The following is a 288,358-nucleotide window of genomic DNA, read 5'->3' on the forward strand; positions in this document are numbered from 1 at the left end:
TCCCCCTTTAGGCTGTATACCCCCACCTTCCACTTTTTCCTTCCCATGTGGGATAATCACCATGCCACATGGCAACCTCCTCCTCAATCCTCCCAAACCCCATGTGCCCACAAATTTTCAGATTTTCCCCAAAGAAAGAGGGCATCTCGGACAAACTTCTCCGAAGCATAACTTGCTGCTCCGGTCACCGAATGATGCACTGTAACACATGGCCCACCATCTTGGCTATCTCTAGAAATTTAACATTTCAGCATTTATAATCTTAGACCCTCAAGCTGGACCGATTTCTTTTGTCGCATGCACCTGCCATCACTTTCTAAGTTGAGATCGCCCACTTCGGGTGCTCATAACTCATGATTGACAAGTCCGATTCACGAGCTATAAAGCACAAATGAAATTATTTATTAAAAAACATGTTTTGGAGACTCAAAAACTCAAAACATTAGCATCCAAACCTAGAAAAATCACACCTTTGTACATGAATTTTTATTGGGTCACTTCCAAAACTTGTAGGGCTATGTACACAAATATACATGAGGCTATGTACACATATATACATGAGGCTAGTGGGCAAGCTTTTTGACATGACTTAGTGACTTTATACTCATCCAAAAAATGCACAACAACTTGTAGATACTTTCTCACCTCAAATTGAACATAGGTTTTAAAAAAATTGTTGTGTGTAGAGCCATCACACTGTGCTGTCATTGGAATTAGAATTTAGGAATATCATGTCCAAATACATTGATATTTAATTATCTTTATTTGGATTGCTTTGCTACGTCTATCGTACTATGTAATCATACCCGTGCAACAACTGGCGATAGATAAGCGCTCAAAGATCTATCGTGGAGTGTCAGATATTCATGTTCACACTTCAGATAGATAAGAAAATTGTCAAGGTCTACAATTTATTATCATGCTACAATTAGGAAATTTAGTTACAAGACTTGATATATATTATCGATCATAATGTGTAGCAGTTGTAAACTTATGCTTTAGATAAATTGATATAGTCCAATGTGAAATGATGTGATTTTATTTTATTTTTAATAAGTGATTAAGATTATTGATTATCGTAATGTGTGAAAGCCAAAAGCTTGCACTTTAGACAAATTGATGTGGTGCAATGTGAGCATTGTGATTGAAATCTTTTGTTTTAAGTGATGAAGTTATTTTGCATTTGAAGAGATAATTTGATTGACATGAGCTTATACAAGGAGAACGATAGACTATCATTGCCTATTGTTAATTGTAATGTAGCATGAATTTAATTGATAATGTGGATAGATTTATTGATAGAGCATTGCTTGTGTGTCTGAAGGGTTTTGAGAGGCCAAACCAAAACCCTTGCTCATTGTCGTTCTCAGCATCTGGGTGTCTCTAGCCGATGTTTGCTTCACACACACATACCCACATGCACACAAAGAAGCTTTTAGCTTTTTTTTTGGGCGGGGGGGGGGAGGGGGGGGGGGGGGGAGAGAGAGAGAGAGAGAGAGAGAGAGAGAGAGAGAGAGGGAGAGAGAGAGACATGGAAATTTTTGAGAATTGGGATCACATTGTCATATACCCTACTAATCACTCATGTAAATCTTCAATATTTTAATCATGATGAAAATTCCATCATTGCTTGTACATGCTTCTTTCTCAGTCATCATTACCTCATTGAACCAATGAGTTGAGTACTTCATTGAGTACTCAACTCATTCAAGCCTTTACAGAGCACGCTCCCACACGATCCCCTCTCTCCTCTCGATGTACCTACAAAGGTGGTTGGCGAGCTCTCTCTCTCTCTCTCTCTCTCTCTCTCTCTCTCTCTCTCTCTCTCTCTCTCTCTCTCTCTCTCTCTCTCTCTCTCAGAAGATGAAAGCAAGACGAAATAACACCCAGTGGGCCCGATCGAGCCCGCGTATATATAACTCTGCGAGCCCTCCGCGCTTTTCAGTATTCTCGACGGGCCCGCTGGGAAAATAATAAAGCCCGACGGGCCCGTCGGGGATACTGAAAAGCCCGGCGGGAATTTAGTGGGTTTGCAGGTCATTATTAACCGGGTTTTGTGTGATTATGTTAAGTGTAATCATGTAAATGTGTCAATAAGACCTTGTAATCACACAAAATTTAACGTAATTACGTAAATATTAAATCCCTGAATTTATCGCGCCTATTACCGTGTAATGTCATTTCAAACCAAAACAACATATAAAAGTGCTACAAATAAACATATGCTAATTATTTAAATACATGTTAGTACAAAATATTCAATACTATCAATTCAAAAAAAGAAAAGAATCATTAAAAAAAACAAAAGGCTTTGTATAAAATTATAATAATCTAAGGGTAGAAGGGGGTGGTTTGTAAACCCCTTGCTACCTCAAATACATTTTTTTCCCTTTTGTGTTATTTGCAATTAAAAATTAATCCATTTAGTATAAGTATTGATTGCACTTTATTTAAAAAAATTGTAGCACTGATTGCACTTTATTCTCGTTGTATTTTTAGTCATTTCTCTCTTTTTAGTGAAATATATAATTGACACTAATTTCTCTAATTAATTGTTTACTTTTTAGGACACATATAGCTAAATATAATTTTTTTGAATTATAATCTCTCTTTCACGCGTGTGCAAGATGATTGGGATGATCGTGGCCCTCCGAACGGTCGTGAACGTGATCGATGATCAAGGACAAACCCCTTGTCCTTGTGCCAAGTGCCAAAGGGCAATCCCTCACTTGAGGCACATTGCTTTGGAGCACGTGGAGAATGAAGGGCTTTGGCTTTGGAGATGAAAGTGACACTCACCCCTCGCTTGAGGAGGTGCGCCATTGGTCTCTGTTCGGTGATGGTGCGGCCGTGCACAACAAGGCCGAACGATAGAGAGAAGAGCTATTGGACAAATTAGGCATGGCGCATGGTGACCCTCCCACAGTAGTTGGTTATATGCCTATGGAGCTGATGTATGGTCAAAATCCAGTGATGCCAATTGAAGATATAATTCCCACATGGAATGTACTACCTTGGCAAGAGGGGCTTAGCAAGGAAGATCTCCTTGCATTGCACATAGGGCAATTAGAGAGAAGACCTAGAGACATTGAGGTTGCAAAAGAACAACTCAAAAATGCAAGCTTGAAAAACAAGGACTACTTTGATAAGAGACATCGGGTCAGGAGTAAAGCAATTGACAAAGGTGACTGAAGTTTAGTGTATGATAGTAGCCTTCATAGCCAGCACACAGTGATGCGTAAGTTCTCAAAAAGATGGTTTGGACCATATGTTGTAAAGAATGTGCATGAAAATGTTACTTACAGCTTGTCTGAACTAGATGGTACAGAAGTAAAGATTCCCAGTGCAAGAAAAAGAATCAAAGTGTTTAAGAGAAGAGGAGACAGTGATCAAGAAGATGTTGAGGAGGAGGAAGAGCAAAACACAGGCAAAGATCAAATTGAAGATGAAGTGTTGGAAGCTATCAATGAAGATCACATCATGGAAGATCTACAAGGAAATTTAAGCTGCAACAGATCAAATGTGGCACATACTAGAGGATGGGATGGATGTCGTGTTGTGACACATATATAGTGGGAATGAATGCTACAAGATCTATCTTGCAACTTTTTAGATACATAAGTATATTTTTCATAATGTACATATGTATATCTAAGAATAATAATCATCTTTCTATCTCATGCTAATATCCTTACTTTACCATTAGAAAGTACTCTGGGAAAAAAACGTCAATAGCTCCGTCTCTTTAACTTGGGGCAAAAAGCATTGGTTCTTTCTTTCTACTATCTCATTGTCATCTCACATCTTAGCTAGATCCTCTATCTAAGGTAACTTCCAATATATATATTCTATGTATTTTTCATATATTTCTTATATTTCTTTTTAATAGCTACTAGGAAGGAATCAAATCCTAGTGGGATACTTGCTTGCATGATTTTCAAAGATACACCTATTTTAATGCATTATGCAAGGATGCTTACAAAAAATTGTCAAGGAGTAATGTCATGCTTTTATATTGCATGAGGTATCCATTGGAATCAAATGAAAGTCTTGGCTAAGGGGACCACAATAAGACTTTTTCTGCCAAAAATATACCCTATCTTTATGCTTTTCTTGCACAAGGTTCCAATCCGAATTGAAAAATGTGTATTAAATGGGAGTCGTAGCTTATGAGCTGAATTTTTTTCCCCTATTTTTACTTTTTTATTTGCAGACACAGTTGAGAAGATATGATCAAAATGGTGGACCCCAGTCTGCCCACATCATGCACGGACAGCCCATTTCAAACTTTGTCAGTTCATGTTCTACCTGGCTCTTCTCTTTCTTGTGTAACCATTGGGGATTCCCTTCACCTATAAATGGGGACCTCTTCTTCCTTGAAAACCATTCATGAGCAAGTGAGAGTATTGATGTCTAATTGTACTTAGCCATAAACATAAGCCGAATCCTACACTTGCTCCTAGAGAAAGACTAGCCAATCTGTAAGCTATCCTTGGAAGATCAACTTTAATAAAAGAAGGTCTTGAACTTGGTGCATCAATTAAAGCTGAAGTCTTCCCTCTTCTTCTCTCTCCATCATGGCAGTGAATAGCTCCCAAAGAGTTTGTCAAGTAAGATGTGTTTTACTTTGATATTTTGTTGGTTTCTTGTTGTTTCCTTTTTCATCTCTAATCCAACATATATCTCTAATTTCATCTCCCTCCCTAAACAAATATATCTTTCTCACTCTCAGAAAGTCATTCTCCCTACAAATTCTAGGTTCTCCTTGCTATAGGTACATCTCTCCCCGCAGTATCCTTATCGCGTACGGGCACGAATAGGGCTTGGGAGTGAAAGTTCTCTTCTCTTCACTTCTCTCACATCTACATTTTTCAGATACTAGAGTTATCGTAGATGAATAATCCACATGATATGAACTTCTATCGCTTCCACTATGCGTGATCTATTATAATTAACGTATGGATTAGCCGTAAAATACACTTTCAACAACATATAGCGTTTCTCTTTGGCCCAGAAAGGCTCAATGAAATACTTCTTTCACTGGATTCCATCATATTATCCCTTATAGACTAAAGCTTTTCTTTTGACATAAGTGTGTAGTTATCTTGCTATGAACCAAGAGGATTTGTACACTCAATTAATCCCAATCACTAAACAAAACATATATATATGGTAAGCACAAAATTACAATTCCAAAGAAAAATCATAGCCTATTTGGTCGACAAAGTTGGAACGCCATTAACTCATTTATTAACTCTTTCATATTACCCATGATACGATACGACCATAGCCTTGATGTTTTCATCTTTGTGTTGTTTTCATCTGCTCTTTTGTTGTTGACCGCTGGGTCAACAACACAATATAACTCAAGGTTTCGTACCAAAGTCTTATCTTTTGCGAGTTATGAAATGCTGCGGATTATGGCTATAAACACCATTTGTAATGAGTAGTTATTCTAGTTTCAGAAGCCGGGGTGCAATGGCACTTCCAGATTGTAAATACAAAGCCATTTGACCCTTTCAACCCCATTTTTGGTTAAACCTAAGGTAGCCTTAGTATATAAGGTACCTAGGTCATTTTGTAAAGAAGACTTTTATCATAATCAAACTTTTAGCGCTGTCGTCTACTGTGTGTGAGAGAGAAAGAGAGTGAGCGTGAGCTTCATCCTCTCGCTACGCCCGGCTCGCTCAACGCATTGGAGATCCGACTGCACCATTGCTGTAGGCTCGAGGAGAGCTACGCGACAACGCCAAGCATTCCACGCGAGACGAAGCGCACACGCCGACGCGTCTACGAGCTATTTGTGGCCGTAAGTGTATCAAAGGATGTCTGTTTTCTGCGTGCTAGTAGTCTATAGAATCGTGGTGACATAAGCTACGCATAGGTACTCATAAATTTCAGTTTCGGGCACTTTTGAAATTCGGTTCTGTCATCCTGCGCGTTTTCTGCAGATGGGTTTAGAGTGAGGGTTTTGGCTGTAGAAGCTTAAGGACAGGTGTATCCTAGTGAGGGGATGGTGTTCCTTAAGTTTCGTATGAATCTGGCATGATTAGGTGAGTTACCTTACGCATGTGTGTATGTGGCTAGGTGGTGTAGTTGAGGGCAGTGAGGTTCTTGATTGTGGTTTAGTTGGCCTTCCAGAGTGTTGTATGTGTAGGATGGTCTCATCCTGACAAGCTTAAGAGATTTCCTCCGTGTGCCTATCGTGTCATCTGTGTCCTCGATTGACATTATGTTGATCTAGGTAGTGTTTGCATGCACTTCATGGGTGTGTGAGTAGCTTCCCATCCAACATTGGCGCCGCTACCAGGGACACAAGGACCTATGTAGGTTTCCTACTAACACTCGTGTGATGCTTGCTTGATTTAGTTTCGGCTAAAGAAAGCGTTTTTCTCAAGTGGATCCGGAAGAGGATATTTCGCGATCAAGTGGATAGCCAGGAAGCGTGTGTCTTGCCGAGGGTCTGCGACTAGATAGGTTTAGTTAGGATCTGAGGTTTAGAGTAGTTGTTGGTGGTCGAGTGATTTGTGAGGTGATAAAGGCGTTTACTAGTCCGTGTGTGGTAGTGAAGCGTTTTTCTACTCATAGATGCAAAACCCCATATGATTTGTAGGAGTAGCTTTAGGTAAGTGATCCGATTCTGATCTAGAGCTATTCAGCATTGAATTATTTGCTAACGTGCTTGATTGCATTTGAAATCACGAAAAAGTGTGCTTTTGAGGGTAAAAATGCGTTAAACAAGCTTTTGTGGACATTTTTGTATGACTGACTGATGCTGTGCATATAAAACAGCATTTGCAAGGGTTCTGTGAAGAAAACCTGCAATTCTGTAAACACAGACATCCTACGCGTAGGATGTCTCAAGCGGGTTCTGGAGACCAAATTTGAAAATTCTGACTGCACCAGTGGGTTCAGAGGGTAGGTTTTACCCTAGTAACATATTGACTTGGGTATTTTTCCCTAATTTTGTTGACCAAAAGCCAAAAGGCAGAGTCAGAAAACGTAAAATTTCAGAAAAGACTCAACTTGAGTGATTTTTGTATGTTTTTGCAATTGTGAAGCTTACTTGCACTTGCTGAGAGCATAAGGAAGCATCAGGGACACTTCAGTCTCAAAAAATCAACAGTAGACATCCTACGCGTAGGATGTCTACAGGGTGATCTGGTGGAAATTTTGAAAATATGAGGTTACCAGAGTGTTTAGAAGGTAGCTTTTACCCTATTTTCACCTGGAAAGTGGAAATTTGACCAAATTTTGACACATCAAAGCCAAAAGAACAGAATTGCTAGACATCCTACCCAAATAATGCCCAAGGCATAATTTTTGAGACCAAACCATAGGGTGACTTCAAAGGCATGTTCTAAATGTTGCATTGAGTGCATGTGATAAATTTCATCTCATTTGGGTCAGTGAAAGGGAAGATTGAGCAGACTTTAGCACTTTTGACCGAAAAAAGGCAAGAACAGCTAAAATTTGGGACTTTTGAAATCCAAACCAAAATCTGAGCATACCACTGGGTTGCTAACATCAAGGGGAAGCTTTGGGTCAAGTTTGGGGTCAAACAGGCCAAAAGGACATCCTACGCGTAGGATGTCATATGTGTGATTTTGCACTCTAAACTTAATTTTGAGCATACCAGAGTGATCAGCACCTTAAGGAGAGTCTGTGATTCAAATTTGGGTTCATTCTAAGCAAAAACACATCCTACGTGTAGTATGTCTAAGGCATGATTTAGAAGCCAAATTCAAAATGTGGACATAGCAGGGTGTTGTATAGCCTTAGGCAATCCTCCTAGTCAAATTTGGTCCAATTTGGAGTTGATTTGACTTAGGAATTCATCAGAACAAACATCAGGCTTTTGGAGCAGATTCTTAATCATTTGACCAACCTATAGGTGTCAGAATCAAAAAGTAAAAATAGCTGTGAGTTAAACACATCAAGGGGAAGCTACAGTGCAAGTTTGAGCTGAAACAGAGCAAAAAGACATCCTACGTGTAGGATGTCTCCAGCTTGATTTAGGACTCCAAACCAACCTATGAGCACACCACTGTGATCAGCACATCAAGGAGAAGCTGGGGTGAAAATTTCAAATCATTCTGAGCAAAAAGACATCCTACGCGTAGGATGTCTCAAGGCCATTTTTAAATCCAAATGAAAATCTGAGCATACCATTGTGTTGCTGGACTTAAGGGGAGTCTCCGGACCAAATTTTGTTAAATTTTGACCATATAGACATACTACGCGTAGGATGTCTCTAGGCCAGTTTTAGGGCCCAACTATAATTTTGACCATACAGGAGTGTTCACAGTGTCACAGAGATCCCAAATCTTTTTTCAAAATTGAATTTGGACTCATTTTGACCAGTCCAAACTGCATTTCACTGTTTTGGCCATAACTTTCACAAACGGTATCGGATCGGAAAAGTTTTTATGAGCGGCTTTACAGATTTTAAAGCAAAACTTGAACTTATTGAAAAATAAAAAAACTTTAAAGCCACCGAGTCTTGCGAGAAAAGAAGGGTGTAGAGGTTATGGGGGGGGGGGGGGGGGGGGGGGGGGGGGGGTTTATGAGTGGTAGAATCCAAAAAACACCAGTTTTACACCAAACGCGTTTCGCTTTGAATTAGCTCAAGGGAACCTCCTTTGCCACCCATGGGATTCTGGATTCGAAATGTCATCAAAAGAGCCTAAACTCCTACAATTATATCCCTTGGCAGTCTTGGCATCCAACACACCAAAAGATTTCTTTCATTCTCCAAGAAATCAAAAGGTACATCATTCGAGAGAGCTCCTTGGAGGGTTTTATCAACATCAGAAACCTCTTCTTTTCCAGGCTTAGGGCTAAAAGCTACCCTCCTTCTCTCTTGGAAGCTTGTTTTCGTTTCATTTCGTACCAATCCAGACCCTCCCTCCTACAAAAGATCCACATAACCAAACCTCCACCCACCATTGTAAAAATTCCTTTCTCACCCCTCACCCGCTCTCTTCAACCCTCCCTCTCCAATAACAAACCTCTCTCTAAACTTCTTAAAAATAATCCCGAGCTAGCACATCTCCCAAAACCAATCGTTTGTTGGCTCAATGCACCTAATCTAAGCTCTCTCCTCTCTGAAACACCCAGTCCTACATAATTTCCTTTACTTCCCCCCCCCCCCCCCCCCCCCCCCCCCAAGAGAAGGTCATCCTCCATAAAAACCTCACTTCTCCTTGTGTTTGTTCCACCTCGACCAAACTTTTCCTTGTGTTTTCTTGCCACCCCGATCAAACTTCTCCATAAAAACCTCACTTCTCCTTGTGTTTTTGCCACCTCGACGAAACTTCTCCATTTACACCCTCCAAACCCTCCATTAATCATTTTTTGTTCACCCTTTAAAAAATAGCCTTCTCTCTTGTTTTGTACCTCTCTTACATGTTCCCCCTCCTTCAACTACCCTCCCTAAACCTCCATTAGTCTTTTGGTACACCCTTTAATAGCCTCATTTTTGTACCTCCCTTACAAATTCCCCCTCTCTAATTGAGTACCTACTAATTGATTGGGGAGTAACTCTCGTTCAATTGGCACCATCCATTTTCTTGATTATTGAGCTCTGTACAGTTTTTTGAACCTTGCCCCACCTATTTATACCCCCCCATTCCACCTAAGTTTTGCACCACTGATGAGCTAATTCAAAGCGAAATGCGTTTGGTGTAAAATTGGTGTTTTTTGGATTCTACCACTCATAAACCCCCCCCCCCCAATAACCTCTAAACCCTTCTTTTCTCGCAAGACTCGCTCGCTTTAAAGTTTTTTCATTTTTCAATGAGCGGACTTTAGCACTTTTGACTGAAAAAAGGCAAGAACAGCTAAAATCTGGGACTTTTGAAATCCAAACCAACATCTGAGCATACCACTGGGTTGCTGACATCAAGGGGAAGCTTTGGGTCAAGCCTGGGGTCAAACAGGCCAAAAAGACATCCTACGCGTAGGATGTCATATGTGTGATTTTGCACTCTAAACTTAATTTTGAGCATACCACAGTGATCAGCACCTTAAGGAGAGTCTGTGATTCAAATTTGGGTTCATTCTGAGCAAAAACACATCCTACGCGTAGTATGTCTAAGGCATGATTTAGAGGCCAAATTCCAAATGTGGACATAGCAGGGTGTTGTATAGCCTTAGGCAAGCCTCCTAGTCAAATTTGGTACAATTTGGAGTTGATTTGACTTAGGAATTCATCAGAACAGACATCAGGCTTTTGGAGCAGATTCTTGATCATTTGACCAACCTATAGGTGTCAGAATCAAAAAGTAAAAATAGCTGTGAGTTAAACACATCAAGGGGAAGCTACAGTGCAAGTTTGAGCTGAAACAGAGCAAAAAGACGTCCTACGCGTAGGATGTCTCCAGCTTGATTTAGGACTCCAAACCAACCTATGAGCACACCACTGTGATCAACACATCAAGGAGAAGCTGGGGTGAAATTTTCAAGTCATTCTGAGCAAAAAGACATCCTACGCGTAGGATGTCTCAAGGCCATTTTTAAATCCAAATGAAAATCTGAGCATACCATTGTGTTGCTGGACTAAAGGGGAGTCTCCGGACCAAATTTTGTTAAATGCTGAGCATATAGACATACTACGCGTAGGATGTCTCTAGGCCAGTTTTAGGGCCCAACTGTAATTTTGACCATACAGGAGTGTTCACAGTGTCACAGAGATCCCAAATCTTTTTTCAAAATTGAATTTGGACTCATTTTGACCAGTCCAAACTGCATTTCACTGTTTTGGCCATAACTTTCACAAACGGTATCGGATCGGAAAAGTTTTTATATCAAAACGTAGCCTGAGAGCGGCTTTACAGATTTTAAAGCAAAACTTGAACTTATTGAAAAATGAAAAAACTTTAAAGCCAGCGAGTCTTGCGAGAAAAGAAGGGTGTAGAGGTTATGGGGGGGGGGGGGGGGGGGGGGGGGGGGGGGGGGGGGGGGGGTTTATGAGTGGTAGAATCCAAAAAACACCAGTTTTACACCAAACGCGTTGTGGGCGGGATGAAAACACACACAACGCCTCTATAACGACCCGACACACACTCTTGGGAAGATACACACACACACTATGGGGCACCACTCGGCTTACACAACACACCTGGCCGAGACAGGGAACACACCTATGGAGTGAGAGGAGAGACTATCCACTTGCCCACTCCACAGAGAGAGACACACACACACACACACACACCCAAAAAACTCAGCTCAAAAGAGGAGAACTTCTGATAATTAGATACAAATGAGCTTGGGCCAACACCAATGGGGCAAACAGCTCACACAATATGGGTAAAATATGCCAGATACAATCACAAAGTGGAGAAGAAGCTTCATTCATAGGAGAAACTTACACAGCCAAAATAGCAGAAAAAGAGGGAGGATATTGGCAAAATGGACAGCGCCATCGCGTCCGGAACGGCCCAAAACCCCACTCTACAATGTCAAAGTGCTCAAATCCGACCTCGGATGAGCAGTTTACGGCCAAAACAGGCTCCAAAAACCCCAAAAACACACCTGCGGCTGTTCCTGCTTTCTTCTCCACGTTTTTTCTGGTCTTCTCTCTGTTTCTTCAGTTCCCACACTTAGCTTTATTACTTGGGCACCCTTGGCCTTTTAGATGACCTCAAACGGACCCCGAACAGGCCAAAAACCGACCTCGCAGTGCATAGTTGTCACCTTTTTGCATCATCCGCACACCTGGCACTCATTTCTTTTCAATAATGCATCCCGCAACCACGTGAAGTGGCCCCAAAAAGTGGTCCTCATGATAACCTTTGTGCATAAGTATCACAAGAAAACACCCACGTCGTGTCCATACTTCTCCGCGTGCAAGTATTGACCCCATTCGCCCTCCTGACGCCACTAGATGCCATCTGACGCACCTGCTTACCTCATGTCATCGGCCCGCGGATAGCTTCCTTGAGAATTTTTACGTGCTACCAACTCGTCCTCATTGTAGAAAAAACACAGTGGTACTGGTAATAGTGAAAATCGATGCACTATGTACATGCTATCCTAGCTGTACACATGTGGGCCCCATGCAACCACCTGGCTCTGGAAAATGGGCAATCCTTTATTCGATGCACCATGCATGTGTATGTACATATGCGCAATCCCTTGCTCCAAAAAACTCCTGACATAATTTTCCGACCCCCTAGCCTGCTAGAGCATTCATGCTCAGCAGTAGCACTAGTAGATGCTCATTCCACCTGGATCAAAAGGCCAAAGGCATATCGCCTGATTCATAAGAAGCATCATAACACCACACCTACATTTGTCAACAATCAACCAAAATGCACCATATGCATATCCAACTAACACATCCGCCCTTTTTGGAGTTCCAAAAGCATAAATATTGCATGCCACATTCAACCCAACCGATAGAGACAACTCAAGTGACTCATCACCTGGCATCTTGGCTTCACTAGCCATATCAACAACATGCAAATCATGCACCCAAGTAGCTAAAAGCATTGTGTGAAGGTAAAGTTGTTGATATCCAAAGCACAAAAGTATCCCCGCAGCACACATATCCCTAGCATAGGCATCCACATAGCTGAGATTGGACTCATATATGCCAAACCCCTTCTCATCATCATAAGCATACTCATCATCACACGTAACTTTATCCACATCATAATCATGGCTAGCACCACTATCCATAGCTTCTAGCATGGGTTCATCAGTCTCCAAGAATACAGATCCCTGCTCTAAACCACAATCATGCTCACAAATCGGTTCAATCACTGCACATACATCAAAATATGGCTTCAAAACAGGCTCCACATCCAACAAATCCACAAAATGGCTCTCAACCTTGCCCTCTTCCCTAATTTCCAAGGAACTAGTATCCAAAGATACGTGCTCATCATCAATAACCTCGACCTCACACTCACACCCAGAATCACAAGGTACACAAGTAGCCATGCATCCTCTTCAAGACTTGTCAATCCTGTATCCAAAGCATTACTCACCTCTTTAGGCTCTTCCATAAACCTGTCAACCTGCAAGACCTCTTTATGCTTCACAATAGACCTTGGGAAGAAACGAGAAACATCATAGGATAGGCTACTTTTCACGTGCTTAGGCTTAAGTTCATCTTCCATGTCAAATCCATCTTGCACATGCATACTTGTACTAATACCATGTTCCTCAAGACGCTTAAACTTCCATTCCTTGTGCTTTGCAATGCATACCGCATCTTCAAAAGACTCGGGCGTCTTCAACTCAACCTCGAACCGCAACCAAGGTGACAAACCATCAACAAAAGAACTTTTCTTCAATGAACAAGGGGGGGTCTCATCCTTAAGAGCAACACACCAACGAGTCCATAAATCTGTAAAACCTTGTACATAGGCATCAACACCTTGACAAGAACCTTGCTTAAGAGCATTGAGCTCATTCCATACTGCATTTGCATCTTCAAAAACCTGGAAACGCTCTAAAAAAGCTTCTATAAACTTGTCAAGACTCAAACCATAAGAAGAAGCCACTGCTTCTTTCGCTTCCAAATCCATGAACCAAACACGGGCCTCATCTTTCAAAAGCAATCCAAATAGCCTCAAAATCTTCTCCTCATCACACATATTGTTGCTTATGCATGCCACCTCGACTTGCTCCAGAAAGTCTTCCGCATCTTCACCACTTCTTCCATGAAATTCCGGATAAGAGAAAGCCATGGCTACCCAAGTTACAATGCTTTGAGAAACCCTTCGAACACACGTGCAAGAATCCAAGACTTTTGACTACCCAATCCCCAGAAACTTCAATGGAGCTCAACTTTAGATAAGGACAAACACATGCACATCAAATGAGTTTTCATAGTTGATCATCGGAATTACAACAAGCAAAGGACATTCTAGGATCTCTCTTAATCTTCTTGGCCCGAACATAAAGACTATGCGCTGCTGGAAAAAAATCTTCCTGGACACATGAACATTAATCTGGATTCTTTGAGTTAAATGAAAAGGAGTGAACTGAGGTCCATTTTGATCATCCATTAAAGACAACCATGAAGCTCCCAAGAAATCACACCTGTCTTATCCTCTGATTTTGCCAAAATTTCAGCAACATGACAGCATAAATGGCTCAAAAGACCAAAAAACCAGCCATCATAACTTGGAAAAATTTTGACAGAGTTTCCCCAGAAGTAGAGCAGTAGGAACCCAAAATATAGACTGTATATGTATGCATAAACTACCAACAATAGAACCCGAGCATCAAATAAGAATCACTAATACATAGCCTATGGCGAGGTCACGAAAAGGGTGCTCCAGCTACCTGTATCACCAAAAGGATCTCTACATTTGAGAATCCCCCAGCTCAATAAAAACCTCATGCTATCGACCCTCACACGAAAGCTAATGCAAATCGCGTATAGTCAAGTCTCAGAAATGACTATCTTCCAGAACAAGTCTCATAAATGGCTGGGACTGCCAAATACAACGAAATATGGCTCCACAAATGCGTACAATGGCAGTTTCCACAAGTAACGTACAATCCAGCAGACAATGCGCTCAAACAGGCGCCAAGTGATGCATACCCACAACAACTGCAAGTGACAGCACTGCTAGTATATCACTGTACTCCAGCTACCTATACCTGTGTGAATCACCTGTACCTATACCTGTCCCTGTAACCTGTAACCTATAACCTGTAACCTGTAATCTGTAATCTGCAACCTGTAATCCCGAATCTCGAAGCTTGAAGCTCAAAGCAGAAGGTACTCGAAGAAGATCCTCCGTGGGGGCGCCAAAAGAATGTGGGCGGGATGAAAACACACACAGCGCCTCTATAACGACCCAACACACACTCTTGGGAAGATACACACACACACACTATGGGGCACCACTCGGCTTACACAACACACCTGGCCGAGACTGGGAACACACCTATGGAGTGAGAGGAGAGACTATCCACTTGCCCACTCCACACAGAGACACACACACACACACACACACCCAAAAAACTCAGCTCAAAAGAGGAGAACTTCTGATAATTAGATACAAATGAGCTTGGGCCAACACCAATGGGGCAAACAGCTCACACAATATGGGTAAAATATGCCAGATACAATCACAAAGTGGAGAAGAAGCTTCATTCATAGGAGAAACTTACACAGCCAAAACAGCAGAGAAAGAGGGAGGATTTTGGAAAAATGGACAGCCCCATCGCGTCCGGAACGGCCCAAAATCCCACTCTACAATGTCAAAGTGCTCAAATCCGACCTCGGATGAGCAGTTTACGGCCAAAACAGGCTCCAAAAACCCCAAAAACACACCTGCGGCTGTTCCTCCTCTCTTCTCCACGTTTTTGCTGGTCTTCTCTCTGTTTCTTCAGTTCCCACACTTAGTTTTATTACTTGGGCACCCTTGGCCTTTTAAATGACCTCAAACGGACCCCGAATAGGCCAAAAACCGACCTCGCAGTGCATAGTTGTCACCTTTTTGCATCATCCGCACACCTGGCACTCATTTCTTTTCAATAATGCATCCCGCAACCACGTGAAGTGGCCCCAAAAAAAGTGGTCCTCATGATAACCTTTCTGCATAAGTATCACAAGAAAACACCCACGTCGTGTCCATACTTCTCCGCGTGCAAGTATTGACCCCATTCGCCCTCCTGACGCCACTAGATGCCATCTGACGCACCTGCTTACCTCATGTCGTCGGCCCGCGGATAGCTTCCTTGAGAAGTTTTACGTGCTACCAACTCGTCCTCATTGTAGAAAAAACACAGTGGTACTGGTAATAGTGAAAATCGATGCACTATGTACATGCTATCCTAGCTGTACACATGTGGGCCCCATGCAACCACCTGGCTCTGGAAAATGGGCAATCCTTTATTCGATACACCATGCATGTGTATGTACATATGCGCAATCCCTTGCTCCAAAAAACTCCTGACAGCGTTTCGCTTTGAATTAGCTCAAGGGAACCTCCTTTGCCACCCATGGGATTCTGAATTCGAAATGTCATCAAAAGAGCCTAAACTCCTACAATTATATCCCTTGGCAGTCTTGGCATCCAACACACCAAAAGATTTCTTTCATTCTCCAAGAAATCAAAAGGTACATCATTCGAGAGAGCTCCTTGGAGGGTTTTATCAACATCGGAAACCTCTTCTTGTCCAGGCTTAGGGCTAAAGGGTACCCTCCTTCTCTCTTGGAAGCTTGTTTTCGTTTCATTTCGTACCAATCCAGACCCTCCTCCTACAAAAGAACCACATAACCAGACCTCCACCCACCATTGTAAAAATTCCTTTCTCACCCCTCACCCGCTCTCTTCAACCCTCCCTCTCCATTAACAAACCTCTTTCTAAACTTCTTAAAAATAATCCCGAGCTAGCACATCTCCCAAAACCAATCGTTTGTTGGCTCAATGCACCTAATCTAAGCTCTCTCCTCTCTGAAACACCCAGTCCTACATAATTTCCTTTACTTTCCTTTCCCCCCCCTCCAGAGAAGGTCATCCTCCATAAAAACCTCACTTCTCCTTGTGTTTGTTCCACCTTGACCAAACTTCTCCTTGTGTTTTCTTGCCACCCCGACCAAACTTCTCCATAAAAACCTCACTTCTCCTTGTGTTTTTGCCACCTCGACCAAACTTCTCCATTTACACCCTCCAAACCCTCCATTAATCATTTTTTGTTCACCCTTTAAAAAATAGCCTTCTCTCTTGTTTTGTACCTCTCTTACATGTTCCCCCTCCTTCAACTACCCTCCCTAAACCTCCATTAGTCTTTTGGTACACCCTTTAATAGCCTCCTTTTCGTACCTCCCTTACAAATTCCCCCCCTCTAATTGAGTACCTACTAATTGATTGGGGAGTAACTCTCCTTCAATTGGCACCATCCCTTTTCTTGATTACTGAGCTCTGTACAGTTTTTTGAACCTTGCCCTACCTATTTATACCCCCCCATTCCACCTAAGTTTTGCACTACTGATGAGCTAATTCAAAGCGAAACGCGTTTGGTGTAAAGCTGGTGTTTTTTGGATTCTACCACTCATAAACCCCCCCCCCCCCTCCCCCCCCCCCCCCAATAACCTCTAAACCCTTCTTTTCTCGCAAGACTCGCTCGCTTTAAAGTTTTTTCATTTTTCAATGAGCGGACTTTAGCACTTTTGACTGAAAAAAGGCAAGAAGAGCTAAAATCTGGGACTTTTGAAATCCAAACCAACATCTGAGCATACCACTGGGTTGCTGACATCAAGGGGGAGCTTTGGGTCAAGTCTGGGGTCAAACAGGCCAAAAAAACATCCTACGCGTAGGATGTCATATGTGTGATTTTGCACTCTAAACTTAATTTTGAGCATACCACAGTGATCAACACCTTAAGGAGAGTGTGTGATTCAAATTTGGGTTCATTCTGAGCAAAAACACATCCTACGTGTAGTATGTCTAAAGCATGATTTAGAGGCCAAATTCAAAATGTGGACATAGCAGGGTGTTGTATAGCCTTAGGCAAGCCTCCTAGTCAAATTTGGTCCAATTTGGAGTTGATTTGACTTAGGAATTCATCAGAACAGACATCAGGCTTTTGGAGCAGATTCTTGATCATTTGACCAACCTATAGGTGTCAGAATCAAAAAGTAAAAATAGCTATGAGTTAAACACATCAAGGGGAAGCTACAGTGCAAGTTTGAGCTGAAACAGAGCAAAAAGACATCCTACACGTAGGATGTCTCCAGCTTGATTTAGGACTCCAAACCAACCTATGAGCACACCACTGTGATCAGCACATCAAGGAGAAGCTGTGGTGAAAATTTCAAGTCATTCTGAGCAAAAAGACATCCTACGCGTAGGATGTCTCAAGGCCATTTTTAAATCCAAATGAAAATCTGAGCATACCATTGTGTTGCTGGACTTAAGGGGAGTCTCTGGACCAAATTTTGTTAAATTCTGAGCATATAGACATACTACGCGTAGGATGTCTCTAGGCCAGTTTTAGGGCCCAACTGTAATTTTGACCATACAGGAGTGTTCACAGTGTCACAGAGATCCCAAATCTTTTTTCAAAATTGAATTTGGACTCATTTTGACCAGTCCAAACTGCATTTTACTTTTTTGGCCATAACTTTCACAAACGGTATCAGATCGGAAGTTAGGGGTGTCTAAAAGTGACAATTTACGAGAATTGTGACGTAACGGTTGCGCTTTTGGACATAGTTTCGACTTTTCCCTTACCGAAGCACTTGAACACAGTGGACTAAGTCTACTTGAACCAAGCAAAAGCTCTTAATCCTAGAAATCATGTCTACCCTAGATTCAAACGCAGCTTACACAAGCTTGGAGAGCCCGACGATAGAGGAATATCCTCCCACAATGGATCTTCCAAACTTGCAATTGATAAAGACCCATCTTGTTGAGAGAGTTTGGATGATTGGTCATGAGAGTGAAGGACTATATAGATACATTGACGACAATGTGGTCAATCTTTATAGGTGCTCAGATCCATACCTAGAAGAGATAACGGATTACAAGCTCTTATATGTCTACACATACGGAGTCGACTGTCAATGGAGATCTATAGTTGTCGACAAGTATGGACGAGAATACAGAGTTGTAGAAAGCACAAATCCACAGACTGTACTAGAAAGAGGTGGATATTTGGTCAATGAAGGACCACAAATGCGTCCACCAAACACGAGAATTCCTATAGGAATTCCAAGAAGAGAGCCACCAGGATTCCCTTCAAGAGCGATAACGAGAGAAGGATTGGGAGAGTCTCTGGTTAGACTTGTAGACAATCGACGAGTTAGACCATCCCAAGTCAAGAAATGGGTAAACAGAAAATACTCCGGAAATGAAGATCCGAGAGATCACGTAGCGGCTTTTAGAAGAGTGATTAGAGTAGAGGAAGTTTCAGATTTTGCGACACAGTTTGCAGGATTTGGATTGACTCTAGAAGATGATGCAGCTACTTGGTTCGACTCGGTGGAAATATGGGATTTTGAGATCCTAGATGAGCTGTTTGAGGAGTTTATTGAAGAATTCTCGCCAAAAGGCATTGCTCACAACACGGTCTCGCAAATCCATAGATTCAAACAGAAAGAGGATGAATCAGTACGCAAAGCATCATTACGACTCAAGAGATATGTTAAGCTCTGTCCGAGGGCGGAATTACCTACGCAAGCACGACTGATGCTGATCTTTATCCAGGGAATGAGACATGCGGGCCTTCAGAAGAATCTGCATATGATAAGGAGGATGATGCTAAACGAGTTGATCAAAGAAGCTCTTTATCTAGTGGATAACTGTGAGGCATACAAAGAAAAGGACTTAAAGAGTCAAGGAGATGACACATCCTCTCAGCACAGTGTTTCACAGATAAGTGAGTCCATTGCCAAGCCAACGGCACCTATTGATCAAGAAAAGCTTATCGACGACTTGGTCAAGAGGTTGATTCCTCTTGTAAGGTCTGATTCGGGAGAGCTGAAGTGGTGTGAAATTGAGAGAAAATGGACGAACCATACGGGGGAAGAGTGCTATTATAGCATGGAAAATGCTAGGGAGAGGTATGTACAACCTGTTCCAGAAGCACCTACTCCACCTAGATACATTACGGGGAATGCGCCAGGACCAATAGGAGTTTTAAGGCCACAGCTTGTCTTAGGAAAACAACCTCCGCTGCCAGGTGCTAGAATGCAGGTAGACATGAGATACATGCCAATGATGAAAGCATCAAATAAACCAACGCCAGTACCAACTACAATGTGGTATAGCAACCAAAGTGGGTACTACCCTTCGGAGAAACAAAATGTGAAAGAAACACATGGAGTGGTGAGGCCGGTACAACCTCCACCTCCTGGGTTTCAGGCGAAAGAAAGAAGGTATGAAATGGACGAAAGGACATTGCGATTCATTGCAAATAGCGGCTTATCTAGGTCAAAGCTTGCTTATAGCCAAGAGGAAATGCTAAAAGAATCTCCTCAACCACATACAGATTGTCACAAAAGTCGTGACAACCACTTGGTCAAACAATGTCCTCATACGGAGATCACTGAAGTAAATGCCTATTGTCTTAAGTGTGGCATCACTCACTTGATCCCCGATTGCCCGAAAAAACCAAACCAAATCAGGAAAATCACGACGAATGTATCAGGGATTGTTCAGCTCCCTAGTAGCTCAGAAAATGAAAATGTTGTACCAGTTCAAGTGGTTACGAGAGCACAAGCCCAAAAGAAAGCTGATGAGAATCCAGAGACAAAGAACACGGAAGGTGACATGAGTCCAGAGACAGATGATGGACCAAAGATAGACGCACCTAGTCAGAAAACCAAGAGCAAACGAAATAGTTGGAAAGCTAGAAAGACTAGGATGAAAGCACGCAGGGAACGAGAGCAAAAATCCCTAGCTGAGAAGCTTACCGAAGCTGAGGAGAAGATAAAACAACACGAGGAAAAGGAGGCACCTTCTCTTACACAGATGGTTAAACCTCTAGAAGAACCATCCACGGATGAGAAACCGAGAAGTGCTAGTTCAGGAGGATCTGTGTTGGCAGAGAAGGTTAATGAGACATTAGATGCCCTCTTGAAAGCCTATGATGTGAGGCTCAAAAACAACCAAACCCAAGAACAAAGCTGGATGACATATCCCTATGTGGAACTAGAAAAGCAAAAATTTGAAATGTGCCATAATATGATTCAAACAGCCCAAGCTTTACTAGAACCACCAGTTGCAAAACTTGAGGATGTGATCCGTGTCATGCCTACACAAGTAATTCCACCAAACCAAGAACTAAAAGAGCCAAATTCTAGTCATGAGCACAGACCAAACCTCAAAGACCAGCATTAGAACCAAGGATAGTACTGAATACCACGGATAACTCTTCCGAGGGATTTCACCAAGCTATACCTGAGGATTGTAAAGAGATAGATGGTCTTGACGAATTGTGGAAACAAGTCAGAGAGGCCAATGAAGCCGATGACCTACGAAGACGAGTAGACAGGACTGGTGATGAACGAGGAGTGTTTCTACCACCAATAGAGGAATTTGAGACAGGATCTCAAATGAATCTAGACGTGCAATTGTGTTGGGGCGACAAAGGATCTGTACAATCTATGGATAGTCAACCCCATTCGCTAAGAACACTACCATCCTATATAGGAGAGTACGAGACCAAGTCAGATGTAGTTGCAGTCCCATCACAGAGATTGTCTCCCAACAAGGCCATCGATTCAAAGGGGCTAGTAGATATTCTATCTACCCCAATCACCTATACAATAATGTTAGCCGAGTTGCTCAGAATAAGACCAAACATGTGGGCTAATGTGGGTAAATGTCTAGAGAAATTTGGTGTAAAAACCCCAATGACTCAAATCGAGAAAGGCATCAAAGAGCTTGAAATGCCTCAACCAAATACTAGGCCAGTGCCATTAAACAAGGTAGGCGAGTATTACGAAGGAGAAGATGGAAACACCACCCTTCTTGTGGAATTCAATGGTGTACAAACCATGGCAATCCTTGACAGTGGAGCTGGTGTGGCCATTGCAACCAAAGAGGTTTGGAAAAAATGGGGAAAACCTGCCTTGAGATCCACACGAATGACCCTGCAGCTTGCAGACGGACACAAGGAAAATTCCCTAGGACTGCTAGAAAAAGTAATTGTTACTTCTTGTGGCATTGAATATGAACACACTTTTGCTGTTGTTGACTTTGGCAAGAAGAACAACTATGAAATCATTCTGGGAAGACCATTCATGCGACAATTGAAAATGGTCCAAGATTGGGGTTATGACCATATATACCTAAGACATACGGAAACCATAACAAAGATAAACTTGAGGGACCATAGCTACAGGGATATAACGAGAACACCGGTTGAGGAGTTTGATTCCGCCACAGTAGCAGGATCAGAACTTCCAGCTTGGTTGGGTAAGCCTAAAGAACTATGGATGTGTGGAGCTTCACAATGTGGTAGCTCGAAACGTGAGGAATGTATCCTAGAACGGGTTATAGAGGATATGGACTATATCCCAGAACCATTTCCTCAAGAAGAGTTAGAGCCTTTTGGATGGGAACACATCTTGGCTACTCTGGACGTGTGCGCCGTCGAGGATGCTCCCACAACAAAGTTTTGTGATGAAAATGGCTATGATGTCGTTCCTTATTTTGCAGTGAGTGTAATCCAGGAAAACGAAGAGAACCAGACATCAACAAGCTCTCGAAATCAGGAACAAACAAAGAAATGTGGAGAATCAAAAGATGAAGAAGACGACGAGTTCTATGACTCTGTAGAACACTTCGAGCTTCAAGAAGATCAACGACCCGGGAATCAATGTCATCGCTACACGAATAAAGTGCATCAAAAGTGGATTCCAAAGTCCTTCGTGAAGACACAGCCACCACAAGAATCCTCATACATGGCTCCTAATAAGGAGGCAAAGACTCATCTGGGAGGAAGACGACCAGAGCAATGAGCTAACAATGCTCTAATCAATGGGCTAGAAAAGCTCTCCAAGAAACTACCACCCACGAGCAAACTGACAGTAACTTTCCACTACCAGCCAAAAAATCAAGGGAAAGTACAAGAAGTCAACCTTGCTGAGGATTGTAGCGATAGTGATGAATCTTACGACATCCCCTATCATCAACTCAGACCATCGCTATCACCAACCCCTTCATCAACAACCATGATAGGTCAAAAGAACAGGACAACAAGTCAAAGCCAAAAAGCTCAACAAATCTGGATACCAAAAAGCCAGATCGGCCAAAAACAGATATGGATAAAAAAGACAAAGATATCTAATGAAAAATCACAAGATCCAACACCAAAACAAAAACAAGGAAAGCGTGCACGAACGGGTAAGAATATCACAAAGTCGCAAGCTTTCACAACTCAAGTTTGGGCTCCAAAGAAGTTGATTCAAGCACAAAAAAATCAGGAATTCATTTGGATTCCAAAACAACCACAGTATCAACTTTCAAAGCCTGAATCCTGTCACCAACCAAGCGTACAAGGGCTAAAGCAAAGACCACTGTTGACTCACACAACAAAAAGGTGGATCCCAAAGGAGTCTCTTCAAACACAAACGAAGCACGGGCAAGTATGGGTTCCCAAACGAGAGCCAGCAACAAAACAGCCAATAATCGCAAAGAAATGGGTCCCAAAGAAGAACAACAAAACTGCTGTCAGTGCATCGCCGCTTGAATTCTTACAATTCTTCCTACGATTACATTACAGTTAGAAGAGAGCAAGTCGCTTCAATCAAGCAACGATACAGGAGCTTCAAAGACCATTACATTGCTTAGAATAGGAAGCGTCGCCAACAAATGCCAATAAGCAAATTGCTTATACCCACATCTTGCACAACATAAATCTTTTCCATGCATTGACTGTGTATGCATAATAGGGATACATTACAAGGCCTGCATAGGCACAACTTTTACTTGCCCAAGCACAACACATACCCTTTGCGATACCCTGTCGTAAAGGATGACTCCAAATAGGAAGGGGGGAGGCATTCTGAATGCGGACCTAACATTATGACTATTAGAGGGCAATGTTTTGTGAGATGCATTGAATTTTTGCGTTTTATTGTGATAATCTTTTGACAAAATTTAGAGTATATGCCCTCATAGTAGTGTTACAGAGGAGTATGGGGACAAAATCCATATATGAGCCCCTAGGGACATGTGTATAGTGTACATGGCATTTAGATTTCTATTTGAATGATTTTTCTTTTGTTGAGTTGTTTTAGGATTTTCTTTGTTTATTATTAAGAAAAAAATTAAAAAATCCATAATCCACATGAAGAAAAGATTGACGAGAGGCATGAGCACTACAAAGAGAAGAAGGTACAGGGAAACGATGAAACTTCACGAAGTATGTCTTAGCATCCACTACAACAGCCGAAGAACTTGTCACAAGCAGTGTCAACATGCAACCGACAAGTCATACAAGTCAGAGTCGAGTAGCTACGCCACAAAATGAGTGAGGTGTTAGTCCCAAAGCTTCAAGTAATATTCTCTGTGGTCTAAGCGTCTTAGCTATTCTAAGTACTGCTCAAGCTGGAAGAGTTGAGCATATTTACGTTGTGTCGCTCATGCTGGTATAGGTGAGCAAAAGAGTCAAAGTCTACTATACTGAAGTCTGGTGAAGTGAAGGAGAAGGTCCAAAAGACACTCATGTACTGAGCACTGTGAGATACGAGTGGAGAAACTTCTACATCGAAAACCCTTCTTGGAAAGGTGGAAGCTATTGAGACATATTTTGATGTCACATGTGTTACATTTATTCCTCGAAACACCCATCATCTCCTTCTTTCACATTGCATGCTTTTGTTGACAAATTTCTCATATGCATATAGAGTGTCCCATAATTGGCACTTGCATCAGGCACTCTTTCCGTGTTTCACCCAAGCACTCACCTTTCATGAACATGTACTTCACGTTCAACTGCTCAATTCCAATAAGAGCGTATACCAAAGGCATTTTTTTCCCACTGTGTTTTTCCCTTTGGTCATCCAGGTTTTAGACCCTAATCTAAAGACACCTATCACCATCCTCTTGTACATATTCCTTCTACATCAACAATAAGGAAATGCTACTCAAATCAATTGACAAATGAATTAGAGCACCAATTTCAGACCATAGCATACTTCTCCTCAATGGCGAGTCGAAGAATGGCCTACAATGACAAAGTTGCAGACAACACTAACAACATGATTGCACAGGAACAAAGAAGTCCCCAATGAAGAAGAGCAGACATAAAAGTAATCAGAGGATCTCAAAAGCTTGTCCTTGATAATGCGCATCGAATGCTCGGCAGGGTTTTGAACCTCAAATTATAATAATTAAGTCTTGGATTCGGCCTGACAGACAGACTTTGCATTGGAGTGCAACTTGGCCTAAAGAAGTTATGGGTTTAGCCATACAATTTCTACAAAATCCTTACAAAGTTGTCATTGGCTCACAAGATCAGAAAGCCAATCACTTAATTCTACAGATTGTAGAAGTTGTTTCTGAGAATCACAAATACTCCGAATTCACAGATTTGCTGGAGCAAGTGATGGATGGAGCTTTCTCTATCCATGATGATAAGAGTCAAGTTAAATGACATTGGGTTCGTTTTGAATTTAGATATGGCAGTAGACCTATAATGACAGAAACAGATGTTGTAGCTCGGAGCGTGGATGTGAAAGACATAAAGTTCGTCATCAATTATGATTTTCCTGAATCATGTAAAGACTATGTACATTGGATTGGACGAACAAGACAAGCTACTACAAAGGCTATAGTCTATACTTTCTTTACAACAACAAAACGACAGCAAAGACCACATCGCCATCAACAATCAGGTAATGTCGGGGACGACATGAACGCGGAAGGGGGGAATGTTGACTGCTGGGTCAACAACACAACATAACTCAAGTTTCGTACCAAAGTCTTATCTTTTGCGAGTTATGAAATGCTGCGGATTATGGCTATAAACGTCATTTGTAATGAGTAGTTATTCTAGTTTCAGAAGCCGGGGTGCAATGGCACTTCCAGATTGTAAATACAAAGCCATTTGACCCTTTCAACCCCATTTTTGGTTAAACCTAAGGTAGCCTTAGTATATAAGGTACCTAGGTCATTTTGTAAAGAAGACTTTTATCATAATCAAACTTTTAGCGCTGCCGTCTACTGTGTGTGAGAGAGAAAGAGAGTGAGCATGAGCTTCATCCTCTCGCTACGCCCGGCTCGCTCAACGCATTGGAGATCCGACTGCACCATTGCTGTAGGCTCGAGGAGAGTTACGTGACAACGCCAAGCATTCCACGCGAGACGAAGCGCACACGCTGACGCATCTACGAGCTATTTGTGGCCGTAAGTGTATCAAACGATGTCTGTTTTCTGCGTGCTAGTAGTCTATAGAATCGTGGCGACATAAGCTACGCATAGGTACTCATAAATTTCAGTTTCGGGCACTTTAGAAATTCGGCTCTGTCATCCTATGCGTTTTCTGCAGATGGGTTTAGAGTGAGGGTTTTGAGTGTAGAAGCTTAGGGACAGGTGTATCCTAGTGAGGGGATGGTGTTCCTTAAGTTTCGTATGAATTTGGCATGATTAGGTGAGTTACCTTACGCATGTGTGTATGTGGCTAGGTGGTGTAGTTGAGGGTAGTGAGGTTCTTGATTGTGGTTTAGTTGGCCTTCCAGAGTGTTGTATGTGTAGGATGGTCTCAGCCTGACAAGCTTAAGAGATTTCCTCCGTGTGCCTATCGTGTCATCTGTGTCCTCGATTGACATTATGTTGATCTAGGTAGTGTTTGCATGCACTTCATGGGTGTGTGAGTAGCTTCCCGTCCAACATTTGTGTTCTTTCTTTGTGTGTGTGAGTGCAAGAGAGAAAGAGTGGGGCTTCTTTGATTGCACTTCCTTCCAAACCCTAGACTTAATGGCATCTAGGGTATGACTCCTTCATATAGTTTTTGGAGTTCTCTCGCAAACTCTCATAGCCAAAATCCTGTTGCTTTCCTGGCAAGACTGCAGACTGCAAACTTCTCGACAACACGTGTCCGCACACACACATACACACATAAATAATGACATTTTTAAACCAATTTCTAGGTGCACACACACATGTTAATTTTTTTTATATTTTCACATTAAGCACGCAAATGCCCAATTGGAAATATCCATACCAAAACTCATCAATCGCATTTTCCAAATCCCTAATTACACATTGATTATTAGGATACACACAAAGGCAAATTAGTGCACACCTCCACTATTTTATCATTTGTTTAGTCCCAACCTATAGCATTTGATACCTATCCATATTCATGTAGAGATCGTCATTGTGTAGAAAAGTTTGGATTTAGAGTGCTTTCTCTTGGCGCAAGCTCTTGCTCAAACACAAACACTTGTTGGAAAATTCAAAGCTTTTGTCAAAGTCTGGTTCTGTCAGCACCACTTTCCCTTTATCTTTGCTCATAAGCATCCTCTGCTACTGCTATTGGGTGTCCAACTGTTGCTCTAACAATACCTCACCTTGCACTTCTTTAGTCTAGTCTTTTAGTTTTTCATATGGATGATGGGATGGACCCTTAGAATCACCATGGTATGGACTAGGTTGAATGCCTCCGTGAGTAGATCCATGAGTCGAAGGGTGTCCTTCATCATCATTGTCATCCCTTTTATCTACTAGTCCCCCACCTGCATTGGTCTTTTCTGGTACGAGAAATTACCCCTTTAACTTGAAGTACATCTAATATTCCTATGAGCATCTCTACATCTCAAACATGGACATAGTAAATGGGTAGCCCATCAAAAAAGGTAAACAAGTGTTAGATGAGGTAGTCATCAACATTTGGTTTAAACCAATCTTTGTTGTTATCGTGTCTTTGTTTGAGAGATACCCCTCCCTACGAGTCTATGCACAATATATAAAATTTACACTTTTTATACAATTTTCAATATGCATCAGAGTTGAGGAAGCATTTGCATAGGGGAGGAGTTCTCAGCCCCCGACCAAGCATGGAGTTTAGGCCATGAGTCTTATTGCATCCAGAGGTACCTAGCGACTAGTGCTACCCCTGAATGGGTATTATGAATGAAAGCGTACACAAGAAAAATAGAACATTGTGGAGGGTGAATATATGTGTACACCGCGTTGCGGGAAGAGAGAGAGAGAGAGAGAGAGAGAGAGAGAGAGAGAGAGAGAGAGAGAGAATACAATGGAGGGTGAAATAGAGTGCACAGAGACATGAGAAGATGACAACAGAGAGTCTTTAAATGCCCATCTAAATGGAACATGCAACCATGTATTAATGCAATGACAAAATCTAGGTATACCATAACATCATAAATTATAACAAAAAAACTAGCAGAGCACCGGAGCTTGTGTAGGGATCAACCGGTCCACCCATCCACTTTCACTTTACTATGGACAGAGAGAATTTCACTTCGTTGGGAGCGAGCCAGAACACCTCCAATCTACCTGAACCAGACATAGACTGAGGCCGCTTCACCTTCCTCCATGAACCTGGGCTCTGAAAGGATCCCAAATACCAACAGGTGATAGGGTATCAACACCAACCATACCAGTTTAGGTGCCACGCCTCTTCGATGCCCAACACCGGGTGTTTAGGAAAAGCCAAGGTAAAATCTCCGACGTGTTAGCCTTGTAGGTCATTCAACCCCTGACGCACTAACCGTGTAGATGAGCCTAACAAAAAAGAAGAAGACCTAGGCAACACCCCGATCCAGCAAAGCCCTAGGTCAGCGACCATTTAGTCTAAATCTAAGCGATGTAGGTGATTCTAGTCTTGTAGCGACACTGCCATAAGAAACATAACACATGAGTCCAATCACAATAGCACTTCCCAGATGCACAAACAATCCTTTAACCAAACAGTTAGATTGTACAGGGTCTCTATCCTTACACATTTACCATAAATCATCTTGATCACTTCATGATTCAATCCAAAAAACCATAAACCATAATCCAATCACAGTACACCGGTGAGCACTCCACCCTACTTGGGTGAGGCACGACAAATCCTGCATAACCACTTTAGAACATAACATGGCATAAAAAATTTCAGCAGCATAACCAAATCCAAAAAAAAAGACCATAAGCCAAACCGGCTTCCACCATAAAATTTCAACCATAATCCATGAGGGAATCTCAGCCCTTAACCATAAATCATACTCACACTGAACCAGCTCCCACACTTGGAGTTTGATACATCTCCTGCAATCAATCGGAGTTACACACATGTGACCCTTAAGAAGTGATTCTTCCATGCATAAAAAGAGTCTGACCAGCAACTAACCATGATATGAAAATCCAATTTTGACAACATCCAACCATGAAAAGTTGATGCATCACATCTGCACTTCACCTCTCTAGCACATAGAGCTAGTTTTGACCTAGAAAGGTGCAAAGCAGTCATAACTATGCATATGAGGCATCCATATTAATCCATGAGTTCCCATACATCATATGATAACATTAAAACATCATAAACATAATGCAAAACAACTCCGACCTTTAGGTCAACCATAAACCATAACTTCACACATATGTAAAAAACAAATTTTTGTCATTTTTGGGAGCATGCAAAACATGCAAATGAAAGTAGTTGACCTCAAACCAATGCATCAAGTTCAGATCCATAATATATACTATCACTCCATCACATCACTTTGACTATATGATACTCACACAACAAACGATAACCTCAAAAGAAAGCCACTTTATTCATATCTGCCTATGCGGTTCGGGATGTTTAACCATATACTCCTACATACGTTTATGGCCATCTAATAATTGAAATCAACTCCCCAAAGCAAACCATAAAACATATCAAAATGGCTTGGTTAACTCACGACGTCATATGGTATCCCCCTTGATAGCACTCCTACGCGTGTAGGTAAAAACCGGTTATAGAGTGATTAATAACTTGCATTCCCGATGTGATAAAGGAGACCTAGATTCATTTATCATCAAGTTTTATCAAGATTTTCAATTGGTTAAGTGGGTTTGCCCATCCGGTAAATCTATATAGTGGTTCTCCAAGGAGCCTAGAGTAAAAAATATTTGGTTGTGTACTGGGCAGTAAACTATTTTTTGAGCATATCTCTTAACTCGTGCGTGTTTTTCACATGATACCTAAGAGAGAAAAAGTTCTAAATGATGTGTTTTATCTCTGGTATAAAGGGTTGGTTAAGATAATCTCAAGTTGCAGCATTAGGATCAACATTGTTTTCAGTGCAATGGTCTCTCTACCAACGCTTGGTTGTTTTCTATAGTTTGAACTAAGCGATGATAGCTTTGTTTACTGCTGCTGATGAATGATTCAAATCAAAGTAGTCATCCATACGCTTGATCCAATCTTTCCTACATCTTTGCCTTCCCCGCTAGAATTTCCGGGTTGAGACTTACGAAGCATAGCATTGATGTCTCTATCAATGATGGTATGTTGAGGAACAATAGATGCATTTGCGTTAGCAACATCCGTATTTCCTCTAGAAGGCATGATAACTTACTCCACCATATCAACCAAGGTCACACTTAGCAAAATATTCTATTCCGCTCGAAGTCCTTAAATCAAATAGAATAGACATTTAAAGATAAGATAAGAAGAAATAAGAGAAAGAATAATGCATAAATTAACCTAATTTCTATATATAAAAAATTTGGTTTTTCAAAGGTCCACAAGGTGTCTCGAAAGTTTCTAATAGATCCTAGTGGCTCTAACATAATGCACTCGGTAATATCCATTGTGACATCCTCCCACCAATGGAGCATAGTTATCCCATTCCTTCAGTATGTCTGATAGTTGACTCCAATAGTCCTTTATAATCTTTGGTTGGAACATCTCTTCTTTGGCGTGTGAGTCATACCATTCTTGAGTAAGAATTGAGCAGTGAATATTTTCACAATCTACGCGGCACTGAGGTCTGTTGTAGGCATTGTATAAAATTTTTACATTGCGAGGGTTATAGATTAGTGACTTCCCAAATAAGTCAAAGAATAACTCCCATGGTACTAGACTATAGGAATGTTAGACATTGTTCTCGCACTATCGTCCCCATACATTAAACATAACAATGTCAAAGCATCCCATAGCCATTACTAAAGGAAGTATGTTTCTGGCCATCCATGTTTCTTTTGTCGGTATTAGGTTAATTTCCTAAGCATTTATGTACAATATTTGATTAGTAACAACAATATCCGTTCCCAACTTAGATAATATCCACTCGATACTCCCAAGAGGCGAGGGTTTATGCTGAGGTGGTCTAAATTTGAGGTTCCATGTTGCATAATGATACCAAGCTCTGAAGGTATTTAATACAATGAAATCCGTAGACATCAATATTTTCTTCTCTCCCCTGTTATGCATGGTAGTGACAAGTCTTTGTACTTCCACTCCAGTTTGGAAATGCTCCTCCATCATAAGGTGAGAGAGTATATCCACCCATATCCCTCAAGGTAAGATGTCAATCATCTACACATACATCCCATCACTCATATTAGTTATAATGATGAAAACCAAGATTTAAACTCAAGTATTATATCCTCAAAACAATATGTGTTATATCAAAATCAAATTTTTATAACCACAGAAGATAAAAAAGATACATAGTGTTTCTAGGGAGATACATAAATACGAAAGGGTCCAATGAACCAATTCTTGGTTCCTACAACTAAGGTTCTACCCCTATATTTGTTCATATCTCGGGTGTCAAAGTTTAGCACTTCAACTTGTGTACTAAAAGTCACATCTTTCTTTTTGTACCATTCTTCCTCCCGAGTACTAGCAAAAGACTGGTATGAATCTGGTAAGGCATTAAGAACAGTCTGCACAAGGGAACTGTCTGAAATGACTTCACCTGCAGAAATAAGTTGATCATTGATATCCTTGACACCAGCAAGGAAAGTGTCCATATCATCTTCCTCATGCATAATCTTCGATTCCAGCTCTTTACGCAGCAAAGCAATTTTAGCCTCATTGCGGCTTGCATAAAGACCTGCTAGAAGATCCCAAGCTTGTTTTGCTGATTTTGTTGAACGAATGTGAGGAACAATGGTTGCGCTTCATAGACAACACAAACAATGCATGAGATTGTGCATCCTTTACATCCCAACGAGCTTGTTCTACCGTAGGCAAAACAACTCTAATAGTAGCAATCCTTGCAGCAAGACCTGCAACATCCTCAACATTGCCTACATCCTCAGAACCAGGACGTACATTCTAGACGCCCTTTGACACAAGAACATGTTGCATCATGTAAGTCCACATAGGGTAATTGTCCCCATCCAACCTGTCCTCAGCAGCAAACATCTTGAACACATATGTCTTGTTGTTAGCCATAGTAAATGTTGCACCTGATGTGAAAACTGCCCGAAATGAGGAGAAACTGAGTGAGACCAACACGTGCTATACAACACAACCCGTAGTAGACTGTATGGGACCTGTTATGCAGTATTTGGTACTGACAGAAATTTTGCACAAAATGACAAAATTGATGTGCAGACCTGGCTATAGTGGAAACGGAGGCCGAAATGAGCCTGAATTAGAAATCTGAGCAGACCTAGGTCTACGAGCTCCCCCAAAAATTTTGTCGACTTGCGAACGCTTGCCAAAGCTCACAAAAATCGGAGAAAGTGAGCAGGCGTGTGCTGGAGCTGCTGGCGACTAAGCCCGGGAGGACGCAACCTGCTCTGATACCAATTGTTGGAATTAGGTTGTAGAGAAACGCACACAGCTTGGAGAAGACGAAGGAAGTTCAAGGCACACAACTGAGAGTGTATTACTTAGTGTGCAATGGAAAGATAGATAGCCCTAGAATGAATGGGCGTATATACAATGCGCAGGGGAAAAAACCTCCTAAAGAGGGAAAAAATGCCCCGGTGGTCCTAGTGTGTTCACACACATCACTACCACATGTATATGGTAACAGAGTGCTCTCTCTCTCTCTCTCTCTCTCTCTCTCTCTCTCTCTCTCTCTCTCTCTCTCTCTCTCAGCTCCCACCTCCAAATGTAGCTCTGTAAATCCTCGCTTGGTTTTGCCCATGTAAATTTCCATAGCATCCATGGACATATAATTCTGACCATCGCAAAGTGTCCATTAATGAGCCGCGAAGATTCCCATTGGTAAGAGAGAGCGAGACCCACCATAGGAAAGTTGCACGAGCTCCTCTCAATGGTTTATGGCTGCAATTAAGTGCCAATTTCTCAGTAAGCAAATGAAGGGAGAGAGCCTACCTTTTGACACAAATCACAATAGTCTATTTCAAGCAGGTCTAGGTTTTCTTGAGTAGGGCTTCTTAGGGAAGGAGCAAAGCAGTTATGTAGGGCAAAGTGCATCTCACATTAGTGGTCTTGAGCACAAGTAGGAGGAAGTATCCATGTCCTCCAACAAGAATGGGAGGTAGAGAGCAAGCAAGAACATTGTGGTTGAGGACAATGGAGAGCCTTAGCCTTTGGAGTAGGTTTTGATTCTCAAAAGACCACTCATGGCCTTTTGGAAATTAGGGCACCTCTTAGTAGGTGAAATAGCTCACTCTCATCACCTAGGGTGGTAGCTCACCCTCACCACCTAGGTGAAAAGCAAGCCTACAACAAATGTCAAAACTAAAACAAAATGTAAAGAAAATCAATGTGGCTCTTTGATGAAGGACCCATTCACTAAATAAAGAAAGGCACACAAAAAAGATTGAATGCCTTTAAGCACTTTCACACGCTGCAGGTCACTAATGAAAGCAATCTTGGCTTATTTGCATGAAGACCCCTAGAAATAATCATTGTATGTTTTGCCACATATGAGAGAGAGAGAGAGAGAGAGAGAGAGAGCAACGTTTTACCAACTTTGCCAAAATCGATAGGGTTGAGGTGCAAAGGCAACGTCGACACTACACGACAGACCTATGCTCATGCATGGGAAACCCTGCCATGGCAAACATGCGAAAGATACCTTTACCTCTTCGAATCTAGCACATGTAGTGTTCGGGAAAAATGTGTCTCAGCTTAATATCGTGCTGTTTTTGGTTTCAAAAATGCCGGATGAGGGCAGGTGCAAGAGGAGAAATTCTACCCCAAAATAGAGAAAAATAGTGTAAAAATTTGAAAAAATAACCTTGATTTTAAAAATTTCCTCAAGAAAAGGAATTTTGTATGTTTTCAAATATGGTTTTTCTCGAACACTGAGCTGCACATGTTTTAACATGCCCAAAAGGGTTTGCCATCATTTACTTGCCATGTGGGCTAACAGACAAAAGGCTCAAGCTGTATCGGACATTCCACTTCTGTACTAGGGCATTTGGCAAAAAATGAAAGATGAAAGTACAGCATAAGGTTTTCTGAAAAAAAGGAGATTCTCTTTCAACGACTTTTGGGAATGTCCAAAGGCCTGGACAAGCGTTGGAGCTCTCGCTCAAAACAGAAGTGACCGTCACCGAAATACACAGCGCGCGCGCGCGCGCTCCCCCACCCCCCATGATGGCAGTCACAAGATAATTTGGTAGGTATAACATACCTGCTTTTCCTTTTCATTCTTGAGCTCACAAGGACGAACAGAGTCTATTCCTGCAAGAAGCTTGGAGCTCTAAGGGGGAGCTATTTCACTAGTATTTTCTATCATAATCTCCATCTTGTATGCGTGCGAGTGTGTTCCTCTCAGTTGAGCTTATGCGGTGTGAAGCTCAGGTCTTTAACCACCCAATGTAACCGCTGCTAAAAGTCTTTTGTTTTTGCATTGTTTAGCAGTCTTGAGTTGATGCGGAGTCAAGCTCAGGTCTTTAACCACCCAATGTAACCGGTGTTAAAAGTCTTTTGTTTTTGCATTGTTTAGCGCATTTCAGAACTTAGCCCCATCTCATGGCAGGCTTTGCACAAGGTGAAGGCTCATGTTGGCATTCTAAAACAATGTGGAATGCAACTCTTCAAGGAATTCACATGGGTCCCTTACATTAAATGAAGGGACCAACTTAGAAAGGCTCACAAAAACTTTGTACGCCTTCTCCCTTCTCCTCTAGAAATAAATACATCATCACTTTTCTCCTTCTTAAATTAAGAAGGCAATCAGAGCATGAGAAAAAGGCATATTTCCAAGTGCCAAGTGCACACTCATCCGGTGGTGAGTAGAGTGCCACTCGCCTTTGATTCTCTTCATTTTGAAGAATATTTCATGAAATTAGGATTGCTTGCTTCTCAAAAGTTTCATTGGAGACCTCACTCCATGAGTATGTGTGTGTGTGTGTGTGTGTTTGTGTGTGTGTGAGAGAGAGAGAGAGAGAGAGAGAGAGAGAGAGAGAGAGAGAGAGAGAGAGAGAGAGATCTCTTTATGCTTATTAGAGGTCAAAATCAAATGCACATGGATGTATGTCCATCTATGGGGAAAGACCAAAAGGTACAAAAAAATACGCAAAGTATATAAGATCACGAGCACATGGTTGTGTGTGCCACGTGGACATGCTTCATCGACTTGTCCGGACAAGTCCATTAGATTAGGTTTTCCTCTTGCATAAATGGTTTGTACAAACGTTTTGACAGGTGTTATTACACTTCGGTGGGCATTTGACATGACGAGCATGTGAGTCTAGATTTATGTGTTGGTCTAGTATGTTCGTCAAATGGGTCATAGAATAGTGATGTATCGTTTTAGAAACTCACATGTGCGCACATTTGCACATTTTCCCGACTCGCAGAATTTTCTCCACCTGGCACCTCGAATTCACTAAAGAAGCCCTTTGCCTAGCTTTTTCTATCAGATCAGTTAGCACCATCCAAGAGCCCAGGGTTTTGTAGAACAGCCCCATCGTTTTGGCATCAGCAAATCGGCCCACATTTACAATTTTTAGCCCTTCCTCTCGTTGGAAATGGCCCAGTTCTGCTAACACTAGCCCATCTACAGCCCCTTGGACAATTTGCAGCCATCGAGCCTCTCTCTTGGTCATTCCCTTACCGCATCGAGTGTACACATCGCTGCCCATCAACTGATCTATTATCAGCTGCGTTCTCAGATGGATCCAAAGGTGCATCAAATCAACACAGGAGGTGCTTCATCTTGTGTAGCAGGCTACAGTGTCACTGTTCATAGGACGGCAGTTAGTATAGTTGATCAGGAGTTCACACTGGACGGACTCTCGCTTGTGAGGTGGCAAGTGTTACAGATGGTGGTCCAATGGACACCGTGGCTAGATCACCACCACCTCACTTTGGAGATAGGCTTAGTTGGATTGGGATATCTGCCAGCCGTTGGTGGCCCTTTAGGAGATCCATATGTGTGCTTGGTTCTAGTCGGCGAAGACTCTATCATCACCTACTTTGTATGGTCATTCGTATGGAGTCTAGCATCTCGAGTTCATGCACAGCACGTCTGCACCATCCCTACACAGTTGAGTCTTGACACCCCCATTGTACTGGTGAGTTTTGGGCTGGAGTTGAGTGTGCTGCCATGCCAGAGTCTGTACTGGTTTCTCGATGTCCCATGCTGTTCAAGTTCCACTGCTGAGTCGTAGTGTTGTTTGCTCTGTTATTCATTGTCTTCTGTGTTTCATTTTGTTGGAGCGAGATCTCACACACATTGCACCTAGGAGCACCCATTGTAAAGAGCACGACACATTATCCCCACTACATGTGCTCTCATTTTTGGCACGCCCGGTGGGACCTCAACCGAAGTCTCACTCCATCGAAAGTAGAGTCGACGAGCTACCTGGTTTAAGTTCTCTGTATTAGTCGGTTGGTTTCGACTAGTCTGGGCGTGCTTTAGCTTGGTCTCGTCTAGTTTCCCCTCGACTTGCTTGTCTAGACCTGCTTGTCTAGTCTCTCGTCTTGGTCTAGTAGTCTCGGCCTGTTCTAGTCCTCTCTCGTCCAGGTCTAGCCAAGTGGTCTAGTCACTCGCCCTGGTCTAGTGGAGTCTGGACAAGTGTTCATTAAGTTAAAGGTCTTCGTGCCCAAAGCTTGGGTGGGCTTTCGGTTGCTGCATGACAAATATAAAGGCAATCAAAAGAGCGACAAAGCCCACTACTAAGTCTTCTGAAGTACTACAACAGAAAGCGTCAACCCTTCATGCCAAGTAGAAGTCCACCAGCCCCGTTACCCCTACCTTCCCTCGTGGCTACCTCCATTCCCTCAACCAGTTCTACACCTCCCCAGTCACCCCCTCAGTAAAGTTCACACCCTCTGTGTCACAACAAGCTCTTGAGCAGCAGGCTCCTGCACAGACAGCCATGGAGGAGCTCACGAGCGTTCTGGCTAAGGTGAATATCAAGTTTCCAACTTTCAAGGGTCTCTCCACAGAGGATACTGACGACCATGCCCGGAGGTTTGTTTCCCTCTACAGGGGTCGTGGCCTCAATCGAGAAGACGCCTACTTAGTACTCTTCCCATCCACCTTGAATGGCTTACCAGATAAATGGTATAGTTAGTTTGCAGAAAACCACTTGACGACTTGGGCCACATTAAGACAACAGTTTTGTGAAGCTTTCAGACAAGGGGACTTCCAAGAGAAGGTTCTGAATGAGTTGGCCAATGTGATGCTCCAGCCCAAAGAGACTATTGCAGAACTCATGACCAAAACAAAGTCTCTGGTTGCCAAGCTTCCTCAACAACCAGGTAAATTTATGGTCAAGAAGTGGGTAGAGAAGGCTCTTCCTAAGACTTCTCAGCAAAAACTCAGAGAGAGTCTTCGACCTGAAGCCACTCTGAAGGAGTTTGTTGCTGCTGCTACTAGGATAGAGGGGACAAGGAAGCTGTTTACAGACTCCTCAGGTAGAAACTGCCTCTGTACTCTTGGAAAGTCCGTTTGACCCCTTGACTTCTTTACGCAGGGAACTAGAAGCCCTAAAGTTACAACGAGCTCTTCAAGAGGAGAGGTCCTTTCCTCTTAGATAGGAGAAGCCTCCACATCACGAGGCTTTGGAACAGATCAAGCGTTAGCTAGAAGAGCTCAGGTCTCAGTAGGAGACTAAGGCTATGCTTTGGTGTAGCTCATGCTATTCGCCAGGGCACCCTCCACATGAATGCCCCCTTCGGGCTTATTGCCACTTCTGTGAAAAGTTTGGACATGAGGACAAGGATTGCTACTACCTCAAGGGATTGCGACAAATACAACAAAGTCTTGGTCCTAATTTTCAACAAGGCCAGCACCTGCATCCAACATGGTTTCCCCCTATGGCCATCCAAACCACATGCCACCTTTGCTAACAGCCCCTCCTATGCAAGGTATGCAGAGCACTTTTCCCTCTCAGAGCTTTTATCATGCCCATGCTCCCTCATCCCCTCAAAGCTTCTACGCCTCCACCTCCAACTCCATGCACCAAGAGCAAGGACCACCTCGCCCTTCGACTCGCCCATTGAAGTGGCCCATTTTACAGATGCGGGAATATGGCCATTATCAAAGCAAATGTCCCTTGCCAGAAGGGTCCCCTCCCTACCGTCATTGCCCTAAGCGAAGGATCACTACAATAAGGATTGTCCCAAACTTCGTGCATCCACGACTTCGAGCCCAAGTCGAAGCCAAAGTGAGTTTACCTTTCCCAAGATCAATCTGATAGCAGTTAGCACCATCCCGTAGCCGCCCCCTTCTACCCATGTGGTTACCCCTCGAGACAAGCTGCAGTTGGTAGAGGAGCCAGTGGGCGTCCTCACTTGGGCCCAGAGGGCCACTCTCGATCTTAGCATTCCAGCAAGTTCAACTCCCCCACACATTCACACCAGTGGATACCCCACTTTCAGCTGTTGACAAGCCATCCCCCAAGGATCCAAATCTTTGCTCTCTGATATTGATGAAGCTTTCTTGGAAGCAGTTGTCGATCTCAACAGATCAAGGTTCTAGAGAAACCACTGGCAGAAAAAAAAAAAGCTTACAGCAGAGACAATCTTGAAGAACGCTTTCCAACAAGTGTCGCTCTATGACATGCTGCGCCTAGGGACAAGTTTTCGAAGTGACACCCTTACATTTATTCAGTCACTTTACCCCAGAGCAGGTCCTAGTGGCGGGCACCTCCCAGTGCAACCATCCAAGTCCTATATGATATCCCATCCTGCCCCTCACGGATTATAGAAGTCCTCGTCTCACCGTGTCCGTCTTGGGGTGGCAATTCTCAGGAGTGATTGTGGATGGTGGATTTGGCATCAATCTGATGCTTGAGTTCACTATGTTGGCTTTAGGTCTGCAGCCTAGACGACCTGCTCCCTTCACAGGTACGTTGGCCGATCAGAGGATAGTCTACCCAGTGGGTATAGTAGAGAAGGTGCCTCTGCAGGTACAAGACTTCACCTTTAGCTTGGATTTTGTTGTGGTTCGTCTTCCCAGGTTGAGGGAGGATTTCCCTTGCTCATCTGTAGAGCATGGCTACGATGCACTAAAGCATTACCAAGTCTATGCCTTGTTATGGGGTCTTTATTCAATATTTGCCGGAGGATATACCCTCTTTCATAGTTTCTACAGTACCTAAGCCCATTGAGCCACCTGAGCCAGCAACAAGTGTTGAGGTCACAAAGGCCAATAACTATGTGCCCTTGGTGAGCATATGAAGAATCATAGAAGAAAAAAGAAATCTCCTCTACAGGAGTTTACCCACACTTCAACCTCAGCCCCATCTGTGTCTGCTTCTCTGACCAAGCCAAAAATCTCCTTTGAGTCTATGGAACTATCTTGTAAAACTTCTAGTCAGCCGAGCGATGGTACAACTCACAAATCACCGTGTCTCGCATTTGCATGGGAGGGTTATTCCAAGGGCCACGAAAGGCATGTTCTCACAAATCCTGGAACCAGAGGTATCTTCCCCACTTTCTTCCCTCAACCCTCACCCTACCCACCCCCTCACTCTCTCCTCATCCCTACCCACCCCCTCTTGCCCCTACCCTCCCCTCACTCGCCCCTACCCACCCACTCACTCTCTCCTCGCCCCTACCCACCCCCTCACTCGCCCCTACCCTCCCCCTCTGCCCCTACCCACGCCCTCACTCTTCCCTACCCACCCCCCTCTTCCCCTCGTCCCTACCCACCCCCTCTCGCCCCTACCCTCCCCTCACTCGCCCCTACCCAACCCCCTCTCTTCTCCTTGTCCCTACCTACTCCCTCTCGCCCCTGACCTCCCCCCCTCGCCCCTCACCACCCCATCCCCTCTCCCCTCGCCCTTACCCACCCCCTCCCCTCTTCCCTAGCCCTATTTACCCCCTAGTACCCTACCCACCCTCCCCTCCACCCTCCAGTGTTACAACCCTCCCCTCCACACTTTAGTGTTTCACCGCTTAGTTCCTAGCTTTTGAGCTTTCTTTGAAGAATCCGAAAATTTTCGCAAGTTTTAGTGTAATTACCTGCAAAAGCTTCAAATTTTGACCTAAACCTGGGAGCATTCAAGGCCATTCGTGGTAGCTAACGCTTCGTCTTTTGGCTGATTTACACTCGCATTGTGACTTTCAGGGCTTTTGTTCATGCTGGGGCATTCTTCAGTTTTTGCTTCTGGACCGATCTCTCGTGGCGAGGTGTCTCTACTTCTTCATCATCTCCTATAGTTGCCTACATCTCATGAGTTTACCTTTCCCCCAGAACTTAACTAACTTCTCTACACATAGCTTCTTCAGTCTGGTTGGTCTGAATTTTTCCTTCCTTCGAGTTTCTGTGTCCTCTCTAGTTTCAGTATTCTTTGCCTGTTTTTCAGTGCTCTCTCTCACAGGGATAGTGAGTGGTCTTGTGGCGGGCAATCTGTAGTAGGGCTACAGTGTCATTGGCATAGGACGGCAGCTAGTTACAGTTGATCAGGAGTTCACACTGGATGGACTCTCGCCTGGGCAGTGACACGTGGCAAGTGTTACGGATGGTGGTCCAGTGGACACCGTGGCCAGATCACCACCACCTCAGTTTGGAGATAGGCTTAGCTGGATTCGTATATCTGCTAGCCGTTGGTGGCCCTCTAGGAGATACATATGTGTGGTTGGCTCTAGTCGGCGAAGACTCTATCATCAGCTACTTGTATGGTCATTCGTATGGAGTCTAGCATATGGAGTTCATGCACAACACGTCTGCACCATCCTTGCACAGTTGAGCCTTGACACCCCCATTGTACCCGTGAGTTTTGGGCTGGAGCTGAGTGTGCTGCCATGCCAGAGTCTGTATTGGTTTCTTTGAGTTAGTCGATGCTCATGCTATTCAGGTTCCACTGCTCAGTCGTAGTGTTGTTTGCTCAGTTATTCATTGTCTTCTGTGTTTCATTCTGTTGGAGTAAGATCTCACACACATTGCACTAAGGAGCACCCACCGTAGAGAGCACGACACATTGACCCCGCTATATCTTGAAGAGTTATTGTATCAACATCCTCCCATTCGAGTCAGTAGAGTTGGTATTGAGGTATTGCATGTGTGATATCCCATTTATGCAATCAAAAGAAAATACCACATTGGTAACGGTGTGGGGCCCTTGAGAGGGTTGGTTGGGACCCCATTGGGTGTCATTCTCTCTCTCTCTCTCTCTCTCTCTCTCTCTCTCTACTTGAGATTCAGAGACATAGAGACGCTCTATTGAATGGGCAAAGACAAAGACAGTCCCAGAGACGCATCTCAGATTTCTTCAGTCTGAGTACCACAGAGTCAGAGGGGACACCACCACCAGAGAGCTCGGGTCCCACCTATACACACATCAGCGGTACTCTCATTGATCGAGCTACAGAGTTAGGGAGATCGAGACGACCGCGACTGAGGAGGGAGCCACGCAGCACCGGCGGAGATTGCGGCAGAGGATCCACAGGATTCTAGCACGACACCCAGAATGTCGATCGGGATAGGCTTCATGCTACTGCTATATTGTATCATGGTGACACTTATCCCCATTTTGTACCTTTATGGTGATACCAGTGCTCAGCCTACCAGCCACCCATAGGAGTTGGTAGCACTCCTATCAGTTCTTTGTTTGTAGTTTTCTTGTTTGTACCCTGTCTTGGTACTAGACTCATCATTGTAATCAGTTGGTCTCATAGGTCATTTTGGCCTCTTGTAGACGTTAATATATCATTTCATTTCATTTCTCTCTCTCTCTCTCTCTCTCTCTCTCTCTCTCTCTCTCGCTACATATCTGTACCTCTCTCATTCTCTCTCTACAAGGAAATAAAAGGAACCATCTCTCGTGCGAAGTAGCACACATTAATGCAAGGAAAGAAGTAAAGATTTGTGGAAGCGTAAAGTCTAGATCTTCACCATTTCAATTCTGTAGTACACATAAATCCTCGTAGAGAATCCGATAGAGACGAATCCCCTTCGATTGTTGGTCACCGGGGAGATGAAGAAAAGCTGAAACCCAGCATGGGAACAGAAGAAACCAACGGAGATGGGACGAGGGGCATATAGGATTAGAGATAAAAATCGTAACCCTTACCAACTTATGGAGCACCGGCCGAGGGTCTTAAAACCTAAATATCAAAAGCTTGACATTTGGGGCTGATTTTTGTAAATTGCGCTGACATGCTGACGTGGCAGGTTGTATGGATTTCTGTGTTTTGCGCTGGTTGTATTGGGCAGCTTTTGGGCTAGCTTTTGGGTGTAGATACTTTTGGATTCAAGTGCATTTAGAACTAAAGCTTCTGGGGTCCTTCTTTTGGGCATCCCTTGTACGTTTATAAGTGCCCAGAGGGCCACTCTTCCAGAGAGCATCTGAACGCAGAGTCTCGGAGAGAGTTTTGGCTGACATGCCGACGTGGCAGGCTGTATGGATTTCCATGTGTTGTGCTGGCTGTTTTGGGCAGCTTTTGGCGCTAGCTTTTGGGTGCAGGCAGATACTTTTGGATTCAAGTGCATTCAAAACGAAACCTTTTGAGGTCCTGCTTTTGGGCATCCCTTGTACGTTTATAAGTGCCCAGAGGACCACTCTTCCAAAGGGCATGTGGACCTAGAGTCTCAGAGAGAGTTGGACCCTCAGGATTGTATGTTTGCTAAGCTATAATAAAGAAATATCGAAAGGGGTGCAATCTTTGGGGCCAATGCGTCTTGGCTCGGAACTCCATAGTGCCTTGTTGACTCTCTCTCTCTCTCTCTCTCTCTCTCTCTCTCTCTCCAAGTTGAGTGATTTTGCTGTTTTTGTTCATGTGTTGTACTTGATTTCTCGCTTGGAGTATTCGAGCCTGTAACATCCTCAAACCATTCTTGCGGGCATTCTAGGCGCTTGAGTGGCTGGTGATAGGGTCGGAACTTGGGAGGAGAGAGTTTCATGGGAAAGGTGTGACAGGGGCTGGGATAGCACAGTGGTGAGGATGTCGAGGCTTGGGAGGCTAGTGAGAGTAGGGATGGAGAGCTTCTACTAGGTAAGAAGGGTTGTCGCTTCGTGTAATATTACTATAGTGGAGTCTTCGGGGGACTAACAAGGTCCTTAGATTGCCTTCTATGAGTTTTACATGGGCCTACTATGAACCAACTAGCATGGTAGGGGGTCCAAGGCTAGTGGACCTCTTGCCCCGTTAGGACTAGACCACTTCACCTCTTGACTTGCTTCTACTAGTTGGCCTTCTTGATCTGCTTGGACTAGACCTCTCGACTTGCTTGGACTAGTAGAACCTTCTTGACCTGCTTGGACTAGACCTCTTGACTTGCTTGGTCTAGTTGATGCTTGACTTGTTGACCCTTCTCAGATTGCTGGGACTAGACCCCTTGACCTGCTTGGACTAGTCGACCCTTCTTAGATTGGTCGACCTCTCGGCTACTAGTCGACCTCTTGGCCTAGTTCTACTTCTACTTGATTGGAAGACTAATCGACCAATTGACCACGCACGGGCTATCCTAGCTATGGCACCAGCTTGAGTGAACAAGTAAGTGAGACTTCAGTTGAGGTCCCACTGCACATGTAGCAGGAAAATCTTTCTGGTGCTTTGTGTGTTAAGTGGGTAGCCTCATAGCGGTATGTTCAAAGTCTCACTCAAGTGCAAACAGTGTGGTGTGCACTGTGATAACACGAAGGGGGCATTCCTGTGGAGGGTGCCCTGGAGGCGGCAAGAGCTACACCAGACCATAGCCTTAGTCTCCTGCTGAGACCTGAGCTCCTTTAGCTCGCGCTTGATCTGGTCCAAAGCCTCGTGATGTGGAGGTTTCTCCTCTCGAAGAGAGAAGAATCTTTCCTCTTGAAGAGCTCATTGTAACTTCAGGGCTTCAAGTTCCCTGCGTAAAGAAGTCAAAGGATCAGGAGGACTTTCCAAAAAGACTGAGGTGGTCTCTACCTGAGGGGAGTCGGTGAACAGCTTCCTAGCCCCTTCTATCGGAGTAGCAGCCGCGACAAACTCCTCCAGAGTGGTGTCGGTTCGGAGACTCTCTCGGAGTTTTTGCTGATAAGATCTGGGAAGAGCCTTCTCCACCCACTTCTTAACCATAAATTCACCTAGTTGCTGAGGAAGCTTTGTGACAAGAGACTTGGTTCTGGTGACGAGTTCTGCAAAAGTCTCAGGACGCTAGACTAAGATGCTCAACCACACAAAGTACATAATGATAATAGAGTCTCTGATGACTCGAACCAACCACACATGTATCTCCTAAAGAGCCATCAAATGCCAACAGATATCCCAATCCAGCTAAGCCTATCTCCAAACTGAGGTGGTGGTGCTCTGGCCACGGTGTCCACTAGACCACCATCCGTATCACTTGCTACATGTCACTGCTCAGGCGAGAGTCTGTTCAGTGTGAACTCCAGCCCAACTGCAACTAACTGCTTATCCTTGCCAGTGACACTGTAGCCCTGCTACATGCCTTCCCATCAATCATTGATGTCATTTAGGTCGGTTTGATGGACTTTTCATGTACCAAGAGGCTAGATGGATTTATGGTCCTTTGTTACGGGCTCCTTACTTCCTATGTTGCTGGAAACTGTCCCCAATTGGAATCCAATAGCCCTTGCAGTACTGGAAATTTAAGAATAGGCTGATCTTGGAACATGCATCCTCAAATGGGATATTTTATTCAATCAACAAAGATAGGGCATGGTTGGTGGAAAGGTGTTATTCTTTATGTGAGTTAGTGGACCTTTATACTGATGCTTTGAAGTGTATATGCATTTGGGCCGTCTAGTTCACAATTTTCAGACTCTCTAAAAGTTGAACGGTGTGTACTCGAACAATGTAGTTTCTCATATTTTTTTGAAATGATCTGATAATCGCTCGAACACAATTTGTCTTCGTATTGGAGATAAAAAAGATTTTGTATCTCTTGTAACAAGATAGTTGGATGATCATCTCAAGACAACAGAGGTTATGAAGCCTATGTCATTCATATGCAAGAGCTTGTTCTACTGAAATAAATTGAGATCAAATTTTTACATTCTTGTGTATTGCAGTTCAGGTGCAACTTATTGCTGGTCTTTGAAAATGGCAAAAAGAAGTTTTCATGGCTTTCTCCTATGGCGCCATACTTCACTTTTTTGCTCCTCTCCTCTACCAGTACCTCCTTTACTAAAAATTCTTTAAGCTTCTTCGCATACTTTAGTAATTTAATCATGTGCACATATACTTGTATATTGAGAAATATACACAGAGGCATAGGAATGTAATTAAATGCAATCTCTATATTTCTGTTGCTGGGTAATGAATGCATGGAAGAAACAAATATTATGGACGTACTTCTTCTTACTGAATGCATTTTACTTAGATTTTCTTTGCTGTATTTTCATTCTTATAATCTCATGCGAGACATTCATGTGACATTTGTTTATTTTGATTACTATGCAGGTATGGACAGGCCATGAATTCTCATCCTGCTTTCTAGATCTATATCCTTGTTTCTCAATAACAGAAGCTTCACAGCTCTCTCTCTAGTGTGTGCTTGATTTAGTTTAAACACTCTAGACCAAGTATTGTAAGTGCGTTTCGGCAAAAGGGCAGTCACTTTCTCTATCATTTGCTTCGCTCATATGGTTATAAATGCAAGTTCATATGCAGTGAGAGAAAACCTTTTTTGAAATGTGTGAGCTCTAGTTTGATACTTATATTCCTTGACGCGCTTCACATTCTTTGGCTGTGCAGCCAATTTACTAACGCTGGTCCTTATAGCAATTTACAATAAATGCCATTCTGTTATTCAAAAACAAGTGAGTATCAAGTGCTATATTTTATCTTTATGTTTGATATCTAAGCTCACAAGTTTACCAATTCAGCTGCTCATGAGGCATGAACATACATGGACTGAATATTCAGTTTTTCCAAGGAGAAGAAAAAAAATATAGTCCATGTATCACTACACAACAAACACTAATCTCTGTGTAGAGAAATTTCACAAAACCTACATTAACAGTCCTAAAGCTTTTACAAGTGAGAGGAATGTAGTCTAATTGGAAAAAGGGAAGTCATTGGCATAGGGAAATGGGTACTTTCAAAAGACTCTATGGCAATGAATGTAAAAGTACCAATGATTGAGAGAATGCAACTTGATTCGAGGTTATGGAGTGTCAACACCTTCTGATCTGTGATAACATGTGCATGTTACAACCCCTTTTTATCAGTTTTCTCTTTTGTAGTGTTAGTAGATCCACCTAAGTATGTGGGGACTACCTTGTATCTTATGCCTTGGGCTTGAGCACACGCACGCGCGCGCACGTACACATACATACGAACACAATTTTTTTTAATAATGTCAGATTGAAATACTAATGGAAAACCTCAAAACGAGGAAAACATTACATGTGGAAAATTAGAAATAGTCAAAGTAGAGCTCATAGTGAAGGGAAGAGAGCTCATGCAAGTCATGGGCAAATTTAAGGGATTGATGAAGAGAGGTTTTGAAGAGGAACACATAATCCACTTGTACCTGCTAAAACATAAGAAGAGTACGAGCTCTCCAAACTCTCTAGAGCACCCAAAAACGAACCCAAGCGAAAAAGGGGAAGGGTACAAAGCGAGCTTTTTGAGTGAGCTTTTTGTCCATCTTTTTATGGCTTCACACTTGGCTAGCATTTTGCTTGAGCTCTTGTCCACTAAGCAAGCTTTTTTCTATGTATTCTTCAAAAGAGCTTGCTCAGTACGATGAAACATGTAAGCATTACGCTGACACCACAGGGTCCAACAAGCCCAGTATTTGACCCACATAAAGAAGACCGCAAAACGCTGTAGTGTCGATGAGAAAATGCCAAATGCCCATAATTTTTTGTGAAAAAACAACCCTAGGAAAGTAGAGCCGCATACAGGCCGATACACGGTGAAGGAAGTCTCTAGTAATGCAGCAAGCCCACAACAAGTGGCTTCTGCAGTGGAGCAACGGAAGCAAGAGGAGTGGCGAATATGACGCGCCCTAAGAAAAGTGCCAACAGGAAGCACTCCAACCAAACAGCGCCAAAGAAACAGTTGCTCCTTCAAAGGCAAATGGCTTTTCCACAAGGCAGAGAGAAGCTTCCTCCACCGAGATCAGATTTGTGCACGTGCCAAAGAGCATTGCAATGATCAGCAAGCCATGATTGTGGTGGAAGAAGAGCATAAAATCGACCCGCAAAAATATCTCGAAAAGGCGTTTCCCAAAGATCCCAATCAGACATGCGATCACCATCAGGTAAAGGCGAAACTGGCAAAAAGTCAAGCAATATACTTTGAAGTTCTCTCCAAAACTGATGGTAATGCATGCCCAATCCAAAACGGCGAGCGGCAAAGGGAAACTCAAAAGTAAATCCAGCCTCATCGACTACATCCTCAACCACACGAATGCCACGGCCAGAGAGAGTAAGCTTGGAGAGGGGAGCGGTCGACCAAAGTAAGAGAAAATGCTCGGCTCCAATGGAGACTCTCCAAGCGAATCGAATACACACACACTTTTTTTTTTGTAAATCTATTTGATTAATTTACCAGTGGGAAACCTCCAAGCGAGGAAAACCCACCAAAAGGGTAATGTACAATGTGAAGAACACAGAACTACTTAGCTGTACAGAGTAGCTAGAAACAGTCATAGGAAAGCCGATGTATCTCTGCGGTGATATCACCAACTTCCAAAGCAAATCGTAACGATTGCCTAAGGGAGAGCTTGAAGAGTGGGAATCGTTTGCATGAGTATGATGAAACATGCAGGCATTACGCTGACTCCACAGGGTCTAATAAGCCCAGTATCCGACCCACATAAAGAAGAGCGCAAACCGCTGTAGTGTCGATAAGAAAATGCCAAATACCCAGAACCGTTTGTGAAAAACAACCCCAGGAAAGGAGAGCCGTATACAGGCCGATACACGGCGAAGGAAGTCTCTAGTATGGCAACAATCCCACAACAAGTGGCAAATATCTTCTTCTGCATTGGAGCAACGGATGCAAGAGGAAGGCAAATATGACGCGCCCGAAGAAAAGTGCCAACAGGAAGCACTCCAAGCAAACAGCACCAAAGAAATAGTCGCTCTTTCAACGGCAAATGGCTTTTCCACAAGGCAGAGAGAAGCTTCCTCCACCAGAGATCAGATTTGTGCATGTGCCAAAGAGCATTGCAAATGATCAGCAAGCCATGATTGTGGTAGAAGAAGAGCATAAATGCGACCTGCAGAAATATCTCGAAAAGGCGTTTCCCGAAGATCCCAATCAGACATGCGATCACCATCAGGTAATGGCGAAACTGGCAAAAAGTCAAGCAACATACATTGAAGTTCTCTCCAAAACTGACGATAATGCGTACCCAATCCAAAACGGCGAGCGGAAAAGGGAAACTCAAAAGTATATCCAGCCTCATCGACTACATCCTCAACCACACAAACACCACGGCCAGAGAGAAAGTAAGCCTGGCGAGGGGAGCGATCGACCAAAGTAAGAGAAAATGCTCGGATCCAATGGAGGCTCTCCAAACGAATTGAATCACCTTCTTGCCGAGGATTCCATGAAAGATGAATCGTAACCTCTTTCCGGGCAGACACTAAAGTGGAAGCAAGAGGACATCCAGGAATGTACCCTTCCATCTTGCCGAAAATCACCTCCTAGATAGATGGTTGCCAATGGCCAAAAGAGGAAGCAACAACATGCTGACCAAGGTGTGCAAACATAAGAGTCCAAGGCTGAATTTGTTGCGCAAGTGTCGACAACAACATCGCTTTCCAAGTAAGAACATGCCTGCGCAAATCCAAAATGTTAAGGCCACCCATGCGTTTAGGAGTGCAAAGCTTCTCCATAGACATCAAACGCAAGCCTTTCTTTTGAGCATGGGTCTGCCACAGATGGAACATGATGTCCGACATAAGAGAATCAAGACAACGACGAGGCCAAATGCATCAACGGCAAAAAGAACTGAACATAAGCCAACAAAATGCTCTGAACAATTCGCAGACGAACATGTAATGGCCACGTGGATAACTTCCAGTAGTACACCTTGACATTCAAACACTGGATAACCCAATATACTTTTGAGAATGGGTGACATTCCATCCAATTGGATAACCCAAGTGCCTAGTAATCATATTTGGAGACACAATCTCACTTGGCCACAACAGACTGTGCCAATCACAAGAACAAAGAGGTAGAAGCTTCGATTTACAAAAATTGACTTTAAGCCCAGCCGCAATGCCAAAAAGTTCCAAAGCTTCCATAATCACTTCGACATCAGCCTTCTGATTACGAGGCATAAACAACGAATCATCTGCGTATGCCTGGCCAACAAAGGTACGACCCGAAGGTAACCGCAAACCATGAAGACCCACAACACAAGTCAAGTAATCAAGATAAATCAACAACGGGTGAGTGGCTATAGCATACAACAGAGCACTAAGGGGGCAACCTGCCTGACCGAACAACCAAGAGGCCAGGATTCTGTCAATTTGCCTTCCAAGATCCCTGAAGACGTGCTACATACATACAAGAAATAAACCACATTTGCGAATTTAGGACCAAACCCTAGGCACCTCATCGTGGCAGCAATGAAATCCCATTGTACAGTGTCAAAAGGCCTTCTCAATGTCAACTTGCATAACCAGCACATCTTGATGAGTGTACTTAGCATACTCCATCCCAATCATAACATTAAGCCAAATTGTCTATAATTTGGCGACGTGGAATGAAACCAGATTGAGCCTGATAGTCCTGCAAAAAGATGTTCCTTAATGCGGTGCACCAGCATCTTAGCCAATATCTTGTAAATCACACACACACACACACACACACACACACACACCCCCCCCCCCCCCCCCCCCAAGGGAGGAGGCTACTAATCCAGATACGATGCTATTATTGTGTTTGAATTTTCAAAAAATGCCATTGTTGTCATGCTTTTTTTGGGGACACTGCTACACATGGTGCAAATGATTTGTTGTATAAATACTCATAAATTTCATTAATTGATCATCAAATGATACAGGCTGTCAAGCTCTTCAAGGAGTTACTGCATGAATGCTTTTGGTTTCTTGAATAGTCTTAACATTGTTTTTTTTAATGTCAATATATGCAGAAAATAAAGAAATCAGTTCAGTTGTTTGGTTTCGGCAGAGCTTTCTGGCTGGAGATTATACCAGTTGTGTGTATCTTAATGACAATCTGGCAGGGTCTCCAGTTGGTTTTCAGTGAGAATCATGAGACAATCGGGCATCATGGGCACACTTTTCTTTATCTCTGCCTTCAAGGCCTTGCCTGGGTGAGCACTTAAATCCTTTGGTTTATATATGACGGAGTATATTTGTTAGGTAGCATAGGAACTTGCTCTAAATCAGTGCATTTTTATGGATTTGCTGGTAGAGAGAATTTCAAGGTCTTTTCTTTTGTGTGTTTGAAATCCTCCACATATAGCATGGTGGAGAACACATAAGACCTACTTAGAACTTAGCACATTGATATGATAGAAATAAAGTTTGGATAGCTGGTAGATGAAATTGCCAAGGTCTTCTTTTTTGCGCCTCAAAGCTGCAGCGTATAGTATAATGGTTTGATGGATGAGAAGTAAAAAGAAGAGCCATTAGCCAGGTGGAATCTAGGAACTTAGTTTGTGCATACAAGAGCCATGCATTGGACTAAGTTAATTAAGTGCTTTTGTCATCTTGGACAGTTAGTCTGATTGTACTCCCTTTTTCAGTATACAAAGATTAGGGAGGAGTCTGATTTTATCGAGAAATGAGCACGGCCATACGAGGGCAATTTATTGGTTAGCAAAGTGCATATCAAAGCATGTTCTGTGGATTTTTGGGGTGTGATTTGTTAAGGAGCCCAATTGTAAGAATGGGAAAGAGATCTAGAGAAGAGCTAGAGTTGGATGAGTTAGAGCACGGGAACTTGTGCTAGTGGAGACATAAGGTTGGATGACTTAAGGGATGATGTTAGCGAATGCTTGAGTAAGCAATGATGTGGAAAACCATAATTGACGTATATATAAAGACCTATTTTCTCATAGAAGTTATGCATTGATTTTGAGTCTACATTTCCCCCCCCCCTCTTCCCTTCTCTCTCTCTCTCTCTCTCTCTCTCTCTCTCTCTCTCTCTCTCAGAGATAGATATGCCATATTGGCCCTTGAGTCCTCTAGATAGTTAGCTTTACAGAGGGACACATCATGCTGGTATGCACAAATGTCATCATGGTTCAAGATACATGACTTCAGCGTGGACAGCTTGCCTCCCTTCCAATACCCCCTTGATGCACCATTGGCATCTCTTACACGGGTGGAGATTACTAGACGCATTCGTCAGGACTGACCCAGTTGGACACCAAGAGGACATGGATAGAGTCAACACAAGAGTTGGGCACGGAGATTGCTTTCTATAGAGAGCGTCTTCTCCAACTCACAAGGGATGGGTTTGTACTTCGACCCAACTATATGGATACACATCTATCTCATGGGTTATGGTGTGCCATTGGTCAGATACGAACATCTTTACACTAGCTTGGGATTGAAACTGGTAGATTCAGAGGGATTCCAACAGCTAGCAAGATATGCCGCCTATGCCATGTAGAGCCAGAGACGGAGATGCATTATATATGTCAGTGCATAGTGTATTACGAGATACGGGGTCGCTTCCACTGTTTATTCAGAGAGGGATTCGGACCCTTCTCCAAAGTCATCAACTATGAGGCTTAGAGATGTCTTGGACTGTATCTACTTGAGTTACACATACATGGAGATAGTTTACTGAGGAGAACTTGAGAGAAACAATTCCAGAGACAGATTACAGATTTCTTCACACCAGACATTGGACAAATGAAGGAGCAGCCACCATTGCAAAGCTCAACTCATGCTCACACCCACAATACTCTCATTGACCGAGAATTGGAGTCAGAGAGATTGAGACGCCGTGATTGAGGAGGGAGCTTCACAACATTGACGGAGACTACAACAGAGGATTCTAGCCATACTATCTTGATAGATGAGGATGGATTTATCACCTATTAAATTACCCTCTTGTATTGGGCACCCATTGTATGAGTGGTCACACATACCCCTCACAGTTTCAGCTAGTAACACTTCTAGATTCATTTTAGGTATCTTTTTTGTTACCCAAACATGGTATCAAATTCAGAAGTTTGTAACAGATTGGTCTCATATGTCATCCCCCCCCCTCCCCCTCCCTTTCCTTCCCGCCTTTTGTGCCTATACACACCATGAATGCCACACTAAGCTACCCCCCATAGCTCCTTGTGGTATTAGAGCCTACTAATTAGCTTCTCTAGATTGCCTCCTAATTAGCTGTAATTATTTTCTGAGAGATTGATTAATCCTTGTCACTCTCTAATCTTGCATCTTTGAGCATTTTTGATCACCTTGGGGATTATTCAAGAAGCTTTGTGTTAGTTGCAACGGAAGTGTTTAAGGGTTTAGCTCGCATCTAGTACTCCACACGAACACAAGGGACACTTTACTTCACTTGAAAGAACTGAACTGAGCTGAATGAAAGAGAGAGATGACACTGAATGAAAGAGAGAGAAAAGAGAGACGACACGGGATGTCGGGTCCCAACCACCCTCAAGGGCCCCCTTGCTCTGCTGCCAGAATAAGTACTTGCTTTATTACTTGCACAAATGCTGATACAATGATGCTAAATGTTGAGATGCTGAGATGCTAATGGGTACTTGATGGTGATGCTTGATGCGCGAGACTAAGGACTCGGTATTGCGGTTACTTGGTGCTTGGTACTGTTAGTACTTTGGGTACTGAAGCTACTTGGGTGCTAAGGACACTGAGGTCCTGATGATCCCTATGTTGAGCTAGACAGGAGCCAAGCCAAAACGCAAGGGGTGCTAGATGCTGGGGTACTACGTCGAGGACGACGACGAGAGGTACTTGTTCTACGATGATGCTGAGGTACTAATGGGTACTGCTGGAGGTACTTGGTACTACAACGACGACGACGACGAAGACGATGATGGTGACGACAAGGCTGTGGGCTGATCTGCTATCACCGGGGATGACGATGGGCTGAAAATTGAAAATGCTGGTGGTAATGCGGCAAGGACTACAGCCACGACGAGGCTATGTTAAAAACGCTGAGGGTGAAATCTAATGGCGATCATAGGTGAGAAAGCGCTGATGGCTGCCGAGCTGCTGCTGATGAGTGTCTTGTTCCTTGAGATGATGGTGGGTATGAGAAGGGCTAGGAGATGAGGTTGAGGGCAAGTGGGAGAGATGGGAGGGCCAGGAGGAGGGGGTGGGGGCGGAGCAGAGGAGTTTGCAAGCCGCAGGCGGGGGGGGGGATGGGAAGGCTAGTGGCAGTGAGGCTTAGGTGGAAGGGGACTCCTCAAGAATATCCTGCTGTAAAGGGTCGAAACGGTTCTTGTAGGAACCCAACGCTGCAGGCCTGTCGTAGGTCGGCCACTAGGGGGTGGTATGGTGAGCCTATCCTTGACAACAACGGGCATGTACTTGCTACCAGCCATCATTTGATTGGCCACCCGTCTCTAAAGAAGTGCCAGCCCGTGCACCTTGGGTCTTTGTCTGCTGTGCCTGACCAGCCCTTAGAGGCTGAGCGTGTGATGCGGGTCGAAATCTCTTGCGAGAACAAACCTTTGTAAGATGGCCTAGCTGTCTGCATATGAAGCATTGGTTAGAGAGTTTTGAATACTCCACGCTTTGGCGGAGCGAGCAGCCACTTACCTAGGTAGAAGAACTACCTTCGGGAGAGTGTGGGTGTCTCGGATCAGAACGTATACTGTAGGTATGCTTGTGGCCTTGGCAAGGCTGAATCTGCTGTCGCAAAGTCTCCAAGATTGTCCCAATCTTGCAACCAATCCTGGATAGAAGTGGGAGGTACTCTTTCCTCAGGCTGAGGAAGCAATCTGAAATGGGCAAATCTGCTTCCCCAACAAGAACATCAGCAGTAGGGTCGAAACCATGGCACGATTGTAAAAAATGAGCCCTGATTTCTAGGATGGCCAATGGGCTCATCAAAAAGACCTTGGAAGCCATCTCAGGAGTCTCAAGCTTGATCTTGTAATAACCACGCTCGAGGAGCTGTATGCGATGATCTTTTCCACCTCTACAAGAAGGCGGGCGGGGAGGAGGTCGCCCACCTCGCCTTTGGTGGGGCGGCTACGGATAATCTTGCAGATGACATAGGTGGCCTGAAGGCGTTCCACCTTTGGTGCAAGGCGTGCTTGCTCCGTCGATGATAGAGCAAGTCGAATGGTGGACTCTGCATGGTCGGGCAAGTCGACGATAGAGCAAGTCCCTCTGGAGGGCAGAGCGGTAGGTGGATGGGTGGTAGCCATGTAGCCTAGGTAGGTAGTCACCTATCTAGACTATTCTTCATCCTAGTCCACTGAACTTATCCCTTCTTGTAGGTATTTGGTTCTTGAATAAATTATGGATGTTATCGGTCAGGATTGTTAATCTACCTAGGTCTAGGGTCTTGAGTCCGTCACATAGTCTCAGAGCACACTTCATGCATTGTTGAGCCTCTACCGCCCTATTGTAACCTGTTGGTCCTTGGCCTTGAGATGAGAGTGATTGCCACATAAGTGGTGATGTGGCATTCCATTGAAGGGGACCTATTTTTAAGCGCTCGCAAGTGATGTCATGGCACGTGGCTGCTGAAAGAGGAAGAGAAACAGAATGTGGCAGAGACGTCTTTGTGGGTGGATGTAATCACGAAGACACAGAAGAAGGCGGACGAGGCCGAGAAATGGATAGAAGTCGCTAAGAAAGGGAAAGGGAAAGAAACCACATCTATCCCCACTCCTACAATCATCGACATGACTTTAGAAGAAGAGCAACGAAGGAAGACTAGAGCTCTGCACACACGGACAACCGGTCTAAAAGACCAAGATAATGTGGAAGGGGAAGTCAAAGAACTTCTCCGCATGATGGGTAGTGAGGCTACTCATAAAAAGGCATGGAGGGTAGGGAACAAGACACAAGGAAATGGGGAGACTCCAAAGGAAAGAGCTCTAATCATGCGCTTCCCATCCATGGAGGCAAAGAAGGACTTCTTGAAGAAGCGTCCTACACTAAAGAAAACAGGCATATTCCTTGGAGATGACCTCACACTCTCACAACTTGCTCATATGAAAGAAGTTATGCCTGAGATAATGACAGCTCAAGAGAAGGGGAAAGTGGCCTTCTACAGGGATGGACGAGTGGTTATTCTGGAGAAGCGCCCCGCATGACGGCGTGAGACCTGTGGGACCACACTCAGAGTGGCTGCATGGAATTGTAATGGATCTTTACGCCTTGATGTAGGGGCCTTTGAGGATAGTTTCACAGGGAGAGACATCATTTTCTACTATGAGACGCATCAGGCCCGGGGGCAGTCCATGCCCCATGTAAGCGGATACAGATGGGAGACAGTTTGTAGACAAGAGACTCGATCAGAGTACAGAAGACGAGGTTTAGGAGGAGTGGCAGTCTTATTCTTATTCAGGGAGGAGCTACAGTCTCTAATACATATAGATCAGAGGGATGAGCATGCTAGGTACATGTGGGTGAGACTGAAGGCAGAGACAGGCAAATACCTCTACATTGCTATTTGCTATTTCCCTCCTAGTACGTCAGTATATGCATCACCTAGAGGACAATCCCCCTTCTCTATCTTGGATGATGATATATGGGAGTTTTCCGGAGATGGCGACATTATTATCTTGGGGTATTTCAATGCTAGGACTACCCATCACCAGACAATATTCTATGTTACCTCAGAGGAGTTGATGCGGGAGCTTGATATTACAAAAATGGGCCTGTCTAGATTATCACAGGATGAGGAGCACACTGAGTATAGCAGATACTTGATTGATATGGGGACTGCACATGGATTGGCCATTTTGAATGGCCTATAGATATTCCCTGCAGTAGATGGTTTTACATGCTTTCCACATCGGCATGGCGCTAGTACAATAGATTATGTTATGGCTCTGCCAGGACTCATTCCTTCCTTTCAGGATTTCATGGTGGGAACTAGGCCAGTTGGGGTAGCAGTCGATCATGCTATCTTGTCTTTCACTCTATCGTTCAAGTTCAACACAGCTCCATTGGGAGAGGCCTCCACACGTACTCGGTATACCTTCACGAGGGAGACGGATCCCGTGTACACTGATGAGATATACAGGTGTAGCGCGGATAATGTGTCGTGCTCTCTACAGTGGGTGGTCCTCAGTGCAATGTGCGTGATAATCTCACTCAAACAAACTGAACAGAAAGGAAACAATAGACATCAACAGAGCTCACAAAGACACAACAGCAAACCAGAACATATGACTCGACTATCTCAAAGACTGATACAGACTCTGGCGTGGCAGCACACTCAGCTCCAGCCCAGGACTCACAGGTACAATGGGGGTGTCGACGCTCAGATGTGCAGGGATGGTGAAGGTGTGCTCTGTGCATAGACTCACTCTAGACGACTACGTACAAGATAATGCAACTGGCCCAAAACGACTACTCATATGTACAACCATAAAGAGCCACCAACGGCTCATAAATGTCCAGTCAGCTAAGTCTATCTCCAAACTGAGTGGTGGTGGTGACTTGGCCACGATGTCCACTAGACCACCGTCGGTACCCTGCTACGTCACTCCCCAGCCCAAAGGGTCCGTCTAGTGTGAACCAGACCAACTGTAACTAATTGTCCAACTGTGTGTCTGTCCTGTGAAGTGACACTGTAGCCCTGCTATACAGGTTGCCCGCCACAAGACTGGTCACCGTCTCGGTGAACCAAACCCTGAAAAACTGCAAAAAGTAACCATATGTACAATGAAAGGAGTAGCAAGTAGTGCGGTCCTATCATCCAAGATAAAGTGTCGTCGCCACTGCCGCACCGGAAGTCTCGACGTTCGGGGGAGCCATCAAATCGTTCGTGTAACTCTACGGCTGCTGGACTATGTTCTGAACAAACTGGCTCCTTGTGGTTGGAGCAGCCACCTGCTCCACAGCAGATGGAAGCACCTGCCCTGAAGTGTACTCAGGACGCCTAGTGACACAACCATGGCGGTGTGCACCAGCAGCACCGTCACAGCAAGGAACGCTCTGTGGTATTTGACCTTGAGGCCCCGGTGAAGTATAGTATTGGACTGGGGGCTGCGTATACGATCCCAAGAATTGCTGAGAGGGACCTGCTGATGCTCCTGCATACCCTGCAGGTGTCTGGACTTGTGTCCCTGGCTGTGTGTACGGTCCCAAGAACTGTTGAGTGAGACCTGCTGCTCTTGCATACCCATACCATGTAGGAGTCTGTATCTGAGTCTGGACCTCTGTCCCTGGCCCAGTCCATCTGTATCCCATAGGAACCTGTGTGGACCTATTACCATACAAAAGCGTCTCTTGAAAGCCTGATAGCTGTGCTCTTAGATCGTCAATAATCTTTGACTTAATCTTCAATGCTTGTTGTAATGCGAAAATTGTAGCATCTCTATTTGCGATGGCACTCTCGGCAACTCTCAAAGATCCTTCCATAGCTGCATATGTGGCAGAGTGATGCTGGTGCGTGGCGGCTAGCTGCTCTGTACCTAGTTCTATGGTGGCAATAGCAGCCCGTGAGTCCTGAAGTAACTTCTCAGAAAGCTGAAACAGAGAAGTAGAGTCGAGCATCCCGAAGATCCCTCAGATGCATGGGATGCTGGAGGACGTGTAAGTGGCATAGCCGGTGAGCTAGGAGGTGGTATAACTGGTGTGGTAGGTACCTCTGAGATGGTTATTGTAGATGGAGAGTGAGATATGTTGACTGGAGTACGAGTGAAGATGGGAGAAGAAGGGAGAGGATCCTGTAAGGTCGTAGCGGCCACCTTGCTCTGAGGACGGGCGGAAGTAGAGACTGGTGTTGGTGCTGTAGACACTGGTGCTGCTGGCACAATAGAACTAGGGGTAGAAGTAGGTGGAGTGTGATTAGGATAACGCGTCACCCTAGTCTGCTGGCTCTCTGAAACTGGCAAGGAGAGTAAAGACTGCACTGTATCCTTCGCCACTTTTGCCTTTATCTTCTTTCTCTTGGTAACTGTAGGGTCAGCCTGAATGCTTACAGATTTTCTTTTCCCTTTCGAGGGTTCCTGTGGATCTTCAATATTTATGACCCATGCCAAAAGAGGTGCTGCAAAACATTTGAAGCTTAACTGCACAGATTGCACTTGGGCCCGAAATCTTTTAGCCCTAGACTGCAATGAAGTGAAGAGAATCTGGTGGAATCCACAGGGTATGGTGTGGATTAAACAATAGAGGCCGTCGCAGTGGGAGAAGATAGTGGGAAGATCACTTTTTTCTTTATCTTCTTTGGCTTCTCTAGCAAGAAAGTAATACCTGAAGATTGCCAGAATCTGTTTGTTCCTTTCATAGTTTGGGTGATCCGAATTGAGCAGTTCTTGACATGCTTGAATTGTGGCATCCTTGGACAGCTTAGAAAAAGTGTGTAGCCGGCTTCACAGATGGAAAGCTAGTCATTCCCATGGCATGGCCAAGCCTCTCAGTTGTCAACTTGTGGCCCCTTACTTTGGGAAATTCCTTTAACATTTGATGTAACATCTCCACAGGAACAGTGTTAGGTAGATTGGCATCAGCCAATGCTGTGAGACCTAGAGTGTGCAGCTGAGCATTGGAAAATACCTCGCTCAGAGATGGTCGAGGCTGTTGTAAATAAAAATCCAAAGAGAACGCGGTGCGATTTTTGGATGTTGCAGGCCTCTTGATTATATGACTCATGATTGGCTGTTTCCCTTTCTTTTGAGCTGTTCTTGTATGGTCCTTTTGATCATTGGAAGCATCTGACTCGGAGTGTGCTTCTGACTCAGAGGGCGAGTTTGCTTTGTAGCTTTCATCACTTGGATCGCTGGAAGTTATGTCATCCAAGCCGTGGCTACTGCTTGCGTACATCTCTTCACTCTCTGATTCCTCTGATTCCTCAGCTTTCTTCTTTCGCAACAATTCTTTTTTGTTGCTACCACCTTCAGTTGTCTGTTTCTTGCTATCTCCTGCCATAGTGAGTACAATTGAAAGAGTTTGTCAGGTACGAGATCCCCACATTAGAAAGAGGTTGATGTAGGGAGCAGTAGATTCTATAGACACGTTTTTGAGTATTCTGGTTTCTGGTACGTTTCTGAGATTTGTGGTACGTTTTTGAGCCAAAGGGAATAAGGTGAGGGGTGGGGTAGAAAGCTAAAGGGAATAAGGCGAGGGGTGGGTAGAAAGCCAACGGAAATAAGGGGGAGGGTGGATAGGTGCGAAGGAAGGGAGAGGGTCGATAGGTGCGAAGGGCAGAGAGGGTAGGGGCCAGGTACAGAAAGGTAGAGGCTAGGGGGTGGTTATGGGCGAGGGGTGGGTAGAGGGTAGGGGCGAGGGAGAGAGTATGAGCGAGGGTAGAGGGTAGGGGCGAGGGAGGGTAGGGGGTAGGGGCGAGGGGGTGGGTAGAGGGTAGGGGCGAGGGTGGGTAGGGTAGGGGCGAGGGAGAGGGTAGAGAGTATGGGCGAGGGGGTGGTTAGAGGGTAAGGGCGAGGGGTGTAGGGTAGGGGCGAGGGGTGGGTAGAGGGTAGGGGCGAGGGAGAGGGTATGGTGGAGGGGGTGTGTAGAGTGTAGGGGCGAGGAGGGTAGAGAGTATGGGCGAGGGTGGGTAGGGTAGGTGCGAGGAAGAGGGTAGGGGCGAGGGGGTGTTTAGGGTAGGGGCGAGTGGAGTAAGGGGAGGGTAGGGGCGAGAATAGGAGGGTAGGGGCGAGGGTAGTTCGAGAATAGGAGGGTATGGGCGAAGGAAGTAAGGCGAGGGGGTTAGAGTAGGGTAGGGTCGAGGGGGTGAGAGAGAGTAGGGCGCTGGGGTTGAGTAGATCGTAGGGGCGAGAGGTTGGGTAGAGGGATAGGGCCAGGGAGAGAGTAAGGGTGCAGATAACCGGGAAGAGAAGCACGTAGTGGGCAGATACAAAGAGAAGACAAGTTTAGGTTCGCAAGCAAGTTTTGGAGCACTAAAGTACAGAACTCTAATGGCCCCTTCTTGTAGCTAGAATACTAGCTGCACTGCTACTGGGACCAAAGGTTTTCTGCTGCTAATGGGACCAAAAGTTTTTTGACATAAACTCTGCCATATTCTTCACATAGACATTATTGCATTGTGAGCCTCATCAAGTCCTTGATTACATATTGTTCCCTGTCTCAATCGCCATCTAAGCAGATTCCACTTGTTCAAACTGAACAAAACGACGACTTTTGGAGACTCCCGAACTGGAAAGACCTTAGTACTTAACGGCAAATAACACTGAGGATAGAAACAATTAGAGGAGGAGTGATTGGACTGTAGAAGTTCACGACAATACCCAATTACCAAAACTTAGTGGAGAAAAGATATCTTAGAGGAAAGGCGGAAACTTACAGACATATCAGAAACTGAGACAGTAACAGAACACCCGTTCTGATGGAAAGATAGTGGGGAGGAGAGAGATGGGACATAGAACCTACAGATGGCGGAATAGTTGCAGACCCTTTACTCAGAGGAGTAATAGCACTTGATTCTGGAGCCATTTACCAGTGGCAAAGGAATGCCTTCCAAAGTGACTAACTGGACAGCCCCCTGTGGCAAAATCTCCTGTACTCTGAAGGGCCCTTGCCAGGCTGGGATCAACTTCTTAGCTTTCTTTAGATACTTAGCTTGATAGAGTAGCACCAGCGAGCCCTGCATTATTTCGGCCTTCGGAGATGGCGATCATGCCACGCTTTGCGACGAATCTGCTCGGCTTGGAGAGCATGTGAAGCTACTCTCCTGCTTTCTTCTAACATTGAGAGTCGCGAGAGGTTTGCTGAAGCACTCCCAGCTGTGACACGAACGCTTCCCACTCTTGTTGAACCTGAGTTGAACTCATATGGTGCAATTGCCTCTAAGCCAAAAGCTAGCTGGAATGGGGTGTAGTTAGTGGTTTCCTTGAAGGAGGTGTGATAAGCCCAAACTGTGCCGAGGATAGCCTGAGCCCAAGAGGTTGGATGCAGATGACAAGCTTTAAGAAGCGCGATTAGCACTTTGTTAGTGCTTTCAGCCTGCCCATTTGCTCTAGGATAGTAAGAGCAAGATTTGCGATGAAAAATCTTGTAATTCGTGAGGAGAGTGGAGATCAAGTCGTTGACAAAATGACTACCTCGATCACTGGTGACTTCCAGAGGACACCCAAACCTGCAAAAAATATTTTCATACAAAAATTTTGCGACAGTGGCGGCTATGCAGTCGATGGTAGCCACCACTTCGGCCCATTTCGTTGCATAATCTGTTGCTACCAAGAGATACTTACGATTGCCTGGTTGAGCAGACGGAGTAACTGGACCAACAAAGTCCAAACCCCATCTCTCAAAGGGAAACCACGCCATAGTTACCTGGAGAGGGCGATTTGATTGCTTGCTAGGCTTAGGTGCACATCGCTGGCAGACATCACAAATCTTGACATGAGCAATAGCATCTCAAAATATATAGGGCCACCACAAGCCCGTCTATAAGATTTTTTGTGCCGTGATGTGACCTGGATAGTGGCCACCTGTAGGACCATTGTGTGCATCCTTTAGAATGTGGTCTACCTCATGAGGGGAGACGCACCTTTGCAGCACACCATCTGGCCCTGATTTATAGAGCTGTCCACCAATCAAAGAGAACGGTCTAGATTTCAGCAAGAGTCTTCTTTTTTGCAAGGGAGAAGCATTCTCAGGATATAGGCCAGTAGAGAGCAGATGTAACACATCTCCATACCATTCTAGGGTTGTGTCCACCTTAAAAAGATGACTGTCAGGAAAATCATCATCAACCCCAGTATTGGGCTCACCTGTGTGTATGCGAGAGAGATGGTCGGCCATGACGTGCCGCTTGCCTGGACTAAGAACTACTTCGAAGTCGAACTCCTGGAATATGAGTAGCCATCTCCACACTCTTCTTGCAACTTGGGGTTTATTTAGAAGATAGGGTAGCGCATGATGATCCGTGATGATAGTGAAGTGAATCCCTAACAAGTAATGGCGAAACTTTTGTAAAGAATACACCATAGCCAAACCTTCCCTTTCTGTGGTGCTGTAGTTGTGCTCTGCTTTGGTGAGCAGGCGACTTGCATAGTGAACAGGGCGATCCCGGTTGTACTCTTTACTAGGCTGAGTCAGCACAGCCCCCACAGCCAGCTGACTGGCATCCGTATGCACATGAAAAGGAAGAGACCAATCTGGAGCCACTAAAATAGGTGCTTCAGTGAGGCGCTTTTTGAGGTATTCAAATGCTTCAGCCTCAGGTTTTGACCATTTAAAGGGTACTATAGCACTAGTCAGTCGGGTCATTGGTTGAGCCACCTGTGCATACATCCGTATGAACCTACGATGATATCCTGTGTGGCCTACAAAGCTCTGAACACCTTTCGGATTGATAGGAGGTGGTAACTTCAAGATTGCCACGATCTTCTCTGGGTCTGGTGCTGAACCTTTGGCAGACACCACATGGCCTAGAAGTGTGCCTTTAGTGACCAAAAAGTGACATTTGTTAGGATTGAGTTTTAGCCGTGCCTCTCTGCACCTGAGAAAGACAGCAGAGAGCTGAGCGAGGTGTTCCTCTAAATTTTCCACTAGGGTTGAACATTGAGCACCTGAGAAGGTCGAAAAATCGTCCATGAAGATGCGAAGATGATCCGTAAGCAAAGGACAAAAGATGAGATACACCGCTCGATTGAAAGAAGGTGGAGCATTTTTCAACCCAAAAGACATTCTAGTGTAGATAAAAATATCCCAGGGAGTCACAAGGGCCGTTTTCAGCTGATCACTTGGATGGATGCCCAACTGATTGTATCCACTAAACCCATCCATGAAACTATACAATACATGCCCTGGTACATCTTCAAGCACACGCTCAGTGAAAGTTGTTGGGAAACCATCTGGGATAGTTGCCTTATTCAGAGCACGGTAATCTACGCACACACGGATTTTGTTGGACTACTTCTTAGGTGCTATCACCATAGGTGATAACCACTCAGAGTGCTCCACAGGTACAATGATCCCTGTCTCTTGCATTTTTTCCAACTCTGACTTGACCGCCTCAACATACTTCGGGTTGAGCTTGTAAGCTCGGCCTCTTACAGGTTTAGCCCCTTCAACCAGAGGTATAGTGTGGACACCCAATTCTGGTGGGATCCCCTCCCAAATCCTTGTAGGACCAAGCAAAAACATCTTTAAAAGAGTGTATGAAAGAGACTACCTGATTGAGTAATGCGGGATGCTCCCATAACCAAGCTGCTAAGAGGACGTGCTTAGGGTTGTCAGGGTCGCCCAGGTTGATTTTTTTGACAGGGTCAGGAGGTGTAACTGTGGAGGGTACTTCAGAAGTTGAAACATGAGGTGCCTCTTGGAGCTTCGAGACATCATGTGCTGGCGTTTGATCGATTGGAAACTCCGCATACTCTTCTTGTAACCATCCAGGCGGAAGCTCATCGAAAGGTAAATCTTCAGACACAGACATAACCTGGTGCTTTAGAGTGGGCGGGGCATCCGACCTGGGAGATGTTAGAGGAAGGGGGGAATCATTGGCGAGTTCATGCAGAGGAGATTTTTTCCCCCTTCGGTGATGTGTGATAGGTTCCTCGAGGCCGAGGGCTTCCAGAGGAGAATCATCTGAATCTTGAGAATTTGGGGTTGACCCACTTACTGCTTGGACTGGTCCACTGTCTGCTGTAGGACTACTGTCTAGTGTAGGATTTGTGACATCTGTGTCCGCCTGAGGAGTTGGAAGAGAGAGTGTTACCGGCACATGTGAGTTTTGAATAGATACCATATAGCATGGCATCGAGGCGGTAGCTTCCAACCACTGCAGTAGGTCGTCGTCATACCCGTCCGGGGGGATGGGCTACTCAGGGTCGGGGTTGGACTGTACAGACAATGAGCTGTGATGAACCACTGGATCCATACCTCCTTCGAGCCGAATTGGTTGCATGGGGGAGCCAGGAGTATGTATCCACATGGCGTCGTTGCCCCAATCATGAAGTGCCTTAGTATGCCTCAACCATGGTCGACCAATCAGCAAAGGAAATCCTCCCTCCACTTGAGGAAGACTGACCACCACAAAATCCAAGTTAAATGTGAAGTCTTGTATCATCAAAGGCACCTTCTCTACTATGCCCACAGGGTAGACTGTCCTCTGGTCTGCCAATGTAACAGTGAATGGAGCAGGGTGGGTAGGCTGCAGGCCTAAGGCCAACATAGTAAATTCTGGCATCAGATTGATCCCAGATCCACCATCCACTATGACGCCTGAGAATTGATGCCCAAGAATAGACACAATGCGACGAGGACTTTTATTGTCGGTGAGGGGAGCAGCTGGATATGAAATCATGTAGGACTCCAAGGGCTGCACAGGTAGGTGCCCGCCACTAGGCCCTGCACCAGGGTACAGAGACTGGATGATGGAAAGGGTGTCACTTCTAAATTTTGCATCGAGTCGAAGCATGTCGTACAGTGACACTTGTTGAAAAGTGTTTTTCAAGATAGACTCTGCTGTGGGCTTGTTTCCTTTGATTAGAGCTTGCTCTGGTATGTTAAGCTTCTGCAAGTCCTCTACTGCTTCGATGAAAGCACCATCAATATTTGATAGAAGTGAGGTAGGCTGGCTCTTGACACTACCTGCTGGTTTGTCAGCTACTACTGGAGGTTGACTCATTTGTGTGATAGGAGATGGAAAGATTGGACCACCAGGGAGGCTGAGGCCAAGAGCAACTCTCTGTGCCTGTATGAAGCCTGCTCTTCCACTTGCTTCAACCCTTCTTGAGAGGCAACTACAAGAGTGGAAGGCGGTGCCTGTGGAATGGAGCTTATTGTGATGAGGTTAAGCTTTGGAAATGTAAACTCTTGTTGGCTCGTGCCTGCAGATGTGGACGCTCGTTGTTTTGGGCAATCCTTACTATAGTGATCCTTAGCTTCAGGGCAATGTCGGCAAGGAGGGGACCCTTCTAGTAAGGGACATTTGCTCTGATAGTGTCCATACTCCCCGCACCTGTAGCACAAAATTGGTCTATTTGAGGGACGAGGTGGTCTCTGCCCTTGCTGCATGGGACCGGAGGCTGATGTGTAGAAGATTTGGGGAACTGAAGGAGTAGTAGCATGATAAAAGTTGGTCAGCAGAGGTGGCAACGGGTTTTGATGGCCATAGGTTGAGTCCATGTTCGATGCAGGTGCTAGCCCTTGTTGGAGAGAAGGACCTAGACTTTGTTGTATTTGCCGCAACCCCTTGATATATTAGCTATCCTTGTCTTCGTGCCCAAATTTTTCGCAGAAGTGGCAATAAGCCCGAAGGGGACAATCCTGTGGAGGATGCCCTGGAGAGCGACACGAGCTGCACCATACCATAGCCTTAGTCTCTTGTTGAGACTGAAGCTCTTCTAGCTCTCTCTTGATTTGATCCAAAGCCTCAAGATGTGGGGGTTTCTCGTGGCGAAGAGAGATATTTTTCTCCTCTTGAAGAGCGCATTGTAGTTTTAGGGCTTCAAGTTCTCCACGTAAAGAAGTCAATGGATCAACAGGACTTTCCGGAAACACAGAGGAGGTCTCTATGTGAGAGGAGTTGTTGAACAGCTTCCTAGCCCCCTCTATCCTAGTAGTAGTTGCGATGAACTCCTCCAAAGTGGCGTCGGGCCGGAGACTCTCTTGGAGTTTTTGTTGAGAAGTTTTGGGAAGCGCCTTCTCCACCCACTTCTTCACCATGAATTCACCGGGTTGCTGAGGAAGCTTGGAAACCAGAGATTTGGTCTTAGTCATAGGCTCTGCAAAAGTCTCCTCTTGCTGGAGCACCATGTTGGCTAACTCATCCAACACCTTCTCCTGGTAGTCACCGGGCCTGAAAGCTGCACAGAACTGTTGCCTTAAGGCTGCCCAAGTTGCAAAATGGTTCTTTGCAAACTGGCTGTACCATTTGTCTACTAAGCCATCCAAGGTGGATGCAAAGAGTACCAAGTAAGCATCTTTCCTGTTAAGACCACGACCCCTACAGAGAGATACCAACCTCCTTGCATGGTCGTCAGCATCTTCTGAAGAGAGTTCTTTGAATGTAAGGAACTTGGTGTTTACCTTAGCCAAAACGCTAGCCAACGGATCCATGGCCCCTTGCTGAGCCTGTAGCTCAGTAGCCTGTAGCAGAATAGGAGAGAGCTTTACTGGAGAAGGAGATCTGGAAGATGTGGAAGCGGAAGAAGGAATGGTTGATGTATGTGGAGGGATAGGTGATGAGGTTGATGGACTTCTACTCGGTACCAAAGGTCGTCTTCTGTTATAGTACTTCAGAGGGCTCAGTAGTGCGCTTTGACGCTCGACTGACCGCCTTGTATGTGTCATGCAGTGACAACCAATCCAACCAACCTTCGGGCAAGAAAACCTTGAACTGGCTGAAGACTGGTCTAGACTCTACTAGACCAGTCAAGTGACTAGACCAAGCTGGACTAGGGACGAGGAGGACTAGACCAGGGTCGAGGAGGTCTAGACAGGGACGAGGACAGGTTGGACCAGGGTGAGAGAGGACTAGACCAGTTGGACCAGGCGAGAGGGGAACAGTTGGACCAGGCTATAGGAGAATAGTGCAAGGCAAGGGCGGCAAAGCTAGATAAAACTAATTAGCTTCAAGATTTGCACCTCGTAGAGTGAGATTTCTGTTGAGGTTCCACTGTGATCACCAAAATGAGAGCACCTGTAGCACGGATAATGTGTCGTGCTCTCTACAGTGGGTGGTCCTCAGTGCAATGTGCGTGACAATCTCACTCAAACAAACTGAACAGAAAGGAAACAATAGAATTCAACAGAGCTCACAAAGACACAACAGCAAACCAGAACATATGATTCGACTATCTCAAAGACTGATACAGACTTTGGCGTGGCAGCACACTCAGCTCCAGCCCAAGACTCACAGGTACAATGGGGGTGTCGAGGCTCAGATGTGCAGGGATGGTGAAGGTGTGCTCTGTGCATAGACTCACTCTAGACAACTACGTACAAGATAATGCAACTGGCCCAAAACGACTACTCATATGTACAACCATACAGAGCCACCAACGGCTCATAAATGTCCAGTCAGCTTAGTCTATCTCCAAACTGAGTGGTGGTGGTGACCTGGCCACGATGTCCACTAGACCATCGTCGGTACCTTGCCACATGTCACTCCCCAGCCCAAAGGGTCCGTCTAGTGTGAACCAGAACAACTGTAACTAACTGTCCAACTGTCTGTCTGTTCTGTGAAGTGACACTGTAGCCCTGCTACAACAGGCATCTATGCACTCAGGAGCCAAGACGACCACTAGATGAGCTCACCCAGATTCTGATAGAGACGCTCCATGATGTAGCATCAGAGTTATATCCCCACAGCCAGCCTACACGCAGACGATCTGGGAGCATGCCTCAGAACAGTTGGTATGATGAGGAGTGTAGAGAGATGAGAATCAGATTACAGAGAGAGGTGCTCATGGGTACTACTACACATAGACAGTCACGGATTATCTTTCACCGCCTAGTGTGACGAAAGAAGAGGGCTTACCTATCTCAATTAGGGCATGATCTGTATCGGCTGTTTATGAGTCAGGACTCTAGTGAGGCATGGAGGCTTTCAATGAGCACTCTCCACTGCCAGCCATCACTTCCACAGAGACATGGGGGAAATATGTTACATCTCTCTATACAACATCAGGGCAGCCACCTTTGCCTGACCTTCCAAAAGCATGCCCTGAAACATGTACTTTCTTTACTGCTGAAAGGGTAAGGAAAGCCATTGACAAGATGAAGACAGGAAGAGCACAGGATCATGATGGTCTGGTAGTAGAGCACTTTATCCATGCCAAAGATATGCTTGCAGAGCCTCTAGCTATGATGTTTAATAGAGCCATGTATGAGGGTTTTACCGAGACTTGGAGTATGTCCACGATTGTGACTACCTTCAAGTCGGGAGATCCTATGCTTCCCGAGAATTACCGCACCATCATGGTTGGTCACACTCTGGCTGGGCTATATGCATCAATTCTTGAGCATGAATTGAGTGGATGGGCAGAGAGAGAGGGCATACGGGGAGCAGGACAGGCAGGGTTTAGGAGAGGTTTCTCCACTCTTGACCAGATTTTGACACTCAGAGCCATTATTGAGGGTAGACACCATGGCAGGAGGATATATTGTAGCTATGTGGATTTCCGCAAAGCCTTTGATACAGTGCCACGAGCTAGACTCATACGTAGATTGCAAGACATGGGGGTGCCCACAGAGCTGATTTGGGGGATTTTAGCTTTATTCAAGACAGTGATAGGATAGGTACGCACTACTCAGGGCATGTCCGACATGGTTCACTCCACAATTGGGGTGAAGCAGGGTTGTCCCCTATCTCCGACTCTCTTTGGGATATATGTAGATGAGTTTTTAGATTATGTACAGACAGAGGGTGATAGTGTCACAAAGTGATGACGTGGCTACGGACAGCAGAAACCCTAATTTCTGCCAGAAACCCTAAAATTCTTGCAAACCCTAATTTTTGCCAAAAACCCTAATTTCCGGAAATCGCAGAGGCTTCTTTTTTTTTTTAAGAATTTGAAAATGATGAGCGACGCAAATTTTGCTTTTTCTCTACAATATGAGAAAGAGAGAGAGAATGCTTTTGCTTTCAAGTTTTTGACTCTCTGTGGGGGAGAGAGAGCAATTGCTTTTGATTTGAAGCTTTTGGGGCTCTGCTTTTGGGCATCCCTTGTAATCTTTAAATTAGTGGTGAGGGCCTCACTTCTCAGAGCATCTGGACGCAGAGTCTGAGAGTGAATCCCGACCCACTCTCTTGTACTTTGAATTGATTAATACAAAAAGAAATACCGAAAGGGGCGCCAGTCTTTGGGGCCAATATCTCTAGGCACGGAACTCCGCCGGGCCAGTGCAAATCTATTGTGATCTGTGAATTGTTTTGAAGTGGTTATTTGGTGCTGTTGCGGTTGATTCTTGACTTGGAGTGTCCAAGTCTGTGGTATCAGAGCACGGCCGATTTCTCTTCTACAGGAAATCCGATCCCCGAATTTTTTTTTCCGCGGCACCTATGGCTTCAGGCAATGATCAGTCGACTCTCTCTGCATCTGGAGATGCGGGCAGGGATCACAACGAAGATTCCGGCAGAGAGTATGGCCCGCCTTGGCCTACTTAGGCGGAGCGGCGAGAGATAGAGCGTCGCCAATTGATCGACGATGCAACAAAGATGATGCTCAATTTTGCCAAGGACCCGACGATGGCAAAATATATGAACCAGACCTCTTTGGAAGAGGGACAGATGGAGTGGCAGAGAACCACAACACCACTCCCGAAATCTGCTTTCAAGAAACCTTATGATCCCAAACAATATTTAGAGAAGGAACTAGAAGAGGTGGTTGATGCACGGATTGCTCAGCTTTTTGACGCATAGAAGAAAGCCAAAAGGCACGGCAAGAAGCAGAAGAAAAGCACTGCCTTCCCGGGATATTTGGGTCGTCGGTCGACATTTGACAAGGCAAAGAAATTGAAGAAGCGCGTCAAGTTTGAAGACCTACCCAGTTCTTCTTCTTCCTCTGACAGTTCTTCTAGCTCTTCAGACTCGAGCGAAGAAGACAGGAAAAGCAAAAAAGCGAAGCAAGAAACAAAGCTTCGGAAAGGGCAAGAAAAAGGCAAAGAGAAGGCTACATCTCGCCCAGAGACTGACAGTTCTACAGAGGACTCGTCTACAGACAGCTCAGATTCCGATGACGGAAAGTTTTATGCAAACAAGAAGAATTTTTACAAAGCTAACCAGTATGAATTTCTCGAAGATGAAAGCAAGAAAGTCCGAGAGTTTAAGGAAGGTGGCCACTCGATCAAGTTTGAGACTTTTTCAGGATACTCAGATGCTTCGAAGGCTTTGTCTTTTATACAGCAGTTTGACATTGCTTTCGCGGGAGGACGCTATTCAGAGCACTCCAAGATTCGGAGAGCTGCCTCTTACTTTAAGAGGAATGCTCGTACTTGGTGGTCCACGCTTCTTTTAAACAAGACTGCGCCAGTTAAATGGTTGAAATTTAAGAAGCTTTTTATTCCTTCTTGGTTGATGCAAGAATATGAACGAGATATACGAGCTGCTTGGAACCATCTTCAGATGACCAAGAAAGACACAATCAATGCTTATTGTGAAAGATTCTGGAGCTCTTTTCTACCCGCCTCTTCATTCAAGATCTCGTTCAGAGAACAGATTGAGCGGTTTACCTTGGGTCTACCTACAGAGATCCGAGATCACTGCTTGGAACAGAAGTCAGCTTCTATTCAGGAGTTGATGAGTCATGCGAAGCGGGGCTTTGCCATTCACTCTGGCAGTCTGACCTACCCCACAGATGAGGCCATGACACAACGAGCCGAACAGACTTCTGGGAATGAAAGTAGAAAGAAAAAGAGCAACCCAGAGAAAAAGGATGCACGACACAAGCTTACTCCTGAGGAGAGAGCTCGCTTCATCAGAGAGGGGAAGTGCTTTGGATACGGGGAACAGGGACAGGCACAGAAAGAACAAAATGATAAAGACGACGACAGGTCTGAGAGTTCGAGAGCAGCTGAGGAATGTGGTAGAAAAGGCAGATAGAAAAGCAGAACTGGTACCACATGGCGTGGAACCTGCACCGAATCTAATGAATGAAAGTACAAACTTTACCGCTTTTGGGGCAAAGTGAAGGATCAGGAAATTCTTTTGAAGGAGCCAAGGCCAACTTCTTTTCACTTGAATTGGCTGCTCGATTTGGAAGTACGCCCGACAGACTGACGCCACAGGCAGAGGTAGTTCGACTGGCACCCGGATGGGATGTTGCCATTACACCGAGCATTGGCAAAATTTTTTTGCAATGACAGGGGTGTACAGGGCATGCGAGTGACGTTCTACTCAGGATCCCTTGGTACCACAAGAACTACGCTGTGGTTGACTACCGGGCCGAGAAAGTGACTTTGATAAATGAAGGGCTTAGAGATTGTACTTGATGAACTTCAGTTTCTTACTCATTCTTTTGGGAGAGAACTGAACGCTGGATAAAGTTTGAATATGTTTTGACCTGATCAAAAGAACGCCAAGATTTTTCTCCACACTCATGCCGATTGCTTTTCAGAGGGCGTGAAAATCAAACCATTGATCTGATACCTGGAAGCACGCCACCGAATCGGCCACCTTACCGTGTGAGCCGAGTACAGAATGAAAAGATTATGAACCCAGTGAGAGACCTCTTGGAAAAGGGTCTTGTCCAGCCTAGTACTTCACCGAATTGTTCTCCAGTGTTGTTGGTTTTCAAGAAAGACGGATCTTGGAGAATGTGCATCGATTATAGTGCTCTCAACAAAATCACCATCAAGAACAGATTTCCGATTCCTAGGATCGATGATATACTTGACAGGTTACAGCGATCCTCGTGCTTTAGCAGGATTGACTTGAAGAGTGGATATCATCAGATCAGGATAGCGCCAGGAGATGTCTACAAGACTGCTTTTCGGACGACTTTTGGGTTATTTGAGTTTTTGGTGATGCCTTTTGGCTTAACCAATGCTCCTGCGACATTTAACCGGATGATGGACATGATTTTTCGAGAGTACAGGCTATTTGTTGACACTTTCTTTGACGACATCATTGTTTTCTCCAAGAATGAGGCAGAACACAGAGATCATCTGCTTCAAGTCTTTCAGGCATTACGAGATCACACGTTAGTGATTAATGCAAAGAAAAGTGAATTTTTCCTACTAGAGATACACTTTTTGGGACACATTGTGTCAGTAGCAGCAGGAGTGCAAATGGACCCGGCCAAGATAGAGACTATCCGTGATTGGCCCGATTTGAGGAATGACCATGAAGTTAGAAGCTTCTTGGGACTGTGTTCGTACTACAGGCGGTTCATACGAAAGTTTGCAGAGGTTGCTTCCTCTTTGCATACCTTGACACAGAAAGGAGTACCTTTCTCGTGGGGATCCACAGAGGTGACTGCCTTTCGGACATTGAAAGAGAAATTGACTACGGGACCTATTTTGACTTTGCCGGACTTGCAGAAGTCATTTGAAGTGTATTGTGATGCTTGTGGTCATAGTCTGGGTGCAGTCTTGATGCAAGAAGGCCATGTCATAGCCTACGAGAGCCGCTTGTTCTCTAGGCCGGAGATGACATCACAGATTTATGAGAAAGAGCTTTTGGTGGTTATCCATGCTCTTACTCAATGGCGGCATTACCTACTCGGAGCGGATTTTACTGTCTTTACAGACCATCAGAGTTTGTGCTACTTCTTGTCACAGAAGCAGCTTTCGGAAAAGCAGATGCGGTGGGCGAACATCTTGTCACAGTTCCACTTCCAGATTGTCCATGTGCAGGGACAGAAGAATGTGGTGGCAGATGCTTTGTCTCGGAAACCGTTGGTTCTATCTATTTCCGAGATACATCATAGGAGCTTCGAGGATATGGTCGATCAGTATGCCACAGATACATATTTTGCAGATATTTTCACACGGATACGGGATGGGGAGACAGTAGCTGGATACTCCCTTCGGGAAGGCTACTTGATGAAAAAGACTATGTTGTGCGTTACACAGCCGTTGAGGGATAAGGTTATGACTGAATGCCACTGTCCACCTTTTACGGGTCACCGCGGCATTGCTACCATCATGAAGGGGGTAGAGAGATACTTCTTTGGGCCGAGACTCAAAAAGGATGTGGAAGAGTTTGTGCGCAGTTGCTTGGTATGCCAGAAGGTCAAGTTTGACAGGCATAAGGCATAGGGATTGGTACAGCCTTTACCCATACCCACCCACCCCTGGGAAAGTATTGCAATGGATTTCTTTTTTGATCTCTCGAGAACACAGAAAGATCATGATGATTTTCCGATTACATGGCACGTCTGAGACGATTGTCTCCGACAGAGACCCTAGATTTATGAGTTTGTTTTGGAAGGCAATTTGGGAGAACATTGGCACGGGGTTGCAGTTCTCGTCATCGTTCCACTTGCAGACTGGTGGGCAATTTGAGATTGCCAATTCAGTGATTTTAGATTTATTGAAGTCTTGTATCTCGGATCAGAAGACTCAATGGAAAAAGAACTTACCTTTGGTGGAATTTGCCTACAATAACACGATACACTCTTCGACGGGGAAGACGCCATGTGAGATTGTTGAAAGTGCTGCGAAGGTTCCATCCTTCCTGAGCACGAAAGATTAGATATTTGAAGCGGATGAATATTCGCGAGATTTGGATACGGCTTTTGCCAAGGTTCGCGAGACTTTGCAGAGTCTCAAGAATGACAGAAAAAGGCAACGGATCACCATTGTCGCGACTTGAAATTGAAGGAGGATGATTGGGTGCTCTTACTTTTGAGAAGGCACGCCTACGAAAGAAAAAAGGAAAGGAGAGGCTTTTTCCAAAGCTTAGTATGCGATACTACGGACCTTTCCAGATCACTGACAAGATAAATGATGTCTCCTTCCGATTGAAACTGCCAGATACTTGGAGGATTCATAATGCATTGCATGTGAGTCTCTTGAACCTTGTTAAGGGTGATGTGCCTGATGATGGGGAGCCTGATGAGCAACCTGCAGTGGAAGAAAACGAGGAGACCCTTCTTCTTGAACAGATTTTGGCACATACGGATACGAAGAAAGGTAAAGTCCGAAGGCGGTTCTTGGTTAAGTTCAAGAACTTTCCTACATTTAATGCGAAGTGGATGGAGGAGGAGGACCTAGCAGATACTCCTCGGATTGTGAAACTTTACCTCGATGCTTTGGTTTAGCATAGTCTACTCCAAACGGAACCCAGAATTCAGCTTGACCGGAGATCTGGTGCAGTCGGATGCACAAGAGGGGAGTTACTCCACTCCTTTGTCAACAGATGCCTCAATTTTGATACTAAAGTCACTAATGTCTCTTTGAGCTTCAGGGATACTGAGAGCTGACAGTATTCTGCTGGATGACTTTATGAAATGGAATTCCTGATTATGATACTGATTTGTTCTTGACTTCTTGTGAGTGCAGGAACTGATAGACGAAATGACTGCAGCATTTTGGTCTGATTGATCTCGAATAGACATGGTTGCAATAGGGGCTAGTCAATCGGACATCGATGAGGTCCCGATTGGACCTAGATGTGATTGCTAGCTACATTGCCGATAAATCATGGTCTAAGATCCGAATGAATGTTGAATGTCATGTGATGTCCTGTGATGTCGTGTGATGTGACTGTCGATTTTGTACATGTGCTAGATGTGTGTTCCTAGTACGTAGGTACTAACAGTCAGTGTCTGCTAAGACGGTTTATGGCTTTTGTCGGTTTTGCAGGTGTAATCGCGGTCGATTACAATGCTTTCAAGAGGGGGGTATGTCACAAAGTGATGATGTGGCTACGGACAGCAAAAACCCTAATTTCTGCCAGAAACCCTAAAATTCCTGCAAACCCTAAATTTTTGCCAAAAACCCTAATTTCCGGAAATCACGGAGGCTATTAAAAAAAATAAAAAAAATAAAAAAATTTGAAAATGATGAGCGATGCAAATTTTGCTTTTTCTCTACTTATATGAGAAAGAGAGAGAGAACGCTTTTGCTTTCAAGTTTTTGACTCTCTGTAGGAGAGAGAGAGCAATTGCTTTTGATTTGAAGCTTTTGGGGCTTTGCTTTTGGGCATCCCTTGTAATCTTTAAATTAGTGGTGAGGGCCTCACTTCTCAGAGCATCTGGACGCAGAGTCTGAGAGTGAATCCCGACCCACTCTGTACTTTGAATTGATTAATACAAAAAGAAATACCGAAAGGGGCGCCAGTCTTTGGGGCCAATATCTCTAGGCACGGAACTCCGCTAGGCTAGTGCAAATCTATTGTGATCTGTGAATTGTTTTGAAGTGGTTATTTGGTGCTGTCGCGGTTGATTCTTGACTTGGAGTGTCCAAGTCTGTTACAGATAGAGGTGCTCAGCTTGCAGGGACATGGATTCCGTTGCTATTATATGCTGCTGATATTGTGCTGATCTCAGATTCTCCAGAGGGGACGCAACATCATTTGGATGCATTGCATGTATTTGCATGGGACAATGGAGTGTCTATGAACCTTGGTAAGACCAAGGTAATGGTGTTTAACACCACGGCGCAGTGGGTAAGGAGGGCCACCCCCACTTTTACATATGGTCGAGAGACTGTGGGAGTATGCAGATACACACTTATCTTGGGACGGTTTTCAGTGGTCCAGCATTTTCCCTGAGGCGTGCAGTAGATACGCGCTTGACTAGAGCCTATGTAGCATTGGGGAGACTTGAGAAGATATGTTCGCAGGATCAGTTCCAGGAACCTCGGACAAAGCTTTGGCTCTTTGACACTTTGGTCATTTTGGCCATGCTGTACAGAGTGGAGATATGGGGCCCCTCAGTTGATCATCATAGCCACTCGATCAATTTCATTTATGCATAGCACTTGGGCTCTCCCTAGAGACAGATATGCTCGATTTAGCACTAGAGTCTGGACAGTTGGCATTGCAGGGAGATAGATCATGTTGGTATGTAGAGATGGCATCTTGGTTTTAGTTACATGGCTTTAGTATGGATGGGCTACCCCCATTTGAGTACTCTCTGGATGCACCCTCCATCTCCCTCACTAGGGCAGACGTTACCAGGCTCATCAGACAGGATTCGATTCAGTTGGATACGAAGAGGACATGGATACAGCCTACACATGAGCTAGGTACGTAGATGACTTTCTATAGAGAGCATCTTCTCCAGCTCAGGGAGGATGGTTTTGTGATAAGACCAGGATACATGGATACCCATCTATCCCATGGGATACGATGTGCTATTGGTCAGATACGCAGATCCTCACATCAGCTAGAGATCGACACAGGCAGATTTAGAGGAGTAGCCGCTGAGTCCAGGATTTGTCAGGTGTGCCAAATAGAGCCCGAGACAGAGCTACATTACATATGTCACTGCCCAGTATATTATGAGATACGAGGCCGCTTTCACTGTCTATTCAGAGAGGGTTTTGGGCCACTTTCTAGAGTCATGAGATACCAGGATCAGAGATGCCTCGGATTACACTTACTAGAGATTCGCAAACACAGAGAGGACCTCTTGAAGAGGGGCACAATGAGAGAGATCGAGCGCAGCGGAAGATTACAATTTTCTTTCAGTCACAGATAGAGGAGTTCGAGCAACCCCCACAACATAACAACACCAGAGGCACCAGAGGCATATTGCTTGATCGGGTGATAGAGTTGGGGCGGTCCCGTCGCCCACGGATGAGGGGGCCCTCTCGACATCGATGCAGATTGCGAGGATCCATACCATACTGGCGCGACATAGGAGCCGTCCCGACAGAGTGCCTACCTTGGAGGACATTGAATCTCTATAGACTTTTGGATACTGATGTATATGTATATGATGCCTCGATTGTCAGAGAGCTCCATTGTATCAGCTCACCCTTTGTATTCCCTTTGTATCAGCTTTCACCCCACCCCCTACCCACTATTTTCTTTTCAGTTCTTTGTACTTTTTGTACCCAGACCTGGTATTAGATTCACTACATGTAACCTTTTGGTCTCATAGGTCATTTTGGTCTTTCGAAGACGTTAATATGACATTTCATTTCATTTCTCAGTTTCAGAATTAATGAATTCATGAAGTTTGCAGCTTTTTGGGGCTTGTTCCTACTACTGGCGGTTCGTTATATGTGGAGATTGCTTCTCATTGCATATCTTGACTCAGAAAGGGTTCCATTTTCTTGGAGACCTTCGGAAATTGCATCATTCAACACTCTCAAGGAAAAATTGACGACTTATCCTGTTTTGATTTTACAGGATTTGCAAAAATACTTTGAAGTTTATTGTGATGCTTGTGTAGTCTGGGAGCGGTCTTAATGCAAGAGGGCCATGCCATTGCCTATGAGAGACAAATGTTTTCCAGTCTAGTGAGAGTTGCACAGGTTTACGACAAGCAGCTGTTAGCAGTGATACATGGTCTGACTCAGTGAAGACACTTCTTGCTTGGAGTAGACTTTATAGTGTTTACAGATCATCAAAGTTTGAAATACTTCTTGTCCCAGAAGCAGCTTTTGGAACCAAGGTGTACCAAAGTAGCCGGTGGACCAAGTGCACCCAAGTAGGCATGGACAACGTGTAACCATGGTACGTAAAGGTTTGGTGGAACCCAATGTGTACGGATGACATCATGTTGGCCGGTGGGCCAAGATACCAAGCATGATATAGTGGACTAGTGGACCAGGTAGACCTGTGCACCAAGATTGCAAGGTGCGACTGTGTGGACCAGCCCTATCTTACCCTCAACCTCTGGTAGTGAATGCAGATGAAGCAAGCCACTCATTTTAGATATTGCCACAATATATTTTCAAGGTTTACAATCATGGGGAATCATCAGTCTTCTACAAGTCTTATCTGTACGTAGAGTCAGTTTATCACTGAGTCACTTGGGTGGGTAAGTCTCTGCCTAAGGGTAACACTCGCTTTTGGGTGCTACTCGTCCATGGTGAACACTCACCTTTGGTACTACTCATCTTAGTCTTTGCTGAGTCATTCGGGGAGTCGTAACTCATTGCACTTAGCCATTGCTCCTCAACCTTTTGCACCTCTATTGTATGTTTGTCTGAGTCGTGGTTTGGAGGGTCTTGGCCTTGTAGTCATCTTTTGGGCAATGCAAGTTCTCTAGTTCTCAATTTTCTTCTCTCAAGCTCTTTGTTTTCATCAGTTTTTGATGAGGCTATTTTGAGCTGTCTATTGTCGATTATGCTAGTCTGAGTGAGTGAGGCTTCAGCGGACTGCACAGAGGTGACCCTCACCACAGAGAGCGCAGTACTCAATTTTGTGTTACAGCAAGCATTATACATCATTGTGCTCCAATTGGAGAGCAAAACATTTGTTTTGTGATATTAAATAGGGCTTTACATTATTTATTCTTCTTACATAAAATCTACTCATAGCCATGGCTGTAGATTTTATAAATATATTGGGCAAGGTCACCTGTAATTTTTATTTGACAATGGTCTCACGCAGCAGGTTTTTTTCATCTCAGATAGGTGCTCGTGGAGTGGCATCAGGCTTCTCCACAATGCTCTATCTGCCATTCATTCTATATGCGACAGTAATGTATATACCCTCCTTCTTAGTGGCATTTTAGGGTTATCGTACGGACTCATAGTAGTGACTGGCTTCTTGGAGCCTCTCATGGGCTTACTCGGTGCTCAATAATACAGCCTTATTTTTTTGCGAAAGAGAACTGTAGCTTAGCTTTTCAAATATGCAGGTCTCGTCTTGCTGGGTCTTGCACTATGATTACGCTGTTGTCATGGCTGATTATTGGTACCTTCGACTGTGGTGGCTTTTGAGGCCAATCTGTTATGTTCCATACTTGCACAGTTTGAGCAGGAAATCCAAGGTAAATCTCAGTTAATCCTACAAGATATTTCTTATTATTCTTATTTGATTGTTAAGTTGTATATTCTTTGTCCTTAGTAAATCTAAAGTTCATCTTATCCCTGGAAACAATGTTATTTGTAGGCATTCAACAAACACATTAAGATAAATGAACAGTTTGAGAGGCTAATTTAGTCATCTGTCAGCCTTCTTGAGTCCTTGGTCTGAGCTGTGGTACATAAGTAGGGGCAGCTGCATGCTAAATTTTGGAACATATGCTACGTACCCACATTATGGAAGATTCAACTAGATAGGATTACTACAGCAAGGAAGATGGCTGCATTAAGCTTATGCTCAATTTTTATCAATTGTTTATATCTGCATACATGTATTGGCATGTGTGTGCTCAAGAACAAAGTGAATAGAGGTTAATGCAATTTACAGACATTCTGAAATTTCTTGCCCCTACAATTTCCTATTTATTGGTTGTTTGTATTTACACACACAAACAGGCATTGATTAGGTGCTCATAATCTTTGCTCCCAGTTTGTTCCGTGTTTTACTTCAAAGTTACATGGAAGAAGGCAGTTTTATAGAACATTGCTTTGAGATGGAGGAGAGACATATACAGCTCATGTTGAGTGGTTTTTACCTGTTTAACAAGGAAACACATGCAATTTAAATACCTCAAGAGCACTAACCTTAAGGTAGAATTCAAAGGTGAGAAGATTTACAAAGGAGTCTTGTAATCAATAAATAAACAGATAATAAGACAATCCTGGCCCAAAATCTCTTAAAGATCTTGGACCCCAGGGGACGGGGCTGACAAACAGAACCAATCGTAAGCTTTTTGGAAGTCAAAGAACAGTATCATCAGATCCTCATCGTGCATATGAGCCAAGGCTGTCGCCTCCGAAAAAGTGAAGATAATGTCAAGGATATGGGGCTTCTTGAGAAGATTTATGTATGAAAGTTGTTATTGCTCAGTGATGTAGTGCAGTATTCATCTGTGCAATGATGTCCTCAATCTAGGTTTTGACTGTCCATAAGAAAGGATATCTAGGCTTAAAGCATAAATATTAATAGCATACTATTTTTATATGAAGACTTGACATAATTCACGTAGAAATTTCAGTTGAATGTTACCTTCTTAGGTGGTCCCTGCCATTCACTTAAGAAACTGCAATTGTGTTCTGAGGTAATCTTTTGAAACCTTGTAAGTTGGTCTTTCAAAAACCAAGAGCAGGATGATATCAATGCATCTAATTGAAGTGTATTCCTGCGAAACATTGACTTTGATTTTTATGGTTTTGGTGATTTTCTAGGTACTATGGGCTCCCGAGGTGCTAGAGGAGCTTCTTTTATTACTAACTTCAAGTATTTTTGGGATGGCAACCTTTGTTATTGGCTTCAAAATTTCAGCTATGATTCATTCCAAAAACAGGTGATTATCTTTCTAGGCTAAAGCTGTTGAAGGAACATGTTATGAAGTTCAGATTTGTTGATGGCACATTCGGGTTGATATAAATTTGAGACAAGCTTAATTGTAAAGTTGAATTGAAGGCAGGTTAAATGTATTGCGTGACAACTCTAGAGAATAGAGAGAAAAACAGAGGGAAATAGATGGTTGTATTCAATCCATTTCATGCTTCAAAAAGTTAGAGCAATATTCATGGGTGTTTTGGATCGATCACAATTTTCTTCTGATTTTTTTTTGACAACTTATATTTTGACAACTTGAGTTAGTATGTAAATGATAAACCAAATAGGCTAGTCAATTTAGTTAGAGCAAGGTGGAGGTTGGGGTGGATGACAACATGCGGATGGGTGAGGAGGAGGAGCTGAAGGCCCTTTGTGCACTGAGTGCTTTTGCGAATGTTGTAGATAAGATGCCAGGTCGTGCTGAACCTCTGTCTAAGCAAGCCCTAACTAAAATGAGGGCTTCTAGTCGCAAGAAGCCCCCATCCAGCAGGGAGCTGCTGGCTCTGGCTGAAAGAAACTGTACTCATTTTGCATGGAAAGACAAGTACAGCTCGTGGTCAGTTACAGCCGGTGGTTGTGGGCTCACACTGGGTGGACTTGACTCATGGCAGGAGTGGTGGTCTAGTGACACCGTGGCCAGTTTGTAACAGGGTTACAGTGACGAGGGCTACAATATCACTGCCGTAGGACTGGCAATTAGCTACAGTTGGTCAAGAGTTCACACTGGACGGACTCTCGCTTGGGCAGAGACACATGGCAAGTGATACGGATGGTGGTCTATTGGACACTGTGGCCAGATCACCACTACTCAGTTTGGAGATATGCTTAGCTAGATTGGGATATCCGCTTGCCGTTGGTGGCTCTTTAGGGGATATACAAGTGTGGTTGGAGTCATGATCATCATCTACTTTGTATGGTCGAGCGTCTTGAGTCTGGTCTTGAGTTCATGCACAACACGACGTGCACCATCCCTGCACATTTGAGCCTCGACAACCCATTGTACCCGTGAGTTGTAAGCTTGGAGCTGAGTGTGCTACCATGCCAGAGTCAGTACTGGTTCATTTGAGTTAGTTGAGTCTCATGCTGTTCAGTTTCTATTGTTGAGTCGCTGTGTTTGCTTTGTTATTCATTGTCTACACTGTTTTCATGTTGTTGGAGTGAGATTTTGCGCACATTGCACTGAGGAGCACCCACTATAGAGAGCACAACACATTATCTCCGCTACAGGCGCTCTTATTTTTGGCACGCCCGGTGGGACCTCAACTGAAGTCTCACTCCGTCGAGAGTTTAGGGTAGGAGCTAACTGGTTTAAGCAGTCGCCTGTGCTAGTATGCTAGTTTCGACTCTTCTGGTCCGGCTTCAGCTTGGTCTCGTCTAGTTTCCCCTCGACCAGCTTGTCTAGTCTCTCGTCCTGGTCTAGTTGTCTCTCGTCCAGGTCTAGCCGTGGTCTAGTCACTCGCCCTGGTCTAGTGGAGTCTGGACTAGTTTGTGTAAGTTAAAGGTCTTCATGCCCAAAGGTTGGGTGGGCTTTTGATTACTGCATGACACATACAAGGCAATTAAAAGAGCGACAAAGTCCACTATTGAGTCCTCTAAAGTACTACCATCGGAAGCAGCAACCCTTCGTGCCTAGTAGAAGTCCACCAGCCCTGTTACCCCTACCTTCCTACGTGGCTACCTCCACTCTTTCAACCAGTCCTTCACCTCTCAGGTCACCTTTTCGAGTACAGCTAACCCACTGTGTTACACAACCTCTTGAGCAACAGGCTCCGGAGCAGATAGCTATGGAGGAGCTGACAAGCGTTCTGGCTAAGATGAACATCAAGTTCCCGACTTTCAAAGGTCTCTCCAAAGAGGATGCAGACAACCATGCTAGGAGATTTGTATCCCTCTGCAGGGATCGTGGCCTCAACAGAGAAGACGCCTACGTAGTACTCTTCCCATCAACCTTGGATGCCAGTAGATAAATGGTACAGTCAGTTCGCAGAGAACCACTTTACGACTTGGGCCACCTTACGAAAGCAGTTTTGTGAAGCTTTCAGACCAGGGGACTTCCAAGGGAAGGTTCTCGATGAGTTGGCCATCTTGGTCCTCCATCCAAATGAGACTTTTGCAGAACTCATGACCAGAACAAAGTCTTTCGTCGCTAAGCTTCCCCATCAACCAAGTGAATTTATGATCAAGAAGTGGGTAGAGAAGGCTTTTCCTAAGACTTCTCAACAAAAGCTCAGAGAGAGTCTCTGACCTGAAGCCATTGTGGAGGAGTTTGTCGCTGTTGCTACTAGGATAGAGGGGGCAAGGAAGCTGTTTAACGACTTTCCTCAGGTAGAGGCTGGCTCTATACTCTTGGAAAGTCCATCTGACCCCATGACTTCTCTACCCTGGGAACTTGAAGCATTGAAGTTACAGCGTGCTCTTCAAGAGGAGAGATCCTTCTCTCTTCGACAGGAGAAGCCTCCACATCAAGAGGCTTTGGACCAAATCAAGTGGGAGCTCGAAGAGCTCAGGGCTCAGCAGGAGCCTAAGGCTGTCCTCTAGTGTAGCTCATCTCGCTCTCTAGGGCACCCTCCACAGGAATTCCCCCTTCGGGCTTATTGCCCTTTTGAAGTCTAGACATGAGGACAAGGATGGCTACTACCTAAAAGGATTGCGTCAAATACAGCAAAGCCTTCCTCCGACTATTCAACAAGGGCGGGCCCCTGCATCTAACTTGGTTTCCCCTTATGGCCATCCAAACCACACGCCACCTTTGCTGAATACCCCTCCTACACAAGTTATGCCAAGCACTTTCTCATCTCAAAGTTTTTATCATGCCAATGCTCCCTCAGCCCCTCAAAGCTTCTACACTTCACCCTCCACCTCCATGCAATGGGAGCAGAGACCACCTCGTCCCCTGACTTGCCCGTCCAATCGGCCCATTTTATGCTACAGATGTGGGGAATATGGGCATTAACAAAGTATATTTCCTTTAGCCGAAGGGTGTCCTCCTTCCCGTGCCCTAAGGCTCAGGATCACTATACTAAGGATTGTCCAATACACTAGGCATCTCTGTCTTCGAGCTAACCTAAATTCACCTTCCCTAAGATCAATTTGATAGCAGTTAGCACCATCCCGCAACCGTCACCTTCTACTCATGTGGTGACCCCTAATCACAAGTCCACGCAAGTAGAGGAGCCCACTGGTGTCCTCACTTGGGCCCAGAGGGCATCCATGGGTCTCAGCCTTCCAACAAGTTCCACTCTGCCACCCACTATCTGTCACGAGGACGTGGCAACTGCTAACCTTAGTTGTTGGTTTCTTTCCAATGATTTTTGTTTTATTTTTGAGACCCTCTTTTTGAAGTTGCAAATGGTTGGACATTGTATGGCCAATGTGAACGGTATTTGCACCCGCAGACGGGAAGCTGGTCGGCACTGGAATTTGTATAGTAAGAGGACGTGTAGGCTCAGTCCAAGGTCATGTAGGTCCCCCCGTGGCACTTAGCAAGTTGGTGGATACTAGGAAGTGAACTCAATAAAGGCATAAAATGAAGGTGGAATCACCAACAGAAAGTATCCGACAGTTGGGCCACATTGCACTTTTGGATGCGGTTCGAATGAGGATAGATGGTCAGAAGACCAGTGGGAGCCCAACGGACGCATCTCCTAAAAATTAGGGAACTGCTATTTTGGGCAGTGAAATGTATTCGCGTCATTACCTTCGGAATGACAAGGGGAACATTTTAGAACTCTGCCGCGAAGTCAACTGGGCAACCAATCGGGAGATTTTTTAGGCGGCAACCCCGAAACGGGAAAATGCTTGTAAATGCGCCAAATGGCACATTTTTGTACAGTTTCCTCATGCATAAAGAAGTGGCACTGAATTTAGAGAGAAAAGGCTCATTTGCAAGTTTCCTGTCACAGGTCGAGAGCTATGGAGTGCTTCCTTTCCATTCTATGTACAGTGTGGTGCTAGGAGTGATGACGTGCACACTACACACTGCTCTCTCTCTCTCCCCTACGTGCAGTTATGTGATGCCCCACAAGAGGACTCTTCATTTCACTGATATACAGCTGTGTGGTTTCATGCTTTTGTGTTGAGGCAAGGGCCTCCTTGAGCAGGAATAGGGGCAGCTAATTGCTACTCCAAAGCACGCAACGGTGAGGGTCATAACCTCACCATACAGGTGCGTTTTTAACGCTGCGTATGTGCTGTAATTTGACTGTTTTTCAGCCATACGGACGCCAGAACCATTGGGAACAGTGCCCCATTGGCAGAAGACAGTTCGGAGACTGTTTAGGGCTGAAAACAGGGCAAAAACCAGTAAATACAGCGTGCTGAATTTACTGTTTTTGGGCAGGAATTAGAGGGTTTATGCCAGTGGAAGTGAGTTCCAGCAGGGGAATTGGTTTCATCCAAGTTTTGGGGTTGTTATGTTGCCACAATTTGGCCAAAACAGGTGGTATCTAGCGGGATACAAGTAAAGGATTCCGAGGACTCTAGTTTGTAATTTACCATCTCAAAGTATAAAGAAATACCGAAAGGAGCGCCAATTTTGGGGCCTGCAGGTTGTCGGCGTTTGCTTAGAGCATTCTAGCTTCCGAGCCGTGTGTGTACTTAAGTGTTAATTCCTGTCGTCGCAGGTTCCTCTTGCAAAGTACTCTGTGTGTGTGTGTGTGTGTGTGTGTGTGTGTGTGTGTGTGTGTAAAGTAAAGGAAAGAATTTCGGGTGAAAGCCAAAGCCTACCCCCCTACGGGCCGGTTTCAAGGTTCTGTTGTCGGGACATCAATCACTTTTTCCTCAATAAGTGAGCCTCGGTTGTTTTGGGTAAAGACACAGAGTACAGGAACACGGGATTACACTATGGCCGACAAAGGGAAGGGCATTATGGAAGAGGGTTCCTCTTTGAAGGAGACAGGAAACTCCTATGGTCTTCGAGATTGCCGAGACCTCACGGCCAACTCAAACTGTACGTCCTGTTGATGTGAATGTCCCTCTTGTAGTACAGGGCTTTATGACTGGGCAACTTGAGGATGATGCGTTTAGGACTCAGTTAGTTTCCGTGGTGAATGTTTTTTTGCAACTGGTGCAAAATCCAAGGTTTATGGAGTTCTTGTAAGTGCCGCCAGTGAAACAGCAAAATAGGCAACCTACACCGCGTACAGAGCTTGTTGAGGCTCAAGCCCAAGTACTTCATGCGACTCAGCAGGATAGGGAACACTCGCATGTTGCGGAGTCAGGAGCTCCAAAACAGGTTCCTCCCGTACTTAAATAGGTGGCAAGGACGCCTACTCCACAGGTTATGCCAGTTCAGCCCGCCACCTTTAAGAGCTGGCATGCTGTCTTGAATGGACAGGGAACTGGTTACCAGCAGGCAATGCACCTAGTTTTTCCACCACCCACGGTACATCCTGGGTATTTCGGGGGTGGATCTGTGTTCCAAAGTATGGCTGGATATGCGCCTGCAGGTCAGCGGTACATGCCAGGAACAGTGTTTGGGGGTATGCAAGGCATGATGCTAAACCCCATGTATGATAGCATCGGCATGCAGCAGGGTTTTCAGTGCAACCAGGGCCAGTTTGGGGTGCCACAGGGTCATTTTGGCATGGCTGATTTTTCTGGACAGCAGCCAGATATCGCACCTCTGAGGCAAAATGTTAATGGCAAAGATGTGCCGATGATGTCTACCATAGTGCCCATGTTGCAGACCATTCTTTATGACAACTTGGGGGCACTGGAAAAGCCGAAAGCTTATAAAGAAGGTGGTGCAATTGTAAAGTTCAGCAATTTCAGTAGCTTCAAGGATAAAGCAAAGGCTCTCACTTTCCTCCAGCAATTAGATACGGAGCTTCAAGGATAAAGCAAAGGCTCTCACTTTCCTCCAGCAGTTTGATACGGCTTATGCAGGAGGGAATTTTACAGAGGCCTCTAAGGTCAGGAAAGCTGCCACTTTCTTGAAGGACAATGCACTTACATGGCGGACGACATTGTTAATGCAAGGACAAGACCCGCCACATGGGTCTACTTCAAGAAAATGTTTGCATCTGCTTGGCTGTCAAATGAATTTGAAGCCGACGTCATGACAGATTGGCACCAACTTACTTCGGCTACATGCAAGAGCTTGCTGGAGTACAATCGGAGGTTTTGTAAAGTGTTACTCTCAGTGACCTCCTACAGATTTGTACCATTGATAGAGCAGATAGAGAAGTATTGTTGTGGGCTGCCTAAAGGGCTTCGGGACTACTGTACCAAGAACAGAGTGGCTACCCTCACTCAGCTTATGGAAGTTGCTAACACTGGTCTTGCCTTGTTGACTGGTCTTGCCTTGTTGAAAGGAGAGGACAATGGGTGTCCGAGCAACGAGAAAGGAGGGCAACAAAAGAAAAAGAAGCCCTTTGTGAAAACAGCTCCTGAAGCGTCACAGGGGCCACCAAAGACAAGGATTCAGCCGGGACTTCTGGAGCACAGGCAAAGAAACAGAAAAGGAAGCCTTTTGTGTGCAAATCGCTCGAGGAAAAGAAGGTCCTAATGGCTGAAAATAAATGCTTTATATGCGAGCAGCCTGGTCACTTTGCTACAAATTGCCCACAAAGGAAAAGACCAGCTGACTCAGATGATAAAGAAGACTAGAAAGGCAAGAAGCCTAAACCCACGACAAGTTTGGTGCCAGATATGGTGGGTGATAGGCCCAATACAGATGCCAGTGAGTTATGCAGGGCATGGGGTAAAGTTAGGGATCAGACGACACTCATCTTCTTTGATCAAGGTGCCAAAGCAAACTTTATCTCACCAGAGCTAGCTATGAAGCTAGGCATCAGAGCTCACGAAATGGGATACACAGGAGAGGCAGGGTTGGCATGTCCTGGCCACTTGGAGTGTGTTACTCCCATTATTGGAAAGCTGCGTCTGTATATTCTATCGTATGTGAACACAAAAGAGTTCTATATCATGCCATTGGAAGGGTGCGATGTGCTACTTGGAATCCCTGGATGTTCAGAGTACATGGCGTGCTGGATGCCTTCGGCAAGATGATCATCCTTTAGCATCGGAGCAAAACTCATGTTTTGGATGTGAAGCTCAAAGGGGAGTCTGTCCCTATTGTATCTGCTTCTGCTATCACTTCTGTAATAAAGAATCATCTTTTTGTGTACTTGATTTTTGCACGTGATGTCTCAGATAATTGTCAGTCAAATTTATGTGTGTTAGATAAAGAAAGGTCAGTATTCTTGCGAGAGTTTAGTGACTGTTTTTCTGATTCATTACCGTCGCAATTGCCGCCAGAGAGACCTGAGGACCATCGGATAGATTTGGTGCTAGGGTGTAGCCCACCAAATAGACCTCCCTACAGGGTTAGCGCGGCGCAGCAGAAAGAAATGGGCCAGGTTGAAGAGTTATTAGAGAAGGGGCTGATTCAGCCTAGTTCTTCACCCTTTTGCTCCCCACTGCTACTAGTGCAGAAGAAGGATGGCTCATGGCGCATGTGTATTGATTACCGTGCGTTGAACAAGAATACCATCAAGAATAGGTTTCCTATTCCTAGAATTGATGATATTCTCGATCATTTAGAGGATGCTGCAATTTTCAGCGGGATAGACCTTAAGAGTGGGTACCATCAGATTCATATAAGGATAGAGGATGGGCACAAGGCTGCGTTTAGAATGACATTTGGTCTTGATGAGTTTCTAGTGATGCCGTTTGGTCTAACAAAGGCTCCTGCCATGTTCAACAGAATGATGGACCGGATTTTCCGCTCGCATCAACAGTTTGTTGGGACGTTCTTCGATGACATGATAGTCTATTTGAAGAATGAAGAGGAGCATAGGCGTCACTTGACCATTGTGTTCGAAGAGCTGCGCAATGATAGGCTGCTTGTCAATCCTAAGAAAAATGAATTCTTCCTGGAAGAGATCCACTTTCTGGGCCACATAGTCTCAAAGGATGGTGTCAGAATGGATCCCGCAAAGGTCGAAGCTATCAAGACATGGCCAAACTTGAAGACTGTGCACGATGTCAGAAGCTTCTTGGGATTGTGTTCCTACTATAGAAGGGTTATCAGAAATTTTGCAGAGATAGCATCGCCTCTTCACGCTTTGCAAAAGAAAGAGGTCACTTTCAGATGGACCCAAAAAGAGATTTCAGCTTTTAGTCTCTTAAAGGAAAAGTTGGTTTCAGATTTAGTTATTGTTTTGCCAGATCTCAGGAAGTCATTTGTGGTCCAGTGTGATGTGTGTGGCAGTACCATCGGAGCAGTGCTAATGCAAGATGGACGGGTAGTAGCTTATGAAAGCCGAATTTTGCAAGGGCCAGTGAAGACTATGCAAGCCTATGAGAAAGAGCTCTTGGCCGTGATTCATGCGCTTTCTAGCTGGAAGCACTACCTCTTAGGTGCTGATTTTGTTGTCCAGACAGACCATCAGACCTTGCGATACTTCTTGACACGGTCATAGTTATCCGAAAAGCATATGCGATGGGCAAACATTGTTTCTATGTTCCACTTTCAAATTATGCATATGGAAGGCAAGAAGAATGTTGTGGCTGATGCGTTATCAAGGAAGCCACAAATTTCAGCTGTGTCAATTCCTTATCATCACGAGTTAGATGACATGAAGGAACAATATGCTACTGATGAGGATTTTACAAGGATCTTTGAACAGTTGCAAGAGGGGCAACCTCATGAGCACTACCTCCTTAGAGATGGTTTTATGATGATGCATGGCAGACTTTGTCTCACTAGGCCATTGCGACATAAGGTCATGGAAGAGAGTCATGTCCCACCGTATGCAGGGCATCGTGGTATTGATGCGACAGTTAAAGCAGTAGAGAAATTCTATTGGCCTACCTTGAGGAGAGATGTGGATGCCTTTATGCGAGCATGCGTGATTTGCCATAAGGTCAAGTTTGACAGGCAAAAGGCACCAGGGCTGTTACAAGGGCTGTTACAACCACTGCCGATTCCGGATAAGCCATGGGAAAGCATTGCTATGGACTTTATCTTTGATCTTCCAAGAACGCCAACAGGGAATGATGGTATATGGACCATTATCTGTAGGTTCAGCAAGCAGGCCCATTTTATCCCTGTTAGGAAGAAGATAAATTATCGTCAGATGGCACGCTTGTTTATGTAGAATGTGTTTAAGTATCATGGTATGCCACAATCGATTATCAGTGATCGTGATCCTTGCATGACCAGTTTGTTCTGGAGAGGATTGTTTGAGAACATGAGCACTACGCTCAAGTTCTTGTCTTCGTTTCATCTACAAACTGATGGACAGTCAGAAGCGGCTAATTCTACTGCCTTAGATTTGCTGAAATGCTATGTGTTAGATAATAAGGGCAAGTGGGAACAATATTTGCCTATGCGTGAATATGCGTACAATAATACGGTGCATTCATCGGCTTGCAAAGCACCTTTTGAGATTGTTGAAGGCGGCAAAAAAGTTCCTCCCATTTTGCATACAAAGGACAAGATCTTTGAGGCAGATTGATATATAGAGAACATGGATGAAATGTATAAGAAAATTAAAGTTGCCTTGGAGAAGACTCAAGCAAAGCAGAAAAAGGCTGCTGATCGTCACCGTCGTGAATTGCTGTTATCACCTGGTGATTGGGTTCTTTCAAGGTTCAAAAAGGCAAGGTTAAAGAAAATGAAGGGCAAGAAACGGCTGTTTCCTAAGCTCAGTATGGGTTACTATGGGCCTTTTCAAGTGCTTGAAAAGATCAACGATGTGGCTTACAGGTTGAAATTTCCTGATGCAGGGAAGATTCATAATGCGTTTGACGTGAGTCTTCTAAGACCCTTCGTGGGTGATGTGCCAGAAGATATGCCAGATGAGGATCAACCAGAAGTTGAGGAACTTGATGAGATCGTGGTAACTGAGCAAGTTTTGGTACATAAGGACAGAAAATTTAAAGGACAGGTTGCAAGACGCTATTTGGTGAAGTTCAAGAACTATCCTCCTATGGATGCAAAGTGGATGGAAGAGCATGAACAGTCAGAGTCACCAAATAAATGTATTGTAGCTTTATCTTGAAGCCTTTGGGTTACAACCTACTTATGGTCCAACCCAACGTGTGCAAAGGAGGGGCAATGATAGAGCTAGCACATCAAATGTACATATGAATTCAATGTAATAGATGGAAATGACAAAAGTATGAAGGTCTCATTAAGTCATTTGTATCTATGTGTTACGACCTTTCTTGCGGATACATGTGATGATAAAAGAGTGCTAACAACACAAGATCATCAGTGGCGTGCATTTATGGTATGCAATCGAGGACGTGCGATATCAAGAGGGGGGTATGTCACGAGGACGTGGCAACTGTTAACTATGTCATGAGGACGTGGCAGCTGCTAACCTTAGTTGTTGGTTTCTTTCCAATGATTTTTGTTTTATTTTTGAGACCCTCTTTTTGAAGTTGCAAATGGTCGGACATTGTATGGCCAATGTGAACGGTAGTTTCACCCGCAGACGGGAAGCTGGTCGGCACTGGAATTCGTATAGTAAGAGGATGTCTAGGCTCAGTCCAAGGTCATGTAGGTCCCCCCGTTGCACTTAGCAAGTTGGTGGATACTAGGAAGTGAACTCAATAAAGGCATAAAGTCAAGGTGGGATCACCAACAGAAAGTATCCGATAGTTTGGCCACATTGCACTTTTGGATGCGGTCCGAATGAGGATAGATGGTCAGAAGATCAGTGGGAGCCCAACAGAAGCATCTCCTAAAAATTAGGGAAGTGCTATTTTAGGCCGTGAAATGTGTTCGCGTCATTACCTTCAGAATGACAAGGGGAACATTTGACGACTCTGCCAAGAAGTCAACTGGGCAACCAGTCGGGAGATTTTTAGGCGACAACCCCGAAACGGGAAAATGCTTGTAAACGCGCCAAGTGGTACATTTCTGTGCAGTTTCCTCATGCATGAAGAAGTGGCGCTGAATTTAGAGAGAGAAGGCTGATTTACAAGTTTCCTGTCATAGGTTACGAGCTATGGAGTGCTTCCTTTCCACTCTATGTACAGTGTGGTGCTAGGAGTGATGACTTGCACACTACACACTGCGCTCTCTCCCCTACGTGCAGTTATGTGATGCCCCACAAGAGGGCTCTACATTTGACTGATGTACAACTATGTGGTTTCATGCTTTTGTGCTGAGGCAAGAGCCTCCTTGAGCAGGAACAGGGGTAGCTAATTGCTACTCCAAAGGAGGCACCGGTGAGGGCCATAACGTCACCGTACAGGTGCGTTTTCAGCGCTGCGTATGTGCTATAATTTGACTGTTTTTCAGCCATACAGACGCGAGAACCATTGGGAACAGTGCCCCACTGGGAAAGGACAGTTCGGGGACTGTTTAGGGCTGAAAACAGGGCAAAAACCAGTAAATACAGCGTGCTGAATATACTGTTTTTGGGCAGGAATTGAGGGTTTATGCCAGTGGAAGTGAGTTCCAGCAGAGGAATTGGTTTCGCACAAGTTTTGGGCTGTTATGTTGTCAAAATTTGGCCAAAACAGGTGGTATCTATCGGGATACAGGTAAAGGATTCCTAGGACTCTACTTTTAATTTACCATCTCAAAGTATAAAGAAATACCGAAAGGGGCGCCAATTTTGGGGCCTACAGGTTGTTGTCGTCTGCACAGAGCATTCTAGCTTTCGAGCCGTGTGTGTACTTAAGTGTTAATTCCCATCGCAGGTTCCTCTTGCAAAGTACTCTGTGTGTGTGTCTAAAGTAAAATAAAGAATTTCGGGTGAAAGCCAAAGCCTATTGCCCTACGGGCCGGTTTCACTATCCCACCAGTAGATACCCCACTTCTAGTTGTCGACAAGCCATCCTCTAGTGAGAAGTGAGGATCCTCATCTTTTCTCTCGGATATTAATGAAGGTTTCTTGTAATCAGTAGCCGACTTATAGCAGATCAAGGTACCAAAGAACCCACGGCTAGAAAAAGAAAAGCTTACAAGGGAAACAATCTTGAAGAACACCTTCTAGCAAGTGTCGCTCTATGACATGCTGCGGCTAGATGCAAGTTTTTGAAGTGACACCGTTGTAGTTATTCAATCGCTTTATCCCGGAGCAGGTCCTAGTGGCGGGCACCTCTCAGTGCAATCATTAGAGTCCTATATGGTATCCCATCCCGTTGCTCCCCTCACTGATTATAGAAGCCCGCGTCTCACCATGTCCATCTTGGGGCAGTAATTCTCACGAATGATAGTGGATGGTGGATCTTACATCAACCTGATGCTTGAGTTCACTATGTTGGCTTTAGGCGTGCAACCTACACGACCTGCTCCCTGCACAGTTACGTTGGTCGACCAGAGGACAGTCTACCCGTTGGGCATAGTGGACAAGGTGCCTCTGCAGGTACAAGACTTCACCTTTAGCTTGGATTTTGTTGTGGTTCTTCTTCCCCAGGTTGAGGAGGATTGCCTTTGCTCATCGGTAGACCATGGCTACGGCATACTAAAGCACTGCATGATTGGGGAAATGCCGCAATGTGGATACATAATCCTGGCTCCCCAATGCAACCCATTCGCCTTGAAGGAGGCATGGATCCAGTTGGCAGTAGTGCAGCATAGTTCTTTGTCAATGGAATTCAACCCTCAACTAGAACAGCCTACTCCACGTGATGAGTTAGAAGATCTGCTAGAGTGGTTGGAAGCTACCAAGTCTATGCCTTGTTATGGGCTTTCTATTCAATATTTGCCTGAGGACCCACCTTCAAAGTTTCTACAGTACCTGAGCCAGTAGCAAGTGTGGAGGTCACAGACGCTAATCAGAATGCACCTTTGATGGAAGCCTTTGGACTTGGTGAGCCTATAAAGCATCATAGAAGGGGAAAGAAATCTCCTCTACATGAGTTCACCCACACCTCCACCTCAGTCCCCTTTCTGTTTGCTTCTCCGACGAGGCCAAAGCTCTCCTCTGTGTCTAGCGAACTACCCTTCACCAAGCTTCCTCCAGGTGGGATACAACAAAACGATGCTGATTTCAAGATTGACGAGCCCCCAACCCATGATGGCTCTTTGCTCCTAGACGCGACAACCTCCTCACCTACAACAAATTCTTCAGCACTGCCATCTCCAAACCTAGTAAAGCGAGATACCTTCCGTCACTTTGATGCACACCCGGTTCTGCTAGATTGGATGCAAAGCAGAAAATCATTTTTGCTTTGATCTAAGTGACAAAAAGATAAGATTAGCCCTTTTTGAAGGTACAGAAGAGTCAAGCACTGATGATTTTGCAAAAGATTGGGTTGTTAAAAGTTTGGGAAGATCAATTAGTGTACGGATATTTGATCCTCCCGTCATGTTTATTTCAAACCTTGGAACAGGTCATTCCATGGCAAGTAACAAAAACTGAAACCGGCCTGCACTTTCAAGAAGGGCGGTAGACTTTAGACTTAAACCTTATTTGCTTTCACCCATTTAATTTGTCGCCCACTTTACCTGTACTCTCAAGACACAACAAAGGGGAGAGGGATACAGGCTGCTAGATTGCACCTGTATAAGTAGACCGACACCAGATTGGCCCCTAACTTAGGCGCCCCTTTCGGTATTTCTTTATTGTTCAAAAGAGGGAATAAACGCTGTGGTTTCCTACAAGCTGCCCCGCACAAACTCGGCTGAATTTCAACTGTTCCGGCCCGATTTCGGCAGCATAACTGTACAAGGACACTTCACAGTCAGTATTCCCACGCATTGACTGACTTTCCTGATGCATACGGGCACTTTGCAAAACCTGGCAAGAATCTGCAGCATGCTGAATTCTCTGTTTTCAGCCACGAAAATGCGCCAGATCACCTGTACAGCAGTCCCCTCGCGTCCCTGAATCTCCTTGGGGTATTAGGGACTCTTTAGGGCCAAAACCCTAAACCTGCAAAAATAGACAGCAGGCTGTAATTTACTGTTTCGGGCTCCGTTTCGCGTGCCGGTCGCATCTGTAGCAAGTCCTCGAGCTCCCGCACCTGTAGGGCTACTTGCCCTTTGAATCGGACGAGATTTCTGGCGTGAAACCTCTCCGAATTCACTTGTACCTGCGGGGGATTAGCCGCTAGCTAGTCCAGTACCTGTGCAAGAGGCTCTTGCCTCGGCAATCGCGCATGAACCCACACAACTGTACATTGGTCAATTGAAAAGCCCACTAGTGGGGCATAACATACTGCCATAGGGGAGAGAGAGGGCAGTGCGTAGCGTGCAGGGCATCACTCCTGGCACCGCACTGTACATAGGAGGGAAAGGAAGCACTCCATAGCTCTTAACCTGTGACAAAATCTGAAAATGAGTCTCTTTGCTCTTCAAATTCAGCGCCACCTTCTCTTGCATGAGGAAAGTGCACCAGAATGTGCCACTTGGCGCATTTACAAGCATTTTCCCGTTTCGGGGTTGCCGCCTAAAAATCTCCCAACCGGTTGTCCAATTGACTTCACGGTAGAGTAAGAAAATGTTCTCCTTGTCATTCCGGAGGTAATGACGCAAACACATTTTCAGGTCCCAAAATAGCAGTTCCCTAAATTTTAGGAGATGCTGCCATTGTATCTTTCTAGGGCATCTGACCCCCTGTGTACACTGCAGCCACACCCAAAACTGAAATGTAGCCTCTGTAGCAAAGGATTCCACTTTGGCTAGTCAATGACCCCACTTTGGCTAACCATAGTCTTTGTCCAACCTTAGTGCTCTCTCTCTTCCCCTCAGGCCTGGACTCCCTTTGGACAGTTCCACACTAGCTATGCAATGCAAGGCAGCTAGATTTCCCGAGGGGTGTTTCCAAAAAGTGAAAGTAAATAAATAATAAGAAAGAAATCAACAAAAAGGATAGATAGTAGTCACACGCTGGTGACATACCCCCCTCTTGAAATCTCAAACGTCCTCGTTTGCATCTATGTCGTACATGCTCATAGTCAAAACTGATGTATTCAACACCTGTCGACATATGTACGACACATACATGCTCATTGTCAACCCTGGTGTATTTAACACCTCGTCGACACATGTATTGCCTGCGTGTGAACCCTGTCCAAATGACATAGTGGTAGTTTCGCACTCTGCCATTGCTTTGAGTCACTAACTTTCCAATGACAAAATGGCAGCTACACATTTTGCCACTGTCTTATAGTACACGTTGGGCCCAGTAACACTTTCGAGCATACCCAAACCGACAGTTTAAGAATGCAGTTACACATGTACCCTTTAATAGAAGCAATTACTGTATCCTTGACAAATTGACAAGAAATACTCACTTCTATAGCACTTACCAAACTTTTGGACATTCCATAAGAGCAATTGCCAAACTGACAATCTGTACAGCTCTAACATTTATGTAACAGGTATTTCATTTGAGCTCACTTTCAATACCATGTACATCATTTGTTTCAGAAGCCATTGTCACTCTGACAATCCATGTAGCTTTGAAACTCAAGGGGTCCAGGTAGGTTGCAAATCGAAGGCTTCAAGGTAAAGTGATAACACAGTTGGTGACTCTGCAAGTTCACCTTCTTCCATCCACTTAACATCCATTGGTGGATAGTTTCTGAACTTTACCAAGTAACGCCTAGCAACCTTTCCTTTCACTTTCCTTTCTTTGTGTGCCAAAATCTGTTCCGGGACCAAGATCCGTCAAGTTCCTCGACTTCCAGCTGGCATATCTTCTGGCACATCACCCACATAGGGTCTGAGAAGACTCACATGAAACGCATTGTGAATCTTCCAACTGTCAGGCAATTTCAGCCTATATGCAACATCACTGATTATGTCGCACACTTGAAAAGGCCCATAGTAACGTATGCTGAGCTTTGGAAACAGTCTTTCCTTGCCCTTCATCTTCTTTAACCTTTCCTTTTCAAAGCGTAAAAGCACCCAATCACCAAGTGAATATACCACTTCACGACGGTGATGATCAGCTGCTTTCTTTTGCTTTGCCTGAGTCTTTTCTAAGGCCCCTTTGACCTTGTACATTTCATCCATGTCCTGAACTACTTATTTGCTTCAAATATCTTGTCTTTTGTATGCAGTATGGGAGGAACTTTCTTGCCACCTTCAACTATCTCAAAAGGTGCCTTGCCAGTTGATGAATGCAGTGTATTATTGTATGCATACTCCACCAATGGCAAATACTGCTCCCACTTTCCTTTATGCTTTGACACATAACACTTCAGCAGATCTAGGACAGTAGAATTTGCCTCTTCTGACCGCCCATCTGTTTGAGGATGGAATGACGAAGAGAATTTGAGCGTTGTGCCCATAGTCTCAAACAAGCCTCTCCAGAATAAACTTGTCATGCGTGGATCACGGTCGCTAACAATCGACTGTGGCATGCCATGATACTTGAAAATATTGCTCATAAACAAGAGTTCCATCTGATCTTGTTTTATCTTCTTCCTGACAGGAATAAAATGAGCCTGCTTGCTGAATCTGCAAATGATGGTCCAAATACGATCATTTCCTGTCTGCGTTCTCGGAAGATCAAAGATAAAATCCATAGCAATACTTTCCCATGGTTTATCTAGAATAGGTAGTGGTTGCAATAACCCTGGTGCCTTTTGCCTATCAAACTTGACCTTCTGGCAAATTAGGCATTCTCGCACAAAGGCATCCACATCTCTTCTCAATGTAGGCCAATAGAAGAATGTCTCAACCGCTTTAACTGTAGCATCGATACTACGATGCCCTGCATACGGTGGGACATGACTCTCTTCCATAACTTTGCGTCGCAATGGCTTTGTGACACACAATCTGCCATGCATCATCATGAACCCATCTTTGAGAAGATAGTGTTCATGACGTTGTCCATGCATTAGCTGCTCGAAGACCCTTGTAAAATCTTCATCATTTTCATACTGTTCCCTCATATCATCAAGTGCATGATGATAAGGAATCGACACAGCTGAAATTTGTGGCTTCCTTTACAAGGCATCAGCCACAACGTTCTTCTTGCCTTCCACATGCACAATCTGAAAATGGAACATGGACAAGATATTTGCCCATCACATATGCTTCTCAGATAACTTTGTCTGTGTCAAGAAGTATCGCAAGGTCTGATGGTCCGTTTGGACAACGAAATCTGCACCTAGCAGGTAGTGTTTCCAACTTAAGAGCGCATGAATCACAGCCAGTAACTCTTTCTCATAGACATGCATGGTCATCTTTGGCCCTTGCAAAATTCTGCTCTCATAGGCTACTACCCTGCCATCTTGCATTAGCACTGCACCAATGCTACTACCGCAGGCATCACACTGGACCACAAATGACTTCCTAAGATTTGGCAACACAATGACTGGATCTGAAGTCATCTTTTTCTTTAAGAGATTAAAAGTTGAAATCTCTTTTTGTGTCCATCTAAAGGTGACTGCCTTCTTTTGAAGAGCATGTAAAGGTGAAGCAATCTCAGCGAAATTTCGGATAAACCTTCTGTAATAGGAGCATAGTCTCAAGAAGCTTCGGACATCATGCACCGTCTTCAAATCTGGCCATGACTTGATCGCTTCAACTTTTACAGGATCCATTCTGACACCATCCTTTGAGACAATGTGACCGAGAAAATGAATCTCTTCCAGAAAAAATTCACTTTTCTTTGCATTGATGAGCAACCTATGACTGCGTAGCTCTTTGAACACAATGGCCAAGTGATGCCTATGCTCCTCTTCATTCTTTGAGTAGACTATCATGTCATCAAAGAATGTACCAACAAACTGCTGGTGTGGACGGAAAATTCTGTCCATCATCCTATTGAACGTAGCAGGAGCATTTGTAAGACCAAAGGGCATCACTAAAAATTCGTAAAGGCCAAACGTTGTTCTAAAAGCAGTCTTGTGCACATCCTCTGATCTAATGCGGATTTGATGGTACCCACTCTTTAAATCTATCCTGCTAAACATAGCTGCTCCTTCTAGTTTGTCCAGAATATCATCAATTCTAGGTATAGGGAACCTATTCTTGATGGTATTCTTGTTCAGTGCACGGTAGTCGATGCACATATGCCATGAGCCATCCTGTTTCTGCACCAACAACACTGGAGAACAGAATGGGGATGAATTGGGCTGAATCAGCCCCTTTTCTAACAGCTCCTGTACTTGGCCCATTATCTCTTTCTTCTGAGCCGCACTAACCCTGTATGGAGGCTTATTTGGTGGGCTACTGCCTGGCACCAAATCTATCGCATGATCCTCGGGTCTCTCTGGCGGTAATTGAGACGGTAATGAATCGAAAAAACAGTCACTATACTGTTGTAAAAACATTGACCTTTCTTTATCTAACACAGATAAATTTGATTCATCACAATCTGACACTTCACGTGCAAAAACCAAGTACGCAGAAAGATGCTTTTTCATTACAGAAGTAATAGCAGAAGTTGATACAGTGGGAATAGACTCCCCTTTAAGCTTTACATCCAGAATGTGAGTCTTTCCCCTGCGCTATACAGTGATCTTTTTGTTGTAGGCATCCATGATTAGGGCTGTACACGAAACAACCAAGGAATACCTAGCAACACATCACATCCGTCCAGTGGCATGATGTAAAATTCTTCAGCATCTACATAGGACTGGATGTGTAGATGCAACTTTCCGATGATGGGTGTCACAGCCTCTGTATGGCCAGGACATGCCAAACCTGCCTCTGTTGTATACCTCATCTCTTCAGGTCTGATTCCCAACTTTGAAGCCAATTCTGGGGAAATGAAGTTGGCTTTGACACCTGGATCAAAGAAGATAAGCACTGTTTGATCCCTGACCTTTCCCCATGCTCTGCAAAGCTCACTTGCATCTGAATTTTGCTTGTCACCTACCATATCTGGCACTAGACCAGCCATGGGCTTCTTTCCTTTCCTGTCCTCCTTGTCTTCAGAATCAGCTGGCCTTTTCTTTGTAGGACAATTGTAAGCAATGTGGCCAGGCTGTTCACAGATGAAGCATTTGTTCTCTGACGTCAGGACCTTCTTTTGCTCTTCCAACTTGCGAGGAAAACGTCTTTTCCATTTCTTCGCTGGTTCCTTTTCTGATTCAGTTGTAGCTTTGTCTTTCCCTGTGTTGGCTGGATCCTGAGTCACTTTCGGAGCCTCCTTGGGAACATACTTCTTCACTGAATTTTTCTTGGTTGATCCTTTCTTGACGCTAGTATTGAATTCACAATCTTCTTCCTTGAGCAAACCATTGCCAATGTTTTCTACCTCGATGAGCTGCGTCAAAGTAGTGACTTTGGTCTTCGTGCAGTACTTTCTCAATCCTTTGGGTAGGCCACAACAGTATTTTTCAATCTGTTCTGTCAAGTAGCAGCATTAAGCTGGTGCCATTCTGTCATGACATCTGCTTCAAAGTCATCAGATAACCATGCTGCTGCAAAAATCTGCTTGAAGTAAATCTATGTGGACGGAGATTGCCCTTGCAGCAATAAAGTTGTCCACCATTGTCCCGCATTCCCTGTCAAGAAAGTGGCTGCCTTGCGGACCTTTGAAGCCTCTGTAAAGTTTCCCCCTGCATAGGCCTTGTCAAACTGCTGGAGGAATGATAGAGCCTTCTTCCTTTCATCAAACCCTGTAAAGGTCGTGAATGTCACACCTTTGCCACCTTCTTTGTACGGAGTTGGCCTCTCCAGCGGCGTTAAATTGTCATATGGGAGTGACTGAAACATGGGAACACTGTTAGGGTTCATTTGTGTTGCCTGACCGCAATTAAGTTGACGTGGAAATGCCATATTTGGCTGTTGATTTGTAATTCCAGCCATACCAAAATTTGCCTGTGGCATCCCAAATTGGCCCTGAGTGCTTTGAAACCCTGGTAGCATGCCCGTGACACCATACATGGGGCTAGGCATCATCGTTTGAGCACCCCCAAACACTGTTCCAGGCGTATAAAACTGATTTCCAGGTGCATGACCAGCCATGCTCTGGAATACCGATCCACCTCCAAAATAGCCAGGATGTACTGAAGGTGGTGGGAAGACTTGTTGCATAGCGTGTAGGTTGCTTCCCTGCCCATTAGAACCAGCTATAGGCTGCTGAAAAGTGGCGGGCTAAACTGGTAAAGCTTGAAAGACTAGCATCTCAGCCACCTGTTCTTGCACCTTAGACACAAGTTGTGGAGACTGCATGTTCTCCGGCAAGTGTATAGGTGTTTCCATTGACTGTGCAGTATGAATCACGTGTGCTCGAGCCTTAAGAGGCTTTTGAATATGATCCAGTGACCCAACTTGCTGAGACGGAACAGGAGGTTGCAGAAAGGCTAAAAACCTCAGGTTCTGCATTACTTGTGTGAACATAGCCACAGCACTAGCCAACTGGGTCCTGAATATATCATCATCCATCTGTGGTGGTCTTGAAGACTCACCCACTTCATGTGTCTGTTTACCCTGTGAAGAGGAAACCTCTTCAGTCACATCATCTGGTCTGTCAACCATAATTGCAATTCCCTGTGTCTGGTCTATGATCCCCTGTGTCTTCAAGCCCAAACTGACCAAGGCTCACTTCTATGGGAAAAAGTGATTTAATCCCGGGGATGGAACCATGAAACCGGCCTGTACTTTCAAGAAGGGCGGTAGACTTTAGACTTAAACCTTATTTGCTTTCACCCAGTTAATTTGTCGCCCACTTTACTTGTACTTTCAAGACACAACAAAGGGGAGAGGGATACAGGCTGCTAGATTGCACCTGTATAAGTAGACCGACACCAGATTGGCCCCTAACTTAGGCGCCCCTTTTGGTATTTCTTTATTGTTCAAAAGAGGGAATAAACGCTGTGGTTCCGTACAAGCTGTCCGGCACAAACTCGGCTGAATTTCAACTGTTCCAGCCCGATTTCGGCAGCATAACTGTACTAGGATACATATTCGTATATACTAGGACACACTATACTTTCGGCAGCATATCCGTAGCAAGTCCTCGAGCTCCCGCACCTGTAGGGCTACTTGCCATTGAATCGGACAAGATTTCTGGCGTGAAACCTCTTCGAATTGACCTGTACCTGCGGGGGATTAGCCGCTAGCTAATCCTGTGCAAGAGGCTCTTGCCTCGGCAATCGTGCATGAACCCACACAACTGTACATTGGTCAATTGAAAAGCCCACTAGTGGGGCATAACATACTGCCATAGGGGAGAGAGAGGGCAGTGCGTAGCGTGCAGGGCATCACTCCTGGCACCGCACTGTACATAGGAGCGAAAGGAAGCACTCCATAGCTCTTAACCTGTGACAAAATCTGAAAATGAGCCTCTTTGCTCTTCAAATTCAGCGCCACCTTCTCTTGCATGAGGAAAGTGCACCAAAATGTGCCACTTGGCGCATTTACAAGCATTTTCCCGTTTCGGGGTTGTCGCCTAAAAATCTCCCAACCGGTTGCCCAGTTGACTTCACGGCAGAGTAAGAAAATGTTCTCCTTGTCATTCGGGAGGTAATGACGCAAACACATTTTCAGGTCCCAAAATAGCAGTTCCCTAAATTTGAGGAGATGTTGCCATTGTATCTTTCTAGGTCATTTGACCCCCTTTGTACACTGCAGCCACACCCAAAACTGAAATGTAGCCTCTGTAGCAAAGAATTCCACTTTGGCTAGTCAATGACCCCACTTTGGCTAACCATAGTCTTTGTCCAACCCTAGTGCTCTCTCTCTTGCCCTCAGGCTTGGACTCCCTCCGGACAGTTCCACACTAGCTATGCAATGCAGGGCAACTAGATTTCTCGAGGGGTGTTTCCAAAAAGTGAAAGTAAATAAATAATAAGAAAGAAATCAACAAAAAGGATAGATAGTAGTCACACGGTGGTGACAAAAACTACCTACCCACCCCCTATCCTCTACCCCTTGCTTCTACCCACCACTCTCACACACTCTCAACCTCGTCTCCCTCACCTCGCCCCTACCCATCCCCTCCCTCTCTCCTCGCCCCTCACCACCCTGTACCCTCGTCGCTACCGCCCCTTCCCTTCCCCTCTCACCCCTCACCACCCCCCTCGCCCCTCACCACCCTCCCTCCCCTCCTCGCCCCTACCTACCCCCTGACCCTCCTCGCCCCTATCCCCCCCCCCCACCTACCTACCCCCTAGCCTACCTCGCTCCTATCCACCCCCTCACCCCTAGCCCTTCCCCAGTTACCTTTCCCCTCACTCCTATACCCTGTGTGCTAGCCTCCCCCCATTTACTTTTCCCCGCTCACTCCTTTACCCTATTTGCCTTGTGTATGCTAAAGCCCCTTCGCCGTTTTGGCTGCATTTACACTATCTTTTGTGTCTTTCGGGGATTTTGTTGCAAACTAGGGCCTTCTTCAGTTGCTTTCTGTACCACCTACTCCATTGTGGTAGAGCTGCCTATACTAGATCATCTTTTGCAAATATCTACATTTCCTCATTGGTGCCTTCCTCCTAGGAACTCAATATCTTCTCCACACATCAACTTCTTCAGTCAGAGTGGGCTGTATTTTTCTTGCTTGTTTGCTTGTTTCACTGTTCTCTCTAGTTTCAGTGCTCTCTCTCAGCGGGACGGTGAGTGGTCTTGTGACGAGCAACTTGTAGCAGGGCTACACTGACAAGGGCTACATTATCACTGCCATAGGACTGGCACTTAGTTAAAGTTGGTCAAGAGTTCACATTGGACGGACTCTCGCTTGGGCAAAGACACATGGCAAGTGATACGGATGGTGGTCTAGTGGACACCATGGCTAGATCACCACCACCTCAGTTTGGAGATAGGCTTAGCTAGATTGGGATATCCGCTCGCCACTGGTGGCTTTCTAGGGGATATACAAGTGTGGTTGGAGTCATGATCATCATCATCTACTTTGTATGGTTGAGCGTTTCGAGTCTGCTCCTGAGTTCACGTACAGCTTGTTTGCACCACCCTACACATTTGAACCTCGACACCCCATTGTACTCGTGAGTTCTGGGCTTGGAGCTGAGTGTGCTGCCATGCCAAACTCTGTACTGGTTCATTTGAGTTAGTCGAGTCTCATGCTGTTAAGGTTTTACTGTTTAGTCGCTATGTTTGCTATGTTATTCATTGTCTACACTGTTTGCATGCTGTTGGAGTGAGACTTCACGCACATTGCATTGAGGAGCACACACTATAGAGAGCACGGCACGTTATCTCCGCTACAGAATTCTTCCCCGCCAGGATTTGGAGATAGGCACGGCTGGAGTGCTAGGGGTATTTGAGTTATCTTCTGGCTGCCTTTTTGTATATATGCTCATATTTGCTTAGTCTTGGTATGCTGTTAGGTGATTCTATGAGTCTTGAGTCTTGAGTCGAGCGTCGTATGCTCAGTCTAGCAACATACATCTTCACCCTCGCTGCACAATTGAGCCTTGACACCCCCATTGTACCCGTGAGTCCTGGGCTTGGAGCTGAGCGTGCTGCAAGCCAGAGTTTGTACTGGTTCACATGAGTTATTTGAGTCCCATGCTGTTTAGAGTCTACTGTCGAGTCATTTGAGTTTCCTCTGTTGTTCATTGTTTATGCTTATCATTATGTTGGAGTGAGGTTTTACGCACATTTAACTGAGGAGCACCGACGGTAGAGAGAACGATACATTATTCTTGCTATAGGTGCTCTCATTTTTGGCCCGTCTGGTGGGACCTCGACGAAAATCTCACTCCGGTACATTGTACTGGTCGAAGGCCTAACTGGGTTTGGTCTTTTGCCTTGGTCTTGGTCTAGTGAACCAGTCTAGCTGGTCTAACTTGTTCGGCTTGTCTACTTGGTTCACTCGCCATGGTCTAGTCAGTGAGTCTAGCTGGTCTAACTGGTTCGGCTGGTCTACCTGCTTCACCGGCCCTCGTCTAGTCAGCAAGTCTAACTGGTCTAGTTGGTCGAGTACAGTCGACCATCTCCCCTAGTCTCGCATGTCTAGTCCGTGTCAAGTTCACTGGTGAGGTCGAGTCTAGCCCAGTGGGTTTAGAGTTCATGGTTCTTCTTGCCTAAGAGATTGGGTGGGTTTGTTGCTCGTGCATGACACATACAAGTTAGTCTAAAGATCGACAAAGCCCACTTCGAGCCCTCTAAAGTACTACCATCAAAAGGGCCAGCCTTTTGTGCCAAGTAGAAGTCCACCAGCTATGCTACCCCTACCCCCCCAAGCATCTACCTCCGCTCCTTATGCACTTTCCCCAATTGTGTTACAGCAGGCTCTTGAGCAACAAGCTCTTGAGCAAACAGCCATGGAGGAGTTGACCAATGTTTTGGCTAAGGTGAACATCAAGTTTCCGACTTTCAAAGGACTCTCCACCGAGGATGCAGATGACCACGCTAGAAGGTTGGTATCCCTCTGTAGAGGACGGGGCCTAAATAGAGAAGATGCCTTTTTTGTGCCACTTGGCGCGATTACAAGCATTTTCCCGTTTCGGGGTTTCCGCCTAAAAATCTCCCGACTAGTTGCTCAGTTGACTTTGCGGCAGAGTTGTAAAATGTTCCCCTTGTCATAGCGAAGGTAATGACGCGAACAAATTTCATGGCCCATAATAGCAGTCTCGTAATTTTTAGGAGATGCTTCCGTTGGGCTCCTACTAGTCTTCTGACCATCTATCCCCATTGGGACCGCATCCAAAAATGCAATGTGGCCCAACTGTCGGTTACTTTTCTTTGGTGATCCCACCTTGGCTTTGTGCCTTTATTGAGTTCACTTCCTAGTATCCACCAACTTGCTAAGTGCGACGGGGGGACCTACATGCTCTTGAATTGAGCCTAGACACCCTCTTACTATACGAATTCCAGTGCCGACCCACTTCCCGTCTGCGGGTGAAACTACCGTTCACATTGGCCATACAATGTCCAACCATTTGCAACTTCAAAAAGAGGGTCTCAAAAAAGTTCACTTCCTAGTATCCACCAACTTGCTAAGTGCGACGGGGGGACCTACATGATCTTGAATTGAGCCTAGACACCCTCTTACTGTACGAATTCCAGTGCCGACCCACTTCCCGTCTGCGGGTGAAACTACCATTCACATTGGCCATACAATGTCCAACCATTTGCAACTTCAAAAAGAGGGTCTCAAAAATAAAACAAAAATCATTGGAAAGAAATTAACAACTAAGGTTAGCAGTTGCCACGTCCTCGTGACAGAAACGACGCCCAATGAGCTATAGGTCGATTATCTTTCTCACCTCCGCAAGAAGGTGGGCGTGGAGGAGGTTACACACCTCGCCTTTGCTGGAGTGGATGCTGATAATCTTGCAGATGACAAAGGTGGCTTGAAGGCGCTCCACCACTTCTGCAAGGCTCACTTGCTTTCTTGGCGATAGAGCAAGTCAGATGGTGGGCTCTGCATGGCCGGGCGGGGGGGGGTGAGGGCTAGGGGGTGGGGGAGAAGGAGGAGTGCGAGGGGGAAGGAAGGCGAGGGCGGACAGCAGCAGCGAGCTTGAACAGTTCAGAACTGATAATTTTTTGGTTTCTCTCAAGCTGTACACAAAATAAAAGCTCAGGAATTTCCTTGATTTAGTCTGTTTTCGTTGGACTCGCTATGATTTACTGAAATTGGTCCTCTGTCTGTTACAATGTTTCACAGTTCTAGCTAACTCATAAAAAAGGATTCTCTGTTTGCATTGTTTACATCATCTTGTATTTTATCTGAGGCTTTCTTTTCAAAAAAATTCATTTGTCATGATCCCAAGAACTTCAAGTCAAATTAACATTTTTGTCTAATTTCAGGGAGTTTCCTCTTCTACATGAGTCTCTTCTTGATACCAAGAATTCACAAAAAGATCATGGCTCATCCTTTATGGTATGTGCCTTTCACAGGCACCTAGATCCAACCGAACGTTCTTGTAGCATACATACAGTTGTAGTTAATAAGGTGGAACAGAGAATAGGTCAAATAAATTTACTTGAGGATGATGTTTAACAGCAATACAGCCATTGAGAGACAACCGGCTTTTGTTGTCTGTCTGACAAGCATGACATGGCATAGCTTGTTTTCCATGGTTTCGCCTGTGAATAGTGCATAAAAGTCTACTTCTTGAATGCCCTTCACTGAGCCAACATTATGTTGTTATTAAGAAGTGACAAGCGGTTTTGAACATTGGCAGGGAAAGTCACTTTGGGAAGTCCTACTTTTTACATGGGTTACACCTCTGATGGACCTTGGTACAACACGGCAGCTAGAATATGATGACTTATTTGCATTACCTGAGAATTTACATCCTCGGACTTGCTCAAAATATGTACTAACATCATGGGCGGAGGAACAAAGACTGAAAGGATACCAGAGCTCTTTATTTCATGCTATCTATCTAGTGTATCGTCAGCAATATTTGTATATTGGCATTGTTAAGGTATTACTCCTCTCATTATAGTTAAGTGTCCATATTATCATTTTGGAAAATTCGCACCCCGCTTGTAAGTGCTCTTTTCCTTAAGTATATTCTTTACTTATCCACCCTCTTCCACATTTTGTCATTCTATTTTTCATCTAAGAAGCTTGTTACTTTTTCTCCAGATCTTAAGAGCATACACATTGAAATTTGGAGTGAAGATTCAAGATTTGATTGACTACCGTCTCTTTGTAAAGCGAGATGATAATAATTGTATATTGTCTTGCCTGATTTTCAGGTGCTGAATGATGCCTCTGGCTTTGCTGGCCCACTACTGCTACATGCAATCGTTGGAAATATGGAAAAAGGTAAAATTTCTGCGCAAAATCTCCGGTTGTCTGGCCTTTCCTGGGTGTTAAAAAACAACAAATGCGTAGTTATATTTTGTTTCTGGATGTTAATACTAAACAGGGTCTATAGAGAATGCACAATTAGCCTACTGGTGTGCTATTGGCATCGGCATTATGTCTGCATTACGGTAACACAAATTTGAAGCTTCACATGGCTTGATTTACAATGAGTAATTGTGTGTTTGTTCTCTCATACATATTCAAGTGTCCACTGTCCTTCAGAGCATTCTTGGGAACACAATACACTTTCTTGGTCGCCAAACTTAAGTTACAACTGCGAGCAAGCATTATCATGCTTATTTACCACAGAGTACAAGAGCTTTTCATAATGCAATGAAGAGTAAGTTGGAAAATATGTTGCAACTGATTCTGTGCTCTTCATTAAATGTGATGAATCAGGCTTTACATGTGAGCTTATCAGATCGGAGCAGCTTCTCTAATGGCGAGATACAAACTTTAATGTCAGTGGATGCAGAACGCATTGTTAACTTATGTGGTAGCTTGCATGAGCTTTGGAGGTAAAAAGCATTTATTGTGAAGTCTTGTCAACTATTTTGTTTATATAGATAGGACTAAGGAGTGCAGATATAGTGACCATCATAGTTGTCAGCATGGACATATGGGTGGTGAGACATGGAGAGGCCACTTATCTTCATGATCTCGAGGATCATCAAGGCTAAGGCCTTGACTCCCCATGCAATCATCTGAGTAGAGCTGGCTGCCCCTCCTTTGGTGGTGGAGGCTCTAATGATATTAGTGGCATTCATACACAGCTAATAGAGAGCTCCCACAGATTGTTATGCTTGGCTGGATTTGTAGTCCTCATGGCACTTGACAACACAGAGAGATACATCATGTTGGTATGCATAGATGGCAGCTTGGTTTGAGCTACATGGTTTCTCTATGGACAGGCTCCCCCCCTTTCAGTAGACTATAGATGCACCTCTATTGTAGCTTTGTGGACTTCCGCAAAGCATTTGACATAGTACCCAGAGGTAGATTGATGCGCAGATTACAGGAGATGGGAGTACCCACAAAGCTCATTTGGAGGATCATGGCGTTGTATAGATCAGTGGTAGGGCATGTACGCACCTCAGAGGGTCTATCTACACCGGTTCACTCCACTATTGGAGTGAAGCAGGGCTGCCCGCTCTATTTGGTATGTATGTGGATGAGGTTTCTGACTACATTGAGAGAGATGGTGATAGAGGTGCACTGCTGTCAGGGACATGGATTTCGCTATTGTTATATGCTGATGATATTGTGTTGATCTCAGACTCTCCGGAGGGGATGCAACGTCACTTGGAAGCGTTGCATAGGTTTGCCCATGAAAGTGGCTTGTCTGTCAACCTTGGTAAAACCAAGGTCATGGTATTTAATACCACCCCACAGTGGATCAGGAGGTCAGCACCCGCATTCGCATATGGCCAGGAGACAGTGGAATATACAGATGCTTACACTTACCTTGGAGTGGTTTTTAGTGGACCAGCATTTTCTTTGAGGAGAGCAGCAGAGACTAGATTGACCAGAGCCCATTCGGCATTGGGGAGATTGGAGAGGATGTGTTCACATGTTCAGTTTCAGGAGCCTCGGATGAAGCTCTGGCTCTTTGACACTTTGGTGGCTTGTGTATTGCTCTATGGAGCTGAGATATGGGGGCCTTCATTGGATCATCACGGGAGAACAGGTCGCATTGATGGATGGGGGAACATGGAGAAGCCTCTGGTCTCTATGATCTCTCGACTCATTAGAGCCAAGGCTTCAGTACCACGTGCCATTATCCGAGCAGAGCTAGCTGCCCCCCCACTAGTAGTTGAGGCGCTCACCAAATCTGTTTCCTTCATACACCGCTTGTGGGAACTTCCCAGAGATAGATACGCCCACCTGGCACTTGAGTCCTCTCGACAGTTAGCCAGGCAGGGAGACACAACATGTTGGTATGGGGAGATGACGTCATGGTTCGAGGCACATGGGTTCAGTAGAGACAGATTGCCCCCCTTCCAGTATTCACTGGATGCACCCTCTCTGGATGCACCCTCTCTGACTCTTACACAGTCCAAGACCACCAGGCTCTTCCGCCAGGACCTGACTCAGCTAGACACCAGGAGGACATGGGTACAGCCAGCACAGGAGCTGAGCACGAAGATTGCTTTCTACAGTGAGCATCTTCTCCAGGTTACGGCGGACGGTTTTGTGACGAGGCCCAGATACATGGACACCCACTTGTCTCATGGGATACGGTGTGCCATTGGCCAGATATGCACATCCTCACACCAGCTTCGGATCGAGACTGGGAGATACAGCGGAGTGCCAGTAGAGGTTCAGGACATGCACCTTGTGTGACATGGAGCCTGAGACATGTGCCATTGCCCCATCTACTACGGGATACGAGGCCGCTTCCACTGCTTGTTCAGAGAGGGCTTTGGACCACTCTCCAGAGTCATGAGGTACGAGGATCAGAGATGCCTGGGTTTGTTCCAAGTCGAGCTGCGCAGACAGAGAGAGCCTGATGAGAGGAGAGGCTAGCGAGTCTCAGAGACACATCACACACTTCTTTAGATCAGACACTGGACACCCAGAGGAGCTACTACCACAACAGATCATGTCGCCTTACACCAAAGACACATTGATCGATCGAGTGACTGAGCTGGGGAGATCCAGATGCCCACGACAGCAGAGGACTACACAACATCGACGGAGGCTACATCAGAGGATTCGGATCACTTTGGCCAGAAATGCACGATGCCCGGTCAGACTACTGTCCATGGAGGAGATTGATGAGATCCGTTGGCGATCGATGCTGGATTTCTTGCGACTTGTGATTTAGCTATCCCAGCTAGCTGCTTAGCTCACACCTACCAGTTTAGGATCCCATAGTGCTTTTATTTTATCATTTTATCATTTCATTTTGTTACTTTGACTTTGTATCAGATTCACCACATTGTAACGCTTTGGTCTCATAGGTCATTTTGGCCTTTTAAAGACGTTAATATAACATTTCATTTCATTTCTCTTTCTCTCTCTCTCTCTCTCTCTCTCTCTCTCTCTCTCTCTCTCTCTCTCTCTGGCTCGCACTTGCTCTTTGATTGAGTTTAGTTCTTCTATTACTGAGGGTTGCAGTTCTCCCTCCTCAAGTGTGTTTCGTGATTGTGCCTCTGCGAGCGCCTTCTTGAGTGACGCAATCTCTTCGTCTTGGGCAAACACACGATCTTCGAGTATTTTTATTTTGCCTAGCAGGTTGCGGTTGATCTTGTTAATAGTTTCTGTCATTTCTTCTTTACATTTTTGCATCTTCTAAAGCATCTGGTTTATCATTCTGCTTCCTCATGATTGGTCGCCGCCAAAAACGAGGGGATTGCGACGGTAAAAAGGGGACCACACTATACGCACAAGCACTTCCGCACTATGCATACATGCTTACCCACATTAAGCATACATTCGCACTCTTTGCACTTTCAAATCGTCAATTTATGAATTTTCTGAGTTTTCTGCTGAACCTGCAATTTCTGAATTTCCTGCATTTCCTGCATGCTGAAAAATTCTGAAATCACACACCCCTACAGATACAATCTCCTATAATAGATGCAGTCGAATGCTCGTGTTTGCTCTATGCTGCCACTGTTTTGAAAGCTAACCATAGCAGGTGAGTGCTGATGAGATTGCTGAGGGGGGGGCCTGCGTGAGTCTGTAGACCTGCGCAAAGGGGGGTCAGGAGATCAGTGCCCGCATTACATACGGCCAGGAGATAGTGGAGTATACAGATGCTTACACTTACCTTGGAGTGGTTTTTAGTGGACCAGCATTTTGACTGAGGAGAGCAGCAAAGACTAGATTGGCCAGAGCCCATGCAGCATTGGGCAGATTGGAGAGGATATGCTCACAGGTTCAGTTTCAGGAGCCTCGGAGGAAGCTCTCGCTATTTGACACTTTAGTGGCGTCTGCATTGCTCTATGGAGCTGAGATATGGGGACCTTCATTGGATCATCACGGGAGGACAGGTCGCACTGATGGGTGGGGGGACGTGGAGAAACCTCTGGTCTCTATGATCTCGCGGCTCATTAGAGCCAAGGCTTCAGTACCACGTGCCATTATCCGAGCAGAGCTAGCTGCTCCCCCACTGTCGAGACGCTTACCAGATCTGTCTCCTTCATACACCGCATGTGGGAACTTCCGAGAGACAGATATGCCCGCCTTGCACTTGAGTCCTCTCGACAGTTAGCCATGCTGGGAGATACATCATGCTGGTATGGTGAAATGACATCATGGTTTCAGGCGCATGGGTTTAGCATAGACAGATTGCCTCCCTTCCAGTATTCATTAGAGGCACCCTCTCTGACTCTTACACAGTCCGAGATCACCAGGCTCATCCGACAGGACCTGGCTCAGCTAGACATTAGGAGGACATGGATACAGCCAGCACAGGAGCTGGGCACGAAGATGGCTTTCTACAGAGAGCATCTTCTCTAGCTTACAGAGGACGGTTTTGTGACTAGGCCCAGATACATGGACACTCACTTGTCTCATGGGATACGATGTGCTATTGGCCAGATACGCACATCTTCACACCAGCTGCGGACCGAGACTGGGAGATACAATGGAGTACCAACAGAGGCCAGGACATGCCCCGTGTGTGGCATAGAGCCAGAGACAGAGTTGCACTACACATGCCACTGCCCCATCTACTACGAGATACGAGGCCGCTTCCACTGCTTGTTTAGAGAGGGCTTTGGACCACTCTCCAGAGTCATGCAGTACGAGGATAAGAGATGCTTGGGTTTGTTTCTACTCGAGCTACGCCGACACAGAGAGAGCCTGATGAGAGGAGAGGCTAGCCAGTCTCAGAGACACATCACAGACTTCTTTAGAGTAGACACTGGACACCCGGAGGAGCTACTACCACAGCAGAGCTTGTCGCCTCACACCAGAGGTACACTGATCGACCGGGCAATCGAGCTGGGGAGATCGAGACGCCCACGATTGCGGAGGACTACACAGCACCTATGGAGGCTGCATCAAAGGATTCGGATCACTTTGGCCCGACATGCACGACGCCCGGTCAGACTTCTGACCATGGAGGAGATTGATGAGATCCGCTAGCGACCGATGCTGGATCTCTTGTGATTTAGCTACCCCAGCTAGCTGCTCTGCCCCGTTCACACCTAGCAGTCCAGGATTCCACACTATATTTGTTTTGTCATTTTGTTACTCTGACTTTGTATCTGATCCACCACATTGTAACTTTCTGGTCTCATAGGTCACTTTGGCCTTTTGAAGACGTTAATATAACATTTCATTTCTCTCTCCAGCAAAGGATCAGAGGCATTCTAGCACGACACCAAAGTGTCATTGAGGGCCTATTCTACATTTCACATTTCACATTTCACACTTCATTTTCATTTTCACATTTTACATTCAGTACTTTTTTGTACTTGTACTTCAGGCATTGCATTAGATTCACCACTTTGTATCTGATGGTCTCATAGGTCATTTTGGCCTTTTGAAGACGTTAATATACCATATCATATCATATCTCCCTCCCTCTCTCCCTCTCTTACACAGAGGGAGGTCACTAGACTTATACGACATGATATGTTTCAGTTGGATACCCGGAGGAGATATATACAGCCTATACAGGAGCTGGGCACGAAGACGACTACATACAAAGACATTTCTCTAGCTCATAGAGGATGGGCTCTTATCTAGGGCTACCTACATGAACACTCACCTGTACCACGGCTTACGATGTGCTATTGGACAAATTCAGACATCACCACAGTAATTGGACGTTGAGGCTAACTAATTTTGAGGTATCTCAGCTGAGGCCAAGTTGTGCAAGTTGTGTAAGAGAGAGCCACAGACAGAGCTCCACTACATATGCCATTGTACAACATATTATGAGATACGTGGCCACTTTCAGTGCCTCTATAGAGAGGGTTTTGGGCCTCTAGCAGATACCAGGATCAAAGACGTCTTGGACCTATCTACTAGAGATTCAGTGATATGAAGGAGGGTTATGCAAACTCTCACCATGGAGGACATCGACATGATCATGCAGCGACTGTAGCAGGCTACAGTGTCACTTTCACAGGACACACAGTTAGTATAGTTGGTCTGGTCTGCTTCACACTGGATGGAGGGCTGGGCAGCGACACGTGGTAGGGATACGACGGTGGTTCTAGTGGATATCGTGGCCAGGTCACCACCACCACTCAATTTGGAGATTGGCTTAGGTGGCTCACATTTATGAGCCATTGGTGGATTATCTTCTTCATATATGGTCCAACGTCGTCGTCTAAGAGTGAGTCCATACACAGCACGTCTTCACCATCCCTGCACATCTGAGCCTCGACATCCCATTGTACCTATGAGTCCGGGGCTAGAGCTGAGTGTGCTGCCACGCCAGAGTCTATCTCGGTTCTTTGAGATAGTCGAGTCATATGTTCTGGTCTGCTGTTGTGTCTCTGTAAGCTCAGTTGTTATCTATTGTCCCTTTGTTTTCAGTTTTTTTTGAGTGAGATTGTCACGCACATTGCATTGAGGAGCACCCATTGTAGAGAGCACGATACACTATCTGCACTACAGGTGCTCTCATTTGGCGATCACGGTGGGACCTCAACTAAAGTCTCTCTCTTTGTTGAGGTACAAATCGTGAAGCTAGTTGGTTTTTACCTAGCTTCGCCTACTTTGCCTGGCACTGTGTAGCGTGCTGGTCTGGTCCTCTCTCGCCCTGGTCCAACTAGCTCTTGCCCTGGTCCACAACCAACCCTCGTCCCTGGTGTAGTCCTTCCTGTCCTGGTCTAGTTCCTCCTCGTCGTGGTCCAGTCCTTCCCTGGTCCCTGATCTAGTCACTCGCCTGGTCTAGTAGAGTCTAGACCTGTGTTCAGCCAGTTAAGGGTCTTCTTGCCCAAAGTTTGGTTGGGTTGGTGGTCACTGCATGACACATACAAGGCGGTCATTTGAGCGTCAAAGCGCACTTTGAAGTCCTCTGAAGTACTACAACAGAAGGCGTCTACCCTTGGTACCTGGTAGAAGTCCACCAACCTCATCTCCCATACCTCCACATACAGCCTCATCCATTCCTCCATCAAGTTCAGCATCTTCCAGGTCACCTTCCCCAGTGAAGCTCTCCCCCATTTTGTTACAGCAAGCTATTGAGCAACAGATTCCTGAGCAAGAAGCCATGGAGCCGTTGACCAGTGTTTTGGCCAAGGTAAACATCAAGTTTCCTACCTTCAAGGGACTCTCCTCAGAAGATGCAGACGACCATGCAAGGAGGTTTGTATCTCTCTGTAGAGGTCGTGGTCTTAATAGAGAAGATGCTTATTTGGTACTCTTTCTCTCTACCTTGGATGGCTTAGCAGATAAATGGTACAGTCCGTTTGCAGAGAACCATTTTGCAACTTGGGCAACTTTACGACAACAATTCTGTGCAGCATTCAGGCCAGGTGACTACCAAAGTTTTGGATGAGTTGGCCAACATGGTGCTCGAGCCATAGGAGACTTTTGCAGAACTCATGACTAAAACCAAGTCTCTGGTTGCCAAGCCTTCTCAACCACCAGGTGAGTTCATGGTCAAGGAATCGGTAGAGAAGGCTCTTCCAAAGACTTCTCAGCAAAAACTAAGAGAGAATCTCCGACCTGATGCCACCTTGGAGGAGTTTGTTGCGGCTGCTACTAGGATAGAGGGGGCAAGGAAGCTGTTTACAAACTCTTCTCAGGTAGAAACTGCCTCTGTACTCTTGGAGAGTCCTGCTGACCCTTTGACTTCTTTACGGAGGGAACTTTAAGCCCTAAAACTACAACGCGCTCTTCAAGAGGAGAAATCAATCTCTCTTAAACAGGAGAAGCCCCCACATCACGAGGCTTTGGATCAAATCAAGAGAGAGATAGAAGAGCTTCGGTCTTAGCAGGAGACTAAAGCTATGGTATGGGTGCAGCTCGTGTCGCTCTCCAGGACATCCTCCAAAGGACTGTCCCCTTCGTGCTTATTGCCACTTCTGCGAAAAGTCTGGGCATGAGGACAAGGACTACTACTACCTCAAGGGATTGCGACAAATACAACAAAGTCTTGTTCCTACTCTTCAACAAGGGCCAGCACCTTCATCCAATATGGTTTCTCCCTATGGCCATCCACACCACATGCCACCTTTATTGTCAGCCCCTCCTATGCAAGGTATGCAGAGCACTTTTCCTCTCGGAGCTTTTATTACACCCATGCTCCCTCCCCACCTCACAGCTTCTATGCCTCCACCTCCAACTCCATGCACCAGAAGCAAGGACCACCTCCTCTTTCCACTCACCCATTGAATCGGCCCATTTTGTGCTACAGATGCGGGGAATATGGTCATTACCAAAGTAAATGCCCTCTGCCCGAAGGGTCCCCTCCCTGTTGTCATTGCCCTGAAATGAAGGATCACTACAGTAAGGATTGCCCTAAACTTCATGCATCCACGGCTTCGAACCTAAGTCAAAGCCAGAATGAGTTTACCTTTCCCAAGCTCAATCTGATAGCAGTTAGCACCGTTCCTCAGCCGCCCCCTACTACCCACGTGGTTACCCCTCAAAATAAGTTGCAATTGGTAGAGGAGCCATCGGGTGTTCTCACTCGGGCCCAGAGAGCTGCTCTCGGTCTTAGTATTTCAACACGTTCAACTCTCCCACACATTCTTCCAACAGTGGATACCCTGCCGTCAGCTGCTGACAAGTCATCACCCAGTGGCAAGCAAGAATCCAAATCTTTGCTCTCCAATCTTGATGAAGCTTTCTTGGAAGCAATTTCCGATCTACAGAAGATCAAGGTACCCGAGAACCACTGGTAGAACAAGAAAATCTTACAGCGGAGACAGTCTTGTAGAACACCTTCCAACAAGTGTCCCTCTATGACATGCTGCGACTAGATGCGAGTTTTAGAAGTGACACCCTTGCTGTTATTCAGTCACTTTACCCCAGAGCAAGTCCTAGTGGCGGGCACCTCCCAATGCGACCATCAAAGTCCTATATGATATCCAATCCAGCTGCTCCCCTCACTGATTATAGAAGCCCTCGCCTGACAGTGTCCGTCTTGGGGCAACAATTTACAGGATTAATTGTGGATCTGGCATCAATATGATGCCTGAGTTCATTATGATGGCTTTAGGCCTGCAGCCTACTCAACCTGCCCCTTTCACAGTAACATTGGCCGGGGACAGTATGCCCTGTGGGCATAGTGGAAGAGGTGCCTCTGCAGGTACAAGATTTCACTTTTAGTTTGGATTTTGTTGTGGTTGGTCTTCCAGAGGTAGAGGGTGGATTTCCCTTGCTCATCGGCAGACCATGGCTGCGACACACTAAAGCACTTCATGATTGGGGAAACGATGCCATGTGGATACATACTCCTGGCTCCCCGATGCAACCAATTCGCCTAGAAGGAGGCATGGATTCTGTCGTGCAACATAGTTCTTTGTCCCTAGCAACCAGCCTCGAATTGGAACAGCCTACTCCACCGGACGGTCAGATGAGGATCTGTTGGAGTGGTTGGATGCTACCAAATCTATGCCTTGTTATGGAGTCTCTATTCACTCTTGGCCTGAAGTTACACCCTCTTCCAATGTTCCACAGTAACTAAACCTAATGAGCCACCTGAGCCAGCTCAAAGGTTGCAGGTCATAGAGAATACTCTTGATGCGCCCTTGGTGGAAGCCTTTGAATTTGGTGATCCTATGAAGAATCATAGAAGCGGAAAGAAATCCTCTCTACAGGAGTTCACCCCCCTTCACCATCAGCCCGATCAGCCCCTGTGCCTGCTTCTCCGACCAGAACAAAGCTCTCCTCTGTGTCTAGCTTCCTCAAGACCGGATACAACCAAAAGGATGTTGCTTTCAAGTTTTATGAATTCCCTGCTCATGAGAGCTATTTTGCTCATGATACCTCCTCATGCTCTCCATCAACTGCTGCGCTCTGTAGCATCTCCTCTTTCAACTAGTGGACCACGGAATTCGTCTACAGTGGAACACGAGCTCTTCCGGATATACCTTGCATTGAAGATGAATGTTTGTTGTCTCCTATCCCCTCTCTTCCAGCTATACCTTGCATTGAAGATGAATGTTTGCTGTCTCCTATCCCCTCGACCCTACCCTTCCCCTCGCACTCACTCGCCCTCTGTCCACTCACGCTCACCCCCTATCTTGCCCTCGCCCCTCCCCCTTTACTGCTCTCGCCCCCCTACCCACCCCTCGCCCTTACCTACCTAGCCCTCGCCCCTACCCTTTTCCCCCTCGCCCCTACCCACCCCCTACCTACCTAGGCCTCGCCCCTACCCACCCCCACCTAGCCCTCGCCCCTACCCCCTACTCACCCCTCGCCCCTACCCACTTCCCCCTCGCCCCTACCCACCCCCTCCCACCCCTCGCCCCTATCTAGCTTCCCCTCGCCCCTACCCACCCAGTCTCTCCGTCGCCCCTACCCTTTCCCCCTCTCACCCCTATCTAGCCCTCCCCACCCCTCCCAGCCTCAGCCTGTGCTAGTTCTTTCCCCACCCCGCTGATCAGCCCCTTAGCAAGTTACCAATCCCCTCCTATTCCTCAATCGACTCCCCTGAAGTGTGCACTTCAGGAGCATTTTGGCTATTTCCTTGTGGCTTTCAAGCATTCACTTGGTTGCCATCCCGTTGTTGTAAGTGCTTTTCGTTCTGCCATCACGATGGAGCTTAACCTTAATTGTGATATTACTCGAGCTTCTGGTCATCCTCTTTTCGAGCAACTTCATCTGCAAGCGTGGACTAGGTCATTTTCCTCTCACTATGGTTATGGAGAATAAAGATGCGCTGGATGCAAACCGAGCATATCTCTTTGCTGTGGAGCCTTAGTCTGTTTTGCCAATTGGGATTCTTAGACTATGCAATCATACTGGGTTCCTGTCTATTCAAAGGCCTAAGGTGTTTGCAAGCAGTGCAGTGTTTTTAACTCCACTTTTGAGGCATGTAAGGTCATGGTTGGGCAGAGCACCTGCTTCAAGAAGGACGTGCAGATGCAAACCTAGTGGTTTTCTTTCAAGTTTTTTTAGTATTTCTTCTCACCGGGACGGTGAGCAGTCTTGTGGTGGGCAATCTGTAGTAGCAGGCTACAGTGTCACTTTCAAGGGACACACAGTTAGTACAGTTGTCTGGTCTGGTTCACACTGGACAGACTCTCTCGGCTGGCCAGCCACACGTGGCAGGGATACGACGGTGGTTCTAGTGGACATCGTGGCCAGCTCACCACCACCACTCAATATGGAGATTGGCTTAGGTGGCTGGCATTTATGAGCCGTTGGTGGATTATCTTCTTCATATATGGTCCAGCGTCGTCCTCTAAGAGGGAGTCCATACACACAGCACGTCTTCACCATCCCTGCACATCTGAGCCTCGACACCCCCATTGTACCTGTGAGTTCGGGGCTGGAGCTGAGTGTGCTGCCACGCCAGAGTCTGTATCGGTTCTTTGAGATAGTCGAGTCATATGTTCTAGTTTGGTGTTGTGTCTCTGTGAGCTCAGTCGTTATCTATTGTCCCTTTGTTTTCAGTTTGTTTTGAGTGAGATTGTCACGCACATTGCATTGAGGAGCACCCACTGTAGAGAGCATGACACACTATCCGCGCTACAGCGACCGATGCAAACCATCTCCGGATTAAGATGGTCAGGCATGCGAGCAATGGGACAAACAGGTTTTTGGCGGAGGTTTTCTACTCTTGATCACATTCTGATGCCTAGAGCTATTATTGAGGAGGGTAGATCACATGGGAGGAGGATTTCTTGTAGCTTTGTGGATTTTCGCAAAGCATTTGATACAGTGCCTAGAGACAGGTTGATGAGCACATTACAGGAGATGGGGGTACCCACGGAGTTGATCCGGGGGATTATGGCACTCTACAAATCAATTAGAGGTACCCAGAGGGGTTATTTGATGTAGTCCACTCCATTATTTGGGTGAAGCAAGGATACCACTATCTGCGACTCTGGTCTTTGGCATGTATGAGGATGAGGTTCTTGATTACATTGAGAGAGGAGGTGAAAGAGGAGCTCAATTGGCTGGAACATAGATTTAGTTGTTGTTATATGCTGATGATATTGTGCTGATTTCTCATTCCCAAGAGGGGTTGCAATATCATTTAGATGCTTTACATGTGGTTGCCCATGATAATAGGTTGTCTGTCAACCTTGGCAAAACCAAGGTTATGGTATTTAATACCACGACACAGTGGCTTAGGAGATCAACACCCAGATTTCCTTATGGCTAGGAGTCAATGGAGTATACAGATCTCAGAGGCAGAGCACAGTTTTCTTTAAACACCTATTGGGCAGACAGAGGGGCAAAGCACTCAGTAGAGACCAAATATCACCCACACTAGAGGTACATTGTTCGATCGGGCTGTTGAGCTAGGGAGATCCAGACGCCCACGACGAGGGGGGGGAGTACCTCACTGCATCGAGACGGAGACCACTATAGAGGATACAAATCACTTTTGCTAGACATGCGAGATGCCCAGTACGATTACTTACTATGGCGATATTAATGATATTCTACAGCGACCGATGTAGCACATGCTCAGGGAGCACCCAATGCTGGACTCCTTGGACATTGATGTTCATACACTCAGATTGTACTACCCATTGTTTCACTGTCACACATTTTATAGTGCTACACAACTCTGAGCTGCTTAGATTCATGACATTAGCCATTTAGTCTTTATTTTAACTCATTTCATTTTATTTTGTACCCTGACATTGTATCAGATTCATCAGGATTGTACGAGTTTGGTCTCATAGGTCATTTTGGCCTTTTGAAGACGTTCGATATAACATTTCATTTCATTCCCCCCCCCACCCCACCCCACCCTCTTCTTTTTCTTCTATTTGTCTTCCAGGAGATTTCTCTTTTCCACTATAGTGTCATCAGTCTTTGCATATGAACCTATCAATCACGAAAAGATTACAAATTTGACATACGTTCTTGTGTTTACGGAACTACGATTGAATAAACGTACTTCTATCCCTAAGTGGGGAAGTATGAACTGCCATTGACACTATTATGGAACAGATGGAATCTACGTTAGGCACACACAGAGTAAAACATTCATGATGACTTGCATTGAGTGCTATTTTGAAAAATGCTTGAGCATTAGGTATTTTACTCGAAAAGAGCTATCATTTGATTCCCATATTGACGTTTTTGTTATTTGTTTTCCACCGATTCTAGAATGTTCTAGAAGCGTCTAGTCAAGGGCTAGAAGAATCTAAAAGGAGTATTCCAAAAGAAAGACAAGTGTAAAGACACTTGTTACCTGTGTAAAGACACTTGTTAAAGACAAAAGACAACTCAACCTTTTTTCTTTTTACAAAAAGTAAAACACTTGTGCCAAGACACTTGAGACATGTAAGGACACTTGTCAAAGATAATTTATCTTTTTAGACAAGTGGCAAGACACTTGTGGTAATGCTACCACATGACCTCCTTATTCAAGTGCCAAGTTCATCTATAAAAACTGCCTCTTTTTCCCCCATTTTAGAGATCACTTCATTGCTGAAATCACTCTCAAAATCTCAGCCCAAGAAGCCTCTACTCTACCATCACCATTGCCCTCTACATGGTCCCTCTCTCTCTCTCTCTCTCTCTCTCTCTCTCTCTCTCTCTCTCTCTCTCTACATGCTACCTCTCTCTCCCATTCAAGCTTATGTGAGGAAGGAAGACATTGGAGGAGGTGCTGTGATGTGATCGCATGAGGAAGCCATTGCTGAATTTTTCTTTAGAAAATCACTCTCATGCATTCGTTTTGCGAGAGTAAACAACCAATTGCATGACTCATTGGTAGGCCTTTGGGGTGGCACATAGATAGGTGCGTTCTTACAACTCTTGTATGTACTTGTAAGGGCAACACATGCAAATGAGGGAAACCAACAAGATTGTTTTCTTACTTGTTTGATGGTGATTCCATGCTAAAGTTTCGGCCCACACACTTGTAATTATGGAGGAATGAACATATTCCTGTCAAGGGGCCGGGCCATTACGGGTCAACGGTGTGCCTCTCTCTCTCTCTCCGAAGATTGGTCTTTATTCTATGTGCAAAGTGTTAATTGGCAATAATAAGCGTGTGGTGTATCGAAGGAGAGTTTCATATAGCTAGGGTTTCAGTGAGGACTATGCTTTCGTTTTTTGTCATACTTTATGATGAGAGATATCATCATCAATTGTACCTTGTACTTGTCTCATGAGCCATTTTCACCTCAATTGATGTGAATATATCTTTCTTGGTTTCTTTCTTTCTTTCTATCTATGGCAGGGTATTCAAAGTGGATTGTAAACAACGGTGCATCTAATTTGTCCTAAAGCTAAATTTTGGCCTCCAAAGAAGGTTAATCTTTTTTTTCTTTCTTTCTTTCTCTTTCTTTCTTTCTCTTTGATCATAGTCTTTGATATGTTTTTCCAAATACCTATGACACCCCTCGAGTCCAGAGCCACATCTATATCACTTACATCACATCCTTTGATTGGCACATCATAAAAAAAGGACATCGTAGTTTGAGGTATAAAGTCACGTAGGACTTTCTTCATACATTCATCATATGTGCATCTGAATTAGTCGCTCCCTAAGGTAAGGTGCACATCCTTACCAAACCCAAAGGTGTCCTTTTGGTAGTCAAGCCCCTGCTTTCCATTGCTAGTTGGGACTGATCATACCCTGAGAATATATCATCCTTCCTGCAAATGCCTTTGCAAACTCAGCTACAATTGGCCTGGACCCACATATGTAATTATAACCTTGTTCACAGGTTGTATACTCTGATAAAGTCTGTCGCGAAGCTCGTCGAGAAGAAATTGCAGGTACATTGTTGAATCCATAAACATCACTATGCTCTGCCTGTTCTTTGGTAGGACCAGTATGCTTTCAGAAAAGCACAGGATTGGAGCTCTGATACCACTGTGACGGGAGGGCACTATGTGCCAACGGAAAAGAGGAGACGAGACAACTTTAAGCACTTCAAAACAGTTGAACTGTGAGAGAGAGAGAGAGAGAGAGAGAGAGAGAGAGAGAGAGAGAGAGAGAGAGAGAGAGAGAGAGAGAGAGAGAGAGAGAGAGACAGAAAGAAAGAAAGATTTTTAACGTCTATGTCAGGCCGAAATCGGCCTATGAGACAAATCAAATGTACATGGTGTGTATGTCATCCGTCTATCGGAAAGACAAATGAAACAAAACTGAACTGAACTGAATGTAGGTAGTGGGGTATCTGAGGAGGGATGTAGCTCTATCTCTAGGGGTATATGCATGTCTATATGCTCAAGGTAGTACAATCATGAGAATGCAGCAAGCTATCTAGCTCCATCCTGTACTAATGGGGGGATGTAAGATGTGGTACATGGGCGGGTCTGGTGCCAAGGCTACCCGGATGAAAGCTGTCGGGTCGGCCCTCATCTGGGCCACTCGCTCCTCAGTGGCATGGCGCTCCCGGGCTCGGATCTCCTCGATCTGTCGGTGGTGGGAGCTCGCGCCCCTGTAGCCTGTGACTCGTGGTCGTCGTCTAGCTCGGCTCACCTCCGCCTGTGGGAGTGTCACTCCCCTCTGAGTGTCTGGTGAGGGAGGGGCGGCAATCCTCTGAAAGAAGTCTGTGAGCTGCGACTGTCTCCCCTCTGTCTGTGTAGCTGTGTGTGGCTGTAGTAGTGTGTCCCGATGGCTCTGTATCTCTAGTAAGAACCGTCCGAGCTGTCTCTGATCTCGAGAGTCCATGATCTCTCGGAGAGTGGGCTGTCCTCTGAATAAGGCCTCATACTTGCCTCTGATCTCAGTGTATGCTCTGCATCTACATACAAAGTGCTCCTCACTCTCCACCTCCTCTGTGCAGGCTCTGTAGACTCGCTCCTCCCTGGGAACACCAGTATGTCTCCCGATCTCAATCTCTAACCTGTGTGAAGCCACTCTCAGCTGACCAATCGCCACCCGTGAGCTATGTGGCATATATGTGTCCATGTAGCGTGGTCTCTGTATGAACCCCCCAGACAATATGGTGAGAAACTGGTCTCTGTAATCTGACATCCTCGTCCCCAAGCCAGGTGACTCCCAGACTCTCCTAGTGTATAGCTGCCACAGATCCTGTCTCAATACCAAGTTCCTCTCACTGCGAGAGAGGTGAACATATGGTGAGTGGGGGTCGTACTGGAATGGTGGTAGGCTCTCCATGTCAAGACCGTGTCCCTCAAACCATGCTCTGACCTGTGAGTACCATGCTCTCTCATGCCCACTCTCTTATAGCTGTATAGCTGCCTCAAATGCTCTACGAGTAAGTCTGTCAGGAGGTAGCTCTCTCATCCTCTGGATGAAGCAGACTGTCTGGAATAGTGCCTCTACCACCATAGGTGGTGTGGCGAGCTCGGCTCTAATAATGTCATGTGGCACTGTCTTCTTGCTGTGGAGCAAGCGTGAGATCATACATACCTGTGGCCTCTCAAGCTGTGTCCATTGGTCAGCTGTCAATCCCGGTGCCCATACTGCCGCCGAGTACATCAAGGCCGGGGTGACTAAGGTGTCGAAAAGCCACCCCTTCGTGCGGGGTTCCTGAAAGTGTGCCTGGTGGCATCTCCGCTCTAGCATGGCCAGAGCTGCATATCCTCGGGTGAGCCTGTCAGCAGCAGCCTGCCTCATAGTGAAGGGTCCTGGTAGGCTGGTGAATGTGATGCCAAGGTAGACATAGGAGGTGACTACATCAACCTGTCCTCCTGCTGCTGTGAAGGTGGCAGCGCTCCTCACTGCACTGGATGTGTGAAAGATCATAACCTTGGTTTTGCCAAGGTTCACAGTCAACCCCCTGTGTGTGCTGAATTCGTCCAAGGCCTCAAGATGGCGTTGCAAGTCCTCGGGTGACTCTGAAATCAACACAATATCATCAGCATATAACATGCTGTGGACCGGAGTACCTGCCAAGTCGCTCCCCTCTCCTCTTGCTCGCAGTATGTAGTCGGAGATCTCGTCGATGTAGAGCCCAAAGAGTTCGTCTGAAACCTGCCTGGCTTGGAGCTCGTAAACCCTCGATCTCTGCGTAGCAGCTGAGCTGTGCCTCAAGTACTGCTCCATATAGCTTGGCCATCGTGTGGCCAATCATGATGGTCCTGTAGTTCCCTGGGTCCAGGGTGTCGCCAGATTTGTGGATAGGCACTATGGTGTGCTGTGTCCACTCCTCTGGGAAGCCCTCCCCTATAGCCCGGTTGAAGACATGTGCAATCAACGGGGCTATAGTGGAGGCCGCATAAATGATGTGCTCACTCTGTAATCCAGTATGGTCAGCTGATCGTCTGTGCTGCATGCGGCGTATGGTCCTCTCTACCATCTCTACTGTAAAGAAGGAGGAGCACGTGGGGCGTGGCTCGTGTGGCTGTGGGATAGGAGGCTGCCCTGGCACCTCGTAAAGTCGCTCTGCATAATCATGCCATATCTGTGGATCCTCAATAGCTGTAGTCGGACGTGGCTCGCGCAGGGTGCGCCATGCCGTCGCGCTATCCATGCTCATGAATAGGCGGTATAGCTCAAGCTCCTGTGCCTCTTTGAATGCTCGCCGCTTTTGGCGTGTCAGCGTCTTCATATGCCGTCTGGCCTCTCTCTCTGTGATCTCTCCTAAGGCTCGCCGTGCACGGAGGCGTCGGTATAGCTCTCTGCACTCATCATCATACCAACGGTTCTGAGGCATAGTCCCGGGGGGGGGAGTGCGTCCTGTGTGAGTGGTGTGTGGAAAAGAGCTAATAGCTGAAGTGTGGAGAACGGAAGAGATATGTGATGTGAGAACTGAGAGTGGTGTGGATGGGTGGAGGAGGCATAGGCCATGCTCGACCTCGGCCGAGTAAAGAGAGGCTGGTGGTGTGTGGAGTGTGTGTTGTGGAGCTGTGTGGGATGGTATCTCCGGTGATGGAGAAAGAGAGGTATGTGTGGTCGGCTCCAATGGGTATGAGTGGAATGGTGAAGGATGTGATAAGGTGTGTAGCCTCCCTGGGTCCCAGAATATAGTCGACTGTACTCCCCCCTCCCTCTGCAACTCCATGTGGCATACAAGTCAGGCCCCCTGAGGTGGGCCACTGGACCATCCCGCTATAAATAACGAGACGGTGCTGGGAGCCAAGTCGAAGTAGATGTCGTCCGTAGGCTGTGACTGGAGCTCTGTCTGCTGTATCTCTCATAGTAGCCTCCTCATCTAGAGTGTGTAGTGCCTCTGGGTCCTCGTGGTCATATGCCTCACACTGCTCACTGTGCGTACGAGCATTGAAGTCTCCCATAAGGAAGACTTCACCCAGTGTGGAGTACTCCATAATCTCCTCCGTGAGGCATGCGTACGGTGACTCCTGCTCAATAGGGGCGAATCTGGAGCCTGTGGGAGCAAAGTAGCAAAGGGCAATGTAGACGATCCTGTCTCGTGAGAGCTCGAGGCGAATCCACATGTAGCGGGCCTGTGGGTCCCGGGCCACAATCTGTAGTCTGCTGTGAAGCCCCTGTCTAAAGAGTATGGCCACTCCTCCTGAGCCGCGAGTGGTGTGCTGGCGCATACATCCTCGATGTAGAGACTCCCACTGGAATCCATGTATCCGTGGTAACCCTCTCTCTGGGCTCTCGTGTGTCTCTGTAAGTAGAATGATGTCTCGACCTCTCATCACCTCCTCAAGTCTCTCTGGGTGTGTCCATAGGTCTCCATTGCAATTCCAAACCGTGACATGAATCTCCTCGTGTGTCCCACAAGCCGCGAGTCCCTATGCGATGGTCTTGCCATCAATGATAACCCTACCATCTCTATATACTGCCTTCTTCCCTTCTTTGCGGGCTTGGTGGACTCTAGGCATGCACGCGCGACGGTGATCTTGTTGCATCTTTGTGAGGTCATCATCAAGATAAATCGGGGGGCCTTCTAGCCCTCTCAAGATGACCCTCTCTCGGAGGAAAGAAGTTCGAGACTCCTCGGAGGCGAATTGGAGGATGAGAGCTCTCTTCTTTGGATCTTTGCCGGCTCTCCAAACTTTGGAGAAAGGGATCTCTTCTTCCTTGTATCCCACTTTCTTGCATAAAGCTTTCCCATCGCTCTCGGGTGTAGACCCTTCTTCTTCTTTGATGCCGGTCACTCGCACATTGAGACGGAGAGAGAGAGAGAGAGAGAGAGAGAGAGAGAGAGAGAGAGAGAGAGAGAGAGAGAGAGAGAGAGAGAGAGAAATGAAATGAAATGTTATATTAACGTCTTCAAAAGGCCAAAATGACCTATGAGACCAATCAGTTACAAAATAGTGAATCTAATACCATGTCTGGGTACAAAAGAACTAGAAAAGAACGCATATACCTGATTTTTGCTCAATGATTTGTTAATCTGACACCGCATTGTAACTTCCGAGTCTCATAGGTCACTTTGGCCTTTTGAAGACGTTAATATAACATTTCATTTCATTTCATTTCTCTCTCTCTCTCTCTCTCTCTCTCTCTCTCTCTCTCTCTCTCTCTCTCTCTCTCTGATGTGAGGATGTGCGTATGTGGCCAATGGCACACCGCAAACCATGAGAAAGATGCGTGTCCATATAGCTAGGTCGAATCACAAACCCATCCCCCGTGAGGTGGAGAAGATGCTCACTATAGAAAGCCATCTTTGTGCCCAACTAGTGTATCGGCTCTATCCATGTCCTCCTCGTGTCCAGCTGGATCAGATCCAGACGAATAAGTCTATTAATCTCTACCCGCGTCAAAGACCTCAAGGGTGCCTGTAGAGAGTATCGAAAAGGAGGCAACCTGTCCATGGTGAAACCATGTGTCTGAAACCATGATCCCATCTGTGCATACTAGCATGATGTATCTCCATTAAGAGCTAATTGTCTGGAGGACTCTAGAGCCAGCCTGGCATATCTATCTCTGGTAGTATCCCACGGACTGTGTACAATGGCGACTGATCTAGTAAGCGCCTCAATCTCCATAGGGGGGGCAGCTAATTCTGCTCGAATGATATCATGTGGTACGGAAGCCTTGGCTCTAATCAACCGAGAGATCATAGATACCAGGGGCTTCTCCATACGCCTCCAACCATCCTGGCCTACAGAAGGTCCCCAAACCTGCACCCCATATAACATAGTAGAGGCAACCAAAGTATCAAAGAGCCATAACTTTGTCCTAGGTTCCTGGAACTGAACCTGCGAACACATCCTCTCCATTCCTCCCAGAGCCGCACCAGCTCTAGTTAGTCTAGTCTCTGCTGCTCTTCTCAAGGAAAATCTCAGCCCAGTAAAGACTACCCCCAGGTAAGTGTATGCATCTGTATGCTCCACAATCTCCTGACCATATTTGAAAGTAGGTACTGATCTCCTGACCCATTGCGGCGTGGTGTTAAACACCATAACCTTGGTTTTACCTAGGTTTACACACAATCCACTATCCTCTGCAAAACTGCGTAGTGCATCCAAATGTCGTTGCATACTTTCTTGTGAGTCAGATATCAACACAATATCATCAGCATATAGTAAAAATGGGATCCACGTCCCTGCCAACTGTGCACCTCTGTCACCCTCTGTGTCGATGTAATCAGACACCTCATCAACATACATACCAAATAGAGTAGGAGACAATGGGCAGCCCTGTTTCACTACAATAGTGGAGTGAACTAAATCAGATACCCCTTCCGGAGTGCGTACCTATCCCATCACTGATCTGTACAAAGCCATAATCCCCCAAATCACCTCTATGGGCACCCGCATCTCCTGTAGTCTGCGCATCAACCGAGCTCTTGGTACCATGTCAAATGCTTTGGAAAATCCACAAAGCTACAATAGATCCGTCTCCCATGTGCTCTGCCCTCCAATGATGGCCCTGAGTGTCAAATGCTTTGGAAAATCCACAAAGCTACAATAGATCCGTCTCCCATGTGCTCTGCCCTCCAATGATGGCCCTGAGTGTCAGAATATGATCAAGAGTGGAGAAACCCCTCCTGAAGCCGGCCTGACCCTTTGCCTGTACACCCTCGCTCTCTGCCCAATTACTCAAGTGTTGCTCCAGAATAGATGCATACAACCGTACCAATGTGTGTCCAACCATAATAGTGCGGTAGTTCCGAGGGTCTTTAGGGTCACCAGCCTTGAAGATGGGCACAATATTAGACAACGTCCAAGTCTCAGGTAATCCCTCACACATGGCACGATTGAACAACACTGCGAGAACCTCCATCAGCATATCCCTGGCCTGTATAAAGTGCTCCGCTACTAGACCTTCATGATTATATGCCTTCCCGGTCTTCATCCTGTCTCAGGTGTAAAGAAAGTGCTCGTAGCTGGGCAAGGCTTGGTAGGGTCTGGAAGGGGTTCCTGTCCAAGAACCGTATATAATGATGTCGCATATTGGCCCCACACATCAGGTGAAGTAATCACTGGGGGAGGGGAGTGCTCATGGAAGAGTCGCCATGCCTCTCTTGAGTCCCTACTCAAGAACATCTGATACAAGTCTCGCTCCATCTGAGCTAGGTCAGCTCGCTTCTTCCGTTGCACAAGGCGTCAGAAAGCAATTTGAGACTGTCTGTAGGCTGTAAGTGATGACTCCTAAAAGAAGATCCCTCTTTAGCTGGGCTCTCATCTCTGTGCACTCCTCATCATACCAACTATTTTGGGGCATGCTCCAAGAATGTAGTCTCTTGCCCGGCTGAGCGTGTGGGTATGCCACTGATGCAGCCCCATGCAGTGTCTCAGTCAGTAGAGTGGTGCACTCCTCCACTGAGAGGCCTGTACCATTTGTGCCAGCTGTGCCTACCAATAGAGGGTCCCAGATCTCCTCTGAATAAATGAAATTAGTCTCTGGTGTAAATGTATAGCGGGTGTGTCACCTGCCTCCTGATGTCTGGGTTGCACTATACTTAAATTTAACGGATAGTGTCAAGAGAGCATGATCTACTGCTATGCCCACTGGCATGGCTCCCACTGTGAAATCTTGAATGCACTGGACAAAGCTCGGTTGTGTCATAACATAATCCACTGTACTAGCCCCATGTCTATGTGGAAAGCATGTGAATCCGGCTGCTCCAGGAAATCGCTGTAAGCCATTAAGTATGGCTAATCCATGTGTAGTCGTCATTTCCATGAGGTATCTCCCATACTCCGTCTGCTCTCTGTCATCTGAACATCTGTCAAGTCCCAACTCACCCACATCGAGCTCTCTAAGCATCTCATCTGAAGTGTCGTAGAAGACTGTCACTGGGACGTGGCAATTGTTAACTATGTCACGAGGACGTGGCAACTGCGTACTTTAGTTTGTTGGTTTCTTTCCAATGGGTTTTGTTTTATTTTTGAGACCCTCTTCTTGAAGTAGCAAACGGTCGGACATTGTATGGCCAAAGTGAACGGTAGTTTCACCCGCAGATGGGTAGTGGTCGGCACTGGAATTCGTATGGTAAGAGTATATCTAGGCGCAGAGCAAGATCATATAGGTCCCCCCGTCGCAGTTAGCAAGTTGGTGGATACTAGGAAATGAACTCAATAAAGGCCTAAAGTCAAGGTGTGACTGCCAACAGAAAGTATCCGATAGTTGGGCCACATTGCACTTTTGGATGCGGTCCCAACGAGGATAGATGGTGAGATGACCACAGGGAGCCCAACGGAATCATCTCCTAAAATTTAGGGAACTGTTATTTTGGGCCACGAAATGTGTTCGCTTCATTACCTCCGGTATTACTAGGGGAACATTTTACAAATCGGCCGCGAAGTCAACTGGGCGACCAGTTGGGAGATTTTAAAGCAGCGAACCCGAAACGGGAAAATGCTTGTAAATGCGCGAAGTGGCACATTTCTGTGCACTTGCCTCACAAAGGAAAAGTTGGCGCTGAAATTTAAGCTGGGAGGAGGCTCTTTTTGCAAACTGTCACAGGTTAAGAGCTATGGAGTGCTTCCTTTCCCTCTTATGTACAGTGCGGCGCCAGGAGTGATGCCCCGCACGCTACGCACTGCTCTCTCTCTCCCCCCTATGAGCAGTATGTTATGCCCCACTAGTGGGCTTTTCATTTGACCAATGTACAATTATCTGGGTTCATGCACGATTGCCGAGGCAAGAGCCTCTTGCACAGGTACTGGAGTAGCTAGCGGCTAATCCCCCGTAAGTACAGGTGAATTCGAAGAGGTTTCACGTCAAAAATCTCGTCCGATTCAAAGGGCAAGTAGCCCTACAGATGCGAGAGCTCGAGGTCTTGCTACAGATGCGACCGGCACGCAAAACGGAGCCAAAAACAGGGAATTACAGCCTGCTGTGTTTTTTTGCAGGTTTAGGGTTTCAGCTCTAAACGGACCCTAATACCCCCAGGAGGTTCGAGGACGCGAGGGGACCGCTGTACAGGTGAACTGGCGCATTTTCGGGGCAGAGAACAGAGAATTCAGCGTGCTGCAGATTCTCGCCAGGTTTTGCAAAGTGTCCGTATGCGTCGGGAACGTCACCTATTGCGTGGGGATACTAACTGTGAAGCGTCCTAGTACAGTTATGTTGCCGAAATCGGGCCAGAACAGGTGTTTCTTAACCTAGATTGTGCGGGGCAGCATGTAGGAGATCACAGGTTTTATTCCCACTGTTAAAGAATAAAGAAATACCGAAAGGGGCGCCAATTTTGGGGCCTACAGGTTGTCGGCGTCTGCTCGGAGCATTCTAGCTCCCGAGCCGTGTGTGTACTTAGGTGTTAATCCCGGTTACAGGTCACCTTTGCAAAGTACTCTGTGTGTGTCTAAAGTGAAGAATTTCGGGTGAAAGCCAACGTCTATTGCCCCACGGGCCGGTTCCATGGTTCCGTTGACGGAACATCAATCAATTTTTCCTTAAAGAGTGAGCCTGGATTGTTTTGGGTAAAGACACAGAGTGCAGGAACGCGGGATTACATTATGGCCGACAAGGGGAAGGGCATTATGGAAGAGGGTTCCTCGTCAAAGGACAGGTAGGAGATCCCTATGGTTTTCGAGATTGGCGAGAGCTCACGGCCACGTCAGTCTGTACCTCTTGTCAACGTGAATGTCCCTCTAGTAGTACAGGGCTTTATGACTGGGCAACTTGAGGATGATGCGTTCAAGACTCAGTTAGTTGCCGCGGTGAATGTCTTTTCGTAGCTGGTGCAGAATCCAAGGTTTATGGAGTTCTTGCAAGCGCCACCAATGCAACAACAATAGGCAACCTATGCCGCGTACGGAGCTTGTTGATGCTCAAGCCCAGGTACTTCATGCGGCTCAGGAGGAAAGAGAACACTCGCATGTTGCGGAGTCAGGGGCTCCAAAATAGGTTCCTCCTGTGCTTGAATAGGTGGCTAGAACGCCTATTCCACAGGTTATGCCAGTTCAGCCCGCCACCTTTCAGAGCGAGCAAGCTGTCTTGAACGGACAGGGAACTAGATACCAGGCTATGCACTCAGTTTTTCCACCACCCACGGTACATCCTGGGTATTTCGGGGGTGGATCAGTGTTCCAAAGTATGGCTGGTTATGCGCCTGGAAGTCAGCCGTACATGCCAGGAACAGTGTTCGGGGGTATGCAAGGCATCATGCCAAACCCCATGTATGGTAGTATCGGCATGCAGCAAGGTTTCCACTGCAACCAGGGCCAGTTTGGGGTGCCACACGGTTATTTTGGCATGGCTGGTTTTTCTGGACAGCAATCAGTTATTGCACCTCTGACGCAAAATGTGAATGGCCAAGATGTGTCGATCATGCCTACTATAGTGCCCATGTTGCAGACCATCCCTTATGACAACTTGGGGGCACTAGAGAAGCCAAAGGCTTACAAAGAAGGTGGTGCAGGTGTAAAGTTCAGTACCTTCAGTAGTTGCGAGGATAAGACGAAGGCTCTTACCTTCCTCCAGCAGTTTGATACAGCATATGAAGGGGGGAATTTTACAGAGGCCTCGAAGGTCTGGAAAGCTGCCACTTTCTTAAAGGACAATGCGCTTACATGGTGGACGACATTGCTAATGCAAGGACAGGCACCTGCCACTTGGGTTTACTTCAAGCAAATGTTTGCATCTGGTTGGCTGTCAAATGAATTTGAAGCCAACGTCATGACAGATTGGCACCAGCTTACTTAAGCTTTGTGCAAGAGCTTGCTGGAGTACAATAGGAGGTTTTGTAAAGCGTCACTCTCAGTGATCTCCTACAGATTTGTGCCATTGACAGAGCAGATAGAGAAGTACTGTTGTGGGTTGCCTAAAGGGCTCCACGATTATTGTACAAAGATAAGAGTGGCTACCCTCACTCAGCTTATGGAAGTTGCGAACACTGGTCTTGCCTTGTTGAAAGGAGAGGACAGTGGATTTTCGAGCAGCGACAAAGGAGGCCAGCAAAAGAAAATTTCAGCGAAGAAGCCCTTTGTGAAAACGGCTCCTGATGCGTCACAGGGATCAGAAAACGCCACCAAAGAGAAGGATTCAGCCGGGACTTCTGGAACGTAGGCAAAGAAAGAGAAAAGGAAGCCTTTTGTGCGCAAGTCGCTCGAGTAAAAGAAGGTCCTAATGGCTGAGAACAAATGCTTTATATGCGAGCAGCCTGGTCACTTTTCTATCAATTGTCCACAGAGGAAAAGACCAGCTGACTCAGAGGATAAAGAAGACCAGAAAGGCAAGAAGCCTAAACCCACGACAGGTTTAGTGCCAGATATGGTGGGTGACAGGCCCAGCACAGATGCCCGTGAGTTATGCAGGGCATGAGGTAAAGTTAGGGATCAGACGGCACTCATCTTCTTTGATCCAGGTGCCAAAGCCAACTTTATCTCACCAGAGTTAGCTATGAAGCTGGGCATCAGAGCTGCAGAGATGGGGTACATAGCAGAGGCAGGGTTGGCATGTCCTGGCCACTCAGAGTGTGTTACTCCCATCATTGGAAAACCGCATCTGCATATTGAGTCGTATGTGGACACAGAAGAGTTCTACATCATGTCGTTGGAAGGTTGTGACGCCTTGTTGGGGATCCCGTGGATGTTCCGAGTGCTTGGAGTCTTGGATGTCTACAACAAAAGGATCACTGTACAGCATAGGGGCAAAACTCACATCTTGGATGTAAAGCTTAAAGGAGAGTCAGTCCCTATTGTATCTGCCTCTGCTATCGCTTCTGTAATAAAGAATCATCTTTCTGTGTACTTGATTTTTGCACGTGATGTCTCAGATAGTGATCAGTCAAATTTATCTGTGTTAGATAAAGAAAGGTCAGCATTTTTGCAAAAGTTTAGTGATTGTTTTCCTGATTCATTACCATCGCAATTGCCGCCAGAGAGACCTGAGGACCATCGGATAGATTTGGTGCCAAGGTGTAGCCCACCAAATAGACCTCCCTACAGGGTTAGCGCGGCGCAGCAGAAAGAGATCATGGGCCACGTTGAGGAGTTATTAGAGAAGGGGCTGATTCAGCCTAGTTCTTCACCCTTTTGCTCCCCACTGCTACTAGTGCAGAAGAAGGATGGCTCATGACGCATGTGTATTGATTACCGTGCGTTGAATAAGAATACCATCAAGAATAGGTTCCCTATTCCTAGAATTGATGATATTCTCGATCATTTAGAGGGTGCTGCAATTTTCAGCAGGATAGACCTTAAGAGTGGGTACCATCAGATTCGTATAAGGTCAGAGGATGTGCACAAGACTGCGTTTAGAACGACATTTGGTCTTTATGAGTTTCTAGTGATGCCGTTTCGGCTAACAAATGCTCCTGCCACGTTCAACAAAATGATGGACCGGATTTTCCGCTCGCATCAACAGTTTGTTGGAACGTTCTTCGATGACATGATAGTGTATTCGAAGAATGAAGAGGAGCATAGGCGTAACTTGACCATTGTGTTCGAAGAGCTGCGCAGTCACAGGTTACTTGTCAATCCTAAGAAAAGTGAATTCTTCCTGGAAGAGATCCACTTTCTGGGCCACATAGTCTCAAAGAATGGTGTTAGAAAGGATCCGGCAAAGGTCGAAGCTATCAAGACATGGCCAAACTTGAAGACTGTGCACGATGTCAGAAGCTTCTTGGGATTGTGTTCCTACTATAGAAGGGTTATCAGAAATTTTGCAGAGATAGCATCGCCTCTTCACGCTTTGCAAAAGAAAGAGGCCACTTTCAGATGGACCCAAAAAGAGATTTCAGCTTTTAGTCTCTTAAAGGAAAAGTTGACTTCAGATCCAGTTATTGTTTGCCAGATCTCAGGAAGTCATTTGTGGTCCAATGTGATGCATGTGGCAGCACCATCGGAGCAGTGCTAATGCAAGATGGACAGGTAGTAGCTTATGAAAGCCGAATTTTGCAAGGGCCAGAGAGGACTATGCAAGTCTATTAGAAAGAGCTCTTGGCCGTGATTCATGCGCTTTCTAGCTGGAAGCACTACCTCTTAGGTGCTGATTTTGTTGTCCAAACAGTTCATCAGACCTTGCGATACTTCTTGACACAGTCAAAGTTATCCGAAAAGCATATGCTATGGGCAAACATTCTTTCCATGTTCCACTTCCAGATTATGCATGTGGAAGGCAAGAAGAATGTTGTGGCTGATGCGTTATCAAGAAAGCCACAAATTTCAGCTGTGTCAATTCCTTATCATCATGAGTTAGATGACATGAAGGAATAGTATACTACTGATGAAGATTTTGCAAGGATCTTTGAACAGTTACAAGAGGGGCAACATCACGAGCACTACCTCCTCAGAGATGGTTTTATGATGATGCATGGCAGGCTTTGTGTCACTAGGCCACTGTGACATAAGGTCATGGAAGAGAGTCATGTCCCACCGTATGCAGGGCATCGCGGCATTGATGCAACAGTTAAAGGGGTAGAGACATTCTTCTATTGGCCTACCTTGAAGAGAGATGTGGATGCCTTTGTGCGAGCATGCATAGTTTGCCAAAAGGTCAAGTTTGACAGGCAAAATGCACCAGGGTTGTTACAACCACTGCCGATTCCGGATAAGCCATGGGAAAGCATTGCTATGGACTTTATCTTTGATCTTCCAAGAACGCCAATAGGGAATGATGGCATGTGGACCATTATCTGCAGTTTCAGCAAGCAGACCCATTTTATCCTTGTCAGGAAGAAGATAAAATCTGATCAGATGGCACGCTTGTTCATGTACAATGTGTTAAGTACCATGGTATGCGATGATCGATTCTCAGTGATCCTGATCCTCGCATGACCAGTTTGTTCTGGAGAGGATTGTTTGAGAACATGGGCACTACACTCAAGTTCTCGTCTTCGTTTCATCCACAAACTGATGGACAGTCAGAAGAGGCTAATTCTACTGTCTTAGATCTGCTGAAATGCTATGTGTTAGATAATAAGGGCAAGTGGGAACAGTATTTGCCTATGCTTGAGTATGCGTACAGTAATACGGTGCATTCGTCTACTGGCAAAGCACCTTTTGAGATTGTTGAAGGCGGCAAAAAAGTTCCTTCCATTCTGCATACAAAGGACAAGATCTTTGAGGTAGATCGATATGTTGAGAACATGGATGAGATGTATAAGAAGATTAAAGTTGCCTTGGAGAAGACTCACGCAAAGCAGAAAAAGGTTGCTGATCGTCACCGTCGTGAATTGCTGTTATCACCTGGTGATTGGGTTCTGTTAAGGTTTGAAAAGGCAAGGTTAAAGAAAATGAAGGGCAAGGAACGGTTGTTTCCTAAGCTCAGCATGCGTTACTATTCAATTGCTTGACAAGATCAGCGATGTGGCTTACAGGCTGAAATTGCGTGATGCGTGGAAGATTCATAATGCGTTTCACGTGAGTCTTCTAAGACCCTTCGTGGGTGATGTGCCAGAAGATATGCCAGATGAGGATCAACCAGAAGTTGAGGAACTTGATGAGATCGTGGTAACTGAGCAAGTTTTGGTACATAAGGACAGAAAATTTAAAGGACAGGTTGCAAGACGCTATTTGGTGAAGTTCAAGAACTATCCTCCTATGGATGCAAAGTGGATGGAAGAGCATGAACAGTCAGAGTCACCAAATAAATGTATTGTAGCTTTATCTTTAAGCCTTTGGGTTACAGCCTACTTATGCCCCAACCCAACGTGTGCAAAGGAGGGGTAATGATAGAGGTAGTACATCAAATGTACATATGAATTTAGTGTAATAGATGGAAATGACAAAAGTATGAAGGCCTCATTAAGTCATTTGTATCTATGTGTTATGACCTTTCTTGCAGATACATGCGATGATAAAGAGTGTTGATAGCACAAGATCATCAGTGGCGTGTATTTATGGTATGCAATCGAGGACGTTTGCGATTTCAAGAGGGGGGTATGTCACGGGGACACGGCAACTGTTAACTATGTCACGAGGACATGGCAACTGTTAACTTTAGTTGTTGGTTTCTTTCCAATGGGTTTTGTTTTATTTTTGAGACCCTCTTCTTGAAGTAGCAAACGGTTGGACATTGTATGGCCAAAGTGAACGGTAGTTTCACCCGCAGATGGGTAGTGGTCGACACTGGAATTCATATGGTAAGAGGATGTCTAGGCTCAGAGCAAGATCATATAGGTCCCCCCGTCGCACTTAGCAAGATGGTGGATACTAGGAAGTGAACTCAATAAAGGCCTAAAGTCAAGGAGTGACTGCCAACAGAAAGTATCCGACAGGTATCCGACAGGTGGGCCTCATTGCACTTTTGGATGCGGTCCCAATGAGGATAGGTGGTCAGATGACCACAGGGAGCCCAACGGAATCATCTCCTAAAATTTAGGGAACTGCTATTTTAGGCCACGAAATGTGTTCGCGTCATTACCTCCGGTATGACTAGGGGAACATTTTACAACTTTGCCGCGAAGTCAACTGGGAGACTAGTTGGGAGATTTTTAAGCAGCGAACCCGAAACGGGAAAATGCTTGTAAATGTGCCAAGTGGCACATTTCTGTGCACTTGCCTCACAAAGGAAAAGTTGGCGCTGAAATTTAACCTGGGAGGAGGGTCTTTTTGCAAACTGTCACAGGTTAAGAGCTATGGAGTGCTTCCTTTCCCTCTTATGTACAGTGCGGGGCCAGGAGTGATGCCTTGCACGCTAGGCACTGCTCTCTCTCTCCCCTACGAGCAGTATGTTATGTCCCACTAGTGGGCTTTTCATTTGACCAATGTACAGTTATGTGGGTTCATGTGTGATTGCCGAGTCAAGAGCCTCTTGCACAGGTACTGGATTAGCTAGCGGCTAATCCCCCGCAAGTACAGATGAATTCGGAGAGGTTTCACGTCAGAAATCTCGTCCGATTCAAACGGCAAGTAGCCCTACAGGTGCGGGAGCTCGAGGTCTTGCTACAGACGCGACCGGCACGCGAAATGGAGCCCAAAACAGGGAATTACAGCCTGCTGTGTTTTTTTGCAGGCTTAGGGTTTCAGCTCTAAACGGACCCTAATACCCCCAGGAGATTTGGGGACGCGAGGGGACCGCTGTACAGGTGAACTGGCGCATTTTCGGGGCAGAAAACAGAGAATTCAGCGTGCTGCAGATTCTCGCCAGGTTTTGCAAAGTGTCCGTATCCGTCGGGAAAGTCACCTATTGCGTGGGGATACTGACTGTGAAGCGTCCTAGTACAGTTACGCCGCCGAAATCGGGCCAGAACAGGTGTTTCTTAACCTAGATTGTGTGGGGCAGCTTGTAGGAGATCACAGGTTTTATTCCCTCTACTAAAGAATAAAGAAATACCGAAAGGGGCGCCAAGTTTGGGGCCTACAGGTTGTCGACGTCTGCTCGGATCATTCTAGCTCCCGAGCCGTGTGTGTACTTAGGTGTTAAACCCCATTACTGGTTACCTTTGCAAAGTACTCTGTGTGTGTCTAAAGTAAATAATTTCGGGTGAAAGCCAACGCCTACCGCCCCACGGGCCGGTTCCAAAGACTGTCTGCGAGTTGCCCGTTCGGGCATTGAAGTCCCCTAGGAGAATGATATCACCATCCCTAGAGAACTCCCAAATGTTATCATCTAGGATAGAGAAAGGTGATTGCCCTCTGGATGCGGCATACATTGATGTACTCGGAGGAAAGTGACATGGCAATATATAGGAATCAACTTGTGTCAGCTCTCAGTCTCACCCACATAAATCTAGCATGATCGTCTCTTCGCAGTAATGGTTGTAGTTCCTCTCTGAATAGCACTGCTACGCCTCCTGATCTTCTACTCCCATGCTCAGATCTCGCATTTGTCCTGTGACCTATTTCCCATCTGTATCCCACCACATGTGGCATTACCTGTCCAGGGGCCCGATGAGTCTGTGAGAAGAATACAATATCCTTGTCTTTGAAACTGTCCTCAAATGCACCCACGTCCAACCTCATAGACCCATTACAATTCCAAGTAGCCATCTTCAGTGTGGTCCCATAGGTCTCGCACTGTCATGCAGTACGCCGCTCTAAAATCACCACCCGTCCATCTCTGTAGAAGGCTATCTTTCGCTTCTCCCTTGCCGCTGTAATCTCTGGCATTACCTCTCTCATATGTGCGAGCTGTGAGAGAGTCAGGTCATCACCGAGAAAAATACCTGTCTTGTTGAGAGTTGGCCTCTTCCTCAAGAATTCCTTCTTCTCTTCTAACGAGGGGAAGTATAGTATGAGAGCTCTTCCCTTTGAAGACTCTCCCGTGCCATCACTTTTCTTACCTACCCTCCATGCCTTTGTGTGCAAAGGCTTCTCCATCCCCATCATGGATGTAAGGCTTGTGACCTCTTTCTCCACATTGTTTATGTCCTTGAGACCGGTCACTCTCACATGCTATGCTCGCATCCGCCTTCTTTGTTCCTCTTCGAGAGTCATGTTGATAAGCGTCGGTGTACAAGGAGTTTCTTGACCTTTCCCTTTCTTGGCGACCTCAATCCATTTTTCGGCCTTGTTCGCCTTTTTCTGTGTCCTTGTTATCATCTCCGCCCATGAAGATGTCTTTGCCACACTCAGTTTCTCTTCCTCTGTGATGATCCTTACCCGTTCCTTGATTTCCTTGATTTTCATCTATTACCGAGGGTTGAAATTCGTCCTTCTCTAGTCCATTGCTTACTCTATCAGCAAGCTCCTATTTAAGGGCTGAGACTTCTTTTTTGAGTGCCCGTATCTCGGCATTTGGATTCTCCTGTTTGAGGGCTGAGACTTCTTCTTTGAGTGTCTGTATTTCTGCGTTAAGGCTCTCTTTCTCCTTCTTCCACTGTGCACCTTCATTGAAGACCATCTGAAGGAGGTTGGCCTTCTCCTTCCACCATCCTTCCATCTCTGTTTTCCACTCCTTCATTTCCCTCTTCATCTACGCCATCCGCTTATTCGTGAGCATGAAGGTTGCCTTTTCTCGCGGCTTGCAAACAGGCGAGGCATTGACGGCTTCCGTGTCCTGTGCAGGGTCATCTTCAAGTGTGACAATTTGTGCAACACCCATCAAGCGTTCATGGCCTTGACGTTGATCCATTACTGTGTGGCCCAAAGAATCATTTTCCATTATAAAATTCAAGCTGTCTACTGAAGCAACACTTTCCACCATGGCTGCAAGATGTTCCCTGTCCTTGAGTTGTGGTGTCATATACCTTGTCAGTTCACCCTTAGTGATACCAAACTCTTTCAGGCGCCGAACCTCCTGCACTGCCACATTGACTTCTCCTCACCAATCCTTGGGCTCTGCAAAGATAGCTCAGGTGCTTACAGAACAGCCTTCCCTTCCCTAGTCACCGTGGTCAAGCTCGATTCCAATCAATGGCGGATCTGCTTTCTGGAAATCTGTGGTGGATTGAAGATCTCACGAGCTGTATAGAGATTGGGCAAAGCACTGATTGTCAAGGGAAGTCCTGAACACACAATTTGCGCAAAAAAAGAGGGGAGCCAAGGACGTTGAGGACAGTCCAGTGAAGGTGCAAAGTTGCACGCAGCCGGTGGCGCAGAGCAGAGGAGAGGCCACACGCAAAACAACATAGGCAGCACAGTGCTGCAGAGGATGTGCAGGGCTGCAGGGACCCTAGGAGGGAACGCGCACGGTTGCACAGAGAGAGAGAGAGAGAGAGAGAGAGAGAGAGAGAGAGAGAGAGAGAGAGAGAGAGAGAGAGAGAGAGAGAGAGAGAGAGAGAGAGAGAGAGAGAGAGAGAGAGAGAGAGAAATGAAATGAAATGATATATTAATGTCTACAAAAGGCCAAAATGACCTTTGACACCAACTGATTACAATGATGAGTCTAGTACCAAGTGTGGGTACAAACAAAGAACTGAAAGGAGTGCTACCGACTCCTATGGGTGGCTGGTAGGCTGAGCAATGGTATCATGCCATAAGGGTACAAAGTGGGGATAAGTGTCACCATGATACAATATAGCAGTAGCATGAAGCCTATCTTGATCGACACTCTGGGTGTCGTGCTAGAATCCTATGGATCCTCTGCCGCAATCTCCGCTGGTGCTGCGTGGCTCCCCTCCTCAGTCGCGGTCGTCTCGATCTCCCTAACTCTATAGCTCAATCAATGAGAGTACCGCTGGTGTGTATGGATGGGAACCGAGCTCTGTGGTGGTGGTGTCCCCTCTGCCTCTGTGGTACTCAGACTGAAGAAATCTGAGATGCGTCTCTGGGATTGTCTCTGTCTTTGCCCATTCAATAGAGCGTCTCTATGTCTCTGAATCTCAAGTAGGAATAATCCGAGACATCTTTGATCCTGATATCTCATGACTCTATCTAATGAGTCAAAACCATCTCTGAATAGACAATGAAAGCGTCCCCGTATCTCATAGTAGACTGTGCAGCGACATATGTAGTGAAACTCCGTCTCTGGCTTTGCATGGCATAACTGACATATCCTACTATCTGCTGGTATGCCTCTGAATCTAACTGTCTCAATCCCAAGCTGGTGTGAAGATGTGCGAATCTGGCCTATAGCACATCGTAACCCATGAGATAGATGTGTGTCCATGTAACTCGGCCGTGTGACAAATCCGTCTGTCTTGAGTTGAAGAAGATGCTCTCTATAGAAAACCCTCTTCGTACCCAACTCCCGTGATGGCTCTATCCATGTCCTCTTGCTATCAAGCTGGATAAGATCCTGCCGAATGAGTCTAGTAGTCTCCATCCGTGTAAGAGCCAAGGATGGTGCATCAAGAGAATACTGGAAAGGGGGCAGCCTGTCCATGTTGAAACCATGCCTCTGAAACCATGAGCTCATCTGTGCATACCAACATGATGTATCTCCCTGTAATGCCAGCTGTCTGGATGACTCAAGAGCAAGCCTGGCATACCTGTCCCTGGTGGTGTCTCATAAGCTGTGTACAAATGATACTGATCTGGTGAGTGCCTCAACGTCCATAGGTGGGGCAGCCAGCTCCGCTCGTATGATGTCATGTGGGACTGAGGCCTTTGCTCTAATCAGCCTAGAAATCATAGATATCAGGGGTCTCTCCATATTACTCCATCCAGCACTGTCAATAGACGGTCCCCAAACCTGAACCCCGTAGTGCATAACTGAAGCGACCAAAGTATCGAAAAGTGAGAGCTTTGTTCGAGGTTCCTGGAGCTGAACCTGCGAACAAATCCTCTCTAAACCACCTAGGGCTGCATAGGCACGAGTCAATCTAGTGTCTGCTGCCACTTTCAGTGTGAACCTCGGTCCACTAAAGACCACCCCAAGATATGTGTATGCATCAGTGTACTCCATACTGTCTTGGCCATATGTGAAAGTAGGTGCTGATATCCTAACCCACTGTGGCGTGGTATTAAATACCATGACCTTGGTTTTACCAAGGTTGACAGACAATCCACTATCCTCTGCAAAACTATGCAATGCGTCCAAATGTCTCTGCATACCCTCTGGCGAGTCTGATATCAACACGATATCGTCAGCATACAATAAAAGAGGGATCCATGTCCCAGCAAGCTGAGCACCTCTATCTCCTCCTCTGTCAATATAATCAGAGACCCCATCAACATACATACCAAATAAAGTAGAGGACAGTGGGCATCCCTGTTTCACTCCGATAGCAAAGTGAAACTATGTCAGATATCCCCTCTGATGTGCGTACATGACCCATCACTGAACTGTACAATGCCATAATCCCCCACATCAGCTCTGTGGGTACCCCCAATTCCATAAGTCGGTGCATCAATCTGGCCCTCGGTACTGTGTCAAAAGCTTTGCGGAAATCCACAAAGCTGCAGTATATCCGTCTACCATGTGCTCGACCCTCCTCAATGATAGCTCTGAGTGTAAAGGCATGATCTAGTGTGGAGAAACCCCTTCTGAAACCAGCCTGCCCAGGTGCCCGTATGCCCATAATCTCTGCCCAACTGCTCAGCCTATGCTCGAGGATGGATGCATATAACCGTGCTAATATGTGTCCTACCATGATAGTACGGTAATTCCCCGGCACTGTGGGGTCTCCTGTCTTGAAGATAGGTACAATAGTAGATAATCTTGAAGACTCAGGGAAGCCCTCACACATGACACGTTTGAATAGCCGTGCAAGCATCTCTGCCAACAAATCCCCAGCATGTATAATGTGCTCTGCTACCAAACCCTCATGATCCTGTGCCCGTCTGGTCTTCATCGTGTCAATGGCCTCCTTTACCATCTCAGTGGTAAAGAAGGTGCTCGTAGCCGGACATGGCTGTGGTGGGTCTGGTAGTGGTGGTTGTCTAGGTACAGTGTATAAAGATGCTGCATACTGCCCCCATATCTCTGTAGAAGTAACCACTGGTGGGGGAGACTTCTCATGGAATAGACGCCAAGCCTCTCCTGAATCTCTACTAAGGAAGAGCTGATATAAATCTTGCTCCATCTGGACCAAGAAAGCTCGCTTCTTCCGTCGCACTAGTCATCGTGTAGCAATGCGAGACTGTCTATAGGTGATCACTCCCAATGTAAGCTCCCGCTGTATCTGAGCTCTCCTCTGTCGACTCTCCTCATCATACCAGCTGTTCTGAGGCATGTGCTCAGAATGTCTCTGCCCAGGCTGAGTGTGTGGGTATGCCTCTGTCGCTGCCCCATGTAATGTCACTGTCAGCATAGATGTGATCTCCTCCACTGTGTATACTGGCTCTGATGTGCATAAAAGCCTATGTATCTCCTCTACATAGACTGAGTCAGTCTCTCGTGTAAAAGTATAGCGTGGATGTCTATCACCCCGTGAGGCCTGAGATGTATTGTACTCAAAGGAGACTGATAATGTTAAAAGTGCATGATCTACTGCTATCCCAACAGGCCTGGGCCCCACTGTGAAATCCTGAATGTGAGATAAAGCTCGGATGTGTCAGAACATAGTCTACAGTGCTGGACCCATGTCTGTGTGGAAAACAAGTAAAACGTGTAGACAATGGGAAAGTCGTTAAGCCATTCAGTATGGCTAAACTTTGAGTAGTCGTCATCTCTCTCAGGTATCTCCCATACTCTGTATGCTCTCTGTCGTGTGAGCATCTCTCAAGTCCCATCTCCTCTGGCTCTAGCTCTCTAAGCATCTCCTCTGATGTGTCATAGAAGACTGTCTGTGAGCTGCCTGTACGGGCATTGAAATCCCCTAGGAGTATGATATCTCCATCTCTGGAGAGCTCCCAGATATCATCATCAAGTACAGAGTAAGGAGACTGTCCTCTGGGTGAAGCATATACTGAAGTGCTGGGAGGAAAATAGCATATGGCGATGTACAAGAAACGTCCAGTCTCTGCCCTCAGCCTCACCCACAAGTATCTGGTCTGATCATCTCTCCGAACTATGTGCAGTAGTGGTTGGAGCTCCTCTCTGAAAAGAACTGCTACACCTCTTGATCCTCTAGTCCCATGCGCAGTTCTGATGCTTGTCCTGCAAGCTGTCTCCCATCTGTATCCTGATATATGCGGCATCAACTGTCCTGGAGCCTGATGAGTCTCTGAGTAGAAAACAATGTCTCTATCTTTGAAGCTGTCCTCAAAGACCCCCACATCAAGTCTATACGAACCATTACAGTTCCAAACCGCCATCCTGAGAGTGGTCCCAGAGGTCTCGCACCGTCGTGTAGAGCGGTGCTCTGTAATCACTACTCGTCCATTTCTGTAGAAAGCTAACTTTCCCTTCTCCCTTGCTGCTATAATCTCTGGCATGACCTCTCTCATATGTGCAAGCTGTGAGAGCGTAAGATCATCTCCTAAAAAGATACCTGTTTTCTTGAGGGTTGGCCTCTTCTTTAAAAAGTCTTTCTTTTCTTCCATGGAGGGAAAGCGCAAAATGAGAGCCCGTTCTTTTGAACTCTCCCCATTACCTTCACTCTTCTTGCCCACTCTCCAAGCTTGTGTGTGCGAGGGTTTCTCCACCCCCATCATGGACATGAGGCTCTTCACCTCTTGGTCCACCTTATCTGAATCTTTTAGGCCGGTCACTCTCACGTGTAGAGCGCGTACCCTTCTTCGTTGTTCCTCTTCTAGTGTTTTGTTGATGATGTCGGGTGTAGTCGGAATTTCCTTGCCCTTTCCCTTCTTGACAACTTCAATCCATTTTTCAGCCTCATCCATTTTCTTTTGCGTTTTGGAGAGAACCTCCACCCACGAGGTCTTCATTTCTCCTTCCTCCTTTATTTCTTTGACTTGTGCTCGTATACTATTCAGCTTGTCAATCATTGATGGCTGAATTGCTCCATCTTCAAGGCGTCTTCCCTCTTTGGTTTCGTCGAGTTCCTTTTGAAGGGCTGAGATGCTACTTTTTAAAGCTTGAATTTTTTTTTTCCCGAGAAAAAGATCCTTCTATTAGTTAATGAAAGCTGCCCATAGGGCTACATCCACCTCTGCAAGAGAGGGCTACAACAAACATGATGGGGAGACTCTCCCAATGAAAAAACAGCATATATACAATGGGGCTAAATCAAGAGATGGGAGGAGGGAAAAGCCACACAGGTGGACAATAGTGCCATCTGAGCACCCCCTGGACCATGGAGTAAAACGGCCCAGGGCGCCAGAGACGAAGGAAAGCCTCGCGGCGCTCCCGCATGTGGTCGGAGCTGCCCTGTAGTCCCTCAAGCTGTCCTCTGAGAGTGTGGATCAGCTCTAGCCAAAAGTCACGAACAGTCTCCGCTGGTGGTACAGGGCGAGCCTCAAAGATGCGGAAACAACGGGCCCGCCAGATGAACCAGAGAGCTAGGCTGCTGATGAGCTCCCAACACTCCGCTCTCTCACTGCTCCACTCCTGTGGAGTAAGGTCTGTAGCAGGCTGGAGTGTAGGTCGACCCCCCTGTATCACTATCATCCTGCTGGTGGAAGATAGCTCAAACTGAAGTGCCGGGCCCGTGAGGGTGGACCAAGCCGCCGCCCCCCAAGTGTACTGTCGAGCCGTGGAGAGGGCAGGCATCAGCCGAAGAACTCGTTAGCCACACCTGCTGGGCCGAGGGGCAGTCCCAAAGACAGTGTCGCTGACTCTCCACCAACTGGTCACAGGCTGTACATGCGGCCGAGAGACCACTATGTACAAGCCAGCTCCCTACTGCTGTGGCTCTGTGTGCAACCAACCACTGGAACAAGGTGACGCGCCTCGGCTGTCTGGAGTCCCACAGCCTCTGCCAAAAAGCTGCCAAGAACTCAACTGTGAGACCCTCCTCCTGCCAATGACGTGCTGCAGCGGGGCGGGCCTCTCTCTGTGCTGCAAGTATATGACGTCCAAGCCGAACAGTGTACTGACAGAAAGGGACTCCTGGGCGGTCTGCAGAAGAGAATGGGTCCCTCCATAGCCACTCTCCAGGATCCCACTGTACTCGTGCCAGTGAACAGCACTCCCAAGCCCATAGCCTCCAGTGTCCTGTCTCAAGAGCTGCTGGGTCAGGGTCTATGACGCAAGTCCTCCCACAGATGCCCACAACTCGGATCCTCTGGAAACAACACTCTGCTACCTGCGGGGCCTCTACTGCAACTCTCTGTAATCGTCCCCCACCTTGAAGCTCGAAGAACAGGGCTGGGACAGTCTCTGAGCAAGCCCTGACTGAAATGAGAACCTCCAGTCGTGTGAAGGCTCCCATCCACCGGGGTGCTACTGGCTCGAGAGGCGTGAGCCAATCAGCTGGAACTGACTCTGAGATGTCCTGACACATGCTCTGAACCCCTCTCATGCCCTGTAGCTGGACAACCTGCACCTCCTCTGACAAACCTGTGAACTCTAGCTAGTCACCTAGAGAGCGCGCTGGACCTGCTGCCATGGGACCCCAAGAAACATGAGGCCTACTCCCAACCAAGTGGCCTCTCTGAGTGCTAACCATGGGGTTCCAGACGAGGGGCTGCCGTAGGCGCTCCTCCGTGCACGTCGGCTGTCGCTGCTCTAGGCCACGCCGCAATAGCTCCCAAGAACGAAGCAAACTCACAGCGAATCGGTCCTCCAGTCTCCTGCTCAAACCAACTCGGCGCAACTCTGTAAAGATCCATCTGGTCGAAGGTTGCCAAGGGCCTCCTGACTGAGGCACCCTGGCACGAAGCCTCTGCAACAATAACTCCTTCCAGGGCTCCTCGCCTGGAAGAAGTCCTCTGACGACGAACTTCCCAAGAAGGGCTCTGCTCTGCTGTGCTGGATCAATGATCCCAAGCCCTCCCTGAGAACAAGGAAGTGTGATGACCGACCAAGCCACCTTGGCTCGGGCAATCTGAGTGTCGCGACCAGACCAAAGGAAGTTCCTGATCAACCTCTCTACCTGGCTGATGCAAGAACTCGAGAAGATCCAGCAAGAAGTGATGTACCACATAGTCGCCAACAACACCTGGTTGGCAACTACTACTCTACCAGCCAGCGAAAGTCGTGCTGAGCTCCAATGTAACAGCTTTCTCCTGATGGACAGGAGAAGAGGAGCAATCTGCTGCTCGAGGGACAAATCCAAACCAACCTGACAACCCAAGTACCGAACTGCAGTCCCTGGAGGAATCCACCTGAAACCCTCTCCTGGCATCCAATCTGGCACAGGAGCACTACCAACTGAGAAAGCCACTGTCTTTCTCCAGTTGATCAGTGCGCCCGATGCACAGCAGAAGGTCTCCAAGGCCTGCCCACATCTGTGTAAATTGGCCTCCTGGCCCTCTAAGTACAAGGCTGAGTCGTCAGCAAACTCAGCGTCCAGAAGCTCATCTCCCCGTATAGGGAGTGCTAAGCCCCTCAAACCAACCTGCTGTGACACCAAAAATCTGCTCATCGCCTCCGCATAGAACAGAAAGAGAAAGGGGGCAAGAGGACAACCCTGTCTGACCGATCGTGTGAGCATGAAGCGCTCACCTCTACCTCCTGCCAAAAGCACCTGACTGTGGGCCTGCCTGTACAAAGCTGACACCCCTCTGATCCAAGCCTCTGAGAAGCCCATCCTACGTAGCGTGCCCTCTAGAAAGTCCCAGTCAACTCTGTCGTATGGCTTCTCAAAATCGAGAAGAAGAATCACAAGGTCCTCCCCACGGAGCCGTGCAAGGGCAGAAGCCTCCCAAAAAGTGAAGATGTTGTCAAGGATACTGCGTTCCTTGACAAAACCTGTCTGAGTCCCATGTATAAGGCTCTCCAAAAGTGGCTGAATCCTCAAACTCAGAGCCTTGGCAAGAATTTTGTAGGCTGAGTTGAGAATGGTGATGGGACGCCACTGTCGAATCTCATCCAAGGAGCCACCCTCCTTTGGAATGAGGTAAATCAGGCCCTCACTCATGCTATCCGGCATCTCTTCTGTGTGTAAAATGTACTGAAAGGCACTACAAAGATCTGGGCCAAGCAGGTCCCAGTACTCCAAGAAGAAGGTGAAAGTGAGCCCATCCTCACCTGGACAGCTACCACGAGGGAGGGCCCTAAGAGCCGTGTGCAGCTCCTCAAGCTGAAGAGTTAACTCAAGCCTCTGCCGCATCTCCTCAGTCACAAGACAAGGCATCTGTGCCCAGACCTGCTCCTTGCATGCATCCTGTCTCTCTGACTCGGGCTCAGCCGACAGTAGCTCACGGTAAAAGTCAGTAGCAACTGCACGCATATCCTCTGGCTCACAGACAACTGACCCATCGGGTCTCCTCAACTGATTGACCTTGGCATGCGAGTGCCGAGGTCCCACTGTCTCAAAAAAAACACCTGTCACTCTGTCACCCACCTAAGTCCATTGAGATGCCTGTCGGTGGAAGGCAAACTCATGGCGCCTCTCCTCTGTGCAAGCAAGCTCCTGTCGAGCCTGCTGTAGCTGCTCCTCCAACCATGGACTGTGTGGATGCTGCTCCTGCATCCTCTGTAGTGAAGCAATGCCTCGTCTGAGACGCTGCTCCTCCTCTCTCGCTGCAGCCCGTCGAGCCAAAGACTCCTGGAGAAAGAAGTGGCTAAGCTGAGCTAGGCCTGAGGCCACTCTGTCTGCAGGTGGAGCGTGGCTGTCCATGCCCTCTGTCCATAGAGCCTCGACCCTCTCTCTGAGTGCTGAGTCCAACAAGACCCGCTCTGGGATGCGAAGCATCGTGCTCCCACACCTCTGCCTGTCTGCCACTGTGAGGATCACTGGTGCATGGTCCGAGAAGGATGTCCCTGCCAGGATGCCCACTGATCCGCCCAAGTCACTGAAGTGGTCACTAGTGTAGAAGCGATCTATGCGCGATAGATTCACTCCCACTCTGCGGTCCGATCTAGAGAAGGCAAGACTCTCTGGAGGCCTCACAAAGCCAGAATGCTGCCATGTATCCGAGACCCTCAACGTCATACAAAACCTCTCCCAAGCTGCTAACTCGACTCCATGCAAAGTAGCATGGCTGCCTCCGATCCTGTCAGAAGGGTCCTCCAACATGTTGAAGTCCCCTCCTACACACCATTGGTCAACCTGTGGCAAAGACTCAACAATCTGTGACCAAAACTCTGCACGAGCACTCGCCACATTGGGCGCATAGATGTTCAGGAAACCCACAAGGCTACCCTGAACCTGCATAGTAATCCACTGAGCCCTGCCTGGTACAATAATCCCTCTGCCCACAATGGCCTGCTGTAATGAGTCCACAATAGTCATACATACCCCACCCTGGATGCCTCCAGGTCCAAAAGCAGCTGACCAAAAGGTATCATAGCGTCCACACAAAATCTGACCACATCGCCGAATGCGGCTCTCAGACAAATGGTGCTGCTGAAGCATAAGGAGATCAATCTCTCCGCCCACAAGGCAACGCTGAAGCTCCTGACGCAATCGGCCCCGCTGTCGCTGAAACTGGGGCCCACCTAATCCTTGCACGTTCCACGAGACGATCCTCATGGGGAGCGAGAGAGAACAGATGCTGCCGCAGCAGCAAGACGAGCTATCTTCGAAGCAGGCTTGGATGGGGAGTAATCCGCATCCGAGCGTCCTCTAGATAGGCGAGACTGCAGTGAGTGCCTGGTCCAAGCCCAAGTAGAGCGAGCCGTGCGTAAAGCAACCTCCTCTGTCCAGGAGTCCTCATGAATGAATACATAGCAAGGCAAACACTGCGTATCAGCAAAAAAGTACACCACAATGTGTCTACATCCTGCAGAATCTGGGGGAGTCACCGCAAACTTGGCCAGTGGCCACAAAGTCTGCAGCAAATCTGTAACGCCAAGTTCTCCCATGTGGTGAGAGAACTCGAGAACCTGTGTATGCAACCATCCCACCACTGAGTCAAGGGACCACTCTGTCTCAGTCCTGCCACATAGGGGGAAGGAGAAACCAACTGCTGAGTCCAAGGCCTCTGTCCCCCTAGCGGCGAGGAACAAAGCGTGGACTCTGAAGCAGGCTGCCTCGTGGTCTGCTGCGGAATCGCCAAGAAAACGAGTAAACCCGTAATCGAAGAAATCCCAGCGGCGTCGGAGGTCAAAGCTCGTCAAACCACGAGGGATAGCTGCAAGAGGAGAAGTCTGAATCTGCAGTGGGGGCCGCATGAAGGGCTGACCCTCTCTTGCTAGGCGACTCGTGGCGAAGGCGCTGCCAAGAGATCTCCTGGCCGCCGGCAAGGGTCCAGTCTCTTGAGCCGACTGTGGTACTGAAGCAGGAGGAGGGGGAGAAGGGGCTGGGGGGGGCGGGGGAGAGGAGAAGCGGGGTGGGGCGGCAGAGACATGGGGGGGGGCGAGGTGGGGAGTGAGCGGTAGCAGAGGGCGGGGGAGGGCATGAGGAGGAGGAGGGGAGATCAGAAGGCGGAGCGGCTGGCGAGGGTGAAGCGGAGGTGGTGGCTGGCGTAGGGGGCTCCTCCTGCTCAAGAGGACCAAAGCGGTTCCCCGTGGGAATCCACTGCTGCTGAGTAGGCACCTGGGGGCCACTCTGAGTGCCAGGATGTCGCTGTGGCCCCTGGCGTCGACGGCCACGGGCCTACTGCCACCCCTCCTCCGCTGGAGCCCCAGGCTCGGAGGGTGGCGCTGAATCTGTGCTCTGTGTCGCTGGCTGTGGCTGCGGCCCAGCCTTGGCAGGCTGGGGCTGAGGCTGGGGTGCGGGTCGTGGTCTCCTCCGTGGACAGGCCTTCGCTAGGTGGCCCATCTGTCTGCAAATGAAGCACTGGTTCGGGAGACCCGAGTACTCCACACTCTGTCTAAACCAACCCCCACTCACCCGAGGCAGAAGGATGACCTTCGGGAGCGTGTGGGTATCTCTGACCAAAACTCGAACTGAAGGGATGCCAGCCGCCTTGGCAGCTACTGATGCTGCCGTACGAGGTGTCTCCAGGACAGTTCCGATGGCGGAGCCAATCCTGGAGAGAAGTGGAAGGTACTCCCTCCGTAAACCCGGAAAGCAGACTGAGATGGGGATGTCCGTCTCCTCTACTAGCACATCCGAAGACGGGTCAAAACCATGTCGCCACTGTCGAAAGTGGGCGCGTGATGCTCAGATGGCCAATGGACTCATAGCTATGACCTTGGAGGCCATCTCGGAAGTCTCGAACTCAATCTGGTAGTACCCCCGTCCGAGAATGTGGACATCCAAGATCTTGCCCACCTCTGCGAGGAGGCGGGCCTGGAGAAGGTCTCGCAGCTCTCCTCTGCTGGGACGAGTGCCGAGAACCTTGCAGATGACAGAAGTCGCCTGCAAGCGTTCTACCTCTGTGGCAAGGCTCGCTTGCTCTGCCGGCGTAAGAGCAAGTCGAATGGTGGGCTCAGTAGGGTCGGGCGAGGGGGCTTCAGGCGAGTCCCTCTGAGGTGAAGCTGGAGCCTCCATCTGTGTCTACTGTTGAGTCGAAGAAGCGGGCGGCGAAGAAGAAACCTGCAAACAAGTCAGCCAGGCACTTTTCCGAAGAGAAAGTGCTGCCGAGCCGGGTGCAGAGGGCCTTCGGGAGCGAAGAGGATGGGGGAGGGGGGGGGGGGGGGGTGATGAGGAGACAGCGAGGGCGAAGAGGGCAGCTGTGCAATGTGTGGGTGCACAAGCAGCAGCGAGCGGGGGGGATGGAGCAGGGAAGGCAGAGCGAGAGGAGGGCAGCGGGCTGCGGCAGCTAAGGGGCAGCGCGCAGACAGGGGGGGGCAGCGGGCTGCGGCAACAGTTGGGGCAGCGCGTGCAGATAGGGGGGGGCAGCGGGAGGGTTGAGAGGCAGTGCGCAGGGGCTGAAGGGGGTGGGGGGGCAGCGAAGGGGCAGCGGGGGGAGGGAGGGGGGGGGGGAGGAGAGCGATGGCGCAACAGCAAAAGGGGGGGGGGGGGGGGGCGAGCAGCAGTAGCGAGCAGCCGGGTACCTGAACTGAGAAGTATGTTTTTTCTTTAAAGCTTGAATTTCATCCCGGAACTCCTTGCGTTCCAGTTCCCTCGCCTGTTCCTCCCTCTTTTTCCATTCAAGAATTAAATTCTTCTCTTTCTTCCACTCATCCATGTGGGCTTTGCATTCTTTCAACTCCTTTTCAATGGCTGTCATCCTCTTGCTTGTGACCATGTAATGCGCCGCCATCTGTCTTGCCTTATTTGTTTCACTTTCTAAGAGAGAGGAGAGAGCAACCTATACGCACCGCATTATGCATACATGTGTTTCCACATTCAGCCTACATGGCATATATTTGCTTTCTGTACGTGTCAACTTGCAATATCTGTGAGTTCTGCAGTTTCCAAATTCCTTACAAATAAATCCCTGCAGGTCTGAAAATACAGGATTTTGAGAATGCGAAAATTCGGAAAATCCGGAAAAGCCGAGACTAAAAATTCCTGTGGGAATTCCTCCTGGATTTTGAAATTTTGCCGGGTGTATGTACCTGCGGGCTGAGGGGAAATGTATGTATCTGCGGGTGCGCTGTCACAGCAGCAGGCGGGCGGGGGGTGGGGGAATTTGTGCGCGCTGTCACAGCAGCATGTGGGCGGGGGGTGGGTGGGGGAAATTTTTGCGTGCTGTCACAACAGCAGGCGGAGGGGGAGGATGCGCAGCGTGAGGGGATTGTGTGCGTGAATGACAATAGCAGGCGGGGGGAGTGTATGTGCAGCGTGAGGGGGGCTGCAGGGTACGTGAGGGGGGGTGCTCTCAGGTAACGGATTCAAGCTGTGAGGGGGGGTGCAAATTCTGCTCTCAGGTGGGATTCCCCTAAATTTGCCAAATTCAATTTCCAACTGGTGTGAGGATGTACGAATCTGACCAATAGCACATCTCAAACCATGAGACAGGTGGGTATCCATGTAGCTCGGGCGAATCACAAAGCCATCTTCAGATAGCTGTAGGAAGTTTTCTTTGTAGTCGGCCATCCTCGTGCCCAATTCTTGTGTAGGGTCTACCCATGTCCTCTTAGTGTCCAACTGTATAAGATCCTGGCGGATGATTTTATTAATCTCCGTTCGTGTGATTGCCAGTGATGGAGCCTCAAGAGAGTATTGGAAGGGGGGTAATCTTTCCATACTGAACCCGTGTCTCTGAAACCACGAGGACAGTTGCGCATACCAGCATGATGTATCTGCTTTCATTGCTAACTGTCGAGAGGATTCGAGGGCCAATCTAGTATATCGGCAATTATTTGTATCCCATAAACCATGTATAAAGGACACTGATCTGGTAAGAGCTTCAATTTCTATTGGAGGGGCAGCTAGTTCCGCTCGGGTTATCGCGTTTGGTACGGAGGCCTTGGCTCTAATTATTCGGGAAATCATAGATACCAAAGGTCTCTCCATTGACTTCCAATTATCCTGATCCAGAGATGGTCCCCAAATCTGGACCCCATAAAGCATAGCCGAAGCCACCACAGTATCAAAGAGCCGAAGTTTTGTTTGTGGTTCCTGAAACTGCACTTGTGAACACGTCCTCTCCAACCCTCCCAAGGCCGCAGAGGCTCTGGACAATCTAGCATCCGCTGCTTTCTTAAGAGTAAACTTCGGTCATGTAAATACCACACCAAGGTATGTGTATGCATTTGTGTACTCTACTGTATCCTGGCCATATGCAAATGTAGGTGCCGATCTCCTAACCCACTGCGGTGTGGTGTTAAACACCATAACTTTGGTTTTACCCAAATTTACCGACAATCCGCTTTCCTCCGCGAATTTATGTAATGCATCTAACTGCCTCTGCATTCCATCTGGTGATTCTGCTATCAATACAATATCATCTGCATACAACAACAAAGGGATCCATGACCTTGCAAGTTGAGCACCTCTGTCACCCTCTCTATCAATGTAATCTGATACTTCATCTATATACATACCAAATAAAGTAGGGGACAGTGGGCATCCCTGCTTTACTCCAACGGTGGAATGAACAATGTCGGAATCCCCTTCTGGAGTACGTACATAACCAGTTACTGACCCGTATAAGGCCATGATCCCCCAGATAATCTCTTTGGGGACCCCTAACTCTTGCATTCTACGCAGCAATCTGGCCCCTGGTACTGTATCAAAAGCTTTCCGAAAATCCACAAAGCAACAATACATCCTTCTCCCGCTTGCTCTTCCTTCCTCAATAATGGCTCTGAGCGTAAGAATGTGATCTAAAGTGGAATAACCCCTCCTGAATCCAGCTTGTCCTGTTGCCCTTATGCCCTCATTCTCTGCCCATCTACTCAATTTTTGTTCCAGAATGGATGCGTACAGTCGGGTCAATGTGTGACCCACCGTAATGGTACGGTAGTTCCCGGGTATCATAGGATCCCTTGACTTAAAAATAGGTACGATAGTAGATAATTTCCAAGATTCAGGTAATCCTTCACACATGACCCGATTAAACAGACGAGCAAGGACTTCTGAAAGTAGATCCCTTGCATGGATCAGATGTTCTGCTACTAAACCCTCATGATCATATGCTCTTCTTGTCTTCATCTTATCAATGGCTTTTTCCACCATTTCCGCAGTAAAGAAAGTACTAGTAGCAGGGCATGGCTCTAGCGGATCTGGTAATGGAGGCTGTCCAGATACCGTATATAATGATGTTACATATTGACCCCAAATCTCAGGAGAAGTAATTGTCGAAGGTGATGAGTGCTCGTGAAATAAACGCCAGGCCTCATGTGAGTCCTGACTCAAGAAGAACTGATATAAATCCTTCTCCAGTTTGGCTAAAAATGCCCTTTTCTTGCGACGTACTATACGCCGAAGAGCAATCCGAGACTGCTTATATGTGATGATCCCAAGTGTAAGCTCTTTCTGGACCTGGGTTCTCGTCTCTCTGCATTCCTCGTCGTACCAACTGTTTTGAGGCATGTTCCCAGATCCTCTCTTCTGATCAGGCTGAGTATGTGGGTATGCCTCTTGTGCTGCTCCATGTAGTATCTCTGTTAGCTGAGAAGTAATCTCCTCTACAGTATATACTGGCTCGGCTGCCCACATCCTATTATAGATCTGTTCCACATAGACTGAATCAGTCTCTGGCGTGAGTATATCTTGTGTGTCTTCTTCCTTTGTACTTGAGAGGCATTGTATTGGAAGGAGATTGATAAGGTCAAGAGAGCATGATCCACTGCAATCCCAACCGGTCTAGGTCCCACCTTAAAGTCCTCGGTACTAGAAATAAAGCTTGGTGAAGTCATGACATAATCCACTGTACTGGCCCCATGCCTGTGCGAGAAGCATGTGAATCCCCGAGATAAAGGGAAATTCTCTAGACCATTAAGTATGGCCAAACCATGTGTAGTTGCCATCTCCATGAGATGTCTCCCATATTTAGTGTGTTCTTTATCCTGTGAATTTCTAGTAAGCCCCTCTTGTGATAAATCCACTTCTCTGAGCATTTCCTCATAAGTATCATAGAATACTGCTTGAGAGTTGGCCGTTCTGGCATTAAAGTCTCCTAAGAGAACGATGTTTCCATCTCTAGAGAACTCCCATATGTCATTATTCAATATGGAGAAAGGGGACTGTCCTTTAGGTGAGGAGTAGACTGATGTACTTGGAGGGAAGTAGCGTATAGCGATATATAGAAATCTACCTGTCTCGGCTCTCATTCTCACCCACATATACCTTGCTTGTTCATCTTTCCTGATAATCTGTAGTAGTGGTCTCAACTCCTCTTTAAATAAGACTGCTACTCCTCCTGAACCCCGGCTACCTCGTAGAGATCTCTTGTCTGGTTGACCAGTTGTTTCCCATAAATACCCCTTCACATGTGGCATAAGCTGTCCCGGTATCTGGTGTGTCTCTGAGTAGAAAACTATGTCTCTGTCCCTAAAGCTGTCTTCAAAGGCACCTACATCTAGCCTATATGATCCATTACAATTCCACGCCGCTGTCCGGAGCGTCGCCCCATAGGTCTCGCACCGTCATGATGAGCGCTTTTCCAGAACCACTACTTTCCCTCCTCTATAAAAGGCGATTTTCCCCTTTTCTCTTGCTGCCCTGATCTCTGGCATCAACTCTTGCATGTGTGCCACTTGTGCCAATGTAAGGTCATCTCCCGGGAAAATACCGGTTTTCTTAAGAGTTGGCCTCTTCTTTAGAAATTCTTTCCTTATTTCTATATTCGGGAAGCGGAGAATAAGTGCCCTATCCTTTACGTTTCCCTTCTCGTCGATTCCTTTCTTGCCCACTCTCCATGCACTTGTGTGAGTAGGCTCTGTGATTCCCATGCGTTGTAGCAATTCCCTCACTTCTTCATCTACATTCTCTTTGTCTTTGACTCCTGTGACCAAAGTTATATTAAATGAAATGCGCACGGTTGCTGTGAGAGAGAGAGAGAGAGAGAAATGAAATGTTATATTAACGTCTTCAAAAGGCCAAAGTGACCTATGAGACCAGGAAGTTACAATGCGGTGTATCTAATACAAAGTCAGAGTAACAAAATAAATTAAACTAGGATAACAAGATATAAATACTGCGGAATCCTAAACTAAGCTGATAGGTGTGAAAGGCAAAAGGGGTGAATGTGTGAACTGAACTGAGCTATACAATGTGTAGACAATATGGAAGGGAAGTAGAGATCTATCTTCATAGAGATCCATCTTCCTCTGCACTCTGGACGACGAAAAAGTATGTCTCGAATCCTTTGCTGTATCCTCCTTTGAAACTGTGTAGCTCCTCTTCTCCATCGGGGTCGTCTAGATCTCCATAGCTCCAATGCTTGGTCTATGAGAATGCCAGTAGTGCGGGTAGACCTCTCCACTGTTGGCTGCTCCTCTGTCTGTTCTTCTGGGTGTACAATATCTAGTGTAAAGAAATCTGTGATCTTTCTCTAGGGTTGTCTCTCTTCAGCTCTCCTCAGTAAAGTTTCTCTATGCCTGTGTAGCTCAAGTAGATATAGCCCAAGACATCTCTGATCCTCATAACTCATGACCCTAGATAGAGGCCCAAAACCTTCTCTGAATAGACAATGAAAACGGCCTCGTATCTCATAGTACACTGTGCAATGACATATGTAATGTACCTCTGTCTCTGGCTCTAGATGGCATAATCGGCATATCCTGCTAATTGCTGGTGTCCCTCTGAATCTGCCAGTCTCAATCTCGAGCTGATGTGAGGACGTGCGTATCTGGCCAATGGCACATCGCACACCATGAGAAAGATGCGTGTCCATATAGCTAGGTCGAATCACAAACCCATCCCCCGCGAGGTGGAGAAAATGCTCTCTATAGAAAGCCTTCTTTGTGCCCAACTCCTGTATCGGCTCTATCCATGTCCTCCTCATGTCAGCTGGATCAGATCTTGACGAATGAGTCTATTAATCTCTACCCCCGTCAAAGACCTCAGGGGTGCCTGTAGAGAGTATTGAAAAGGAGGCAACCTGTCCATGGTGAAACCATGTGTCTGAAACCATGATGCCATGTGTGCATACCAGCATGATGTATCCCCATTAAGAGCTAATTGTCTGGAGGACTCTAGAGCCACCCTAACATATCTGTCTCTGGTAGTATCCCACGGATTGTGTACAATGGAGACTGATCTAGTAAGCGCCTCAATCTCCATAGGGGGGGGCAGCTAATTCCGCTCGAATGATATCATGTGGTACGGAAGCCTTGGCTCTAATCAACCGAGAGATCATAGATACCAGGGGCTTCTCCATACGCCTCCAACCATCCTGGCCTACAGAAGGTCCCCAAACCTGCACCCCATATAACATAGTAGAGGCAACCAAAGTATCAAAGAGCCATAACTTTGTCCTAGGTTCCTGAAAGTGAACCTGCGAACACATCCTCTCCATTCCTCCCAGAGCCGCACCAGCTCTAGTTAGTCTAGTCTCTGCTGCTCTTCTCAAGGAAAATCTCGGCCCAGTAAAGACTACCCCCAGGTAAGTGTATGCATCTGCATACTCCACAATCTCCTGACCATATTTGAAAGTAGGTACGGATCTCCTGACCCATTGCGGTGTGGTGTTAAACACCATAACCTTGGTTTTACCTAGGTTTACACACAATCCACTATCCTCTGCAAAACTGCGTAGTGCATCCAACTATCGTTGTAGAACTTCTGGTGAGTCAGATATCAGCACAATTTCATCAGCATATAGCAACAATGGGATCCACGTCCCTGCCAGCTGTGCACCTCTGTCACCCTCTCTGTCGATGTAATCGACACCTCATCAACATACATACCAAATAGAGTAGGAGACAATGGGCAGCCTTGTTTCACTCCGATAGTAGAGTGAACTAAATCAGATACCCCTTCCGGAGTGCGTACATGTCCCATCACTGATCTGTACAAAGCCATAATCCCCCAAATCACCTCTATGGGCACCCCCATCTCCTGTAGTCTGCGCATCAGTCGAGCTCTTGGTACCATGTCAAATGCTTTGCGAAAATCCACAAAGCTACAATAGATCCGTCTCCCATGTGCTCTGCCCTCCTCAATGATGGCCCTGAGTGTGAGAATATGATCAAGAGTGGAGAAACCCCTCTTGAAGCCGGCTTGACCCTTTGCTCGTACACCCTCGCCCTCTGCCCAATTACTCAAGTGTTGCTCCAGGATAGATGCATACAACCGTGCCAATGTGTGTCCAACCATAATAGTGCGGTAGTTCCCAAGCCCTGTAGGGTCACCAGCCTTGAAGATGGGCACAATATTAGACAACCTCCAAGTCTCAGGTAATCCCTCACACATGGCAGGATTGAACAACACTGTGAGAACCTCCATCAGCATATCCCTGGCACGTATAAAGTGCTCCGCTACTAGACCGTCATGATCATATGCCTGCCCGGTCTTCATCCTGCCGATGGCCCTTTGTACCATCTCAGGTGTAAAGAAAGTGCTCGTAGCTAGGCAAGGCTTGGTAGGGTCTGGAAGGGGTTCCTGTCCAGGAACCGTATATAATGATGTCGCATATTGGCCCCAGACATCAGGTGAAGTAATCACTGGGGGAGGGGAGTGCTCATGGAAGAGTCGCCATGCCTCTCTTGAGTCCCTACTCAAGAACATCTGATACAAGTCTCGTTCCATCTGAGCTAGGTAAGCTCGCTTCTTCCGTCGCACAAGGCGTCGGAAAGCAATCCGAGACTGTCTGTAAGTGATGACTCCTAAAAGAAGATTCCTCTGAAGCTGGGCTCTCATCTCTCTGCACTCCTCATCATACCAACTATTTTGGGGCATGCTCCCAGAATGCAGTCTCTTGCCCGGCTGAGCGTGTGGGTATGCCACTGATGCAGCCCCATGCAGTGTCTCAGTCAGTAAAGTGGTGCACTCCTCCACTGAGAGGCCTGTACCATTTGTGCTAGCTGTGCCTTCCAATAGACGGTCCCAGATCTCCTCTGAATAAACGAAATCAGTCTCAGGTGTAAATGTATAGCGGATGTGTGACCTGCCTCCTGATGTCTGGGTTGTACTATACTGAAATTTAACGGATAGTGTCAAGAGAGCATGATCTATTGCTATGCCCACTGGTCGGGCTCCCACTGTGAAATCCTGAATGCAAGGGACAAAGCTCGGTTGTGTCATAACATAATCCACTGTACTAGCCCCATGTCTATGTGGAAAGCATGTGAAACTAGCTGCTCTAGGAAATCGTTGTAAGCCATTAAGTATGGCTAATCCATGTGTAGTCGTCATTTCCATGAGGTATCTCCCATACTCCGTCTGCTCTCAGTCATCTGAGCATCTGCCAAGTCCCAACTCACCCACATCCAGCTCTCTAAGCATCTCATCTGAAGTGTTGTAGAAGACTGTCTGCAAGTTGCCCGTTGGGCATTGAAGTCCCCTAGGAGAATGATATCACCATCCCTAGAAAACTCCAAAATGTCATCATCTAGGATAGAGAAAGGCGACTGCCCTCTGGATGCGGCATACATTGATGTACTGGGAGGAAAGTTACATTTGGCAATATATAGGAATCGACTTGTGTCAGCTCTAAGTCTCACCCACATATATCTAGCATGACCATCTCTTCGTACAATATGCACAAAGAGAAAATGAAATGAAATGAAATGTTATATTAACGTCTTCAAAAGGCCACAGTGACCTATGAGACCAAACTGATACAAAAGTGGTGAATCTGTTACAATGTCTGAAAAGTGTGAAAGTGTGAAAATAAATGCAAAAAACTAAATACAAAGTATTAGATAAACTTCTTAGGAGCATTCTGGGTGTCTGGCTAGAATACTTCTAATCCTTTGTTGTAGTCTCCTCCGATGAAGTGTGCTTCTGCATCTCGGTCGTGGTCGTCTCGATTTCCTAAGCTCAATCGCCCTGTCAATGAGGGTGCCTTTGGTATGAATGTGGGTACTCCTTTGTGCTTGCTGCTGGCCTCTTGCTTCTCCTTCCATTCCTGCTTCTCTCGATTCGAAGAAATCTATGATCTACCTCTGAGGCTGTTGTGCTCTTTGTCTTCTCATTAGATTATCCCTGTGCCGATGTAGTTCTAGTAGGTATAGGCCTAAGCACCTTTGATCTTGGTATTGCATGACCCTATCTAGAGGTCCAAAGCCTTCTTTAAATAGGCAATGGAAACGCCCACGTATCTCATAGTATACAGTGCAATGGCATATGTAGTGTAATTCTGTCTCCGGCTCCATTCCGCATAACTTGCAAATTCTGCTCTCACGTGGGATTTCCCTAAATCTGCCAAATTTCCAACTGGTCTGAGGATGTATGAATCTGACCAATAGCACATCTCAAACCATGAGACAGGTGGGTATTCATGTAGCTCGGGCGAATCACAAAACCATCTTCAGATAGCCGTAGGAAGTTTTCTTTGTAGTCGGCCATCTTCGTGCCCAGTTGTTGTGTAGGTCTACCCATGTCCTCTTAGTGTCCAACTGTATAAGATCCTGGCGGATGATTTTATTAATCTCCGTTCGTGTGATTGCCAATGATGGAGCCTCAAGAGAATATTGGAAGGGGGGTAATCTTTCCATACTGAACACGTGTCTCTGAAACCACGAGGATAGTTGCGCATACCAGCAGAGAGAGAGAGAGAGAGAGAGAGAGAGAGAGAGAGAGAGAGAGAGAGAGAGAGAGAGAGAGATTGAATTATCGTCCATGGAGGTCAGATATGACCTATGGGACCGAAAAACAGCGCATACAAAGATTCCTTCTAAATGAAGGGCAGATACATATCAGTTAAGGACTGAGGGTCCAGTGATGGGTGAACAAAAGAGAAAATGGGATGGGATGAACAAAACTTAAAATCTAAGGGGGGATAGGTGAGAGGGGAGCCATTTTAGGAGTTCGAAACTCCTGAATAATGGCTTTGCCTCCTCGATAGACTGCCCATTTCCCTGTCGTACGCGCTGCTCGCACCTTTTGTAGTTCTGTCTTCTTCTGCTTGAGTTGGCCGGGGGTAAGATCTTCTGCGAACCAGATTTTAGTGCCCTTGAGAAGCCTTGATTGTTCAAGGAGTTTAATTCGGTCCTCTTTGGTCTTGAAAGTGAGGATCGCATGATTGGTGCGATGCTCGTGTGTGATGGAGTCGATTGTTGGTGTATTCCACTCTATCATGTGGGTTGTCGTCTGGATGCGGGCAATCGCTTCATGGAACTTGAGCTCTCTCTCCCCTTTCCAGTCACTTGGCAGCCCACCAATGCGAACATTGAGGGCGATCTCCTCTTGCCGTTGTCGCTCGCGTAGCGTGGACGCCACACGGTCGTCCACCTTATGAATGATGGCTTCTTGCACTTGATTTTTGACTGCTTGTGTAAGGGTAGTCTCCACTTCTTCTTTTGTTTTGGTGAACTTGGTTTGCATCTGTTCCGATTCCTCTATCTGGTGGTTCTCCACTGCAGTTAGCTGGGTCTCGATGGCGATGAGCTTTTGTTTCAGCTCGTCGTTCTCCTTGCGGAGTCTTTCAACTTCGCTTTGAAGATGACTGACGTTGTCCGTTTTGGGGGGTGTCGCCACAACCCCAGCAAAGGTGAGTTTGTTTCGGGTTGAGGCGCGAGTGGCCATGGTTTTGCTCGAGGGGTAAAAAACTTGAGTTTACTGTGATTTTAATCGGTAGAGCTTAGAGTGGGCTCGAGGTTACTGTGATTAAGTAGGCAGCTTCGGCTTGAGGTTACTATGAAACAGAGCGAGTTGGCTTGATGTCAGAGCTTGAGGTCGACAGCAGAATCGGCTTGAGGTCGATAGGCCGAAACAGAGTCGGCTTGAGGTCGCAGTAGGCTGACACAGCTTGAGGCCGAAACAGAGATCGGCTTGAGCTCGAAATGGATGTCGACTTGAGGTCGGCTTTGTACAGAGTCGGCTTTGAGGTCGGCTGGTACAGAGTCGTGGGCTTTGAGGTCGGTTGGTGCAAAGTCGTCAGAGCTGAGTTGACAGAGAGCTTCGAGCGGTGCTGGTTGAAAAGGGGAGGGGCGGGGCTATGGCTAACGCCCCCCCAAGGGCAGTCCCTCGCCCACGGGGGAGCTTGGGGGGCTAGGGAGGGCAACGGCTTCGAAGAGATGCTAGGGTTTGACACACAGAGAGAGAGAGAGAGAGAGAGAGAGAGAGAGAGAGAGAGAGAGAGAGAGAGAGAGAGAGAGAGAGAGAACCCTACCTGACCTGTTGAGGCTACGCGCTCTGTACGTCCTCAGTCATTGCTTTCCACCATGTGTCCAGAGAGGGACGCGCTGCTGCAGGAGAAATGAAATGTTATATTAACGTCTTCAAAAGGCCATAGTGACCTATGAGACCCGAAAGTTACAAAGTGGTGGATCTGATACAAAGTCAGAGTAACAAAATAACCTAACAATAGTACAAAACAAAGATATATACTATGGGGTCCTAAGTTGGTCGATGTGAGCCAAGCAAAAAACTAAGCCAAAAAAGGGCGGCTTGTTGGGATAGCTGAATTGCAAGAGATCTAGCATCGGTCATTGGCGAATCTCATCAATTTCCTCCATGGTTAGTAGTCTGACCGGGCGTCGTGCATGCCTGGCCAGCGTGCTCCAAATTTTCTGTTGTAGCCTCCGTCGATGGTGTGTAGTTCTTCGCAGTCGCGGGCGCCTGGATTTCCCTAGTTCAATCGCTCAGTCAATTAGTGTGCCTCTGGTGTGAGACGAGGGGGAGCTCTGCTGTGGGAGTGGCTCTTGTAGCTGTCCCGTGTCTGCTCTGAAGAAGTCTGTGATCCGTCTTTGAGACTGGCTAGCCTCGCATTCATCACGCTATCTCTGTGTCTTCGTAGCTCGAGCAAGAACAAACCCAGAAGTCTCTGATCTTCGTATCCCATGACTCTTGAGAGTGGTCCAAAACCCTCTCTGAACAAGAAATGGGAGCGGCCTCGTATCTCATAGTAGACAGGGCAGCGGCATGTATAGTGTAGCTCTGTCTCAGATTCCATGTTACACAAGGGGCATGTCCTATCCTCTGCTGGTACTCCGTTGTATCTCCCAGTTTCAATCCGCAACTGGTGAGAAGATGTGCGTAACTGGCCAATAGCACATCGTATCCCATGAGACAAGTGGGTATCCGTGTATCTGGGTCTCATCACAAAACCATCTTCCGTAAGCTGGAGAAGGTGGTCTCTGTAGAAAGCCATCTTCGTGCCCAATTCCTGTGCTCGTTGTATCCATGTCCTCCTGGTGTCTAGCTGGGTCAGGTCTTGGCGGATGAGCTTGGTGATCTCTGACTGTGTAAGAGTGAGAGATGGTGCATCCAATGAGTAATGGAATGGTGGCAGCCTGTCTATGCTGAACCCATGTGCCTGAAACCATGATGTCATCTCCCCATACCAGCATGTTGTATCTCCTTGTATGGCTAACTGTCGAGAGGATTCAAGTGCTATGCGAGCATATCTGTTTCTAGGAAGTTCCCATGTGCGGTTTATGAAGGAGACTGATCTGGTGAGCGCCTCCACCACTAGTGGGGGGGCCGCTAGCTCTGCTAGGATAATGGCTCGTGGTACTGATGCCTTGGCTCTAATGAGCCGCGAGATCATAGAGACGAGAGGTTTCTCCATGTTCCCCCATCCGTCTGTGTGACCCGGCCTCCCGTGGTGATCCAGTGAAGGTCCTTATATCTCGGTTCCATAGAGCAATGCTGAAGCCACCAAGGTGTCAAAGAGCCTGCGAACACATCCTCTCCAATCTACCCAATGCTGCGTGGGCTCTAGTAAGTCTGGTGTCAGCTGCTCTTTTGAATGAGAATGTAGGTCCGCTAAAAAGCACTCCAAGGTAAGTGTAAGCGTCTGTGTACTCCATAGTCTCGTGACTGTATGTGAATGTAGGTGTTGACCTCCTGATCCACTATGGGGTGGTATTAAACACCATAACCTTGGTTTTACCGAGGTTGACAGACAAACTACTTTCGTGGGCAAACATATGCAAAGCATCCAATTGACGTTGCATTCCCTCTGGGGATTCGGAGATCAACACTATGTCATCAGCATATAACAAAAGTGGAATCCATGTCCCTGCCAACTGAGCACCTTTATCCCCATCACTGTCAATGTAGTCAGAAATCTCATCCACATACATACCGAAAAGAGTAGGAGAGAGCGGGCAGCCCTGCTTCACCCCAATAGTGGAGTGAACCGGTGTAGAAAGTCCCTCCGGGGTGCGTACATGCCCTACTACTGATCTGTACAATGCCATGGTCCCCCAAATGAGTTCTGTGGGTACTCCCATTTCCTGTAATCTGCGCATCAGTCTAGCTCTGGGTACTGTGTCGAAAGCTTTGCGGAAGTCCACAAAGCTACAATAGATCCGTCTCCCATGAGATCTGCCTTCCTCGATGATGGCCCTGAGTGTCAGGATATGGTCAAGAGTAGAGAAGCCTCTCCTGAATCCTGCCTGCCCAGTTGCACGTATTCCCTCCCTCTCTGCCCATCTACTCAGTTGTTGCTCAAGAATGGATGCATACAACCGTGCCAGTGTGTGCCCAATCATAATAGTGCGATAATTCCTAGGCTCCATGGGGTCTCCTAATTTGAAGATAGGTACGATCGTAGATAGGCTCCAAGTGTCCGGTAGGCCCTCACACATGGCACGGTTAAACATAACTGCTAGAAGCTCTGCTAGTAGGTCTTTGGCATGCATGAAATGCTCAGCGACTAGGCCGTCATGATCATATGCTCTCCCAGTCTTCATCCTGTCAATAGCTTTCTTCACCATCTCAGCGGTGAAAAAGACACATGCGTGTGGGCATGGATCGGGGGGGTTGGGGAGGGGCGGCTGTCCAGGTACTGTGTACAAAGATGATGCGTACTGACCCTAGGTCTCTGCGGAGGAAATAGCGGGGGGGGGGGGACTGCTCAGGAAAGAGCCGCCACGCCTTACCCGAGTCCTGACTCAAGAATAGCTAATATAGATCCTGCTCGAGCCGAGCCAAAAAAGCCCTCTTCTTCCGCCGCACCAGGCGTCGGAAGTCAATCTGTGATTGTCTGTGAGTGACGTCCCCCAACAGCACCTCCCTCTGAAGTCTGGCTCTAGTCTGGCGGCACTCCTCATCGTACCAGCTGATCTGAGGCATGCTCCCTGGTCGGCGGCTCTGCTCAGGCTTGGTGTGTCGGTATGCTTCTGCTGCTGCCTCATGTAATGTCTGTGTCAGTATAGTAGTTAGCTCCTCCAGAGGTCGCCCCGGGTCCTCAATGCATAGGCGTCTGTAGATTCCGTCCATGTATACAGAATCCGTCTCCCGTGTGAATGTGTAGCGAGTGGGGGCTGCTACTCGTGGCCTATGTGCTACATTGAATACTAGAGATGAGATTCGGCTGTGCCATGACATAGTCCACAGTGCTGGCTCCATGTCTGTGTGGGAAGCATGTAAAACCTCCTGCAGCAGGAAATCTCTAGGCCGTTCAAGATGGCCAATCCATGTGCAGTGCCCATGTCTATCAGGTGTCGCCCATACTCAGTATATTCCACATCGTGTGATAGTTTGGAAAGGCCCGTCTCTGCAACATCTAGCTCTCTTAGCATCTCCTCTGGAGAGAGAGAGAGAGAGACCCCTTCACCCTCTCACTCAGCAGCCCGTCCGAGAGAGACCTCGCGCTGCAACAACAATGAGGCTGATTGAGCTGCATCTGGTGGCGTAGCTCGGGTAGCTCAGCAGCGTGTCAGAGAGGAGCGTGCTGCTGCAGAGAGAGAGAGCCCGCCAGTCCTGCTCACCCTCGCGCTCAGCACACACACACACACAGAGAGAGAGAGAGAGAGAGAGAGAGAGAGAGAGAGAGAGAGAATGAAATGAAATGAAATGCTATATTAATGTCTTCAAAAGGCCAAAGTGACCTATGAGACCAGAAAGTGACAATGTGGTGGATCTGATACAAAGTCAGAGTCAGAGTAACAAGATGACAACAATGACAAAAATGAAATGACAAATGTCACAATAAAATACTATGGAATCCTAAACTACTAGGTGTGAACATCAGCTAGCTGGGATAGCTAGATCACAAGAGATCCAGCATCGGTCTCGCTGGCGGATCTCATCAATCTCCTCCATGGTCAGTAGTCTGACCGGGCGTCGTGTATGTCAAGCCAAAGTGATCCAAATCCTGTGATGTAGCCTCCGTTGATGCTGTGTAGTCCTCCGCAGTCGTGGGCGTCTGGATCTTCCAAGCTCAGTCGCTCGGTCGATCAGTGTGCCTCTGATGTGAGACGACGAGCTCTGCTGTGGTAGTAACTCCTCCGGGTGTCCAGTGGCAGCTCTAAAGAAATCTGTGATCTGTCTCTGGGACTGGCTAGCCTCTCCTCTCATCAGGCTCTCTCTGTGTCTGCGTAGCTCGAGCAAAAACAAACCCAAGCATCTCTGATCCTCGTATTGCATGACTCTAGAGAATGGTCCAAAGCCCTCTCTGAACAAGCAATGGAAGCGGCCTCGTATCTCGTAGTAGACGGGGCAGTGGCATGTGTAGTGCAACTCTGTCTCAGGCTCGATGTCACACAGGGGGCATGTCCTGGCTTCTTCTGGTACTCCGCTGTATCTCCCAGTCTCGATCCGCAGCTGGTGTGAAGATGTACGTATCTGGCCGATAGCACATCGTATCCCATGAGACAAGTGGGTGTCCATGTATCTCGGCCTCGTCACAAAGCCATCAACCATAAGCTAGAGGAGATGCTCTCTGTAGAAAGCCATCTTCGTGCCCAGCTCCTGTGCTGCCTGTATCCATGTCCTCCTGGTGTCTAGCTGAGTCAAGTCCTTGCGGATGAGCCTGGTGATCTCGGACTGTGTAAGAGTCACAGAGGGTGCATCCAGTGAGTACTGGAAGGGAGGCAATCTGTCTATGCTGAACCCATGCGGTTGAAACCATGATGTCATCTCCCCATACCAGCATGCTGTATCTCCCTGCATGGCTAACTGTCGAGAGGACTCAAGTGCAAGGAGGGCATATCTGTCTCTGGGAAGTTCCCACATGCGGTGTATGAAGGAGACCAATCTGGTGAGTGCCTCAACCACTAGTGGGGGGGCAGCTAGCTCTGCTGGAACAATAGCACGTGGTATTGAGGCCTTGGCTCTAATGAGCCACGAGATCATAGAGACCAGAGGCTTCTCCATGTCTCCCCATCCATCACTGCGTCCTGTCCTCCCGTGATGATCTAATGAAGGTCCCCAGATCTCAGCTCCATAAAGTAATGCAGAAGCCACCAGAGTGTCAAAGAGCCAGAGCTTCGTCCTAGGCTCCTGAAACTGAACCTGTGAACACATCCTTTCCAATCTACCCAATGCTGCATGGGCTCTGGTCAGTCTAGTCTCTGCTGCCCTCCTCAATGAAAATGCTGGCCCACTAAAAACCACTCCGAGGTAAGTGTACGCATCTGTATACTCCACGGTCGCCTGGCCGTATGTGAATGCCGGTGCTGACCTCCTGATCCACTGTGGGGTGGTATTAAATACCATGACCTTGGTTTTACCAAGGTTGACGGACAAACCACTTTCCTGAGCAAACCTATTCAAAGCATCCAAGTGACATTGCATCCCCTCCGGAGAGCCGGAGTTTTACCAAGGTTGACGGACAAACCACTTTCTTGAGCAAACCTATTCAAAGCATCCAAGTGACGTTGCATCCCCTCCGGAGAGTCCGGAGAGAGAGAGAGAGAGAGAGAGAGAGAGAGAGAGAGAGAGCATGATATACGAGATACGGAGTGGCGGAATTCCACCTTGAGAGAGCACTGGCCCCAAACCTTGGCACCTCTTTTGGTATTTCTTTATATTGCTTCATCAAAGTACAACTTCCACTGTATCTCCCACGGGTAGACTGCAATTGTGAGAGCCTATAGGTCTTATTTAAAGGCCCTTGGCGATGAAAAGTAATTCGCATCCAAAAGCATCTGGTCTCCAAAAACAAGCTAGTACAAAAGCTGAAATTACAAACAATTCTGCGACGTCAGCAAACTGTCAGCGCAAATTGGGCAGTCTGTGCAATGCCACATCAGCATGTCAGCGCAAATTGCGGAACCTGCCGTACAAGCGTGCCACGTCATCAATTGGCTGTGCAATGTTTTCTGAAGGTGTGTAGGTTCTGATTTAATCTCTAGGGAAAACTTTAATAAGTTTGTCCCTTTTGACGAGGAACCCAAAATTGGTAGGAACTCCTTATTCTATTGCTTCTAGGGTTTAGTCCCCTTGAGATCTGTAGGCTGGATCAAGTCTTTAGTGGCTTGACACGTCAGTAGTTTGTGACATATATTTTATTTTCGTATTATGCACCTGCCACTGCACGACAATGGAGATCTTGGATTCATGCCATAAAGAAGAGTACGTCCTAGACATAGGTATACTCGAGAGCAACCGGTATGGGTGTCCTTTTTGTGGATTTAAGGGAGGACCTTGTGATCATTGAGGTAAAGCGAAAACAAGGAAATATTGTAAATTTCAATATGATAGAGAAGATAGTTGTCATGTGACAAGTCGATGAAATCCTGGAAGGGACATCAGTGTGGATATCAAATAATCTTACTTCTACACTACTCAAAATTATATTTGGAAGACCTTGTGAAAGTCAAGTGAGAAAAAATGGAAAGTGTGTGTTCTACAGAGGAAGCAAAGCCAGGATTAGGGATTCATTAAGACAACTCTCAAGAAATTAAAAAATATTACTTTTTCATAATATCACAATATCTGGCTTTTATTATTATAAGGATGGTTTTACCAAGAAAACGGTGTTGTGCTTCTCAGTGTAGTACGCAAGAAACCTCACTCCATGGCACAAACTAGACAACTGACAGGATACATAGAATAGAAATGTACTCAAAATAGCAAGACAGGCTAGTATCCAAGCCCAATGTAAGCCTGACTACTCTCAACGTATTAGCTACAGACTCTGGCTGATAGCACACACAGCTAAGGCCAAGTGTATGTTACAATTGGAGTGTCGAGGCTCAGAGTGTTCAGGGAGAGTCCTGTGTGCAAAGACTAGACTCTAGACCAAAGACTCGTACGAGACTCATACCCTAGTGACGATATATACAAGGGTTATTCATTATCCAGTGAACCTCTCAGTAAAAAATAGTACTGCATGAGGAACGTAAAAATCTCTTGATGGCGATGAAAAGAGGCACAGGAGGGCTTCAAAAGCTTCTGTCCAGCATTGACTGTAACATTCGGCGACAAATTGGGAAAAAAAATTGTGTCTGCTAGAGGTGTGGGGAAACTCTGCATTCTCATTGCCTTTCCCAAATCATCCACAGTGAGGTTCTCGGCATTTAACCTCGGGAATGTGAGCATTATGGCATACAAATATACAATAGCATGTACATCTCTGGACTCTTTCTTACCAGTAAGAAACACTTTTAAAGGAGAAGGTTAGATCACATACCCTTCTTCTTCCTTGTCATCATCTAAGAGCTCAAAAGTCTCGTAAAATGATCCTTAATTGAGCTGTCTCTGTAGCTTGTTCATGTGTTTGGTGGCTTTCTCTCCTCCACCTGCTGGCTCTAGGGTGTTTATTGATATTCCTAGGAGATTGGGGTCCTTGCCCTTTGATTTGGGTGTCTTTTTCAGTCACTTGAGCACTGGTTTTCTTCCACCTTAGAGTCCTCAAGCTATATACAGGCTGAAGGGGTAAGTAGTCTCAGTCTGCGAAAGCATAGTAGTAGCAGAACTTGCAAGAAGAGAGAGAGAGAGAGAGAGTGAGTAGTAGCACAATAGGGGAATGGAGGTGCTGCATAGGAGGAATACCTCACACAGGTGCTTCAAAACCCACCCACCACAGGCGTTGCAGCACGTATGCCGCTTGACTGTACTAGAGAGTCAAACTTAAGCTTGTGCCCGTTCCTTTCCATAATGATCCCTCCACTCACATTCCCTCCAAAAATGTAGAATGAAAATTGGTCCTTTTTTTGTACCACCGAATGAAAATTGGTCTTATCTCTGACCTTGTACTTTTGTACCGCTCTTTTTGTTTAATATTTTCTGTTCAGTTTTGTTCACAAAGAAAAACCTTCTAAGTTCAATCTCAAGAAGTTTCTCTAGGTATACCACATTATACAGAGTTAAAGCTAAAGAAGTTTCTGTAGGTATACCACATTATACAGAATTAAAGCTAAAGAAGTTTATCGGAAACTTTAGTTTTCTATTTCTATGCTTTGCCAGCATGGGCAAGATCATCGGTTAATGTCCCAATGATCAAGATTATTGTGCTAACTGGTTTTTCTGTTTTCTTGCTACAATATTTCAGCTTACCTTTGCAGATGATTGCTGCACTAAGTTTCTTATACCTGCAAGTAAAGTTTTCATTTGTTGCTGGTCTGCTTGTCATAGTCCTATTGATACCAGGTATTTTTGAACTTGTCTAAGCTTCTACCATCTTATTTCTTATCAGTCTATTCTCTCTAAAAGTGTTTTTCCTTATATTATTTTTCAGTAAATAAGGTGATCGCAACAAGAATTGGTCTTGCAAGCCAGCTGATGATGAAAGCTAAAGATGAAAGGTTGGGGATTTTATCTTGGTCCAAAGGGAGCACATGAACTAGAGATTTATCCAATTATATGTGTTGCAGGGTTCGAAGAATAGGGGAGTTCCTAACATACATCCGGACAATTAAAATGTATGCATGGGAGGACATGCTGTCTAATAGAGTAATGGAGAGTAGAAAAGAGGAAGTGAAATACCTTGCGGTGAGAAATCGTGCAAAATTTCACATGTGCAAATAGGGCAAGCATGCATATGATGCTTTTGTATCAGTTTAACGATGTAAAAATTCATGCATAAATTTGAATCAAATCTACGCAATCCATGATTTTCATCATATTGTGCATTAGTGTATAATCATTGCATAATTGTTATCAGTTCTACCACTTTAGTGAATCCACTCTCTATTCATTCATGGCATGAAATTTGCAGGTTCGAAAATATCTGGATGCTTGGTGTGTCTACTTCTGGGCCACGACACCAATTCTGTTCTCATTTCTCACCTTTGGGCTGTATTCTTTGCTTGGCTACAAACTTGATGCCGCCATAGTAAGAACCAGTACTCGATACTTTTCTTTTGCAAAGGATATTTTTAAATTTTGTTCTAGTTGTATTCTGAATGGATTAGCTATACGTACTACTTGAGGTGGTTTTATTAGCACATCATTTTTCTTTTCGACAAGAAGAGATTTACCAACTCGCATAAATGTGCTGAAGTGCAGAAATTAAAGCAGAAGTGAGAGATTAGGGAGAATGAATGAGGAAATAATGGATTATGGAAGCATGAATGAAGGTGGGAAAGTGCAGAAATCGAAGCAGAAATGATAGATTAGGAAGCATAAATGAAGGTGGGAGATACCTAGAGCCACTGAGATCTGCATATAGCCATCTTGGATTCCTATTTCTTATCCCCTTCAAAGATCTGGTGTCACAATGAAGCGCTTATATCTGCTCTCATGCTTTTGTTTGAGAGTGACTGTAATAGTCCTCTTTATCTCCCTAAAAAGACAAGTCTAGTATTTTTGTCTTTTCTGAAACGTCCTCTATGGACGTGTGTAGGGTGTGGATCTCTCATGTACTCCAATCCATACTATGCTTCATGCTGATGACATTATTTTGGTCGTTGAGTCGCACGAGAGCCTAAAAATTACACTGTACGGCTTTGGATTAGTTTTGCATGCAGAGAAACCTCACTGTGAACCTTGGACAACCAAGGTTATGATTTTCCACACCTCTAGATAGGTCAAGAGCAAAGTTGTCTTCATGTATGATTTGGCCATGTTAAGGTAGTTTGTTCTTTAGTCTACCTGGGATTCAGTTTCACGGGCACCACAACAGTATGCAGCACAGACGATGCAAAAGTGCTGGTTCCACCATGCACATGTTTATGAGCCTGTAGCTGTGCTACAATGTCACATGCATTAGACAGGCAATTACAGTTAGTCTTGTATTTATACTTGGGCGGACACTTGACTGATGGACGAGGGTCATTGATGGTCTAATTGACCATATGCGCTGGGCGGGACACAAAGGAGTGGTAGCCGAGTGGACACCGTGGCCAGTCTACCACTTCCAACTATAGTCGGATATATGTAGCTATCTCAGAGATGTTTGTTAGTAATATATAATTGTTGTATATATGTCAGCCTACCACTTCCCACTATAGTCCGATATATGTAGCTGTCTCTCAGAGATATTTGTTAGTAATATATAGTAGTTGTATATATGTCAGCCTTGCACGAGCCTGGGATATGAGCCTTTGGTGTAGAGTCTAGCCATATGCACAACGCTCTCCTTGCACTCTCTTTGAGCCTCAACGCCCCCCTTTGTACCTTATAAGCACTTAGTTTGGAGCTCTGTGTGCTGCCAGCCAGTCTGTAGCTGATAAAGTGCAATCAGTTGGGCTCATTCTGAGTTTGGAATATATATTGCCGTCTAGTACATTTTTTAGTTTTATGTCATTTCAGTTATGCCAATATGTCTTCTAGCTGTATTGCTTATGCCATGGAGTGAGATTTCTGTGTATACTGCACTTAGGAGCACCCACATTAGAGAGCACAATATGTGCTCTCATTTTTGGCACGCCTAGTGGAACCTAAAATGAAGTCTCACTCGAGATTTCTCATTGTAGCAAGAAATCTATGTCATGCTCTCTACTGTGGGTGCTCCTCAATGAAATATGCAAGAAATCTCACTCCAAACATAGAACAAACACTGTAGAGCAATAAGAAACGAAGTAAAACTATACTCAGAATGAGACAATAGCAGACCCCGAACCCAATGGAAGCTCAACTATACTGATAGAACTAATACAGACTCTTGCTGGCAGCATACTTAGCTCCAAGCCCAAGACTCACTTTTTTGTAAATCTGCTTTGATTAATTTACAAGTGAGAAACCTCAAAGTGAGGAAAACCCATGAAAAGAAAGGGATACAAAACACGGATCACTATGAGGCTCTGAAGGCTAGAAACAGTCAAAGTAAATCCTGTAGGTATCAAGAGTGATGTCTCCAGCGTCATAGGCAAAATACAGCGCTTGACCAAGTGATAATTTGAAATAGGGAAAGGGGTCAACAAAAGTGCCCTGCAACATTAAGGAGTTCCTATGGTGCCAGATGGCCCACATAGTCCAAAATCTGACCCAGGTGAAGAACATCGCAAACTGAGATTGCGGTGACCGAAGCACCCAAAAAAGCCAAAATCGTCTGTAAAAAGAGCCGGAAGGAAAACGCAGCCGAAGAGCAGTCGACACTTGCCGAACGAAGGCTTTGGAGTGACGACAACACCACAGTAAGTGTGGCACGGTCTCCTCAGCTTCAAGGCATCTAGGGCAGCAGGAAGGCGCAATATGCCGAGCATGCAACGCACTGCCAACAGGTAGAGCTCCCACCAAGCACCGCCACAAGAAAACGTGTTCCTTCAGAGGCAGATGACTCTGCCAAATGCGAGACAATGTGTGTTGCCACCACAAGGATGACTCGGAAAGCGACCACAACTGATTACCCTGATGCACAATCCATACATCAAACTGAAGGATGGCATAGACATTGGCAGCTGAGATGCAGTCCAATCTTGCAGTAGCCAGATTCCAATCAGAGAAGGGAGAGTCCACATCCAGAGGAGGAATGGGTGAATGAGCAGCAAGCATCCTTTGAATCTCCCGCCAGAGAGGACAATAGTGAAGGCCCAACCGAAAGCGGGAGACGGCATCAGCGAAAGAAAGAACATAACCCAAGTCATCAACCACCTAATGCACCTGACAGAATCCTTTTTGGGAAAGAAAATACGCTTGGCGAGGAGACCGTTGAACCAAAGTCGAAGCAAAAACCTTGCTCCAATGCAGACTCTCCAAGCGAAGAGAGTTACCCCCAAAGGATTGTCGACCATCCCAAGCCAAATGCGAAGTGACAACCTTCCAGTCAACAATTAGAGAAGAAGTAAAGGGACATCCAGGAACGTGTCCTTCAAGCTTCCCAAAAACAACATCCCAATAAATCGGTTTCCCATGACCAAAAGAAGGGGTGACAATGTACGTACACAAATGTGTGACCATGAGAGCCCGGGGTTGCTGCTGCTCCACCAAAACTTGGAACAACATAGCTTTCCGAGCCAGAAGATGACGTTTCAAGTCCAAAATATTCAACCCTCCAAGCCGCTTGGGAGAACACAGCTTGTCCATAGATAGAAACCAAAGGCCCCTCTTGCTAGACGAGGTCTGCCAAAAATGCTCTAAAATATTGGACATGAGGGACTGCAAGCGCAACCGAGGCCAGTATAACAAAGGCAAGCAAAACTGCACATAAGCCACTAGGATGCATTGGACAATCCTGAGACGCACATGAAGTGGCCACATGGACAATTTCCAATAATTCAACTTGGAATGCAGACGTTGGAGCACCCAATCCAGTTTCTGCATAGCCGATACATTCCAACCCAACGGATAACCGCGAACCAAAACATGTGGAGGAACAATCTCCCCAAGCCACAATATCTTATGCCAGTCACACTCTTTCAGAGGCAATAGCTTGGATTTGCAAAAGTTAACTTTGAGACCTGCTGCCAATCCAAAAAAGTGAAGAGTATGCATAATCTGCTGTACATCATCATAGTTATTACGAGGCATGAACAAAGAGTCATCCGCATAAGCCTGACCAGCAAACTGCGGACTAGAAGGTAAAGTCAGGCCATGTAGCCTACCAGTGGAGGTCAAGGAATCCAAATACATAAACAAGAGATGAGTAGCGATCGCATAAAGCAAAGCACTCAGAGGGCAGCCCTGCCTTACCCATCGTCCCAAAGGCCAAGATTTTGTGAGAGAACCATCCAACAAGCCTGCAAAAGTACTGTGTGCATACAAGAAAAGCACGACACAGGATAGCCTAGGCCCAAAGCCCAAATGTCGCATGGTATCCGCAATGTAAGACATCTTGTCGAGTATATTTTGCATATTCCATACCAATGATGACATTCGCGAGGTTATCAATAATTTGACGTCGCGGAATGAAGCCGTATTAAGATTGATGCAAGACTTCATGCAAAAAGCACTTGAGTCGGTTAGCAAGCATTTTTGCCATTAATTTATATACCACAATTATGAGTGTAATAGGCCGCCAATGTGAGAATTCTTCACACAATGCATGCTTAGTAATCAGCTTGAGCAAACCTTCTTTCCAAGAGGAGGCAATTCCTGTTGTTCCCAAGCTGTATTCATCATGAACAATAGAGGCAACTTCAAATAATCCCAGAAAGACAAGAAAAATTCCACAGAGAGACCATCCCAACCAGGAGCTCTCCATCGACCCAAATCAAGCAAGCTGGCATACAATTCTGACTCAGTGAAAACAGCTTCCAAGTCTTGAGCCTATTGTATCGAAAGAATGGCAGTAACATGCGATAGAAACATGTGACGCACTTGGCGAGCTTCTCTCGTGGGAGAAGAAGGGGCCTCAAACTTGTAGGGCCAAGGGGCCAATCTGCACAGGTGTGAGCAGGCTCTCAAGTTCTTCTGTTGCGCACTAATCAACTGGAGGAAGACAGTTGCTTTCTGGGTTGGCAGTGCTCCTACACTTGATTGGTCGCCAAGCGAGGGTTTCAAGTGGACGCCCCCAAGGAATGCAGTTCGCTACTTGGATTGTCAGGTTGGCTTGGACTTGTCCCCTGAGCAGCAGACTGCTCCCCTCCTCTTGTCCATCAAGGGGAAGTTGCTACATTGGAGTTCGGCACAACTCTCTTTGGTAGGAAGAGTTGTAGTGGCCAACCAAGTACTCTTGGCTACTATATGGTACATCACATCTTGTTGGATCTTCTTGAGCTCCTATATCAACCAGTTAAGAGAGGCTAAATAGGAAATTTCTTTGGTTAGGGCGTGACACTCAGTTAGTCTGGCAGGTCATCACTCTACCATGTTCTCAGTGGGGGACTGGGAATCATAGAATCAAGCACTAACTATCCTTCAAACGAGGGAGGTTGCTTGTGACTGGCTGATCTTCACCACAAGGCTCTTCCAGTGGAAGAGAAAAATGAATGGAAGACTCAGGGGAGCCGGCAAGGGCGCTTCTAGAGAGTTCGTCTTTGGCGGCAAAGCTGAATCCTCTATTTGTGTGCGTGATTGCTTTGTAAGAGAAGAGGGTGTGGGTGCAAGAGACAAAATCTATGGGAGTGATTGTGTGGGATTACACGAGTGAGTAGATGAGAACGTGTGTACAATTTTAAGAGGGAAAGCAGCAGGCAATTTAAGGCGAGGAGTTTAGGTGGCAGAGGCAGCAAAGCGGCGGCAGGCAGGGGGCTGTTTGCAACAGAATTCACTGGTGGCTGCACTATTGTAAGGGCTAGTGCAGCACAACGTGCCCAATGTAGAGATAGTGTTTTACTCAGTAAAGGTTTTTAAAAACTGTGCGCTTTGGTAAATTTTTAGGAAATTACTATTTGTCAGTTAGCCCAGTCCTCTATACTTCTTTTCTTCATGCATTCGGTAATAATGCAGTAGGCTTTCTATAATGTTACAGGTGTTTACGAGTCTCTCTCTTTTCAATATGCTCATCTCCCCACTCAATTCTTTCCCATGGGTTATCAATGGCCTGATAGAGGTAAGCTGTATGTGGAGTAGCAATGAATTTATCTGCCTGTTTCATTGTGATTTACAACGATTTGGTTACATGCTCTATAACAGGCAATTGTTTCGCTCAGAAGATTGTCAACATTTCTATTAGCTTCTGCAACAACATTTGAATCGATAGAGAAATTAAGTCTGAAGGTCGAGTTGAGGACCACACATATACTAAAGGAGCAAGAAAGTTTAGAAGATAGTGCTATCAGCATACAAAACGCAAGCTTTTCCTGGGCCCATTCTGCACAACAATGTCAAATTGAGCATCTGAAATCCATCAATCTTACGGTTCCGAAGGGCAATAAAGTGCTGGTTCTTGGAGAGGTGAATACTGCTCTTGTTTTCTGTGTTGTTCCTCTTACTATTGCTGTTTATTAAACTGCTACAACTATATTTACTGTTTTGACTGTTAAATAGAACTATTATTACATGAACCTTGAGGTCCAAGGATATTGAGTTTTCAATAGAAGGTCATATTCAGCACATTTCCAATCCTTCTTGAAGGCAGCCTAAGGCACCAACCTTTGGTATGGGGCTATTAAAGCAGTGCATAACCATTTTTTACCAACTCATGGCATTTACGGGTCCCACTACTACCATACATGCATTATTGTCTATAAAGCATAAAGAATTTCTCTCTTTTGGGAAAAATGGTGGGTCATTAAGCTCATTGGCCTAGCTATGTGTTGACCTAATCTTCTTGTTTAAGATAGTTGAGGAGAATGCAATTTTTTGTGGTTCCTATCAAAATATGAGCTTGATACATTAGAAACTTAAGATTTCTCACTTGTTGCTGTAGTGTAGTAGTGATGTTGGCTTTTGCCCATATTTGTCACTTAGCGTAGGTCAACTTCCTGCAGAGGTTGGTGAAGCACAATCACAATGATTTTGAAGCCTTGTAAAACTTGGAAGGAAATGTATGATCAGGAACTGGGTACAATAAGCTATGAGAAACTCATTGGCTTTTATAGAAAAGATGAATCATTTCCATCAGAGTTTTTCTTGGATAGAAGGGCTTGGGAAAGGATGGTTTGTCAAGTGTACTTATTTTCTATCCTGTCAAGGGCCAGCCTCATCAGTCCTAGCCTCAGCAATCGAAGGGACCACCCTTGGTCTTTTTGAGCTCCATTAGTAGCATGTCAAGAGCTCTCCATCGGATCCCTCCGCCTTCATGATTCATGGAAGTCTGTAGGCAGAATATTGTTGGCCGCAGTACCCATGATGACGCTAAAACCAGAAGGCTTTCCTTTCCAATCTGGTTGACCTGTTATGGCGAGTAGTGTTTCCCCTTGTGCAACAGGCACAGCACGTCACAGAAATGTATGAATACCTGATAAGCTCTACACAGAGAATCTGCCTACATTTGTATATTCCAGGACAATATCTATTCCCACTGAGGACTAACTGCCAAGTCGCCTCTGTAATCGAAACTTCCAAGAACTCCACAAATTCCTTTAATAGAAGTCTTCATGATCCCTCTTTGAACTTGAGTCTGTATCCAATCCTGATCCCTCTTTGAACTCGAATCTGTATCCAGTTCTGATGTGTAGCTTTTCGAAAAGTTCTTGCCAACTTTTCTCCTTGCACTAACCAAGAAGTTTTGATCTTTTCTAGAATTGAGACTCCTACAACCATATCTTCCAAGACATCGAGTCTGCTCGTGACTCGGTTCTTTGTTTGTTTTTGGCTTTGTCTTCCCCCTTTGTTCAGACAATATGTAGAAATAAAAAATCATATCCGGACTACTTTTCTGACTTTGGACATAGACCTTGTGGAGTCTGGAGCTGCTTTCCCCCAATGTTTCCCTTTCACTTCTTCAACTCTTGCAAGATGCTCCCATAGTCGATTGCATATATTCTTGACCAGGTTATTTTGAGACGAACAATTGCCTGAGCTATGATACCACTGTAACCGGCAAGTCACCTGTCAAGGCAATAAAAATACTCCAACAAAATGGAACTGAACCAAAACAGCAAACTTCAACTTGAAAGAGGACGTAATAGACGAGAGACACAGAGCGGCGGAGTTTTACTCCTAGAAGCATTGGCCCCTCAACTAGGTGCCCCTTGTGTTATTTCTTTATTTATTGACCAAAGTCAAAGTTACAATGGTTAGAGAGCCCACATTCTCCTTCTGAGCCATTCTTACAATCGCAGTTTCCTCCAATAGCACTCCCCTCCTCTCTTTTATAGGCACGGGTCCAAAAAGAAACTTCAAAATCACACTTGCTTTTACAAGTGCGAAAAGACACCAAAATCACTCTCCATTGAATCCCTCCACCTTTGCTCTTGCAAGCACGCCTTGCCACCTCTATCATCGTAGATGCATGGAGGGCGCGGACAATAGATATATGAACATGGATGAGATCCTACTCAACGCCACAAGGGGAACAAAGACATCGGGACCCACGGATATGTTTGTTGAGGTGTATCATTAGCGATGGCAACAATGGGCTCCCATAGAGGTACCAACGAGAATCCCCAAGAAAGAGAAAGATGAGCATGTGTCTACTCGACAACAGTGTAGTGCTATTACCTAGAGATTTTTCAGCATGTTTTCTTGAAGGTATTCCGGATATACAGACCGAAGGCTAGAATTGCAAAGTCAATCCCTTCTCTAATAGACTTGGACACCCGAGTGAGAAATCAATAGCAACACACAAACAAAAACTGCAACAAACTAAACTGAATAGAATGAAATGTTATATTCAACGTCTTCAAAAGGCCAAACTGATACAGTCCTTGTGGATCTAATCCATTGTCTGGGTACAAAAATAAAATGAAGTAGAGTGAAAGACTAAACCAAAAGATTAAAATCGTTAGATTGAAATCATCATCATCATCATCAATGCCCGAGGATGGCCGGCATCAGGCGTTGTCCGAGAAAGTATTGCATCGGTCGCTAAAATGCTTCGTCAATGTCCGCCGTTGTAAATAGTCGTACTCGGCGTCTCCCAAAATTGTGCTAGAATAGTCTTGGTCCTTTGATGGAGCCTCCATCGATGTCGTGGTCGCTCTCGTAGACATGGGCATCTAGCTCTCCCAAGCTCAATGGCTCTGTCCACTAATATACCTCTGGTATAAGTGGGCTTTGAAGTCTACTGTGAAGCATGCTTATCTGGCTGCTGAGTCCCTGCTCTAAAGAAATCAGTGATCTCCCTGTGTGAATGTCTCCCACTCCCTGGTCTCCTCCAGAGACTCTCACTGTGTCTACGCAGCCCCAGCAAAAACAACTCGAGGCATCTCTGATTCTGATATCTCATGACTCTACCCAATTGACACTAAGTTCTTCTGTCCTTGAACATGGACTATCTAGCAGTGGAATTGTGACAAGACGTTAGCCCACTCATCTGCTTTTCCGAAAGCTGCTTCTGCGACACGAAATAGTGTAAACGCTCATGATTTATGAAGGTAGTAAAATCGGTTCCAAGTAGATAGTGTCGCCATTGCGTAAGAGCATGGATAACTGCCAACACCTCTCTCTCGTAAATCTGTGCAACCAATTTAGGACGTAAAGACATCCTGCTCTCGTACGCAATGGCATGGCCTTCTTGCATCAAAACTGCTCCAGACTGTGACCACAAGCATTAGAGTTTTTCGAATGGCTTTTGCAAGTCTGGCAAGACCAACATTGGTCCTGTAGTCTACTTTTCTTTGAGAGTTTGTAAGGCGGTAATCTTTGTTGGCCCCCAAGTGAAAGGAACCCCTTTTTGAGTGAGTGTATGCAAAGGAGAAGCTATCTCTGCAAATTTTCGAATGAATTGGTGATAATATGAACACAAGCCCAGAAAGCTTCGAACTTCATGAACATAGTTTAAATTGAGCCAATCACGAATAGTCTCAATTTTAGCCAGGTCCATCTTTACTCCTTCTATTGAGACGATGTGTCCCAAAAAGTGTATCTCAGGCAAGAAAAATTCGCTCTTTTTCGCATTCTGGAAGACTTGCAACAGGTGGTGTTGTTTCCTTCTTGGAGAAGACGATGATGTCGTCATGAAAGTGCCCACAAACGATCGATACTCTGTGAAAATCCTATCCATCATTCGGTTGAATGTCACTGGAGCATTCGTAAGGCCAAATGGCATAACCAAATATTCGTACAAACAAAAAGATGTCTTGAAAGCTGTCTTGTAGACGTCTCGACGAGCAATTTGGATCCGATTATATCCACTCTTCAAGATCAATTTTACTGAAACAAGAGGACCCCTGAAGTCTGTCAAGATTATCATCGATCCTTGGGTTAGGAAATCTGTTCTTGATAGTGATTTTATTGAGAGCTCTATAGTCAATGTACATTCTCCAAGATCCATCTTTCTTTAATACTACCAATACCAGTGAAGTGAAAGGTGAAGTGCTAGGTTGAATGAGACCCTTTTCAAGAAGTATTCTTCATTTTGGGCTCGCCCGGTTTGAAGGTGTACTACCGGTAATCAAATCAATCGTGTGATCCTCAGGACGAGAAGGAGGTAACTTGCCTAGTCGGCCTTCAAGGAAACAGTCAGCCTATGCGTGTAGAAATTCTTGTCGTTCCTTTTCTAAATTAGACATATTTGACTTTTGTTCATCATTCAGTTGCTTCAAGAAGATCGAGTAAAAAAAGAGATCGGATATCATTAATTTGGAAATGGCCGAAGCTGAGACAAGTGCGACGGACTCGCCCTTCAGCTTTACATCAAGTACAATCTTTTTGCCCTTCCCATTCTTCAAAGTAGCATTCCTAGTTCTATAATCGACCACGGCATTATTCTTGTGGAACCAAGGGATTCCTAGGAGGATGTCACACCCCTCCAAAGGCATAATGTAAAAGTCCCTGTGCCCTAAATACCCTTGACAATGCAAACGAAGTTTGCCAATGACAGGTGTAATGGCAACATCCCGTTCGGGTGCCGCTAGAACAGCCTCCGCTTGTGGCCCCATTTGCTCGGGCATAATTCCAAGTTGAGCCGCCAATTCGGGTGAAATAAAGTTGGCCTTGGCTCCTCCGTCAAAGAAGATGAGGGATTCTTGATCTCGTACTTTGCCCCATGCGCAACAAAGTTCAGTGGTGGGCCAGTCCCCACCAAATCTGGTACCAGCCCTGCTTTCGCCTTTCGTTTTCTTCCGCGTTCTTCGGCTACACTGGAACTCTCTGGTGTAACTTTTGATTGTCCACTAGGTGCCTTTTTGGGGCATCGTGCAGAAATATGTTCTTGTTTCCCACAGTCAAAGCACTTCCCTAGTTTGAGGTACTCGGATTTTTGTTACTCTGTCAGTCGGGGAGGTGTATCTTTCTTTTTTTGGAACTTCCCTTTTCTTCTATTATCATTTGTCGAATTTTGTCCGGTCCTCGGTGTCAAAATTTGATCAATTGGATAAGTCAGATTACCCGAATGCATAACAAACCCTTTCTTAGCATGTCCCATCAGTTGTTGTATGGACTCGGAGTCCTGTAGTAAGCAGTAATCTCGTGTCTCTTTGGGAAGTCCACAGCAAAATCGCTCGATTTGCTTCTTAAGAGTGATCTTTTTAAAAGAAGAGACAGGTAGAAAAGCATCCCGAAATCTCTTGCAATAAATATCCAAAGTATCTCCCTTGGTCATCTGAAAATGATTCCAAGTGGTAATCACATTACGTTTGTACTCTTAGGTGAGCCAAGAGGAAATAAAAAATCGCTTGAACTTTAGCCACTTTATCGGTGCTTCTTTTCGTAACAGAAGAGTGGACCACCATGTCTGTGCATCTCCTTTCAAATAGGATGCTGCCCTCCTGATCTTGGAATGCTATGAATAGCGCCCTCCAGAAAAAGCTATGTGAAATTGCTGAATAAGCGAGGGCCTTGTGAGAATCTCGAAACCTGAAAAGGTATCAAATTTGAGTGCTTGTTCACCCTCCTTTAATTCTTTGGTCTTCTTGCTCTTATTAGCTGGGGGGAAGGTATGGATAATGGGGCTGGTGGACTTCTGCCTGGCACAAAGGGTTCACGCTTCCTGTGGTAGTACTACAAAGGACTTAGTAGTGGGCTTTGTCGCTCTTTTGATTTCCTTGTATGTGTCATGCCGTAACCAGAAGCCCACCCAAGCTTTGGACACGAAGACCTGTAACTTACTGAACACTGGTCCAAACACCACTAGACCAAGGCGAGTGGTTGGTCATGCTGTAACCAGAAGCCCACCCAAGCTTTGGACACGAAGACCTGTAACTTATTGAACACTGGTCCAAACACCACTAGACCAAGGCGAGTGGTTGGACCACTTGGCTAGACCTGGACGAGAGAGGACTAGACCAAGCCGAGAGACTAATAGACCAGGATGAGAGACTAGACAAGTAGGTCTAGAACTAAGCAGGTTAAGGTGAAACTAGAGTGGACCAAGTTGAAGCAACCCAACCCAGTCGAAACCAACAGACCAATACAGAGAGTTTTAACCCAATAGCTCCTCGACTTGACCTTCCACGGAGTGAGACTTCAGTTGAGGTCCCACCGGACGTGCCAAAAATGAGAGCACCTGTAGCGGAGATAATGTGTCGTGCTCTCTATAGTGGGTGCTCCTCATTGCAATGTGGGTGAGATGTCACTCCATAGAATGAAAACACAAAAGGCAGTGAATAACAGAGCAACAACAACAATACTCAGTAGTAAAACCTGAACAGCATGAACATTAACTAACTCAAAGAAGCCAATACAAACTCTGGCATGGCAGCACACTCAGATCCAACCCAAAACTCACGGGTACAATGGGGTGTCGAGGCTCAACTGTGCAGGGATGGTGCAGATGTGTTGTGTATGGACTCAAGATGCTAGACTCTAGACCAATGACCACACAAAGTAGATGATGATATGATGATCGAAACCAACTACGGATATATACAATCATGAAGAGCCACCAACAACTGCAAAATATTCACTCGAGCTAAGTCTATCTCTGAACTGTGGTGGTGATGCGCTGGCCACGGTGTCAACTGGACCACCACCCGTATCCCTGCCACGTGTCATCGACCAGGCAAGAGTCCGTTCAGTGCGGAAACCATCCCAATTGTAACTAACTGCCTGTTCCGTGCGAGTGACACCGTAGTCCTGCTACACCGTATGGAATAGCCTGCAATTGTCTCTCCCAACAAAAGATATCTACAATATCAGGATCTGTGGCGTATTGATCTACCATATCCTCGAAGCTTCGATGATGTATGGCGGAAATAGCCTAAACCAAGGGGATAGTGTCGCCACTGCATAAGAGTATGGATAAGTGCCAAAAGCTCTTTCTTATAAATTTGGGCAACCCGTTCAGGACGTGAAAACATGTTGCTCTCGTAAGGTATGACATAGCCTTCTTGCATCAAGACTGCTCCCAAAGTGCGACCACAAGCATCACATTAAACTTCGAATGGCCTTTGCAAGTCTGGCAAGGGCAGCACTGGTCCCGTAGTCAACTTTTCCTTGAGAGTCGGAAAGGCTGCAATCTCTATCGGTCCCTAAGTAAAAGGAACCTCTTTCTGAGTTAGCATATGCAAAGGAGAAGCTATCTCTGCAAATTTCCAAGGAACCGCCGATAATATGAGCACAAGTCTAGAAAGCTTCGAACCTCATGAACATTCTTCAAATCAGGCCACTCACGAATAGTCTCAATTTTGGTCGGGTCCATCTTTACCCCTTCTACTGAGGCGATGTGTCCCAAGAAATATATCTCAAGCAAGAAAAATTCGCTCTTTTTTGCATTCATAACCAATTTATGCTTTCGCACTGCCTGGAAGACCTGCACAGGTAGTGTCTGTGTTCTGCTTTATTCTTGGAGAAGGCGATGGTGTCGTCAAAGAAATTGCCCACAAACGGTCGATACTCTCTAAAAATCCTATCCATCATAGAGTTGAATGTAGCCGGAGCATTGATATGGCCACATGGCATTCATACAAACTCAAAAGTCGTCCTGAAAGCTGTCTTGTAGATGTCCTTAGGAGCCATTCGGATTTGATGATAACCACTACCACTCTTCGGGTCAATTTGGTTAAAGCAAGTAGAACCGTGAAGTCTGTCGAGTTTATCATTGATCCTCGGAATGGGGAATCTGTTCTAGTTTATTATTTCTTTATTTTGGGCTTGTCTAACTTGGTAAGGTGGCCGGTTAGGTGGTGTTCTATAGGGAATCAAGTCACTTGTTATGATCTTTCCGACGTGCTGAAGGTAACCCTCCTGGTAAGTCTTCAAAGAAACAGTCAACTTGCGTATGTAGAAACTCTTCTCATTCCTTTTCCAGATCCTTTGTTCATCATTCAGGTCTTTCAAGAAAAATCAAGTAAACAAAAAGACTAGGTTTCATTAATTTTGAAACGGTTGAAGCTGATACTAGTGGGACAGACTCGCCCTTCAATACAATCTCTTAGCCCTTCTCATTCTTCAAGATGGCTTTTCTTGCCCTATAATCGACCACGCCATTGTTCTTGGGAAACCAAGGGATTCCTCGCAGGACGTCATACCCTTCCAAAGGCATGATATAAAAGTTCTTGTGCCCTAAATACCCTTGACAATGCAAACGTAGTTTTCCATTGACAGGTCAATGGCAACATCCCATCCGGGTGCCACTAGAACAACCTCGGTCTATGGCCCCATTTCCTTGGGCGTAATTCCAAGTCGAGCTGCCAATTCGGTTGAAGTTGGCCTTTGGCTCCTCCATCAAAGAAGATAAGGGCTTCCTAGTCTTGTACTTTGCCCCATGCTTTGCAAAGTTCGGTACTTTCGTTCATGTGCCACTACTGTCGCCACCACCTCCCCCACCACCACCGCCACCTCGGTACAATGTAACGGGACGACACCACAGACGATACAAACTTTTAAGTTTTAGCACTTCAAAGTAACTGAACTGAAAGGGATGCACGACATACGAGACGCGAGGTGGCGGAGTTGCACCCCAAGAAAGCACTAGCCCCAAACCCTGGCGCTCCTCTGTATTTCTTTATATTGCTTCAACTCGGTACAGTCGGTGGTGTCACATCTTTGCACCTTCACGCGGAAGTCTACTAGAGAGTGAGGCCTTGCCACATATTTATAGGTCGTTGAAAAGCAATTTATATGAAAAGCTGGAAGTTTAAAAGCAATTGGCCTCCTAAAAGCTAGCAGAAACCTGTTGTCCGTATAATCTGCCACGTCAGCTGTTGTCAAGGCGATTCACAGAAATCCATAAAGTGCCATGTGGCAGTCAGCGCAAAACACGGGGCGAACCACCCAATCCTCTTTTGTGGGTCTTGCTTTATTTTGAATGTTTAAGGTCACTAGGGCCCCATCGGACGCGGGTCCCATAAGTTGGCAAAAACTTCTCTAATAATTTTCTCCACTCGGCTAAGATCTGTAAGTTGGTAAACACATTGTCTTCTTCTATTTCTTCTATTCCGAGAAGAAGAGAATCACTACGTTAAGGGCATATTGAGCAACGGGATCCATAAGCTCTTGTACAGGAATGCATACTTCCGTGAGGAGCAGGATCTTCCCAGGCTCAATGTGCATCTTCAACATCCTCATGCAAACATTCTTTAATAAGGGTCAAGGCATCCATAGCGGAGCTTTCCATGGATTTCCGGTGCTTGTATATACACTATTCAGCCGAATCCATGCGAAACTATCATTGCGCTTACCACACTACTGTACAAATTGGCACTTCAAGGTTTGACATAACCACCATGCGTACTTCTGGCACACCACACACCTTTACAAATTTGTTTTGATTAATTCACCTGGAAGGCCACACACACACCTAATCTAAACGCAAGCTGTACAGAAGCCTGAAATTGGATTGCACAAAGGCAGGCTGTTGCTCTGATGACCCACTTTCACAAAACAGCGAGCAGCACACACACACGCATACGCAAACACAAGCAGGCTGTACAGGAACCCCACGGCCTAAAAACCCTGACCTGTTGCTGTCCAACTACGAACCCCTAGCGTGCAGGTGGCGAAACAATGCATGCAGAGCAAGCGCAGCGAGAACGCGGATGACGGGGCTGCAACAGAGAGGGCTCGCAGGGGATCTTTACACTCGTAGCACCACCGTCCACGTGCACACACACACACACACACACACACACCCACACACAACAAAAACACACACAATACTACTCGCGTAGACAACTATTGACGTGGCAAGCTGTACAGACGATCGGAAAATGCGCTAACATGCTGACGTGGTAGACTGTACGGACACCCACGTTTTATGTTGTTGACGTGGCAGTTGTACGGATTTCCTTATTTTGCGATGGCAGCTTTTTAGCGATAGTTTTTGAACCAGCAAACTACTTTTAGTAGGCCAAGGGCCTTTAAATATGAACTGTGGGCTCTCTCTGTGGCATCTACCGCGTGCAGATGCAGATGAGAGCCACAGGAGTTGTACTGAGTTGAAGCAATATAAAGAAATACGAGAAGGGGCACCGGGGTTTAGGACGAGTGCTCTCTTGGGGTGGAACTCCGCCACTCCGTGTCTCGTGTGCATTGTCTCTCTTTCTGTTCATTTGTGTTGAAGCATCTTAAGTTTGTTCACTCTATTCTTTTCCGTTGGCACGTAGTGCCCTCTCGTTACAGAAGATCAACATGAAACTCTCTTGTACTCAAGCCAGAAACAAGAAGCTGGTGCTTCTCTAACTGGCTGTGCAACCTCTTCAAGCACCTTCTGAATTTCCATCTCTATAGTTTGTTCAGTCTGTTCTTTTCCATTGGCACGTTGTCCCCTCCTGTTACAGAAGATCAGCATGAAACTCTCTTGTACTCAAGCAAGAAACAAGAAGCTTGGGCTTCTCTAACTGGCTCCTCAACCTCTTCAAGCACCTTTTAAATTTCCATTTTCTATAAATTTGTTTGCCCCTCTTGAAATGCCTGACTGACAGATATTGCAGGAACATTATTGTGGTGTTTTTAAATCCTAAAAACTCTTAAAATTGCTTGTAGGTTGGATCTGGCAAGTCCTCACTGCTTCAAGCCATCCTTGGGGAGATGAGGCAACTAATTGGAGAGCATCTTTGGCAAGGGAATTTTGCATATGTTCCTCAGGTGTGTCAGTTTTGGCTAATGTATCTTTTGTAAAGCAGTCCCAAGCTTTTGTTCATGTCATGTTGATACCTTAGTTAAACTCTTTCAAGTTTACTGTCTCTGTTTTTGTCTAGACCCCTTGGATTATATCTGGAACAGTTCGAGACAATATCTTGTTTGGGAAACCATTTCTGAAAGATCGGTTGGTATTATTAAACCATCAGCTTAGCTATTGCAGTAACCCTTCAACCGTTAAAGCTAAATTCTCTTGTTTTTGTTTGTTTGTTGTGGGGGTTTTGGGGGGTATGTGGTGGTATTGGTGTATGTATGTGTGCTTCGGGGAGAGGGGACTGGATGCAGCTATGAGAGTGTTCTCTCAGCTTGTGCGCTTGATGTTGACGTGAAAAGGATGTCTGGCAAAGATCTGTGCATCATCGGAGAACAGGGATTCAATCTATCGGGTGGTCAGAGAAGCCGTTTAGCTCTTGCTAGGTAAGCTGTTACCAACTTAACCCACAACCATACACAACACCTTGCATCAGTAACTGGGCTTAACTATGAAGGTAATCAGGTTTGCTCATCATAAACTGTTAAACCTGTGAGCAGCCTCTCTCTGCTTTATATTTACAAGGAAGCTAGCATATTGTCAGTTTTCTTGTTCACCACAAGGTGTAAGGTTCTCAATCTTCATTTTGGAATTCTTGCAGAGCTGTCTATCAGGATTGTGACATACTACTGTTTGATGATCCTCTGAGTTCAGTTGATGCACATGTGGCTGCTTGGCTTCTTGATCATGTATTTGCAGGTCCTTTGCTAGCCGAGAAAACCGTGATTCTGACAACACACAATGTCCAGGTTCTTATTCATAATTTCTTTTCTTGTTATAAACCAACATAATATTCTAATGGTCGGCCAAAATCACTGTGAATGGGGGCCTATTAGGCCGGAGACCCAGTGCCAGCATAGCGAACTCAGGCATGAGGTTGATGCCAGATCCACCATGCACGATTACACCTGAGAATTGGTGCCCTAGAATAGACACTGTGAGACTAGGACTCCTGTAATGAGTGAGAGGAATAGTGGGATAGGAGATCATGTAGGGCACTGGGAGATGCTTGCCACTAGACCTTGCACCGGTGTATAGAGATTGAATGATTGTAAGCGTGTCACTTCGAAGATTTGCATCTAATTGGATCATGTCATAGAAAGGTATTCTTCAAGATAGTCTCTGTTGTAGGCTTATCCCTTTTGATTAGGGCCTTCTCTCGTACCTTGATCTGCTCCATGTCGGCCACTGCTTCCAAGAAGGCCCCATCAATATGAGGTAGCATGGTTGGACCTTCTGGAAGACTGAGACCAAGGGCTGCCCTTTGTGCCCAAATGAGGACACCAGCGGGCTCGTCTAACTGCTGCAGCTTGTCCTGAGGGATAACCACATGAGTAGCAGGCGACGGCTGAGGGATGGTGCTCACCACTATCATGTTGATCTTTGGAAACTCGAACTTTGGTTGTTTTTGCGCGGGCTCTAAGACATGGATGCCCGTTGTTTGGGACAATCCTTACTTTAGTGATCCTTAGCCTTAGGGCAATGACAGCAAGGGGGAGACCTTTCGGGCAGGGGAAATTTGCTTTGGTAATGCCCATATTCCCCGCATATGTAGCACAACATGGGCCAATTGGATGGGCGAGTCAGGGGACGAGGTGGTCTCTGCTCCTATTGCATAAAGGTGGAGGCTGAGGTGTAAAAGCTCTGAGGGGCTGACGGAGCATTAGCATGATAAAAGCCCTAAGATGGAAAATTGCTTTGCATACCTTGCATAGGGGGTGTGTTCAGCAAGGGTGGCATGTAGTTTGGATGGCCATATGGAGAAACCATGTTAGATGCAAGGGCTAACCCTCGTGCAAGAGTAGAAGCAAGGCTCTGCTATAGTTTTCGCAATCCCTTTAGGTAGTAGCAATCCTTGTCTTCCTGTCCAAACGTTTCCCAGAGATGGCAATAAGCCCGAAGGGGGAATTTGTGTGGAGGATGCCCTGAAGAGCGACATGAGCTACAGCCTACACCAGACCACAACCTTAGACTCAACCTTAGACTCTTACTCAGCCTTGAATTCTTCTGGCTCCCGCTTGATCTCGTTAGAAGCCTCTTGATGTGGAGGCTTCTCTAGTTGAAAAGAGAAGGATCTCTCCTCCTGAAGAGCTCATTGTAACTTGAATGCTTCTAGTTCCTTGCGTAAAGAAGTCAAGGGATCAGATGGACTTTCCAAGAGTACTGAGGTAGTCTCTACCTAAGGAGGGTCATTGAATAGCTTCCTTGCCCAATCTATACTAGTAGCAACAACGACAAACTCCTCCAGAGTGTTTTCAGGTCGGAGACTCTCTCGGATTTTTTGTTCTTGACCATGAATTCTCTTGGTTGCTGGGGAAGCTTGGCAACCAAAGACTATGTTCTTGTCATGAGTTCTGCAAAAGTCTCATTTGGCTGGAGCACTAGGTTTGCCAACTCATCCAGAACCTTCTCTTTGAAGTCACCTGGTCTGAAAGATCCACAAAAGTGTTGCCTTAGTGTTGCCCAAGTAGTAAAGTGGTTCTCAACAAATTGACTGTACCATTTATCTGCTAAGCCATCCAAGGTGGACGTGAAGAGCAGGAGGTAGGCGTCTTCTTTGTTGAGGCCACGACCCCTACAGAGGGAGAAATCTCCTAGCATGGTCGTTTGCATCCTCTGTCGAGAGTCCTTTGAAAGTCGGAAGCTTTATGTTCACCTTAGCTAGAACGCTTGTCGGCGCCTCCATGGCTGCCTGCTCAAGAGCTTGTTGTAACACAGTTAGTGAGAAGTGTACTGGGGAAGGTGATCTTGGAGGTGAAGGACTGGTTGAGGGAGTGGCGGTAGATGCATAGGAGGGTAGGGGTAGCAGGGCTAGTGGGCTTCTACTTGGCATGAAAGGTTGGCTCTTTCTATGGTAGTACTTCAAAGGACTCAGTAGTGGGCTTTGTCGATCTTTAGACTGCCTTGTATGTGTCATGCAGTAGCAACAAACCCACCTAGGGTCTGGGCGCGAAGACCCTTGAACTTGCTGGATACTCTAGACCCACTCGACCAGGCTAGACTCGGCTAGATAGGGACAAGAGAGACTAGACCAAGCTAGACTAGGCGAAGATGGACTAGCCCAAGCTGGACGAGGGCGAAGTTGTTCTAGACCAAGCTGGACCACACAAGTAGAGTAGACCACAAACGACACAACAGTAGACTCCAAACACAATAAAACTCATTCTAACTCATGAACCAATACAGACTCTGGCTGGCAGCACACTTAGCTCCAAGGCTAGGACTCATGGGTGCAATGGGGGTGTCGAGGCTCTGGTTGTGCTGGGAGAGTGCAGATGTGCAAGTGCTAGACTGAACACAAGACAAGACTCAACACCCTAGACTCATAGAATGTCTATGATGTATACCATGACTAAAACCAACTGAGCATATATACAACCATAAAGAGCGGCCAACAGCTAACACAAATATGTATGACAATCCAGCTACATCTATCTGTGAACTATGGTGGTGGTGACCTAGCCACGGTGTCCACTAGACCACCACTCCTTGTGTCTGCCACGTGTCCATAACTAGGCGAGAGTCCAACCAATGTGAACCCAAGACCAAGTGTAACTGTGTGTCCAGTGCAAGTGACATTGTACCCCTGCTACAAGTTGGCCACCACAAAACCACTCACCGTCTCAGTGAGAGAAAACAGTATGAAAAGATGCCAATATGTGTAATCCATAACCAAAACGAAACTAGTATGTATACCAGGATAATTGAAAGGAGCTACATATCTACAATATAATGCGGGCAGCGGAGCCAAACTCTCTAGATCATGTAAACCAAGATGCATCCATAAGATCAATCTCACTCAACATCATGCAGAGTGTCCATAGGGCAGGGGCAAGAGTGGTGGGTAGGGGGGAGTAGGGTGGGTAGGTGGTGAGTAGAGGGTGGGTAGGGGCGAGCAAGTCTGGGTTCGGAGGTGAGTAGAGGGTGGGTAGTGGCAAGTAGGGGGTGAGTAGAGGGAGGGTAGGGGCGAGTAGAGGGTGGGGATGGGGTGGGTAGGGGGCGAGTAGAGGGTGGGAAGGGGGCCGGTAGTGGGAGGGTAGGGTCCCCCCCCTGCAAGCCTAGCCATGCCTCTTCTAGCCCCTACCCACCCTCTATTGGCCCCCACCCTCCCTCTTCTCACCGGGGGGCGGGGGAGACTTTACAAGAATCTCATTTGCCAAAATGTTTGGGAACACATGCCGATATCCATCATGTGACACAATGAAGCAACCCGATTGTTGGTATGCCTAGATGGACCCATGTCTGTCATTACATGTTTTCAGTATCGATGCACTCCCACCTTTTCCAGATCTTAAATGGGTTATTTTGATGGCTATTGTGAAACAAGACATAGAGCGGTCAGGCCTTTGCAGCAACACCAGGCTTGAAAATGGCACACTATCAGAGACATTTTTTACACCTTATTCTCCACCCTACATATAGGGGCACACGCCTTTCACATGGTATTAGGAGTGCTATTGGACAAATGCATACCCCCTCACAAATTTAAGATTGGAGAGGATGATGAGATTATATCATAGGCAGATCTCCTATGTTAGGTGTGTCATTAGGAAGTGGAATATGAGGAGCATTATATATCTAGCTGTACTGTCATTCTGAGATTGAGGGAGATTTTAATTTTTTTTCCGTGTAGGCTTTTGACCATTGCATCAGATCATGTGCTTTGAAGATCATAGGCTCCTTGGGCTCTTTTTCTTGGAGCTTAATCATCACATACAGGGTCTCTTGAGGGACAAAAGAGTGGCAAGCCCCACCATGCCCACATACAGAGCCACATAGATTTTTTTCAGTGCCAGGGCTGCAACTCCAGCAGCCTCTACTTCCTGATCCACTGTCCTACCCTCTAATGGGCGCATCTCTAGAGGAGAAACATGGACAGGGTGGCTGCCATCTGTAGAGCACGATGACCTTTCTTGCAGCTTCCTCACCATCAGCAGACTCGAGCCATCATTGCCGCCATCCAGGGAGTAATGCATGACGATCAATGTACCTTTATGGTGATACCATTGCTCAGCCTACCAGCCACCCATAGGAGTCGGTAGCACTCCTATCAGTTCTTTGTTTGTAGTTTTCTTGTTTGTACCCAGACTTGGTACTAGACTCATCATTGTAATCAGTTGGTCTCATAGGTCATTTTGGCCTCTTGTAGACGTTAATATATCATTTCATTTCTCCCTCTTGATACAGTCCGGATGGGGATAATATTCTGAGAAGAGACTTCACCCATGTCTATGGGGCTCCTGAGCCATTTAAGAGTTGTTTCTTTTTCCTCTATTTAGGGATATGGTTAGGATTATGCTTCATTCTGGTTCCTTGTTTTGGTCTCATAGGCCCATTTGGCCTTCAAGAGATCCCTTTCTCAATTTCTTCATGAAGTACCTTTGCACACTCTTTTAATAAAAGAGCAATGACTCCTTTTCAGGGAAGAAAACCAACCAGTTTTTGGAAAACTTCTTGTGTATGCAGGCCCTTTCGGTGGCAAACATGGTGATCTTGATGAAGGAGGGACAAGTGACTTGGTGTGGAGAAGTAAAGACATTTAAAATGGAATTTCAGACAGGCAGTAACGGCAACATTGGAAAGAGACTTACTGACTATTACGTCAACCAAAAGGTGGAAGGAGCTTTGGCCGATATGACATCCAAGCATAAGAGAGAAGACACTCAGCCTACCTCCACCAAGGAAGAAATACTGTCCTGTGGTCATGAGAGTCCGGTGGCCTTTGTTGAAGAGGAAGGGAGAGTTCAGGGTGCTGTTTGTGCAATGATATACTGGTAATGATCATCCATGGAAATTCGAAAACAAAAAATCAGACTTGTTGAACTTGGTCCTGATGTTACGGCAGGATTTATGCGACCTTTGTTGGAAAACGATGGATTATGGTTATCTTAGTCAGTACCACGCTTATGCAACTATCAAGAAATGGTAGTGACTTCTGGCTGTCAGTATGGGTGGACCGAAGTTCAGCAACAACAGCAGAGACTGATAGTCATTTCTATCTGGTAGCAGCCTTGAAAGATTTTCCATACAGCAGTCTGCCTGATTGAAAGTTGTGTGTTTACTCGTATGTTTCTCTGCAGCTATAATGTTAAAAGGAAGTTTTAGTAGCATGTCTAGTTCATGCACATAAACCAAATTTCAAGGGTCCACACGGTTGTTTTACAAGCACTTGTGTGGAAAAAAATTCGTTATTTTGGGTCCCGTCAATGTTGTCCATTGTAGTTTTCTCATTTTCTGCATACCGTGCATTGCCCTTTATCTGAGTGACGTAGTACGTTTTGCTGAAAGCATTTCCTTGAACATACTGGGACAAAATCTGTTTTTCCTGGCATTTCATATGTTCAGTCTCTAAGTAGTAAGCATGCATCACACATCGCTTTAGGAGGTTTTTAAACTGAAGAACATGCAGAGAAAATGATCAGTGCACTTTGTACTGCAGAAAATGTTTCTTTGCTTAGCAGTGGCAAACACTCTCTTTACAGCTGCTCGGGCCTTTTCATTTGCATATGGAGGTCTTTCTGCAGCTTTCAAGGTGCACGAATTTCTCCTCAAACGCATTCTGGCAGCACCTATTACCTTTTTCAATTGTAATCCAAAAGGTCGCATTTTGAATAGGTGCTCTATCACTTCCCTCTTAATTTTGGAGTTGTATTATTTTCCTTTTTGTTCAAACATTCAAGAATCGATGTTTGTCATGTGATTAATGAAAATTAGATTAAAGATAGTTCTAGAATATTTACTGCTTTTTTTGTGAAGGAACATGTCTCGCTGCTATGTTACTTCATTTCCCAAAGCGTTTTTTGTGGTCCTCTTGGCCTAGTTGGGATTAATTCACTTTTTAAGAGCCATACCTTATCGTGGAATTTGGTCAATTCAGCATATGCGTTTCAGTGAGTGTTTGTCGGATCCACTAGAGGTTGAGACAATGCGTGGACCTCTTTGGCATGGACGAGGATCTAGCAATCACAGTATGATTGCTTGGTTTTCTCCCCCCAGATGAACCAAAGTGTCAGGCCACTGATGAGCTCCCAACACTCCTCTTTCTCACTGCACCACTCCTGTGGAGTAAGCTCTGTGTGGCAGGCTGGAGTGTAGGTCGCCCCTCCTGCATCACTATCATCCTGCTGGTGGAAGATAGCTCAAACTGAAGTGCCGGGCCCGTGAGGGTGGACCAAGCCGCTGCTCCCCTAGTGTACTGTCGAGCCGTGGAAAGAGCAGGCATCAGCCGAAGAACTCTAAGCCACACCTGTTGTGCGAGAGGACAGTCCCAAAGACAGTGACACTGACTCTCCACAAGAGGGTCACAAGCTGCACATGCGACCGAGAGACCACTATGCACTAGCCAGCTCCCAACTGCTGTAGCTCTGTGTGCGACCAGCCACTGAAACAAGGTGACTCGCCTCGGCTGTCTGGAGTCCCACAACCTCTCCCAAAAGGCTGCCAAGAACTCAGCTGTGAGAACCTCCTCCTGCCAATGAGGTGCTGCAGCAGGGCGGGCCTCTCTTTGTGCTGCTAGTATGTGATGTCCCAGTCGAACAGTGTACTGAAAGAACGGGACACGTGGGTGGTCTACAGAAGAGAAAGGGTCCCTCCTAAGCCACTGTCCAGGATCCCACTGTACTCGTGCCAGTGGACAGCACTCCCAAGCCCACAATGTCCAGTCTCAAGAGTTGCTGGGTCAGGATCGATGACACAAGTCCTCCCACAGATGCCCACCACTCGGATCCTCTGAAAACAACACTCTGCCACCTGCGGGGCCTCTACTGCAACTCGCTGTAAACATCCCTCACCCTGTAGGTCGAAGAAAAGGGATGGAACAGTCTCTGAGCAGGCCCGGACTGAGATGAGAACCTCCAGTCGTGTGAAGGCTCCCCCATCCACCTGGGTGCTACTGGCTCGAGTGGTGTGAGCCACTCAGCTAGAACTACCTCTGAAATGTCCTGGCACATGCTCTGCACCCCTCTCATGCCCTGTAGCTGGAAACCCTGCACCTCCTCTGACAAGTCTGAAAACTCTAACCAGTCACCTAAAGAGCGCGCTGGACCCGCTACCATGGGACCCCAGGAAACATGAGGCCGACTACCAACCAAGTGGCCTCTCTAAGTGCTAACCATGGGGTTCCAAACAAGGGGCTGTCGTAGGCGCTCTTCCGTGCAAGTAGGCTGTCACTGCTCCAAGCCTCGCCGCAAGTGCTCCCAAGATAGAAGCAAACTCACAGCGAAGCAGTCCTACAGTCTCCTGCTCAAACCAACTCTCCGCATCTCTATGAAGATCCATCTGGTCGAAGGTCGCCAGGGGCCTCCAGCCTGAGGCACCCTAGCACGAAGCCGCTGTAGCAAGAACTTCCTCTAGGGCTCCTTACCTGGAAGAAGTCCTCTGACTATGAACTTCCCAAGAAGGGCTCTGCTTTGCTGTGCAAGGTCAATGATCCCAAGTCCTCCCTGTGAACAAGGAAGAGTGATGACCTGCCAAGCCAGTTTGGCTCGGGCTATCTGAGTGTCACTTCCTGACCAGAGGAAGTTTCCGATCAACCTCTCTACTTGGCTGATACAAGAACTCGAGAAGATCCAGCAAGAAGTGATGTACCACATAGTCGCCACCAACACCTGGTTGGCCACTACTACTCTGCCAGCCAAAGAAAGTCGTGATGAGCTCCAGTGTAACAACTTCCTCTTGATAGACAGGAGGAGGGGAGCAATCTGCTGCTCGGGAGACAAGTCCAAACCAACCTGACAGCCCAAGTACCGAACTGCAGTCCCTGGGGGAATCCACCTGAAACCCTCTCCTGGCATCCAATCAGGCACAGGAGCATTACCAACCAAGAAAGCCGCTGTCTTTCTCCAGTTGATCAGTGCGCCAGATGCACAACAGAAGGTCTCCAGAGCCTGCTCACACCTGTGAAGGTTGGCCTCCTGGCCATCTAAGTACAAGGCTGAGTCGTCGGCAAACTCAGCGTCGAGTAGCTCATCTCCCCGAATAGGGAGTGCTAAGCCCCGTAGACCAACGTGCTGCGACACCAAAAACCTGCTCATCGCCTCCGCATAGAACAGAAAGAGGAAAGGGGCAAGAGGACAGCCCTGTCTGACCGAACGTGTGAGCATGAAGTGATCACCTCTACCTCTTGCCAAAAGTACCTGACTGTGAGCCCGTCTGTACAAAGCTGACACCCCTCTCATCCAAGCATTTGAGAAGCCCATCCTGCGTAGAGTGCCCTCTAGAAAGTCCCATTCAACTCTGTGGTATGCCTTCTCAAAATCGAGAAGAAGAATCACCAGGTCCTCACCACGGAGCCGTGCTAGGGTAGAAGCCTCCCAAAAAGTAAAGATATTGTCAAGGATACTGCATTCCTTGACAAAACCTGTCTGAGTCCCATGTGTAAGGCTCTCTAGAAGTGGCTGGATCCTCAAATTCAGAGCCTTGGTAAGAATTTTGTAGGCTGAGTTGAGGATGGTGATGGGGCGCCACTGCATTCAAGGAGCCACCCTCCTTGGGAATGAGGTAGATCAAGCCCTCACTCATGCTGTCACGCATCACTCCTATGTGCAAGATGTACTGAAAAGCACTACAGAGATCTAGGCCTCACCTAGACAGCTACCACGGGGGAGGGCACTAAGAGCTGTGTGCAGCTCCTCAAGCTGAAGTGGCAGCTCAAGCCTCTGACGCATCTCCTCAGTCACAAGGCAAGGCATCTGTTCCCACACTTGCTCCCTGCATGCATCCTGACACTCTGATTGAGGCTCTGCAGACAGTAACTCACGGTAAAAGTCAGTAGCAACTGCACGCATATCCTCGGGCTCAGAAGCAACTAACCCTTCGGGCCTCCTCAACTGACTAACCTTGGCATGCGAATGCCGAGGTCCCATTGCCTCGAAGAAAGCACCAGTCACTATGTCGCCCACTTGTGTCCACTGAGATGCCTGTCGATGGAAAGCAAACTTATGTCGCCGCTCCTCTGTGCTAACAAGCTCCTGGCAAGCGTACTGTAGCTACTCCTCCAACCAAGGACTGTCTGGATGCTGCTCCTGCATCCTCTACAATGAAGCAATGTCCCGTCTGAGACACTGCTCCTCCTCTCTTGCTGCTGCCCGACGAGCCAAAGACTCCTGGAGAAAGAAACAACTAATCTGAGCTAGGCTTGAGGCCACTCTGTCAGCAGGAGCATCCTGCCTGTCCATGCTCTCTGTCCATAGAGGCTCTACTCGCTCTCTGAGTGCAGAGTCCAGCAAGACCCTCTCTGGGATGCGAAGCATCGTGCTCCCACTCCTCTGCCTGTCTGCCACTGTGAGGATCAGTGGTGCAAGGTCCGAGAAGGATGTCCCTGCCAGAATGCCAACTGTCCCTCCCAAGTCACTGAAGTGGTCACTAGTGTAGAAGCGATCTATCCGCGATAGATTCACTCCTCCCACTCTGCAGTTCGAACGAGAGAAGGAAAGGCTGTCTCGGGGGCCTCACAAAACTAGAGTGGTGCCATACATCCGAGACCCTGAGAGTCATACAAAACCTCTCCCAAGCTGCCAGCTCAACTCCATGCATAGTAGCATGGCTACCACCAATCCTGTGAGAAGGGTCCTCCAACATGTTGAAGTCCCCCCTATGCACCAGTGTTCTGCCTGTGGGACAGAGAGTCAACTATCTATGACCAAAACTCTGCTCGAGCACTCGCCACATTGGGCGCATAGATGTTCAGGAAGCCCACAAGGCAACCCTGAACCTGCATAGTAATCCACTGAGCCCTACCTGGCACAATAATCCCTCTGCCCACAATGGCCTGCTCTGCAGAGAATCCGCAATAGTCATACATATCCCACCCTGGATGCCTCCAGGTCCAAAATCAGCTGACCAAAAAGTATCATATCGTCCACGCAAGAGCTGACCACAACATCTAATGCGGCTCTCACATAGATGGTGCTCCTGAAGCATAAAGAGATCAATCTCTCCTCCCACAAGGCAGCGTTGAAACTCTTGATGCAGTCGGCCCCGCTGACGCTGAAATTGGGACCCACCAAGTCCTTTCACATTCCATGAGACAATCCTCATGGGGAACGAGAGAGAACAGATGCTTCCGCAGCAGCTAAACGTGCTATCTTCGAGGCAGGCTTGGATGGGGAGTAATCCGCATCCGAGTGTCCTCTAGATAGGCGTGACTGCAACGAGTGCCTGGCCCAAGCCCAAGTAGAGCGAGCCGTTCGTAAAGCAACCTCCTCTGTCCAGGAGTCCTCATGAATGTGTACATAGCATGGCAAGCACTACGTATCGGCAAAGAAGTAGACCGAGGGACACCACAAACTTGGCCAGTGGCCACAAAGTCTGCAGCATGTTTGTAACTCTTAGTTCTCCCATGTGGTGAGAGAACTCTAGGACCTGTGTGTAACCACCCCAACACTGAGTCGAGAGTCCACTCAGTCTGGTCCCTGCCGCAGAGGGGAAACGAGAAGCCAACTGTTGAGTCCAAGGCCTCTATCCCCCTAGCTGCAAGGAATAGAACATGGACCCTGAAGCAGGCTGCCTCATGGTCTGCTGATGGGTCGCCGAGAAAACGAGTGAAGCTGTAGTCGAAGAAGTCCATCAATGCCGCAAGTCACTGCTCGTCAAACCACGAGGGATAGCTGCAAAAGGAGACGTCTGTACCTATAGAGGGGGTCGCAAGAAAGGCTGTCCCTCTCTCGCCAAGGGACTTGTGGCAAAGGCCCTGCCAAGAGATCTCCTAGCAGTCGGAGATGGCCATGTCCCCTGGGTCGACTGAGGAACTGGAGCGGGAGGGGGGGGAGTAGGAGCAGGGGGAAGAGGTGGAGAAGAAGGGCGGGGGGGAGCAGCAGGGGTAGGGGGGCGGGGAGAAGAGGCGGCGGGAGAAGGAGGCGGGGGGGAGGATGATGAGGAGGGGCGGAACTCTGGGGGGGGGGGGGGGATGGGGCTATCGAGGGTGAGGCTGAGGTGGGGGCTAGAGCAGGGACCTCATCCTGCTCCAGAGGACCGAAACGGTTCCCTGTGGGAACCCATTGCTGCTGTGTAGGCGCCTGAGGATTACTCTAAATGCCAGGCTGTCGCTGTGGCCCCTGCCGTCGTCGACCACAGACCTGCTGCCATCCCTCCTCCGCTGGAGCCCCAAGCTCAGAGGGTGGCTCTGCATGTGTGCGCTGTGTCTCTTTCTGGGGCTGCTGGCCAGCCCTTACAGGCTGGGGCTGAGTCTGTGGTGCAGGTCGAGGCCTCCTCCGTGGACAAGCCTTCGCAAGATGGCCCATCTGTCGACAAATGAAGCACTGGTTCGGGAGGCCCGAATACTCCACGCTCTGTCTAAACCAACCTCCACTCACCCGAGGCAGAAGAATGACCTTCGGGAGCGTGTGAGTGTCCCTAACCAGAACGCAAACTAAGGGAATGCCAGCCGCCTTGGCAGCTACTGAGGCTGCCGTGCGAGGTGTCTCCAGGACAGTCCCAATCACTGAGCCTATCGTGGAAAACTGGTAGGTACTCCCTCCGCAAACCAGGAAAGCAGACGGAGATGGGGATGTCTGCCTCCTCTACCAGAACCATCCGAAGCAGGGTCAAAACCATGCCTCCACTGTCGAAAGTGGGCTCGAGCTGCTCGGATGGTCAACGGACTCATGGCGATGACCTTGGATGCCATCTCAAATGTCTCAAACTCGATCTGATGGTAGCCTCATCCGAGTATCTGTACGTCCAAGATCTTGTCCACCTCTGCGAGAAGGCGGCCTGGAGAAGGTCACGCAGCTCTCCTCTTGGGTCGGGTGCCGAGAATCTTGCAGATGACAGAAGTCGCCTGCTAGCGCCCTCTGCGGCTAGGCTCGCTTGCTCTGTCGGTGAAAGAGCAAGTCGAATGGTGGGCTTAGCAAGGTTTGGCGAGGGGGCTTTGGATGAGTCCCTCTGTGGCGGAGCTGGACCCTCCATCTGTGTCTGCTGCTGTGGCGGAGAAGAAACGGCAAAGAGTTGGAAATAGAAGATCCTCTGCAAACAGACCTTGACGAGCATTGCCTAGAAATCTAGCGTTGTCCGAGCCCGTCGAAAGAACACCTTCGGGGAGAGAAAGGCTGCAATCGAAATGAGCGGCCGGGGGGGGGAGGAGCTGGAAAATAAGCGGCGGGAGAAGGCAGCGGGCGGGGGAAATGGCGGGGGCAGTGGCGGGCGCAAGCTGGCTGAAACGCGCAGCAGGGGAGGGGGCGCGAGGGCAGCAGCGAAGGGGGGGGGGGGGCGTAGGCAGCAGCGAGCGCCTGCTTTTTTATCGAGTGGCCTCCTCTCTCAGTAGAGTTACTCACACATAATGAATTATATGAGATGTTCTTGAGTAGGGACTTAGGAGAGGCATGGAGACTCTTTCATGAGCACTCTTCTCCCCCAGTGATTACTTCACCTGATGTGGGGCCAATATGCGACATCGTTATATACGGTTCCTGGACAGGAACCCCTTCCAGACCCTATAGAGCCATGCCTATCTACGAGCACCTTCTTTACCTCTGGGATGGTATAGAGGGCCATTGACAGGATGAGGGACCGGGAGGGCATATGATCATGGCGGTCTAGTAGCGGAGCACTTTATACATGCTAGGGATATGTTGATGGAGGTTCTTGCAGTGTTGTTCAATCGTGCCATGTGTGAGGGGTTACCTGAGACTTGGAGGTTGTCTACTATTGTGCCTATCTTCAAGGCATGTGATCCTACAGAGCCGGGGAACTACCGCACTATTGTGGTTGGACACACATGGGCATGGTTGTATGCATCCATTCTTTAGCAGGAATTGAGTAATTGGGTAGACGGTGAGGGTGTACGAGCAAATAGTCAAGCCCGTTTTAGGAGGGGTTTCTCCACTCTTTATCATATTCTGACACTCAGAGCCATCATTGAGGAGGGCAGGTCACATGGGAGACGGATTTATTGTAGCTTTGTGGATTTCCGCAAAGCATTTGACATGGTACCGAGAGCTCGATTGATGCGCAGACTACAGGAGATGGGGGTGCCCATAGAGTTGATCTGGGGGATTATGGCTTTGTATAGATCAGTGATGGGGCATGTATGCACTCCGGAAGGGGTATCTGATTTAGTTCACTCTACTATTGGGGTGAAACAGGGCTGCGCATTGTCTCCTAATCTATTTGGTATGTATGTTGATGAGGTGTCTGATTACATTGACAGAGGGGTGACAGAGGTGCCGAGCTGGCAGGGACGTGGATCCCCTTGTTGTTATATGCTGATGATATTGTGTTGAAATCTGACTTACCAGAGGGTATACAGCGACATTTAGATGCACTACACAGTTTTGCAGAGGATAGTGAATTGTGTGTAAACCTTGGTAAAACCAAGGTTATGGTGTTTAACACCGCACTACAGTGGATCAAGAGATTAGCACCTACTTTCACATATGGTCAGGAGATTGTAGAGTATATAGATGCATACACTTACCTGGGGTAGTCTTTACTAGGCTGAGATTTTCTTTGAGAAGAGCAGCTGAGACAAGACTGACTAGAGCTTATGCGGCTTTGGGAGGATTGGAGAGGATGTGTTCGCAGGTTCAATTCCAGGAACCTAGGACAGTTATGGCTCTTTGATACTTTGGTTGCCTCTACTATGCTATATGGGGTGCAGGTTTGGGGACCTTTTGTAGGCCAGGATGGCTGGAGAGTATGGAGAGGCCCTTGGTATCTATGATCTCTCGGCTGATTAGGGCCAAGGCCTCCGTACCGCATGATATCATTCGAGCGGAGTTAACTGCCCTCCCCCCCCCTATGGAGATTAAGGCGCTTACCAAATGAGTCTCCTTTGTACATAGCCTATGGGATACTACCAGAGATAGATATGCCAGGTTGGCCCTAGAGTCCTCCAGACAGTTAGCTCTACAGGGGGATACATCATGATGGTATGCACAAATGATCATGGTTTCAGACACATGGCTTCACCATGGACAGGCTTCCTCCTTTTCAGGACTCTCTACAGGCACCCTTGATGTCTATGACATGGGTGGATCTAATCCAGCTGGACATGAGGAGGACATGGATAGAGTCGGTACAAGAGTTGGGCACGAAGATGGATTTCTATAGAGAGCATGCACATCTTTCTCATGGTTTGTGTTGTGTAAGTGGCCATATACGCACATCCTCACAACATCTCGAGATTGAGACTGGCAGATTCAGAGGGATACGAGCAGATATAGCAGGATATGCCGATCATGTCATCTAGAGCCACAGACAGAGTTACATTACATATGCCATTGCATGGGGCACTTCTTGAGGTAGAGCTTAGCACTTATGCATAGGCATTAGGACTACGCACACCAGAACACGCAGGCTTTCGACGCACTTTCTCGACTATCAACCACATTTTTGTGCTTCGCTGCCTGATCGACGGAGCAAAAGCACGGAAGAGGAGACTCTACTGCTGCTTCGTGGATTTCCACAAAGCCTTTGACACCATCCCTAGATAGAGACTCTTTCAGTGCCTCCAGGAGCTACAGATACCATCTGAGATGATATGGGCCATCCATTCTTTGTATGCACAGGTCATAGGTAGAGTGTGATGTCCAGGTGGACTATCAGATCCCATTGCTAGCACCATTGGTATGAAGCAAGGATGCCCCCTTTCCTCGATTCTATTTGGTCTCTACATCGACGAGATCTCAGATTACATCCTACGAGCAGGCGGAGAGGGATCAAACTTATCAGGTATACCAGTCCATATTATGCTCTATGCTAATGACATCATTCTAGTTTCTAAGACACAGGAGGGACTACAAAACCACCTACGAGCCTTGGATGCTTTTTGCACACATCGAGGGCTCACAGTGAACTGAGGCAAGACCAAGATCATGATCTTCCACACCTCCAGGACAGTTCGGAGCAGAGCAGTACTTACAACAGCAGGCGGGCAGGTCGAGGTGGTTGATTCATATGTCTACTTGGGGGTGACTTTAACTGGCACCACTGGCAGATTTTCTATGGCCCAGGCAGCTCGAGACACGAGGATATGCAGCACTGGCCACCTTAGAGCGCAAATTTAGACCCACTTCTAGGAGCCCCGTTCCAAGGGGTGTCTTTTTGACACTCTAGTCACACCTTCCATGATGTATGCCACTGCAGTATGGGCACCAGGGCTATCACCATCTCTCTGGGCACAGATACAAGATAGAGCGCCCACAGATCATCATGATCTCTCGTTTGCTCCACAGCAAACCCTCAGTACCACATGACATCATCCAAGCAGAGTTAGTTGCACCACCAATGCTAGTAGAAGCCCTCTTTCAGACAGTTTGCTTCATCCAGCACATGCGAGAGCTCCCACTAGACAGACTCACCCGTCGAGCTTTTGAGGCATCGATGCAGCTGCATCAGGAGGGGGACACAAGGGCATGGTACTCACAGGTCATAGAGTGGTTTACATCCCATGGCTTGGACATCATAGATCTACCTCCTTTTCAGTATGATCCTGACTCCCCTCATATACGCCTCTCACACAATGAGAGGAATGGAGTTCTCAAATAGGATCTCTAGCGGCTATACTTCAAGGAGACATGGATGACACTCAGAGAGGAGGCAATACTACAGAGACCACTTCCCGACCATAGCAGATGGGTTCATCCAGAGACCGAGATACATGGATATCTACATGCCACATAGAGCACGGGTGGCCATCGGACAGCTCAGAGTATCATTACACCAGCTAGAGATTCAGGACTGCACACGTCCCCAGAGCAGAGAGGATATGCAGACTTTGCACAGTAGAGATTGAGAGCGAGGAGCATTATGTATGCAGATGTAGAGCATATGAGGAGATCAGAGGCATTTGTAACTACAAACTAGCTATCCAGTGCATGTGACATTGTAGCCCAGCTATACAAGGAGGGTTTCTCGCTCTAGCGTTTTCTTCTCTCTCTAGCATTTTTATTCCAAATCACCCTCTTTCCCCTATGCCTTTTCTTTTTGCATGTGATCTCCTTGGCTTCTCTTCCCTAGGCAATTCTCCACATGCAACGTATTTGTAAATCTAGGAGATCACCATGACAGGGTTGCTCTCAGAGGTCTCATGTTCGGAGGTTGCTACTGTCCACCATGGGGTATGAGAGGTTGTGCACTAGCTGCAGCTACTTCAATCATATAAGTCCATCTTCTGCTGCCACTTCCGACAGTAACTTATCTCCCAAAGCCTCATCCTTTGAGCAGACTGCCACTATAACTACCATCGCATAGACCCTTTCCTGGGTCATTGCATCATAAAATCAATCTCCTCCTGTGTGAGGAACCTCGTAAGAGCAGCTCTATGCCTCTCAATAATGGCCCGGATGCGGCGATCTCTCTTCCCCACCATGAAGGGGAGAAAGGCTTGTTGACTTCCCTTTGCTTTGAGAGTGAGAAAGGTGGGATGTTATCATATGCTCTGCAAGAGGGACAAGGACACGAAGATCATCTGCTTTATCCACCTCTATCCAAGAGAGCCTCATGTATGGAAAAGTGACGTCTTGTAGTCTTGCGGAGGGGTGCTTCTCTGGAAGAAATCTGGCACCCTTCCTCTAAATGGGTCCTCTACTAGAGCATGTTGAACTCCATAATAAAGCAACTCTGTCTCTACGTAATTCCAGCAAGAAAAGCTGAAGGTATCTTTGATGAGTTAATCCACCACCTTAGACGAAGCCCAAACCCCTCTCTGGAGAGAGAATGATATTGTCCCTTTTTCTCATAAGACAGTAGGCACCAAACATATGTAATGCTCCATTGTCTCTTACTCTTAAGTTGCATAGCTGGCATATGCACCGCTTTAAAGGTACTATAGTGTATCTACCTATCTCTATATGTAGCTGATTGGAGAAGGTGGAGAGTTGTGCTATGACATGTCGAAGCCAGTGCCGGGGGTCTCAATCAATGTATCTCAGCCTTAAAATAAACCCATCCCAAGTATGTGATCAGAACTCTCCTCCTAAATTCCAGTGCCTTAGGTCTTGTCTGATGATGGTGTTGATCATTGAATGTGTGAATGCAAGTGTTGGCACGTCCAAGGAGTACTAAGAGGGTGACAGTCTGTCCATAGTAGGCCATGCAACCAAACCAGCTGATATTTTCACATACCAACTCCATTGAGAACTTTGAGACGAAAAATTTGAAAGTTTTCATGGATATCTTGGTCCGCACCATTGAGCTTTGCACTTACCTCTGCATGCAATAGTTGCTTGTCACTGGTACTTGGTGACGAGTTCTCTTCAAGTCATCTGAGCTTCTCTTGGTCGAGTTCTCTAGATTCTCAAACCATTCTTGAGGTTTACCCTTGAATGAAAGAGGAAGCAATTGCAATGTTTGTCTCCTTTGCAGTGGTACACATGGCAAAGGTGTGCCACTAAATACCCATCAACCAGTCTAGACAAATTCGTTTCCAGGTAATATAGATTGGTTGGATGATGCTATTAGCTCATAGTCTAATGAGTTGGATGCACCAAAGGATGTTAAAGGCATATGAAGCGTTGTCGCACAGTTCACTTGCATTGATCAGTAGTCTTGCCACTTGTAGCAGGTTCTATGCTGCCACCTTTTGCATTGTTTTGTTAGCTTCAGCCCTCCCCAAAGGAACGCATGGTGGGGTAGGAGCCTCCCACTAGGCTGAAATGACAGTAGCCTTAGCAATCAGGTCTCCCCAGACACTCGCTTGTAAAGGAGACGGGGCACACAATTTGAAAGGGATAAGCACAGAAGCGTGCTTCCCTGGGGCCCTCTCTCCCCAGCGGAATGACGTTTTCCATACTGCAAGCATATTTGCATTCTGTTGAATCTCATTTCAGCCAGCCATTTCTTTTCAAACAGTTTTCTCCACACAGAAATTCAGACCCCAGTGAACATGCCTCTGTCATAGCCTAATGCTTGAATCAGGGTTGTCTTTCTATGTAGAAGCTATCATCAGCACAAAAAAAATTTCTCCGCCAGGGTCAACTTAATAGGTGATCTTTAATCTTTCATATCGAGCCTCAGGCGGAAGTTTCTAGCTCCTTTCTAGGATGAGGCTATAAAAAGGTTGGCAGTATGCTAGTCATTGGCATCTTTTCTTTCGTAAATGATATCTTGAGTGAAAAAAAGAATATGTTTTTGCGTCAGTACATAAACAAAGGCATGAAGTTTTTTCATCCAAACGAAATATAGTGCTTACATAATCTCCAATGTCATTTTCTAAATGTTCATGTTTCTATTTGCAGATTTTCATCAGATCAATATGCAGTTGATGATTCTCTTCCATTTATCTCCAATATACTTATGGCCAATTTCTTTAGTCTTCTAGGAATCATTATCATCCTTTGCATAGTGCAGGTGCTTAAATATGTGTTTCTAATATGACGTATTTTGACAGTCTCTAATGTATGTATGTCTTGGTTTACAGTGGACATTTCTGGTGATTCTTATTCCACTGGGCTACATCTACATAGGTTTGCAGGTTTCTATTTCAAAATAATCATCCTCCTCTTCACCCTCTGTAAACGCGTCTTATCATTAACGAAGGTGTAATAGATAAAATGATCTCATGAGATTAGGTTTCAAACTTGCTTATTTGCATTTCACATTTACTGCCTACTTTTACTTTCTATATGTGATGCTCCTATTTAGAATTCAACTAATCGACAAGAACAATTACATTCCATATACAGAATTTTGAATAATTGTCCCGTTGGTCAGTGTTGTTCTTATCTTTAATTAGTATAGAAACTCTCTGATTGCCAGATACATTTTAGCATTGGATTTTCTTTCCAAATAGACGGCATGATTTCGTTAACAGAAAGCCCAGACTTTATTTATCAATTTCCACACATGTAAAAGTCAGTTAGGGACACATCATGCATCGTTAATTGAGCAGTTAAGTCTCTTGTGCACCACAGAGAAACATTAGGGTTAGGGCTGTAATTCAACAAAGTTATCAAAGTGGCTAACTTCCTGTTTCTCATCATGTTTAGTAAATGGCGATAGAATTTAGAATCAATAAAGTGTATTAATCCTCATGGTTTGTTTGGCTAAACAACTAGGCATGATAACATCATTATATGCTTGAAAAAGTTCTAATGAGTTTGGTTGTTTCTTTGCAGAAATATTATAGGTGCACGTCTCGTGAACTGAGAAGGCTCGATAGCACTTCGCGTTCTCCAATCTACAGCTCTTTTAATGAAGCCTTAGATGGTTCAGTGACCATCCGGGCGTTTAAAGCTCAGGCATGGAAAACAAAGTCTTTTATAATTGTGGCTCTTTTTGGTTTGCCTAGATGTGCCTCCCCGCAGACATACCTAGGAAATCTGGCATGGATTGATAACTCCATGTCTTTATTTCCTTCGTTTTCTTCTCATTTCTGCATGTGTGCGCGTGCATGTGTGCATGTACTTGTGAGTGTGCATATGCCATGCATGTGTGGTGTGCCAGCATATGTGCACGGGCTGGTTCTCATGCGCACAAAAAACTGCTGTTTATTTGCAGGATATGTTTTGTTCTAAGAATGAGGGCTTTGTGGCCATGAATCAACGCACATCCTTTTCAGAAATAGCTGCTAGCCTTTGGCTCTCAATACGCCTTCAGGTTTGTTCACATTCAAGTCAAGTTCTCTTGTCAAGTTAGAATTCTGGACTTATTTGAGGCTTGCTTGAAAACTTTATGACAGCTGCTAGCAGCTTTTATCATTTCCTTCATTAGTATTATGTCTTTTTGGGGACGTCAAGTGAGATCTCCAATGAACCCAGCTACAGCTGGTTTGGTACGTCTCTCTCTCTCTCTCTCTCTCTCTCTCTCTCTCTCTCTCTCTCTCTCTCTATCAGCCATAGATAACCCTTTTATCAAGCATGGGGGCTACTTAAACACAGAGGTTGTCTACTATTGTGCATATCTTCAAGGCATGTGATCCTACAGAGCCTGGGAACTACCGCACTATTATGGTTGGACACACATTGGCACGGTTGTATGCATCCATTCTTGAGCAGCACTTGAGTAATTGGGCAGAGGGTGAGGGTGTACGGGCAAAGGGTCAGACCGGTTTCAGGAGGGGTTTCTCCACTCTTGATCATAGTCTGACACTCAGAGCCATCATTGAGGAGGGCAGGTCACATGGGAGACAGATTTATTGTAGCTTTGTGGATTTCCGCAAAGCATTTGACATGGTACCGAGAGCTCGATTGATGCGTAGACTACAAGAGATGGGGGTGCCCATAGAGTTGATCTGGCGGATTATGGCTTTATACAGATCAGTGATGGGACATGTACGCACTCCGGAAGGGGTATCTGATTTAGTTCACTCTACTATTGGGGTGAAAGAGGGCTGCCCATTGTCTCCTACTCTATTTGGTATGTATGTTGATGAGGTGTCTGATTACTTTGACAGAGAGGGTGACAGAGGTGCCCAGCTGGCTGGGATGTGGATCCCATTGTTGTTATATGCTGATGATATTGTGTTGATACCTGACTCAGCAGAGGGTTTGCAGAGACATATGGATGCACTACACAGTTTTGCATAGGTTAGTGGATTGTGTGTAAACCTTGGTGAAACCAAGGTTGTGGTGTTTAACACCACACCACAGTCGATCAGGAAATCAGCACCTACTTTCACATATGGTCAGGAGATTGTGGAGTTTACAGATGCATACACTTACTTGGGGGTATCTTTGAGAAGAGCAGCAGAGACTAGACTGACTAGAGCTTATGCGGCTTTGGGAGGATTGGAGAGGATGTGTTCGCAAGTTCAGTTCCAAGAACCTAGGACAAAGCTATGGCTCTTTGATACTTTGGTTGCATCTACTATGCTATATGGGGTGCAGGTCTGGGGATCTTCTATAGGTCAGGATGGTTGGAAACGTATGGAGAGGCCATTGGTATCTATGATCTCGCTGGAGCCTCCATCTGTGTCTACTGCTATGGCGAAGAAACGGGCGATGGAGAGATTCTGCAACCGAACGCGCCGAGCACTGCCCAAAGAGACAGTGCTGCAAGAGCCAATTGTAGGAGGCTTCAGGGGAAAAAAAGGCGCGGAGGGGGGGGGGGGGGGGGGGGAGGATCAAGCGGGCAATGTGCGGGTTCTCAAGAGGCAAGGGGGAGGGGGGGAATGGCGGCGCGAAAGGGAGGCAACGGGCGGGCTGGGGGCAGCGCGAAAAGGGGGCAGCAGGCGGATACGTATAGCGGGGGGGGAGGGACGGGCGGGATGGGCTGCCGCACGTAGGGGCTGGCGGGGGCGGGGGGCGGGGCTAGGCCGGGGGGGGGGCGAACAGCAGTATCGAGCGCATAATCGAGTGATAGATGTTACCGGTTATGTTTAACACTAGGATCTTTTAGAGACTCTTTGACAAAAATCATGTACGACGCAGAAACTGAGCTCTTCATTGACTTATCAAAAGCATGAGGATTTACAAGTGGAATAGTACGACCACGCTCACTAGCATCTATATACATGTTTTTTCCCTTGTAGGTGAAATAGATTCTCCTTTCAGGGAACTTCATATTGGCAGCCATGCGATCAAACCATGGCGCCCCTAGGATAGCATCCTCAGGTTGAAGAGGAGAGATGAAAAAGTCTTCTTTGTCGACATAGCTTTGGACATGAAGCCTCAACTTCCTAATCAAGGGACTAACGGAGGCTTGCTTTCCCTTGAAAGCTGTGTCAGCCATTACCATATCTCCCATCTCGAAAGCTTGAATGCCCAACTTGGTGGCCAACTCCGTTGATACGAAGTTGTGAGTAGAGCTAGGGTCAAACAAGATGAAGGCATCATGCTCTCTTACCTTTCCCCAAGCATAGGAAAGTGATGATCCTTTGCAATGAGCATCCTCTTTTGGAGCTTCGATGGTGGAAGCCCTAGGAGTCTCATTGCAAGCATTCTTTTTGGGGCAAGAACGATAGCCATGTCCTTGCTCCCCACACTTGAAACACTTATGGTCCTTGCGAAAAGCTTCAAGCTTTTCAAGAGAGAGTTTGTTTTTGCCTTTGTAAACTGTTGGCAGTGCCTTGGGAAGAATTTTGAGCATTGGTTTTTTCCTTTGGCTCATTTTTGTCTTTGTTTTCCATGGGCTTGACATTCCGTCTAGCCCCTTGATGGAAATTGATGCGTGAAGCAACCATGGTGTGATGGATTACTTCGCTAATAGTACCAGGCCGTTGAGAGTTGATATATTTGGCCATCTCTTCAAGTAATCCCGCACAAAATTGCTGTCTTTGCTCGGAAAAGTCTATCTTTTGAAAGACAATAGCCTTGAGATGTAAATCCCAAAACTTGTCTACATACTTGTGGATAGACTCATGAAAGAGAAGCTTCAAGCTGCGCCATTCGGTAAGCACTTTGTCCTTGCATCGCTTGCAAGGAATTGCTTCATGATGGAAACTCGTAGAGTTTTCCATGTCTTTGGGGCTTCGCCGTTGCCACGAAGACTATCCCACCATTGACGAGCTGATTTTTGAAAGTGCATAGCTACATGGCGTAGCTTGGAGGACTCCGTGAAGCCCTCGTCTCCAAAGGCCGCATCAAATTGTTGGATGAAGGCCAACACTTTGTCGGTAGCACCAAAGGTGCCATCATAGGTGAGAAAAGAGATACTCTTTCCTCCCTCCTTGAACTTCTTTAGCTTTTGTGACCTTCGCCATGCAAGGTATGATTTGCAATGTCCTCCCCTCCTGTATTCTCTAGGAGAATAGCCATAGCTTTCATCGGAAGAGGAGGAAGGTGAAGAAGAAGGAGAAGAGGGTGACCTCTTCCTAGCCCTTTTCTTCCTTTGTTTCTTCTCTTCTCTTTCGGAATGACGAGGAGAGGGACTGTGTGTTGATCTTTTCCTCTTGGGAAGAGTGGGCGATCGTCTAAATCATCGTCTTCGTGGAACCACATCTTCAGAGGAACTTAATGTTTCATTGCTTTCTTGCTCTTTGGATTCCTCCTCTCGAATGGGAGAGAGTCTTCTTCTGGGGGTCTCTTCAAGAGGCCTCCTAAGCTCTCTCTCCTCTTGGAGAGGAAGGAAAATTCCATAAGCACGAAGTTATTGAATAACTTCGGCTTGCAAAGCAAGGTTGCCCATTGTAGCAGGCTACAGTGTCACTTTCACAGGACAATAGTAGAGTTGGTCTTGGGTCTGGCCGGTTCACACTGGACGGCCACGCTGGGCAGTGACACGTGGCAGGGATACGGTGGTCTAGTGGACATCGTGGCCAGGTCATCACCACCACTCAGTGGAGTTAGACTTAGATGTTGTCATTTATGAGCCGTTGGTGGCTCTTTATGGTTGTATATATGAGGAGTAGCGGTTTGGTCATGGTATCTTCACGTAGTCGTCTTGATTGAGTCTATACACAGAGCACGTCTTCACCATAATGGCACATCTGAGCCTCGACACCCCCATTGTACCTGTGAGTCTTGGGCTGGAGCTGAGTGTGCTGCCACGCCAGAGTCTGTATCAATTCTTTGAGATAGTCGAGTCATATGTTCTGGTCTGTTGTTGTGTCTCTGTGAGCTTAGTTGTTGTCTATTTGTTCCTTTGTTTCCAGTCTGTTTGAGTGAGATTGTCACGCACATTGCACTGAGGAGCACCCACTGTAGAGAGCACGACCCATTGTACCTCTCTCGCCCTCGCCCAAAAAATTACCTTCTCAGCTAATCGACATCGTCCACCACCTATCTTCTCCCTCCACCTATTCAAGCAACAGAGCTCTGCACCCATCTGTCAAAGGCGTATGATCAGTTGTTTTCACCTACCAGTTTCTCTGAAGCACAGATAGTAAACGGAAGTTTGCAGAGTTGCAATTGTATTCGGGATTGAGTTGCAATTAAGTGAAAGACACAATGATGTATGTGTTGAGAAACGTATGCGCTGGGTATATTGTCTATGTATGATCTTGGGGACTTTACAAATCTACAGAGTTTGCTATAAGCTGCTGGGTTTTATAAAGGACACTACTACAGTGCTACAGTCAGCAACCAGTAGCTATGGCAGGAGGTAAAAAATTATTGCCAAAGAAAAAGGCTCAACCACACAGGGAGGAAATTTATGAAACGGAAGAAGAATCAGAACATAGTAGCCATGGGGTCACGGACATGACATCTAGTGCTCCATCCGACGAAAGTTACAGGGCGTCAGAAGCAGAGTCCAGCTCAGACGTGGACAGTGATAGCGCCTCCGACATGGGCAGCTCAAGTGATCAAGAGAAAGATCCAAAAGGAAAACGAAAAAGCACGAGTCTTATGATCAGTCACAAGGTTGCTAGGCCTGAAAAAACAAAACACAAAACAAAGTTTTCACTAAATTTTCACATGCAGCAGCCCAAACCATCTCTGATATATATTCTCTCACAGGACCAATTGGATAACTTGGGTATCAAATCTTTAGCTGAAGCTATCCTTCCTGATGACATACCTGTGGGCATGGTTCATCAGATGTTGAAAAATTTTCCAAAAGTTAGAGGTCACACTTTGATAGCTGCACGTCTAGGACATGCAATGGGGATGACCAACTTTCCCTCACTGCAGCCTAGTACCAGGTCTTACTCAAAGCTCTCCAAAGCTGATACCATAAAGGCATTTAAGGCATTATTCAAACCCGATCACCCTGAACTGCAGCATCACAAAGCTCTCTTAGCAACTTTCAGATATTTCTTTTTGGTGAGAGATGCGCAAGGACCAAAGGGGAAAGTAGAAGTACCTACCACGTTCGCACTATGTGATGTTCTTTATTGCTTAATCGAGAACATTCCTTGTGGATTTCATCAGATCCTTTTTACATCATTGCAGACAAGGGCGAAAAGGTTTAGAGCACAAGTACAGTCAGCTCAATCCAGCTTCCAATGTTTTGCCGCCACTGTTGGCATGGGTAATCAACATCCGTATCAACCCTTTGGAAGTGGATGAGGATACAACAGTGCCACTGCCAGTAAAAAGGAAGTCTCTCGGCACAGATGATCAGAAGAAGAAGCAGAAGAAAAGAGTCAAAGTGGTCAAAGATACGGCAGAGACACTACGACCTCTGCCATTTTCAGAGAGTCAGACTAGGGTGACAGTTCCTCCAAGACGTTCTTCTTCTAACCCCGTTCCCATCTCTACAGTGCCGGAGGCCGTTGTGAGCTCCGATGTTCTTAGTACGCCACTCCTGCTACTGAGGCGGTCTCTATTCCAGAGGTATCTCGTCCCACTGCTACCATCTACACTCCTGTCCCCACTGTTACCACACCATTCTCGGCAGCACATGTGGTACCCTCGTCATTCTCTCCCATCTCTAGCTCACCCACTGAACCTGCTACCATTGTCACTCTGATCACACCTATCACCCCGACCACTGCAGTGCCTCCGGGTAACCCTGCTACTACTACACCTCCAGGTGCTACTACTGCTTCCTCTAGTGGAGGCGACTCTTCTTCGTTGTTCAAAATATCTGAAGAAAACCTACAGGAGTCAAGAAATGCCATAGCAATGATTGAACTTGGTGCAGAGAAATTAGCAGCCACCCACCAAAAGCACTCGGCCACATATGCGGCCATGGAAGGCTGCTTGCGAGTTGCAGAGAGTGCCATAGCGGATAGAGATGCTACAATTTTTGCCTTACGTCAGGCTCTGTACGTAAAGTCACAGATTATTGATGACCTCAGAGCTCAAATGCAAGGATTTCGGGACATGCTAGTCCAAGGGGACATGCAGTTTCAGCAGCAGCCTCACTCTACCATGGGGTATGGGTGGGTTCGTCCAGCTAGATCAGTACAGCCGTCTATGGGATATGATGAGTACAGTCATCGACAGTTTGGGGGAGGCGCAGCTTCACAACAGTAGTTTGACTACTACCCTCAGGGATTTCAGCAGCCTGGCACCTTTGGCTCCTTACCGCACATGTCATCCTCCCAGACGGTTCCCTGTGATGGCTACGCAGGCGCACATCGACATGGGTGTGCGAGCCAGAGGCCTCAGTACACTTCAGGCCAGGTACTCCCATCCGCCGAGCAGCAGGTGGCGGCTCCTTAGTCAGTTTGTGGATAGCCCTCATAGAGTACAGGGTTTTCCTATCGATCTGATGGCTCCACCTCCAGAGGCTGATACTTCGGGTGCAGCAGTGGCCACCACTCTATCTCTTGGATGACAGATTCAGGAGCTCACCATTGTAAATATGTAGTAGCTAGTGGTTTTCTTTCAGAGATTTTCAGTCTTCCTCTCACCGAGACGGTGAGCGATCTTGTGGCAGGCAACCTGTATAGCAGGCTACAGTGTCACTTTCACAGGACAGTAGTAGAGTTGGTCTTGGGTCTGGCCGGTTCACACTGGACGGCCACGCTGGGCAGTGACACGTGGCAGGGATACTGTGGTCTAGTGGACATCGTGGCCAGGTCATCACCACCACTCAATGGAGATAGACTTAGATGTTGTCATTTATGAGCCGTTGGTGGCTCTTTATGGTTGTATATATGAGGAGTAGCGGTTTGGTCATGGTATCTTCACGTAGTCGTCTTGATTGAGTCTATACACAGAGCACGTCTTCACCATCCCGGCACATCTGAGCCTCGACACCCCCATTGTACCTGTGAGTCCTGGGCTGGAGCTGAGTGTGCTGCAACGCCAGAGTCTGTATCAGTTCTTTGAGATAGTCGAGTCATATGTTCTTGTTTGTTGTTGTGTCTCTGTGAGCTTAGTTGTTGTCTATTTGTTCCTTTGTTTCCAGTCTGTTTGAGTGAGATTGTCACGCACATTGCACTGAGGAGCACCCATTGTAGAGAGCACGACACATTATCCGCGCTACACCCATAGCTTGCTGCAACTTAGTAACGAGATAATTGACAAACATGGGAGCATCATCATTAGCCTCTTCATGTGCAAAATCAAAGCTATCAGTGTTCATTCTACTCTCTTGATTATTGTTAGCCATGTTAACAAAATTTATGTATGTATTTAGTATATGCTTTGGCAATTCAAAACCTTAGTTGCCACTTCTCTTAGCCTTTGAAAATCGGCTCTTAAGTATCTACACCCACGGCTCGAAGTGGTTAATTATAGAGAGTAGTGGAGTAGGTCTAACATAGCAGAGTTGACGAGGGCTAGCTCCTTTCGGACTTCTTATGGCTCAATAATGGTAAAGCCGTAGGCAAGTCTAAAAAGACTCCATTATTAAGTCCAAAGCTCCCGAGGTGTGCACCATATCCCACATAGTGGGCTCAACAAAACCAATAATAGATCCCAGTTCCACTTACCCTAATATAATTAGCAAAATCAACCATTTATTGGCTACGTAAGGACCTCTCTTCTTAAGCAAGAAAAGAGAAACCAAATGCTCTGATACCAATGTAATGGAATTGGCCTATTTAACTTGAGAGTAGCGGAAATTAATGAGAATACTTTTGAGAGATTACTTTGTGAGCATAGCGGGTGAACATAATTGAAGATAACAATATAGACATGGCAATTAGTTAACTTGGCATGAATAATACTTTTGCAAGAGAGAATTTAGAGAACATGACAACATTTGAGGACCGGATTTAGGTGGAGCCGGTCCCCCCTCCAATAGGCATTTGCATTATGATTTCTCCCATTAAGAGAGACTTGTTACAATACGATCTTTGTGTTCCTTGTGACCTAGGTGTGCAATGAAGATGGAAAGCTTCATGCATCACAAGCATAACATAAACTTTGAAGAAAGCTTTAACTATCCCAAGCCTCAGTCCCAAGACCTCAAACACCTTCAAAGGTGGAGAGAGCTAGCAGGGAATGAGGGTAGGGAAGAGGAAGAAGAAACATTTCATAAAAGAAAGAATTAACTCCTCACTTATCATAACTCTTCTTGCTAGCATACATAATAGCATAGTAATGAAGAAGGAGAAGATGGCAAGCTTAAGCATTGAAGCATGGCTCTTGGTTGAATTTGCACTCCATAGCCAAGAGTGTTGGTGTAGGCTCTCAATCTCTACTTGCTTGGAGAAGGAGAGGGAGCTCTTGCACTTTGCATACACAATGAGAGTGTGTGTGAGTGTGTGGGAGAGTATACCCCCTAAGGAACCCCCTAGCTTGCTTTGGTCGACCCCCCCTTGTAGCTCATGCTTGAAGCTCATTGGACCCCTCCAGGCCTAGCCAATCATAAGTAGAAGTCATACCAAGCAACAAGGGTAGCCTTGGGACAAGTGTCCCCCTTTCCCCTTTGAGAGAGAGATCTTGATAAATGCAAAGATAATTAATTAATTTTCCCAAAATATCATTAGACCCCTTGGGTGGCTAACCAATAGGCTTCAGGTACACCATGAGGGCAACATGAGGAGGAACTTGACAAGTGTCCCCTTTGCTTTCTTTGTACCAAGCATGACGTGTGTGTGTGTGTGTGGATATTCTCTCTCTTCCCCCCTCCCTCTTGTAGGGCTCGCCCCCTCCTTGTAGGGATTGGATTTGACCTTTTGACACCTCAAGCCCCTCATGCATAGGTTCAGTTCCCACTACAAGCTTGGCCCTTAAGCACTTCAAGCTTGGGTTGGGTTCTCACCTCAAGTACAGCCCTAGCATCTCAAGCATGTCAAGCACCTCAAACATCTCAATCATCAAGCACCTCAAGCATCTCAAGCACTTCAAGCACCTTAAGCTTGGGCCGGGTTCCCACCTCAAGCTCAGTCCTAGCTTACCTAAGGTCAAAGGACTTTTACACTAACTATTGGAGGTCTTCAATGAAGCTAACCCTAAGGTCTTATGCTCCATTGGTTAGCCTTGCTCTTTGATAGACCATCTCTCATTTGGGCCCCTTTACCATTGGCCCCGTGTTGAGATAGATCTATAAGCACATGACTATATCTTAACCCTTGTTCCCGTTTATTCTCCCACATTAAGTGATCAGTTTAATATGAGAAAATCATTTGGGTTGGTTAGATATTAGATTTTATGATATAAGACAACATAATGATACTCAAAACTTAAGAGAACCCATCAACTCACAGTGTATTATATCCAAGAACTGGTTGGCAGCACTCTCCAAGTCCAGACCAAGGACCGATGAGATACGAAGGGTGTGTAGAGGCTCAACAGTGCATGGATTGTGTTGTGAGACTGTGTGACCGATTAAGACTCTAAAGCAAGATAGATTGATATATATCTCGATTGATAACATCCATGGTACATACAAGAACAAAGTGTCTACTGGAAGGGATAAGCTGGGTGGGAGGATAGGCCAAGTAGGTGACGGTCTGGCTACCAACCATCCATCTCCTGCCAAACTGCTTGCCCGCTCATAGTAGTCGGGTCCTCTAGACCACTAGCCTAGACTCGGACTAGTCCAAGACCAGGCCTAGCCCCACTGTCCGGTCCACCATCCATATGAAATTGGAGCACATTAATTAGGCTACACTTTTGTCTTACTAAATATGGCTATACAGTGTCTTTCACAGAAACTCCATCTTGACTCATCAAGATCCTTTTAATGTGCAGATATAGGCTATTCTTTAGCAACAAAAGTATACTTAACATCGTCGGTCGTTCCTTTTTACTGGAGGAAAATGTGCATGAACCAAGACTGTACTTTACAGTTTTCATCCGGCTTTCTATGTTACTATTTAGGTAGAAGAGCATGAGCTAAAGAACCTAACAAACATATGTGAGCACTAGAGGGCTTCCTTCCGTGCTGAAAATTATAAGGCATAATAGTCTGCAGTTCCTCGTTGGGACACCTGATAACCATGACACCAAAAGGGAACTAGCACATCATGGTATGATAATGATGTAACTGACAAAGGAAGAAATGTGCACTGATTGTAAGTACTTATAACAGTGAATTGCTTGTATTTTTGTGGTTGCAGGTCGGACTTGCGCTTTCTTATGCGACCCCAATAATTTCTCTATTAAGTGATTTACTATCTACATTTACAGAGACAGAGAAGGAGATGGTGTCTGTCGAAAGGATCAATGAGGTTTATGGGAAGATAACCAACTTTTTGAATTCAATGTTATGGAAAGATGCATAATTGAAATACTAACACTTTTTCCATTTTTTTCTTCATAATCAATGTTGTGCAGTATATGGAGGTTGAAGTTGAGCAAAAAGATGTGGTCAACCCACAAGCAGAAGCTAATTGGCCTTCAGAAGGGCTAATAGAATTTTGTGATATATCATTGTTCTATGGACCATCACTGCCACCAGCTTTGAAGAACCTTTCTTTTATAATTCCAGGGGGATTGCAGGTAAAACTTGACTGCTGGGCACTACAATTATTATAAAAAAACATGTATACCATACTAAAATAACCTTTATTGTCAGCACATCAAACTTTCTTGCTTGTATGTATCGGTTTCATGTCAACACTTTCTCAATTCACAACTTGAAACCTTATTTTCAAACCCTGTACACACCAGCTTGTTTTTTTAAGGTCATGAGGCGAAGAATAATCCTGCAGTAATCCATGATCACAAGCAAAGGAATACCCTTTGCATTGCCTTATCCCATTCCTCCCAACCTTCTGTCTAGCTGGTTTTCAAGAAGAAGGTTTTCATAAAGACTGTCTCAAATTGAGTGCAATCCACTGAAACACCTTTGGATTCCTTCATGCTCTTCCCAAAAATTGGCATCTTCATAACTCTAGTGTTTACGTAACCCTTGTATAAATCCTCTTGTTTTTGAAGTTCATGAACCCCTTGCAATCAAACAATACTATTACAGAAACCTGTGGTGTAGCCAAGCAAAGGACTACCCTTTTGCATCCTCTATCTCTATCCTCTCAATTTCTGTACAGGTTGTTTTCAAGAAGAAGTCTCAGAGATATTGTCTGAAATCGAGCACAATCCGCCAGAATACCGGCATATTCTTTCATGCTCATTCATGTGAGGCATGCAATGATCTTCAAACAGGAGACTTTGTACATAGCTGTATACCTATGTGGGCAGAGATATGAAAGAGCACTATTGTACAGAGGGTGGAGAGGATTTGATCACTATTTTCAAGGGTAGGGGGGATCGCTTTGTTGTTACTTGGTTCAAATATCTGGATTTTGGGAAGATGAAAGTAGGGTATCCTACATGGGAAATTGTACTACCTTAGTGGCTCCAACCTGCCTCTCATTTCCACCATGCATTGCGGATAGTCCCCCTCTTTGAGTGTTCTATATATTTGCATGTGGGGAACACGAAAGGAAATGCGACGACTAGAGTGCTGAAGGTTGGATACTAAGCATGCAAATGATGACTTTCTTCGAAATTCATGAACCTTTGCTAACTGCCATAATCTCAAAATAACAAAAAACAACTCTATATAAGCTCGAATTACATGTGAACCTTAGATTAGAGAATAAGTAAAAAGTGTCCTGTTTGTAGAAATTCACACGTCTGCTTTGTCTGCAAACTACAGCCCAGATTATGTTAAATTTGGCATGATGTAATGAAAATTATAGTATATTTTCAAGGTCTAATCAAAATTTTGCAAAAATCCTCGTGGAATGTGCTTCTTGCATTTCTAGATTGAGCATTTTCCTTCCTGTCAACTGTAATTTTATAAGAATGAGAGCAGGTGGGAATTGCAGGAAGGACTGGAGCTGGGAAGTCCAGCATTTTGAATGTTCTGTTCCGTCTTAGCCAACCCACAACAGGATTTATTACTATCGATGGCATAGATACGTCCAAAGTTTCTTTACACCAGCTTCGCTCAAAACTGGCTGTTGTTCCTCAAAGTCCTTTTTTATTCGAAGGAACCATAAGGTGAAAATTCCAAAACAGGCACACATTAGGCTATGACATTTTATCATTCATTCGTTATTGAACTCTCGAGCTTTTCACTTGCAGAGATAACGTGGACCCCCATGGAAATGCTACTGATCATAGGATTTGGGAGATTCTTGACAAGTGCCATCTAAGACAGACTATCTTGTCCCTTGGGGGGCTAGATATGAATGTTAAGGAGGGTGGAGAGATCCTCTCTCTTGGACAACGCCAGCTGCTTTGCCTTTCTCGAGTTTTCCTCCAAGCAACTAAGGTAAGTTCGTTTCTCGCTTTGATATTTGGACATTTCTCCATGCCCTCTTGCCACAACAATCTCCCAATGAAATTTAGGTATAGAGATTGTGCTTGAGATGCCTGTATCTTACTCCGTCTATAATGATAAGAGGCTTCATTGATTTATGTTGGAAAACCAATTCTTTTAGGTGCTTTGTCTGGATGAATGCACGGCAAATGTGGACCCGCAAACATCATGCATATTGCAGAGGGCTATCGCATCTGAATGCAAGGGCAAAACAGTGATTACCATCGCTCATCGAGTGCAATCTATTCTAAATCTTGATCGTGTGCTTATTTTGGAGAATGGAATGCTTGTGAGTTTCTTTTCGACTTTTCAGATAGAAAATCTCTTTGTTTCTTTTGTTTTATAGTTAATTTTTGGGAAAATTACCAAAATACCCCTGAAATATCTGGAAATTTGCAAAATGTCCCTCAAATTTAAAAAAATTCCCACTATACCATCGTATCATTTTGGTATGGATTTTGCCCCAATATTTTAGTAGTCTAATGTTTATGACAACCGAGATCAATGTTCAAGTGTCTTAGACAAAAATATTCACTGATGAGCTCACAAATAGAGGCACCTATGTCTAAGAGTGATGAAGGATTTCATCTTAAGAGCCCACAATAGCATCTAAAATCGTAGGCCTATCGTCTTCTTTCGAGGGAGAACCAATCTTCCTATGAGAAATCGCAAAAAAAATTGTCTTCAGAGATAATTGCCAGGTTATAAGGGTATTTTGGAGAAATTGAAGGGCATTTTGGGAATTTTTGGTCAAGTATGAGAGGTATAGTTTGAGGGGTATTTTGAGAATTTCCACAAATTAAAGGGGTATTCTGGTAAATTTTCCTTAGGTTTTAAACCGTGTTGTCATGCCACTAACCTCAACCCAATTTATTGAATTTGAGTGTTTTTTTCCCAACAACCTGGCTTTCGATATTCAAGAGATGATAGATGTGTTGCCGTTGTCGTATATTAGGCATTTGGATCACATTACAATGATGTAATTTTCAAGTCTCATAGGTCTTGTAGGCCTTTTTGCAGACATAAATAAACATTTTGTTTCATTTTCATTTTCTCTCTCTTTAAGGAGGTCTTTAAGAGAGAGATCTTAATTGTTTAGTTTCATTTTCTCTCTCCCTTGAAGGTCCTTAAGAGAGAGATCTTGGAAGTCTCTTCCTCCTGTACATTTTTATTGCACTATACTTTGGAAGCTAGGCTGTATTTGAACATTCAGAATTTGTGTGTTCCTGCAGGCTGAAGAAGGGAATCCGCGAGCTTTGCTTAGCGATCGAAGTTCTAAATTCTCAAGCTTCGTTCAAGCAAGTGGAGGATAGATAAAAGCTTCCTTCGTATGGTTTCTCAGAGAAAGCAAAAATGTGCAAAGAAAAGTTGGTCAAAACATTCTGATGGTCTTCTGCCTCTACAACAGTGTGTGGTTGCATCCTGTAAATGCGCGTTCTTATTGGCACTGCCAAATGTGGCATACAATTGTGGCCCCAAATCTCTTTCTGGAATATTTGCCAGTTGCTATTCTGAACATTTCAGCTCATGCTAATAATTTTTGCTCTCTTTCTAGATCTCTGGCAGTGCCATGGGGGGAGGAATATTTGGCAATTGCTATTCTGGACATTTCACCTTGTGCTAATAATTTGTGCTCTCTTTCTAGATTTCTGGCAGTGCCATGGTCAATTAGTCAATTAGTCCTTAGAATAGCCCCCTGGACACTTTGTTAATATTGTTAAGAAGAGCCCATTGCAAATATTTTGTATGGAATGAAGATAGCAGTGTCGTAATAAACCAAGGACTTTGATGAAATCTGAATTCACCCATCATTTTTCGACTTGCATGTCGTGTTCTTTCATGGTAAATGTCTCATTTCAAAAAGTATGTTGGCACTCTTCGCCTCTAAGAGCTGATAAATTTCACATCTTTCAAACAAAAACTCCCAGTGGATAATGGGAGCATGCTAACAGCTATCACTTAATCTTGCCCTTTTTTTCAATGCAAAGAATGTGCTGGCACTCTTGAGCCTACTCTTAACTAGAGAGAGAGAGAGAGAGAGAGAGAGAGAGAGAGAGAGAGAGAGCATGGTCTATAGTCTCTTGTGGGTTTTTAGGAGCATGAAAGAGTCAATGGCCATCTCTTACAATTGAAAAGCATGACAAACTATGAAGAAAACCTTAACTCACAAGTTATGGCATTCAAATCGATTCTTAGATACCTCCTTCACCAAGGCCAACGTGTATATGGGCATGTACAATGACCAACATCTAAATCCAACTATATCATAGCAACCATATAGTTAGAGTTGAATCGCACCCCGGAGAGTGGGGGAGTAGGGGGGAGGAGCAAGGGAGGTGGCACCTTGTATGTGTTTTTAATGAAAAGGTGGTACACGCAGAAATTTGTGTCAAATGTGCCTATCTTTGTTTGGAGGAGATCCTTCTACAAATTAGGAGAGAACTTCACTACCAAAAATATAGCTTAATACCTCCTTTTCTCATGGTGTTAATGGAGGACTAGCATGGCTTCTACATTCGTGGAGAGCTTTGAGGACTTTCAACAATTAGCTTTCTTCTTTCCCCCACTCCCCTCACATGGAAAAACTAAGGAGTGAGAAATCTTATGTAGCCATTACTTAGAGAGCCAATGGGACACTGTGCTTTGGTATAAGAAAAGTCTTTAGGCTTACTTTCACTTTTCATCACAACATGGGGTGTAAGGATAGTTTTCCGGTTTACTTTTACTAACTCTTCACAACCCTAATTTAAAGATGGAGTACATTACTCGATATCACAGTAATCAAAAACTCAAAAGGTCTATTTGATAGAACAAGAGAGAATTGTCTTTTCTAAATTTTTAATGATCATGGTTTAAGACGAAGTACACACAGAAGATACATTTGGCTATAATATGATGCCTTACAAAACCCAAGATACATTCGAGAATGAAAAAAGACTAAATGGACCAGCCCAAATCTTATGATCCCATCAAAACAAAGTAACATGACAAAAGCTCGTGTACTGCAATGTCATAACATCCTACAAAAGACTATCCAAATAATTGTCAATCTTCAACAACTCATATTAATGGGTTTTTCAAGGCTATCCATGGGCAAAGAGCTCTTGGCTAGATATTGAACCATTGGTGTGGGTTGAGATTGATATTATGGCTCCATGTTGGTTAATGGTACCCCCTCCAAATGTAATCTCTAGCTCTTCTTATTTGTCATGTCCTTCACATTTCTTGTGTAACCTATTCTATAATACCTATTTTCTAGCCAATTAAATTGTGTGTTTTCACAAGTTTTTTCTAGCATTTGTTGCTCAATATGTCAAATCCACTTTCTATTTTCCAACTGATTAGTTTGTGTGTTTCTGCTAGTTTCTTTTTTCTCACATTCTAGATTGGCATTCTCCTATTCTAGCTCTTTGACTATCTTCACCAAATCCTCTTTTGCGTGAGACATAGCCATCGATGCTAGGGTCTCAAAAAGCTTATTGAGTCATTCCTTGACTTCCTAAGCCATTGTGAATGTTCCCCTCATCTCTTGGATGAGTGCAATTCCCCATTGGAGACTACAAATGCCTTGAACAACCATGTCTTCATGCGAGAAGAATTGGACCAATTTGATGATTCAATCACTCTTTGCGATAAGAGTTGCAACATGTTGTGCCAAGACATCGTGAGAGAGTGTGTGTGTGTGTGTGTGTGTGTGTGTGTGTGTGTGTGTGTGTGTGTGTGTGTGTGTGTGTGTGAGAGAGAGAGAGAGAGAGGGAAACCCCTTTGTCCGTTCTATACAATTTTTAAGGCCTTTTTATTTATTCTCTAGTTCATCAATCTTATCTACCAACATGGAAAGGATAATTGTGATATCCTTTGGTAGTCTCTAAACCACCATCTTATTCTCGTAACATGAAGCTTTGAGCTCTTCTAAAGCAAGGACCTACATTGAATTCATGGTTTTAGCCTTGGTAAGGAAAATTTGTATAAAGGCTAAATTGTTGGGTGATTTGAGAGGTGGATTCAAGTGGTTTACTTTTCTTAGGTTTTTACCTATCAGATACCTTGGGAGGGGACGCCTTCACAGATTCAATGCAAACACGTTAGCTTATTCTAACAATTTGAGCTCTTTAATGGATTGCTTGGAAATCATGTATGAACCCTTTCTTCTGTCGGTTGACTACCTTCTTCTTGCAAAATTCCTTCAAATTAACACAGTCTACACTCACAATACCTAGAGTGGGATTTAGAAACAAAGCACACGCCCTTGGATTAATGAGCCTAACTGAGCTCTTAAGGCGGGATTTGAGATCTTGAGAATCTTTTGTGACTTACGCCTTGAGGAACTCCAAAATGTGATTGGAATCAACTTGAGTCTATGCTCTTCAAACCATATTGAGCTTGGGCATTGAAGGTGAATTTCTTTCTAAAATAATAGCTTCCACTACTCAACCCCTCTTCTTCTTTGACAAGGTTTTGTTGAGACTCTTCCTCTTGAATGAACAATGATGTCTCATCTAGATCATGGCTTACTTGCATACACTTGTGGGTTGGGGGAATCTTGTAAAACTAGCTGATGTAAAGCATCATATTTCAAAAAAAAAAAAGATAATAAGTTCAACGAGTATTCTCATTAGTGCATAGTGGAACTTAGGTTTGAAGTAAACTTTGATCTTTTGTGAAAAATTCTTCCTAAGAGCATAAGGTTTCGTAAGTAAATACCCCTCTTGACCTTGACAACACTCAAATGGAAGTTATTTTTCCTTGTGATATGTTATAGAAATCTTTGGGAAGCTCACTTCATTAGAAACTTAAATGTTTGTGTCATCAACATACCCTAAGGGAGTGGCTCTTATGTATATGTCAATCTCTCCAAGGTGCTGAAAATTCTGAGCATGCATATCCTTGAATCCAACAATACCATCATAGGCACTTGAAGCTAGTTTACAATGAAAACTTGGCCATGTGATGTTGGAAGAAGAGCCTATAGCATACCTCAAAAACACCGGTAGAGAAAATAAAATTGTAAGGAAAAACTACATACTCATGAGTAGTGCTCATCTAAGCATGTCCTAAACCTTGTATGTGTCAAATTGTCTATTAGATATGACATAACACCATTCTATTGAGTAACCATTTACAGACAATTGTATCTTTACAATAGGCTCCCTTATATCATCTAATTGTATGCGTTGTTGCCCATGCATCATAGTAAAAACTAAGCAGTCAAAGACATGTAAGTGAGCGATACATGGCTTCTAGCCATAGTGAGACTAATGTGGAGTGATAAAATTTAATGCTTAGTGGGAAAAACTTTTAGTACATACATATTACACATGACATCTTCAAGTAAAATCCCATGTGGCAAAGCTTAGATATTCATCATACTGTTGGAATTAGGGTTGCAGAGAAACACACACAGCTTGGAGAAGACGAAGGAAGCTCAAGGCACACAATAGAGAGTGTGTTACTTAGTGTGCAATGGAAAGATTGATAGCCCTAGAGTGATGGGCGTATATACAATGCACGGGGGAAAAAACCTCCTAAAGAGGGAAAAAATGCCCCGGTGGTCCTAGTGTGTTCACACACATCACTACCACATGTATATGGTAACAAATCCCCCCTGGAGTGATGCGGTGAACGAGAGCTGGCACATGAGTAAAGGGAAGTGTCATGCCCTGAGGACAGGATCAGTCCACAAAAGGGAGTAAGCCCAAAGCTTTGCGGAAAGCTTCAAGCTTCTCACGAGACAATGCCTTTGTGAAAAGATCTGCAAGGTTTTCCTGTGTTGGCACATAAGCCAAGCTGATCTCTCCTGCTGAGAGCCTCTCCCTGACATAGTGGTAATGCACCTCAATGTGCTTTGTGCGAGCATGAAAAACTGGGTTCCTCGCAACTGCCAATGCGCTCTGACTGTCAGTGTAGATAGTGTTGGCAGTGTCCTGTCCAACACCTAAATCAGCCATAAGGTGTCTGAGCCATACACACTCAACCGTAGCTGTGAAGACTGCCCTGTACTCAGCCTCACAACTCGAAGTGGCCACAGTAGGTTGCTTCTTGCTCAACCATGCTATACATGAACTGCCAAGCATGAAACAAAAACCACTTGTGGACACTCTCGTGTCAAAACAACCAGCCCAATCTGAGTCCGAAAAAGCATGTAAGTCTGGCGGCAATGATCCCCCCTTGGGATAAAACAAGCCAAGATGTAAAGTGCCACTAAGGTAGCGGAAAATCCTCTTGATAGCCTGCCAATGCTTAGACCCTGGGCTATGCATAAATCTGCTGACCTGTGAGACTGCAAACTGAATATCCGGCCTCGTGTTGCATACATAAATGAGGCAGCCAACAGCAGTTTGGTAAAGAGTGACATCAGCAGGATCACCAACATCATGTAGATTCAACTTCAAACCTGTTTCCATGGGAGTGGCAATAGGTTTGCAATCCTCAAGTCCAAACTTACATAGCAATGTCTCTATGTAACTTTTCTGACATAAGGCAATACCACCATCACACTGCTTAAACTGTATACCCAAGTAATGATGCAACAGCCCCAAATCTTTCATCTTGAAAGTAGCATTCAAATCAGTCTTAAATTCAGCAATATGTCTCTCATTTGGTCCAGTGATCAGTAAATCATCGACATAAAGAACCACAATGAGAAGTACATCACCCTCACGCTTTACATACAATGTGCTTTCTGTTGGACTATTACGAAAGCCTTGTTTGACCAAATGAGTGTCAGCTTTCTCATACCAAGCACGAGGAGATTGCTTCAACCCATACAAAGCCTTGTTACATTTGCACACTTTGTCCTCTTGTCCTTCTATGACAAAACCGCGAGGCTGCGTTACATAAACTTCCTCAAATATGTCACCATTCAAGAAAGCAGTAACAATGTCTGATTGATGTACATCCCAACCAAAATGAGCTGCCAATGCACATAGAAAACGCACAGTAGTCATACGACAAGTGGGAGCAAACGTCTCTTCATAATCTATGCCTTTTTACTGTGCATAACCCTTGCAACAAGTCGAGCCTTATGGCGATCGATCTCACCATCCGGCTTGCGTTTCAACTTGTAAACCCACTTTGTACCAATGGCCTTTTTGCCAGGAGGCAAATCACATAAAGTCCATGTGTCATTTTCTATAAGTGCATTATATTCTGATTGCATGGCAGCCATCCAATTTTCTGAATTTTGTGCTTCATCAAAAGTCAGAGGCTCCTCAACATCATGTAAGCTAGACACAGCGAAAGCATAACAATCTGATGCATAAGATGCATGGCGAGAGCCTGAACGAGTACGACTAGACAAAGGTGCATGCAATTTACTGTCACGCAAAGTGTACACCAGCCATTTTGGCATACCTCTAGCCTGTTCATTTTCAGCCCTTTCCTCATCAAGTACGTCATGTACATCTGCATCAGTAATAGGTTGTTCTAAAACATTTTTAGAAACCCCCATAGGCTGTACATTTGCCTCATTGGAACTTACATTCGTATTTCCACCATTGAAAAGAGGCAACAAAGTGTCATAAATGTCCTGTGAGCTTACATTACTGTCTCTAGTACATGACAGCAAGGGCTGAACAGAATCTTCCACAAACACTACATCCCGAGAAACCAGAATACGTTTTGTTTGCGGATGATACAACCTGTAACCTTTGATTTCAGCACTATAACCAACAAAAATACATTTGATAGCCCCAATTTTCTACGCTGCACTTGTGGCACCAAAGCATATGCCAAACAACCAAAAACACGCATGTGCTCAATAGAAGGTTTTCTATCATGCCATGCTTCATATGGAGTAATAGACTGCAAAGCTTTCATAGGAAACCTGTTAAGTACATAAGTGGCACACATAATGGCCTCAAGCCAAAAAGAATGCGGCAAAGCTTGACTTTTGAACATACATCGTGCCATTTCCGTCAGTGACCTGTTTTTCCTCTCAGCAACACCATTTTGTTGAGGTGTATAAGGCACTGTATATTGGTGTTTTATCCCATGACTAGCCAGAAATGCATTAAATTCATGAGACATATACTCCCCCCCTCGATCGGAACGGAGGGTGCCCATAATACATTTCGAGACATTTTCAGCCATAGCCAGAAATTGTTTGAAGCACATAAAAACTTCGGACTTCGCTTTAAGCGGAAATACCCATGCATGCCTGGAGTAATCATCAATGAAAGTCACGAAGTACAGGTAATTGCCCAAGGACGGAGTTTGCATGGGCCCACAAACATCACTATGCACAAGCTGCAACCTGCATGTGGCCCGAACTGAACCATCCTTTGGAAATTTAGAACACTGCATCTTACCCAAAATACAGCCTTCACAAACATGTTTGACAGGTGCTTCAAGAGGTGGCAAAGAAGCAACCATATCAGATTTCTGCAAACGTAGCAAACTGGCAAAATTCAGATGACCAAAACGTGCATGCCAAAGTTTTGCATCTGAAATAGCCCTTGAATCTGCAACAGCATTTGCAAAATTTTGTCCACATTTGTCATACAAAGTGAGCTTATACAGCACACGGCACAAAAGGCCAAATGCAACAATTTCATCACCAAAACTGAGATCATGAACTGTACATCTGTCATCCACAAATTTGACTACAAGTCCAAGTCTAGCAAGTGCGGATACAGACAAGAGATTCTTCTTGATCCCAGGTACATAAAGTGCATCAACAAGTGTGAAGGAACTGCCATTAGCAGCAGTGAGCACAATCTTTCCAACTCCCTGAACTGGATAAGAGGCATTGTTGGCACAAGTGATTGAATTCCCATGAGGGACAGACTCGAGAAAGGTAAACAATTCACGATGTGAGGTAATGTGCTTTGTAGCACCACTGTCGAAATACCACACATGTGAATCTGCAGCAATTGACAAGCATGCGTCATGGACAGCAGGATTGTAAGTGCACTCTGCGCTAAAAGCCCATTCTGCATCAACATCAGCAACACAGTCTCCTTTCACAGAAGACTCAACAATGGCTGCATTTGTAGTGGAACCAGCATTTGCAGTGGAACCACCCTCTTTCTTCTTAGCCTCTTTGACCTTCAACTTAGGACACGACTTGATCAAGTGATCATTGGCTTTACAATAATGGCAACGCATCTTCTTTTTGCCCTTATCACCAGAATTTCCAGACGAAGTGCTGCCAGCAGAAGCATTAGGAGCATAAGTTTTGCTACTCGCAGCAGAACCATAAGAAGTGGCTGCATTACTGTTACCACCCTTTCTTTGAGAAGCAATAAAAGCCTGTTCAACTGCACGCTGCCTAGTCCTGTTTTTTCTGGAAAGTGACTCTTGCAACAACAATGTGCATAATGCATCAAACTTGACAACTTCAGGATTTCCTTGGGTCATCAGTCTCCAAGTACTAGCAAAAGTCTGGTAGGAATCTGGTAAGGCATCAAGAACAGTCTGCACAAGGGAACTGTCTGAAATGACTTCACCTGCAGAAATAAGCTGCTCATTGATATCCTTGACACTAGCAAGGAAAGTGTCCATATCATCTTCCTCATGCATAATCTTCGACTCCAGCTCTTTACGCAGCAAAGAAATTTTAGCCTCATTGTGGCTTGCATAAAGACCTGCTAAAATATCCCAAGCTTGTTTTGCAGATTTTGCTGAACGGATGTGAGGAACAATGGTGCGCTTCACAGACAACGCAATCAATGCATGAGCCTACGCATCCTTAACATCCCAACGAGCTTGTTCTATCGTAGGCAAAACAACTCTAACAGCTGCAATCCTTGCAGCAAGACCTGCAACATCCTCAACATCGCCTACATCCTCAGAACCAGGGCGTACATCAATGCCCTGCACAATGTTCCAAACACCTTTTGACACAAGAACATGTTGCATCATATAAGCCCACATAGGGTAGTTGTCCCCATCTAACCTGTCCTCAGCAGCAAACATCTTGAACACATCTGTGTTGTTGTTGTCAGCCATGGTAAATGCTGCACCTGATGTGAAAACTACCCGAAAATAGGAAAAATGGAGCCAGAACAACCTGTGCTATATAGCACAAACCGTAGAAGACTATAAGGCACCTGTTATGCAAAAAACGACACTGACAAAAATTCTGCACAAAATGACGAAATAGCCAAGGCAGTACTGCCTATAGTGGAAACGGAGGCCGAAATGAGCCCAAATCAAACTTCTGAGCAGACCGAGCTCTCGGAGCCTTCCCAAAATATTTGTCGACCTGCGAACGCTCGCCAAAGCTCACTGAAATCGGAGAAAGTGAACAGGCGTGTGCTGGAGCAGCTAGCAACTAAGCCCGGGAGGACGTAACCTGCTCTAATACCAATTGTTGGAATTAGGGTTGTAGAGAAACACACACATCTTGGAGAAGACGAAGGAAGCTCAAGGCACACAATAGAGAGTGTGTTACTTAGTGTGCAATGGAAAGATTGATAGCCCTAGAGTGATGGGCGTATATACAATGTACGGGGGAAAAAACCTCCTAAAGAGGGAAAAAATGCCCGGGCGGTCCTAGTGTGTTCACACACATCACTACCACATGTATATGGTAACACATACATTGTGTCGTCTCCATGATTGACCTGTTTTTACTCTCATAAACACCATTTTGTTGAGGGATACATGGCACTATACATTGGTGTTTTATCCTACTTGCCAAAAATGGATCAAACTTTTTAGACATGTACCTCCCCCCCCCCCCCCCCTTTAAAGTACAACCATAAGTAGAATTTCTTCAAGCACATAAACACTTCAAAATTTGCCTTAAGCAGATATACCCATGCATTCTTGGAGTAATAATCAATAAAAACCATGAAGCATAAATTTGCCTCAAAAGATGGAGTATGCATCGCATCATAAACATCATCATGGATAGGCTACAATTTTCAAGTGTCTTACATAGAACCGTCCTTAGATAACTTAGAATGTTCCATATATTTTGAAATAAAATATTCCCATACATGCTTAAATGGTGCCCCAAGAAGGGGCAACGAGGTAACCATATAAAATTTCAACAAACAACGAACTAGTAAAATGCAAATTTGGAACTACCTTTGAATATAAAACTACACATGTTGAATCTTCCATACATTCATTGTAAGCACTGAGCTTATAGAACCCATGCAAAAAAGTTCAAGATGCCACAAAATATCACTAGAATGGAGATCGTGCACAATATTTCAGTTATCCCTCGAAGACTACAAGACTAAGTTTTGCAATTGCAAACACAAGCAAAAGTTCTTCTTGATTATAGGTACATACAAAGCATTAGAAAGTGTAAAAGAATTGCCACTAGCAACTCCTTCAACTAAATAAGTGGCATTGTTGGCACATTTTAATAATATTTGTATTAAGGAAATTCTCAAAACAAATGAACACTCATCATGAGGAGATGTAATGTGCTTTGTTGCATCACTACAAAAGTAATACAGAGGATCCACATATGGATCATATCAACACTATGCACAAGGCATATTTTCTATCCTACACAACATTTTAAAAATGTTTTTTGAAGAATCATATGTAATGGCTGCATTTATCTCGTTTTTGTGAGTCTCTTTAGTCCTTAAGCTTAGGACATTGCATAATGAGATGAACATTTTCCTTACATAATGGAATGTCATCTTCTTCTTGCCGGAATGGCCAAAATTCTCAAAACATATTGTTGTTCATAGAAGTAGCAACAACAGCTTTTGAGGTAGGCAGAAGCATTGAAAAAGGCAACACTGGTATTCCTTGTTTGTTGTGCAACCACAAATGCATGTTCAACAACATGTTGCTTAGCCTTGTTTTTTGTAGACTAGGTCTCTTGTGGGAATACAAAGACGAGATCATCAAACTTAAAACCATCAGGCTTATTTTCTATCCTCTCTAGGCTGAGCAAAAGTATAAGAATCTAGGAAAGCATTAAGGACTGTCGGTATAAGAGAACTATTGGGAGGCCTCACCAATGGCCTTTAATTGCTCATTGAGATCTTTAATCTCTACAAGAGATACACCAATATAAGCCACCTTGTGCATCAACTTTGATTCTAACTCCTTTTTCAAGGAAGATTTTTTTGTCAAATTAGGGCTTGCATACAAATAAGCTAGTCTATCCCATGCCTGTTTTGTTGTTTCTGCTAAGCAAATGTGTGGAGTAATGGATCACTTAATACAATCAATACATGATCTTGTGCATCTTTAGCATCCTGAAGACAACTCTAGCAATGGAACTACTAAAAGCTACACCATTGTCCATAGAGCTTGGTCTTCCACCTTGACTATGCATGTCATTCCAAAAGTGTGTTCCTCCTAGCAAGGGAAAACAATGTATGGGGATGGTCCTTAGTGTGTTCACACACATCACTCCCGTAATATGCTAACAAATGCATTACAAAAACATGGGGTAAAAATTCATTACAAAAAAATTACACATGTTTACAACTTCTTGATGGAAACAAACAAAATCCTTTAGCGATGCTAGAACACATTGCGATAACAACATGTGGCATCAAGTTCTCACATGATTTTTTTCCGAATCTAAACTATGAATTTATATAAAGGCATCCACTCATGCATCAACTACTAGCTTTGCAAGATTGGGGGCATCGTTGCCTCTATCTGTAGCATGAAAATGCCACCACTCAAGCCAACCTTACCGCCCACCATGACCAAGATGTAGTGAGCCTGCCAATTGTTGATTTTAGCACATAGATACTTTAACAGGAAAGAAGCCATTTGGCTACTACCAAAAGCAATCAATCAAGCTTCAACAATGAGCTCACCAAAAGCCAACAGAACCAACGAACAAACAAGAAGAATCCAAAGGAAGAGACAAAACCCAAGATGTTGTGATAAAGAAGTGGTAGGCAAGATGCCAAACTATAAAGCTACAAATATGCATAGCACTCCAATGAATAGAAAGGTACAACCCTCGAGATTTACCTCATAGCTCAACATAAGGCTCATAAAATATGGATTCCCACACAAGTGCTTCAAGTTCAAGGATACTACCAAGGGAATTGGCTGATTCAACTACCAATAAGCCCCATGCCAAATCCCTCACTTTTGATCATACAAGGAGATCTCCAAGCCAAATAACCTATGAGGACAAGGATAGTATGGAGAGCAAGTTTTTCTTTCCAAAAGAGCAAAACAAGTCACTTGTGTGAGAGTTAGCCCAACCAACAATGGATATGGTACCTAAGGGGAAATTCCAAACCAATAGAAGGGTTGAAGTAGTCTCCAATTCCAATGAGATAGAAAACAAAGCCGACGATGTCAACATAGAGTGTGGTGCTAGCCAAAACTTCTACCACAAAAACAATCAAGCAAAGAGTTCACGCCATTCAAGCTTTACTCCATGGTAAGAGATCTCTTCACTAAGGTCACATTGCTAAGGTGTAAACGAGAACCCTTTGGCATAGTTATACTCGAGCATACTAGGGCCAAAACCCTAGGGTTCTACCTTTCAAAAATAATTGCATGTGTTCAAGATATATTTTTAAAATCCCTCTACACACACAATTCACCATGAATTAAATGACCTCTTTTCTTTGATAAGCTTGTAACTTTTTTATCAAATTTTCTTTTTTTTTAATCACTCTTGTATTTGTAGTTCTATAACAAAACCCCTCTTGATGAACTCATGTGCTATACTTACACATCTAGAGGTGGACCCCCTAGGATTAAAAGAGGGTTGGATATTAGACCCAACACTCCATGAATCAGTCACGCACGCGCACCATGAGAAAAGAGTGGAGAAACCTTTATAGAAAAAGCCCTCTAGCGACTTGTGTCATCTCTTATGATGCTTAAGTGTGTCAAGATTGCTACATAAGGTTCATAGGGTATCCTTTACAAGTCTTTATTGCACAAAATAACTGTTTTATTGCATATATTTTGAGTATGGATAATATAATTAATGAGAGGGGGATACTAAGGGCTTTTAAAAAAAAAAAGCACTACTTTACATTTACATAATGCAACCAAACTAAACACTAAAGGAAAGGTAACAAAGAAGAAATGGATATTAGACCACTTCCTTATATGGATTATATAGGGAGATGAAAAGTCTTTAGAATTTCCATTTTCATGGAGCTTTTCATTTTTATTTTTTTCACAAAACTCACACTAGCAATGAGTGCATATATGGAATAGATCAAAAAAATTACAAGGTAAGCCCTACTCACAAGCCGAGCCACATTGTATCCTTTATGGTCCTGGCCTATGGAGCTTTTCATTTCTTAAACTCACCCTTCACTTATGAATTTGAGATGTTTTGTAAGGATTTATTTTTTCTCGTGAGATTGGGGGTCCCTACTAGGGTGTTTCATCACTAGATGCAAGCATTAGGCACGCTTTATTTGTTTAACCCATGCACATGCACTTACTAACCTCAATAATCTGAGAGCTTTGGCCTTAGTAAAGAACATAACTTTGGGAGGAATTGTTGATTGTATGTATATGTAGAGCCTAGGCCACAATGAGAGAGAGGGATGCATTAACTAATTATCATTGTATGTATATGTAGAGCCTAGGCCACAATGAGAGATAGTTGACATTTGCTTTCCCCCCTCTCTCTCTCTCTCTCTCTCTCTCTCTTAGAAGGGGGTTATACACTTCCTTGTATTCTTGTGTAGGCTATTGTGATTTTTCACCTTGTTTTGGTTTTTGCATTGAGAGGCAGTGTGGGAGTACACTCAACCTCTCGGCCAAAACTCCTAAACAATGGTCTATTTGTGAATCTAACCATATACAGTAGAATTTAAACATTGTAGTTCTCTTCAAAACAAGGCGTTTGGAGACAGACGTTAGCACTACTTTTCACTCCGATTGGGGGAGAGAGAGAGAGAGACACGAAACAAAAAAAGAACGACTATAGATTAAAGAGGGAAAAAAAAACATACCTTTCAAAAATTGAAAGCGTTGTACACGGACTGAAATTTCCTCCTGTTGTGCCCAAAGGCAGAGCCAATGAAAAGGGCAAAAAATGCTTATTTATGGATTTAATTAAGCCTTCGAGCATCTTCAGCCGGCGAGAGAGAGAGAGAGAGAGAGGAGAGAGAGACAATTCTAACATAGATTACGAAGTTAACACACAAACCCAAGCCCCAACTGCTATCAACTCCTCTCTCTCTCTCTCTCTCTCTCACACACACACACACACAGCGCATTTGATGCGGCAGTGGGAATAAGTCCTGCACCAGCGCATATTCCAAGCAGAATTATGAGCTTAGCGGGAGTGTTCACGTAAGCAAATCCTGTGCTCTTCTTTTGCTAAATGTGTTTGAGTGTGTGTGTGTGAGAGAGAGAGAGAGAGAGAGAGAGAGAGAGAGAGCGCAATTTGGAGTCATTGCCTGCAAAAGGCATTGTTTCTATACACTTTGAATGATGATATGTGCCCATCAGAGTGCCTTCACGAAGGCGAAGACAGGAACTTATGTCAGGAAACACTGACTTCTTATGCTTGGTTGGGTATACATTTCAGGAATGTAGAGAACTTGAGGTGAATGTTAGCATGTCATCTGCACATTTGCTCAAGAAAAAGAGCAGTCCTTGAGTCTAGTTGTACGTTGACATGTGTATGTAATATGTTTTTGGCCAAGAATTGCTTCACACAGGTTGATTATAAGTGTGCTTCTCCCTTACATTAGCATGGCGGTATCAAAGTTATAATTGCACTAACGTGGCCAAAGGCAGGGACATTGGAATGGTGAAGGGGGAGGTGATGTGGTGGGTGGGGTAAGATGGAATGCTCAATGGGGGAAAGGAGGCCAAAGGATGTGGTCACTCTGTCCCTGGCACTTGCTCCCATCTTGCTTTCTTTTTCATTATGGTTGTGGTTTCCAAATGGTGACAACTTGTGGCCTTCAAATGGTTTGTTGTTATGTTTCCCCGAGCCCTCTAGCAAGTGGTATTAGAGCTTGAAGGGGTTATTTTCCTCTATCCAATTACGCTACTTAACCACTCTTTCTCTCACTAATTGCCCTCTCTGTAGGCCACTTTAGGGGCTCCCACTCGGTAATTTTTCCATTCCATTATGTATGAATGCTGTTAATAATGGCCGGTTGAATGAGGCATTCCTCTCGGGGATCCATTAGCCCATGGGTGTCTCTGTCATCATGGTTAAAGCTGATTCTAATCTAAAGACCTTGTTTTAAGGTTTTGTAAAACTGCCACAGCTTTATATGTGGTCGTCCTTGTTAGCATAGGTCTTCCTAAAACCACTTCCATGGTTCTACCAGATAAGATAGATCTAAACCTATCAGTTGGAGCTCTATCAATGGAACATATCTAGATAGGTGGCCTATCATTGGAGGCTCTCTATCTCTACTCTTGTATATATAGAACCTAGCTCTACATAGCTCGTCTCACACCTGATACCCGGACAATCAGTCAGAGCTAGCTTCGCCTCATCATCATTTGTATTAGTTTCATTTGTTCTCCTGTGTCGACTCTTGTCTACCTATTTTCCTCATTCCTACTCATTCAAGCATATTTTCTGTCTCTGGTTAAATAATTGGCCCCTTATGATTGTGTTGTGGCAATGACAATGGTACAGGAGTAAATAAACAACATACATCTGCAAAATGGCTGAGCCTCAAAGCCCTAATCCAGAAAGAGCAGAAGTAGAAACAGCCCTCCCATTTGAGTCGGTTAGGGCAGCCGTAAGCCTGTTTGGAGGCCAAATTAATCCGAAAAGGTCGACATTTTTGGAGGTAACAAATTGGGAAGTTTTGATTTTCTTTCTCAATCCCTTGTAATAATTGATTGCATTTATTTTTCTCTATTATGATCAGAAACGGGCAGCACAGGATGCAGAGCTACTTCGTGTGCAAGAAGAGCTGCTTAAAAAGAAGGAGCTATTGGAGGTTAAAGAAAAAGAAATGGACAAGGCCTTACAAGAGCTTGCACAAGCTAAAGAGGCCCTAGACCATGCACATGCATATGAGAGTTCTGTAAGTTCGGCCGCACATACAAAATCCACCACAAAAGAGGGCCTTGGTGCAGATCCACTGAGTGCAAGAGCTTGCGGACAATGGCTTTACGACGACTCCGACAACAAGTACTCCCTCTGGCAGCTCAAGTTGAAATACGCAAACGAGAAACATTCCGCCGCTCTTTCGGAGATTGAGAGTGCAAAACAGCAGTTAACAGATTTGAAGCAGGAGCTGCTCATGGCTTCTTCTAGTGAAAATGATGCCATGTTGAAGGAAACTGAAGAGGAATTGATGGCTATCGAGGGAAGTGTGAAGGGGGCGGAGACTCTCAACACAGAGCTTGCAGGGGTCAATAACTGGTTATCTCTATTAAAGCATGCTTGCTTTGATGTGGGTATCAAGGTGAAGACTGGTGCTGCAAAGAGCGCTGCCCTGAAAGGTGAAGTATATAATGGAAGCCAAAGCTTTGAGCTTGGAAATGAGCTTGAGCTGAAGCTTCTCTCAATGATGAATGGGTCTATAAGAGTAAGGGAAGAATTGAAATGTGCAAAAGATGATGAATGTAGAGCAGTTGTGATTACCCTCGAAGTTCTGTCCATTGTAGACGCAATGAGGATGGAACCCAAGAGAGAGAGAAGCATTAACAAGGCTTTTTCCCTCTTGGCTATATTGGAGGCATTGAAAACGCAAGCGGAGAATTTGCAGAAGGATATTGTGGACTTGAAAGAGAGGGAAGAAAAATCAGAAGCCGAGTTGGGCACTCTCCGCTCGGAGCTTGAAAATGTGAAGGCGGAACTGGAAGTCTCAAGGTCTGAAGCTAAGGAACTCTCTTTGGCTTTGACACAAGTTGAAGCAGAAGTTGCTAGAGGGAACACCCTAATTGGTTCTTTGCGGGAAGAGGTCTCGATGACGCGTAGCCGCACTGCTACAGTAGAGGCCAAATCGATTGTTTCAGTTTCTCAATTATCCCAGGCTTTGAAGCAGAGTGAAGCAGACCTTACCGAAGCCAGGACTGAAATAGCAACCTTATTGGAGGACGCTGCCCAAATTGCTGCTTCAAGGGAGTCCTTAACACAAATCTCCCAGTCTCTGAAGCAAGCTGAAGCACAGATGGAGACGATGAAGGTTGAGAAACAAGCTTTACAAGAGGAACTATCTCGGGTGCACATACTGAATGCTGCTGAAGATGCGAAGGCCAGAGAGTGCATTGAACAGCTCTCTCTTGCTTTGAAGCAAGTTGAAGCGGAACTAGAAGTCGCAAATGCAGAGAAGAGGGCATCACCAAGGGGACTTGGTTTGTGTCAAGAGAGTATTGAAGAAGCCATCACAACGGATGTGCAGGGCGATTTTGGCTTTTCTTCACAAGCATTCCAAGGCCAAAGGGGGGGGGAGCCTGCTTTTGAGGAGGAAATGAGGAAACCAGAAGACATCTTCCATGAACTCGATGAGGTGGAGAGCATGAAAACAACGCTGAAGCAAGCTTTGCATCGTGCAGAGATGGCGGAGGCTCGCAAGTCATCTGTGGAGGTTGAGCTGAGGAAGTTGAGAGAGCGGGAGCATCGGCGAAAAGAGAGAGCTTTGGCATACATGACTCAGCAGAACCTAGCTGCTAAGAATCCCTTCATGGACATCGAACCACCGCCATTATCAATGCCTCCAAAGCCACATTGTGAGCCTTTAGGGAATGTGCTTAATATCAACATCTCTGCAGCAAGGACGAAAACTTTGGTTCGTATTGGGTCTCGTAGGTTGAAGAAAACCAACACTACAAATTTCTCTGGCATTTTCTCATCATCATCATCATCGAAAAAGAAGTGAATTTGCACACTGAGGTATTGCCCACCCATATACTCATGGGAAGCATCAGCCTCCCTTCATCTCATTTCCTGCATAATGAAGAGAGGGTACACCCTTAAGCTTTCAGAAGATATAGTTTTAGATTGAAAAATGGACTTAGAAAAGAGACTAAAAAGTATACCTTTGCAAGGGGATCTAGTGATGATGCTCAAGAACAATCCACTCTATTTGTGTGGAGAGCTACATGCATCTCTAATATTTATCTTCGCTTGCAATTTGTGTAAATTACATATGCAGTCTCTGTGATGGTCAATTTGAGAGAGTGCATGTAGCCTAATTGCCACTAGGAGTTGAGCCTCGATATAAGAGCCATGTGCCCTTATAAGTGTACCACATGTGCACAGGGTAGAGGAGCTAGTTATGAGCCAAATTGGGAAAATTCAAATCTTCCAGATTCGGTCACAAAAATGATGATGTGGTGTGCCCAACTGAAAACAAATGGCCAAGAGGACAAGAGAAATTGAACCCGAAGAAAGCTGAAAGAATGAGGGATTTAGTCCCACCCAACTTATGGAGCACCGACAGAGGGGCCTAAAACTCTAAAAGTAAAAAGCTTGATCTCTGAGAGAGATTTCCATAAAACTCGTTGATGATTGTTGGCGTAGCAAATTGTACAAAAATTTCGCGTTTTGTGCTAACAGTGCCATGTGGCAGGCTATAACATCTATGAGCCAACCAAATAATAGAGGTGGCGTTCTACGATTAAAACAAGCGGTAAGTAAAACACATAATAAAAATACACATGTCAAGAAACAGAAAAGGAGTTTTTGACCCTTTGTAGTAGTGTGATAGTCTTGTATGGACCATGATGCATCACAATGATGTGTTTGAAGGTGTGTAGCTCTGACGATCGACAATAGCAAACCCACAATCTCAAGACAACCACAAAGCTTAAATAATGATTTAAAGCTATTATATTAATCTCTTTTAGAAAATATTACTCATGTAAATCCCATGATCAATATCCACCCAAAATCAAAGAGCGTAGTAGTAACCAAGGATATCCCATATCGTACATGATTGTCGGTGAGTTCATCCCATATAGGATAGTGGGTAGTCCATGACCGAAAGGTAAATCAAGGAATCCCACTTCAGTTCTTTACATTTCTTTGATCCAAATACATTTACTTGTACATGTGATTGATGGAGTTGCTATAGGTGGATGTTCTTCTTGAAGAGATTTATGAAGACTTTAAAAGGGCTCGTTCGTCAAAGGGCTTGCCTTATAGGTAGCATAGTCAAGGGATGGTTTTTGTAGGAGTCTCTTTTTTTATCAATGAGTTCTTGGGTTCAATTGACCCAGGGATGCCCCGATTGTGGACGTCTAAAACAAACACCAAGGTAGCTGGTAAGGAGCCACAGGGATAGGGCATCATGAGGAAGATGGATGTCAAAATGCATGACAAGATTATGAGATTCTGTCTTCTCAACTCAAAAGTCATGCAAAAGTGGATTGAGAACTATGAAGTGGAAAAGCAACAACATTTGGCTGATCGGATGCGATTCAAGCACAATTGTGCCTCTAGAAATCTTCCCTTTTCAGATCATCTTCAAAAACTTCCGGACTTTCCTATTAGTTGCTGGCTAGATGCAACAAAATTTTAGAGGCAAAGCGAAATGGACTATTGATCACTGAAAGAAGAGGACATGTTGAGGGGATGCGATTGGCATGTATATATTAGACTTACTTTTTTATTTTTAACCACATGAAAGTATGTCTATAGTGAAACTGACATTGTTTTATGTGCCATTAGTATCACAAATACGGAGCTCTGTGGTCACATGGACGACACTTTAGAGTGCAACGGATAGACGAACGAAGGGACACCTTCGATAGTGGTGTCAGGGCAAGATCTATTCAAGAAAGTCGGAGTAGTGCTAGGGATGACAATACGCAGACTATCAACTTAAATAGTTTGGCTACATCCAAGACATCTTGAAAATTAGCTTTAGTTTTTATTTTTTATGTGAAGTGGTTCAAGATTATTACTAGTGGTCCCAATGCAATTGTGCACAAAAATAGGAGTGGATTGATTCAAGTGAACTCTAGGCGGGTTTAGACAGATGATCGAGATATATTGTGAATAGGTTGTGTTTATTATAGATGCATTATGGAAAAAAGAAGAAGATTTGACTAGACCGCACTGGCTCTTTGTCATCCAAGTTTCTCCACAGAGTAAACAAGTCTGCGAAGGATTGGAGGTTGAGAACAAAGAGATACATGAGCAGCGTACACAGATTGCGGATGATGCGGATGAGGATATCGAGCTTGACGTCGATGCTCTTGGTAAGCAAATGACTGAAGCTGAAGATGAGCGATCAAATACAGAAATAGATACAAAGATGGATAGAGCCGTGGAGTTTGATGACGAAGATGTAGAAGTTCAGATAGAGATAGATTTCTTTAGTGCATCAACACTCATAGAAGATGAGAGACTGACTAGTGATTTTGGTTTAGGAACTCTCTTATAATGTCTACTTTTGATAAATGGATTTTAATTACTAGTTAACAATGAATAAATAGTAATTTGTGTTGCTTAAGCTAGTTATTTATGATTAAGTGAAATAATGTATTGTATATATTTTTTCAAATAAGTTTTTGCATGTACGGTGTAGTTTGGGAACTATGTGATGGATGGAGCATTGGAATGCTCAGGATCGAGAGAGAGAATTACATCATCGATGCCATTCATAGAGAGTACATGCCTGCAAATGGATATTATCCAATCTCCAGTGAGTGGATCTTGGACGTGGCTATTGCGATGATGTCACATCCTCGATTAGAGACACAAGACAGATACAAAAATAATGAGCCAAAGCCAGCATGGTTGGACGCAAAGGAGTGGGCAAGGATTACGTGAGAGTCACATGAGCATCCAGACAGGTTTCAACAGTAGTGAGATACAGCCAGAGCACGCATGAAGTCTGCAGGATCTTCTCATCTTGGGAGTGGAGGCTACGAAACTCTTTGACATGAGTTTGTATGTGTCATACACTATTTAAATAGCATATGTATATATGTTTTTTTAATATTAATCTTATGGTTAAGTGTTTATAATATAGGAGCTTGCCATGAAGTCTCCTCTGACACGTAGAGAAGAAAAATATGGATTCAAGCATGGATTATCATCTCTTCTCTGTCAGCTTCAGGATGAGGGAGAGGAGGTCCACTGGGAGGAATTACCTTGACAAGTATGGTTTATGTATTTGTTTTCATCAAGTATAGTTGATGTATAGCTAGTTATGTTTATGCTTTTGGTTCATGTATAATAAGACGTCAGCTATGGTTCTGGATATATATTCGTGTATGCACAATTTTGTTTTTGTTTATGATTATGAACATTGTTATGATTATGGTTATGGTTTTAATCGTGTTATAGTTTTGATTAAGGTTTTGAATTTGGTTATGGTTATGGTTTAAAAATCATGTTATGGTTATAGTTTGAGAATTTGGTTATGGTTATGGTTTTGGAATCCGCTTAAGGTTATGATTATGGTTTTGAAATCCGCTTAAGGTTATGGTTATGCTTTGGAATCTGCTTAAGGTTATGGTTATGGTTATGGAATCATGTTATGGTCTTAGTTATGAAATTTCTCTTTGGTTGTGGTTTTGAAATTGTGTTATGGTTATGGCTTTTGAATCATGTTGTGGTTATGGTTTTGGGATCCGTTTAAGATTATGGTTATGATCTTGGAGTCATATTATGGCCATGGTTATAGGATTGCTCTTAGGTTATGATTTTGAATCATGTTATGGTTATGGTCATAGTTTTGGAATCATGTTATGGTCAATGTTATGGTTTTGGAATCATGTTATGGTTAGAGAATTTGGTTATGATTTTGAAATCTTGATATGCTTATGGTTTGCCAATTTTATGATGGTTATGATTTGTGAGTTTTGGTATGGTTATGGTTGTGAATCTCGACATGGTTCTAGTTCTAAAATCTTGGTAATGGTTACATTGTTAATATGTACTCATACGTCTGTCCAATTTTTAAGAAAAATGAAGGTGGAGTGCGATTTCCTTTGCACTCTTTCCTTTGAGCAGAAAGGGTTGGTTTTGGGTGTTGCAGTACATGCAGCACCAGCTGCCAATCCTCTTTACTCAAATTTTTTTTCAAGTTTTTGTATCGGTATACGTGGCCATATAGTTGTCGATATGCACATTTGCACAATTTCGGTATACACGTCGATAAATTCAAATGCATATATCGATGCTTTGTAAACTGACATGTATACAGATGGTACGATACCAACACCTATAGTGATGCTTTGGAATCTTTTAAGCCGTTTATTCTCGACAGTATAGTCGTCGGTATCCGCGCGGAGTGTTGTAGTGTTGGAACTCAAATCACTCTTTTTCCAATGACTTTTTTCATAGTAAGAGAAGACTATGTCAAAAGCTTCCCACACTTTTTCCTTCTAATTTCTTTCTCTACAATCAAGTGTATGGTCCTCCACATCATTATATAGGGTCTGCATTGGTTATACTAGATTTTGGATGCATCCCTACTATACGATTTCTAATGGATTCCTAAGAAGGTTCTTATACTAGCCTTCACCCCACCAATAGAAGTCTCTTTTAGAACATTGTTTCCACCAAATGGATTCTTAGGGTCTATCTCAATTACCGCATTCTCCCCATGAAGTCTAATATTAACAATACGCTTATTTTCAATACTTTTTATGGTTATCCCTAGCTGCTGAAGGTAGTAGTTTTTATGTAAACCCTATGTAAAGGTGCACAATCTTCTCAATAATTTTTCTCTAATTGAATTCTAAAACTTTTAGGGTTTTTTGCCCCTCTTGGTATCAAGAGCTCTATTCATAAGGGTTATTAACACTCTCTCAAGTTTTCTTTCTTTCACAATTTCACTCTCATCCAATAAAAGCTCAAAAGTGGCTTGTCCGATTACCTTAGTATGTTGAAGTTCATAGAATTTTATCATTTCTCTTTGCAAAGTTCTTAAGTAAAAAAAATTTATTGAAATAGTTAAACTTAAGGTTATTCTTACCAAGATATATGCCGTTGATGTAAAAAGGCTTCCCAAGCATCTCCATGACCCTAAATAAATCATAAGTCTTGTTTGCTACTAACTGATGTCCTTGGTAGCAAAAGGATCCCTTCACTCTTGAGTGCTTCAAGTTTTAATTCATGATTTTGAATAGCTTTTGGTACCTTACCCTATTGATTCTATGACTTTGTCCATAGTCCCTTGAGCATCATCTTGAATAGCTTTTGGTACCCTACCCTATTGACTCTATGACTTTGTCCATAGTCCATTGAGAATCATCTTATTCCTAGCCTTCTTGAATCTTCTCTCATCCAAAAAGTTCCTAGGTGGAACATGTGGAATCACTTCAAAAAATGATTGTGATGCACCCCTCGTGTTTTTTTTGTGAATAGTCTAGATAGACTAAGACCCTGATGTGAGCACAAACAAAGATTAGAGCATCTTAGAAATATAAATATACCAACTTGAAAAATGATCAAGACTTACCTCACTGCTTTGATTCTTCTGGTGCACCCTCAACATACTCACTTGAAACTCTCAAAAAATTTCAACTCCCTTTTTCTATGTCTAATCCCAAGCCATGTCTTTTTTCTCCTGGCTATATTATATAATGATAGCATGGCACGCTACCTAATTTCATCCGGACATAATAATTCATCCAATTGTTGCTTCAGATTTGTAATGCAGTTCATAGCATGCTCTACTGCTGAGACTTGGGATTGCAAACTCCATTGGTACCACTACCTCTGTGCCATAGACCATTTTGAAAGGTTTCATGCCAATGGTAACCTTGTAGGAAATTCTATAAGCCCATAATGTGATCTGAAGCTTTGCATCCCATTGATGTGGCTCCTTCTAAACTATCTTCATCAATATTGTCTTTATTGTTTTGTTGCTGCTTTCTGCTTGGCCATTGCACTTAGGATAATATGACATGGCTGAATCCCTAATAATGTAATCTAAACCTAAACAAAAAGTTATACACTAATTAAGACGATCAACCCTAATAATCTAACAGAAACAAATGGCAAGGTCTAAACGGTCGAAGATGGTCAAATTAAACCCTAACACTAAAATCTAAAACTATATCAATATCTAGCATATCGCATTCCAACACTAACATTTACAACCACTTTGCATTTGATATATAACTATAGTCTAGGTGGCTAACATAATTAACAATGAATTTGACCTACGATAGGCCACACCCTAAAAGTACTGCATAAATTTTAAATAAAATTGCATAAAAATAAAAGAATTAAATATAAATAAATATAAACCAACACAACTCAATAATGTTTTATTAAATATTTATAATCAACAAATTTCAATATTGTTTTTGTGATTGATAACATCTAAGAAAAATTTATGTGTTAAATATTATAAATTTTTTATTTAATTAAAAAAAAATGTGTGTGTGTATGCAAGCATAATGTGTTGAGTTTTTTGAGCAACGATAAAGGAATGTTCAACTGTACACTATCTAGTCCTGTTTTTTTTTGGAAAGTGAATCTTGCAACAGCAATGTGCATAATGCATCAAACTTGACAACTTTTGGACTTCCTTGGGTCATAAGTCTCCAAGTACTAGCAAAAGTATGGTAAGAATCTGGCAAAGCATCAAGAATGTTCAGCACAAGGAAACTATGAGAAATGACTTTACCTGCAAGAATAAGTTGTTCATTGATATCCTTGACACCAGCAAGGAAGGTGTCCATATCATCTTCCTCATGCATAATCTTTGACTCCAGCTTTTTACGCAGTAATGCAATTTTTGTCTCATTGTGACTTGCATAAAGACCAACCAAAATATCCCAAGCCTGTTTTGTAGATTTCATTGAAAGAATGTGAGGAGTAATAGTGAGCTTCATAGACAACGTAATCAATGCATGAGCCTACGCATCTTTTACATCCCAACGAGCTTGCTCAACCGTAGGCAAAACAACTCTGGAAGCAGCAATCCTACCACCAAAACCTGTAACATCCTCAACATCTTCTACATCCTAAGAACCAGGATGTACATCAATGCCCTGCACAATATTCCAGACTCCCTTTGACACAAGAACATGTTGCATCATATATAAGCCCACATAGGGTAATTGCCCACATCCAATCTATCCTCATCTGCAAACATCGTGAACACATCTCTGTTGTTGTTAGCCATGGAAAATACATGCACTTGATGTGAAAATTTCCTAAAAAGAGGAGAAATAAAGCGGGAACAATACATGCTATATAACACAAACCGTAGAGACTGTGAGGGATCACCGACAAAAAAATTGCACAAAATGGCAAAATAGCCTACACACTACTGCCTATAGTGGAAACGAAGACCAAAACAAGACCAAATCAAAATATTTATCGACTTGCAGACTCTCGTGAAAGCTCACAAAAATCAAAGAAAGTGAGCAGGGGTGTATTGGAGCTATTGGCGATTAAGCTTGGGAGGACGCAACCTGCTCTGATACCAATTGTTGGAATTAGGATTGCAGGAAAACACACACAGCTTGGAGAAGACAAAGGAAGCTCAAGGAACACAACAGAGAGTGTGTTACTTAGTGTGCAATGGGAAGATAGATAGCCCTAGAGTGATGGGCATATATACAATGCATGGGGGAAGAAACCTCCTAGTGAGGGAAAAAATGCCTCAGCGGTCCTAAGTGTGTTCATACACATCACTACCACATGTATATGGTAACATTTGTATTTGTTTATGTGTTTATGTGCAAGTGTGTGTGATTATGTGTGTGTGTGTGTGTGTGTGTGTGTGTGTGTGTGTGCAGGAAAAGAAAAAGATAGAGCACTCACATGTGGCCTATGTAATCACAAAGAGCTTGAGAGATTGCCTATTTTGCAAGTGGCATCGATATCACCGTCGGTACATGGCATCGATATCAACATCGATATTTGAAGTTTTGAAAAAAAAATTAAATGGGTCTCCCTCCAGGTTTAGCGATTCATATGTTGACGCCCACCAATGACGTCGATAATTTGGCATCAATAATGAATTGATCTCTTGTAGTGCAACTTCAAGAAAGAGCTCAACAAATTTAAAAAAGTTATGACAAATGCTTGGTGTTTAGAGCACTTCACATACTACATGGTTGTAGTTCTTAATTATGATTATGATAATTTACTCTAATTCTTTTGCATAAGTGACTAAATGAATTTGTTCTTTTGTGCAACATATTATCTAGACTCCATGGTTTATAAAGAAATATGGAAGCTTATGAAATCAAGTCTACTCAAGGTATGGATAAGTCCCACTACCAAAGAAGAACCAAGTTTATCAAGTACATTAGACATGGCGGAGGAGCTCATAAGGCTAATAGCTTGCTTGAAGTATTCAAGTGGTTTTATAGACAAGTGTGTCATAGGAAAACGTCACAAGAAGCTAGAAAAATATTAGATAATTTTGAAATTTCTACATCAATACAAAGGAAAGATGCATACAATACTAGGTCATTTGCAAGTGAAGGGCTTTTACAATGGCTTTCCATTACAGAGAGACAAGGAAGCAAATGGAAAATATCACAAGGATTAGTTGTGAATGCTTTGGCCAACATCCTATTTTTCAAAAATTTCCCTCCATTTAAAGTGCTCTTGCTTCTTCTAAACCATGCAACTACTTGCCTATGTTCTTACAAGAGGCAAGGATATAGCCTACCATAGTGCCATAGTATGCTCTTCTTAGAGCAAGTCTAACAAGTCTAATAACCTCTTGCTTTCGAAAAAAATATGATTTTTTCCATGCTTGGGCGCATTGGATGTGAGTCTACCACCCTTAATGCAAGCATGGAGAGAGTGGATGATTGCGAGATCTTCCTATGGTGGATAGCAATTGTCTCCTGGTTGAGCTTCCCAATATAATGACCCAAAATTTGGTCCCTCTTTAGATCCAAAGGCCTTGAATCTTTCCCTCTCCCTAAAAATTTTACTGTGTCCATAATGTCAATCTATGTAAAGAAATAAAAATTAGTTATATGCAATCAAAGCTTATTGGCCTAGTCATTTTACTTGCATATTTTTGTCATATCTTAGGGTTCTCATCATTTTTAGGAAGTTCCTCTTTCCAAAGAAAGCTTGGCTTATTCTCTTTACTTTCTCTTGCACCTTCTCTGTCCATGTTGTCCATTTCAACTTTTGATGTATTTGATGGAACTCTTCAATGCAATGTCTCTAATGACAAGATTAGAACATGCCACTCACCCATCTTCCATTCATCTACAAGTAATGTCACTCACAAGGTAGTACGAACCATCTTCCATTCATCTACAAGTAATGCCATTTTCTTTGACCCTATGCTCTTTGTTAAGGTTCTTGCCTTATAGATATTTGAAAAGTGTACATAGTTCCCAACCTTGTGCTACTTTTCAATGTACGTCTTTTGAAGGTTTGAGAGATCATTGATGGACCCTATAAGGAAGCTCCCCGGTTGGAAGGGAACATTAAAGATTTTTTGACAAAAGAAAACTTTGATAATTGATTCCCTTGGTAGAGCAGAGTCATCAATCTATCATCACCTATCCCTTGTAGCTCCTCAATGTGCCATGCCTTCCACACTCCTCATGCCAGAAGAATTCCTAGGAAAGATAAAAGTCAAAATTAACATAATATTTATTCCAGCCATGCACCACACCATCCTTCATATTCATCTCAATGTCTCCCATTGTTAGCTCACAACATAGTATTCTGTGAAAAGTGTCCCCCTTACATGATGCTAGTACGATTGGCCAATAACGCTAAAATTGTCTAAGAAGGAAACTCTTGAAGTCAGAAACGATGTATCATGAAAATTAACTTCTTTCTAAAATTATATTTCAGCTTAAATTGGTCATTTAATTCTAGAGAAAATAAAAGAGAACAAGTGAATTTTCTTGAAGTGCTTATAGACCAACTCAACCAAAGGCTTGGGACCAAAGGAGAGAAATCTATAAAAGAGCAAGGATAATTGTCGTTTAGTTATCTCAGTAAAAAATACAAGGTGAAGAAGGATGAATCTATCCCTAGAAGCCTTGATCAAGGGTACATGATAACGGATATTAATTAGAGCCATTAGAGGTGTCTAAAAATAGAAACTAGCTGTGTTAATTTTGATTATGCATTAGACTTCAAGAATGAATTTTGGGAAGCCTTAGGATAAAGTTTAAACTTACGATAGTCAACGTTAATTTAACAGGTCTAAAGTTAGCAGGTTCTAAGACCAGCATCGTGGTACTGTGCTAAGGTTTTGTAAAAGACGTGAAAGTTCTAAAGTCGAATGGTGAGTTTAACCTTTACAAGAGTCGTCCTAATTTAGCAGGTTCTAAATTAGCAATCGTAGGTTCTAGCCCATGTTAGCTTCATAAAGTCTCCAAAGGATGTGCAAAGGTCTTCCATCGGAGCCCGTAAAATTAAAGATGAGTCTATGTTTTTTAATTAATGCAAGGGAAATTTACAAGTCTAAGGTTAAATTAGCCCCACCATTTTTAGAAAGTTAACTCTAGTCCTTCTCTTCTAAGTTTGGCTAAGCCAAATGTCCAAAGTAGCTCACACTTTCTTTGTGGAAGTTGGTGTGTGTGCACGCGCGTGTGCCAAAGGAAAGTCAAAAGACGACGGGGGTGAGTTCTTCAAGATTAGAAAGAAAGGGAGAGAACAAATGTTTATTTATGCATATATTTGCTTTTAAAGTATTTGCATTGGTCCATGTAATTGCATTCCACTTTGAGCATTTTGGCAAGTATGCATTAAGAAGACAAAAGAGGAGGGCTCGTAGGGATTTGAGGAGGCTCTCTCTTTCATTTTTGAAAGTTTTAGATGGTGTAAAAGCAAGAGCTCTCTCTCCCTCTCTCTCTCTCTCTCTCTCTCTCTCACTCACACACACACACACACACACACACACACACACACACACACACATGGGAGGCTAAGAGTTAGCTTTTATGCTAAAGAACTTGGCTATGGATATATATCCAAGCAAGGGATTGCATGGAAGTTCTTCCTTTTCTTCTTCTCTACTATTTTAGCTATGATACAGATTTCCCATGGAGTAAGCATACATGAAATGCTAATTATTTTCTTACCTCACCTACCTCTTACCCCGCAATTCTTTCTCCCTACTGGGGTGTTTAGGGTGGGAAGGAGGATTACACCATGGCATCATGAAGCTCATCGTTTCTTGTCTCAAGAAAAGCTTCACAAGAGCACAAACGTGTGGAATGAGTTGGTCAATTATAAAAGCTCTTCCACTGGAGACTTGGAGCTAATTATTAGATGGGATATATGGACTAGTTCAAACTTCAAATAGCACAAAAATCAGATAGACATATAAATGGAAGTACAAAGATATAAACTCAACAAGAGAACTAGAATTGGTATATTTATATACGAAAAATAGTACAACTGGCACCTGGTACAAATCAATGATGCTAAGAGCAACTGATCAATGATTACAAGGGTTTTCTCTTGTCTACAAAATGATAGTTCCATTAAATGAAGTGGTGGGTTGTATTGATAGGTACCCGGACTGAACTTTGACTGAATGTGAATTATACAATTACTGTAATAAATACAAGCCATAACTGCCAGATCGGACTTGGTGACCAGACTATGAACCAATGCTTAATTAATACATGCTCCCAACATATACATTACTCACCAACCGGATCCAGCTGGTTAGCCTTGATCCAAGCATCAAACAAAATTTCAACCATAAGGAAAAGTACAACGTAAAGAGGAACTGATACAACGGTCTAGTGTGAGTGAGGTGAGTAGACAAGTGTTCCATCACTCTGGTAGGTAGACCAGCTAGGTGTAGTACAATTGTAGTATCACTGGAGAAGATATGTGTATCTACCAATGCACGCCATTGATGATGACTGTCGGTGGTGCCATCACTCTGGTAGGTAGACTAGCTTGGTGTAGTACAGTTGTAGTATCACTGGAGAAGATATGTGTATCCATCAAGGCACACCATTGATGAGATGACTGTCGGTGATAGTCATCTCGTACATGTTGAGCTTGGCATCTCAACACTCCCCCTCGAGCTCAACACCACCTCTTGTATGCGCATCACTCAAAATCATCGTAGCTTCTCTGCTCTAAGGGCCTTCATGAAGATATCGGCAACCTGTTCATCTGTTGCTAAGTACTCAAGGTTGATGTTGCCTGCTAAGACCCTCTCTCTGATGAAGTGATAGTGCACATCAATGTGCTTTACTCTGGCACAAAACCTGCACCTCGTGCAAACATGGAAACATTCACATTGGGCACATTTACATCCAAAGTACACATTCTACCCACTTTCTTTCCTTGTGCAACCAACCTTCCATTCTTCTTATTTTCTTTGACAAAGAGACCATCAGAGTTAAACCTAATATGCAAACCTTTCTCAACAATTTGCCCAATAAAAACCAGGTTTGTTGTAATGTTGGGTACATGCAGTACATCATCCAAGTACTTCACTTTACCATCTGTCATAGACAATGGCACATTTCTTGTAAGCATAATGGGATGTGCAGTATCATCCCCAGTTTCTACATAACCAAGACTTTGTAAAGGCTGCATTTCCTTGAACCACTCACCATGACTGGTCATGTGATTCGATGCACCAAAATCCATATACCATACATTATCATTGGATTTTGCTGCATTTGCAGATTTAGTGTTCAACATGTGATGTACCACAAATAGCCCCTCAGGCTCATCTTCATTTTTGCTACTGGTTGCATAATTGTTTTGTTCTCTCCTGTCTGGACAGTCATGCACAAAGTGACCATGTCTTCCACAATCCCAACATACTATATTTTTGTGTTGACCTCCATTATTGCTCTTCACATTTCCAGTACCTCTTGGACTCTCCCTACCTTGAAAGTTTTCTCGACCACCTGTGTTATGACCCTATTTGTTATTTTATGTTGTTGTGCTTGGTTGTTGCCTCTTCCTCGGCCTCGTCCACGACCTTTGCCATGTCCTCTTCCTCTTCCTTGGTTGTTGAAATGGACCTATTCAAAATCATTTCCACCCTACTTAGAGGAGTCTTCCTCAAGTTCCTTCTCTTCCACAATCAATAAGAACACCAAATCTATAAATGAGGGAATGTTCTCTAGAAGATGGATGCTAGTTTTAAATTGTTTGTACTCAGGACCCAAGCCGCGTAGACAGACTTCTACTCGTAAACAGATTTCTACTTTATCATCATCATCATCAATTTTAACACCAATCAATGCAAGTGACTCACATATGTTCTTTATCTTCAGCGATAGTCATTAATAGATACGTTTTCCTTTTGCACAGCATTCAGCTTAGTCTTCAATTATAGCTTCCTTGCCTTTGTGTTGGTCACATCCAATGACATCAAAGCGTCCAAAGCCTCCTTAGGAGTATGAGCATCTTGTATATGCCCAATCATAGTGTCATGTATACTGATAGAAAGCCAGTACATGACCTTTCAAGCTCTTAGGTTCCAATCTTTAAATGTCTTAATTTGCAGAGCACTCACATCTTCCTATGGCAATGGTGGTGACGTCTCATGCTCTCCATCAATGTAGCCTCATTAACCTTTGCCCATAAGGAAATTGGTCATTCTGATATTCCAAGCATGGAAGTTGTTCTTGTCTAGCTTCTCACTAACAATCTGGCTAAGCCCATCATTTTTGGACGACATGTTTCAACCCTTCACACAGTCTCTGAGCAGCCTGCTAAAAATAGTCGGTTACCACCTGTGACCACAATCTACGTACCTACACCTATTTCATTGTGCTAAACAATATATGTGCACACTACAGCCAAAATAAAGCTTTTTGCACCACCAATATGCAGATCTATAGAATCCCGAACCTTAGCATTTGTGCATGCGAATACACTCTAACTCCATAACAGGGATCGAAATGCGCTTCAAATGGAAATCCGGCTATATAGAACCCTGAGATGCACACTGTTCAAGAGGAATCACCTCAATGAGAGATCGTTGACGATGGCTCTCAAGAATACCAAAGCTGCTTCCTAGACTGCTTTTGCTTGCTTCTCCAAGCTCCTCAGACACAACTAGGCTCTAATACCATGCCAAGAGATAGAGAAAGAGAGAGCTTGAGCACTTTCAAGAACACACACACACACACACACACACACAAAGATGGAGGAAAAAAAAAATCTTCTTCTTGTTCACTAACTCAAGATAAGAGATCTACAAAACATAAGGGAAAGTACAACGTAAAGAGGAACTAGTAAAATGGTCTAGTGTAAAGCGCTAGTGAGTGTGAGGTGAGTAGATAAATGTGTTATCACTTTGGTAGGTAGACCAGCTCAATTAGTACAATTGTAGTATCACTGGTGAAGATATGTGTATCCACCAAGGTGCGCCAGTGATGATGACTGTCAATGATAGTCGAGTCCATGAGTCTTACATGTTGAGCTTGTCATCTCAACAACATGTTGATGGTAGCTAATTATTGTCAATTGGTCAATCATTCATTTTTCCCCCATATATAACATTTTAAACCATGCTAGATCCAAATATGCATCTTTGTCATGTAGAAAATTCTGGATGTGAAGAGCCCCCCCCCCCCCACCCCCCCCCCATCGATAACTTTTTGTTCAAACTAAGGCACTAAGTAGAGTGATCTAGATCTTATTATGACTTAAGATCAATCACTACAACTTTGCCCTTATGCTCCCTAGTGAGAGGCCCAATTTCTTTTTGTCCTATGACTGATTGATTCGGTGCTTGCTCACTCCGGCTATGATCACCCAAATACTAGCCTTGATTCTCACACTAGTTACTAGTTCCATCTACTTCTCCTTGTGTGTCACTTGTTTGATTACCACGAGTGGTTTACCCTAGTGCTCAAGGAGATGGAGAGGGTCAGTCATTGTTATCATCCTTTTCTAATATTTTCCCCTCTCGAGTGCCATTATCTTGCCCTCGTTCATCCTCATCCACATTGTGAGTAAGGTGTTCCACTAGTGCCTCATTAACTAGCATGGTTGTGAAAACTTCAATCTTTGCTTCCTTATTTGTCTTGATGGTACTAAGTTTTGGAGGTCTTCATAGTTTTGATCCAATATATCTACCAAGGATTGGTAGATGAAATTGTCTAGAATGGACTGCTTCGAGATTGTATGCACCTCCTTTAATGTGAGTGCGTGCGTGCAGGGAAGGGGAGAAGCACGAGACCAGTGTCGGTGGAGCAACCTCAGGAAGTAACTCAAGTGAGTGAGGTGTTCCTTATTCTTTTGTATAGTTAAAGAATAAGAAAGTGTGTCTACATAGTGCACGGGCGACCGGACACCCGACGTTCGACCCTTGGGAAAGTCGTAGCGCCTTTATCCCAACAATCTTCCACTTTAAGGCGATATGCCGATAAGTGAGACCTACTATCTAAACTACTAGTATGTACAAGAAACTAGGTGAGAGACTCTCTCAACCTATGCCCACTGGCTCACTCTGTTGATCTACAAGCGGTCGTATCGACTCTCGTGGTAGGCAAGCGTGCGTAACCACTCTAGAGCCTGCATGTAAATCCACAGACAACTTTGAATGGTCTATAAAGCTACACAAAGTGTCATGCTAGTGTGAGTCATTGTACAACTGACTATCCCTGCTGCAAATGCTCCCACTACAGTCGCTAGATTGGGCCTTGACACTAACAAGTCGAACATGAGACACCCGAAAGCTACCGAAATCTGCACAAACATGGTTGTACTTGCCTCCCCTGCGCTATCTGCAATCATTGCATCATCAGGACTAACCATCATGTATGGATGTGTCAATACCGACATTGGGGAAGCTACATCCCTCTCACCCATAGGCAGAACTCTGTATCCTGGCATCGACTCATCAGCCTCTAGCATGAGCAAGTCAAAAAACTCCATATCTATCATCCATGTCTGTGTCTTTAAGGAGCAGACCTGCTCTACCTCTACCTACACAAACTCTGACAACACCTATTGTGTCATGCTAGAGCACTACCGCTCCACCTCTGTCTCTACATAGTCTACCTACACAGCTATATGCTTTGTCTCTTGAGTATGGTGGAGATCACTAGCAGAAGAGACATGTATCACCTCTTGGTGAACGCATGTTAGCAGCAAAACTAAGACTACGTCATCTTGAACCTTAGATACATGCATAGGATACACCAAGCCGTTGCGGGCGCCTCTGGAAATCATTAGTGATCTGCAATGCATCTGGAAAGACTGCTCGCCAAGCTGTATCTGACAGCCAAAAGCTGCTAAGTGTCTCACTGAGATGAAACTTTGTCTTAGTTGAGGAACATAACGCACATGCCATAGCGTGTAAGATGCACCACTGGGAAAAGACAAACAAACATCTCATGCACCCTCTATGTCAAATGCCAAACCATCAACAAGTCGCACACAACCAAGTCTCCCATTAGAAAAAGTGCTAAACCACTCACAACATGGTGTGACATGGAAAGCAACATCGCTATCTAGTAACCACTGTGGAGAAAGTGTGCTACCCATAGGCATATATGCAAGAGGTACACTCGAGACAAACATAACATCACCGTCATTGGCATAGACTGCCACTGGAATTGCCTCTCTAAACTGTATCAAAGCCATATCTGCATCACGCATACATCTCACATGTTGTCTCATACGTCTGAAACAACGGCGCCTAATGTGCCCTGTGTAACCACAATGCCAACATCGTACATATCAACAAGAATGAGACAGTTGTCTCTCACTATCACATATATCTTTTTCCATAAGTGAATGCCAAAATGGCAACAAAAGTGGGAGGTAACTCGACCACTACATAATGGTCAAAAGCATGAACAAATGCATAAAAACTGATGCTCAGATATGCATAAGATAGCTCCACAATCTGCAAACTCTGCAAGCACACACAAACTGCTCAACCGAGCCTAAAGCTCATAACCATATACGCAAGTAGAGAGAAAACTAGCTCAAAACACATCCCATAAGAGAAAATGTCTACAATAAACTACAAAAACATGTGAAATGTGTGACTAGCAAAGTCTGTAGCCACACAAGCATACGCTAATCCTCGCTCCTGCGAGAGTGGGTACAAGAACACTAGACCGTGTCCAAATTGACAAAACCTGCCAAAAGTGAGAGTGAACTCTCGATCACTATCAAAGTGGGAGTCTAGCTTGACCACTAAACCATCGGAGAGAAAACTACAAATATGCATAAACCATGGTGAGAATCTAGGAAAAATCCAATAGAGTTTTTCCAATAAACTAAGCAAAAACTCAAAAAATCTCACCAAATCGCATAAAGATACACTCAGTGTCTTAGTAAACAGATCCACAAAATGGTCTACATACACTATCAAAACTGGCTCACTTTTGAACAAGTGGCTCTATGGACATATACATGTCCAAAAATACATGTAAACCTGCTACCTGCGGGCTATGCCAAGCTCAAGATTTATCCACAAATGCATACATAGCATGAAACTACACAAGCCGTGCAAAAAACTGCTCTCTGAATGCCCCACACGGTCATACAATGAGCATAAAATCGCATCCGGATGTGTAAAAGATTCGAAGGTCACATCCCTAAGCATCACTTTCAAATGCAAAAATGGGGTGAATTCTTCCCTCAAATAGCACCACAATATTCCATACATAGCCAAAGATGCAAACCGCATCGCTCTCTACAATGTAATTGCAAAATCTCGATATGTTGAGATTGTTGGCTGCTACAAAAAATTCAGCACTCAGAGTTTCAAAATTTTGATATGACCAACACATTCAAAATGTGTCAAACCCCTAAGTAGACTCTTGGCTCACATATATTCGAGTCCGGGTGTGAGAGATATGCCAAAAACATTCGTTTTCGATCAAAAAACGCAGCATAAAGTTGCTACAGTTGAACTTGCTGTAATTATGATCATAATTTCAGAAAATGGATATCACCATTGTGCCTAGAAAGTGACAAAACCCCATCTAGACTCCTGGATCATATCCATCCGACTTTGTGTGACGGAGATATGCAAAAAAACACTGTTTTGGGAACCAAAAACAGCAAAAATTAGCTACAACACTTCTTGTTCTTGCTCTTTCTCTGCAAAATTCAGAAATGTCTTGCTACACAAGCTCTATATAAGCTGAATATACATGCCTAAGCTGAGATCTGATGTTGTCGAGCCGTATCCACCACCACCAAGCTCGGTCGCTTCCGTCTCGCTTGGAAGCCATCACACGCACGTTGCTAAAGCTCTGATACCACTTGTGAGTGAGTGAGTGTGTGTCTATGTGCGTGGATGCATACGTGCGTATGGGGTGTGGTGCGTGCAACTAAAAAAGCTCGCTCTAGATCCTTTTGAAGTGAGTTTTTTTCTCTCCCCCCCCCCCCTCTCTCTCTCTCTCTCTCTCTCTCTCTCTCTATATATATATATATATATATATATATATATATATATATATATATATATATATATATATATATATATATATATATAGACACACACACACACACACACCTCTCTCTCTCTCTCTCTCTCTCTCTCTCCCCCCAAGCGGGCACTTAGTGCCCACTTGGGCTGAGAGAGAGAAAGAGAGAGGGGAGGGGAGAAAGGAATAGAGAGAGTGGGAGAGAGATAGAACGAGAGAGGGAGAGAGGGATAGAGAGAGTGTCTTTTTCTCCAAGCGGGAACTTAGTGCCCACTTGGGCTGAGAGAGAGAAAGAGAGAGGGGAGGGGAGAAAGGAAGAGAGAGAGTGGGAGAGAGATAGAACGAGAGAGGAATATATATATGTATATATATATATATATATATATATATATATATATATATATATATATATATATATATATATAGAGAGAGAGAGAGAGAGAGAGAGAGAGAGGAGGGGGGGGAGTGGGGGGGAGGGAAGGAGAGATGGAGAGATAGATAAATGAAGAGAGAGAGAGAGAGAGAGAGAGAGAGAGAGAGAGAGGTAATGGAGAAAATGAAAAAAAATGCTCTCTCCAGAAGCTCTCTCTAAAAGAGGGAAATGCTTGCTCCAAAACTCACTCCAAAAGCTCGCTCCATTCCAATCCCCACAAACAAAATGTTATATTTTCTAGTTCATGATATTTTGTTTTGTGAGGATTGGAACCGAGCGAGACTTTGGAGTGAGTTTTGGAGGGATCTATGAAATGTAAGCAAAAGGAGGGAAAAAGCTCTCTCCAAAACTCACTATATTCCAATCCCCACAAAATAGAATGTCACAAACTAGAAAAATAACATTTCAATCACATAAAGAATACATACAAAGAAGACATAGAACATTTCAATATCGCCAACAAATAGGACATGGAGAGCTACAACCTCAACCTTGATTTGAAAAATCCACATAAAGAAACAAGAAACTCACAAACAATACAATTACTACCTACACAAACAGTATAGCACAATACACAATATCATTTCAAAAATATTAGGAACTTCAATTCCCAACAATGTTGTATATTTAATGATATAATGTTCAAAATAACATACTCATCCAAGCAACAAATACGTGTATTCATCACCGGGGAGAGACGAGCATTGAAAAAGCAACAATATTGAAAACACTAGTGGAGCACTTAGTAAGAATTTACAATATAGCCTAGGTATTTAATACAATTAATATCATAGTGCTCAAACTAGCATTCACAAGAAAAGCTACATACAACATAGATACAATAGCAATACATTCTAGACTACATATACATATCAATCAAAATGTACTCAAGTACTCGATGAACAACTAGATACTCTAACAAAAAACTATATCGAATTACTCAAGGTAATTATCATTGGCAAGAGATTCTCACTAGTTGGTGCAACAATGCTGACACATATCAATAAAAGGCTATAGATAATCAAGCACACACACCATTTTTCTTTTTGAGGACTATATGTCATATGTTTTGGTGACTTATACGAGGTTCCACCTTTAAAATACAAATGGATTCTCAAGCATATTACAGATATGTATGGAGAGAAAAGTTTAAAAAATACGAATCACTCACTTGATGCGAAGTTGGCAATCTTTTTTACCGCTTCTTTAAATATATGCTAGTTTATGCCAGCCAGCACTCTTAGTTGTTTATGCACTATTTTTTATTCAATTTTTCCTGAGATTTTGATCTCTGTACAAATAAGACTCTTACCAAAATTTCCACAAATTGTTTTCCATAAATTCCTAGTCTCACTCTTTTGTATTTGCCTTTGCTATTCATTGTTGGAACGAGAACGAAGAGTATTATATCAAAAAGTTTGATGGCACAAAATTCATAATATGGAAGCAATGTATGTTTGATTTTTTGGTCAATAAGGACCTTGAAATGCCATGGAAATTGCGTAAAAAGGGTGTTACACTAAGGATTAGTGGGAGGAGCTTGATGCTCGTGCTATGAAAACCGTTCACCCTCACCTTGATGAGTGAATTTTCTTTACAATTATGGACAAAACAAGACTAATTCAAAGGATTTATGGGAGTTGTTATGCTCAAACAAATTTTTTATCATGAAAAGTTCACGTGTTTGAAAATGAAAGAGGGCAGTAGTGTCATGTCACACTTATGAGTTCAATGGCTTGTTTACAAAACTTACAACTAAGAGATTTAATTTTGATGATGAAATAATAGCTATTTTCTTCCTTTGCTCTTTGTCTTTGTCGTGGGGACACGTTTAACACTTCCATTAGTAACTTTGTCCCTAAAGGCAAGCTCATTTTTGGTAATGTTACTAGTGCTTTGCTCACATGAAAGATATTTGACATTAGTGATAGTCAGAGTGCCATTCATCTTGTGAAGAATTCAACTTTTCACTCAAGGACAAAACATATTAAGGTGAGGTATCACTTTATACGCACTCTTTTGGAAGAGGGACATTTAAAGCTAGGAAAGGTGCACACAAGTGAAATCCATACAAACATGTTTACAAAGGTAGTCAACAAGGAGAAGTTGAAGTCTCCAAGTACTAACAAAAGTCTGGTAAGAATCTGGTAAGGCATCAAGAACAGTTTGCACAAGAGAACTGACTGAAATGACTACACCTACAGAAATAAGCTGCTCATTGATATCCTTGACACCAGCAAGGAAAGTGTCCATATCATCTTCCTCATGCATAATCTTCGATTCCAGCTCTTTACGCAGCAAAGCAATTTTAGCCTCATTGTGGCTTGCATAAAGACCTGCTAGAATAACCCAAGCCTGTTTTGCAGATGTTGCTGAACGAATGTGAGGAACAATGGTGTGCTTCACAGACAACACAATCAATTCATGTGCCTGTGTATCCTTTACATCCCAACGAGCTTGTTCTGCCATAGGCAAAACAACTCTAATAGCAGCAATCCTTGCAGCAAGACCTGCAACATTCTCAGAACCAGGACGTACATCAATGCCCTGCACAATATTCCAAACGCCCTTTGACACAAGAACATGTTGCATCATGTAAGCCCACATAGGGTAATTGTTCCTATCCAACCTGTCCTTAGCAGAAAACATCTTGAACACATCTTTGTTGTTGTCAACCATGGTAAATGTTGCACCTAATGTGAAAACTGCCCGAAAAGAGGAGAAACGAAGTGGGAACAACACGTGCTATATAGCATAAACCGTAGAAAACTATTAGACACCTGTTATGCAAAAAACGGCACTAACAAAAATTTTGCAAAATTGACGAAATTGCTTGTGCAGACTTCCCTATAGTGAAAACGAAGGCCGAAATGAGCCCGAATCATAAATCTGAGCAGCTAAGCTCTACGAGTTCTCCCAAAAAATTTGTCGACCTGTGAATGCTCACCAAAGCTCACAGAAATCGAAGAAAGTGAGCAGGCGTGCATTGGAGCAGCTGGTGACTAAGCTCGGGAGGACGCAACCTGCTATGATACCAATTGTTGGAATTAGGGTTGCAGAGAAACGCACACAGCTTGGAGAAGACGAAGGAAGCTCGAGGCGCACAATAGAGAGTATGTTACTTAGTGTGCAATGGAAAGATATATAGCCCTAGAGTGATGGGCGTATATACAATGCACGGGGGCAAAAACCTCCTAAAGTAGGAAAAAATGCCCCGGTGGTCCTAGTGTGTTCACACACATCACTACCACATGTATATGGTAACAAAAATTAAAATGCTAAAAAAGGATACTCACCCAATTAAGGGACACTTTTTTTGCAGATCCAAGGAGTTTTTTTTTGCAGCAGGAGTTTCAAGAGCCAAGGAGAGATGGTGGTCTAGTTGGTTGTAGAGAACTCTGTGGAGAATATTGTATTCAAATTTGGAAGAATCAAGCTTGCACTTCCCCCTTTTTGTTGTTAATTCCCCCTTTCTGCTATCAATTCTCGATCCCTCTTATGATCGCTATTGCTTTCTCCTTCGCTGTTGGTGCCAGCATGTGTGTATTGTCCCTGAGCCGTCCTTTGTGTGGTGCACACACACACACACACACACACACACAGAGAGAGAGAGAGAGAGAGAGAGAGAGAGAGAGAGAGAGAGAGAGAGAGAGAGAGAGAGAGAGAGAGAGAGAGAGAGAGAGAGTTCTTGTGCGGTGGTGGTGTGTGCAATTTGAGCGGTGTGGTGCTATGCGGATTTGAGATTCTCTAAAGTGTATGCAAGCTTGTTGGCAAGCAATATAAAGGGTGCATTGTGAAAAAATTGTGTTGTTTATGAGGTGTTATTGAGTGGATTGGGGTGTTGTGATCATCCTAGTCTATAGAGAGGCAATATATGAGTTTTTTTGGGGTGTATTTGCATTTCCCCTTTCCAACTTCTAGTGCCCCCACCTAAAAGCACCCGATTGCTCAATCAAGAAGGAAGTTTTCTTTGCAAGAAAGCAATGGTAGCACGAAGCTATGGGCCAATTTTCACCGACAAGGAAGCAGAGGAGTGGCTGATTTTGAGTTTTACATGTCCTTGTTTCACATGCCAAATGACAATACCAAGATGAAAATTCCGTTGTTGATGCAGGGAAAATAAAAGGCATGGTTTTATGCTTTGGAAGGAGAACCAAGGTTGATATGGCCAGCCCTACAAGCTTGTTGCTTGCAGGACTTTTGAAAAGAGGTATCTCCGATTGATTTGCAAAATTGAAGACCTTAAGACAGGATGTGAATGAAGAATTTGGTTTTTTTCTTAATTCTTGGTACAACAAAAAAATGTTCGAAGCTAGGAAGCATGAAAATCAGTGTCAAGGCTGCTTACAGATGGGTGCCAGAATGTTAGAGCATGTGTGGATATCCAGTGTCGACAAAAGAGTTTGTGATGTGTATGACTTATGCAGCTATGTGGACCACGGTAGAGATTGAAGACTTCAAAGAAGGTTCTTCATGTAAAGAGCCTCTTAGGACATGCAAGGCAAGTTGAGAAGTGAAGGCCATGTGGTTAGTGACAAAAAAGGACAGTGGGTGTGTGGCTTAGCTTTCTTGCATGAGGACACCCAAAAATTCCTATTGGGTAAAAATTTTGCAAAACTCATTTTTTCTAAAGACAACATGTGCATGACTGAAGGAAAACACCATTCTAGACATTTTTGCATCTCACGCACATAAGCTAATGGGCATCATTTGGAAGATGTTTTAGTTGTCATAACCTGCTATTTTTTGAGGCTATAGGTAGGACAGAGAAGGAGGTAGAACTCTGAGAGACTCTTCTTGTGTATGGTCCACCATCACCAATCACATGGGAAAGAAGCAAGATTCAATTGTATTGTCTCTCCCATCACTTATTCTCTTCTCTTCTCTTGTGAAAAGGTGTTAGCGTGTGTAGGTTGTGTGTGAGCCCCTTGAACCAATTGATGTGTGTGCAAAGAGAGAGAGGGAGAGGGAGGTTTATATGTGAGGTCAAGAATTGAGAAGCAATTATGATGGTTGAGATGCAATAATCTATTATTTTTTTTATGATTGTGGGCTTGGGTGTGTGCAGACAAGTGTTTGCAGTGAATTTTTGTTGTTTGGTGTGTTCTTTTTAGAGGATTGTGGTGTTGTGGTTCAATCTGATCTATAGGGAGGTGTGTGTGTGTGTGTGTGTGTGTGTGTGTGTGTGTTGTTGTTGTTGTTGTTGTTGTTGGATGTGTTTCCTCTTCCCCACCTTCCACATTTTGGTGCCTCAATTGAGGAGCATCTGATTGCTCATTGATTTGATCAAGAAGGCGGTTTTCCCACAAAGAAATGATGGCAACATGAAGCTATGGGGGGCGATTTTCACCGACGAGGAGGATCTAGAGGAGTGGATGACCAATTTGAAGCTGTACATGTTCTTGTTGCATATACCAAACGAAAGTAGCAAGATGGGGACAATTATCCTGCTGATGCAGGGAAAAGCAAAGGTATGGTTTTATGCTTTGGAAGGAGAACTAGGCTGATATGCCAGGCCTTGTGGGCTTGCTTCCTGCAGAAATTTTGTAAGAGGTATCTTCAGTTGATTTGGATGCAAGATTGAAGACCTTAAGGCAAGATGTAAATAAGGAATTGAGTGTTTTTCTTAACCATTTTGAAGAGTGTTGGGTAGAGTTTGTAGCCGCCTGACGAGTACCTTATGTTGGAATTAGGGTTGCAAAAAAACATGCACAACTTGGAGAAGACAAAGGAAGCTCAAGGCACACAACAGAGAGTATATTACTTAGTATGCAATGGAAAGAGAGGTAGCCCTAGAGTGATGGGCGTATATACAATGCATGGGGGAAAAAACCTCCTAGTGAGGTAAAAAATGCCCCGGCGGTCCTAACTGTGTTCACACACATCATTAACACATGTATATGGTAACAAATCCCCCCTAGAGTGATGTGATGAACAAGAGCTGGCACATAGAGTAAAGGGAAGTGCCATGCCTTGAGGACATGATCAGTCCACAAAGGGGAGTAAACCCAAAGCTTTGTGGAAAGCTTCAAACTTATCACGAGACAATGCCTTTGTGAAAAGATTTGCAAGGTTGTCCTGTGTCGGCACATAAGCCAAGTTGATCTCTCCTGTTGAGAGCCTCTCCCTGACATAGTGGTAATGCACCTCAATGTGCTTTGTGTGAGCATGAAAAAGTGGGTTCCTCCCAACTGCCAATGCACTCTGACTATGAGTGTAGATAGTGTTGGTAGTGTCCTGTCCAACATCCAAATCATCCATAAGGCGTCTCAGCCATACACATTCAATCGTACTACCCTGTACTTAGCCTCACAACTAGAAGTGGCCACAATAGGTTGTTCTTGCTCAACCATTATATACATGAACTGCCAAGCATGAAACAAAACCCACTTGTGGCCACTCGCATGTCAAAACAACCAACCCAATCTGAGTCCGAAAAAACATGTAAGTTTGGTGGCAATGATCCCCCCTTGGGATAAAACAATCTAAGGTGTAAAGTGCCACTCAAGTAGCAGAAAATCCTCTTGACATCCTGCCAATGCTTAGACCTCGGGCTATACATAAATCTGTTGACCTGTGAGACTACAAACTGAATATCTGACCTCGTCTTGCATACATAAATGAGGCATCCAACATCATTTTGGTAAAGCATGACGTCTTCAGGATCACCAGCATCATGAAGACTCAATTTCAAACGTGTTTCCATGGGAGTGGAAATAGGTTTTCAATCCTCAAGGCCAAACTTACATAGCAATGTTCCTATGTAACTTTTCTGACACAAGTCAATACCACCATCACACTGCTTGAATTCTATACCAAAGTAATGATCCAACGGCCCTAAATCTATCATCTTGAAAGTGGAATCCAAATCAGACTTAAATTCAGTAATATGTCTCTCATTTGGTACAGTGATCATCAAATCATCCACATAAAGAACCACAATGAGAAGTACATCACCCTCACACTTTACATACCATGTGTTTTTAGTTGGATTGTTACGAAAGCCTTGTTTGACAAAATGAGTGTCAGCCTTCTCATACCAAGCACGAGGAGACTGCTTCAACCCATACAAAGCTTTGTTACATTTGCACACCTTATCCTCTTGTCTTTCTTGACAAAACCGCAAGGCTGCATTACATAAATTTCCTCAAATATTTCATCATTCAAGAAACCAATAACCTTGTCTAATTGATGTACATCCCAACCAAAATGAGCTTCTAATGCACATAGAAAATGCACAGTAGGCATAAGACAAGTGGAAGCAAAAGTCTCCTTCATAATCTATGCCTTTTTGTTGTGCATAACCCTTTGCAACAAGTCAAGCCTTATAGCGATCAATCTCACCATCCGGCTTGTGTTTCAACTTGTAAACCCACTTTGTACCAATGGCCTTTTTGCCAGGAGGAAAATCACATAAAGTCCATGTGTCATTTTCTATAAGTGCACTATATTCTGATTGCATGGCAGCCATCCAATTTTTTGAATTTTGTGCTTCATCAAAAGACAGAGGTTCCTCAACATCATGTAAGCTAGACATAGACAAAGCATAACAATCTAATGCATAAGATGCATGGCAAGAGCTTGAACGTGTATGACTAGACAAAGGTGCATCCAATTTACTATCACATAATGAATGCACGAGCCATTTTGGCATACCCCTAGCCTACTCATTTTCAACCCTTTCCTCATCAAGTACATCATGTACATATGCATTAGTAATAGGCTGATCTGTAACATTTCCAAAAACCCCCATAGGCTGTACATTTGCCTCATTGGAATTTACATTCAAACTTCCACCATTGAAAAGAGGCAAGAAAGTGTTATATTATTGTCTCTACTACATGACAGCAAGGTCCGAACAGAATATTCCACAAACATTACATCCCGCAAAACTAGAATACGCTTTGTTTACAAATGATACAACCTGTAACCTTTTCTTTCAGTAGTATAACCAACAGAAATACATTTGACACCTTATCGTCCAATTTCTAGCGTTGTGTTTGTGGCACCAAAGCATATGCCAAACAGCCAAAAACACGCATGTGCTTAATAGAAGGCTTTCTATCATGCCATGCTTCATATGTAGTCATAGACTGCAATGCTTTCGTAGGACACCTGTGAAGTATATAAGTGGCACACATGATGGCCTCAAGCCAAAACAAATGTGGCAAAGCTTGACTTTTGACCATAAATTGTGCCATTTCCGTAAGTGACATGTTTTTCCTCTCAGCAACACCATTTTGTTGAGGCGTATAAGGCATTGTACATTAGAGTTTTAAGATAGCATGCAGTTGAACAGGCCTTTATTGCTGCTCAAAGAAAAGGTGGTAACAGTAATGCAGCCACTTCTTATGGTTCTTTTGCGAGTGGAAAATCACATGTTCCTAATGCTTCTGCTGGAAGCAATTCGTCTGGAATTCTCGTAGTAAGGGAAAAAAGAAGATGTGTTGTCATTATTGTAAAGCTAATGATCACTTGATCAAGCAGTGTCCTAAGTTGAAGGCCGTGGAGGCTAAGAAGAAAGAGGTTGGTTTCACTACTAATGCTGGTTCCACTACAAATGAAGCTATTGTTGAGTCTTTTGAGAAAGGAGACTGTGATGTTGATGTTAATGCAGAATGGGATTTTAGTGTAGAGTATACCTATAATCATGATGTCCATGATGCATGCATGTCAGCTACTATAGATTCACATGTGTCATATTTTGACAACGGTGCTACAAAGCACATCACCTCACATCGTGATTTGTTCACCTCTCTTGAGTCTATCCCTCATGGGAATTCAGTTACTTGTGCCAACAATGCCTCTTATCCGGTTCAAGGAGTTTGAAAGATTGTGCTTACTGGTGAAAATGGAAGTTCTTTTACACTTGTTGATGCACTTTATGTACCTAGGATCACATAAATCTTTTGTCTCTATCTGCACTTGCTAGACTTGGTCTTATAGTCAAATTTGTGGATGACAGATGTACTATACATGATCTCAATTTTGGTGATGAAATTGTTGCATTTGGTATTTTATGTTGTGGGATGTTTAAGCTCACCTTCTACGACACATGTGGGTAGAAGTTTTCAAACACAATTGTGGATTCTAAGGCTATTGCATATGCAAAACTTTGGCATGCACGTTTTGGGTATTTGAATTTTGCCAGTTTGTTGCGTTTGCAGAAATTTGATCTAGTTTCTTCTTTGCCACCTCTTGAAGCACCTATCAAACATGTTTGTGAAGGCTATATTTTGGGTAAGATGCAGCATTCAAAGTTTCAAAGGATGGTTCAGTTAGGGCCACATGCAGGTTGTAGATTTTGCATAGTGATGTTTGTGCGCCCATGCAAACTCCGCCCTTAGGCAACTACCTTTACTTGGTGAGTTTCATTGATGATTTAGGAATGCATGGGTGTATCTGCTTAAAGATAAGTCCAAAGTGTTTATGTGCTTCAAAAAATATCTGGCTATGGCTGAAAATGTCTTGAAATGTAGTATGGGCACCCTCCGTTCCGATCAAGGGGGAGAGTATATGTCTCATGAATTTAATGAATTTCTAGCTAGGCATGGAAAGTCTTGCTTTTTTTGCAAAGTGACTCTTGCAACAAAAGTGTGTATAATGCATCAAACTTGACAAGTTCAGTATTTCCTTGGGTCATAAGTCTCCAAGTACTAGCAAAATTCTGGTAAGAATCTGGTAAGAATCTGGTAAGGCATCAAGAAGAGTCTGCATAAGGGAACTGTCTAAAATGACTTCACCTGTAGAAATAAGTTGGTCATTGAGATCCTTGACACCAGCAAGGAAAGTGTCCATATCATCTTCCTCATGCATAATCTTTGACTCCAGCTCTTTACGCAGCAATGCAATTTTTGCCTCATTGTGACTTGCATAAAGACCAGCCAGAATATCCCAAGCCTTTTTTGCAGAGTTTTGCTAAACAAATTCGAGGAGTAATAGTGTGTTTCATAGACAACACAATAAATTCATGAGCATACGCATCTTTTACATTGCAACAAGCTTGTTCTTTTGTAGGCAAAACAGCTCTAACAGCAACAATCCTTGCAGCAAGACATGCAACATCCTCAACATCCTCAGAACCAGGGTGTACATCAATGCCCTACACTATATTCCAAACACCTTTGACATAAGAACATGTTGCGTCATATAAGCCCACATGGATAATTGTCCCCATCCAATCTGTCATGAGCAAAAAACATCTTGAGCACATCTTTGTTTTTGTCGGCCATGGTGAATGCCTACACTTGATGTGAACACTGCCCAAAAAGAGGAGAAACAAATCGGGAACAGCACATGCTATATAGCACAAAGCGTAGAAGATTGTAAGGACCTATTATGCAAAAAACAGCACTGACAAAAAGTATGCACCAAATGATGAAATAGCATGCGCAGTACTGCCTGTAGTGGAAACGGAGGCCAAAATAAGCCCAAATCAAAATTTTGAGCAAACGCTCACCAATGCTCACAGAAATTGAAGAAAGTGAGTAGGCATGTGTTGCAAATGCTGGCAACTAAGCCCGGGAGGACACAACTTGGCTCTGATACCAATTGTTGGAATTAGGGTTGCAGGAAAACACACACAGCTTGGAGAAGACAAAGGAAGCTCAAGGCACACAACAGAGAGTGTATTACTTAGTGTGCAATGGAAAGAGAGGTAGCCCTAGAGTGATGGGCATATATACAATGCATGGGAGGAAGACCTCCTAGTGAGGGAAAAAATGCCCCAGCAGTCCTAAGTGTGTTTAGACACATCACTACCACATGTATATGGTAACACTTCAAATTGGAGAAATTCATGGCATATTTGCATCCTAAGGTTCAAGATAAGGCTTGAGAGTCCAGAGAATTATAATGGTGCGGTTGCAATTGCATGGGTGAAGATCAAGAAAATCAAGAAGAAGATCAAGCAAGGTGTGTTGGGGTATGAAGTTATGGCTCTTAGCGCGCTCCAAAGTCCAAAGGAAGAAGTCCAAGCAGAGAATCAAGTAAATAGAGGCATAGCGGCTATTCCTCAACAATGGGTACATATTGTTCAAGATTTAACTAAGCAAATGCAAGAGATTTGTTTAAGTGTTATGGACAAGTTCAGTCGAGGGCTAGAAGAGGCAGGGGTATGCCGTTTCCTGGCAGGTGCTGCAGTTGTGAAGAACAAGGTCATTGTGCTCCAGATTGTCCGCATGCACCAAGTGAAAGATAGTGAAAGATATGGAATGTGCCCGTGATTTGGACGAGGTAGACGGCACGCATAGTTCAATGGTCAAAGAGAGCAATAGGTAGTAAATAAATTGGCACCACTAGCTCTTCCAAGTAATGATAAAGTGCCCAAAGTAAATATCATTTTTGTGGATATTTTAGAAAATAAAAGATCACAAGGCAAAAGGGAGACTGAGACGAAAAGAGAAACCACGGCTTGAAAGGGCAAAGAGAAGGTGAATGAAGGCAGAGAGCAGCCAGAAAGAAGCAAGAGAAGAAGTCGTTACAAGATCAAGCAATTAGATTTCCAACTGGGGCGCAACCATTCGGAGTATAATTTGGTGAGTGATGTTCAAATTAGAAAGCTAATATTACATTTGGTCAATTGCTTGCATTGAAACCCAAGTTGAGGATGCAATGGTCTACCAATTTTAGCACAAGGCTTCCACGGACTAGAGATGTTAACCAACCGGGCAATTGGGCGTCAACAGCATAGTTGTCTGGCACTAACATAATATCAATACTCAAGGAAATGACTCGGATGGGGCACGGAGACTCTTTGAGGGTGTCAACCTCAAGAAGTGAACCTATGAACTAAGCTATCATAAGCACTAGCAAATCTATCACTCTCAACTTGAGGAAATATACCTATGTTCTAGCTCACTTCTCTAGGTCATCATGCCATTTTTCACTCAAAAAAACTTTTAAAATGCAACAAAACTTTAGAAGGAGGTATAATAGGCCTAGGGGCACTATCCTATAAAGTATGGTCGCAATCAGACAATTTATCAAAATCACGATCCATCATGATCAAGGTCCTAAAAATTGCCATAGAACTATTCAAAAAGGTCGCCCTATGGTCTAGGAACACTCTTCTATGGCCAAAACATCAAAAAACAACCATTTTTGCACTCAAAACTTTAGATTTAGCTCACAGATAGGCAGTTACAAACCACAACAAAATTGAGAATGATTACACTTAAAGAGTAAGAGATAAGGACACAATGCACTTTTTGAAATCAAATTTTAATTACTAAAGGCTGAGAAAATTGGATTTCAAAGTGTTTTTGAGTAACCGCTCTCAATCGTAAGTACAGAGCTCTTTCAAAAACTTAGATAATGATACAATGGCTTGTGTTCAAACTTGAAAAATTGAACATTATACCTAGGGCTTCTCATTTAGCTAGTGGTTGGCTTACAGGGGTCTTTAGTTCAATTAAAAAAGATTACAACTCAAAATGTACAGCAATGCGGCTTAATAATCATCACTCCTCTTTTATACAAGGTTTTCCCAAAAAAATAATGTGATTACAAAAAATCATGGCTCTGATGGTGTAGCCGACTAGGAGGGCACCAATTGGGTACTTCTTGCTAACATGCCTTTACATTGCCACAATCACAAAAATGAAATGTTGCTCAACATGTATTGTGATCCATGTACCCCACATTGCCAAACAGTGGTAAAATTGGGCCCATAGTTAGATATTACCTTAGGGGTAGTGCCTTGCAAACTTGAGTGAATTTCTACTCAATTGCACACCACTTCAATGCTCTTGGTACATTATCTGATTGCATCAATTGTTGTCTTAGGTTCAAATTTTGTTGATAAGCCTGATTTATCCTCCTGATCACTTCCTCGACCACTTGATCCACATTTTGTGTGATTGAAGTACGAGCACTATGTTTTTTTGATAATTCATTAATGGCTAAAGAGGCACTACTAGTGGTTGTGTCTATGTCTTCTTCTGATACCTGTAAGTCTTAGAGTTGTCAACTAGATACAACGCTTCTCTAGTGACCTGCTCAAATGTGGTTCACATCTTCAAGTGTACATACTTCTTGATAGTTTTGTTCCTCAAGCCCTCTATGAAGAGAGCTGACAATCATTTGTCTTGAGATAACTGTTGCACCAAAAATCTCTCTATACAATGCTTGAAGCGAAGCGAAGCAAAGCAAAGCAATGCTTCCTTCACCTTTTTGTTCTCTTTTTTCTTAAGGCATATATTTGGAAAATTGTATTATGCTTGATTCCTCTTTTAGAGAATTCTTTTGAAAATTCTCGCAGAAGTTGCTCAATATTTGGGAAATATCTACTATTCAATGGATGGAACCAAGCCAATGTTGTTCCTTCCAAGGTTAACCCAAATCCTCGTACTGAGTGTGGAAATCTAAGACTTGTTCTGCTCTTAAGACTTGCTTAAAAAGTGAAACATGTGCATATGGATCTCCTGTTCCATTGCACTTTTTGAAAACATATTTTTCACTTGAAATGGTTGCATCGATCATGTTTCAGCTACCATTCTCATTACTCTAGTCTCTCCTACAACAGAATCTCTCGCTTCATATTTATTGATAGGACGTTTGGTGGGAGTTCTTTCAACCTCTCTCTCATCGGGTCATGCATCCCTAGCTTCAATACAGGTGTTTGGAACCCTCGTAGTATGAACAGTGTTTGGTGCCCCACTACCCCCATGCATGGTCATTGGAATCCTCAAGTTCAAGGATCCCATCAGTTTAACTATAGAAAAATGTGGTCAACTCAATGAATCCTCCACTCTCATTCTAACAAGAATTGCTCTAATGGCTTATGGCCTTGTCTCAGAGACAATCTATCTATAAGTGCTAGGAGTGACATAGTACTAATGAAGAGGTCCTCCAAAGTACGTATATCTCTCCATCTCTTTGCGGTCTATAACAGAGTACCTTCATCCATATTTATCAAGCATTATCACTTAGGAATCTCTACCTTCTTTATATATAAAAACATACAAACATTTTTCTCCGATAAATCCCCACTGTTGGGCTTGCCACACTTGTAGTAGAGTATTTGCTCTCCATTTTTGTACTTGTACAAACCCACATGTGTATTTCCCATGTTGACTTGAGTTTCCATATTCACTTGCCTAAGCTTTGCATTTGGAATGTCTAGATTTGGTTGCTTATCTTTACGCTTGACCCCAACCTTATCCTTGGTGCTTGTTAAGCCCTATTTTTCCACAATGGAGGGATTCTGCACAACTAAGCATATGGGACCTTCATCATCAAAGTATTGATCACCACTATCGTCCATAGGCACGATATCCTTGAACTCACTAGGTCTTTTTGTCAGAGTTTTGGAATCTCAAGGGAATACCCAATGTGATCCCATTAGTAGGGAAATTTACTGAGGTTGGTATATAAGCAACCCTCAATACCCATTGTATTGTACATCAGTTATTCATTGCCAAGGTTGATTGGTTCAAGAGACTCTCTCTCTCTCTCTCTCTCTCTCTCTCTCTCTCTCTCTCTCTCTCTCTCTCTCTCTCTCTCTCTCTCTCTCTCTCTCTCTCTCTCTCTCTCTCTCTCTCTCTCTCTCATGCTTTCTCCCCTTGGTCTCTACGCTTCCACATCGTTGACTTTGATATGGCTTCAAAGATTTGTGCTCCGTGACCTTGATGGAGCAAGGCATCTTGAAGATAACTCGTGGAGAAGAGGAATCGAAGAGGCCAGTGTAGTTTTGGTTGTATAGCTACAAGCAACAAAGAAGGAGGGCATGTAGGTAATTCCGTTCTAAAGCGCAATACCCTCCCTAGATCTCTGCAAAATTTTGAAATGCTATTATAGCAACAGGAGCTTACCGATGGCCAATGCATTCCTCTAGCATTTCAAAATGCTAGCATACATTTCACTCTGCAATGTTGTCCTCCCCCTTACTTGTTGTTTTCTGAAATTCCCTCAGCAACAGTCACCAATGGGAGCTCTACTTTTTGACACATCAGCAACATCAAGTGTCGGTAGGCCGCTTGATGTCGCCCCTTTGGTTTGCTTGTGTTTTAAAATGCCCCTATTAGTAGTGCCACTAATAGCATTGGCACCCCCAAATATTTCTTTTTTTTGTAACGCCGACGACCCAACGTCTTGAAACTCCAGCATTTTCAACTATCAAACGCAGCTAGGCAAGGCCTTCCCACCCCTTCCCTTGCCAACGATGCCCCCTTCCTTTTTAGCAACTTCATCATTAATCTACTACAGTGTTTTAGAACGTTAGGGACAACCATCGTTTTGGAGGTGAGATTCAATTGAGGCGCATTGGATGAGTTTCCTCTTGTATGGCTTGGAGAAGTGTGAACAAGGCTTTCAAGGATGACAAAAGCTTCTAGAGAGCTTTGGGTGAATGGTTTGGGAATTGTGTTAGTCCCCTTGAGGTGGCGTGGCAGCGGCTTGCCAAGGGTATGAAAACTTGGTTTGGCTTTGGGAAGGCGATGTGTTGTACCGGGTTGAAAGTTGGAATTGTGGAGCCCTCTATGCAATGTGTTTAGAGCAGTTTGGTGCAAACCTTGTAGCCAGCTTGGAAGTGCTTTGTGGAGGCTCAAAAAAGGTAGAGATTGGAGCTCCAAAGAGGGCATCAAAGTTCTTTTGAGGAGCAACTTCAGAGGAATTAAATCTTGGAGACCATTTTGTATGGAGCTCTCTATGCAGAGCGTATGGAGCGGCCTGGGGATTGTGTGGCCACCCTTTGGAGTGTAAGGATTTACAAATTTTGGATCTTACAACTTCAATATGGCCCCCCCTTGTTCGAGTGCCAGTAACATTGATCAAAACCAACATATGGCTATGAATAGCATATCAACCATTTAGTTAGTGCATATGCTCAACCACAGTTCTCAAGGAAACTAGCAAATTGTTTGGCTCGATAATGTGAAACCAAAGAAAATGGACGAGTTCGTTAGAGGACAAAGGCAAAGGCAAGCTTGACAAGGATGGCAGTCCCAGAGTTGCCTTGGTACCCACAGGGTCCAACAACAGTTATTATAAATTTGACATGACGCTTTGTTTGGCTCGAGAGTTTGAAGTCAAAGGAAAAAGTAGAAACTCATAGGAAGACAAAGACAAAGGCAATCCCAATAGAGATAATGGTGATAAAGATTTGATAGAGTAAATTGGCATGGCACATGTGGTGGAAAGCATAGTGGCCATCACACCAAATTTCTAGTCATGAGGGGGTTGCCGCCACCAGCTTCAACAGTGGCAAAGAGGGGCAAGCAATGCTCCATATAATTAATTTGGACCCTTGTGTTGGAGTTCAAGTTATCGATGTTTGAACCCGCGGGTCAGAGTTCAAGGCACATACATCTAGAAGGAAACCAATCAGGCGTCTCCAAAATACTTGCAACAATCCATTGTTGTTGGTCGGGTTATCTTGGAAATACTTTTGGACGCGATGTGTTTACAATTCACTAATGGGGATTCTTGGGTGCGTGTGGTCTACAGTTCAATTTTCTAAAAGGCAACTGATGCTCAAGATGGCATACTTCTAAGGAACAAAGTTGATGGTAGCAAATTCAAGGTATATCCAATGGAAAGGATCCTCTGCTAGGATGTCCATGGTAGCTTCTTCATTGACTTGGTCTCACTGTTTATGTTCACTATGAGTTGCAGAGAGGGTGTTAGAGTTTTGGCATCTCAAGTGAACTGCCCAATGTGATCCTATTATTTATTTTGGCTTTTAGGGATTTATTTCACTTATTTGTCAAGGTCTGGGTAAGGTGAGGTTGGTATATAAGCAACCCTCAGCCCCCATTATATTGTACATCAGTTATTCATTGCCAAGGTTGATTAGTTTAGGAATCTCTCTCTCTCTCTCTCTCTCTCTCTCTCTCTCTCTCTCTCTCTCTCTCTCTCTCTCTCTCTCTCTCTCTCTCTCTCTCTCTCTCTCTCTCGCTCTCTTGCCTTGGTCTCTACGCTTTCGCACCATTGACTTGGACACTTTCTTCTAATTTCACATAGTACCGATCCACACCATATTTGTAAATTTTTGCACTTTGTTTATTTTCAAATTGAAATTTCAAGTGCAATAGTTTCATGTTTGGTATGGGTTGAGATGGTCCTGCTCCCATGTGGTTGTTCCCTCTTTAAAACTCATACTCTGTTGAAATTAGGGTTGCAAAGAAACGCACACAGCTTGGAGAAGACGAAGGAAGCTCAAGGCACACAATAGAGAGTGTATTACTTAGTGTGCAATGGAAAGATAGATAGCCCTAGACTGATGGGAGTATATACAATGCACGGGGGGAAAAACCTCCTAAAGAGGGAAAAAATGCCCCGGCAGTCCTAGTGTGTTCACACACATCACTACCACATGTATATGGTAACAAATCCCCCCTGGAGTGATGCGGTGAATGAGAGCCGGCACATGAGTAAAGGGAAGTGCCATGCCCTGAGGACAGGATAAGTACACAAAGGGGAGTAAGCCCAAAGCTTTGCGGAAAGCTTCAAGCTTCTCATGAGACAATGCCTTTGTGAAAAGATCTGCAAGGTTGTCCTGTGTTGGCACATAAGCCAAGCTGATCTCTCCTGCTGAGAGCCTCTCCCTGACATAGTGGTAATGCACCTCAATGTGCTTTGTGCGAGCATGAAAAACTGGGTTCCTCACAACTGCCAATGCGCTCTGACTGTCAGTGTAGATGGTGTTGGCAGTGTCCTGTCCAACACCCAAATCAGCCATAAGGCGTCTGAGCCATACACACTCAACCGTAGTTGTGAATACTGCCCTATACTCAACCTCACAACTCGAAGTGGCCATAGTAGGTTGCTTCTTGCTCAACCATGATATACATGAACTGCCAAGCATGAAACAAAAACCACTTGTGGACACTCGGGTGTCAAAACAACCAGCCCAATCTGAGTCCGAAAAAGCATGTAAGTCTGGCGGCAATGATCCCCCCTTGGGATAAAACAAGCCAAGATGCAAAGTGCCACTAAGGTAGCGGAAAATCCTCTTGACAGCCTGCCAATGCTTAGACCCTGGGTTATGCATAAATCTGCTGACATGTGAGACTGCAAACTGAATATCTGGCCTCGTGTTGCATACATAAATGAGGTAGCCAACAGTAGTTTGGTAAAGAGTGACATCAGCAGGATCGCCAGCATCATGTAGACTCAACTTCAAACATGTTTCCATGGGAGTGGCAATAGGTTTGCAATCCTCAAGTCCAAACTTACATAGCAATGTCTCTATGTAACTTTTCTGACACAAGGCAATACCACCATCACACTGCTTAAACTGTATACCCAAATAATGATGCAACAGCCCCAAATCTTTCATCTTGAAAGTAGCATTCAAATCAGCCTTAATTTCAGCAATATGTCTCTCATTTGGTCCAGTGATCAGCAAATCATCAACATAAAGAACCACGATGAGAAATACATCACCCTCCCGCTTTACATACAATGTGCTTTCTGTTGAACTGTTACGAAAGCCTTGTTTGACCAAATGAGTGTCATCTTTCTCATACCAAGCACGAGGAGATTTCTTCAACCCATACAAAGCCTTGTTACATTTGCACACTTTGTCCTCTTGTCCTTTTATGACAAAACCGCGAGGCTGCGTTACATAAACTTCCTCAAATATGTCACCATTCAAGAAAGCAGTAACAATGTCTGATTGATGTACATCCCAACCAAAATGAGCTGTCAATGCACATAGAAAACGCACAGTAGTCATACGACAAGTGGGAGCAAAAGTCTCTTCATAATCAATGCCTTTTTGCTGTGCATAACCCTTTGCAACAAGTCGAGCCTTATGGCGATCGATCTCACCATCCGGCTTGCATTTCAACTTGTAAACCCACTTCGTACTAATGGCCTTTTTGCCAGGAGGCAAATCACATAAAGTCCATGTGTCATTTTCTATAAGTGCATCATATTCTGATTGCATGGCATCCATCCAATTTTCTGAATTCTGTGCTTCATCAAAAGTCAGAGGCTCCTCAACATCATGTAAGCTAGACACAGCCAAAGCATAACAATCTGATGCATAAGATGCATGGCGAGAGCCTGAACGAGTACGACTAGTCAAAGGTGTATCCAATTTACTGTCACGCAAAGTGTGCACCAGCCATTTTCTCATACCTCTAGCCTGGTCATTTTCAGCCCTTTCCTCATCAAGTATATCATGTACATCTGCATTAGTAATATGCTGATCTAAAACATTTTTAGAAACCCCCATAGGCTATACATTTGCCTCATTGGAACTTACATTCGTATTTCCACCACTGAGAAGAGGCAACAAAGTGTCATAAATGTCCTGTGAGCTTACATTATCGTCTCTAGTACATGACAGCAAGGGCTGAACAGAATCTTCCACAAACACTACTTCCCGAGAAACCAGAATACGTTTTGTTTGCGGATGATACAACCTGTAACCTTTGCTTTCAGCACTATAACCAACAAAAATACATTTGACAGCCTTATCATCCAATTTTCTGCGCTGCACTTGTGGCACCAAAGCATATGCCAAACAGCCAAGAACACGCATGTGCTCAATAGAAGGCTTTCTATCATGCCATGCTTCATATGGAGTAATAGACTGCAAAGCTTTCGTAGGACACCTGTTTAGTACATAAGTGGCACTCATGATGGCCTCAAGCCAAAAAGAATGCGGTAAAGCTTGACTTTTGACCATACATCGTGCCATTTCCGTTAGTGACCTGTTTTTCCTCTCAGCAACACCATTTTGCTGAGGGGTGTAAGACACTGTACATTGGTGTTTTATCCCACGACTAGCCAACAATGCATTAAATTCATGAGACATATACTCCCCCCCTCGATCGAAACGGAGGGTGCCCATAGTACATTTTGAGACATTTTCAGCCATAACCAGAAATTATTTGAAGCACATAAAAACTTCAGACTTTGCTTTAAGCGGAAATACCCATGCATGCCTGGAGTAATCATCAATGAAAGTCACGAAGTACAGGTAATTGCCCAAGGACGGGGTTTGCATGGGCCCACAAACATCACTATGTACAAGCTGCAACCTGCATGTGGCCCAAACTGAACCATCCTTTGGAAACTTAGAACGCTGCATCTTCCCAAAATACAGCCTTCACAAACATGTTTGACAGGTGCTTCAAGAGGCGGCAAAGAAGCAACCATATCAGATTTCTGCAAACGCAGCAAACTGGCAAAATTCAGATGACCAAAACGTGCATGCCAATGTTTTGCATCTGAAATAGCCCTTGAATCTGCAACAGCATTTGCAAATTTTTTTCCACACTTGTCATACAAAGTGAGCTTATACAGCCCACGGCACAAAAGGTCAGATGCAACAATTTCATCACCAAAATCGAGATCATGAACTGTACATCTATCATCCACAAATTTTACTACAAGTCCAAGTCTAGCAAGTGCGGATACAGACAAGAGATTCTTCTTGATCCCAGGTACATAAAGTGCATCAACAAGTGTGAAAGAACTGCCATTAGCAGCAGTAAGCACAATCTTTCCAACTCCCTGAACTGGATAAGAGGCGTTGTTGGCACAAGTGACTGAATTCCCATGAGGGACAGACTCGAGAGAGGTAAACAATTCACGATGTGAGGTAATGTGCTTTGTAGCACCACTGTCGAAATACCACACATGTGAATCTGCAGCAACTGACAAGCATGCATCATGGACAGCAGGATTGTAAGTGCATTATGCGCTAAAAGCCCATTCTGCATCAACATCAGCAACACAATCTCCTTTCACAGAAGACTCAACAATGGCTCCATTTGTAGTGGAACCAGCATTTGCAGTGGAACCACCCTCTTTCTTCTTAGCCTCTTTGGCCTTCAACTTAGGACACGACTTGATCAAGTTGTTGGGTTTCAAGCCCAGATTGTCGACACCCATGGGAAATGGCTTTAATAGCCATGCAGTCATAAGTAAAAGTTAAAGTTCACTTGTGCATGAAAGCTTTTGCTTTATATACATTGTAAGGTTCTTTCATTATCAATCAACAAAAATAGCATGATTTTTGCTCTCTGGTTTTGCAGTGTCGATCTCTCTCTCTCTCTCTCTCTCTCTCTCTCTCTCTCTCTCTCTCTCTCTCTCTCTCTCTCTCTCTCTCTCTCTCTCTCTCTCTCTCTCTCTCTCTCTCTCTCTCTCTCTCTCTCTCTCTCGTTCACCTCTTCTGCTGCACCTTCTCCACGCCATGCCTCAAAGGTGGCATCCCCCATAGCATGTGCCTTACAACTGGTATCAGAGCCCTTGAGGCTTGTGAGACACGGCGCGGGATCGGCCGCTTATGCAGAGAGAAGGGAGAAGAACGACCTGCACGATTTCACCCACAATCAGCATCACTAGAATCGCCTTGCCTTGTGGAGCAATTTTCGTCACATTAGCCTCTGCAAATTTGGCATACACGGCCTACTGCGAGCCATATTATCTACTCGCTCTGCGTTTTTGCGCCAATCTCTGCACAGAGAGCTCGTTTTTGTGTTTTTTGTTTTTTTACTTATCTTAATTTCACCCTTGTTTATAGTGGCCTCCCATTCAAGCATGGGTTCCCACCCTCGGGTAACCTCGACTGCAGCATGGTTGCGTGCAGAAATCTATTGTGCTCGAGGATATGCTCGTGCTCAGGTGGTGTATCCAAGTGGCAAGATGGCGTGTGATGTGGAGATGAATCAAGGTGACATGATGATGGTGCCCAAGAAATATTCTATCGTGATGCAAGCAGGAGATGAGGGATTTGATGTTGCTCTTGTCATGAATAGTCACATGCCAATATCAATGCACCTGACAGAGAAGGATTCGGTGTTCAATATGATGAAGCTAGAGCTTCCTGTTTCAACTGAAGGTTGTCATCATGATCTTGCCAAGGTAAGATCAGCATTACGAGGTAGTTTTGAAAAGTATGTCCTTGGACACCGGCCCGAGAAGCATGTTACTTGTGCTGCAGATGTTTATGATCCACCATGTACTCGCACATCGCATACAAGTAGCCAAAATCGCCGGTGGCATCCTTAACATCATCATCATCCCAAAAATGACTATAAGAATCGGCACAAAGGGAAAGGAAGCAGTCACACAGAAAAGGAGTCACAAAAGAAAGAAGCAAGTTCGAACTGGTCACTTTCAAATGGTTTTTTGGCTTTCTACTGGCAGTATTGTTCAAAGGTTCTTCAATCAAGTTGTTCTGGTCGAAAGTCATGCTCTGTCATTTTTTTTTATTTTTATTTTTTTTGTTGTCATAGGTTTGTTATGCTTTTGTCTATTGTCACAAACAATCATATATTTCCTGTCAAAAGCCTTGTTTTTAGCTTATCAAATGTCACTTACATCCATGTCCAAATTTTGTACGGGATATAGACACTGCCATCCATAATGGTAAGACCTCCCATTTTGTCAGTTCTCAGCCTGTTGTTATCACTTCTCATGAGGTTATTGGGTACACCTTAAACCCAAGGTTTGGCAGTGAACCAAAAACTCCAATACTTTTGGTAGCTAATTTTTTGACCTACACCCTATCTGTTCAAGGGGGGGTTACTGACCTAGCACCAGGTTATGGATAAACCAAAAAAATTCCTTGGTTGTGAGAAAACCTAAAAATCACGGTTGACGAGTATACCAAAAACTCGAGCTATCATGAGAGTGGTGTGTCTAGTTTGGGCTTGAGGGGGGGATTGTTGGGTTTCAAGCCCAGATTGTCGACACCCATGGGAAACGGCTTTTATAGCCATGCAGTCACAAGTAAAAGTTAAAGTTCAGTTGTGCATGAAAGCTTTTGCTTTATATACATTGTAAGGTTCTTTCATTATCAATCAACAAAAATAGCGTGATTTTTGCTCTCTAGTTTTGCAGTGTCGATCTCTCTCTCTCTCTCTCTCTCTCTCTCTCTCTCTCGTTCACCTCTTCTGCTGCACCTTCTCCACGCCATGCCTCAAAGGTGGCATCCCCCATAGCATGTGCCTTACAAAAGTGATCATTGGCTTTACAATAATGGCAACGCATCTTCTTTTTGCCCTTATCACCAGAATTGCCAGACAAAGTGTTGCGTGCAGAAGCATTAGGAACAAAATTTTTGCCACTCGCAGCAGAACCATAAGAAGTGGTTGCATTACTGTTACCACACTTTCTTTGATAAGCAATAAAAGCCTGTTCAACTGCACACTGCCTAGTCCTGTTTTTTCTGGAAAGTGACTCTTGCAACAGCAATGTGACAACTTCAGGATTTCCTTGGGTCATCAGTCTCCAAGTCTAGCAAAAGTCTGGTAAGGCATCAAGAACAGTCTGCACAAGGAAACTATCTGAAATGACTTCACCTGCAGAAATAAGCTGCTCATTGATATCCTTGACACTAGCAAGGAAAGTGTCCATATCATCTTCCTCATGCATAATCTTCGACTCCAGCTCTTTACGCAGCAAAGCAATTTTAGCCTCATTGCGGCTTGCATAAAGACCTGCTAGAATATCCCAAGCCTGTTTTGCAGATTTTGCTGAACGAATGTGAGGAACAATGATGCGCTTCACAGACAACGCAATCAATGCATGAGCCTGCGCATCCTTAACATCCCAACGAGCTTGTTCTGCCGTAGGCAAAACAACTCTAACAGCTGCAATCCTTGCAGCAAGACCAGCAACATCCTCAACATCGCCTACATCCTCAGAACCAGGACGTACATCGATGCCCTGCACAATGTTCCAGACACCCTTTGACACAAGAACACATCATATAAGCCCACATAGGGTAGTTGTCCCCATCCAACCTGTCCTCAGCAGCAAACATCTTGAACACATCTGTGTTGTTGTTGTCAGCCATGGTAAATGTTGCACCTGATGTGAAAACTGCCCGAAAATAGGAGAAACGGATCGGGAACAACCTGTGCTATATAGCACAAACCGTAGAAGACTATAAGGCACCTGTTATGAAAAAAACGGCACTGACAGAAATTTTGCACAAAATGACGAAATAGCCTGTGCAGTACTGCCTGTAGTGGAAACGGAGGCCGAAATGAGCCCAAATCAAAATTCTAAGCAGACTAGGCTCTTTGAGCTTGCCCAAAATTTTTGTCGACCTGCGAACTCTCGCCAAAGCTCACTGAAATCGGAGAAAGTGAGCAGGCGTGTGTTGGAGCAGCTGGCGACTAAGCCCGGGAGGACGTAACCTGCTCTGATACCAATTGTTGGAATTAGGGTTGCAAAGAAATGCACACAGCTTGGAGAAGACGAAGGAAGCTCAAGGCACACAATAGAGAGTGTATTACTTAGTGTGCAATGGAAAGATAGATAGCCCTAGAGTGATGGGCGTGTATACAATGCACGGGGGAAAAAACCTCCTAAAGAGGAAAAAAATGCCCCGGCGGTCCTAGTGTGTTCACACACATCACCACATGTATATGGTAACATACTCTTGAACCCTTTAGCAATGTAGGTGTAAGATCTCTTCAAAGAAGTATCTGAAAGATTTTCTTCTAGAATGGGCTCTAAGGTTGGTAAAGGTCCTTGGTTAACACTCTCTTCTGTCAAAATGTGACTAACCTGGTCTCTTACAGTAAGGTTTCTACTCTGATATAGTCAACTTGATTGCAAATACATCAAGAAAACACTCTTGCAAAACCCTGACCGATTACTTTCTTTGATGCATCCAAATCCTCTGAGTGAAAGCACCTTGAGCCACACACTCTAGCTCTTGCAATTTATACAAAAACTTGGTAGCTATGAGTTTACAGCCACTCTATTATTCAAAAACTGAAACCAACAAAATTTTATCACACTTTTGAGAAAAAATCTTAATTTTCTTGTAAAATCCACAAATCAAACCTAAATTCAATTTTGAAAAGACCACTATGCTCCTTGGAACTAGCTCTAGCTATGGTACAAGTCTGAGCTCAATCTATGACAAAGGAACATGGATTGAGATCCATGTATCTTTGTGCCAAAACTTACTAAAACTTGTTACACAACTTCCCCCTTGTCTATTGATCTCAGGTATATGCTTTTTGTGTGATTTGGATCAATTTGGGTCACCCAAAAGTCAAACCCCAGGTGTGCTTGGTGATTTTTGTTCTTGAAATACTTTTGCCCACTTTTTGAACTTTTTTGAATACCTTGCTTTTGAATTATTTGTAATGTCCTCTACTAGAAGCTGGTATGGTCTCTATCTAAAAAATAAAAAAATTACATGGATCGCAATTCATGCTCCATCAGATCTCGACCCAAATTCGGAATGCTCGTTACTTGTAGTGTCAATAGTCCACTCCCATATCTTTTTTGGATTTGACAACTTTTTGCCAATCAAAAGTAAACTTTTGTGTCAACGTTGCAGTTTTTGACTAGCTACTAATGTTTTGGTGATTTATCAACTTTTTGCAATCTTTTGCTATGGTGCCTCTTTTGGGAAAGTTTTTTCAAATATTATCAGCTACCTACTGCTCAAATCTCATCCCTAGATTATCAAAAGGTACATGGATTGCAATCCATATTTGATAGCATTTTGACATGAGATATTGTCAGCACATTGCCTATAACTTGTAGAGGTCAATTCCCAACCTTTTTAGAACTTAGATCACTAAAATTTGGAAAGTTCCAAATTTTTGTCAATTTTCCAATCTTTTGAAGGTTTTGTCCAATTGCTTGATGTTGAGTGTGTTTTCAGTGTTGTCCAAGTTGGAAAGTTCCAAATTTTTGTCAATTTTCCAAGCTTTTGAAGGTTTTGTCCAATTTCTTGATTTTGAGTGTGTTTTCAGTGTCAATTTCTCTCCAAATTTGTGAATTCATTTGCTTTGAGTCACCCTTGACTCACCGGCATCAGTCTCCGATCACATTGTTAAAGAGGTACATGGATCTCGATCCATGTTTCTCCACCAAACAGGATGAAACTTTCTAGTTTGCTTCTTATCGATTTGGTGATCCCCTTTTGCACCAATTTTTTGAATTTTGATCAACTTTCAAGATCTGATCATCAAATTTCCCAATTTTCAGAGTTATGGTCTACTTTACCAAAATATGGTTTTTGACAGTTTTTGCCCTAAACTTTTCAACCCAATTTCACGGTAATATTTGCTAATTAGCCTACTCCTATGTGTTGAAATGAATCTAGAAACAAAAACAGACAAAACAATGCAAATTTGAATGTGGAATGGATGGTGGAGCAGTACTTTCAAATCATCAAGAAAATGCAAAATGAAATGCTTTTTGTATCTCACTCACAACTCTCTATGCCTATCAAGAGTAGATCTAGCAAGTCCCCGAGCTCTAGTCCCTACCATGCATTAAACCCAGCATCTAACTGCTTGACTGCTAAGGTGTAAACAGAATGGGTATCAAAATCTAAAGATAAGAAAGCTATGAATACGACTAGGTCACTCATCACCTAAGGATCGTTCCTCAACAATGGCACCAATGTTAGTGGGCCGTTGCGATTGGACATCTACAGCATAGTTGTTTCGCACTAACCTAATGTCAATACTCAAGGAAGCAACTCGCATGGGGCACAAAGACTCTTTGAGGGTATCAACCTCAAGCAGGTGAACTTATGGAACTAAGCTATCATCATCACTAGCAAATCTATCACTCTCTACTCGATAAAATCTGTATATGTCATGTCTCACTGTTCTAGGTCATCACGCCCTTTTGTCACTCAAAAGAACTCGAAATGCAACGAAACTTTGAAGGAGCTATAATAGGCCTAGGGGCACTATCCTTCAATGTCTAGTCACAATCTAACAAGGTACCAAAATTATAATCCATCATAAACAAGGCCCTAATAATTGCAACATACATTTCCCAAAAGGTCTCTTTATGGTCTAGGAACACTATCCTTTGGTCAAAACTTCAAAAAACAACCATTTTTGCACTCAAAACTGCAAATTTTTCTCACACATAGGCAATCACAAACCACATCAAAATTGAGAATGATTGCACTTAACTTAAAGAGCAAGAGACAAGGAACACAATGCACTTTTTGAAATCAAATTCTAATTTTTAGAGGCTAAGAAAAATGGATTGCAAAGTGCTACTGAGTAGCAACTCTTAGCCGTATGTGCAGAGCTCTTCCAAAAACTTAGATAATGATACAATGGGTTGTGCTCAAACTCTGAAAAATTAAACCTCATACCTAGGGCTTCTCATTTGGCAAGTGGTCGCCTTACAAGGCTCTTTATTTCAAGACAAAAATATTATAACTGAGAGTAAACATCAATGCAAGTTAGTAATCATGACTCCTCTTTTATACAAGGCTTCTCAAAAAAATAATGTGATTACAAACAATCATGCCTCTATGATGGTGTAGGGGATCAGGATGATGCCCGTTGGGTACTTCTGCTAACAAGAGGTTATGTACATGTAGTGCAAAATTTAACTCTAAGGGTAGGGATCTCAATTAATGTGCTTCTAGTTGTGGATGTTTTGATTGAATGGAAGAAGTAGATGTAGGCATACATTGATGGTGGAACATAGGTTTGTGTGCTAGCAGAGGCTGCTATGGACATAGGTATCAAGGATGTGGCTAGGTCCAATGTGGAAATGAGGATGGCCAACCATGACAAAGAAAAACATTTGGGAGTATCCCAGGATGTGAAGGTAAAAGTTATGGGAATTGAATGCCTCATTGATTTATTTGTGATGAAAGCATGTGAGAATGCTTACCCTATCATCTTGGGGAGGCCATGAATTCTTGCAATTGGAGCCAAGCAAGATTGGGAGAAGGGGATTTTCACATGGCCAAACAGAGAAAATGGTGGGCAAGTGGTCCTTAATTTGAAGAGTAAGGAGATCCATATTCATCATGTGGTAGAAGGTGACGGAGGGGATTTGAGCACAGCTATGAGTACGAGAATAGATCGACCTATGATGAGGACTCTATCACCATCAAAGAAGAGGAGGAGACCAATGAGGGCCTGCTAAAGATGGACATAGACCTGTTTAGAGTTACGATGGACTCCACCAACTCTAGTAAAGGTATCCATGCTCCAGTTTGTGATTTGGATGTGGAGAAACTAGAAGGCATATTGAGTGAGGATCTAAGCAAGTAGGAAAAGGAGGGCTATGTGAAGTTGTGTGTGTCATACCCCAATCTATTTTCCACAGAGTACAAGAATTGTGGGGAGCTAAAGGGGTGTAGCGTTAGACTCCACTCAAAGAGGGATACAAGCCAAGAGCACAAACGTTGCAAAGGTTGGAAGAGATTCAAAAGGAGTCCTTATGGCAGGATCTCAACAAGCTACTTGAGGTAGGTATTATCTATTTGATAAAGGAGTTTGAGTGGGTTTCACCTGTTGTTATTACACCAAAATATCATGGAAAGTGGAGAGTATGTGTAGATTATAAGCAGAGTCACTGTCCTTTGCCATTCCAAGATGAGATTTTGAACCAAGTAACAAGGCATGAGTTGTATTCCATTATGGATGGATTTTCAAGGTATTTCTAGATTAACATTTCTATGGCGGACCAATTCAAGACCACTTTCATTTCGCAATTGGGGTGCTTTGCCTACCGCAAGATTGGATGGATAAGGTGTTCGCCATACTTAGGTAAGTTCATCAGACTTTTATGGATGACATTGGGTGTTACAATTCCAGGGCTAAGCACTTGTCAAAGTTAAGGTTATGTTTTCAAAGGCTAGATGAAGGGGTTGTGGAGAGTTCAATAAGTTTTCTCAACCATGGGCTCATTTGTTGGGTCCTGTAGTTTCACAGTATGGCATAGAATTAGATCCAAAAAAGGTGAAATATTTGGTTTTGATGGAACCCCCAATGAGTGCAACAAGTTTGGCTTCATTTGTGTACAAGCTTAACTATTTGTTCAGGTTCTTTTGGATGCTTTTGCGGTATGTGTACCCTCTTGAAAAGTTAAGTCAGCAGGTTCATGGTTTCCAATGGATTGAGGATGCACAGGTGGTCTTTGACAAGGTGAAGGAGATTATATGCCAGTTGTCGACGGTTTTGACTCCTAACAATGAGGATGACTTCTATGTTTCCATGACAGTGGATATTGTTGCCATCGGTGTTGTATTGATGCAGAAGGTGGGTAGGTGCTATAATCCAATCTACTTTAATAGTTCAAGGGAGAGGTCCTACACAGAGGCTGAGCATTGGGTGATGACGTAGATTATTGTGTGTTGCAAGTTTAAAGTGCATTTAATCATTTGGAAGTTTGATGTGCTTACATCTAATAATTTGTTGCTTGATATGGTGATTTATCTAAAGCAATGGAGGCGTATTAGGAAGTGGGTGCTTGAGTTGCAAGAGTTTGAGTTCGAGTTCAAAATTAATCATACCAAGTCACATTTCGCAAACATACTAGTGAACAAAGAGGCGGATTTATCAATGTATCCAAGGGTGATGAAAGAAGATATCATAGACCTCATTTGGAAGAAGCTTTCACTATGTGGTTTGATGAATCTTACAGAAGGATTTTATAAAAGGCATGAGGAGGTGTGATTATACAAGACCCACAAGGTAAACTGATTTTTTTCTAAAGCGAAGCTTGTGGTTAATGGTGATGCACTCTTAGTCATTGAGCAACTTTTAGGTCAGTGGCAAGTAAAGATGGATTCTCTTAAAAATGAGGTTTTTTTTATAAAGAAGCTCTTGAATTTTTTTGAATTAGTGCAATTCAAACATGTTAGAAGGGAGCAGAATCAAGAAGCAAATCATTTGGCTACCAGTCATGTACAGGATCATGTATCAGGTTTATATGTGGCACCCAGCACGTATGTAGGTATAGAGACGTTTAAAGAGATTGATGAATTTTTGAGCACAGGTCAATGTTTGAAAGGCTTGTTCAAGTTGCAAAAGAGGGTCCTCTACGAAGAGGAATTCAGTATGGTCTTGGAGTAGTGTCATGAAGAGAGTGGACATCAAGGCAAAGATCATGCACTTTTTTGTGTTGTTAAAGCTAGTTTTTGGTGGCCATCGATTGTACGAGATGTGTGCTATTGGTTCAAGCCGTTCCATGAGTGTCAAACCATGGGTGAAAGAAGACTGGTATCCAAGCCACAAGGGGCTATCATAGCTCAAGATGCATTTAAGAAGTGGGGTTTGGATGCTATTGGCCCACTACCCAAATTTTCAAGTGACAAAAAGTACATAGTGGTGGCTATTGATTATCTTACCAAATGCATCAAAGCTAAAGTAGTAAAACATGTAAATGCTTACATGGTTGCTTTTTGTTTTTCATTGGATCTATTGTCGATTTGGAGTGCCTTGGTGCTCATTTATGATCGTGGTCAAGCATTTTGGAGTAAGTTGGTGTGGGCATTAGTGGAGAAGTTGGGCACTAGGTTTTCTTCTCCTTATCATCCATAGTGCAACAGTTTGGTTGAGAGTGCAAATCGGAAGATTGTCAAAATGCTCACCAAATATGTGTACAAGCAGGTAGAAGAGTGGGAAGCTAATCTTGACAACTTTTTGTGGGCATATAGGACTTCTTATAAATTTGATGTCAACTTTACCCCTTATGATTTGGTCTACGGCAAAGAAGAGGTGTTGTCAATACATGTCAAGTTGGGTGCATTGAAAGGAGTGTGGCGGATTGATAAAGCTCACCAAGATATTTTGTAGGATAAAATCACAAGTCTTGAAGCTTTGAAGATGGATAGGGAAGAAGCAACGGATTTCTAAGTGAAGTAAAGGGAGAAAAGAGTTCCAAAATTGAATCAACACTTTCTAGAGAAGTAGATAGTGAAGGGTGATTTGGTGATGAAGTATGAGAGCTACCTCGGTTTCACCTTCTATAGAAAGTTCAATAAGAAGTGGACAAGGCCATATAAGGTACATCAAGCTTTTCCCAATGATACCTGATAGTTGATGAGGATGAATGGTCGATTTCTCAAACACAAGATGTTTGGTGTGCATGTCAAGCTCTATTTTGAAAGGGAGTTGGTGATTGTTCTGCATCGTGTTGATTGAGGGGGTTGGGCAACTAACCTAAGCAAGACTTATTTACATTAAGAATAATACCTTATACATATAGTAGTGATTTTTTGCATAGCTTACAGTGTTTCCTTGTTTTTCACCTTCTAAAGTTCAGTAGACATGTTTTTGGTTGAACATAAATTTTCAACAAGGGAGTGGGCAATGATGGTGCATCCCAAAAGTTTTGATGCCAGAAAGCG

At 44.7% G+C, this 288,358-nt stretch overlaps 3 protein-coding genes across 18 annotated transcripts; all 3 read left to right on the top strand.

Moving 5' to 3' along the window:
• The first annotated feature begins 33,824 nt into the window (after positions 1–33,824).
• Positions 33,825–221,543, top strand: ABCC13 (multidrug resistance-associated protein 11). Of its 16 annotated transcripts, none has more exons than XM_086502648.1 (38): positions 34,232–34,269; positions 34,343–34,468; positions 44,769–44,871; positions 45,160–45,200; positions 45,437–45,518; positions 49,823–50,005; positions 77,996–78,127; positions 79,431–79,549; positions 105,176–105,248; positions 105,553–105,798; positions 106,076–106,145; positions 106,249–106,315; positions 106,410–106,497; positions 106,587–106,705; positions 169,365–169,462; positions 169,551–169,617; positions 169,687–169,804; positions 170,031–170,147; positions 175,605–175,685; positions 175,769–176,029; positions 186,605–186,706; positions 186,820–186,887; positions 187,046–187,177; positions 187,393–187,540; positions 192,258–192,565; positions 192,637–192,793; positions 193,231–193,406; positions 205,967–206,078; positions 206,149–206,202; positions 206,846–206,968; positions 207,228–207,326; positions 207,409–207,501; positions 217,513–217,623; positions 217,730–217,894; positions 219,213–219,400; positions 219,485–219,674; positions 219,844–220,011; positions 220,955–221,543. In XM_086502648.1, exons 3-38 carry the CDS (start codon positions 44,800–44,802, stop codon positions 221,033–221,035), a joined length of 4,509 nt encoding a protein of 1,502 aa, XP_086358774.1. In that variant the 5' UTR covers positions 34,232–34,269; positions 34,343–34,468; positions 44,769–44,799; the 3' UTR covers positions 221,036–221,543. The 16 variants fall into 16 exon arrangements, 15 of the variants coding, with proteins under 15 accessions (XP_086358772.1, XP_086358778.1, XP_086358780.1 ...); XM_086502651.1 differs by having other exon boundaries at positions 34,238–34,252; XM_086502646.1 differs by lacking the exons at positions 34,232–34,269; positions 34,343–34,468 and adding an exon at positions 33,825–33,979.
• LOC147422570 (uncharacterized) lies at positions 209,040–212,854 on the top strand. The gene has a single exon (XM_086502659.1). It carries the CDS (start codon positions 211,700–211,702, stop codon positions 212,615–212,617), a length of 918 nt encoding a protein of 305 aa, XP_086358785.1. The 5' UTR covers positions 209,040–211,699; the 3' UTR covers positions 212,618–212,854.
• A 14,888-nt stretch (positions 221,544–236,431) lies between the features above and the next one.
• Positions 236,432–238,723, top strand: LOC147422571 (uncharacterized). Its single transcript, XM_086502895.1, has one exon. It carries the CDS (start codon positions 236,579–236,581, stop codon positions 238,448–238,450), a length of 1,872 nt encoding a protein of 623 aa, XP_086359021.1. The 5' UTR covers positions 236,432–236,578; the 3' UTR covers positions 238,451–238,723.
• The last annotated feature ends 49,635 nt before the right edge of the window (positions 238,724–288,358 follow it).

This window comes from Adiantum capillus-veneris, chromosome 27, assembly GCF_014529385.1.
Source record: "Adiantum capillus-veneris isolate H3 chromosome 27, ASM1452938v2, whole genome shotgun sequence".
Taxonomy (NCBI): Eukaryota; Viridiplantae; Streptophyta; class Polypodiopsida; order Polypodiales; family Pteridaceae; genus Adiantum; species Adiantum capillus-veneris.

Excerpts from the sequence above, each read along its gene's own strand:
- ABCC13 (XM_086502643.1), top strand. The coding sequence starts at position 34,114 with ATGCGTGCGAGTGTGTTCCTCTCAGTTGAGCTTATGCGGTGTGAAGCT. Across the intron at positions 105,799-106,075 it reads TGTATATTGGCATTGTTAAG|GTGCTGAATGATGCCTCTGG; the intron begins GTATTACTCCTC and ends CCTGATTTTCAG. Across the intron at positions 206,079-206,148 it reads TCATCCTTTGCATAGTGCAG|TGGACATTTCTGGTGATTCT; the intron begins GTGCTTAAATAT and ends CTTGGTTTACAG.
- LOC147422570 (XM_086502659.1), top strand. The coding sequence starts at position 211,700 with ATGGCAGGAGGTAAAAAATTATTGCCAAAGAAAAAGGCTCAACCACAC.
- LOC147422571 (XM_086502895.1), top strand. The coding sequence starts at position 236,579 with ATGGACAAGGCCTTACAAGAGCTTGCACAAGCTAAAGAGGCCCTAGAC.